This window comes from Numenius arquata, chromosome 15, assembly GCF_964106895.1.
Source record: "Numenius arquata chromosome 15, bNumArq3.hap1.1, whole genome shotgun sequence".
NCBI classification, from domain to species: domain Eukaryota; kingdom Metazoa; phylum Chordata; class Aves; order Charadriiformes; family Scolopacidae; genus Numenius; species Numenius arquata.
Window position 1 is genome coordinate 11,490,324 of NC_133590.1, and position 288,358 is coordinate 11,778,681.

Below are 288,358 nucleotides of genomic sequence, written 5' to 3' on the forward strand. Positions count from 1 at the left end.
AAAACCAGAAGGGTCAATACAGGCAAACAACAGAATGCCAAGCCGAGAGGTCTAAATTAAGCAAAGGTCTACAAATTTAGATGCTTAATGCAATTTGCTCCTTGAATTTTTCTTTATTTATTTAGTCAACTCATGCATCCTAGCTCGGCTGTTTAATGTGCATCTATTTTCTCAGGAACCAAAAAGAAAATGGCCAAAGGTTATGTGTTTTCTATTTTTGTAATTTTAAAGCAACATTATTCTAAGCAAGGAGATAAAGCAAGTTTGTGCCTGAATGATCACAATCCTTCAGATACTGCTGCAGTATCTGCGTAAACCTGTCATGATTTTAAAGATGTTTGACAACATGACTTGGCACTGATGCTGCTGCATCACGCTCACTAGTCTGGCGTGAGTACCACCTCATTTCACCATTTTCCCCTCTCCTCCTCCTCCCTTCCCTGCAGGCGGCTGGGAAAGACAACTACCAACTATCTGGGATCAGGGAGAACCTGGGTTCATGCAGAGAATAGTGACTAAGCCTTTGTTTTCAAAGGGAAATACTCAAATGCTATCACCCATCACTACAGAAAAGTCAGCTTACGCTGAATTCAGGCCCAACACAACTCCATTAAGGTGTTTTTCTTCTAAACAAATACCATCTCTGCACCCCTGATGTCTCACTGACAGCTTGAATACTAAGATACAAGGTAAAACAATGTTTCTTCCCACACTGTATCAGGAATTCTTTAATAACCAAGAAGATTTCGATCAGCTTTAATCAAAGCATGAGTGGCTGTGTATTTAAGTAAGAATAACTTGTATTCAAATAATCATTACTGATGTCAAATTAACTGAGTCATTACCCTTTAAATGTCAGTGAGCAGAGCATGTTGTTCACATCCACGGTCTAGATCAGCACACAGCCCCAGAAAGATGACAGAATCGGTGTTCACTCATCAACATAAAGTCCTATTTCTTTTTAAAGTAAAACATATAGTAAAAACATTTCAGCATTTTCTTTGATTTGAAGTGCTGGTAAAGGTGTGGGGGGGATTTTATCCATGTGAAAAGCACAAGTATCCTCTTAATTTATTTTTTTAAACAATCAACTGGATTCAGGCAAGTTGGCTGAAATGAAACACGACAAAGACCTTCCCAGCAGCTATTGAGCTTTTTATGAACAGAAACGTTATTACACAGTAAAACCCTTAAATCTACCGATGCTGAACAAGCACCACGATGATCAGATATTACAGCAGCAATCCGGATCCCAAACGGTCTCTATACACAAAGATTCAAGTTGGAACAAAGCAGTTCTTTACAAACCCCATCCATTTTTTTTTTTTTAAGTATACTGAATAAAAGATTGCCTGTACCTTGCAATGTAAGAACAGTGCAACAAAATCTTTTATTGCTGACCAGGAAACAGTTCCATGTGATTAAAACAAAGACTTGTGCCCTTGTTCAAAAACAGTCGGATAATTAATAAGTATCAGACACTAATCATGTCCATACAGTTTAAAGTCTGCTTCCTTGTGTACAAACACAAGAAAAACAAATCACTAATTTTCTACAAAACTAAGCCTTATTCACTGTGAGACTTTTTCGGCGAGTGAAACAAAGGAAATGGCTCCGATCCAGTGAATAACTGTCTGGTGAAGTGACCTCAGTAAGGAAGATGGTTCTACAGGGGAGAGCATGTCTGAAAATACTGTTAACAAATATACACAAGGAAGCAGGACCGATGAAAAGCTACACGTAACCTTAGATTTACAGCCTTACTACCGCAACTCTGCAAAATACAAAAAGGTTTTGTATGAAAAGACTTTAAATAAAACATCTTTTACATGATTGCAAGTGCATAGTTTACAAGTTCAGCCTCGTACGCCTGTTGTCAGTTTGACAGCAAAGAGGGACAATGTTCTGACAGATGACAATACAGGATAAGCCCTTTATCATGTTTCACTTTTATTGAACATCTTCTGCAAACGCAGATTACAACCTTGCTCCAGGTTGCCCGCATCAACTTAAGCCATGATAGATCAATACTTTTTGAAATCCAAATCCTAGCGGCAAGGGGTTAGGTAGTGGTTGGTGTCTGTAGTTAGACAAATTACACCCGTGTAACAGTCACTCAGGGAAGCAGTAACGGTGCAAGAGGCTCTTTGGTGCCAAAAAACTGTCAGTGATGCATTTACGAATGCTACTGAGTACAAAGCAACCCAAATTACAACTCTTCCTTGCAGTGCTATAGAAACACTGAAGGACACTGGAGACTCCCATATCTTGAGCAGTCTGTGAAGAAATATCACCATTAAAGAAAAGCTGTATAAAAATCCATGACAACAGACTTAAATGAGAAAGTATATCCTATCGTTCATCCTGAAATACAGGTCAGGTACGGCCCAGCTCTACAGCAGGCATATTAAATCATCAGATTTAAGGTGATCTACACTTTGAGACCTGAAAGATCACTGCCTTAATCTTACACCCATTTACATGGGTGTTTATGTGGCAATGTACTTGCATCATCTAAATCTTCAGTAGCGCCTAAAGAACACACTGCTTACATACCAGCATGCACCCAGGACACAGTCATATGTCAAACACCTAAAATTATGCAGAAACCCCAGATTTCAAGTGAAGACTAAGAAATCCTAAAGTAACTTGCAATTCATGTATCTACTGACTGGTGATTATTTTTTTAAACCAGGTAAGTGTAACAAAAATGCAGACTTACTTGTGACTTTTTCCCAAACTACAATGTATAGGCCGATCCTCGCATAGATATACACATATATACAAAATTTATAGAAAAACAAAAAGTCCTGTAGCCAAGATCCCTAACTTGAGCGGAAAAACACTACGTATACCATAAAGGAGAAACAGATAAAGGGCCGATTCTGTCATCACAAGCACTTCTGGTTCCACACTAACTTCAGTCGCTATTGCATGCATTAGGTGCCCAGAGGGACAAGTATCTCTGGGGACAGCTGAGCCACTGACTAAGCTGCTCTCCCAGTATATCTCGCTTCCAACCTGATCTAAAAGTCAAGGTACTATTTAGCACGTCAAGTAGAAGAGGAGGAACAAAACCTCACGTGATTTGCTACAGCATTAGGTGGAGTTATTTGCACGACCTGGCTGGGTTGAACAAAACCGCAAGTTTCCATTTCAAACTCTATTCTAACTTGCAACACCTGCACGGTAAGAAACAGAAAAGGTAAAATATGCAGCTGCTCAGACACTCATTTAGAACTATCATCTCTAAAATCAATCTGTTTCTTTTAAAATGCAAGTTTGCTTCATCAAACTATCACTGCAAATCCTACTTTTTTTTTTTTTTTTTTTTCTTTTAAATTATGCCTGCCTCAGTGTATTTCAGGATACAGCTGAAACACGTGCACCCCCTGGCTGTCACGGGTAAGACACAGTACTTATATCTAACTTACATTCATTTTCAACTTCAAATTTATTGAGGCAGTTTATATCAATGTATCCATAAAATAATTCAGAAATAACCCAAGTATACCATTTAAACATCTTCATGATTTATCCATTTACACACTCAGTACACAAACAACCCAGCCTCTGTACAGGTTCATCACATGCAAACCACCCATAAAGACAAAAACTTTAATTAAAAATAAGTCACAACTCAGTGTACTGTTTCAACTGCATCTCCATTTACCAAATGGCACATTGAATATTCTCTAAAATAAGATGTTTTTAACAATCTTGTTAAAAAATTCTTGGGCAAAATATTTCTAGACTTAAAAAACATCAAGATTTTTCAAAACACTCAAGATACTATACAACTTATAATAACCTTGAAATAGGTTTACAAGGTCGTTAACCAAGGTATTTACATACCAAATAATGTAAAGCAAAAAATTCGTATTTCTAATGACAAAAAGGTGATGCATTAAAGATTTATGAAATTAAAATTAAGGCTCTTTGTTATAGTTCTTTATGTAACTTTACATAATAGCCAACTTTGGAAATGTCAGTCTTGCACATTCTTGTCAATCTACTGCATTTCAAGCAGTAGAGTATATTAAGTATTACTTTGAATAATTACATTGCTACTTCTAGGTTTGAGCATGCTTTTGAAACACTGTAATTACGAAATATTTACAATTTGTAGCCTTCAAACTTTATGTAAAAGCACAAGTATGACTGTCTGATTTGAATACAAACAACATACTTGCAAAAACATTTTTACTTCTCAAAATTAAATGCAAATTACTACAGTCTTAATAAGCAAACCAGCTCTGGAAATTTTTAATGTGTGCCTGAATGTGGACAGTAAAAGTTATGTGAAATTACTCAGACAGTACTGTTTTTCATATCAGACTGAGCTATTCTTTGTATCAGACTGTTTTCTTTAAGCGTGTAGAAAAATTAAATATTTTTTTAAAAAATTATTCCAAGACCTACATACACTTTCTGAGCTATGCCCACAGGTTTCTTGAAAAATCAATACTGTCTAGCAGGTTGTAACGATTGGTCCACAGTTTATTTCAGGATGTGTGTTCAACTAAAAGCAACTTGCTGTTTTTCAACGTCATTTCTCTTAAAAAGCACAGTGATATAAAACTCTGAAGACAGAACAAAAAAAAAAAAATGGAATGGTAACCTAAAGATCAAATTCATTAGTCATTTCTCCTACTATATCAAAATTTGTAGTCAGAATTGTCTTTATTGACTTTATTTTTAATTTTTGTACACAAAGAAAAACATGTTCATATCCATCATGAACAAAAACTTAAAAAGGCAGAACTAGAAGACATTTGTGTCCTTCACCAAAGCAAAGCTGTGCTAAAGGTTCCAAACATTTCCATTTTTAAAATAAATATTTTCTTTTTTTTTTTTTTTCATTGTCTACATTCCAGTCTTCAGAATGTCACTGGAAACTGCAGCCTATCATGAAATACACACTTTTAAACAGAGTCCCAGCTCACTGCGTTTGGTAGCTTGCCATACCGTATCCAGCTTGGTTAGGTATTACAGGAGCACCTTGTCCCTGGGCAGGCTGAGCACCAAATCCACCCATCCAGGCAGCAGATGGAGATTGGCTTAAAAAGAAACAGGATGGTTAAAAAAAAAAAAAAAAAGAAAAGGAAAATAATCATGCAAGGTACTCAAGTTATTTGCAAGGCAACAGACTAAAAAAAAGAACATAAAAACATACTCCCTACACTACTATTAATACCAAAATACAACAATTTTTTCTTCTCTTTAATGAGTAATACAGGTTAAGTGCCACATGTGGTTCCTGAAAATATCACAAGCTTTTTAAGAACAAAGAACAAAAAAGCGCCCCACAGACTTTGTGTTGCACAGGACAACCAACTCCAAAAGCATGTACATACACAGGAGGCTTTAAGTCACCATCAGTGACACAGAAATGCAAAAAATTCCCAGCGCCAAACTGGCATGAATACCAGTGACAGGTTTATCAAGGCTTAATATGTTTAATTGGCAAGAGATAATGAAGAATTAGGTAAACAAATAAGTTATATTAAAAGAATGTTCAAACAAGAAGGTGTTGTGAAGACTTCAGTCTTCAAGAGATCAAGTATTAAAAGCCCACCCAAATTCTGGCACTGTCAGTATGTGTTTCCTTCTCCCCAGGGCCATAACCCCTCTAGGTAAATACCTGGGTTCCCTGGCTCACACTCGCCAGTACTCACTGCCTCAAGCCAGAATCCAGAAAATGTTTAGATATCCGACAAGACCACCATCCAAAACGCTACCACAGAAGAAGGTCTTTGTGCCTTTTGTCTCAAAACATGCATACACATAAAATGTGTGATCGAGTACAGGTCAGAGCGACTCACCCCGATTTGGTCCATGGAAATCTTTAAACGTGAGCTTTAAAGCACGTAAGAGTCCGCCTAAGGCTTGAAACCTTGGGCAACCTTTGAACCAAATAAGCCTGAAACTCAGATATAACATTCTTGGAATGGTCTAAAAAATTAAATGCGATTACTCACTCTACTCCAAAACCCTGTTGATTCCATGCTTGGCCATACATTCCATACGATGGTACTTGCCATCCATTAGCCATATATTGCCCATACTGCTGTGGATTTCCATATACTTGGCTCCATTGCCCCCACTGACTGTAATCCACCTAAGGAGAGAATAATTGACAGTGCTTCAGGTTCTGGAGCTGGATTATGTTCCTTTTGTGCTGCTGAAGGCAATGTTTTTGGCTGTATGAATCACAGGGCTAAAACGAACAATAATGACATCAGAAAAATAAGACATCGCTGTGACTTAATGAGATCTTTATACTGAAAAATGCATTTGTGTTTGAAATACCAAGGAATACTTAGTTGGATAGTCACCTAGTCTGCAGTTAGTGAACTAGCAAGAATCAGCGTTACCTCAAAGTTTCTCCCTATCTTGAATCATATCCAGAAGACAGTAACAGACACTCCATCAAAATCACTAGCCCAATTTGATGAACAACTGGAACGTAACTGAGACAGAACATGGAATTTCATAAGAACTCTACCACAAAACTTAGCTGTTACAGCTGGGAAGGCATGACAGGTATATACACAATTGCTTCTGTAATACAATGAAAAGGTTAAAAAGCCATTACCTGTTGGAAGTTTTTAGTCATATCAGGGGATTCTTTACCCCAATAACATTTAACAACATGTCCTTCAATTGTGGTTCCGTTAACTGAAACAATCGCATGTGCTGCACTTTCATGGGTTGAAAACCTAAAGAATGTAAAAACAAACTAATATGTCATAATTTGCAGTACTTTCACCTGATTGTTAAAAACCAGTAACTCCATACATACAGGAAATCCAGAGAAAAAGACCTGCTTTCACAGATACTCATCTTCTCGGGTAAAAAGATTGGTGGGCAGTTTTATAAGTTCCAAATTTTTCTATGAACATGCGGTGACAGCTTTTAATGTATCAGCAGAAGTTCAAGCAAGTGATATTACAGAAAGATGAAACATTACTACACCAACAAAATCACACATTTTATTCTTCTTTGTCCATACCTGACAAATGAGTAACCTTTTTCGGGAAACACCCTTATTTCCATAATCTGTCCAAATGGTGAAAAAGTCTGTCTCATAAGTTGATCTACGATATACAATGTTTTTGAATTAGTAACTATCTTGGTATCCAAAAAGCGTCAGTAATAATAAACACAACAAACCAAATCTTACCTGTTAGCCCAGAGGCAATTCCTCCACAGTACACAGTACAATTTTTTGGACTTGACTGATTTACTACATCTTCAAATCTCAATTGTTTTGTGTTATCTATAAAAAGAAAAGGCTGTTTTTAAGCAGTAGGTTAACAGTAACCACAGAGTGCCAGACACTTACCTCGTACACAAGTATCAATTCTACATCTAACAAACACATTCAATATTTTATGACAGACAGGTAGTGCCACCACTACATTGACATAATATACCAAAAAAATCTGTAAGATCTGGAAGTCAAGCTAGATATGTAATTAAGTAACACGATTTTAGCAACAGCAGTGATGTGCAGGAAAGCAAACGCAACACAGCACTCCACGAAGGCCTTACTTTCTTGTGTACTTTTGGGCGCTGGTGGTTTCCGTGTTGCCCAGTTAGTTCTGATCTGGCGGCCTCCCAGCCACTGGCCTCCCATGTGTACAATAGCGTTTTCTGCATCCTAAAGAGATTAAAATAAAGATTATTATAACACATCCAAATAAGAAGTACGTATGAGTCTAATTCTGAGAAAGAAACTTAATCCTGTTGACAAAACCAGTAACGGTACTAAAAAGACTATGGAATTCTGAACAACCACAGCAAGCAGTGAAAACTGAAGTAACATGAAGCCAATCAGAGAAGGGCCTCACAAGCGATTTGGGAAAACCTTCCTCCCACTCCCATTTTCTCCACACGGGTTAGAAGCCAACGACAATCATACATACACTACCTTTACACAACAGGCATCTGTATTAGAATATCTGAAGGCTGCCCAAAGAAATACAAAGGTCATACAGATGCCAGAAGCAGCTACTGAAATAAAACTACTACAATTTTAATTGTTAAAAAAAAAAATCAAATTATTTTGTCAATTGACTGTATTAAAAATCCAATACACAAAGGTGTATTTAACAGTAACAGATGAAGGCTCAGTTTTTAATCACTGAAAAATTTCTCAGGTGCAACCCAAGTAACACTTACACCATGCTGTACGTGTTTGCAAAAATACATTGTATAATAAGATCCAAATGTGTTTTTTCAGAATCTTAATATGCACTCAACATAACAGGGCAAGTTTAGGTAGAAAAATCTTAAGTTCTGGGAAAGCTGAATGGTAGTTACTAAGAAACTAATGCTGAGATAGAAATTGATTGAGCATCTAAGTTTTCTTTTATTTATTGTTTGCACACACCCCCACCCCGTCCCATCCTCTCTTCTGCCCTCTGGAGGCACACAATGTATGGCCGAGCACAGACTGCTTTGGAAGCTCTCTAAATATTCAAGTCATTGTATGAACACACACACACACACACACACACACACACACACACACGTCCACGGCCCACGTGGCTTAACTTCTCATCTTGAGCATCGATTAGAAGACAATCTTTAAGTTTACATCTTAAGCTGAAACATCTAGTAAGGAAGGGATAAGTTTGCTAACACTCGAAAAATGCAATTTTTTCCCCTAATTGCTTTGAAATAGTATGTATGTTTGAAATGCTTTTCCAAGGGCACAAAGTTTAAGAACGAAAACGCCAAGCACAAGGGACAGAGAGAACATAGGGACAAGCGAAAGGCGAGCAGCTCGCTCCAAGCCTTCAGTGCGAGGCAGGACAACGCTGTAACAGACTCAAACACAAAAACTCAGAACCTTGATCCTCCTAAGTCTTAATTATACAGAGTGCTCGTTTTGAAGACAATACATAAATACAAAAAAGGAATTATGAAAGATGACCAATAAGAAAAAAACACAACCAAACACTAAGAAACTAAACCAAACCACCAGACAGTGAAAACCCCCAAACTTACTCAAGTACCCTCGGTTCCAAAACATGATGATTAAGTTACAAACTGATCAGGAAAGGAAACTAGCTCTAATGAATCCTGCTGCCAGTCTTGAGGATCATAGCCATGACAAAAATGGAACAGAGTCCATGCCATAACTGTTGCAGTTTGATGTAGGAGTTTAATGTTTTCATTACTGTGGTGGGTATGAAGGCCTCAGGCTGGAGTACCTGAACTCTGGGACCATATCTCACCCCCCAAATCTAGCAGGATGGCAATAAATTCTGAAAAATGGGCCTTAAACTACCAGCTCAGGATGGTGGTGCCATAGCCCTGGAGGTGCAGCTGCTGTTTGAACGACCAGCAATCAGGACATAAATTTTAGTACTTTTTAGCATTACATTTAGAATTCACCCATTGATTTTGTAGAATTAATACAGATTTTAAATGGGGAGCTTTTATAGCTCAGTCTTAAAAGGAACTTGCATTCCATGTGACTGTTACAGCATTTCCCCTACAGTCACGGAAATCAAACACAAGCCCATGATAAGGGAAGAGGGGTACAAGGCAATAAGACATCTACTCCACTTGTGTATTTGAGCTGCAACACAAAATAAATGAAGTGGAAAACGACACTAAATCAAGGCATTTAGCTGTAGTATCTTATGGCATCTGCAAATCTGAGGAAAAGAAATTCCAACTTTTTCTTCCGATTAAGATTCAGCTCCAGATAACTGGTACAAAAGATAAGAGTCTTGACATGTAGGACTTCTGACCACACAAACAGCCTTATATGTCTAAAAGCCTTAACTATGTGTTTTTCCTATGCAAAATATTTAAGGAAAACCATTTACAGTTTCCCCACGTTGTCCTAAATGTACATTTAAACACACAGAGCTCAATTTTCCAATTAATTTTCACAAATTCCTTATGCTGTCAAACATTTAACTTCCAAATTACCAAGAATAGTTTGTTGAGTCAATTGTTGTGCTATAAATGGTAGGGCATAGCATTACTTTTTAAATTATTTTTATCAGTACTAGAGTGATTAAATTCTACAAATAACATCTTTAATACCTGTATCAGAAAGGGATACCAGTCACTTGTTGGAAGCATTTTTCCCCAAGCATAGATAACATTATGCGTTATCTAATGACACCCAACTCAAAATCAAGAACAATGTTCAGTTTTACAATATGCATAAGCAAAATGCTTTAGAAGCACAGAATCAACTCTCAGCCACAAATTAATTACCCCATACAAAGAACCATCTTAGATTTCAAGATGCCCTACCAACTCAAGCAAAGGACCACCCAAGAGCTTTACCAAGATGCAGAGCTCCAGGAAATAAATCCATCCATAACTGAGAGTATGACACGCTTGGTTGGGTTAGGTCCCCAGAAAGACTGAGCTTTGGGGTGGACCAAACCCCACCGCAGAGGGTGGCACTGCATTTTTTGAGGGCTGAGGGCTCTAGGATGCCCTTTCACAAGGGCTCCTACCTTAACACAGGGAACCCCAGTGGACCTGGGGTGGTGCTTCAGCCAAGAGACCCAAAGTGCTACTGATAGGACCAGGCACCCAACTCAGTGCTTCCACAGACTAAGCTGAACTACCCTGAACGCACCCAAATGAGCTTTCTATGCTCAGGAATCTTCCTGCACAACGTTCTCCAACCCTTCTTCACCATGCTCTCATCGCATCTCTGTCACCTGAACTGTTTCAACCTTTAACCATAAGTAAACAGAAGTAAATTTGTCCCGTAGAGGCGAATTTATTTCCCTTTGGAACATTTGATATACAGTAAATACATAAAGAGAGGCAAAACTAAAAGTGGAAAACAGGCAACTATTTTAAATCTACATTGTGGTTACTCACCAGTTTGTTATAAAAAGATACAAAACCATAGCCTTTTGACTTTCCAGTTGCCATATCTTTAACTACCCGTGCGTCCCTGTGAAAAGAAGCACAGCTATATGAGGGTAATATTAATAACCTGCAAAATAAAAACTAAAAGGAACCACACACACTGTATTGTGAGCATAATTTTTTCTTATAAATTCAGTTAGCCCTAAAACTACAGTCATTCCTGAACTCTCCCTATTGCTTCTTTACCTGTTAGAAAAAAGCAGTAGGACAAAAAAAATAACATGTAATAAACATGCAACCTATCCACATAACCTATACTGGCTAAAACTAGAATGTTCAAGTTTGAAGTATAAGAGAAACAAAGTTTCCTTTTCTAATAGTCTATTGGCTAGGGTCCTCTAAGGTTTACTGTTCTATAAATTACTGTAACAATTCTATCTAATTTACCATGCATTTTCTAAATAGTTAAATGTCTTCTGCCTAGTGATACAAAATATATGAAATATTAAAAAATCGAAAAAGAGGAAAAAATAGGAATTAAAAGGCATACATGGCCTGTTAACAGATTTCTTTATTTTTCTCGGTCAATTCTCTACCATCATTTTGGAGTTTGGGTAGCTGTAAATTTTGAAAAATTGACATTTTCAGAAATTTAAGAAAGGAGAATAAAACTAACAACAATGCTAAGCACACCAGTACGAAAACAACAAATTTACACAGAAATTTTAGTGAGTAAGTTAAAATGATTGGAAATATAGAACTGCACTGAATATAGAATGTTAAAATGTAAATACTAAAATATGTATATATAAATAATGTATAATAAGAATAAATAGAAATGAGAAAAAATCTACAACTGAGTTCCAGTGTGCACAGTTCCTTGCAGTTAGCCTTCAAGATCCTGTCCATTCTTATGAGCAATTCTGCAAAATAACCAGAATGCTATTACTTTTAATTGTGACTTGGACTTTAGAAAAACTGCAGGTCTCAGGTATAAATATAGATCGAGAAACAGAAACCTGAATTACTCTCTTTAAATTGATTTTTAAAACAGTACTACTTACCACATAAAGAGACAAAAAGCAAAGTAAACAAAATAGCAGAGGTAAGAAATAAGATTTATGATTCATTTAAAAATATGCGTACAGAACAAGAGAAAAATAAGAATTTTGTTCTTAGAAATATATTCCTGTAAAGTAGTACAAAAACGTTCATGTGCAACTTTGAAAGTTTTTTTTATAAAGATAAACTGATAGTATATTAACAGACTATTTTTGTAGCAGTACTCTTAAGGACATACATACTTTAGCATCCACAAGGATTCGTGTAATGTTAAATATATTCAATTAAAACACCAGGTGATTTTGTATCACCTGAATTATCTATGAGAAGTTTAAAGAAACATTCTCTTAACTGGTAGAAATGTGCACATATTGTAAATCCACCATTCCCTCATTTAAATATTATCATCTTAATTCATCCCCTGTTATCATCCAAAAAAAGCAGATTTCATTCTCGTAAGTATTAGCTTTTTTCAGAACGTTCCCAAGTTATTCAACCAGCTGCTTTGTTAAACGATATTCTAATTGCCCAGTTTTCTATCCTGCCTACGAAACACAGTCTGAATGCACACAAAATATACCGGGGATGCAACATATACCAGTTGTCAAGTCACTACTCTGTACAGTACACATTCTGAACAACAAAAAGTCACACTTAGGAGCAGTAATTAAATTTTAATAAGAAGTTGAAGGACATTAGCATATGAATTAGGTTAAAAGCACATTGCTTTCAGCAAAACTGGAGCACAATTACATTATTGTATTTACAATCACGACACAGATACTGAGATGAAACAACAACCCTTCTTTACCGCCCACCCAACATAAGGAAATTAACATCAGAAAAGTTATCTAAAAAGATAATAAATAACATTTCAACTCAGAAACAAATTATCACTGTCCTATTTTCTAACTGATATTGGAAATGTTTATTATGATACTTACGATATTTTACCAAAAGGAGCAAATGCTGACTTGATGTCTTCTGTTGTTATTTCTGGACTTAAATCCCCAACGAACACATGGAAGTGATCTGAAAATAAATAATTTACTAATCAAATATTTAACTGCTATCTAAAATTTCAACTCCTGAGAAAGTGATGCTCTGCACACAGCACTGGGAACCAGGAACGCCCAGGATTCCATTTGATGAGCAGCAGCAATTTAATCTGTCCACTCCAGTTTCCCCAGTTGTAAAGCAGAAACAGAAGAATTAGTTTGCAAAATTCTATTAAACACAAGATGGGAAGGAGAAAAGTTATGTTTAAATGTATTTATGATAAATTATTACCACGTTGTGAAGTATTTGCGTAGAAGTGATACCGTGGCGTTACTTTACTTACTGGATGTATCTTTTTTCTGGCTACTTGGTGTTGTTGCCCAGTTTACTTTGACCTCCTGAAAATAAGTATAAGATTTAGTATAAATTCACAAAATTCTTCCACTTTATAAGTTCATTCAAGGGTGGGTTACAACTGCCAATGTTTACATATCACTCAATGTCATAGTTAGAACATCACAAACGATGTTTCCTTAACAAGACTTACTTTTAAAAATTAGTATTTTAAAAATATGATTGTAACAATATTTAACCTTGGTAAACATCTGCAACAAAATGAATGCCCCACAGTTATTAATATTTTTACACAAACCTACATTCCTTAAATGTAAGATTACAATGTAAGCAACTTACCTTTCCCAAAATTTTTCTCCCATTCATAGCAGCTAATGCAGCAGCTGCATCTCTGTGTTCATAAAATTCCACAAAGCAATAAGGGTCATTGCTTGTATGCTGCAAAACAGAAAATCCAACAGAAGAGTTGACCCTTCTGCTATCGGGTTGCTGAGAAGAAAATCCAGGAAAATATATTACTTATAGCTAGAAACTTTAAGAATGATTTGCATTAGATTTATGAAATAGCCTTTGACATTACACTTAAATGCAAGAGTTATTAAGATGGACTTTTTATTAAAGGTCTAGCAATTTCTGAAGTGTAGTTTACTTCGTATGAGGGCTCCATACTCTAAGTTTACTAAACTAAAAACAAATTAACTACCAGAAAAGCAACCTGCAGACTGGATGGAAGTCAGGGAAAAAGGGGAAGAACGGAGAGAAGAACAAAAACGTTTTCTGCCTCACATATATACTCAAAGCTTGAAAGGTTTCTTCCCAGATATATTTTTGCCAGCTTTCTTTCTCCTCCTACTTAAGAAGTCTTTTCTTGGTCTGAAAATAGCTAGCAGACAGCAACCTAAAAGTTTCACATACTCAGTTTCAAGTGAAAAATGTTACACCCAGCAACTGGGAAATATCCCTTTAAATAAAGAGGGAAAAATATATTGATTGCTTGTTACTCTGTTAAATCATGGCTTATCACCTGTTTTGGTAGGATGGCCTATCAAATCAGCTTTAAAAACACTAACTGACAAATAAAGCTCACTGAAGTATTAAATGTATCAGAGTATTAAGTGTGAAGAACATAAAAGTTTTCAGAAAAGTTAGAGTGGAAATGATTATTAGAATGCCAGTTTTAATATTGGATTTAATTTGCCTAAAAGGTGTAACGACTGTAAAAACTAGACCCTTACACCAAAATATCTTCCATTCTGCACATACATGGACCAGAAGATGATAAACACTAATATTAAACTAAACAAATTATTTCTTGCCTGGACAGAAAATGGTCTAGCACGTAAAGAAACTGCTCTGGCATCAGTATTCCTGCATATCAACCTCCCCCAGTGTCTGGAAGAGCAGAGCTCTAACACAAGTTAGGAGTAGGCCTTTACCAATATTACTGTTTAAGTTCTGAAAATTCATACACGCTTATATGGACAAAGAAATTCTAATTCTGCCCCACAAAACTGGATTGTACATCTGCAGATATAGTTCTGTCTACAGCTGAACAAGGGAAGCTATCAAGATCTCACAGCTGAACTGATCACAAGACCTTTATATACCTAAAATAATCATGTGGTCTGAAGTCATCCTGAACACTGTTAGTACTAGCTGTTGCTAACTGATGCAAAATGAACAGATGAGAGAAAATACCTAGCATCATAAAAAGAGTTTAAGTCAGAATGGCCACGAAGTGCTCTAAAAGCACATTCACTCCAGATGCCCCAAACCAGTAAGCCTTAATTCACCCCTCTCCCCATACTGCTTCTCTGCTGCAATTAAAACATTTGGGAAACCCATTTAAGGCCTCCGCAGATTTAGTGCACTTTTAGATTGTGGGGAGGTTGTCTTTAGTGCTAAGAACTTGTCCGAACATGAGAAAAGCCTCTCAATGGACAGGAAAGAACCACTTCACTGTAAGTCAGTGCCTATGAGAAGTTCACAGCGCAGCGATGAGAAGGATGGGGAGCAGGGACAGGTACTTTGATGGTTAAAATCGCCGCAGCTGCCGGCCGGCTCCAGCAGAGTCCAACCTGCACTTGGTGACTGCTGGGTGACAGGTGCTGAGGTCAGCCTAGTGCAGTCACCTCCTGACAACTGAATATAGCTGCGAGTAGCTTTTTGTTTATCTACTTATTTCATAAAGACGTCTCACTTGTTAGTTCTATGCTTATGGAAAAATCTTAACACCACAAAGCCTAAATGAAGGTTAAAGGAGCAATGGAATTTCTCCTCTGGTTCTCAAGAAGTCAAACTGATGCCAACAGCTCTCAATCAGCCAAAGGCTGGACCAGCAGTACCTTATTTCTGCAGAGCATCTGACAATCAAAACCGGTTCTTCAGAGAAAAATTAACAACTGTGCTCTGTTATCCCTCTGTTTAGTTATCTTCCTTCAATAAACCTATAGAAAATATGGCAGAGCTCTTATCTTCGGTAAAAAGTTTTCATGAGGTGCCACAAGAGAAATTATTAGTTAAGACAAAGATGAGAGTGATTAAACAAGCATCAGGTGGATAATAAGCAGCTAAAGCCTCCAAAAAAGCAGTGTGTCACGTTGAAAGGAAAAGACAACCACAGAGGAGCTACTAGTAGTGTTCCTGAAGAAGTCTGGTCGCAAGACTTGCCTTTTAATACTTTCAATTAACAATCTTGACAAAAAAATAGTGTGGCTGTACTCAGGAAATCTGTAATTACAAGTTAGTAGAAAGCATAAGAAGTAGTAAAAAGTAGAAAGAGGATACAGAAAAACAGAGTTGAAGAATCAAAGTTTAAACCTAGCAAAAGTTCTGATTAGCCCCTGCCTGCTTGAAGTTTATCAGTTATAAATGCAGAAGGAAGGAAAAATACCAGGGAGTGAGAAGTTGCCTAGGATGTGACAAGAAGATCCCAGAAACCGCTACCAACCCTGAATGTATCTGCTTATTTACAAGGGAAGAGAAGAAAGTATTAATACTTACCAACACTTTGTACAAAGACCTTATCTAGAATACTATGGAAATTTTGTCACTTTGTTTCAAGAAAAGAGTTAATTTAAAAACAGACAGGTGCAGCCGAGCTATTTGCACTGGTACACAAAGTGCTCAGGGAGAGCAAACTCATTTTGAAGGATTTTTTACTTTTCATCCATAGTGAAGAAGCATTTATTTGAGAGGGAAAAGAATTACTGAGACTCATGTTCAAATAAAGTGGAAAATGTACAAAACAGCCATGAATAACACTTGAAACAATAAGGTGTCTGATGATCAGAACAACGTGGTTCTGAAAAGAGAGGGTAACAATCTTCTAAATAAAGTGGAATCTCATCATCAGCTGGTAAAAAGGCAAAAGTAGCGAACAGGTCTCTTCTGCAAAGTCATCCCCAAAGCCAAACACAATCAACCTGAAAAAACTCACTACCAGTAACGTCAAAAGAAGCCCCCAACTCCATTAATTTTGCACAACTTTATCCCAAGTTACACGATATTTGCTACCCCCCTGGATGTGGAAGGCCTTACCTCTGTTATCATTTTACAGCTTTTGCATGGTCCAATCTGGCTGAACAACTGAAGTATAAGAACTTCAGTCACATCTCTGGAGAGGTTTCCTACATAGCTACACAAGGAAACAAAAAACCAATATTTTAAAACAGAAGTTTTCATCTTTTCAAATGTTATTACGATTTTAAAATCTTAAATGACTACGAAAAATCTCCCTTTAAATATCCCAGGTATCTTAAAGACAGCATTTACAAATTATTTCATGATACAGTGCATGATACAGCACTCAGGCGGTTTCTAATATAAAGTTGGCCACACAACTGAGAACACGAAGCTTGATTCAGACATAATATCGGACACCGACATCTAGTGCCAGTCATTTCTTTGGCAGAGAAATGTCAAAAGCAGGAAGAACACAGCTCAAGAATGTTGGGGAGAACAAGCAACCAACCGGGCAATGAAGTCTTAAGCTTCCCTTCCCACGGAGCATCTAATCAAGGCTATTTCTGAATTTGGGTATGAACCCACATCTAATTCCCATTAGTTCAGGAGCAGGAATTCAGACAGGAATTGTGCTGCCTTGCAAGCGACCAACTCAATTTTTCTGTTTTCCTGAACATTTGGAAAACCAGCCCACTCACCGACAGGCAACGCAATTTATGCAGCTTTATGCTGTAGGAATCTCTCTCAACAGCTACCACCTCTGTAAAACTCCCCTAAATTCTGGCAGTCTTATTTTAATATCACCCATACTTCCTCATTTTTTTTATTCATAAAACCATAGAACTAATTCCAAGTTTTGAGATACCTATGGAGTTTAGACGGAGTCCTAGACTTATCCAGATAGCCAGAAATCCAGTAACAGAGTTTTAGAACTACTTCCAGATACCCTGCTACATTTTACACTCTCAAAAAGTAAAACCAGGTCACAGCACTGGATGAGAAAGAGTCGTGCCTGCAAAACCCAATTCTTAAAAAAAAAGTGACTAATTTGTAATCACATTGTAAACAAAGTGATCAGTTAAAAGAAAGGCTTGTCACAGCAACAGAACTCAAATCATCAGCACAGGGACAGTCGCTATCTTTACAAATAAGCTTGTCAATACAAAGTATTCAAATGCAACCACTAACACGAGCAGAATTTCTGTGATTTAGCTGTTGAAATAATACACATTTTATTCATTTGACTCTGACCTATAAGAGAATGTCATAATACAGTAAACTAAAGTCAGCCTGAGCTGTTAATACACTTCAGCAAACACAAACGTGAATCAGTGTTTCTTAAGTCTACGCATAAGCCAAATTCTTTTTAGCACAGAATTTCAGTGCACACTTTTGCTTAATGGGCTTCCCTATAATATTCTGAAAAGCTATTTCTGTGTTCGACAACTGGACTTTCCCCCAGCTTCAGTAACATTAAAATGGACACTGCTTGTTTTCATCTGAACACCACACAACGCATTTTTGTTTATGTTGAAAGAATAACGACAACTATGAAACAGCTCTGCACTTCCTCAGTCAGGACTTAAATGCTACAAGATCCAGAGGGAGCTTCTTATGTATCACAACACCTGAATATAAGAACATCCATTAAAAGCTTTCACGTACTCAATACTTTCTTACTAAACACATATGAATTAATAGAAGATACATTCGCAGTCTGTATTGTTATGAAGCATTTCAGTAAAGAAGTTAAAAACTGCAGAACTCCCATTACAGGTCTTGCAACTCGCCCATCTCACTGGCTTTGCCATTCTCTCTTCTGAAAACTTTGCAGTTAAACATTTATCCACACCTTCTCTCTGAAACCCTAAATTTTTGTTAATCATTCACCGAGATTAAATTGTAAATCACTAATAGTTTTAAATGGAAATACTAACTTTGCAGATACTACTAAAATCAGATGGAAAATATAATTATCAGTAGGAATTCCCACATAAAGCGTCAGTGCTGCCGTGAACTTATTACTGGTACTGTATGTTGTAGAGCTGTATTAGTTAACACCATGCCTTAACGGCACACTGATATAAGCACCTATAAGGTAGCATTGACAGAAAATTAAACAGTGAAGTCCTATTAATGTTATTTATTCCTACTGCAAAATCAGATACAGTAAGGAGTACAATTAACACTCTAGAAAACCAAAATCTCAGCTTTTTCTGCATAATATTAGTATGTATTTTGGAAATGCAAGAACTCTGAAAAGCAACCCGAAGAATTCCTCTTAGTCTGATTAAAAAAGCCAGGAATAGCCATTCCTTAGAAATCTATTCAATTAAGGCAAGATAAATTACACAAACTGCTAGAAGAGATACTAGGTGGTTTTCCAATACCACTCTCTCTTCATCAAGATAGCTGTGAGCGAGAACATTGCCTCATAAACTTTAGCTATGACACAGGTTGACTCTTCATAAAAATCAGCAGCATAATTCTGGACTGCCTGATTGCTAGATTCAAATGGGATGTAAAGTCCTAGCGGTCCATTAATTATCTAAATGTATACGATAAACACTGCCTTGACGTGCAATATTACCATCATCAGAAGGCATTAATACCTTCCACAAGGTGGTAACACTGACGCATGAATAATACACACGCTGAGAATACTTCACAATAAAAGGTTCATGTAACGAGGGCAACATCCACAAAGACCCAAATCTCTTGAACTGCACATGAAATACGGGAATACAAACCTCTACACATTTGAAACAACACACTAGAAAAATCAGACTGGATGGTTACTTTCATGTCTTTAAGTGAAGCAGGTTGCAGTAACATCACCTCCTTCAGTACAGTTAAAGATGATTTAAAAAAACACACGAGCAAACATCTTCAGTGTAGAATGTCTGAATACTGTATAACTAAGGAAAGAAACGTATTCAACACATTAGGAACAGAAACCTTACCTCGCTGCAAACACAAACCTTCCTGAGCTGATGCTAATCACCTGCCACACACCACCAGCCTACTGGGGCACCCAGTTTTCCCCTTTCTAGCTCAATTTACACACAATATAACATAATATAGTATTTTCTACTCTACCTTATGAAATCAAAATCAGCAGAACCACAGCAAAAGAAAAGACATGGTTTTTAATGTGCTATCACACAGTATTTCAATCTTTCTGTTTTGTTACATTCTAGAGGATATATTATTCAAACTTTTTAAGAATTATAAAAATCCAACAGAGAAGCAGCACTTACTATATTTTTATAGGCTGTTGTCTCGGTTAACATGACAGGGCAGCAAAAGTTGTGGCTTTTTACGTGTGGGCAATAGTGTTTGTTCCCTTCTGCAAGTCTGAAGCACTTCAATATCAATTAATAAGCACACAGAAAAAAAACCCTAACCCCAAACCATATATATATCCCCTGATATAAATTTCAGTACATTACACTTTTGAATGCTGCTGACAACACAAAGAATAAGAAACTGTATTTGAAATTCAGAGATCTTATAAAATTATCTAAAGAATAGAAGAAGCACATATCAGCAAGTAATGAGTTTTAGAAATTAACTCTTTGGCTTGAACGAAAAAAAAAATTCCTCTTTGTGAAGGTAAAGAGGTTTTCGTTGTATCCTGGGCAGGTAAGGAAGAAAGGGACATTTACAGCCACTGCTCTTAGATCCACAAAACTCCCCTACATAATACTTTGAGGAAAGAATAAGTGTATTTTCACACAGACAACATGCAAGAAATGGCAGATTCCGTATTTACATGAAGAAAGTACAATAAGCAATAAGGGAACTGATGTGGTGAAAAGCCCACAGAAATTCTAGTAGTATCTCTGCCCAGTGCTACTGGGGATAAAACACCAGCAAGAAAAACCCATTCTGAAGACTCCACTAACAGACAATATTCCTCTACACGGGAACTGAAGTGTAAGAGAAGAGAATCCAGCTCCTGCTTCACAGCTTGAAGTCTGACTTCTGCACCCCATCCAAATTCCACCATGCTCAGAATACACCAGGGCAAGGCTAATGATACAACAACTTGCAGGTATTCAGTGACTGCTCACGACGTTTTTTCTAACCATTAATAAGAAGAACACACAAATTTGGAACTTTTCTTCCAGTTATCAGCGAGGGCCAATAACATTAGCAACGCGTTAAGCTTCTGATAGCTTAGTTTCCACTTTAAAGTAGAAAATGGACTTTGATATAGCTTGTGATGGAATGACATCCTACAGCACTCACAGAAAACAAAGCTTTCAAGTATTCTATAAAAAAAATAAATGCAGAAGCCCACAGCTCATTTTAGGACCAGCTGGAAAATTACACATTGTGAATTTTCTCTATCACGTCTGAACTGAGGGGGTGACAAATCCTACAAAAAAAGCCTCCCTTTCTCAAGTTATCTTCAAATTGTTTAGAGCAGTAGGGAAAACTTTTTAGCAGAGAATAATGTTACTCTTCACATTTCTATAAAGGCCTACGAGTTATGAAATGTGAGAAATAAAAAAGCAAATGGTGTCTGTTTTCTATATTAAGCCTCAGAAAATATTTTGAATTCTTAAGAGGTTCATGACTGACAACAACATAACAGACCTGTAAGTACTGCAAATAGAAACAATTATTATTCCTGAGGTATTTAAGATGGGTGTAAGTGTTAGGTGAGCAGTGGTAGGTTTTCCTACCACTGCTTTTTTTTTTAGGTAGGTTTTCCTTTTTATAATTAAAAAAAAATTGCTTGCAAGTATTTAAAAGGAAAAATCCTTCCTAACCTACAGGTTTAATTTTTATTTCCTGAAGGAATAAATGAAATACCAAAGACATTCATAAAGTGTCACTTAAACTATCAACCAAGAGCTTATGCATGTGGTCAAATCGCTACGGAAACATTTGTTCTTCAGGACACACACACACCCCCCCCCACCTCCCGTGAAAACAAACAAACAAAAACAAACAAGGAGTTCAACTTACAATATTATTGGTTATTCTTGGAGGCCAGTGAGTTTTATTTATACGAGTGATAACTGCTGTACATGAGAAGTATTAACCAGGACAATAATCTTTAAAATACAGCTTCTGAATTTAAAGATAAAATAGGGACAAGAAAGAGACATATGAAATGCTACAGCAGAATTTCTGTGTTCTATGAGGAAAAACCCTCAAATAACTACAGGAAAGTAACCCTACTTGACTGTGGTTACTACAAAACTACTAGGAAATGAATGTATATGCTGTTTATTAGTTTGACAAATTAAACAGAGAGTCACATGTATGCAATAAAATATCCTGGGCAGCTGTAGAGATGCTACTTCAGACATCTTCGAACAAATGTAGTATTTTCCTTGTCAGTGACTATGGGATAAGTCAGGTCACGCATCTATGGATGCGTTAGTAAGAACCCCCCATTTGTTAGCAGTAAAAGAACATTTTAAAACTTAGTCTAGGTCCAGCACTTATTTCGAAAAGGAGGAGCCGATCGGGAAGAGAGGAACCTTGAAAACAAAACTGAGTAAAATGCTCTGCAACTTTGCCCTTTTCCCTCCTCTCCCACTCTGAAAATCACATCCACTATCAGGGCCAAGCAAACTCAGACCACTCGGGTAGTCAACACAAAAAGCATTTAAGATATGCTTATTTAAACTATGAATCTCAGGGAGCAAGGACTAAGTAAGAACTTATACTACACCATAAACAAGTGAAAAGAACTTTTGCAGACATAAGAAGGAGGAAAAACACAAATTCCCTTGAAAAGCCTTAAATGCCAAGTCATCATTTTGGTAGCGGAAACAAAATTCAGAGATATTTTACTCTCTCTCAGTAGTTTCTTTAAAGGGTCCTTCAATCCAAATTATCTTTGAAGGCCTTTCTGAAGGCTATTATTACTGTCCCAAAACCTAAATAGATAAAGATTTCATTTGCACTGTCTTGAGCTGTGTTTCTCCTATGGAGAGCCTGAACACCGGACTCTTCATGCAGGATTTAACAACATCCTTTGGCAACTGGGAACTGAAAATCTATGAACTAATTAAAATAATCAAGAGCAGAATTACATGCTCTCAAGCACCTAACCACACATAGTAACCCACACTCCCCCTCACTTATAGCCAACAGGACAAAGAAAACTCATCAAAACCATACCTGCAGAGTTGAAAAGAACTCAACACATACCAAAAAAAAAAAAGGCTCAAATTTATACGTTTAAACAGAAAACAGATGACAGCCACCAAATGATTAAACACTGCCTAAAGAGACACCGCCAACATACAGTTATTTCTTTTGCCAGGGCCCAAGAGACGGCTCCACTCTAAAATACCGGAGGGAGAAGGGATTTTTCCCCTCCCGCCCGCCCCCCCATCCCACCCACCGCAGGGAGAGCACAAAGAACTTTCCTAAGGCCGGGAAGGGGACGGGGGGACGGGCGGCCCGACCCCGGCAGAGCCCTGTCCCCGCCGGCCGGGCACCGGGGGCTCCGGCCCCAGCCAAACCCCCCCGTTCCCTCTCGCCAACACCACGGCGGCAGCTCCGTTTCCCCCCGTTTTCGCCCCGAATCGGCGCAACGCAAGCCTGAGCCCTCCCCGCCCGGGCTGCTGCGCTCTCCCGCTGCCGCCCTCCCCTCCTCGGCCTCCCCCCGCCGCTCCCCCCATCCCTCCTCATCCCCATCCTTCCCCTCCGCTCCCCCGGGACCCCCACGTCCCGTCCGTCCCCCCACCCCCCTCCCCGGGCCCGCTCTCCGCGCACCCCCCCGGCCCCGCCGCGGCCCGGCCCCGCACGCCTCCGGGAGCGCATCCCGCTCCCCGCCTCGCCCCGGCCCTCTCCGCCCCGGGCCCGCTGGGCCTCGCTCCCCACCCCTGAAGGCCCCCGCGGTTCTCCCCGCCGTCCCCTCCCCACTCACAGGGTCCTGGGCTGCCCGTCGTCTTCCATAATGGTGGGCGAGCGCCGCTCTCAGCTGCACCCGCGGGCAGCGCCGGAGGGGGGCTCCGCCGCGCAGGGAGGCGAAGGGAAGGTGAGGGTGAGGGCCCCGACTCCCCCCGCTCCGTCTCGCCCCCTCGCCAGGTCCCGACGCCGCAGCCCGAACAGGAGAGGGAGGAAGCACCACAAAATGGCCGCCGCCACCAGACACTCAGGAAGCCACGCTCTGCGCAGCCGCGCCCCGCCGGCCCAGCTCCCTCTTCGGGCCGGATTCTCCTTCCCGGTCCCCGCCGGCGCCGCCGCGGAGCTCGCCGGGGATGGTAGGCACTGACGGGGAGAGGGCGGCGGGACCGTGAGGGGATCCCGTCGGCCTTCTGGGGGCTGTAGTCTCTCAGGCCGCCCACCGCGTTGCGGGTCCAGGGAACAGAGGGGCAGCGCAAGAACTACCGCTCCCGGCACGCCGGGCGGCAGCGGGTCGACGGGCGGGACGGGCGGTGCGGTGGCCCGCCTCCCTCCCCGCCGCGGGGGGCCGGGCCGAGCGGCGCCCATTGGCCGCCAGCAGCCCGGGAAGATTCGCTTGTCGGAGCCGGGGAGGAGCGCGGCGGCGCCGGCCCCAGCACCAGGCCTGGCCCGGCCGCAGGCCCCGACCCCAGGCACGGCCCAGGTCGCGGCCCCAGGCCCCGGTCCCGGCCCCAGGCCCGGCCCCGCCGCCGGAGGGTGCCGCCATGGGCCGCTGCCCTGGGAGTAGCTGGGGAAAGCCCCTGTTCAACCACAGGCCCCCGGGGGTTTCTGTGCGGGGCGAGTGACACTGATGCAGAAGTATGGCGGTGGTGTGTGCATGAATGACGAATAAAGCCACCTGATACACCTCAGGGGGCTCATCCTGTAAATATTTATTGGATTGCCATCTGCTTGCCTGAGGGGAGCATGATTTATACTGTGATATGTCACTGTGTGTCGCATTCACAAGCAAAGATCGTGGTGTTACATACTGTCCACATACAGTACCAATAGTACAGCCTGCCTGTCTTCAGATACCGCAGTACAGTGTCAATTGTAAAGATGATGATTGTTATGAGACGTGTAACGCTTAAGGGGCTCACCAAGAGCAGAAATAACGGGGAAAGAGGCCTGTCTTGCTTTGTTCCATATACACCATAATGAGGTGTTTTACGGGAATCCTACTGTAGGTCACTGCTATTTGGGACTATGAGACCAAGCTCTATCCTAGGCACGGAAGAAAGTGCCATTAATTAGCACTTAAAACCCCAAGCACAGTTGGTATCACAAAGCAGAACTTGGTGCCAGTGACTGGGACTTGGGACAAACATCGGGGCGGTGACAATGTCTCAGAGCAGTTTCGAAGGAAGAAGCCTTGTGCGTTACCATTCCTCGTCAGCAACTTCAGCAGAGGCATTGAGCAATGGACCCTGGAAACCCTTCTCCTGGAAGTGCTCTCTTTTTCACATCCACCATAAGAATCCTCACTAACATCATTAAACTGTTCTCACTACAAAAAAAAAGGTTTAATAGAAGAATTTTTTTAGGTAACTTTTTCTTTAGCTAGCGAGGAGTTACGCCAGGAATAAGGAAATGGATCAGAATAGCTCTGCATGGACGGAGTACGAGTATCCCCACCTGCAGTTACTGCAGAATAATCACGGCACTCTTACTCTGGAAGAAATTCAATTTGTATGCATATTGAACATTCAAGTACTCTTAAATACTCTCCCTCTTCCAAAATAGTAACATCCTGGAGAAAACTGCCTATATACTTATCAAACTAGATATTTTCATGCCTGCTGCTCACACAATAATGTTTTCCTATCTTTAACTTAAACATGCAAGGCTGCTGCCAGGCATATATTTCTGGAACAAGCTATTCTAGCTCGTTGAGGCGGATATAGGTAGTTTAAGTAACTTCTTAAAATTTATTAAAAGCACAGAAGGTTGAATACGTAAGAAATGACTGGAATAGTCTAATCATGGGGTTTGACTAGCCAAAGATCTGCATATAAAGAATCTGCATATCCAGCAGGGATCAAACACCTTTTTTGCCAGATACTGCCACTGGCAACGGTGGTGGAAGGAGGCATGAAACAGCAGGGAGAGAGGTGCTGGGTACCGGTGGCGGGGGCAAACGCCAGCTGTGTATCGCTTTGAAGTGGCCTGTGCAGTGCCCTGCATGTGCCCGAGTCTGAGGCCTGATATAAAACACATATTTCTGTAGCACGGACAAAACTGACTGCTGATGCAAACCATCTGTGCGGCGTTCAGGAGTGCCTGCACCGGGAGCTGCAGATTACCCAGCGGCACAGCAGGAGTTTGCGCTGCTCTGCAGGTCCTGTAAAATTCACCGCTGGGTCTGTGTGATCCATACCCGGCAGACCGACCTCCCGGCGCAGCGTGTGCGGGTTAGCAATGCCTCCTGGTAAAGCCTGGGGGTGAAAAAAGTGAATGAAACTGGAGTACACTTCTATACAAATAATTTAATTCCATATACTGCTCTGAGAAGAGACACTTGATTTACAGCAGCAATGTAAAACTGTCTTCTCTTTCAGGGACGTGTAGTTTTGTAAAGATTATGGTACCAAAATATTTTAAATATTCTGCCATGTGCAAAATGACCAGTTATCTCCAAAACACAATCAAAGCAGCACTAAATGTTATTCCTTTCTTCTCTGAAGAAACCGTTGCACCAGAGCTTTAATAAAGTTTCATACCATCCTCATTTCGTGCCCTGTAAACCTTGTTTTTCTCTGCTTTTTTTTTTTCCCCAGCATTGCCTGAGAAACTTTTTAAAAAGTAGCAAGTGAGAAAGGTCATGTCAGAAGACATGCATGTCTGGATATATATATTTTATATATATATATAACTATTTATATATATACACCTCCAGATCAATAAGTGAAATTGTTTACGTGTTCGGTTATTTGGCCTATAGGCAGTAAATCCCAGGCATTCTCTGAGTGTTACGATAGTTTCCAGTGCCACCAGAGACGATGCAGCGTGACAGAATGGCGTTATGGTGCCCATTACTGATGAGCATCAATAATGCTCATCACTGTCACAACTACCAAGTCCCTGACAGTGCAAGGATTTTTTTTTTTAATGCAGCAATAAAAATGTATATTTTTGTTTTAACGCAGGAAAAAATATTTCCTGAGTTCGGGCTTCCCAGATTGTATTAATCAAAACTTACAGCACTGGTGTTGCTCTTTTATTTTGTTAGCCATTTGAGAGTACAGGAACGGTATGAAGGGCTGATAGCAGAGATAATTTGTGCCAAACAACTCCAAAATGAATGACTACCAAAAACTCATCATGTGTTTCCATCCATGAAACTGAAGAGGCCTTTGGTAGGAACCTAGCATCGGCTCCTTACGCTGGTCCAGGGTGTCGCAGAAAACCTGAGCTGAGAGCAAGGTAAAGGAGATTGATGGACAATTTACTAGAAAACAGAACATCAGTTGACACAAAAATTGTCTTCTTGACATGAGTTTGAAAAGCAGCTAAGGTTCGCTTCAGTTTCAGAGATATGTAAGGTCCCTGCAACTTCAAGACAAAGAGTGTAGATTTAATTACACCACCATCCAAGGAGTGAAGCACTTTATAGAGCAGTTATACATCGACTTAGAAATCTCAGAGCATGTACTGAAAGCCAAGGATTTCTACTCGGTTTGAAGACTGACAGATTTGCAGTATTCCATGTGTTGGATAGCTGATCCCAGGAGAACTTCTCCGGAAACGCCACTGTGCAATTATGTTTTCCCATTAACAAGTATCTTTTTGAGATTTGTTAATTAGGCATGTCTTAATCTGTTTGATATGTACCTTGTTGCCTTTCTGTAGCTCTAATTTGCTAAACAAAATGTCATTTAGTGTTATGGGAAGACAATAATTCATTAAGTACAATGGCCCGTTTTATGTCTGCAGACATTTTTATCAACCAAAGCAGCAACCACCTCCTTAAAAAATGCCGTAAGGACTATTGACCAGGCTTATGATCCGTACAACCACATTTTATGCACTGAATCCTAAGTGGGCTTTTTGTTGACTTATTTAGAACTGGTTAAAGCTACATGAACGATTTTTTAAAAAAAAAAAAAATTTTTTTTTTTTTTTTAATTTTGACACAATATTTGGGTTTAATCCCTTTTCTGGAATTTCCTTACTATTCCAGAATTTATTGTCAGCATTAGCGGGATGAGAAACTTCAGCCCATTCCTTGAAGATCCTTGTGTAAAAATTGTTCAGGCTGCGTGGTTTTAAAATGTTTCTTTCTAATCAATATCCTACTTGTCCAAAAAGATTACAAATAAATTTGTCCGTTGTTTATAACCAGAGCTCCCCGTTGATTCAAACATGTTGTTCTACTTAAAAACCAGTGTCAGGGTATCGACTGCCGACGCTAGATCCCGCGTGTCAGAGTTAAACGATTATTTTTGCTTAAGCGAGGAGTTCTGACAGGGCATAACATGAGCTCAGTGATACCTCGTAGCTGCTTTATTACCTGAGAATGTGGTCAAAATAAGTGGATCTGGATTTCGGACAAACACGATCCAGACAGTCGGCCTTGTGCTGTAGTGAAAGGATCGGCTTTTCAGCTCTGCTTGGTCGGTTTTCTCTACTGATACGGAGAGGTTTGAGGGCACTTCTTGATTGTGCAGGAGACTTTTTCAAACGGCTTCATGTACCATTTAACGAGAGCATCTTAACATCTATGTGGTGGTTTGCTTTACTGCTTTTTTTTATGAAGTATTCTTTAATAAAAAGAACCTTCAGCAAATATGTGTTTAAATTTGTATTACACATGGAAAACAGAATATTAACTCTAGGGAAATGTAACGTCTCCCATCTCCTGACAAACCAGTGATATTTTCAAGTAAGATTCAGCAATTCCCATCTAACAAAGTCTCTTGGATGCTGCGAGTCTGCAGCCCTCTGTTTCAACACAGCTACGACTGACAAAGCAGGCGGGAAGCATTAGGGATGAAATGAAGTTACCTAATGCTAAAGGAGTTGAATGAGAAACTAAGACAACATTTACGATCTGTGGCCACCCAGTTCTCTCTCTTTTCCAGCACCACGCTACTTACTCCAGTGGGCAGCTGGTGGTACAACAACATTGCCTGCAAAGAATTTTCGCTAACTATAGACTCCAGCGTAGGAATTGTTTTGGACTAACCTCTTGATTTATCTCTTTGTTAGAGCAGCTTATCTAAGAGAACTTGTTCGCTTGCATACCTTATTCTTAATTACATACGGCAAGTCTGGGAGCTGTACTGTGGCAGTGAAATTTTGCGGAGATGATTTGCTCACTTGTCTTCACCTCAGCTCTAAAATCAAAACACTTTCACTTTTTTATTTTTTTTTTTTTTATTCTATAGAACCTGCATTTTACAGATTTATGGAGGAAATCAAAACACAACAAAGGTTCGAGTTCCTAACCGTTACCTTAGACCACCGGAGGTCTGCCTGGGAGGTAGCGTAAGCTGTCCTACAAGGAATGAGGAATAGGGACACCCCAGGAGGCAGAAGCCAGTGCAGCCTCTGCCACTGCCGCTTCCCCAGAGGCAAGGAGGAAGGAACAGGGCAGGAGGGGAGAAACTGAGAGCGTCTTTGAGGGGCTGTTCTCATCCAGCACAACACAGAGCAGCAGCAACGCTGTGAGATGCAGCATGGCCAGGGCAGAGCCCAGCTGAGAAACAGAAGGAAGGAAACAAGACTTAAATACAATCTTTTCTTGCTCTCTGTCATCCTCACTTCAACAGCAAGAGGGTTGGTCCTGATATCCAGACTCCTTTAAATCTAATTAATTTGTCTTCCTTTATGGATCAAATTATCCTTCCAAAGAACAGCAGGTACAGGGAGACTTAAAATAACTCTTCAAATATGGAAGCTCTCAGATGGGTAATAGAAACACCTGAGGCAAAATTCGGAGGTCTCCTCACTACTGTTACCTTGGTCAGACTGGTCAGAGTCCTGTGAGCTAACTAGGATTTAGCACAGAATTATGGAGTGCAACCAGGAAAGGAGCCTGAACTTAAATCATGTCCATGTTTCCACTCCTGACCGTGGGTTTTGGGGTTGGTTTTTTTTTTTTGCTTGGTTGGTTTTTTTACTTCTACTCCCAAAACCTGATGTTACATCTAAAAGAAATGTATTTATATTTTATCTGACTTAGCTGAAAGGCTGACTTGTACAAGGAGCCAGGACCAATAGTCTGAGCTATTTGAATTTTGCAGCTGCTAAGCATACACACACACACAGAGGTATAGCCAAGCCTCTCTCCTCACAGCAGACAGGTAGGAGACCAGCGCTAGGTCAGGATGGGAGCTGAGTGATGTAAACTAATTAACAGTAATGTGTAAGTAAATGGAAAAGGTATAGTCAAATCACTAAAAATTTAAAAAATGAGAAAACACATAGAAGGCTCAGTTTGCTGCGTTGAAATGCTCTTTTTATTTTAGCGGCACAGAAATGTTCTTTCATTTTAACATCAGTCACTTTTCTCTAAGAGTCAGTTCTGTTTTTTCATGTAGCTCATCGACCCCATCAACTCTTCTAAAACATCTGGTTGTAGTGACAGACACCACCAGAAGCTGCAACTAAAAAAAAGGAAATTACATTTCAGCTTTATGTTTCAGGTGAATGTCTCCCCCTCTCCTCCTCTCCCCCCCCGCCCCAAATTTATCTTACAGTTTGATCAGGAGGCTGTGAGAAAGCAGATTCATCAATTGTTCCCACATAATTCCTCTGAGCTGAAAGTGTTTCTCACGTGGAAGTATAACTTAATCAGGAAGCATCTCGGGCCTTTACACATCGAAAGGTCATTCCACCAAAAATAAACATCAAAATGCTGCCAGCTTAATGAAAGTTTACTTCAAATGCCATCCAGAATTTGTCATCTATTTGTCAACTCTTAGTTTGCAACAAGAAAACACACACGCAGCCTAAAATAAAATAAACCCTTCTGTTATGCCACACTGTTCCTATTTGATCATAGTCTAAACTCTGAAAAGACTTTGGATGTGATCCCACAGGGCTAACAGGAGCAAGATGTGGTCTGACAAAACCAGTGAGCTAAACACACAAATAGGCTGATGCAGTTGTGCTTTCCTGAAGCTAACAAAAAGAAACTTTGAAGACCATATCTCTGTCTTAATTGGAGCTGCTTTCAAAAGCCGGGATGTTCAGAGTGTCTTCATTTCTGTCGTTAAATTGAGCAAAAATAATCCGGGAGAATATGACTCCCTGGACATCTTCACAGAAGACATCTGCCTGATGAGCAGTGAACGGAAGATGGACCAAGTCCCGGTGTCCCTTTTGTTCCCCTGCAGCTCTGGTAATCTTAACCAGGGGAACCAATTCCCATGCTCTTTTTTACTCAGGACTTCGCTGAACATGAAGTTACAGGACTTAAGTTTCAACAAATCCTTCCCAGATGTACTGACAACTGTTACATTGTTTTTCCAAACCAAACTGTAAAACACATAGTTGCTGTCACTTCAATCTGTTGAGAATTTCCCACCACCTGGACTACATAATGATTTTCTTAAATCCGTGTATCACAATTACCCCAAGCTTTGATTCTTGCAGTTCAAGAGGTCATTGTACCAAAACCATGATGCCAACTGTGTAAGATATGCTTTTATTTGCCTGTTTGGAACCAAAAGAGATATTATTTCAAACTACTGCCATAAGACAATTTTTTTTTTTAAAAAGTGTTTCTGTCCATATGCATATTTTATAATCACTCAACATTTTTGTTTATTTATGATAGATGATGATGAACAAGAATATTACACTAGGTTCCTGTGTCTTTACACTCTCATTGGTTGTGCATTTAAAACATAATTTCCTGTCACATGGGTACACCGTGCAACGAATGTACAACTTTGCATCAAAGACTCTTGCAAAGATTTTGTTTCTAAGACTTTAGTCCTGGAACAGGCAAAAAGAGGAACCGTGTGCACAGACAACTGGTCATTATAAAAACAGGGTAAGGATTATGTGCAAAATCCTCCTGGATATTCTTTGACCTAGTGGGTGTGTAAACCTGCAACCTGAAATTCTCTTAATGTGTTTTCTTTTGGAAGATCTTCTAGCTGCATCCAGGTTAGAGGAGAAAGAAACCTATATAGGTTTCTTTCTTATATCATATATATATATTTCCTATATCAGCCTTCCAATATCCGAAGGGAGCCTACAGGAGAGCCGGAGAGGGACTCTGTGTCAGGAAAAATGTAGTGACAGGACAAGGAGTAATGGTTTTAAATTGGAAGAGGGGAGATTTAGATTAGATATTAGGAGGAAATTCTTTCCTGTGAGGGTGGTGAAGCACTGGAACAGGTTGCCCAGAGAAGCTGTGGATGCCCCATCCCTGGAAGTGTTTAAGGCCAGGCTGGATGGGGCTTTGAGCAACCTGCTCTAGTGGAGGTGTCGCTGTCCATGGCAGGGGGTTGGAACTCAATGATCTTTAAGGTCCCTTCCAACTCTAACCATTCTATGATTCTATGATTCTATGATATAAGATATATTTGTCTTGACGCTACTAGATTACAGTGTCCCACACAAGCGCTCAGTCATGCAAGGCTCTATCTTTTAAACTGTTTATTACTCTACCAAGTCTTGCTGCCTGCTTGGTATTACTGCAAACTTTGTGTGCTCAGTTCCCTCTCTTGCAGGTTCTTCCTGGCTGTTCAGACTTGGCGTTGCTCCCAGGGAAGATGTGGAGCTGAAAAGCATGGCGATACATGCAGGACTTCAGTCTCACAACTTGGTTCTGCTCCCGTTGGTTAAAGCAGTGGAGGGTAAAGGCTCAATACATAATTTTCAAAGCAAAAATGTGTACCTTATTCAAGACAGATTTCAGCAAACAGATATGGAGCTAGCCTTTTGCATATATTCCCATGTTTTGATGTCTTGAAAAGAAACTCATCAAACACATACACACTTTCTTACAGGAGATAACCTTCACAAACACCATTACATTAAAAATATGTCTGTGCTTGAGTTCATCATGAGAAGGATTATTTGGTCATTTCTAGTCTCTCCTCTTCTCCCAAGCTCCTGTTAACGTCTGCTGAGCAAAGAGACCATATTGCGTGGCGGGGCTGTGCTCACGCTGATTAGCCAGCAGCCAGATGTTGAGCAGCTGGCTTCTACCCATCTTTCCTTTGCAGAAGATGTTCATATGGGTTTCCCTCCTCTGCCCAGCTGTTGATTTCCATGGAGTGTATTGGGATGCAATCACTTTTGAAAAGTTCTTCCTCCTCAAATTTATGGGGAAGTGGCCATGGATTCAAAGGAATGACTGACAGACAGGCAGCAGGGTTGCATAAACACCTTTTTCTTGGGACCAGGCTAAAAAAGAAAAAGAAGCTATTCAAAAGGGTCCAAGGAATTAAAAAAAAAACCCAAACCAAGCAACTTTGTCATCAGAACCTGCTGACTCCTTGAAACCAAACTTTTCTCAGGACTACGAGCTTCGATAGTAAAATTCCCAGAGAAGAGAAATGGCAGAAAAAGCACATGCAATGATCTCGTGGTTATAGAGCTCAACTGGGCTGTAAGAAATAAAGGTTAAAGTCTCTGCTTTGGGTAAGAGCCAAGAGCCTTGAACCACATTCCAGTACTGCCCTAAGCGTAGCATTATTCTGGGATGATATTCTAATTTTTCTACACAAAGACAAAAAAAAGTAGATTTCCTTCTCAATGAAGATCACCCACAATTAAGAAATCTCAACAGAAATCTTTTGTGGGATGGAAGGAGAGATGAGGGCAGCAGATTTGATCTCTGGCTGGCTCACCTGGCCAAGGCAGACTATTTTGGCAACTCAGGATCTGCTGAAGACTGGAAGCAATCTATTCCAGCCAACTGCCAGGCCACATTCCCAGCACCAGGGAACAAAGGAAGGCTGTGCTATCCTAAAGCTTAGCAAGGATCTTTCCCTGCCAGCACAACCCTCTGGAAATCAGATCCACTGGTTTTGTGTTTTGCACCGTCTGTAATTTTTTTTAATAGAGGTGATATTTAAACCACAGAAGAATACAGAATAGATGATGTTCAGCCAAAAATAAAATAAAATAAAATATGAGAAAATTTGCAATACGCACTTAGAAACAAAAATGCAGTTTTACAGTGCCCTGGACTATTTAGAAACATAAACACTGGGAAAGGAAAACAGCCTTGTTCTGGTTAAAACAAACTGAAGATTGGAAACAAACCTTTTGTCTAACACAGACCAGAATTTAGGGAAGAAAAAGATTGTTATCACCTTTTATAATAACAGCAGTTCTGCAAACTAAGATAAGCATCATCTCATCTTCTGTTTCAGAAAATTGATTAAGTTTGGAAAGTATTCTCCTACTGCTGCGATGAACTATAGGTTTTATCCATTATCCTCTGAAACTCTGGAGATGCCGATCTGACTCAGCCAGTGGGGCAGAAGAGTTGTCCTAGGTTTCCCACCTCTCTGCCCGATCGGGAATTACTGACTCTCGAGCAGGGATGGCAGAAAATGACAATATGTGATCAAGAGCTACAGATTACAGTCCTCTCTTCTCATAAATAGAAATAACAGTAGTGCAGCCATGGTGTAAGCTTTGGTGGGGGCCTGGAGTGAAAACTCAGCTGGAAGCAGGTCCCAAGAGAAAGGGGGGAAGGCACTAACACTTCTTCCGACTCTTCTCGACTGCTCTTATCAGTGAGCCAGGCTTGAGCAGCCAACCACCCTCCTAGAAGTGGAGGGGTTACATTCCTGGCACGAACCCAGAGAGCGCTTCGTCTAGCTAGGAAACGCCAGCAATTCCAAAGCTGAATTCCCAAGCAGATGCTGCTCCAAGAAGGAGAGCCAGAAGGAGCAGAGACTAAGGGACAGGCATTTTTTTCTCTTTCCCTCTTAGTCTGCTGCCTCCTTTGAGACTCCAGTTTGCCAGAGACAGAGACACTATCAGCTACGCACCTACTTCTTCAATCCAAGGGAATAAAAGTATTTTGGAGGGATGATTAGGGACAGAGCCTCAATACCATTATATCAGTTGCAGTACCCACAGAAAAGGGAGACAAACTTCTGCCTCCACATGTGCCATATTCTGCTACTGCTCAGAAAAGGATAATTTTACTCATTAAAGAGGGTTTTCAAGTTCCCTTTTCAGTTGTTTTTCCCAGCCTCTGTACCGTGCCTGCTGTTGGTCACACACAGCTCTGGAAATGGTTCTGTTTTGGACGGAGATTTGCTAGTAAACCTTGACAAAGTATGTCCCCATGATGTCCCCATGTACATTCGGGTCATTGCAGCCTGGAGTACAGTAGAGCAGTTTATCCACTAGGTGGAGGCCTGCAAATACTAATGGATGATGATCACTGCAGCAATTAAAAAAGTCGGCTGAGATTGACTCAATTAATTCTCCTGATTTCTAATGAATTAAGGCAATGCTATCCTGCTCCCTGGGTAGACTCAGACACCTCTTCCACCCGAGAGCTGTCTCCTTAAGCTTCTGTCTGACTGATTCCAGAAGAAAAGGGAATGGTCAACCAACAACGCTTATTTTGCAAATATTATTTTAGCTTACATATGCCATTCGTAACGTACGAGGAAAACGACGAGCTCTAAAAATCCAAGTTGTCTTCTGCTGCCTGTGTTTTGGATTGAATTTTGCTTTCTCTGTGTACAGATCACAGAAATTAAAGCTGGTTTTGTTGCGTTCACAGCCAGATTTGCTCCCTGATTTAAGGCAGGTTGCATTCCAGGTGGAAATAAAAAGGCAAAATAAGAAAAAAAATATTTCTTTCTGTAGTGGAATTAGCTTCTGGAGTCAATCTGAAATTCGGAAATATGAGTATGTGCTTTGTGAATGCCCAGATTTAGTTTAGTTGCAGTGTGATTGCAACAGGCACGTCTAAAAAGCCTTTCCCCATTTAGACAGTGCACTGAGCACTTTAGTTTCTCATTAATGTATTGCATTTTCTATTAAAGTTCATGCGAACTATATTTATCTATCAAATAACTTGTATATCATTACCGTAACTCCCATAAGCAGACAACATGATCAAGCGATGTGAACCATACGACATCCGTACCAGCAGATCAGACCGTTTGTGGACGGCTGCCTCCTCCATGGGCAGTTACACTAAATTATGTACCAAACAAACATTGAAAATCAAGTAAAAAGCGCTCTGTAGCGTAAGTGGCAGATGAGTACAAAATTATCAATTCTTTGCATCTTTAATTTTCTGAAATACGGGGCCCAATTGTGTCAGTGGCCTTTTTTGTGTCCTGTTGAAACAAACAAGCCCACAATTCTGAACAAACCGTGAAGCCAAACATCTGCACCTCTCTGGGTATATTTGGCAGAGGATCCGCGGTTGAGACCTTTTTGCTTTTAGCTGAAATGGTGCATACACCCAGAGCAGGATATTCAAAATGCAGGCAGTGAATATTGAGTATTGATACTCTGGATTTGGGTGAAACATGGAATCACGGAATCATGGTTAGAGTTGGAAGGGACCTTAAAACGTCAGTCGACGGAACTCGTGCTGGTCAAATTCATTATGTCCCTCTTGAATCTGAAGACTGAGAAACTCTGTGTGCTCGCTGCATTTATTAACAGAGCTTTCATATGACTCAATCTTAAATGCATCCAGCAGACAGCTTGGCCTGATGCCTGCCTAGAAATACAGCGCTAGACACGTGCCTTATGCATCACTTACCCACAGGTTCATCAATAACAGCTTTCTGCAATTCCTGATCCGGAACAAACACTTTAACACACAGTCCCTTATTAACAGGGCCTTCTCTGTTCAGGTGATCTGCCAAACTGCCACGGGTACTGGGGAGGCAGAAAGCTAATTTAGAGCCTACCGCAAGACATGTTGTTTCCTGACACACCAGAGATATCGACTTGTTTATACGAGGAATAACAATTGTATTGTTAAAGCGGTGCTGCTTCGTACAAGCTGAGCTAGAGCTGGAGTGCATCTAGGAGGGAGCTCTCTGCGGCAAAATCAGCCCATTTTCAAGGCAAAGAAACACGTGAAGACCCTGTAGAGTTTATTAATTGGGTAAGTACAATTACACAGCTCCTAGTTGTGTTGGAACACTCTGGAGCAAGTGCTTAGGCCGGTACTCCTGGGTGTGCAAAGCACTGGGCAGACGGGCACGCGGAGAAGTCAGGAGTGCTGTGTTTGCACCTATATGAAGAAGACAAAAAAACCAGCAAATGCTTCTTGATTATTTTCCCTTCTGAAATGGAATATACAGACCTTGAGCCTGGAGTCTCATCTGAGATTAGCCAGACGCTACAGAGACTTACTTATCTTAATAACAAATTTTCCTGAACACAAGATTTTTGCTTGGCAGTATTCCTTACATGAACATTTCCATAAATCATTCTGATCTGAAATATGTCTAATGCCAATATGCGCTGGCAGCCCGATTGCCTCAGGGTTGCAGTTACGGCTCGGCGACAGCACGGTACGAGAGAACAAAAAGTGACTCCCTGTACTGGCCCTGTACGCCTATAACCTACCAGGCTGGGAGTCCTTTCTCCTTCATGAGGAATCAGGGTAAATCCTACCTGCCAAGGAAGAAAATTTAATTAATGGAAAAAACATTAAGTCTAGCCAACTAAATTCAATCACTAAAAAGCCCAGGCTGCCCTCTCTCCAGCTGGATGCCTCTCCACCTATGGGTTTCTCTCCTGCCCCAGCTCACGTGAATCCTGAACCACCAGCCCATGCTAATTCCTGTGAAACATTAACCTCCTCCGTTTCTTAGCAGGGTGTGTCCTCACAAAAATATCCAACCTGAGCCTGTTAGATATCCCTCTGAATTCTCCTTTTATTATTTTTTCACCTACTTGCTGACCTTACTCCTTACCTCTGCTGAGTATTGGGTTAGCTGTCAGCTGCCGCAAAGCAGAGGAACCCTGTTCTTCACCTCTCTGTTTACACCCTATCAGCTACAAACCCCACCTGTACCACTTCCTCCACTCACAAGAGTAATTTTCCTGCAAGACCTTTTAACATCTGCGTCCCCTGTGTCTGAATCAGCTGCTTTTGTTGATTTGGCAGGGGCTCTGGCATATGCTACAGGGAACATATGGTCTAAGTGTGTCTCTCTGCTGTGAGACGGAGTGAAATTCCTCTGCAGATCTCTACAGATTGGAAGCAGGAGAAATCTCTGATGTTGTGTCTTTTGAGGCAACTGCTGTCATTGGTGATGCTGAGCAGAAGTCTCGTGTCACTGAGAGAGCATGAAAGGCAGCAGGGGTAAGAGATACGTCCAGGGACAGGCACCATGGCCCAGGACTGACTGCGAGATGCGCCAGGTATGTGCCTGTAGGAAGGAGAGAAGTCAGTGGTGATGATCATAGAGACATCTGAAAGTAAGTGCTCTGGGGGAAAATGATCCGTTTACAATCCGTATGAGTCAAAGGCACACAAAACCCGGTCGGTGATGGACCACAGCGTGGTTCTGAAGGTGAGGGACGCGCAGGATGGAAGAGCTGCAGGAGTGAAGGAGCAAGTTTGAGCAATTATCAGGTTTGCCAGCACGATAAACAAACCCTACTCTGTCAAAAGATGAATGACCATCAGTGTCAAGCAGTATTGAGAGATCTTTGATCCTGCCCCAAGCAGGAGATCGTGACTGTCCCTAGGAGTGTGAACAGGCAGGTTTTTCTGAAGTAGGAGATACTCTGGTAATAAGCATCTATCTCCGAGGAATGCATACCTTGAATTCTTTGAAGCAAGTAGCTTTGCAGCAGGTCTGCACTTGAGGGACACCGAGTATTCTGTCTTCTACTTAAAGTAACTACCAACAGGCATCTGTGGCTGTTCGTGTGACTGTCAGATGACTACAAGTGGTACAATTGCGAAGTACAGTTACCTCAAACTAAACGCAGAGTGCATGACACACTGATACAGCGCCCATGGAAAAAGAGATGATGTTAAAGCTCACCGACACATTCTTTGCCTTCAGATGTATTTCTACGTGAAACCCGAGGACCGAGACACGTATTTGCAAAGAGCTGAGAAAGTTCAAACCCGTTGAATCTGAAGAACAATGCCTGCCCACACCCTTATTTGGGAAGAAAGATGATTTTTGTTATTTGTCAACTCTAACCTCTAATTACCTGGGGAGGAGCTCTGGGCTTTGGCTCGCTCCACGGAGCAGTAGGACGGGGCTACCGGGCCACCGTGGCCCCGCCACCGGACGGAGCGGAGCGTGTGGGAGGGCCGCGGGTTCCCCACGGACACGGCTTGCCCGGCGCGCAGGCTGGGAGGGACCGGGCTCGGAGCTGCTGCCGGCACCGGGAAAAGCCGCTCCGTGATGTACAGCCCTCCCGCAGCCCGCACCGGGCGCTGAGCCTCCGCAGGGGGAACCGGGGACGCCCGCCCCGCTCTCCGTGCCCGCTGCAGCGCCCCGGGAAGACGTGTCCGGTAACCCCAGGGTCGGCCGAGCCGTGCTGGAGACAACCAGAAGTTTCCAGCCGGCCGGCTCCGACGCTTCCCTCCTCCTCCTCCTCCTCCTCCTCCGCGTCCCTCCCCTCGTCCCTCCTCCGCCGCCGCCGTTTCCAGACACTTCCAGCCCCGCTCCTCCGCCCCCCCCCCCGCCCCGCCGAGGATAAAGCCGCCGGTCCGGCGCCCCCGCCCGGCACTGGGCAGACGTCAGGGCTCGGTACGGTGGGTTTAGGGCCCGGTACGGTGGCGTGAAGGCCCGCCATGAGCGCCGCCGCGCAGACCCCCCCGCCGCCGCCGATGGAGGGGAGCGCCGAGCCGCTGCCCCCCGGCTGGGAGATCAAGATCGACCCGCAGACGGGGTGGCCCTTCTTCGTGGATCACAACAGCCGCACCACCACCTGGAGCGACCCGCGGCTGCGGGCGGCGCCGCAGGTACCCTCACCCCGTCCCTCTCCCCGTCCCCGTCCCCGTCCCGTCCCGGAGGGGGGGGCCCGGGCGCTCCCCCCAGCGCATGGCGATGCAGTGAGGGCAGGAGCTGCCTTTTGTCTCTGACGCACTGCAGGCCCTTTTTTGTGCATTAAATCATTTGATACCTCGGCCCTGTAATGTTTATTTAAAGTTGGTCAAGTCCACCCGGCCTGCCAGGGAAGACGCGAACCTTGATTTATTTTTCAGCTGTGAACAGCCCGAACAATGAATGCCCTTAAAAAAAAATAAGAAACCCAGCCCGGAGTCTTACTTGTCCGGTTTTGTTTTCCTTCTTTTTTTTCTTCCTTTTTATTTTTTTATTTTTTTTATTGCTCACAAACTATCCCAGCCGCTGTCTGGTCTGGTTTTGTTCTCAAGCATGCTCAGAGGAAAGCCGTATCTTACTCCAAATATGTCCATGGAAGGAGAGGCGCGGAGGGGAGAGCCGTCGTGATTTTGTCGGGGCCCTTTCGGGTCAAATTCTCCGGGTTTTGGGGAACACAGCCCAACGTGGGGGACACAGCCCTTTCACCCGCGCCGGCATTTTCGCAATGCGATGGCTGTAGGCAGAAAGTGCTGGAAACTTGAGCCCGAGTCGAAGTTGCTCGGTGGGAAAACGATTCCCCCGGGGTTTTCGTGCTGCTTCTCTGCCAGCAGCGTCGCTTCACCCCGGGCTGCCCGGCTCGACCCCCGCCGAACCCACCCGGTCCCGGGGTCCCCCGTCGGGAAGGACGGGGAAGGCAGGGGGCTCCGCCACGTACCCCGGCGCCGGGAGAGGCGGGGGCGGCCGGCGCGGAGCCCTGCGGCTGGCGGGGAGCCCGGGGCCGGCTGCCGCCGGGGCGGGGGGAACGGAGCGGCCCCGGGGACAACCGAGAGGCTGGGAAGACGGTGCTGCTCTAAGCAGGACCCCCTCTGCTCCCCGGAATTGTACCTAATTGCGTGGTAAATACGTAAAAAATACAGCAGTTGGGAGATACTCGGTATCTTGGAAATGTATCTTCGACGTACTTGTTGCGGCTTTTCCTGCGCTGTAGCCTTACATACAACGTGAGGATCAAAGCACTCAGCAAGTGTTATTATTTTAAGAACTTACTGTTTCTTAAAATAGTAATTGCCCACTTCGTGAGTGCGGACCATGGCTGCAGGCTCGGGGTGAGAGCAGCCGGGTGTTGAAAAGGAAGGAAAGGGACGCACTTTTCTATCGCTCTGCAGCTGAATCCAGGGAACCGACTGGAGCTGCAGTCACAAAGTGTTCCAATGAATCGTAAATGTATCCTTTCACCCCCTTTTCAACTTTTTAAGGGATAGTTAGTTTGATCTATGAACGACAGAATCCCAGTAATAATACAAAGAGGTCTCACAAAAGTGTAATTCGATAACGTGAATATTGAGGCTGGCAGAGGAAAAAGTGCTTTAGCAGCAGTTAAAGCAGTTTTGGAGACACCATCTTCCCAGTGTAATGAGGCACCTGTTAACACTGGCTGTTACGGCAATACAAATAATAAATAGTGTGTTTTTAATAAGCATAAGACATACTTGAGAAGAAAAGTGCCGTGTTTACTCAAAAGCTCTTGTTATGGAAATACCACTTGAAACGAACCCACTTAACAGTAAAGTCACCTTTTTAAGCTGTTTCTGATAATTGTGTGAAAACAGAGTTGGAAGTACTCTGATGGAGCAGCCCTCTGCTTGAGTGGGTGCCTGAAATAAAACAAATTTTCACCCCTATCTGATGTGAAATCGGCGGTAATGAAAAGTGCCTCTTCTTCTGCCAACTCGCAGGGGTTATCGCAGACAGAGAAAGTTGCACCTGCTTTTGAATGGCCTTGGTGGGATACGCTTTTTTCCAAACAGGAAAACCCGTTACTGCTCACTACAAGCAGGAGTGTGTGTGCGCTTTGGGATCGTTCATTAAGAGAGAGAGAAATGCTTTCAGGGATGAAAACGCAAAATTGTTGATTTCTGTCTAATGTTCAAAGAAATAACCCTCCAGTTTACGGTGACAGAAGTTGCGTGTAAGTGATCTCATACAGCCATTTGTCGGAGCCTTGAGTTAAGAATATCTGCTGGGATTCACGGATACCTTCTGAAATCGGGTTTGTTACGTACCAGTGTATTTCACAGGGACAGGTACTATTTAGCAAAAGAAACTCAGAATCAGGCCCAAGGAAAGTATTTCTCTTCCTAAATAATATTTTCTTAGCTAGACAATGCCAAAGAAGACAGATTACCCACTGACACTGAGTTTCACATCCAACAGTGATTTTTGAAGGCATTAGACTCATTTCCTTTTACTTAAACAGGTAGGAAGGACAAAATCACAGACGTGGGCAGAAAGAGAGACTAGAAGTGAACAGCTTTCTGATTTTCCTCATTCTTAGCCTAGCTCAAAGGAGAACTTGGGGGTTTTAGAAGTGATCTGAGAATTGCAAAAGCTGACTCTCTGTGTCAGACTTCATCCACCTTTTCAAGGATGATTAGACAAAGATCAAACTTGTACTGACTTTATTGCTGCCTTGCGGCACTGAAATTAGCCAGTGGAATGAGTAATTTTTTAATCGCCTTTATGGTGGTCTTTTAATAACCCTTACACTAGTATCTATCAATATTCTCTCTCTGAACATTTGTTCCCTTTCTGAAGGCAACAAAATGAGGTTATTGCAACGAGTGGACAATAAACAGAGCACAGGTCTAAAGCTAACCGAGCTTTTCTAGCTAAGTAATACAGCTGAGACAGTATTAGTAATGAAGTCCCATTTCTCCCAAATCTTGGTCTTCTCGCTTACTCTAGGCTTGACATGGGTGTGACTGTGACTACAGTAAACTCTACCAGATACATAATCAGGTAAAATGAGAAACGGCTCTTTTAAACTTTTAACCCACGACAGAGCCATTTTAAATCAATGGAACCAGACCTTGATTTGCATTAAGTATGTATTTGAGATGTATGTAGGTTTAGATTCATCAATTGACATGGCTCTTTGTTATTTTCTTATTCAGCCTGGCCTTTTTTTTCCCCACATGAGGGATGAGTGTCCTTCCTCTGCATGTTTAGCTCTGTCACTTGTATGAAATCATTGCAGTATAAGACTGCGCTGGGGAGAGCTTCCTGAGAAAGAACAGAAAACCTCTTACTGAACTCCAGCGAGAAATAAGCCATGACTTTGCAAATGACTGAAAAACATTTATTAACAAAACCTCTTGGTAGACTAATGATTTTCTTCCAAGTGTCTAATTAGTTAATTGTAAGACATTCAAAGATCAAGGGACAATCAATATCATGAAGCATGTATATGCACACTTCTACTAAAAAAGTGTTTACTAGCAATGCCACTCTTCCTGTCTTTTCTTTGGTGGAGTTACTGTTTTCCTATGTTCATCTGTTGTTGGTATTTTCTGTGTTAACTTACGCCATCACAGCTCAGCATACTTTCTGCAAGATTGTCTTATAATGTTAAATTGTTTCCTTGGTATTCCCCAAAGTGTTGACAAAAAATAATTCACGTTTAAAGAAGAAAAGAGAAACAAGGCCTGTATAAGTGTTTATTGATGCCCCTTCCATATGTTGTTTCCACAGGCAGCAAACCCAATGGGAAATACTGCAACTAAAAATAGACCAAAGGAATTGACTGTGCTGAGCTTCACTGGACTAATATTACAGTGATCGATAGCTCACTAATGCCTTAGGTTTGAGATAAAAGCTGCACCAGCCAGCCACAAAGTCTGGGAGCAGTGATAAAAGGGATAGAGTTATTGGTTGCAACAATGACGAAGGAAGACGCAGCCGTCTTACCCTCTCACTGATGGCTTCAGTGGTATTTGAGGAACAACTACATCTAAGTTTCCATCCTCACCCTTCATGACTGTTGCACCTCTTTCCTCTCTGCTTCCCCAAATAAGTCTTCAGTTACTCGATTCCCATCTCTTTAGCAGTGAACTTATTTTTGAGCACTGACTTCTCACGTTCGAGTTGACTGGAGAATTCTCGGTAGACCAAATTAGAAATTGCATTGAAAGTTCAATAAGCCTCTCTGATGCTCTCTCGCTTTTGCAGTGGTCCGCATCAGTGGAAGGGAATGTAAGACTAGGTAATGACTTAGGTCTCTTTTACTTACGGTATTTTTTACATTACTTATGCTGATGTGCATTCTGTCACAGATTAATAAATTAGTTACTGGTTTAAAAAGCTACTGTATATAAATGGCATAATAAGTAGGAGCAGTACCATTATCAGTAGGGGATTTTTGGAGGGTTGTATTCTGGCTTTGTCCAGATTCCCTGAAGCTGCTTTGTGTCATTACTTAAAGCCCCCCTTGACAGAACATGGTAAGCACGGAGTTGATTTATGGAGATTCCAATTAATCTGAAAACAAAGGGTAGATCAAATCAGAAATAAGAGAAAGGAACGTGAAGAAATGACGCTGGCAATAATGTGGCAGTGTCTGGGCAATCATGCAAGAGGGAAAACAAGGAACGTCTTGCCCGGTTCTGTGCAACTCCTGACACAGCGCACCTCTTATCTAAGGGAGGAAGGAAGAATACTCGTGCCAGGTGGCAGCAGTCCTACCTGGGAATCATATTTTTAACACCTCTAACCTATACACAGGCAGGACTTTTCCATAACCACATGGCAAAAATAGAATTGTTCCCACTTGAACCACGATAAGGCAGGTAACGATCCAATACGCTTTGGGGTATGTAGACAGTATCACTCTAGGTAAGCTCTGTCTCCACCTTTTCCTGTGGCAGCTGCACCCTCTCTTCCTGCCAAGTTAAATATAAATATAAAATAGAAGAAATGGCTTGTTCACACAAATTTCATTACTTAACTATAGACGAAAAATGCTGTGTGTTCAAATAGGTTGCAGAAGCTGTTGGTTTGATTCTTTTTTTTTTTCTCCTTGGTTTTATAGGCAGGAAAATGAGACATGGGTGGTGAAGAGACTTGTCTGAAATCACCCAGTAGGTAGCATGAAAGTATGTTTTTATGGCTCATGGCAAAGCCTTATAATTGATAAATAGGGTACAGCATAGCAAGTATTTTTATAGTGTTGGAAAATTGCCATTTAGGAAGTGGAGTCAGAAAACTGCTGTGTGGGAAGTGAAATTTAGAGGAAGATGTAGACCCTGACTATAACCTGTGAAATTCACAGCCAACTGCAATTACTAGTTACTTATTATTCTTCTCTTTTATGGGGCATTGCTTTGCTAATTCTTGAGGCTTGTACTTTTTTCTGTGTCCCAAATTTCTGGCTCACAGCTAAGAGCGGGAAGGCAACAGGTTGACCACCTGCTGCTTAGGTAAGCAGTGAACAGAAATAACTGAATAAAGCGTGTCATTCTCATCACCCTTGACAAGGGTATTTCTGTGAGCGCTCTAAAGGGCTTTTCTTTAACCCCCTCCATTAAAGCTGACAGGAGGGATGGTGACACCAGCTCTCTCCTAGGAGCCCTCTGCTCTTCGTAGCTTTCCTTCTGTGAACACATTTGGTTTGGCCCATCAGATGGTTTCTGTGTGGGGGCCAATTTCCACTCCTGGGCATACAGGGCAAATGTCGTCACGTCTGCACCAAGCCTGAGAAAGAATCATCTTAGTGATAAAAAAGAAAAGTTTTAGTTCCTGAAACAAGATCAGTCTGCAAGATAGCCACCGTGTTTGCTCCAGTAAGGCTCTCTGCTCTGGAAAGCTTAGGATTAGATTTCTCCTTCCATTTTTCATAGTGCTTATTTATTTCTAATGACACCATTGCGCTCCATCAGTTAGAGCACACATTAATGCAATACTTGTATAATACAACATGGTAATTACAAGAGAGAACAAAAGGCCTATTTGCCTACACATGTGTATGTTAGGAAATAAAACTCAGCATTCACCAAGTAAAACATCAAAAGCAGCTCAGCGTGTAAATGGGTTACATGATGTGACCGACACCGAGTTCTCCTGAGACAGCTCATGCGACTAAGCTTATTCGTGGTTGCCTTCGGTCATTAGCTAATGATATCTTGCTCAAATGCCTATGTGCTCAGTGTATATATTTAAGCGCAAATTGTGAGTAAAAGAGTGAGAATGTAAAAATCTTCAGTGGCTGAAGCACGGCAGTAGGACGTCAGGGGTCAGTGCTGAGAGCAAACCACTCTCCACCTTCCCACTTACATGGTTCTCCGGGAAGCATTAATGAAACATTCTTCACAGTAATGTCGTACTGTTAATATGCATAAACACGAAGCACTGTTGGGAAACTTTTTAGTACTTTAATCAAGTTACAAGGAATACTTGGATATGCTGATTTCTATCACTAGCAAAGCCAGTGTAGTCATTTTGATTTGTCTAGTTAGCGTAACAGAGGAGAAAAAAAAAGGTCTGGCCAAAAGTAAAATACAAGCAGGTATGGAATCCTGTTCTAATGGGGAAAGCTTTGCCTTTTCATGGCATAAAATGTGTTCAGTTTTGTGGGGTTTTTGTTTGTTTGTTTTTTTAATAAGTAGACCTGGTACAACGTTCTTAGTTTTGAATATTAGGTACTACTGGCTTTTTTCGTTATCCATGGCAATTTCTGATAAAAATTGATTTGAGTATGTGTGCAAAGAAAACTTAGTTGTCGTTTTTCAGTCACTCATTTTAATTATATTGTTGTATTCTGTTGTGAAAGAACAGAACTCATACTACTCCCTTCTTCCTAAATATATGGGATCCAGGCTTAAAATCATGGAAGTGTGCTCTCAAGTCAGATTTTGCCAGAACTGGCATTTTCTCAGTCATTTGAGCAACCAGAATACTTTGATTTGCATAGTAGTCTTTACAGCAGCAGCTTAAAAGTTCAGAACCATGCTGAAGTCAGTAGACCTTCTGTTTGCATACAGAGATATTTCATCTCTTAGTAATGCTTGTAAAATTTGTATTCCTTCACTAGGTAATATTTATGAAACAAATATAATTTAAATATTTGTTCTGATGCTCTGGAAGAACTATAGAGGTGCTCTATGTGTGTATAATACATGCTTTAGAGAGTTGAATTTACTGTACTACAAATAATCAATACAGGTCAAGAAAAATGGGAGCGTGTAATGACAGAAAAACTTGCTTTTTAACTTCTTTTTCTGTAGACCATTTTAATATCAGAGGAACGAAAAATGTATTATGCAAGCAGTCTCAAAAGGGTGATTCCAAGTTCCATACAACTATTCAAGTAATCTAGCGTGCATACAGAATAGTTTGACAAATTTCGTTCTGTGGGTACGGCCATCTGGATGACTTCAGTGGTGATTTGCTGGCATCAGCAGTGGCTGAATCTGCAGGTTTCTGTGTTTCGGTCTGGAATAACACTTGAGCAGTCAGGAGTTATGCCATTATCCACTCCGGATAGATAGAACAGCTGGACCGGGAGTTTTCTTGCAAGGTTGTGTTTTTCTCTTGCCATCACTTCTTTTATTTTTGATTCCAATGGCACACAGCGTCAGAACTCACTGAAAATCTCCACAAGTTTGAGGATTTTAGCGTCACTCCTGACCCTGCCCTTCCCATGGGAAGCCAAGAGTAGAATGTGGGGGTATGAAGTGTTTTTTCCAGTTGCACAATGTGTGCTGGCTGCACCTTTATTTATCATGGTGATGGCCTCACAACAGAGACTCGTGTCCCGTCCGGAGAGGTGGGAGCGCTGTCATTCCTCCTGAGCAGAACTCCCCGCACGGCCGGGCTGTCCCACTCCCAGCTCGTTTAAAACACAGCGATGCTTTTTTCTTTCTCGTTTGACTGGCGATGGTGACTCCTTTACACTTCCTCGGCACCTCCTGCCATGGTGGATGGGGTCTGAGTTTCTGGTGTTGTTTCAGGGTACCTGAATTGTAGGTCAGAACCGTCGCTGAAATTTTTGAGGGGAGTTTTTTGCTCCCTCCTTTTTTAGGGATTCTGTCTCTTAAATGTAAAAGGAGCGTGTGATCACATCCAGGATTCCCGCAGTGCTGATTGTCAGTTGTGCTACTTATAGGAAAATTTATCGATGTTCTGTTGTTCATAATTATTCTCAATTTTATCGTCAAAGTACTTGTTTTCTTGAATGGGGGCAGGAGAAATTTACTTCATTTTTTTAATGCAGAAATAGGAGTTGGGTTCCTGTTTTTTATACTTAAAACTGGGAAGGACGATGGACTAAGGAGTTTCATTCATTTATTGGTCATATCTCTTTGTGGATTTGTGCTAAATGTGAGCCCTGGGCTTTTTCAGATAACACATTTGTTAACATAACAAGCAAAACCTGCATTTGTCAGAGGGCAACTAAAAGCCAAAAATGGACACTTTTGGTCTCCTGGCTGGCTATCCTGTGAAATTCAGGAATTACAGTGTTCAGAGGGAACCCACGAATCTCTTCTCTGTAGCGTTACGACGAGAGTTTTCCAGAGCTCGGTTCCATTCCTCCCCCCTTGCCGCAGTGTCCCTAGGCACACCTCAGCTTCTCCTGGAGTCTTCCAGAACCTGTTTGTCCAGGCTGGAAATGCAGCCTTCCTTGCACAAAAGGGAGAACTGCTTTGGCCAAAAGCCTGACTGTGGGGGTATTGGGACCGCATGCCCTTGCTGTTGTGTTGGATCCTCACTAAAAACCAACCCAAACCACTTGCAACCTGAACCCAAGGCCTCTTTTGTCTTTGGTCACGGTTCTGCTGTGTGGTTCCTCAGCGCAGGGTGTTTCAAAGCAAGTGGATTGTGCATGTTCATGGACATACGAAACGGTGGGGAGAAAGGAAACAGGGAAGAAGAAGGGATGTTGAGGACGTGGTGATCCAAACTGGCTAACATAAGAAACCCTTTATGGAGTTAAATAGGGGACTAGAACATCTCTCTGATGAGGAAAGGCTGAGGGACTTGGGTCTTTTTAGTCTGGAGAAGAGAAGACTGATGGGGGATCTGATCAATGCCTATAAATACTTAAAGGGTGGGTGTCAGGAGGATGGGGCCAGTCTTTTTTCAGTGGTGCCCAGTGACAGGACAAGGGGCAATGGGCACAAACTTGAACATAAGAAGTTCCACCTAAATATGAGGAGAAACTTCTTTCCTGTGAGGGTGCCAGAGCCCTGAACAGGCTGCCCAAAGAGGTGGTGGAGTTTCTGTCTCTGGAGACATTCCAAACCCGCCTGGACATGTTCCTGTGCAACCTGCTCTGGGTGGGCCTGCTGTGGCAGGGGGGGTTGGACTAGATGATCTCCAGAGGTCCCTTCCAACCCCTACAATTCTGTGATTCTGTGTGATTAAGTGTTGAAGGGAGCAATGTGGATCAGGAAGAACAGTTGTGATGAGAGCACCTTTCCTAAATTTGGTCTCTCTGCCTCAGAGCTGCTGATGGTGGGGAAAAAAAAGGGACACCACATTTGTTCCTTTACTGGGGACTGCACCAAGATGACTGCACTGTTAAGAGGCACACACACACACAAGTCCTCCCTGGTTAGCAGACCTGACTACAGGGGAAAAAAAAACAACAAAGGACCAATTTGAAATGCTAATTTTCCCCAGGAGCAGCAGAGGTTTTCTGAAGTGTAAGAATAAAAGACAAATCATGACAGTATAGTTTATGCTGTGTTTCCATTAAAAAAAAAAAAAAAAAGTCTTAAGCTTGCCAAAAGTTTCACTTCAGATATAAACTGAATTGTTTGAAAAAGCAGTCCAACCTGATTTCTCTTTGGTTTTGGGCTGCTGCTTTTGTATTTCTTACCAGGGCTTAACTTGCAGAGGCAGATATCTGGGTTTGCCAAGAGGGTTCAAAACAAGGGCAGCCTCAAGGGTCTGAAAATGAAGACAAGGAAGGGGAAGCCTGTGGTCGGACTTGGAAGAGGGGGTTCATGGAGCGTGGGGGCAGTAGGACACTGTGTGGAAGGCAAGGATTTATTATTGTGTATTACTCCAGGAGATTGGAGGGTTTATGCCCAAGTGGAGCAATTCAAAACATTGCAGACCGCTAAAATGCCTGGAGAGAGAGGAGCTGGCAACTGATCCCTTTGGGCAGATTTGTTGTACACCCAGGTGGAGCAGAGCACCCATGGCCGAGAGCCTCCTTGTGTCAGGGCTTCCTTAGATGCCACTGGCCCACCCAGCTCCTAAACCCTTCCCAGCACCGACCCTTCCACAGCACTGGAAGTGAGTGAATCTCCTTTTTATAGCAGTGGGAGCCATGCCTGTAGGTGGGGTGGGTGGCCGGGAACTCTCGGGTTGCACCCCCTCCATCAGGGAGACTGTGCCCAGCAGCTGGTGAGCCGCGAGGTGCTTCTTCCGACTGTTGAATCATGGGTTCCCCTCCCTCCTGGGCAGCCTGCTCGGCTCCGCTCCCCCGGCAGAGACATTTGGCTCCGACGCGGCCTCGCATTGTTGCTCGCTGAGCGCACCTCAAATTTATTTTCCGGCAAACGCAGTTCGCTGGTGTTAAGTGTGCATCCCTCCAGATCCCGGGAGAGACGGCTGTGAGTTGGGGGTTATGCTGGTAAAAGGTGAACTGGCAAATGGTTGTTGGACCTGGGGGTCCTGGAGCCCCCAGACAGCCTGCGTGGAGCAGAGGAATGTGCTTTCCCGGTAGGGGGAATTTAACATGACTCATCTGTCGGCGGTGGATCCTAGTGCAGACCTTGGCATGAGATCATCCTTGTTCTGCAACTGGAAAAGCAAACTTCAAATTACTTCTTCGTGTGAACTTTCTAGGCCTGACTCTCCTCTGTGCCCCTTTTGGAATTTTTCCTTTGTTTGTAAAGGGATTTTTAATGAGAAAAACAAAGTGCAACATCAGGGTCTCTGACTTTGAGCTTGTTCCTTTTAGTACTAGTTATCTTTATTTTATTGGCTTACCTAAATAATAGCCTTTATTCTCTGCAGTTTCGTTGCTCACAGGAATTCTCAGAAATTAATTTTTAAGAGAATACTGTCTCAAAATCTGGTTAGTAAAACAGTTAATTCTTAATGAATTAGAATATTAATGTGTACAGAGGCGACATTAAATATTTTTGCAGCTTAAACACCTCTTTAAAAATAGGGTTTCCAACACTTGCACCATATGTCCCCTTATTAAATTCTCTTCTTACTGAATAATGACATTACCCTCTGAATGACAGAGGTGCTTGTTATATGATCTGACTTAGAGATACATCTGGAACTTGGCCCTCGCGGGGCCTCAAAATAGAACGACCGATGCAGGAAGAACTTACTAGAGGACTTGTGAGGGCTCTTAGTACAAACCACTTCCATCCTTGCCAGAGCTTTGACATTGTCCAGTGAGCATATTCAGACAACGCAGGGATTTATTTTATCTTGCTTTTCAGCATTTTCCTCTTCGTTACGCTATCCTGTCTTCCCTTCTCCTTTAGTATTTACTGAACTGGATCCTCCCGTAGCTGGAAGTGAATATATCCTTCAGTATGTGGCACTAGTAACTCCTTAGATAACCAGTGGGAAGAACACCACTGGCAAGTATCAGCTTCTGATGGGACTCGGCTTCCTTGAAAGTTTCTTGTCAGATGTTATCTGTAGCACGGGGTGGGTTCTGAGAGGTGCTAAGGAGATGTCTCTGGTCCCACAGGCCAGAGGTTGGAGGAGCTCTGTCTGAAGGGGGTGGGCTGGTGGCTAAATGCAAGTGATGTATGCCGAGTAGCTAATCCTTGTGTAATTAGGCAGGTATTTTAAAGGCTAAGTTGGTATTTATGAGAAGTGGGGGTGAAAGACACGTACATAAGCAAATTTTTTTAGCTTACTTTCCTCCCGGCACAGACCCAAGTGGGTCTGAACTTCTCACGTGTAGCTGATACTGCTTTTGGGATAGACCTTTAGGGCAGCTTTTTCTTACCAAGTGTGTTGAGCTGAGCTCCCAGCAAGTGCTATGTGATGTTTTTAACTTCTAGGATGGCCAGTCATCAGCAAATGGTCCATCTCGCGATAGCCCCAAGCAGCCGCCAGCAAGAGAAGGAAACGTGGCATACCCCAAGCTGCGGGCTGGCTATATCCCTATTCCTGTCATCCACGAGGGCATCGACGGCAGACAGCAGCACCCGTGCTTCTTTGCCCCACAGCCCGGCGTGCAGCGATACAAGACCGAAGCTGTGCCCACCACCGTGCAGGCGCAGCCACCTCTAAGGGGAGCCTATGGCGGCCCCGAGTCCCCTCCAAGGGGACCGACGGAGGCTTCTCAGACGGATAAACAATGTGGACAGACAACGGCAGCTGCAGCAGCCCAAGCGCCGGCCACGCACGGACCCGAGGTAACGTGTCCGGGATTGCTGGGGTGTGTTTGCATTGGTCTTTGCAGCATTTATGACCTGAATGTCACACGGGTAGTTTATCCTTCAGAAAGCCAAACTTGCCACAGGATTACATTTTCCCAATACTCCCAGAGTATTAAAATGCAAAAAGTGCAGAGTCACGGCAGCGTAAATATGTCGGGTTTTTCTAGCATCGCCCGCTTTCGTTCTGGAATGATTCTGCAGAAACAAATGCACGGAAATGGCTTCTGCTAAAAGGGAGCCTCTGAGCCACGCAGGTCCTGCAGCAGGGGAGGACTGGTTTGGGGTTTATACCGGTTCCCCCACAAACGGAGGATACAGGCAGCTCTCCTCTGTTCTGCACTGTGAGTCAGAAACCGAAGAGAACACAGTGGGAGAGAAAAAAATTAACTGACCAGTTAGGTAACAACCCAGGCCATTTCAGAAGCTGTACTGCTGTGATCTTTGCTTTCCAATGTAATCCTTCAGTTGTATTACATGTATAGATGCACATATATACAGCTTTAAAAGTGAATGGTATTTTTGTCATTCAAATACTTTCAAACTATGAGCATTTTTAAAAAAAAACACCCCACTGTGCTTGCTTTGTGTTTCAGAAGGTGGGATTTTGCTTTTCCTGCTCTCTCTAGAGAATTAGCAGAGTTGGTATTCTTGTAGTACATGGAAATATCAACCTCATTTTTATTCAAAGTAAGATGAGCAGGAAATTCAGCCTTCACCAAGCTGAGTCTGTGTCACCAGGTCTGTAATTCAGCAGTGGTGGCTTTTTCTCTGAAACCTGTTTGAAGTCTGAACAACATAATTACAATTCTGGTAGCAGGTTTCTCAGCTGTCTTGACTAACAATGTCTTGTCCATCCAGTGTCAGGACAAGAGGCTCAGCTTGTCCTTCTCCCAGCACGGTACAGCTTTGTCCTGTACACAGAGTGGCTTTGGGGACATCTTCTGTGCCTCTTACTGCAGTCCTCTGAGATAAACTGCTGAGGACCTCAGAACTTGCCATTTCAAACTTAGTGCAGTGTGGGTAGCAACTGACCAGAGCCTGTGATTGTGCCTTTAAACCCCTTGTCACCACCAAAGCCACCAGCAGTGGCAGTGATGGGTACACTACTGGTACAATACAAACCAGCATTTATTTATTTATTCAAGGTTGCTGTTTCATGGGCAGCTGAGCAGTTCACCAGCACCAAAAGAGGTGTCTTGTTCCCCTTCCTCTCCTGCCTTGCCTGCCCTTCTCATCTTGTCTTCTGGCTGTGTTGTCCTCCCCTCTCCTCTGCCAGCTCCAGTCTGACCCGGCCTTTCACTGAGCCGTGTAACAAACCCATCAGGAAATCATTTTTTTCCTCATACTTACTGGTCAGAGAACAGCCTGACGGCTGCTGGAGTTGGTGTAGAGTAGGTGAGGTGATGGGCTGGCACAGCAGGAGGTGGGAGGGAGCTGTGGGCAAACAAATGGCCTTTCCCCAAACTCCAGACCCACAACTGGGAACAGGCTGGGAACGGGATTCTGCAGTGAGCCCGGTGCTCGCTCCTGCTGACGGCGGGTCTCAGCTGGTGCAGCTCTTGCTGCTGGTGCCAAGGGGCTAAGGAGCTGGAAGGTCTTAGGGGGGAAAAAGGGGACATTAGCTATATATGCATTGCCATAGCCTGCTACTGAATTAATTACATGCTTTAAAAAAAACACCACAAAACAAAAAAAAATCTGTTAGTGTGACCGGGATCAGAAGTCTGAATGCGGTGTGCCTCTTTCAGGGGGTTGTTTTTGTCTCCAGCATATAATTTGTTTGCTTAACTTTAGTTTGCCTCAAATTTAACAGGTTTAGACAGGAACGGCCATGCAAAAGCAGCAAACATTCTGACTGAGCATCCACTCCCTGCTTATTTGAGGGCTGGGAATGCTGTAGCTCAGGTTTCTACTTGTTATAATGATGCTCTCTCACAACTTCTGTGGTTTGTATAGTGAGGCCCTTGGCCAGGAAAACAAGGAAGTGGATCCTTCACGTGCCGGAAACATGAGCTCAGTTTCTCTGACCATTTCCTACTTTTCTCTTTGGAAATGAAAAGTACTGTGAGCACAAAACGTTTAAAATTTAATAATGGATTTTGTTTTCATGGCAGCCTCAACCTCCTGCAGCTGCTGATTCTCCAACGGTTTCCCCTCAGTCCTCTGCCAGACCCAACACGGGAAGCCATCAGCTTCCTCGTGGTTATATTCCAATTCCCGTGATCCACGAAAATATCCAACGGCAACCAACGCAAGTCTACCATCAGGCACAGAAGACACACTACCCTGCCCAGCAGAGCGAGTTCCAAGCCCACCAACCGGTGTTTCACAAAATTCAACCAGATGAGAGGGAGCCTAAGCCAACGCGAGCGCAGTCTCCCTTCAGAGTGTCTCAGAGAGGCGCATCGAGCCGGGAAAGTTCACCGGCCAGAGTTACCACCCAGATCCAGCCCCCAGCTCCCATCAGAGTGCAGACAGTTGTAGACAGACCCCAGGTACGTAGAATGGGGGAGGGAATTACCAGCCAGGTATTTTGTTTGGTGTGGCTAGAGCTGAAAAATCGGCTCATACTACTAACAGGTACATGAAAGCACGTAAACAGTCTCCATTTCTGCATTTAAACAAATTGGGAGATACTGAGATAATACACCAGCAGCAAGCTGCCTTCCCATCTATCAGGATTGTGGAGTCTTTGGATCACTGAAATATAATTTAACACACAATTTGATTTTCCTCTCGTCAGAGCATAATTTGGTGTAATTACACTGAGGTCACTGATGTTGCATTATGTTTGTGAGAAGAAAATCAGGTCCGCGGGATTTGTGGCATCTGTGTAAATACACCTCATTGATGTCTCAGAACCATTTAGGATAGCATCAGATGCACAAAGTAATTTTAGTTATGAAGAAAGGATCAGCAAAATTTATTCTTTCTACATGAAGCACGCTCTTGCTCATAGAACATGTTGCTCATTGGACATTTTTTCCATGTTAAAATTCTTACTGAAACTACAGTTAAAGACTACTGGGAATTTGACTAGTGTGAGCATGTGGAAGGGGAAGCCTTGATTTCCTCTCTGGAGAGACTTCACATTGAAAATGACAGGAACAGAATTAGGTTAATATTTTTGAAAACCCAGGTGCTAGGGCAAAACAATGAAGACTTCCAATTTAATGGCATATTCCAAGTTATAACGCTAATTTATTTTTATGGGTGAGAATTTGAGCTCCCTAATCAAATTTTATGCGTAGTGGGTAAAGCAATAAGAGATTGTCATCCCAGGCCATTACTTATTTGGTTTAAATATAAATGTAGGTATTTTCCTTCAACCATCTAAATCCATGACAGCTAGATCTAGTACCTTTCCAAAATAACTGTGTATGTGCACGAATAAGTGAGGGAGGTGGCAGGAGAAGGAAAATGCAGATCTCATGAATTCCAGTTTTCTGCTAAGATTAAAAAACTAGTTTCAAGAGATTTCTGATTTGATGACACTTATATCTGGTAATCCTAGGGACTATCTCTACAGTGTGATAAGATTGACATAGTAACCTCTGCATGTAAATACTCTACAGATAAAATCAGTATAAATAAGCTCTAGCAAAAAAAAGGAATGTTCTGAAAACAGGAATGGGATGAGAATAGCCCAGAATGTGATTAAGACACACTGAGGATGAGATCCTGACTGTGTCGCAGTCAGCTGCAACAAATCTTAGTGACTTAAGGCAGGTGAGGGCTTTGCCCTGAGGCCCCATCTTATAGAACTGCTTGTTGGGCTGATTTTCGTGAGCATGGTCAGGATTTGGTGGGCTGAAGTTTAATGTCTTTAAGACTCAATTGCTGCTTGTAACCTGCAATAGCTTGAAAACAATAACTGAACTCTTCAGCACAGTGCTTTTTTTATCTTAAAAGCGTAAAATTCAGCAATGCACAGGAAAGATTAGTCATCTGGCGCATGCGACAAATTCCCCTTCTAGAAGTACAGAAAATTGGATGTTAGGCTTCTTGTTCTTTAGAAGGAAATAAGGAACATTGTTCATTGTATCTCAACACAGACTTGCCTTGCTCACCAGGTTTCTCAGCAACAAGTCCCACCTCAAGAGCCACCAAGACCGCCCCCTCCTCCTGAAATCAAACCTGAAAACAAGGCAGTCCCACCACCTGAAATCGAGGCGCCGTCACCATATATCCCAATTCAGGTCACCCATCAAGAGCCGGAACCTAAACTACCACCCCAGAAGCCTCCACCCATGGCAGAGAAAGCTGACAAAAAGGTTCCCTGCCCAGCTAAGGTTGTTCCCCCACAGGAAAGGCCTCCTCCTGAAGAAGCGGCAACACCGAAGACAATGGAAACGGGAGAACCTCAAAAGCATCCTGGTGTTTTGAAAGTGGAGGCGATTCTGGAGAAAGTACAAATGCTTGAGCAGGCAGTCGACTCCTTTGAAGGCAAGAAAACTGACAAAAAATACTTGATGATTGAAGAGTATTTGACCAAAGAGTTGCTAGCCCTAGACTCAGTGGACCCTGAGGGTCGTGCGGATGTGCGCCAGGCCAGGAGAGATGGTGTAAGGAAGGTCCAGAACATTTTGGAAAGACTTGAACAGAAAGCAGAAGATGTCCCAGAACCAGTTCAAGTTGATGGACTTCAGCCAAATTTGCCAGAGCCAAAGCCACCACAGGAAATCATGGAGATTGAGCCTGTGGTAGTCAAGAGCAAGGGAGATACCAGTAATAAAGATGCTAAAGAGGAAACCAAAATGGAGAGACATCAGCCTGAAACTAAGGAAGAAGTGTTTACCAATCTCGCCACCACGACAAACACATCTAATAATCCAACTGAACCGTAGCCCCATGCTGAAATTAAAATCTCTCAGACTTTATAACTTAAAGTGTGTTTAAGTGAATTTTAAGTTGCATGCATTTCCAGAGCTCTTTTCAACTGGTTTTTAATCAACATAGCAGCTTGGGACACAGTAAACACTTTGTGGGGGAAGGAGGGAGTTAGAAAGAAAGTAATGCATTTATCCTTTATTCTTACACTATGTAAAAGACATGTTTCAAAAATAAACCCTGTACATTAATCACTTCTAGATCAGCTGAATGGAAGAAGAACCAAACAAAACAAGCCAACTACTTCAGGGTTAATATTGATGCGTGTTGTTTAGGGTGTATTCTTTTGCAGGTGATTTTTGTAAAATCAGTGGCCTGCATTGCCAGAATACCAGTCCTTCTATACGTGTAGCCACTCTTAACAGTAATGTTTTTATTTTTAATGTTCACAGTTGGGCACTTTAAGTAATGATGGATAGAAAGTGTGTAAGAAACTGTAGGGATATTTATATGTGTGCAGGACTTCGATGCTATATTTTAAGAGGGAAATAAAATAATATAGAAGCCTAATTTAGTCTTGTGATTTTATAAGCTGGAAATGTAAGAACAGTAATGGGTTTCAAATACACTCTTCTAAACATAGAGATTTCTTTTAGTTACATCATTGTAGTTGAAATCTGACAGCTGCTTCCTCATCAAGACCAAAATGTGCCTTTCTCCCTTCACTTACTCCCTTTTAATGTCATTGCTGTATCACGTGTGGATTCAGGAAAGAATTTGGCTTAGGTTTTACTTCCTCCCCCTCTTCCCCCCCCATTTTTCTCACTTTGCGCTGGGAGTCACCATTTAACAGAAGTGTTTATAACATTAAGAAATCCTTATCTACTGCTGTTGTCTTACAGAAATTTACAGCATCTTAACTTGGCCTGCAAAGTCATTAGCCTTTCACTAACAACTTCTGAATTCATTCATTCGTTCATGGAGCCAATATGATTGAGAGTTAGTCCTCTCGTTTGGGGAACAGTTTAAGCAATGCTTCGGGGTTGTTCTAAGTGACTAGCAACTTACACTTAAGCAAGGGATATAAAACATACTTCAGCTACATCCATGTGAAATGAAAGCAGCAGAGTCAGATTGGTGCGGAACGAGTCCTAACCAATCTCCAGAAGCTGTTACCTTTGATGTGCATTTGTAAAATGAACAAATCTTTTTTACCTGAGAGCATTTATTTACAGCATACAAGGAAAACTTTAATATAGCTGCTCAAGGCAGTTGGTTACTTATTGAATTACACTCTGAATCATGAGATTAGATTGGAAATCATGTTTAAACCCATCTGAAAACCTGCTTTTAAGAGGGAGGTTGAGAGTGGTCATCTAGAACTGTCACTATTTTAAAATAACAATGTGGCGTGTAAATTGAAATGCAGCAAGTGTTTTGAAATAACAATTGGACTGTGAACTGTCTGCTTAGTTGTAGGTAGAAGGTTGATGCTTTAGTTTCATTTTGATAGTCAACACCATCATGTAAGAATACACAATGTCTTGTAACCATTTGGCTACTGGAGCTTTTGGAGCAGCGTTGTAGGCATTCCAGCCAAAGAGGTGTGAAAGTTCACCCGCCTGCATAATTCTTGTATGAACTCACTTCAGTGACACATTCCTCCTGCAGGATTACATTTCAGCTGAGGACACACGTCCCTGACATCATACAACAAAAATACTTAAATTAAGGAAAATCAGCTATGCGTTCTGACAATTAAGCTATAAGCAAGATCTGTGGGACGCATGAGGCCTTATCTCTTTCTGGTTTCTCTTAGTACCCCACTAAAGTAATTCAGATCAAAACTACCTCATTAGCTGGGATGGCAATGTGTAAATTCAGATTACAGTCATAAAAACATACTATTTACAGGAAGTTAAGCAGGTGCTATCCTTTTAAAACATGTCATCTGCTGCTAATGGAGCCTGATTCATGTTCTACTATTCAGTGTTGGTCAGAGAAGGTGGAGTCAAATTTAATTACTTTTTTTTTTTTTTTTTTTTAAAGAAAAAAGCAAAGCTAGAGGTGAGGTTACATTCTGCTAAGGGGTACTTTGATTATTAAAGTCAGTGATGTTACTGCAGAATTAGGTACCACTCAAAATGAAGCAAGGTTTCATGATCTGGCCTAATAAGGGAAAGTACATTTGGCTGCCCTGGAGCTGGAAGAGCGTTGCTCTGAGTCATAGTCTCTCTTTGTTTCCTCTTGCTCAAGATTAAACTACACCCAGTCCAGCATATATGTCTTGACACATCAGTGTAGCTACAAGTTCTGCATATGGGCTGGGAGGAGGGAGTAGCGAAGGAGGAAGCATATGAAGATTCCCACCCATTCCCTGTAAGCTGCTGACCTCTTTGTAGAGCCTGCTGGATTCCTTGCCTTGGTACCAGTGATGTGGGCAGCTGGCAGAGGAGAGGACAAACATTGTTCATTAACTTGCATTTCTGCAGCACGGTACTACGTCTGTGGCTTGGCCCTGGGTAAGCACCTGTGGAAACTTGGCTTTGAAACTCTGGGAGAAAGTAATTAGGGTTTTAATACTAGCTATAAGAATAACATTACATCGCACTGCTTTTCAAAAACAGGCACGTACAACCAAGAGCAAATGTGCTGTGGAATGCAATGTGTTCAAATACACGCACTGCACTGGCTGTAGCCATTTTAAAAAATTAAAATACCCCAAAGATTTTCAATAAGAAAAAAATAATAAAGGTGCCTGTTACTAATTTTGAGTCAACGTCAAGCATGTAATTTATTCAAGAAGCAAATAATCCCTAAATCAGCAAACTACATTGTTTCAACTCATTTAAAAGTAGCAAGAGGGATACAAAAAGCCTGTGCACAGAATCACAGTAAAAGCTTAGGCTATTTTCTGATTGCACTATCTTGTCCAGCTAGTGATATTTTAAATGCCAGTAGTGGCCTGTTCTCTATATTTAAACTATCACAGCAGCGAGGCATTGTGTTTCCTATAAATATAGCATTTTGACTATTTACACACAGCCAAATCATACCATACCCTGAGGAAGGGGCAGCAGATAGTTATGTTGTCCCCAAGAGCACGCTGAGACACAACTGTGGCACTCTCTGGTGTCCGATTCCTCCCTTTCTCCGGTGGGACGTACAAGCCCTTTATCTGGGATATGTTTTACTTCCAACTTCATGTTAGCTCAGCTGTGTTTGCAGACAGGTTGGGAAAGGAAAGGAGAACAAGCGAAACTCCACCCAGGAGGCAGGAAAGCAACACAGCACGGTTTGTAGAGGCAGGTCATTCCCCTGCTCTCCAGTAGCAACATCAGCCAGCCTAGGAAAGCCCTACTCCCAGTGTCCTCAGTGAGTCTATCATGTGGCACTTCTTACTTTTTAAAATGATAGTTGAAATAATAATAAAAAGCTTCTGGTGGCTGACACATAGCTGCTGAAGAGGACAAAAGTCGATCAAGGTAGGTTTATGAGATTTGCTAGGTTTTCAATCTCCCTCCTTATAGATGCATGTTATCTTTTTAAATATGCACGTAACCAAATAGAAGACACTACTGCATCACAGACTTAAATAAGACATACACAAACATGAGGGTAGAATGGGCTTAGACTAAAGGACTAGCTATGGGCAGTAACTTCTGAGCTTTTGGTCCTGTTGAGTCCAAGCAAAGAAATGCAGGTGTCTGATGAAACAAAAATCTAAATCATTAGCTGTTAGCATTTAATATCAGATCAATCTTTGGTTTTGTTAAAACAGCTAATAATAATCAAGAACACAGTTTCTTACAGAAACAAATCCAGCCCTTTGGGGCCAGTTGGGTAAAAGAGACCTTTAGAAAAAGCTAATCTGAGCTCTGTAGTGCTGGCTGAAGCCATACAGGTTGAAGCCATAAGTTAACCATACAAAATATGATTTCCTGGAGCCTTAACATAAATATTAAGAGTCAAATTCCAAATTTCTCTGGATATATAATATTGTCATTAATGAAATATGAACACAATCATTTTAGCAATAGATATAGTGGTCTCATTGGTACTTTTACCTTCTGTTTATGTGGGCAGGAGTATCTCATAATGGCACACAGGAGAGCCAAATGAACTAGTCTGTTTAAACTATATTTCTCTTAAGACAAAGCATTTGCTTAAAGATACATGGAGGACACTAAGATACATTAGCGTTGCTGCACAAAGAAAGAGCATTTTATACTGGATAATTTGGATTTCCTAGCTCCACACAAACAACACATAGTATTGTATATGGATGGGATCAGTCTAGACTCCCGTGAACCACTGTGTGAATGTGAACAGTCTGTCCACTCCGTGTAATCCTAGATACAAATGTAATCGTACGCCAGGCAATGTAATCCAAAGCAAGAGTTATTTTAAGATATGCAAGAAGCTGGTTACAAAGCAGTGGAATGTACCAATTCTCAGTCAAATACCTCTCCAGAATTTATAAATGGGCAACTTTAAAAAATAAAGAGGGTAAAAATTAGAGGCTAGTTCAGCTGCTGCCTACCAGAATTTTCACTGCTGTCTCCAGAAGCTGGGAATCTGCACAAAAGGAAGGAAGAGGTCCAGCCTTCAGTATCCGTATGCCCCTGCACTAGCAAACTGTGGGGCAAGTGGAAGTAGAGTATCACAGGTTAAATTTCAGATTATAGGTGCATTTGCCACCTGTTTCAGAGAAGAATGCCAAAGGGCACCAATCTGTAAAGACACACTTCACTTTTCAGAGTTAAACATGGAATATGGAGTTCTTCGGCTCTGGTCCTTTACATTTGACATCTATACAAGGACTGTACAGTATTCTGTGGCGTGTTCCACAACAAATACAGAAATCACTGTTAGAATTTACACTAATTGATAACATTGTTGGAAGACTCAGTAAAAAGGCTGGAAACTGAACAGATGTGAAAATAAGCAGCTTCTCCAAATGAGAAATGGTACCTTTTCTAGGAATGAGGTGAGCAGGCAAGAAAATGTAACTATCTTTGAAGTGTTACTACTTCTATTATATCTACTCAGTTGGTAGAGGATCTGTCTGCAGGGCTGTTCAGCTGCCTTCACAAATACAAATTTAAAAAAATGAGGGGTTATCTTAGTTTCAAAACAGTAAAAGTAATATACTGAATTTAGCAACAAAAGGATATGGAACTTTGCCTGGCTTTACCATATTTCTGCGGCACCTGACAGTGAACAGATTAGATTTGCAAAATCATCCACATGGATTACTTGAAGCCCTGATTTATTGCTTTTCATCATTTGGTGAACTTTAAGTTCCTGTCCATTTCTGTCTTGTCAGGAAAGCTCAGCTCCTTCCATTTGCAGAAATGAGCAATATCTGGAGTAATTCTCTTGTGCAATTCCCACAAGGCTGGCAGGCAAATGCTGTATGTTTTCTGCAGCCCATATAGATCTGTGGCAAAGAATATGCAGAGTCAGTAGTCTCTCTGGCCTCTCCAAGTGCACAGCTCAGAGTCTAAAATCTGTTAGTAAGAGCCAGAATATGCAACCCAGTGTGAGTTTTTCTGTTGTATTTGAATCAAATTGAGATTAAATCAAGGAAAACCTCAAGTGATGTTACCCAGCTGCAAAAAAGATGAAGATTTTTACTTCCAAAGGATTGATGAAATGATAGCACATACCCCTAATGAAGCATTTCAGTAGGTGTTGGTGATTACTTGGTCCCCAGGACCTTTCCTCAATGTCATCATTTCTGATGAGCTCTTGTCTCATCCCCATTCCTGCTCCCCTCAACTGCCTTTCCAACTACCATGAAACCTCCTTCTTTCTCTTGGTCTATTACCTCTTAAGAAAGAGTGAGATGGAGCAGATTTGCATGTGAAGATTTCTCTTAATAATTTAGAGAGCCTGGTCAAAAAAATTTGGGAGTTCAACTCAAATTTATCTCTCCAATTAAAGGTGATCTCGATGCTCAGCCATTAAATTCAAACATTTATCAAAATTTCTACATGCCTGCATACCAGGTATAAAGCCAACTCTAAGATGGAACATACCTGGAAGCATGAGGACAAAGATGAAGATAACTGTAGTTCAATCCAAATTGGACTTCACACAAAATGCTGAAATCATATTATTTACTTTAGAACTTTGGAATTTCAAACTTCTGAAACATGTAAGCATCTGCAATAGGTGCTGAAAGTGCACAGAAGTACTACCGACTTTTAAATGGCCTTATTTAAGTATTTTATTCAGTTTTGAAGATTGTATGAAGAAAGAAAAAAATGCTAGCAGTGTACCCTGACAAAGAATAAATCTTCTACATCAGAGACATTTTATCATTCTTAGCAGCAGTTACTTCAATATGCTACTCTGTGAAAAAAAGTATCAGGACTGAAATTTAACTGCGTGTATATATTAGATTACACTGAATAAAGGATATAAGGTAGAAAGGGTTGTATAACAATATCATAAACAAATATTGCTGCCTAGAAACAGCAGGCACAGACACATTAAAATATTTAAGGTACCTTAAATATTAACTACCTAGCAACAAGTCCCTGATTACTTCAAGGAAAATATGTACTATTAGGGAAGGCAGAAATCATAGCAATCATTATTATTATACTTTTTTTTTACAGTAACAATTAGACACATCACTCTTGTTACACAACATACAATTATATGCATAGAGAACCCCTGCCTTAAATAGTTTATGCTTGACTACACTAAGAAACAATATATGGCTCTGAAATGACAGGATACGTATTTGATAGAGCTGAGAAACTGGCTCTCTGCATCACTAGGTTCTAGTTCCTCCTCTGTCTCTGATCTACAGCGTGACCGCAACTCATGTCCACATCGCTATTTTGGTGCTGGCAATTATAATGTAGAGGTGCCATAGCGCAGGCAAATATAATCTAAAGCACGTTACATGACATCATTTGACGAGAGAACCAAGGATAGGCTGGGAGTCTTACTTCCCTTGACGTTACTCACGTCACCTAATGTTCCTGTATGTCACTCTCATAGTGACCCACGCTGCAGTCGCAGGAGGACCCCACCCCCCCACCCCCGGGTTACAGCTCGGCACTGCTGATTATTCCTGCACTCCCATTGCGCGTTCCAAGCGCATGAGCCCAAAGGCAGAATTTCCTCCCGCAGTATTTGTAAAACAGCTGAAAAGACTGTGATGGAAAACGGTTTCCAGTGATAGTTAAACAAACTTTCTAATCTTGCATGTGTTCATTACAGCAGTGAGTAAACATGTTGGCAGGATGCTCACATGCTGTGGTGGCAGGCTCTAGTAGATGCCTACATTCCTACGATTGTTTTCAAAGCTTATAAAAGGTGTCAGGTTAATGCAGGTTTGCAGGGTGTTGGAGGTCTTGGGTTCCTGCAGTTCTAGTTATAACAAACAACATTGACATATCCAGCATTTTAAAAGCCGGGGTACTTTCAGATTTGGCTTCCAAACTAGGTTTTGTAGAACCTTACTTGCACATGACACTCTCAAACTTCACATAAACCCAGTAACTGTTTCCAGTCTGGGATCCACACAAAGACAGTAAGTCCCTAGCAGAGGGATTAGAGCTTGTCTTAAAGTTTATAAACCAAACGGACAGCCATTGGCTCATATCTGCACCTCTTTATTCCATAACCACAACTCTAATCCTGATTCCAAAATTTACCTCTACCAGCAATCCTAATCCATCAATCTCTACCTGCCTCAAAAGAAATACAAGCCTGCAGAATCGGGCAGAACCAGCCTTGAATTTCTCCGGCAGCACTCCTCGACTGAGCACTGGCAGCAGTTCTTAATTTCCTGCAGGCTTGAAACTGAGCACAACCTAATTGAGGGAAAGGATGGTAAATTAAAGTGGAAAAAAACCCTGAGTAAAGGTGTAGTTTCAAATACCTTATTCTCAGTGACACCTACTTTTGAGATTATTTAACAGGCCAGCTTTTATATGGTAGGCTTGGCTTTTCAATAGGAGGGAAGGAATCAGCCCATTACAAAATTGGGCCCTATATAAATGTCCATCCAGAAAAGGTTTACAGCTTTTAGTCATTCACTTGAATTGGTGCTTTTATCTAATGAGGAATGTGGAATGTACCTACATCTTTATTATTTGTGAATGTGTATTGAGCTTTCTTCTGACAAATCAGTAGTTTCTTTACCATAAGTAAGTCATACTTTCTTGTTTTTGTCAGCTCTTGAAAAAAAGCACTAGTGCGTAATTTACAGAGGTGTTTTCAGACACCTGGATGAGCTAGAGCAAGAGCTAGAAGGTACAAACTTGGCCCTTTTATACTTGTGATTTGTTCGCTTCAGGACACACTGCTTGGGAAGACTCACTGACACCAGTTCAGCAGAGGGTCTGTATGTAAGTGGCATGCAGAGAAGGGTGACAGAAGAAGAAAATTTGATGATGCAGTTTTGGTTGCTTAGAGAGTGACATATTCCTACCATCACCACTCCAAGCTAATTATTGTCTTAATTCCATTAAATTAACATATTTGTTCTCAAATTTTTACAGGGGGGCTTAAAGCATTAATCTTTATAATTTACTGATTCAGATTTTCATAGAATCATAGAATGGTTAGAGTTGGAAGGGACCTTAAAGATCATCGAGTTCCAACCCCCTGCCATGGGCAGGGACACCTCCACTAGAGCAGGTTGCTCAAAGCCCCATCCAGCCTGGCCTTGAACACTTCCAGGGATGGGGCATCCACAGCTTCTCTGGGCAACCTGTTCCAGTTCTTCACCACCCTCACAGTAAGAATATCCTCCTAATATCTAATCTAAATCTCCCCTCTTCCAATTTTGTACCATCTGAGCTCCTTCATCTAGATGGTGAAATCTTCCCAGTTTCACATGGTTACATTTTTGCTTTTTTTGTCCAGAAGTTTTCCACTGGGAACTCCGCATGGGTCTCCAGTAGTTCTTGGATCAGGGCCCGATCCATCGGTACAATCCACTCCTGATGCATCCTGTAACACTCCTCTCACACAGGGGCAGGAAAGTCAGGGAGCTTTTTGTGCTTAACAATTTTCCCTGTTCTCCCATGTGGATTTTGTGTCCCAAGGATTGCTCAGCTGAAGCTTCCTTTGCAGAAATTGGAAAAGAATCTGAGTACATTTATGTAAATGATGGAGGAAGAAAAGACCAATTTTTGGTATTAATCCGTATGGACATTTCAAGTGTGATTCAAGCAGGACACGTGCAGAAGGTAAAACCAAGCTCTGAGAATCTTTCAGATTTAAAACTTAAAAAACTGAAGTTATTTGGGCTTGAGCCAAAAAACATGTTTCTAACTAACTTTGTTTGCTACATAGTACGCCGATCAAGGTAAAATCCATTCAGTGGAAGAAACAAAGTCACTAAATAGTAATTTAGCATTCATCATACAGCCCGCAGGTACATAAGGAAAACAGGCCATTACAGCATTATTATTAAACGCAGCCTATATGGTGCCATTTTATACCGTGGCAAAATTATCTTTCTCAGGGCCGCCTGAGGCAGCTGCAGTACTGCGAGCGGAAAATACGGCCCAATGGTTTATTCTAACCGACTGTCGTCGTCATGTGCGCTTCTTGGCTCCGTGTATGACGTCAGCAGCAACTTGACGTCGCAGCCGGGAGGAGAACGGTCCCCAGCGACCAGCAGAGGGCAACGGAGTCCCGCCGCTGGTGCCACCACCGGCCACCGCCGCCTCCCTCCCCGCAGCCGCGGGGCTTCCCCGTCCGAGCACCCCCCGAGTCCCTTCCTTTGAAATCTGGGGACCACGGGGGGATTTACGGGCTCGGCGACTCTTTCTAAAGCAGCCACTTTGAAATATACTTTTAATTAAGCACTGAGGGTTGAGCGTGGAATGCTGAGCAGAGAGAAGGTGACGCGACCGATTTGTGCCATGGCAGCTCATAGCTCACGGTGCAGCAGTTCCAGCTTTGACTGTTTTGGTTTTTTCTTACAATAGAGAAAAATACCGAAATATTTTCAATATACAAAAAAAATTCTGTGAAAGAAACAAAACTTGATTTCCTTGATTTTATTCCTGTCTGCGACGGCACTTAGAAGTCCAGGTTCTTGTTCTAACTCAGCAATTTTATACAAGTATCTAAATATGATATGGAAAAACTCCCACCTGAGACCAGCACAAGGACAATCAGTGAGGCAGGCACTTCTGTGCCAGAGCAGGTAATGTTTGTATCAGCCTTATGGCACATAAGCACCATTTTCAGCTCCGTACAGATGTTGTACTTATGAATGTAGGCGAGCAAGAGATGGCTGAAACCCTTCAAACCCCAAACCTACAAAATATGAGTGGGAGTTAAGTAGTTCCAGTAGTTTGTATCAGGGTGTTTTTTGTTATAAGGCACCGGGGAGCTGCACTGTGAGGCTTCCAAGGACTAGCAAAATATAAAATTTCTTCTCCATTTAACAAAGTACTGCTTCAAATGAAAGGTTGGACTAACGATCTTCAGAGGTCCCTTCCGACCAATAGTGGTATATCTACACTTTGCTTTCTGAATGACTAATTTTAGAAGAGCAAGACATTAAAATCACAATCACTTATTCAGTAAACCTTTCTTTTGCCGAGGGTGCTATTTCTCAAAGCCAGGCCAGGTCAGAATTCATATAAGTCATTCTTTCCCTGAGATGGAGTGATTGCATATCCTATTTTAAAGTGACTTACATCAGCAACAAAAGCTGCCAAGAAGTCACAACCATCTGACTCTAAGGGTTGCTCCAATCTTATTGATATGAGAGCTGATGCAGCCTTCCCTTGACCAAATTGGACTGTAAGAGGAGGACATGTTAAAGCATAGAGCAAAAATTGGTCTTTGCATAAAAGAGTAGTGCCCACATAAATTCATCCCATCATCACAATGGCTGGGGATTACTGTTCACCTAATTTCCATCTCAGGGAACTTTGCATGCTCTTATGTGTACTTATCTAGTATTTTATTTATATGATTCCAAAGTGCTTTCCAGTCATAAAATAACTTCACAGGGATAGGTCATACACCTGTTACTCCATTTACAAGGGGCATGGTAAATTATTTGCAGCATGAGCAGTATAACCCAGAGGTGTTGATTGCCAGTCCTCCCTGAATCCTTTTCCCATAGGCGTTATACTGCTGTGCCAGGACAGAATTTTTTGTTTTATCTTCCATAAGCTGCATCCAAATACATTGAACAAAACTGAAGGATGTATGGCTAAAGTTACATACTCCAACTGAGAATCAGATCTGTGACCACAGCTGGTTTTCTTAGCGCTAAATTGCATTTTCCTGTGGATGCTGCATTTGATTAAGAGTAGGGTAGTAGTATCTATTTTTAAGATTGTTATCAAATTTAAATAGAGAGTCTGTATTTATCTTTTTCACTATAATTAACATTGAGGCTTGAGGCAAATCAAATCAGCCAAACAGAACAATTGCATGCATAATGCACTAGCTGGTCTCAGAAACCTCATTTCAGCCCTTTTCAGTTGAGCAAGAAAGTTATTAGGGGACTTGCTCATATTTGTTTTTTTCTTTTGGGGGGGCTGGGTTTTTTTTTTTTTGCAAATTCAGAGCTGCTTCTGTAAAGAAGTAAGCACGGCTGAGTGGGGAAAAATGGAATGCCAGCCTTTTTTCTCTCTTTTTTCCTGTTCTCTGTGTGAACCTTTTTCTTTATGTTGCTTATTCATTGCTTTTTTGGAAAACACTGAAAAAACCTCCCTCAAGTTTTAAACCATGTTTGGACAACAGATGCCTAGAAAGAAAGCATCGGTAAACAGAAGAAACAAAACTCTTTTCAAGGAGGCATTTTTTCTTAATTAAAACAATAAGTTGGGAGGCTATGGCCCAAACTTTCTGACAAAGTATTTACAGCCTTAAGGAACTGCTAGAATCCATTGGCCTGAAATTTGAAAATCCTACAGTTTCTCAGGTTGATCTGGACATTTAAGTTCAATTTGCACATTATTTATAACGAGGCAGGTTTAAATTAAATAACCTCACAAGACCTGAGCACAGGACATGACTAAGGCCATCATTCTGAAGACTCAGAACCCAACTGGAAGAAAAGCAGCAAGCGAAGAGGGTTAGGTAGAATGAACGTTGCAATTTCTGGCTAGCTAGCAACTATTTGCAGTGCTGGGGTGCTGCTATGCCTCGACAGGAGCTGGACAAAGCGACAGATTCAAAAAAATAAGATTGCAACAAATCATCATAGGTTGTGAATAGGAAGAAATCACATTCCCTCATTCCTGTGTTGCCCAACCTGTACTTAAAAAACACTAGTGGTGGATACTGCCCAGGTAATTTCGGTGAGCAGTCTATCCCCATGATTATTTATCCAAATTCTTTGTTTCTGTCTAACTCATTCTTGCTGTAATTATGCTTACTACTTCTTTTCTTATCTGGGGTATGACCTGGGATTGTTTAGCCTTAAAAAGAAAAGGCTCAGGGGGGATCTTATCAATATGTATAAATGCCTAGTGGAAGGAAGAAAAGAAGACGGATGGGGCCAGGCTCTTCTCAGTAGTATGCAGTGACAGAACAAGAGAAAATGGGCACAAACTGACATACAGGAAATTCCACTTTAAGATAAGAAAAGACTTTTTCATTGTGAGAGTGGTCAAACACTGGCACAGGGTGCCCAGAGCGGCTGTGGAGTCACCAATTTTGGAGATACTCAGCACCTCACTGGACATGGTCCCGGGCAACCTGCTCTAGCTGACCCCGCTCTGAGCAGAAGAGTTGGACCACAAGTACCTTTCAACCTCAACCAATACATGATTCAGTGACAGTGGACAAAGAAATCAGTTATTATTGTTCTCTTTCCAGCAATTTTTATATATTTCAAGACTGTTTTCCTGTTTCCTGTGAGAAACTAGTCTAAAGAATCCTAATTCTTCAAATAATAAATCACAGCTTCTAAAATTCAGATTATCCTTGATTTCCTTTGGCCTGTTTTCAGTTGGTAATTCTTGAAACGGTTGTATCAAACTAATATAGTATTCTCACTGAGGTCTTATAGTAGAGTAAAAGCATTACTGCATAGGTCTTACATATAATGCTCCTGTGTATTCATTTTAGTATAACTGGATTTTTTTTATTTTTTTTTTACTGGTTGGTTGATCAATTTATGATCTAGGATTACCCCAGAACTCCTGATTAACCAGCTGTTCCTGAGCTTGTATTTATACTGATGATCTTTCCTCTCTGAAATTTTTCTCTTGCCACTAATTTCTTTAATTTCAGATAGTTTATTCAACTCGCCACAATAATCTCATAATGGAATCCTCATACCCAGTGGGCTTTCAGGCCCTCCTAGCTGGATAATTTCCCAAGTATGCTTGTTATTCCATTATTTGGGCCATCAGTAAAGATACAGGATAGTACCAAACTTGTGAGTTAGCCATTAGTAACCACTCAACAGAGAAACTTCCCAACTATTTGGGACTGGGGAGGTGTCATAACTGGACCATATTTCCTTAGACAGTTATAGGAAAATCTCAAGAGACAGGATCAAAGGTCTTATTAAGTGCAGATATACATTATTACCCAGGACTGCTAGACTGTCATAGGAAAAAAGGGTATTGATTCAATCTTAAATTTATTATATTAACTGTTTCTTGACACTGTTGTCTTGCAGGTACTTGAAAGTATACACATTTCGATTATTTTTTTCTATTGTTTTTTCATTTAAGAAAAAGGTCTGACTGATTTAAAATTCCCTGGGTCTTCTTTCTTTCCCTGTTTTAAGGCTCAGGATGGTGGCACAGATTAATCAATACATATAAAGTTATAATCTCCCGTTGATTTCACAGACTTTGGAAAACAATGGTAAATTAGAAGCCCAAATACTTTTTCCTGCTTTCTGGTGCCTCACTCATCCTCTCTTAGTTTTCAAAGATCAGTACTTACTTCTCCAAGGTTATCATGTCTCCACCTGGTCCTACCGGATCGATGACATACTGTAGTCACCTGCAACAACAACACATGCTTGGAATTCTTCCCTTCAATAATTACTCAGAGATAGATCTATTTCCCCTTGCATTCTATATGGCAGGCCTATGATGACCTAATAAATGAAATCGTGCCTTGCAATTCTTTGTGTGCCTCTTCCCCCAAAGAGGTAATTGACTATTTATAAGCAGTTTCTAGGACATTTTAAAATTTTGTTCCGGAATGGTTTCAGACTTTTCTCAGAAACATCTTCTGGAAAAGCTGAATCATCTGTGTAGCTACATATCAATCATAGTGTTAGAGCTCTCTGATTTATCACACATAGTCATAGACCTAGGGCATAAAGCTATTATAGATATGCAGTATATATATTACTCAAATATATATATATGTTGTAACATAATTAAAATGTCAAATAAAGTGAAAAGCATGTTAGTAATTGTCACGTGTTACATGTGGCTCTGATTCCACCTTGGCTTCTCAATGGCATTCTCCTTCACAAATGCAAAACCTGACTGAGTCCAATGACAATACAGAACTGCCCTGATTTGTCTAAGGTATAGTCCTACATCAGTTTGATTTTTTTTATTATTATTATTTCCATAAAATATAGAGCTTGCTTTCATTTATCTGCCTGTAAACATGAGTGTAAACTCTTTCACCATGGCAGTTTAAAACATTTTACATGTATCAATATAGTCAGGCTACAACACCTCTGCACAATAGGGAAATACCACTGTTAGTCACGTATGTAAAAGTGAGGTAAAGAGAGAGCACATTATTTATCCAAGGCCAGGCAGATAGGACAAGGATTCAGATTTTCAGCCCCCTTTTTCAGTCTCATGTCTATCTTCTTTCCCTCGGTTTTACAATGACCTACATACGATTGCACAAAAAACACAAAGCCAGCAATAAACACTTTTAGCCTGTATATAGCAATGATCATCTATCCTAGTTATTCAAGTATAGAACATATAATCTCACAGGACAATAAAGTTCTTTTAATCTTCTGGTTTAGCCCTTTGAGAGTCGTAAGAATTCTAATTACCGGTACAGCACTTAACTGCACATCAAGAGCTTGAGGACTGCAAATTCTATACATGACTTTTTTTATCCACAAGCCACAGATGAAGGAAAAGCTGATAGTGGTTTTTGACTTAAATTATCGCCCAGCAGCTAGAGATTCTGCTCTCCGGAGAAAAGGATTCAGTGTCACTCTTAGAACTTCATATGTCCCTACTCTTCTCTTAAATACTGATGTGTTTATCTGCCGTATGAATGCAGATTTATGTAGAGGTGGAGGTTCTGTAAACATGAGTTCTATTAGAGAGCAGTGGGTAAGTATGTCAATCAGGTTTTATTATAGAATCATAGAATTGTCTAGGTAAGAAGAGACCGTTAAGATCATCTAGTCTAACCATTAACCTAACACTGCCCAAACCACCACGAAACCACGTCCTTCAGCACCACATCTACCCGTCTTTTAAGTACTTTTAGGGATGGCTTTGTTGAAGCCCATACCAGTCCGTCGATCCAGCCTGTCCAGATCCCTCTGCGGAGCCTTCATACCCTCAAGCAGATCAACACTCCCACCCAACTTGGTGTCATCTGCAAACTGACTGAGGGTGCACTTGATCCACTCATCTAGTCTAGGTCATTGATAAAGATATTAAGCAGAGCCGGCCCCAATACCAAGCCCTGGGGAACACCACTTGTGAGCAGCCACCAACTGGATTTAACTCGATTCACCGCGACTCTTTGGGGCCAGGCCTCCAGCCAGTTTTTTACCCAGCAAAGAGTACACCCATCCAAGTCATGAGCAGCCAGTTTCTCCAGGAGAATGCTGTGGGAAACGGTGTCAAGGGCTTTACTAACGTCTAGGTAGATAACATCCACAGCCTTTCCCTCATCCACTAAGCGAGTCACCTCCTCATAGAAGGAAATCAGGTTTGTCAAGCAGGACCTGTCTTTCGTAAACCCATACTGACTGGGCCTGATCCCCTGTATGTGCCGCGTGATGGCACTCAAGGCGATCTGCTCCATAACCTTCCCCAGCACCAAGGTCAGACTGACAGGCCTATAGTCCCCTGGATCCTCCTTCTGTCCCATCTTGTAGATGGGCATCACAGTTGCCAACCTCCAGTCAACTGGGACCTCCCCAGTTAGCCAGGACTGCTGATAAATGACGGAAAGTGGCTTGGTGAGCACATCCGCCAGCTCCCTGGGTGGATCCCATCCAGCCCCATAAACTTGTATTTGTCTAAGTGCTGTAGCAGGTCATTCACCATTTCCACTTGGATTATAGGGTCTTCATTCTGTTCCCTGTCCCTGTCTTCTAGCTCAGGGGCCTTGGTACTCAGGGAATAACTGGTCCTACTACTAAAGACTGAAGCAAAGAAGGCATTAAGTACCTCAACCTTTTCTTCATCCTTGGTCACTGTGTTTCCTGCTCCCCATCTAATAAAGGATGGAGATTATCCTTAGTCCTCCCTTTACTGCTAATGTATTTATGGAAACATTTTTTATTGTCCTTAACAGCGAAGCCAGATTAAGTTCTAGTTGGGCTTTGGCCCTTCTAATTTTCTCCCTACGTAGCCTCACAACATCTTTGTAGTCTTCATGAGTGGCCTTCCCTTTCTTCCAAAGGCCATAAACTCTCCTTTTTTCCCTGAGTTGCAACCATAGCTCTCTGTTCAGCCATGTGGGTCTTTTTCCCTGATGGCCTATTTTTGGGCACATGGGGATGGCCTGCTCCTGCGCCTTTAAGACTTCCTTCCTGAAGACTGTCCAGCCTTCCTGGACTCCTGTGCCCTTCAGGACTGCCTCCCAAGTGACTCTGTCAACCAGGCTCCTGAACAGACCAAAGTGTGCCATCCGGAAGTTCAAGGTGGCAGTTTTCTATCCGTCTGCGTAACTACACTAGCAGTGTTAAAAATAATCACATCTTCAGCCAGCATATCTGTGCTGGCAAATCCGGTTGAGATACAGCAAGGCTTATAGAAGCCCACCTCTTACTGTTCCAGCTCAGCTCATCTCATTTGAGAAGGTGATAGAACAGTTGCTGGAAAAGCTCCTTCAAATGGCACCCTCTGTGTCTCATCACGGGGCTCTGCTGCTCTAAGAATGGAGGAGCACATGAACTGGATTCCTTACAGTTGTAACAAAAACAGAAGATGCACTCCAGGACCGCATCTAATGTGCTCCAGTTGTTAAGGGGTCTGTAGGACAAAACAAGATTTAATCTTAAATGAAGCTCCTGGAATGTGCATACTGCACAAGCTGGATCTCCAGCGCCAGCTGTTTTATTCTGCAAATCCTTTCCTGTTATACTGCGCTGCTTGCTAATGTAGGCATGGTTGGCATTAGTGCATTTGTAACGTAGACGTGAGCTGATTCTGCATTGCTTGGCAACTCAGAATGAATTGCCAAGTGAGTGACACTAAGGTAAATCCCGACCCTAAAAAATTAGGCTGCTTCTGTTCAATAAGGGCCAGGTAAGTGCACTGTTACTCTGGTTACTGTTCTTTGGAGTCCAGTTTCATAAACAGTGTTTTAGTAGGTTATTCTGCATCTGCATTAGTTCCCTGAATTCAGTTCACAATATGCTGCGCAAATGCTGGTGGCTACACAGTGCAGGCAGGGTACAGGAATAGAAACACACAGCTGGGAAGGAGGAAATGATTATTTAAGCTGGCTTTAGCAGTATTGTTGCTGAATGTCACAGCACGTCAAACCTTACTCTGAAAAGTTCCCTCTGGAACATATTCTAGGGTAAGTAAAGGAGAATGTGACCCCAAATTAATTTATTGCATAGGCTTTTGCTGCAACTGTGCAAATACGTATGCTATTTTGAAAGCATGTTAGACACAACATAGAAAATGAAGTCAACTAAAGTGAGAGAATCTAAGTATTTTTTATTAAAAATGCAATAACTGAATGGAGTACTAAAGTATGTTTTCCATCACAGCTTGGTAATGCTTAAATCTTGGAGTGCTGAGACCACTGGCTTCCAGGCCTGATCAATAATGTCTCATTATCTTATGTTCCATCCCTTAAATATTGATTTCTGTTATTGTTCCTTGTCTTTTGCAATGGTTCTAATTCTCTGGAATCCAAATAGACATTATGCTCTGGCTTTGTACAGTACCTAGCACAGTGGGGGTCCTTATCCGTTACTAGAATTCCTGGGCATCACAGTAATGTAAACAATTCATAATAATTAATAAATATTGTATAAAATGATAAGTCCCATGAGAAAGGGGAGCAAGAGAAAAGTGATTTAAAAAGAAACCCAGGGAAGGCTAGACTTTTACTGCATTTATTTCCATCACATTCAACTGAGAGATTTTTGCACTGAATAACTAATACATTTCCTTTTCATAGGAAAGCCAAAAATGGTGAAAAGTGACAGAAATGTATAACACTTCAGTAGTTGGTGATTATTGCTATTCTTCAGGTGTTATTTGATGCTCAGCCTCACCAGCATTTACAGCACGTAAAGTTATGTTATGCCAAGAATGGAATACATCTACTTTGCTATTTTACTATCAAATTGCCTCAATGCTAAGAAACTCAGTAGTCATATTCATAAATAGGGACAGAAAGTATGATAAAGCTAGACTCAGTGAACCCCAATAACATTACAAAGATAACTGGATGTTTTTTTGTTTCTATAATATTAAAATAGAAAAAAATATCAGGGAAAATAAACGAACTTCCAAGAAAGCTACTTACAAAATGGATTCAAATTGGCAAAATGGCATCAAAAAAACTTTTTAATTTTTTTTTTCCTAAGAAGACATATTAAATTCCAATAATCCTAAAATTTTACTTTTCAGACTTTCTAAAAGCAAAAGTCTTGGGTTTTCTTTGAAATGTGAACTATTTTGCTCTTAAAAAAACCTACTTAAATTAAAAGTAAAGAAAGGGAGGTAAGCTCTTCCAAAGGGTAATAAAACCATTAACTTGCTCAGACTGTTTTTATTTTGCTCAATATATCTTCAATGAGTTGCTAATGGATTTCCATCCCATTTTTTATTAAATTTATTCTGATCCACTCCCAAGACACAGAGTTAAATTGTTTTCTAACTATAACCACCAAGATGACGAAGTTGTCTTTGAAACATCTCCATGAAGCCCAACTTGTGACCTCATGCCACCCTAATAAACACACATATGGTTGTGAGGAAGCCTGTTTTAGAAACATCTACACTGAAACTTTCTTTGATCAAATGTAGGTCTAGAAAGGAAAGTCTCTTGTAAGGCAAATGTGCAAAAGCCCACACTTGGGAAAAATGAGTCTGCTGTGTAGATTTCCTTGATGCTTCCTGGCAAATGGGATTAATGCTTAGTCAGCCCTTAATCAGTGAAAAGACTGAAATGGGGCAGTGGAGCCCAAAAATACAACCTACTTGGTGAAGGACTTTCTGTGTCTGAGCTGGTCTACTCTGTACACTTACAAAACCACCGGAAAAGCAGCATACCTAGGTGATCAGATGAGGAAATGCAAGTAGAATCTGTTTAAAATTAGCTGTGAATTTTATTACAATGGTCGTGAAGAGCAGCCTGTCATTTACCTTGGAAAAATTACAAATTATGTGTGGCCTTGGTATACTACAAATAGTGTTTTAACTGATGAAGGCAGACCAACAACACAGTAAGGAATCTTTTCATGTGTGATTGCACTAGCTTGGTAGTCTGCAAAGTGAAATTTGCAATTGTAGAATAAAAGAATGGTAGGTGGTCAAAACATTCTCATTTATGTTTGCAAACGGTCTCATTGATTTGATCTTAACAGTAAGTGCAACAGAGGGAAATCAATACATTACCCATAAGCTGTATAGCATATTGCAAACATATAGTATATTGCAGATTGCTCTGAAGGGAAAATGTTATTTTCCTGTGTGCTCAGTGAAACTTGTGAAGTCAATGGAAATATTCCCATTGGCAAGTAAGAGGTTTTCATGGGAAATGAGGAAATACCAGAGTCCCTCTTCCTTTAGAGATAACTACAGCTGCCATATGAACAAGTCATTCCAGTGGAAAGCAAGCTAAAAATAAATTCAGGCAAAAATTTGTATGCGGAACTGCTTTCCCTGTTTTTGAGAAAGGTTTCATTTTCTTGCCAAAAGCTAATATTCATGCCAGTGGTTTTGTGTTTTTCTGTTATAAAACCTAACATACAAGTATTTTTTAAAGTATTTAATATGCAAACTACATTTACAGGTACTTCAGAAGTGTTGTGGTGGCAACTGTTGGCTGTCACAAACAAATCTCTCTTTATCTGCTATATTGCCGATCAGAAGAGCTTATTGTGTTACTTTTGTTCTCAGGAGGTTCCTTCTCAAAGCAGGGTTTTCAGAGTGTCTGTTTAATACATAATATAACCTTTCTAAAAAGCACACAAAAGCCTTTAAAAAAAATATTTCAGAAGAGGAATCTAAGGCAAGAGCCCTTCTTGCATCATAGTTTATTAACCACCTCCCACAGCTTGGGAGCTATCAGGTTGGTCAATATGTGAAGGATTAGGTAAATTAAAGAATATGATTGGAATATTGTAGAAGCTCTTATCCATGGATGTGATTTAAGACAGTAAGGGTATAGACATCATGGATTTATTATTCATATTCCTGTATTAGTAGAAACACTTTAGAACCATCTGAGTTACAGAAACAGGCAAACCAGTTTGCCTTGTCTGAAAAAAAACAGTTTGCAAGAAAACCAGCAGGCATAACAGCAGGCCAGCCTGACTGAATGGGGAAAACCTAACTAAGCTTAAATGCAAAAAGGGAGCATATGGAAAGCGTAAGTGGGTAGGGACTACCAGGGAGGAATACAGATGCACTGCCTGGGCACACAGGGATGAAAATAGGAAGGAAAAAGCGCATGTAGATTAAAAACTGTCAAGGAGTATGAAGAGTAACAAGAAAGGCTTCTATAGTCACTTTGGCATCAAAAAGATGACCAAAGAAAATGTAAGCCCACTGCTGAGTGGGGTGGACAACCCTGTGATGAAGGACATAGAAAAGCCTGAGGCCTTTTTTTTGCCTCAGATTTTACTGGCGGATCTGCTTTCAGGCCTCCCATGCCTCTGTGTCTAATAGCAGAAGTCCTACCAGTGGTACAGGAAGACTGAGTCAGGGACTAGTTAAGTACGCTGACATATGAAGTCATCCTGTAGGACCTGATGGGATGCATCCAGAAGTGCTGAGGGAGCTGGCTGATGTCAATGCCAAGGCTGCTTTTTATCATCTTTAACATAGCACTTGACAGTCCCGTAAACAACTAGACTGAGTATACCTTGAATAAATAAGGCAGCAAAAATTATTTCCAGTCGTCAGAGAGCTAAATAAGTGATGGCTCAACCTGTCAGTCAAAAGCACAGCAGCAAATGTCCATACTATAAAACTTCCACCAACTGCACCTATGAACTGGTACCTGTAATAGCAAAAGAGGAATGAGCTGACTATAACGATATTGGGCAGGCAAATAGGAGTCTTCAAATAAATTAGAGGCGTATTCACTGCCAAAGAAAATTTTTCTGATGTTCATCTGGAAGCTACCAGGAGCAGGAAAGGCAAAAAAAGAAAAAAGTGTTCCATGACTTCTTAATCACAGACATTTAGAAATAAAGATCCTCATACTCTCTTGCAGTATCATTTCCAAAACTGGCATAATTCATCCTATGAAGAGTTGTGTATTTGTCCAATCTCTCCAGTCAATTGCACTTCCAAATATGGACTGTTGCTAAATCATATCACTTCCCATTAATCAACATTTAAACTTGAAATTAAGCTGTGGGCAATCAGGTAACACAGAGAGTGAGAGTGCATGACTAATTGTCAGCCTACGCATTTCCTTACCATTAGCTATTGACAATGAATTGCAAAAATAAAAAATTCCTTTTCCAATTATTTTTTTTTGCTAACTAAAGCTGACAGGTTCATAAAAACACTGCCCAGCTGTGAATCTATGGAAAACACACTGAATGTAAACAGAAAACCACTCAAGTGGGAAGAAAACTCTGATCAAAGGGTGAGCAAGGGCAAAACAAACCCTGACCTTGACTCCCTGCAAGGAGCTCTGAACAATTTTAATAACAACCCTATGCATTGCAGTATAACACTGAACTATCTAGGAAATGCATGCAGAATAGAGATAATATTGCAAATGGCAGTGCAAAATATTTAGCAAATGGTAGTGTAGACTGCCCAGAAATAGAGGAAAGAGATGGGAGCAAAAGTAAAAGGTTATGTTTTGGACCCACTGAGATATTCAGTTCCTAGTTTTAAACCAGAAAAGTTCTGAAGTACATGCTCATCTTAAAAGATGTTAATATCCGATCAAACATATTTGATTCATATATCTAAAGTCATACATACAATAAAATGCTTTTCTAGACTGGGTGCTCAGTACCTTCTAAAATCAAGCTCTTTACCTGGTTCATTTAATGAGATTTCTCATTTCTTAATGGCCTTTAGTCACATGTTCTGTAGTGTAACTAATATATATAAGTAATACACTAATGGAGAAACGCTATATGAGAGAGAAACCAATCTTTTCAAAGACTGGTTTTAAAGTATTGCTGTTCAATGGAAGGTAGTTTAATAATAATTGGTAAATCTTTTTATTTACAAGTCAAAGAGACTAACCTCCCCACTAATCCATCCCTCTGTGTCAGCAGAGGCTTCAGCGCTCCCCACCAGAGTGTGTCCAAAGGAATTCTTGATTTGGCCTGACAAAGGGAAGCAAAAAACTCTGGCAGCAGAGGGAAATTCCTAAAATGGATCTGCCACTGACAGAACAGGCTCATTCTGGAAATCTCTGCCCTCAGCTGCTAGTTCCCATGCCCCAGCTGGAGATTCCCACTGTCCTGTTGTGTGACAAATGCCAAGCCAACTGTTCATGGAGCCACTCAAACTGAGTGGGTGGAGTCCATAGCAGGGGGCAGGACATCTTTCTTACTGTCAGTTTCATATTGATTATCATTTGTTCTTACAAGACAATATTAATCATTTTAATTAAAAGTCTTTATGGGTTTCTCAGATAATTAATTCAATGTATATGTAAAAGTCAAATGCTTACGTTTAGACAATGAAATGAAGGAATGGTACCACTGAATAAGGTGTTTATTTGCACTGTCCAGAAAAAACCAGAAAAAACCAACAAACTATTTCAGGGAGGCATGTGTGTACAACTGACAGCTAAAAGAGTTTTCTACTTAATGAGGGCTAACTTCTCAAAAATCTGCCTCACCTCCCATCTTAGCAAATCTTGGCCCCAAATAATTCTCAAGTTTTTTTTTTTTTTTACTTAAGGCATCACACACTTCTCTGTGAAGCATTCCCTGAAAAGGGGAATGCTGCAGCTACTGCCACTAAGACGCCTGCTGCCTGTGACCCATTATCTAACTAAACTACTGTCCCTCAGGTCTGTTCATAGTGCAAGGCAGGGAAGAGAGAGAGGAGAAGAGCAAAAGAATCTCTTTCAGCTGAAAATTGCCAGCTTCCTTGCAAGGTCAGAGAGTGACTTCCCTCCAGGAGAAGCTGCAGCAAGGATTTTATTGAGCTAAGTATTTGAAAAAGTTTGAGGCTCTTGCTGCTCCTCAGCCTTCCCTTTAAGCAGCTAAAACTGCAAGACAGACACAGTTTTTTTTACACACCAGCAGCTTTTGGTTAAGAGACACAAAATACATCCCATTACAATCACAGCTCTGCTGTCTATTCGTTCTACCTGGAATTTCCCAATGCCTTCTCTGTTTCATTTTATGGCACTGTAAACATATTTCATTTACAAGTGAGAAAACAGCACTACGTTGTTCTGTTGGGAAACAAGGCGTGGACCAATCCATCCCTGTACTGCATTTCTGTGTATGTTTGATATGCCTTTGAAAATATGTGACATCGTGCTTATGGGAAAATCATAAGAAAGTAATTCAAAACAGATATATTTATTAAAAGGCTGAGAAGCCATTTGAACCCTTCTCTTGCCCAGTACCTGCAGGAGTCATCTGAATTACTAGCATTACCAGTGTTCTGCCAATGGCATTGAGTGCTACATACACAATTAGGCAGGACAGTGCTACGCTGGAAGCTGTAAGGCATTCACATTTTCAAAATCGGGATCTGTAGCCAAGAAAGAATAGTGCATCATCCTTTTTCATACCTGCCCTGGGGGAAAATGTTAAAGGATACTAGCATCTATTATCAAATCAAACAGAGTTCAGTTCTATTCATGTAATTCCTATACTACTGAAGTGTACTTAAAAAAGCAACATCAGAGGTCAGACCTTGTATTTGAAAGAAAAAACCTTAAACTGTATTAAAAATAGTAAAAAGCTTGTCTAGACACATTTACGAAAAAATGATCATTCTTTTATGAGAGAAGGGTAGATGGAAATAAATAAAAAGATGAGAAATTTGTTTTTCCAGTACTGTGTAAAACTACTTACTTTCATGCCCCATTGATTTTCAAGATATACTGGAGGTATTCTTTCAACAAACCAAGTTGCTCCCAAACGCCTGTATGCACAGTAGGATGCTTTTTGTCTATGCCCATTCCTCCTTCAGTTTTATAGGGAGTGGGACTTCAGCTTCTGGAAACAAACTCTGGAAACCTGTGGATAAGCGGTGGGTAAGGCTGGGAAAGGTCTGTAGCAGTGACGAATTTGCTGGTACATTTTCCTGTGTCGCTTGGCAAGGAGAGGGTGAAATTAACCTTGTTTTAGGAGGTGCTCCTTTCTGTGTAAATATTTATAATCATGAGCCCTGTGCTATTTCCTTTCACCACTAGCTGAAATACCGTGACAACTCCTGCCTGCTTCCAGCAATTATTCAAGTTGCTCTCTTTTGGGAAAAGCTGAAGAAGCTTGGGGGATGCAGGCGCGGTTGTCACCGCTTCGCCTGTGGTGGCTGGATACAACCTCCCGCGGCCTGTACTGCTGAGAGCCTCCCCGGCCCTGCGGGGACCCGCCGCTCCTCCGGGCATCGGGTAGAGTCCGGGCCGCTTGGGAGCCGGGCCGGGCCGCCCTCGACCCCGGCGGGTGGGCGTCGAGGCTGAGCAGCGCCGGCGCTGAGGGGAGGGGACCCGGCCGCCCCCATCCTCCGCCGTCCCCTCACCGTCCCCTCGAGCGCCGGCGGGGGGCTGAAGGGAGCGCGAGGAACCGGCGGGCGGGAACGGCAGCCCCGCCCCTCTGCACATGATAGCCCCTCCCCTCGGCACGTGCAAGCCCCGCCCCGTGCCGCTCTGCACCTTTAACAGGGGGTGGGGTGGGGGGTGGGCTGACGGGCAGCGTCACGTGGAGGGGCGGGGCCGGAACCCGCGCTCGTGCCCGGCCGGCTGAGGGAGCGGCGGCGGGAGGCGGCGGGTCCCTGCGGCAGCGCGCACCCGCGCTCGGCTCGGGAGCGCGCCCCGGCCCGGCCCTCCCCCTTCCGCCCCGCTGCGGAGCGGCGGGAGCGCCCCGCTCGCCATCCCGCCCGCCATCCCGCCCGCCCTCCTCTCCCGGTGGCGGCGGCGCGCGAGGATGGAGCTGTTCCAAGCCAAGGACCACTACATCCTTCAGAGCGGGGAGCGGGCGCTGTGGTGCAGCCGGAGGGACGGCAGCCTGCAGCTGAGAGCCGGTGAGGGGCTGGGGCCGGCGCCGGAGCGCGCCTCGGTGCTCGCTTCCTGTGTGGGGAAGGGTGGGCCGGCACCCACCCACCCACCCCGGGGTGGCCTGGCCGGGGGGCGGCGGCCGGCAGCGGCCGGGGCGCTGAGGGGACGGGCGGGCGGTGGCGGCCACCCCGAGCGCCGCCGAGGTTGCCCGATAGCGGTAGTGGAGGTTGCCCGGGTGAGGGCGGCGGGGCTCGTACACCGAGGGTCGCCCGGGCAGGGGGGTGGCCTCCTCTCCCCGCTTGGCTGAAGCGAACCCGGGCTGCCTCCGCCCGTCGTCCCGGTTCGGTGCGGGGGGTGCCGCCTGCCCTGGCACCGCTGTCCCGGCGAGGAGCCTGCCTCCTGCAGCTGGATTTTTTTCTTGCACTGTATGTTTTGTTTCTCGGCGAAACACCGTCGGGCCGCCCCTGCCAGCTCCCCGCGCGGAACCCGAGTAGTTTATCGTGTTGAAACGCGTCTGGTCACCCTCAGGGGAGCATCAGCAAAGGAGAAAGGCCATCTTGTGTTGGTGTCAGCCTTATATAAGTGATGCTGGCCAGTGTTCCTGCGAGGTGGTGACTGCCTCTTGGAACAAACGTGTCCCTCTCCGAGGAGAAACTGAACAGGTGTCTACCCTTGTAAATCGCTCTCAAATTTTTTTAGTGGCTGTAGGCAGCGTAAGTGACAATCACAAAGGGGGGGGGTATTAATATCAGGCTGCAGAGAAGGTAGTGGGAACAAAAATTGGAGATAAAGTGAGTTGTGTTAACGGAGATTTCAAAACTGGTAATTATAATATCCTATCTGGGAGGTTAGTCAGTAGAGATGCCCATAAAATGAAATACTATCCTTAGAAATTAGCTTGCTCTGAATAATACATGTAACTTAGCAGTAAAGGACTGTAGTGTACTTGCTCATAAGTTCAAAAAATACTCTCAATAGCTGGGTATTTCACAAAGCATATGGCAAGTTGCACAGATGTTACTTGCAACTTTCTAAAATTGGGATCAATGTTATGCCAAAAAAGCCAGTTAAACATGCGTACGCCCAGGTTGGCTAGCTGAGTACAGTGCACTTCGTGAGCTTTTTAAAAAGGCTGGAATAACTTTATATGTAAGCATGAAATACCACTGTAATCTGTGTTTATCCAAAGAATTGTTTTTCATACTGGTCTGTCTTGTGTTATGTTTTCGTACTTGAGTCATGCTAATGCTTTTGTCTTGTCAGTGCGATTTGTTTACATCTCTTAGATATAATTACTGTCTGTCTCAAGTTAACATGATTTATACTTGTCCAGCAGCTTCACTTATGGTTGAAAGTCCAGTAATACTTCGATTTATAAATCATCTTACAAAATACTTGATGTTAACCTAGCAAACAGTACTACTAGTCAATGAAATGCATGTTTTTGGGTGGAAAAAACCCCTCAGTTTTAGATTTGCTATAGTTATAATCATCTGCATAGACATAAAAGCTCTTACTTGACCCAGAGTAATAATAGCACAAACTAGTGAACTGCAGTGCTGGAGATAGTTTGAAAGCTTTAATTTTAAAAGCATCAATCACTTGTTTTCATGCAGCTGTTGCTGTGATTTTTTTTTTTTAAGTCCAATAACTTCGTGGAGGCTTTGCCAGTGCTGGGTACTTTGCATGCTGTTCAGCAGGATTTTGTCCTTAGCTTGCTTTTAAATTTTCAACCGGCATACATATGATCCCTATTGTGTGTGACCTACAGATCAATGGAAGGTAATACGATATTGAAGTCTCTCGGTGTGCTTGAAACTCTCTGATTGTTAGTCACGCTTTCCTATTTCTGTGTGTTTGTAGCTTTGTTTTTTCAACCCTGTGGATCATCTTATTGAAGGCGGGCTCTAGGGCTGTGAAATGAAATACCTTAGTCTGTTGAAAGTAAACCTTGAGGAAGAAACAGTTTTCTCGCAAGATGTATTTCTTGGATCAACAGCTCTTGCTTGTATTGAGGACATCCAGCTTTGTCTTAAGTTTGCAATTTTATTACACTTGACCATTTATAATCAAGGCCACTGACCGGAAATGAGTAAATGGATTACTGTGTGATGAGTCACTGCCATATTGAAAAAAACCAAAGTCATAACTTGTGTTCATTGACATGTTTAATAGCCTGTCAAGAAACTATAATCAAACTATGTGTCTCTACTTGTTTTTAGAGGCCCTGGTTTTATTCTGTCCCACAGAGGCTGCTCGGGATTAATCTTTACACGTTTATGGATTGAAATAGATAATACTGGCAAACCTTGCAAAGTCTTGCTTTATCAGTCTAAAGCTAAAGAGCTGACGCTAAGCTTTATAATACTCTCCTCCCTCAACCATAAAGGCATGTGCAGAAATTTACTAATCTTAAAAGCTATAGTTCTGACCTCTTTGAATCATGGAGAGAACAGCTTGAGTTAAAAAAGGCAAAAAACCTTGGTAAATATTAGCTATAAGCAAAGTCTGAGGTTGACCCTACTTTGCAGGATGTCTGCCTGTGTTTACAAGATGTATCTGGTGTGTGTGTGTGGTTTTTTTTTCTCTGAAGTGAAAGCATTAATGAGTTACCTGCAGGAAAATCCATGAATCACTTTGGCATCTTAGATTTTGTTAGGAGTTTAGCTGTCTACAGGGTACTTTTTTCAGTGTAGTGAAAAAACACATGTTCAATCATGCTTTAAATACTTTACATCAGATCTTAATTGGGATTTCACTCTTGGTTTACTCTGCTTATGCCTTGCTTGGCTGCTGCTGGCTGGTAGTTCTACACAGATTACAAACATCATTTTATTGGTATAAATTATGTATTTACATATGTTTGTGTATACACGTTCTATAGAAAAGAGCAGAAGTACTGAAGACACTGAATTCTTCTCACTATGTTCTTATCAGCAGAAGGAGAAATGAGATTATTTCATGGAGTAAGAATTTCTGTTATCATTGTGTTGGCCTTCATGATATTCTGGGCAGTAATGCCAGACTAAACAAGATTGGGAGTAGTTGCTACTAAAACCAGCGTAGTAACGCTGGTTCCCACCACACTGGAAAAAAGAATAATCTACCAGGTATTTTGAGTGATAGATTGGAATTATTCTAACACAATTTATAGGGACTTCATGCTCAAAGACTCTATCACCCCTGCTTGTAAGAGTAAGGTTGTGTCTTACCTCTGGAGCTGTAACGAGAGACAAATGAGCATTTGCTTGTTTTAAACACTTCAGGAAACTAGTGTTACGGCACTGCTGTGAATCAGCAACTGAAGCAATGCCTCTTAAATATTTTTCTGTTAATGAGAGACATGTTACCAAACAGTATTCTTGGGGTATCCAGGGAGACATTGCAGGTTGGGTGCCTTGTCTGATAGTGTGAAATCTCTGAATCACAATTCATTAAGGCCAGCTAATACTGTAGTTGTGTGTGCTTGCCTTATTCCTCAAAGACATTACAGGAGTCATGCAGAAATTACTTGTCAGGATTCCTGAGCTGTTCTTCATGACTGTAGACTGGAGGAGAAGAGCAGTTCCTTTGTTTGAAGTCTAATGCCTGCAAATGCTCAAGTGAAGGCCTTAGTCTAATGCATGGTGTGAGGAGCAATGCCGCTGATACCAATAGATGTATCGGTAGGTTTAAGGCTACAGCATAGTCCTAAGCATGGTTCTGAGTGTTAATTCATGTTGCTGAATTATTTCATACAAAACTGAATTCCTGAATTTCAGGAGTATGTCTTGGAAACCGCCTATGTATTCTGGAAAGTATTTCAGAGGAGATAGTTGTAGCTTTAGAAAGATTCTCTCCATTTTTCAAGTTACTTCATAAAGAACCTCAAGCTGTTTTCTGACACTTTTTTTAGCTGCAATGGTTACCGAACTGTTTCTCACCCTTGCCTGCTCATTCTGTTCCCTCTTTTTCATACCCTTTCTTAGTTGTCAGCACAACATACTTGTGGCATATGTGACAAACCAGATGTCAGAACTGATCTGTCTTAGCTGCAACCCAGCAAGAATGTATGCTTAAAAAATCTTGATCAGTTAGTTCCTGTTGCTGCTTGCTCCCTCTCATGAAAGAGAGCAGAGAGGACTAGGGGAGAAGGGTGGGCTGCTCTATCAGTCATCTGAATATTACATACATTTGTCAATTTTGTAGCTTCTGAAGGTGAGAAATTCAAATGTACTTACCAGAGAAATTTTTTTTCTACTTGCATTAAATAAGATCTACTTTGTAATTCCATCCATGATTCTTTTTACAGAGCATAGTAAACCTGAAACGGAGACTTAAATGGGTTGATAGTATGCTACATCCTAACCTGGGGAGAATTCAATAAATCTTGAGGTGAGATGTTTTCTGATTAGTTTCCTGTTGAGGTTTAGTAGCAGAAGACAAGTTGAATAGGTCTGGAAATGCCAAACTTGTCCCAGCTCAGATGCATAGATGTCTTGGAATTCCTGCCCACACTGAAATTACTTTAGGTTTTAAAGAAATACATGAAAAACCTTTTAAGCTTGATATGCTGTTGCTTTTTTTTTTTTTTAACCTGATGGTTGCTTCCTTTGTGAAGGGAAAAAAAAAAAGCTTCCCCCAAAATTAAAATGAATCTGTAATTCAGGTGGATTTTTGTGGCTTGTATTTTGCTAGTGGGGGTTAGACTCATCTTTGATCTCTGATGGGTTAGTATTAACTAAATAGTAGTGGATAGGAAATTGCAAACTACAACTAAAGTATTTAGAACAGAAGGCACTGACAGGCAGCAGCCTTTCAATTAAGAAGGGTCTGCATCTGTATCAGGCTGTGGTTTTTCAGCCTGCGAATGCTGTTGTTCTTACTAAGTTCTTTAAGAGTTTAGCAGTGTGGGTGATATTTCAGCTGCATGTGTAAGGAAACATTAAAACTTTTTCACTTAAAGTTTTTTAAACTGTCTGAATGGCAGTAAAAGGTGACCATTTATTTGATATGCTGTTAATGTTCTTTCAAAACTACTGTAGATTGGAATGTGATTTTTTTTTTTTTTTTTTGGTGGTCTTTAATTGATACTATAAAGCATGCAGGAGACACCTTATGTTGCTGAAGTTATGCTCCGGAAAGAATGGTTAATGCTGTAACTTCTCAAGCTGAGAGGTTTTATTTAAGACACTTCCTGAAGGTTTTGGGTGACTTTGGGACGTGATTTGGTGGGCAGCGGGGCATTTGCTGATAATGAAAGAGTGTGACTGACAACAAGGAAACACTTTGTCCCCCTTCTCTTCCCAACTGCTGTGCTTCATGGCAGCTGCAGCAGGAGGCCCGAGATATCAGGGGACTGCAATAACTTCCACTAAATACTTCCCTCAAACTGTGAGACTTCTCAGATGGTGCTTTAGAATTTTCTTTTAGAAGCAAGTTCTTCAATGCAATATCAAACAAGTCTCAAATGTAGCTTTATTAAATATTGAATGTGTATTTCAGAAACTCATTCTGTTAGGGTTGTGTATTGAGACTTGGGGCCCAGAGTTTGGCAGGCTGTACTTCTTTGCCTTCAAATGTCTCAAAGATTTGAGACTACTGACAAAAGCTTTTTCTGTCATTATGTAGAGGTTTCATGATTCATGTTCAATGTTATAAAGAATACGAATTTTTAATATACATAGAAGTTTTTAGAGAGTAAGATACAAATTTGGTAACTCAAAACTTGCTTCTCATCAAGTGTTAAACTTGCAATAAACATGTGGTTTTAAAAAAGCAGTTATTTTCACTGAGTGTTCTGGATTTGTTACAAAAAGGCATATGGCTATTCTAATTGAGAAATTTGCATGTGCAACTAACTCTGTATTTCTTGAAAATCCACTAACCTAACCTGATCTAAGATTATTTAACTATTCTCTTTATTTCATAGAATCATAGAATGGTTTGGGTTGGAAGGGACCTTAAAGATCATCCAGTTCCAGCTCACCTGCCATGGGCAGGGACACCTCCCACTAGACCAGGCTGCTCAAAGCCCCCTCCAGCCTGGCCTTGAACCCCTCCAGGGATGGGGCATCCACAGCTTCTCTGGGCAAACTGTTCCAGTGCTTCACCACCCTCGCAGGAAAGAATTTCTTTCTGGTATCTAATCTAAATCTCCCCTCTTCCAATTTAAAACCATTACCCCTTGTCCTGTCACTACCTCTCCTGACAAGAGTCCCTCTCCGGCTCTCCTGTAGGCTTCCTTCAGATACTGGAAGGCTGCTATGAGGTCTCCCCAGAGTCTTCTCTTCTCCAGGCTGAACAACCCCAGCTCTCTCAGCCTGTCTTCATAGGGGAGGTGCTCCATCCCTCTGATCATCTTCGTGGCCCTCCGCTGGACCCGTTCCAACAGGTCCATACTCTTCCAGTGTTGAGAACTCCAAAGCGGGACACAGTATTCCAGGTGGGGTCTCACGAGCACAGAGTAGAGGGGTAGAATCACCTCCCGCGACCTGCTGGCCACACTTCTTTTGATGCAGCCCAGGATGTGGGTGTCTCTCTGGGCTGCCAGTGCACATTGCCGGCTCATGTTGAGCTTCTCATCCACCAACACCCCCAAGTCCTCCTCAGGGCTGCTCTCCAGCCATTCTCCACCCAACCTGTATTTGTGCCTGGGATTGCCATGTCCCAGGTGCAGGACCCTGCACTTGGCCTGGTTGAACTTCATGTGATTTGCATGAGCCCATCTCTCAAGCCTGTCCAGGTCCCTCTGGATGGCATCATTGTTTGTCATTTAAACAATGACAGACTTTCCCCAGTTTATTTTCAGTTGTGATATAGCCATATCACTTCTGCAAGTATCATTTGCAAAAATATTAGCCAGGAAATGACACTTGTTGTGAGACAGACTATGAAAACATTTGCCCACTGAGGAGGGGTGTGCCCATGGGTACCTGCAGGTTTTTCTCTGCCTGTTTAAACCTTGTGTGAAGTGCTCTAATTCCTCTCTGTGGGGTTAATGCTTCCAGCTGATGGTCATCAATTTTTATCAGCTGATCGTGTTCTAACTATATCCTCATTTGTTAAAATCATTGTGTTTCACACGTCTTTATAGGAAACAAAGTAATAGGAACAATTATCAAGAAGAGAAGAAACTGTTGGACAGATTTCTGGAGGAGTAATCTGGAAATAGTGCAAGCCCCCTTTTTATGAAAGCTCTGCTTTAGTAAATGGGAATATTAATACTAAATGATCAGTTGTGTATTCTTGTTCCAAACACTTCTAATTCCTCCCCCAATAAAAACTGGGAGAGGATTTTTTTTTTCCTGAAAAGTTGAACCGAAATGAATGGAATTCCACTTGAACACTTAAGTTCTTCCTTTTAAGGGAGAAATCTTAGTTGAATAGAAGCTGTGAAACAGGGTTCATTATGTCTTTGAAAAACTGAAAACAAGCCACTTTAAGCTTGTTAAACATGCTTTAAGCTTGAAAACTTATGCTCTGTTTTGAGTAATGTAGTGAGTCTTTATCTCTGGTAACATGATAGGGGATGGCAGGCAATATCATACTGAGATGCTGATGTAAATCATGTAAGATGCCAGCATTGTGCAAAACAGAATTCTGAGCCAAAGTTAGAAGTATATGACCTTGCCCAGGAGACAGTTGCAAAATGTAAATGGCAAATGTGCTGTTCTGTCATTAATTGTTAACTTTGAGTTTGTTTTCTCCTTGTCTGTTTCTCAGTTTAGGAAAAATAGCAACTTTCCAACATATGGCTGATGCTTAAGTTTGTTTCCTATACTGAAATATCTTCCAGTAATGTTTAAATGATATATTGCTGCTTGTCATTTGACTAAATAGTCAATTTGTCCCCAACAGTTATATACACCCCCCCCCCTTTTTTTTGTTTTATGGTGTGTGTGGCACGAAATCCTTTACTTTCTGTTTCTGAAGCACTTGGGCCAAGTTTGAGTATAACTGCCTTATTTACTGTTTGAATTGGTGGTTCCCAATCCATAATTATTTTTCTTCTTTGAGTTTGATTAGCTGGGCAGCCTGAGAGGAAAGTTAATTATGCAGTGAGAAGAAAAACCTTACCTTGCTTAGACTTGGCTCACTACAGCTATGCCAGGATTTCTCTCGCAGCTCTTCAGCAGCAAAAACATGTCAGTTCAGTGACAAATAAACTATTTTTGAAATCCTTCTGCTTAATTAATGTTTATATTTAAATCTTTTGAGGATGGGATAGCTTTCTTGCATTCTCTTTTGAGTATAGCTGTAACTGTTGAGCAAACTTTTTGAAAGCGTATCTTCAGAATGAGTGAAGGTAGTGTTTAAACTGTCAGTTTTGTAAGTAGATTTGAATAAACTTTCTCCTGCCTTTCTGGTAATTTCCCTTTTACAAAGTATATAGGATTAAAAAAAAAAATGCAGACAACCTGCTGCTTTCCTAGCTTTAAGGATATACCCACAACCAACCTGAGCTTTGAAATACCAGCTGAAAATGGGAATGTGTGTTGGTCTGTAATAAAATTTATTAGTACAGTATTGTTACTTTGGGAAAGATAGATATTATTTTCTTACTTTTATCACTTCTGAGAAAGTATGCATCTACTAGCAGAGTTCATCAGTGTAGAAGAATAAAGGGAAATTCTAAAGTAAAAAAAACCAAACCCACTTCAGTGACTTAGTGCCTGTTTACATTTTAAGAGAGTCACTGCTGGTCACTTAAATGAATGATATTTATAGGTTTGTGGGACAGGTGAGGAGGTGATTCTAATTCCAAGTGGCTGAAAGGCATTTAACAGCTTGTTGCACGCATCTAGCCACCTAGAGCAGTGGCCTCTAGCTGCACAAGACAATCCATTGGGATGTGTGAAGAAAATATTTTGTATACCATAAATAAAATAGTTTTAAAATAGTGTTTCTTTTATCTTTATTAATATCATCCACTTAAAACTTTTATTTTTGTGTATGTTTTATAATGTGTGCAATATTAGTACAGCAGACCATGTGTATAATTTGTAAATAAATACATTTATTTGGGGTGCGTGCTAAAAAATTTTTGGTGGCATGTGATAAAAAAAGTTTGGAGACCACTGATCTACAGGGTCAAATGGTGTCTGGAGGGAAGATGTTTCATCTGGTAACAACAACGGGTACAGGAGTTCCTTGTGCAGTTACTTGTAATACTGGATACTCTCCAGACAACTGAATATTTTCCGTATGTTTTTAAGTTTCCTGGGCAATGCCCGGTGACTCAGGAGGTTTTATAACTGCACCAGAATACAAAGAAGGGCTCTTTATCAAAATGAGTAGTAAGGGTTCATTTTTGTTAGGCACTTTGGGACTTGCATCCTGCTTTTGCAGCAATAATACAAACTTGTATTGTATACTCTCATCCCCACTGCTTTAAATCTGTCACTGTACAGCCTGAATTGTACTTGAGTTCTTCCTGTTCATCTCGTCTAACTTCGAGATACTGAGGGGAAGTGTCCAGAGAAACTAAATCACTGTTTCATTTTCCTAGACACAAGGGAGTAGGTGTGTACTCTGTAGCGTGCTCTGCTTCTGCAGTTGAGACACATGCTCTGTGAGAAACTTACCTGGAATTACTGTTTGAAAATACGCTCTTCCTCATTGGAGGAGGATAAGCAGGCTTTCTAGCTAGGCTGGAAGGCGTAATAGCAATGAGAAAACTAACTGGGATTTTTCTGAAATCCTCCTGGTGTAGCCCAGCTGTAGGCTGCTCAAGGTGGGTGGGTGTGTGGGCAGGCGGATGTGGGGTAGTGGTGATTTCACTTCTCCTGTATAAAGCAAAGCATTTAAATTCTAAGTGATGGAGGGCTCTCAAGACTATAACTCTTACAGACAGCGCAAGCTGTACAAATGACAAATTAAAGATAATTAAAACAGATGATAAGCTGAAGGAATAACTTGTTTAAAGTTTAGTGGAGTATATACAAGTAAATGAAGTTAATACTTCATGGCAATTAAGAGCTTGTACTTGTACTGAATGTCTTAATACTCCTCCATCTTTCTGCAATTATAGTAGCTTAAAAATAAATTTGGAAACCTGTGCTGAAAGGAAAACTTAATTAGCCAAAGTTTGTTTGCCTAAGTAGTACTTTATTTCCTACAAGACAAAGAACTTCAAGTTTATACTCCGAAGTCTTCCCAGTTAATTTGTAATCTCTTAATCCTGACTAATATTTGAGAACACTGTTCAAAGATGAACTGCAACTTGGAAGCAGACTTTCCTTTGAAAAGCCACAAAAGGTCATAAGGGTCAAATAGTGCTAATAATAAAGTCTTGTAGTTGTCTTTGATCTAAAGCAGATACAATGTTAAAGAAAAAAATCTCAACTGTATTTACAAATATTGATTTTTTTCTAAAAGTTTACATTTCAGGTGTGAAATATTACATCAGCAGAGCTGGAAGATTTACTTTGGCTATTTACAGTGGGTTACTCAGCTTTTACTTTTTATAAATAAATATCTATTGCTTGTGGTAAGAATTGCTATACTCTCAGGCTATGGAAGGAATTTTTGAGAAATAGCATGCATTTATGGCTGTGTTTATACACTCACGTATAAACTGAGCTTGAAGTTCAGCTTGATGTTTTGTATATTTTTACACTGAGTACACTGACAGGAAACGCTTTCTAGCCAAGATCCATTCCTGAAAGCCAGCAAAGCTTGAGGAAGATAAGAGGAGTATACTCCCTGAACTACAGCAAGATTGGGAGATAAACAGTTATAGCTATAGCAGTAGCTCAGTAGTAAGGGCTGGATTCAAGTGATTGCAAATTAAATCTTTTTTTCTTCCTGCCTTCTCCCCGAAGGAAGCCGATAGCACACCTCCTTTAACTCTCCACACTTGCCTACAGTCATTCACGCTTGAGCAAGTGGCTTATCCCGAAGCAGCAGTCTGTTTTATTATCAGAATTTCTGCCTGACCCTGGATCAACTCTGCTGGTGTTAAACTGGAGAAAGAGCTATAAAGCAGTTTTGGCTTTTGATGCTTTTCCAAGTTGCTTTTGTGTCACCTTTTCAGGGTTATGTTTGTGTAAACAAAGAATTAAAGAACTTCATGTGGTACTGCGTGGCCCTGCATCACTGCTGGTAACCTCCGAGGGTGGTGGTGGAAGTAATCACATCAAAGCTGGTTTTGTTCTGAGTTTGTGACGGAACTTCTATTGTGCTGCGACTACAATGCTGATACAATCACTGTGAATGGTAAATGTATCGTCAGTGATTGTTAATCTCTGACAGGAATCAGCAAAAAGAGGCAAGGCTTATTTCAGTAGCTTGAAATTAGCGGGATAGGGGAAAGAATGGACACTTTTGTACTTTGTGCTGGAAACTTGATAAGCAAGTAAATACCTAAAAGAATTAAGGGTGTGTGTTAAGGCCTATCAAACCCTGGCATTTCTCTCAAATTAAAAACATACTCAGGACACTAGAGAACTCCCCAAATCAGGGAAGATATTCCATGGGGCTCAGCTCCCTGCTTGTAGTGACTCTTTTTGTACACAGCTTCCTACTTTCTGCTTTGAGGGACAACAACTATTTTGACAGTGCTCATTATCACCAGCACAATACTGTAAGAAATCGGTTTCAACAGCATTGTTGCAGTTTCAGGCTGCTAAGTCTTTACTCCTGCTGTGTGAGTGGCAAGAGATCACTAGACTACTGGCATGACATCTATGGGAAGATAAGTTCGTGTGGGGAAACAAGAGTAACTGTATTGATAAATTAGATTTCACATTATATCTCGAAGCATTCAGTCTGTTTTGGGTGTAGTGAAAAGTCCAGTGTTTTCTTTGACAGAGCCTTGTGGTAGTTAATTCTTATTGACAAGGCATTTCTTTAAAAAACAAAACAAAAAAAAAAAATCAATCAAACTTGCCATGTGTTGTTTCAGCAGTCAGAAATGTGGCCACATCTCCTATGTATGCTGTCTGAAGAATTTTAACTGAGAATTTTCAGGTTTGTTTTGTACAGTTACTTTCCCCCTTGGCCTTAAAAAGATGTAAATACCTTCTGTAACATGTATCACTGTCTAACAAATTGTGCTACCTTTTAAATTCTGCTCTATTTTACAGTTAAAGACTAATCTCCTCCAGGCTTGCAGAAATCTTGGATTTCTGTATATTTAAAATTGTTATGTAAGCAAAGATTAAGTGGTTATAATTTTCGAAGACACAAGATGATGGCTGAAGATAGCTGCTGCCAGACAGACTAAATGACTGCAAGCAAACGGTCTCAAAAAACTTTACAGTGTTGGGCAGCAGTTGGAGATGGCTTCTTCCAAAGTTGGGTTAATAGGACTGGACTCAACATGAAAGCCCATATTCTTTGGGGGAGTGGGGTGGTGGTGACTATAGTTAAACTTTTTAATTTGTTTCATCCACCTTATGTTTCCAGGAGTGTGGTCTCCAAGAACAGGAGGTTCATATTGGTATTTACTGTAGTGATATTTATTTAGCGCGATGGGGTGTTGGCTCTGAGTTGAGATATGACTGTCAGGCAGGAAACTGAGCTATAACCAGTTATGAAGTTCTAATCAGAAAGTCAGAACTAGATGTGGTTTGTTTACTTAAAACAACTTGCTCCTCTGCACACATACTTTCCTATAGAAAGTGGTCTGGAAATAGTATCACAAGATTGACTTTCTTTGATGATAATGTAAAAAAAAAGCAGTGTGATTCCATAATTAGTATTTTTTTTCACAGCCTACAGACATTCCTTCTGTAAGGCTTCTTTGCATCTAGGTTTTCTTGGACACTGAAAAAAATGTTAATCTACTCAAATGTTGCTAAATATGTATGTGTCAGTTTTTTTAATGCCCTGCCTTCCACAAGGAAAATTTTCTTGAGGCAGTCAACCTTCACTGTTGGTAGCTTGATAATCACACTTACCTGAAGAGCCAGTGCTGCCCAGCTGGTAGATCCATATTTGCTGTATTTAATCAGCAGATTGAAGTGTAATGTGTATTTAAGTGCATTCTCTATTTTTTCCAAAGCTTGTCTGTATTTTATGTGAATGTAGAAGTCAAAGCTTAGAGCCAGTTCTCATTGTGTCTCTGTGCTACCTGGGAGAAGTATTCCTTCTGAAGTCTTGAACGCTGTGTGTGGTTATGTCTAGGGCTACGTATCTCAGAGTAAGCCACAAAACTAATAGAACAGCTACATAAACCGACTTGTCCTACAGTCCCTGCTACTGGTTTCCTTATATCCTTCTACAGGCAAGTCTAAACTATAGTTTCCTTATATCTGTAATTAAAACAATCTTTCCTTATTTTTTTCCTTTTGTAAACTACTAGAAGAAAACCTCACTTACTATCCAGAGCTTCCCTACTAATACCTCTTGTCATAGCAAAAAATCATTGGTTTAAAGATACTTGGATGGTATTCTAGATTACTAGGTTTGTAGTGGCAGTGGTAAACCTTCAGTGGTTTGGATCTTTAAATACTTCCTGTGCCTAGCGTTTTTTGGCTACTTGATGTATCTGGCTGGTTTCTAGCTCTCTCTCATCGGAATATGAATTGCAAAGATAGCAAAAAGTAGATGAAGTCTGAGATTATATAGCTCTAGAAAATTCCTGGGGGTGAAGACAAGACTCTGGGACTCTGTGGGTGAGTTGTGAAAGAAAGAAGATTTGGGAGTGAGGAAAGCTGCGTTCCTCTTTCCTGTGAGTTTGATAGTGCAGATTTTCTACTCAGCATACAGATGCTCTTGCATGTTGTATGGTCTGTAACTCTGAGCTCAAGGTGTCCTAGAACTTGTTCTGTATGAGCACAAGTCTTCGGCATATGGATACAGGATGAGTTTAGGCACTTCAGCAAGGTTAGAGAATAAATCAAACTACACTGTCACAGCCACGGTCACCTATTTCCTGGTGCTCATCTTTCTGTATTAGTCTCCTTAAGAACTTCATGATTCATACTAGGTTCTGTACAGACCAAGTAACTGTGTGTGGCACTCCAGCAGTGAAACAGGAGGAACCAGGAGTTTCTCTGCAGATAGTCTGTTAAATGGTACAGCCATTGGTTACACACATTAATTTTAGCTCTGTGCTGCCTCCTGCAAAGATAGCTTTAAATTCTGCTACCATGTTGTCATGGTGCAAGCTGGATTGGACACTAAAACTTTTAGTTCTTGCTTGTCTGCATAAAAGCTCGTGTGATATATTTCATTTAAATGAGTTCCACTTAGATCTATCCTGACTTAAACCATTTTTATTGTATCTCATGTGAACACTTGTATTTAATAATGAAATTAGCTGAGCCCGTTGCACTATTGAACATTATGCTGAAAGCTAAGAATAAATGTGCATTCTTAGAATAGTAAAGCCTGAATTGCAAGTGTTCCAAGGAGGGCACAGTGTTTAAAAATAAGTGCATAAAAAAATATCAGACTGCCAGTTGTCACCTGCAGATCTTAGACTTCCAAGAAGAAAATAATGTCTTGTAAATAAAGTGTGTGTGGGTGGATGATCGTACTCTTCTGTATCTTAACCACTGTTAGAAACTCTTACTGAATATCAGCAGTGGAAGGGTGTGTGACCATAGGCTACTACTAGTGTTTATATTATAATACTAACTTGCCTCAAGTGGTGGCTTGAAAGCCTGTTGAGAGGGGTACCCTTCACAGATTACAAAGTTGATAGCGTTGCCTTCCTGCTTTCTCTTCTACTTCCTATGTGGTTCACTGGAATTTCTTAACAGTAGGAGAACTAGAAACTTGAAACTTAATTTTGTGTACTTTGGTATTCCATGTAGTTGTGAGGGTGTTTTAACAAAAGAGGAAGTGTGTGTGCTTATATATGGAAAGGGAATGTGAAACTACTAATAATTGGATAGGTTTGGGAGAAAGCTGGGGCTGAAAGTTAACATCTGCTAGGTTTTTGAAGCTTCATTATTAACTTAATGACCAGTATTCAATTTTACTGCAGCCATGTAAAATTTCAGTTAAGTGACAAATTCTAATGGACATTAGAAGAATTAAGCCTCCATTAAACTGAATTACCATAGCCTAAAACAATTATGTATTTTTTTCTGAACTATCTGTGAAAGATACAGGGTAGGGCTTTAAATTGGAAATTTTAGTAATTTGGTCATAGCTACCTGGTAACAAGTGAAAATTGAACAGCATATTTATCTTACTGCAGCAATTGTGGTTTATTTTCGACCCTCTGAGGTGGGGAAGGTTGAGAGAAAGACCATCACTGGATTAATTGCTCTGAGTTTCCTAAAAATAAAAAAAGTCACACCAAAAAAACCATGATCTTTATTCTTTTTTGCAGCCACTGATCTTCTTTTGGCTTGGAATCCCATTTGTCTGGGCCTGGTTGAGGGAGTCATTGGTAAAGTTCAGCTTCATACAGGTATGTGGGGTGTTTTTTTCTGCTATGCACTTTAAAACAAAGCCAGTGATATTACAAATAATACTGTGTAGTGCTCTTTGCAACAGAGTACTCGCCAAATATCTGAACTTGTCAAAGCGAATACATTATAGTTGTAGATGCAAATTCCCTCTACTTCCCAGTGTATGTATTTTGGTTTGTCGCTGTCTTGTAAAAATAGACAACTGCATTCACAAAGAGTAAAAATTTGTTTGAAGTTCTGTCTGAGGTTCTGTGTGAGATGCATAAAGTTCTTGCACCTTTTTGAATAATCCTTTCAAGTAGTTTTTTGTTGTTCTCCTATAGTACAGTGCAAAAACTAACGATGGAAGTTTTCATGAAAACATGAATCTTGAATTCTCAATGATATATGAAAACCTCAAGAATAATTACTACCTTGGTAGATGACTATTTGAAAGTAAAAGGAACACTTAAATTTATTTGTTAAATGTAAGACATAGCTGTAAGATGGAAGCAGGTATAGAATGCATTGTGATTTAATGTTAAGTCTGTCTAACTGATTCTAGTAACTTTTTCCTGTAAAACAAGGTCAATGCTTTTAGCTGTAGTCAGCTGCAAATTCCTGTAGCCATGATAAAGATACCTTTTGATATATACCAGCTTTGTATAGGAAGATCCTTCTGCCAGTAGGGCTCCGGATATCTGTTTACTGACAGGTAGGAAAGCTAGCTGTAAACTCTGCTTCGATTACTGTTCTTTTTGTGAATTCTTAGACCGTGCATTTAAAGTAGTGCTTGGCAATGTGATCAATACAGGTAACGTTTCAAGTGTGTTCCAGGATAGTGGGATGGATTAAGTGGTGAAAGGGATCAGATGTTTGTGGTCTGTTGAACAGAAACAGATTAGTCAAGGTGGCAGTGGCATACTAGCAACGGGGGAGGAGGGGGCCAGGGACTGGCACACCACTGCATGGGCATTTGATGGGTCTAGTCCTAGGAAACGCTTTGGCTCCATGATTACTGTAACCCCTAGGTCTTGTTTCGGAGAGTAATAGTTCAGAGGTCATCTCTTCGTGAAGTTTGTCATCACATCCTCTTTCCAATTGTATTGCTTCATCTTCTCTGAATTTTACCTGGTGTTTTTGTCTGTGCTCATTCTACAGATCTGTTCAGCCATCCTTTTTCAGATCTGATGATATGAAGTGGTTCAGACTCTGCCATCTCACTTTCTCTTCTCCTCATCCAGGTTGTCTGTGCTGTGCAGCATGTGCTGTTCGTGATGAATGATGGCTAAACTCCAGTAATGGTCTCTATGCTGTGGGAAAATGCTCAATTACTGTTTTCTAACATGTTTTTTTGGTGTCGTGGTGTTTGGTTGTGTGTTGTTTTGGTTTTTTTTTTTTTTTTTAACCAAGCACTTAGGTACATAAAAGCCTTCCTCCCTCTCTAGGGAGTCTAGTATAAAAGCCTTTGAAGGGGGAGACCTTGTCAAATCCTTTCTGGAAGGTCCAGTGTGTTATGGCAACCGAATATCCTTGCATGTGGGCTTATTGTGAGGCGCTTCCTCTGCTTATGAAAGCTGAGTTGAAACTTTCCCCAGCATGTGACACTTCAACAGGTGCCAGCTTGCTGTTATCAAGTAAATTAAGATTATCAGGTAATAAATCTGGTATCTGGTCGTCTTTCCATGTGTCCTATAGAGCTACTGAATCAGTTATGCTCATCCAGGCACTCCATTCAGTTGCAGCGTAGGCCAGTTGGAAGCTTTTTGTTTCCTCTCTGCCTTCTTCAGATGACACCATCACAGACTGTTCATAAACTATACTTCTTGTCTGTATTCTGGTGCTTAGTGATGCAACTGTCCTGTAAATGGACATTGATTTTCTACCTTTAAATGTCTGAAGAAACATAGAATCTCCAGCTATTTGTCCTTATTCTTCTGCTGAGGACTGCTGCTCCCTTGAATCTGCTGACAGTTGCTGATGCGTGTCCTCCATCGGGCTGCAGTCAAGATGAGAGGGCTGATGGAGATGTCTTACATAGGTCTCTTGAAACCTATTATTGTTAATGAACTCTCGCTTAATCATATTCAAGTGTAGGGTTTTTTTTTTGTAGTCCTCTAGGCTGAATCATCTAGCACTCTGTAACAGTAACCTGTCTTCATTACTTATTCTTGTATCAATCTTTGTCTCTGGGATACTTTATCAGCAGAAGTTGTATAAATATTTAATATTGGTGCACAGTTATCCCCAGACTTAGTGCGAGTACTATGCTGCGGAAGCTGCGCAAAATGCTTTTCTCCCAGAGCTGATCTAGAACAGGAGGACTTTTTGCTCTGATTTCTAGCCCCTGCCTCTAGACTATAAGGATCAGAAAACTTAATTTGGAGCTCTTTTGGTTAACTACAGTCCTGTATAGGCTTGTCCTGCTCTGAACCTTGTTATTAGCTATTGTTGGAAAGAAGTACTGGCATGTTCTAAAAATGCTTAGCAAATACTGACTAATACTGGAAGCTTTAAATACCTTTTTAAGTATTGAAGTTGCTACCAGTGTGCTCTAGAGCTGTCAGTAAGCCTATATGCACTTTAATGTCTTGGGCATAGGTCCTTATATGTTCTTGAAAGAGTAGTTTAATGCAAGAATGCTGGAATAGTCCTAAGATGATTTTGAAGTGTCCCTGAAGTCAGTCTTGGACCATCCTTAATTTAGCATTGAATTACCTGTGCCAATTTGCTGTAACTAGGAATGGGATTTAATTTACTCTTAATCTTGCTGGTTTTATTGCAGACCTAGTACAGGAGAATTTGTAGGAAAGCTGCTGTGCTAGCCAATATTACATGGTTTACTTTTTAATACTCTAAAGAATTTTTGCCATGAGGGGGGTCAGTTTTACCTTTGGACTTAACTGTACACTCATATTGGAGATGAAAGTCTACTTCAAGTATCATTTGGTTCTTTGCTAATACTGAATTTTCTTAAACATTAAGATGCCTTTTTTGGGGGGGGCGGACGGAAGGGGGAGAAACTCCAAATGACAAAACCTTCATTGAATATCAGAATGCAAGGATACGGTCTCTTCCCTTTTTCTGGTCCATCCCAAGATGACTTGTAGGAAAATGTGTAGTAAGGAATAGAAGGAAAAGGATTTTAGAATGTGTTGTGGAGATAAGTTACCAAAGCAGAACATCGTGTATTTTCTTGGTACAGATGCACAATTAAAATTGTCTCTGCATGATATCTTCCCATATAGAGACAAGCACATCTCTTGCATAAGCATTGTCTCCTCTATAGAATATTAATTTTGTTTTATGGTCCAGTTGGCGTGTGTGCATACATACAAAATGTAAGTGTAGCCACTCAATTTCCTTTCGTCAAAATCCCAATACAGAACTAGAAAGAGGTTGTGTGGGTTTTTGTTAAAATAAAAAATAGATACTTCGATCCACCAAAATGGTAATGATAGCCTAAAATTGAATCACTTTTAGTCAGAGACTGCTTAGCAAGTTGATCAAACGTTGTAGTGCTAGAATATGCTTACAATTAATACTGTATATCTAACTATAACTAAAGCAGGGTTCCTTAACCAGTTCCAGCAACTTCCACTTAACTCATTCAATGCCACCACATGTTTTTCAGTTTCTTGGTCAAAGCACACTCCTGTGCAGTTTAAGGTCTGTGCATGTATCAATTTGTTGTGCTCTTCCACTGCTGGTTAGTTACAATCCAAATTAAATAATAATATTCTGTGATTCTGTGATTAAACACTGCTGGCAAGGTTGCATAGACTTAGTAAACAAAAGGGAAGTAGAGTTCCTCCTTCCCTATCCCCAGGAAAGGAAAGCTTTTTTGTTAATGTGCATCTGAATCTTGGTAGAAACAATGAGTGGTTCAGAGTCTGAAATAGAAATTGCAGCAGTTACATCTCACCAAAGCTAACTTCATCCCATCAGCAACTTACAAATTAGTTGCATGAAAAAAGAATAATTTAAGTTATTCAGGTAACAAAAAAAAAAAAAAGAAAATGCCAGCATGGAATTTCTTGGCTGAAATCAAAATACTTGCAAAAAGCAGCATTTATAGTAAACTTATGCTGAGTTTAGGAACTGCAAAAGCATTTGGGGAAACTGTATGCTATATTGTTTGGGAAGTGTTAGAGCAAAGCAGCAGTGGTGTGCTGACAGTGTTGAAGTAAAAGAGGAGCTAAATTCCTGTTTTAGTGAGCAATGGGAGGTAATAGCTTACTTTATAGTATTTTAAGTTAGTTGCTGACATCCACTCTTCATAAAAATGAACATAACATCTTAAGAGATGATTTAAAACATGCACTATTCTGGAATGACATATAGCTGTAGTGTTCTGTACACACTGTACCTCTCACATTGAGTAGAGGATAACTATTATTTCTTTTAAAGCTATTCTGTGGAACTACTTTAACTGCAGAAGCACATACTCTTCTCAGGGATTCAGTTATTTAGCTGTTGCTGGCAATTGTAATATGCTGCTTCTATGGCTGTTGTTGAAGCTTTTACTTCAGGGTGTACTTATCTGCATGATTACTTCCTCATTGTTTTCTTTTGATCTGCTGGGGAATTCCTGTTTTCCTTCAGTGTTCTGTGGCTCTGGCTGTAATACAAAGAGTTTTGAAATGTACACCAAGATGACTTTGAGTGCGCTTTTTAAAAATGATAAAAGGATACAGAACTCACTTGGCTGTATTAAACTCTTAAGTTCTTGTTTACTGCTAGCAGGGTTTGTTAATATGAGGTAAACTGAAGAGGAGCCAGAGATTTTTTTTTTTTCCCCTTTTCCATTTTTCACTAAGGTGTATCTGGTTAGAAATGCCTTTACATAAGGTTTTCCAATGGAATCACATTGATTATTTTACGGGAGCTCTAGATGGTATACTTTCTTAAAAGAGTATCTGTTTTATTTGTTGACATGCACTGCTGATCTTCTCATAGGAGTAAGTTGTATGGGTCCCCCTCTGTAGGTGGGAATAGATGGGATTATAGGACTGCCCAGCAGGAATATCTATCTATCTGGATGCCCTATTGTACTACCCTTCCTGTTAAGCTTGGATTTCCCTGGGTTTCCAGAGACTGTATTGCTTTTGCCTGCAGGAAAGCAATATAGAAAACGGTAGACTTTCTTTTTAGATGAAGTGGTAGACATCTTCATCTGTTGCTGGTGGTTTTGGCAGCACTTCAGTTTCCCTATTTTAAAAGGATTTTCTTACCTATTCATTGGTCTTCTTGCTGTTGCATAGAGTTTGTCCTGTTTTCCTCAGCTTCCCTTTTCTTATTTCCACCCTATCCCCATGGCTGAGGGGATGCTGGAGGCAAAGGTAGGTGTTCTCCAAGTGATGTTGCTGTACCTGTACAGAAGAGTTATTCCAGTACCTGCTCTCAGTAAGGATAACTGTCTTGCTGGTGTTTGCTGTCACTCTCTTGTCTCTGTTATCCTTTGACCAACAAGAATAGCACAGTTCACCTAGTTTTTGGGGGACTATGCTTATGTCATGGCTTTGAGTAACCTGGTCCAATCTCAGAGCTGGCCCTGCTTGAGCAAGGTGACATCCTGAGCTCTCTCCCACCTGACTTGTCTCTGATCCTGTAGAGATTGATTCTGATGCTGTGTTCAGGAAGTGGTGCAGGACTCCTTTTAGAAGATCGCATACACTAAAGAAGTGGTGCATGAATTCATCCCCCTTCCTCTCCTCCCTATTTTGGGGGGCAGCCTTTGCTCCTCACGGTGCATTTGTAATTATGAGGACCTGTAATTTTTAAAGGTTTGTTAGTACCTAGCATAGGCACATCTCTCTTCTAAAGACAGTGATATAGAATCAAAATAAGGAGTGGATTGTCATAATGCACAGCAGCCTATTTACGGTGTTTGTTCCTTTTCTTTAGAAGAAACTGCTACTTACACATACCTGGTCAGATTTGGGCAGAAATGTTCAAGGCTTTTTAATTGCAGTTATTGGAAAGATGCTTACAATTTGGATAGAACTTTAATTCTGTGCTGTGAGTATATTGGAAAATGTGGGAAAGAACAATTCTGGGTGTCCTGTGACTTTAAACACATTCTCCTAGGTTTTTCATAAGCACTCAGAGGATAACACAAGGTTTAGAATTTACTGAGCAAGGAAAGCAGACTTTGCATTAGCTACAAAGCCTCTAAATAGACTTTTTTTTTTTCCCCAAAGGTTGTATATTGTATTTTGCGGCATAATACATGACACAATCTACTGTCACAAGTGTGGAAGCATATCTAAGTCTAACATACCAGACTTTTAATGTCTGTGTATGACCTCTTCAGTTAAACTCAGTTGGTTGCTTCTCAGTTGGGAGAAATAGTGAGTGTAAATGTGTGTCTAAGACTTTCTGTACCTTTTCCATCTGTCTTGACAGAACTTTCACTTTTAGCTCAGTAGTATGCTGAGTCAACCAAGGGATTAAAATGTAGGAAGCTAATGACCAGGCACTATTCAGTAGCCAGTGGGAATGTTCTGTTTCAGTCTCTTTTTAAAGTCTTGAAGCCATAATTGTGAATGTTGTAGATTGAATGTGGGTATGGAATGCACTTGTCATTATCCTTGTTAACCTTTGGCTCATTAATTCTACACCACTTAGACGCTTATATTTCAGGAACGATGTTGTGAAGCTTTGCATCATAAAGCAACTCATGTACATTTAATGTTTGCTCACCAGATTTCTTAACTCAGGAATCTTGTAGCTGGTACCCATGTCTGTCTCACTTGCTGTTTTATACACGATAGAAGGTATGAAGGGAAAATCTTAGCTTGCTGTCTGTTGAGCTCAAGCTATTTTTTTTCTTTTTTTCAATTGTACTGCTATTAGTGACATTGGGGATGTGCATCATCCTAGAGATCACCTCATTAGTATAGATGAAGCAGTGGTAATTTTACCTTTAACGGGTAAGTCTATGAAAAGTTAATCTCCTTATTATATTAGAGATGGAGTAAGTATTGTTTTTTAGTGTTGTTTTTTTATTGCTGTGCATAATAACAAAACATAGCAATAATGAATCAGTGTTCACTAGTCATATAGTTCCTGGCAGGGGTTTTACACTGGGGAGAAGCTTCGGGCAGACTAATCAAAGTAAATGCCTGACAGACAAATCAAAGCATCTACTAATCTTTTTCCAGATTTACCGTGGTGGCTACTTTTAATTCGTCAGAAAGCATTGATTGGCAAAATTCCAGGAGACCATGAGGTTTGCAAAATAACAAAGATTGCAGTGATTCCGCTTTCTGAAACAGAACCTCAGGATCTGGAATTAGAGGTATGACTATCCGTAATGAATTCTGACTTATCCCCTTCTGCTTCAATGAAATTTAAATGTGAAATATAATAATTAAACATATGCCTCTTATCTCTTTTTTTTTTCCTGGGGTATGCAGACATATTGAACATTTTGTGTTTTTAAATACCTTGTTTGGTTAAAAGGTTTTTTAAATAGAAATCACAAGTTCTGCTCGGGAGGGAAATTACAATAAAATTATACCCGAATTTCATAAAGATCCTTGAAAATATCACACAAGAACAATATTTTATTAGTGTAATTAAGCAACAGATTATTTGAGAACAAAAATGAATCCACTGGAATCATCTAAAGGGACAAAGCTGTAGACTAAGACAGGAATCTTGTGTTTTGTTTTTAAAAAAAACAAACCTCTCCTGATTACATGTTAATGACTAGAATGGTAAGACTTGCAGTAAGTCCTGGTAATTTAAGATGATGTAAACGGTGGTTAATAGACTGTTGGGAGACCAATTCTTCTGGCTTTGGGTTTCTTTTTTCGGTGTATGTGTTGGGGGGAATGCTGACGGGGACACAGGATGACTTGTGATAGTCTCTAAGGTGCCTGTACAACAGCACGAGAATCCTTCCCTGAAGAGGGAGAGTAACACGGAATCTCCAAAGCTTTGGTGGAACTCTAGGAGCATGAAGAGCTGCTTCAGAGTCTGGGCATTAGAACCTCACAGAGTCTGGGATACAAGAATGTGACTCGAAATCTAGATGTAAAACCTTCCTGTTCTTAGTTGTGTAGGCAGGAACGTACCGCATCCGCTAGGTGCTTCTGTGCCTAGAAACTTATACAGGAACTCTCCCAAGTACTTCAACTCGCTTAATCATGAGGGTATCCCCAAATATCTCTTAGAGCTTTCACGTGTGTGTACTTTGGGGGAAGAAGCTGTCGTATCTTTGCCCTCTGAATCAGGAGAGAGTAGATTTGTTTTTAATGGATGCTTTTGCTTCTGTCCTGCTTTGGAACCGTAATGCTGTAACTTGGCTTCAAGGAAAAGCCTTGCTTTACATTTTGCAGAATTTTTTCCAAAAGATAAAGGAAAAACAATACAAGTGAGTAATACTGTTTTACACTGTATTTTGGGTGGGAAGTTGAGGTGGGTTTGGATACTCAAGTCGTGTCAAATTGAGGCAGGTGTTCTCACAGTCCCAGGAGAAAATGACTTTCATGAAAAAGAGGGAGAGCAATGCTATAGATTGAAATACAGGGGGAACATACAGGTTTCTAAGTGTCTCCCCAAGGCTTGTGGGCACTGCAGGCTTGCTTTTGTAGACTTCAATTAGAATTTTCTTGAACTTGTTAAAAAATATTTATGTATTTGCTTTAATTTGATATCATTATTTAGCTTTGTAAAAAGCACCATTTTGGGATAAACAAGCCAGAGAAGATTACGCAGTCCCCAGATGACACAAAATTTCTGCTGAAGACTCTTACTCAAATTAAATCAAATGTGTCTGCTCCAAATAAAAAGAAGGTAAGGTTTTGTACTGTTTTCTTGCTTTGTTTAAAAAAAGTAATTAGTTGATAATTCAAAGGTTGTGGTGGATGATCAAATGGAGTACTAAGACCTAAAAAGAGAACTGGTGAAAAACTGCACAATGTGCAACTACTGTCATGAAGTTTGATTTAGTTTTTGATTATTTAACTGTTGCTCTTTTATGATTTTTAATTTTTTTGTTATATAATAACTTTGGCAGAATTAATAGTGTGCCTTCTTAGCAGGATTAGCTTCTAGTGGGTCTCTGAACTTAACAAATTGCTCTGCATAAGTATGTCTTACCATATAGAATTGGAGACAAAATTTGATGCAGCATGATACCTCTGAAGATGCTGGCCTTTGTGTTTATCTCTGATAGGAATTTTAAGATCCTGCTCCTCAATGAGGAAATGTTTGTCCTACAAGGTTAGAAATGGCATGTAGCAAATACGGCCGGAGTCTTTTCAATCAAAGGGGAAAAACGTAAGAAAACAATTACTTTTCTTTCAGATTAAAGAAAGCAAAGAAAAAGAGAAGCTGGAGAAAAGATTATTGGAGGAGTTGTTAAAAATGTTCATGGATTCAGACTCCTTTTACTACAGCCTGACCTATGACCTAACAAATTCTGTGCAGAGGCAGAGTGCGTGTGAGAAAACTAACTTACCACTGTGGCGAAAAGTAAGTGTGTGTAGTTTTCTTTTTTCTTTCTTTTTTCCCCCCCTTTTGGGAGATGACCTGTTCAATACTGTATGTGGTCAGCACTTGGCTGGTCATGTTTTCTGCTGGTACAGTCTACAGCAACTGAAGATCGTGCCCCGTAACCAGTTCCATTGCAAGGAAATGAAACAAAAGTCTCCAGCTGCATGTCTTCAACTGAGCTGTTATATTCAAAAGTAGGGAACACTAGACTTGTATGTACAGTTGTAGTGAATAACACTGCTGTCTTTACCAAAGATATTGCCAAACCTTACTTAAAAAAATTGCAAAAACAGCCCTTTTTGTTGTAAACAGGTTGATGACAGATTCTTTTGGAACAAGCACATGATTGAAGATCTCATCACCGTTGATGTGAGTCTTGTTTCTAACAATGTATATTATGACAACCATTCTGTAGTTTTAGTTGAAATGTTTACTAAAGGCTGCATAGAAGTTTACTTAAAAACCTGCTTGGCAGACAGATCAGGGTCAGGGCTGTGCCTTCTGAAGCTGAGCAACTGGCATTACCTTCTTCCCCCAGCTGGCTTTTCAGCAGCCTTCTTGTTAGCCTGTGATCATTGCTAATTAACACACATCAACTGTGTTAAAATAACTACTACAATAAAGCAATGCAGAGTAGCTTCACGTGTGATATGTTTGTGCTGATTTCTGAAGGTAAATTTAAGATTTATTTATCTGTGAAATGGATTACTCCTGGACAGAGCTGATGAATTTCTTTTCTGGCTCCTCCTCATCATCAAATATTGTCTCAAAGTTTTGGAATTCAAGATTTTTGTCTTCCGAAGTGGAGAATATGCTTTTTTCTTCTTAAACAGAGTAGCTGATCAATGTAACAGTAGCATAGAACAAGTTATTCTGAACAGCTGTTCAGAGTAGTGGATAAAGCATTTTCCTGGCTAATGGGCACAAAAAAACTGTAGAACAACCACTCTTTTTCTTGAATATATAATCCCATTTCATTTTACATTAGCCTCCTAGGGTAAAGGGCTGAGTTACTGACTACTGTATGCCAGTTTAGGTCAAGTCTTAAGTTCTTTTGAAGATGACAGCACACATCTTATGCTTCACATGTCTTTCATTAATAACTTTATATACTCTAATGCTTCTGGAGTCAGAGCAGGGTAAACTTAGATGCCCTGTGAAAGTTTGTGTATAATACAGGAGTTCAACTAGTTGTATTTTTCACGTTATAAGATACAAATGGATAACCTTGAGTTAGTGTGGAACTCGGATCTAAATTCTGTTTAAGAAATTAAGGTTTTAGGGTGATAAAGCACTAATGTGCAGAGCCCTGAACCAGTTGGCTTGAGTACTAAGTTAGCCCATATAAAGCTTATGCTAATATATTTTGTTGAAAACAGGCTTACAACGTTACACTTTAAAATTTTAGTTTGCCTACCTGTACAACTGTAATATGCTGTATGTCCACGTAGATGTTGTAAAACTGCTTTAAGGCAGAAACTAAATAATAAATTATCAATATTTGCTGCTCTATCTGAACTGACTATCTTTGTTTTTGACATGAGAAGTTACTACTTTAAGCTTTTAATATGTTTATACATCAGATATAACCTTGTATGAAAACTCCCTAAGGGTAAAAGATGCTTTTAAATATTGAAGGGTTCTCTTCTCTCCCTGGATAGCTGGGAATACAGGAGGGCTTTTTGCCTTAGTTCAGCTTGCTTCATCTCTACAGAAAAATGTTAAGTTGCTTTTTCTTTCTTCCTCCTGATTTAAAAGCCCAAGGACTAATGGAGGATAAATGCTGGTGTCTTTTACAGAAATAAGACAAGGTTATGACAAAAATTTCTTAAAACATGAAAAGCACGTGAAGCAACTGTTTATAAGCATGAGAAATGGCAGAAATAATTGTAGGTAATACAGAACCAACAAGAATGTACATGTTTTGTAACCTTCAGAATGCTGAAGTGGACTTCTGGATTATACCCATCATACAAGGATTTGTGCAAATTGAAGAGCTGGTAGTAAACTATAACGAATCTTCTGATGATGATAAGAGCAGTCCTGAAACTCCTCCTCAGGAATCAACTTGTGTAGATGATGTTCATCCAACGTTTCTGGTGGCACTTATTTCACGCCGGAGTCGGCACAGAGCTGGTAGGCAAACATAGTTCAAGGCATTGGGGTTGTTCCTGAGTACTGATGTGGAAGATAAAACTTGGAAGAGCGCTCTGTTGTCCAGCAGATGGTCAGCTCTTGTCGAAGTATGTGCCACAGCCATTCCTGCTTACAGGAGAAAAGGGAAGGCTGTAGCGCATATAGCACTGCAGAGCAGTTACTAAGTGAACTTCACTAATCTCCTTTTGGGCACTGAATGTCTCCTTGGAGGTCACGGTCCTGGGATAAAGTTACATCTTTGCAAAGAACACCTTGATTAGGACCTTGTGTACAGCTCTGTCCTAACACAATGTTCTCAGTGGGCCTGGGCCTGGGTGGGAGTTAAGTTTTCAAAGGTCTTCCTTTGAGGGCTTGACAGCAGCTGAATAGAGACTTGACAAATCAAGTGTGCATGCACCTGCATCCCAAGAGATGTGTGTGTAGGGCCAAGGTGTGAAATAAGAACTATGCTTTGATCTTGCACCTTATTTGGCTTATTTGAATAGTAGCAAGGCAAACAAAATATTCCCTGTCCTTAGGAGCACAGAAAGAAAGATTGAATCATTTGACACTTTAATAGGTCCTGTTCAATTCTAAGCCTTTTCAGTGTATCAGCTGTGCCCAAGCCCCCTTTCCTACACAGGTTTTTAACATGTCAAAAAAAAAAAAAAAAGACAAAACCTGGTGAGCTTACACTGATATGGGACTGTCCTTTGTATCACAGCTCACTTCAATGCATTTAATTCAGTTCCCAGGAAAATTATTTTTCAGAACAACTCAGAGTAAATACTTGAGGGTTTCAGGGTAGTATCTAGTTTGCAGTATGCTTTATTTATACTAAATTGTTATACAGATACAGAAACTGAAGAGCAGAGGGCAAATTGCTTATTGATTCCCTCTTACTATTAATGACACTATGCTTATCTGATGGCTAGTCCAGAGCGTAAACTGAGTAGAACTTTCTCCCTTAACATGAAAAGATTGCTTCAGTAAATTGAACCAATGTTTTGAAGAGTAATTGTAGAATTGTGTGTTTAATTCATTCTGTAATACATAATTTTAGCTAAGAGTTCAAAGTGTTTTCATTTCTGAAATATTGTAGTTTAAAAAGCCCAAGCCCCCCAAAACCAGAGAAAACATGGATTTAAAAGCTTAACATACTTCTATGTTAAATACACTGATTCTTTATTTGTCACGCAGCTTGTTTATGATTAAAAAAAAAACAAACAAAAACCAAACAAACCCCATTGCACTAAATTATCAACACACCTGAGAACTTAAGGAAAGGCACCATGAGCTAAAGGAAGACAGCTTAGAGAATAAGAGCTTAGTGTCTGCAAAAGTCGAGATATCAAAAGTAAGGGAGTGGAATATTCCTCTGCAGTGACTTAGTTTGGGTTTTGGTGTAACAGCTGCTGTTGGTGGCAGGACATAAGTAAAGGGTGTCTGAAAGCTCTCTTAAAGGTCCCCGTGACAGGTATTTTACATTCCTTTCACTTCCCTATTTCTAATCTCTTTCCTTCTCTCCCGTAGTCCTTAACTAGTGCTCTTGGGGTTCAGCTCAAAAGTTTGGTCCAGTGGTACTTCAGGACATGGAATATAGTTGTTCTGATTCTGTGGAACTGAATTTCCATGCTTTAACCCATGGCTTTGAATTGTTCTTCAATCCTTTTAACTTATTCCTTCCCCATCCCTTGCTACCACCTGCATCCTTTCAGCAATAGTGATGTACTGTCCTTTGAGTAAAGGATGTGCAAGCACTTACCTGTTCTGTTTAATGATCAAACCAGGAATAGCTGGGCAAAAAACTGTGGTCAGGAGAGCATTATCTGTTCTTAATGTGCAGAATTAGTTATAGAGGTTGAAACGAGGTGGGGGAGTCCTTCTGTTCTGTGGAACATGCAAATCTTCTTGGGCTGCTTGTGGGACCTCTTACTGTAAGATGCGGAACGTCTGTCAGTAAAAGTGGCCTTTTGGGATCATGGAAAATACTGAGCACTAAAGCAAAACTTCCTGCTAAACTTGTCAGAGCAGGAAGTAATGGATCCTTTAGGGTGGGGAAGGTACATCTGTGACTTTATAGTGCCAGTAGACTGCCTTGCCCTGTCAACTTATTTTCTGCTTCTTGTAGTAAATCAGTTAATAAACTTTATCCATATAGTCAACACAACTTTTGGGGATTAGGCTGGGGTAGGAGTCATTTTACCATTGATCATGGATTCTGTGTAGACCTCTTTGTGTTACTGTTGTCAAAAACAGTAAGAAAAGTTATTAATGTTTAAGATGTACTTAAATATGAATTGATCATTCTTATTCCTCCCAGGAATGCGGTATAAGCGAAGAGGTGTTGATAAAAATGGAAATGTGGCAAATTATGTTGAGACGGAGCAACTGATTCATGTTCATAATCATACTCTTTCATTTATACAAACGAGAGGCTCTGTGCCTGTTTTCTGGAGCCAAGTTGGATATAGATACAACCCACGGCCCCGACTGGACAAGAGTAAGTGTGTGGGTGGAATTCCTAAAGATCAGAGTTCCCTTAGAAACAGGTTCATTGGGGTGTTGCTTTACCACCAGTCTTTTAGTGGCACTTTCTAAAAGCCAGGAATAACAGTAATGACTTGACTCCAATTAACTCCTACTCCAATTGCGCCTATGCAGAGCTCTGACTTCTTGTCCATGGTAAGTAAATACCATGAATTTCAATATTTAATGAGGTACCTGTTTTATGTCTAGTCTTACTTGCTGCAGTTTTCTGGATTGAGAAGGGAGACAATTTGGCTTTCTTTTTTTGAGAACATTAGTAGAAACTTTTCCTGGAAGGAAGATAGCATCTTCATGATCTTGTATAATCAGCCTAATCAGACTCCTGCTGGATTGGGTTGACTGGCATCCTACACCATAAGTATGTACTTCTGTGAGTCCAACTCACGTGTTGGATTCACATTCTCCTCTAGCATTAGCAGGTCTAGTCTTCTGCTACTGGAGACTATTTTTTAGGGCTGAAAATAAAAAAAATCTGCTCTTTCAGAGGGGGCTGTGGTGTTGGAAAGTTAAAGGACTTTTTTTTTTTTTTTTTTTTTTCCTCCCCTGTGTCTTGAGTAAGTCCTAGTAAAATGGACCTTTGAGCTTGCTTGGGAACTTAGGCAAATGATATAATTTTAAGTCGACAAGCAGTTACTATCATTGCAGACTTAAAGATTCATCAACAGATTCATGTTTCTTCTGATTTTTATACCAAATAACCTGGAGGTTACTGGTGAAGGTTAACTTGTTGCCACATCATGGAAATGGAAATTTAAATATATTCATAAAGTGAGGAAAATCAAAATAAAACATCTCCCAATTCCCACCAGGTATTTGGCAGCAACCCTTCATTAGTTCCAACTGAAAGCTTGTGCTGTGACATCTGTTTATGAAGCTGAGCAGTTCTTTTCACTTTTTTTTCCTAGTAGGATTAGTTTAAAAAAATATTGAGGAATTGCATGTAATTTGATATTTTTACAGGTAGGAATTGAGACTTTGAGGAAACACTGGTGCCTTGAATCAACTGGATAGTGTTTTTAGTTAGAAGTAGTTTTGTCCTTTAGGAGACCTGGAGTAATACTGAAAGTGTTATCCCTGTCCTGCATGTCCACCTCTGCAATTTGTAAACCTTTCTTGTACTTCAGTTTGCTTTTTCAAAACATATGAACCAAATAAAAATACTCTTATTTTAGAAGAGATGTTTATGTGGGTGTATGATGCATACGTGGAAGGATTAAACAGGCTTATTGAAATTTAATTTTTTTGTCCAATAAAGCAAAATTTAAGAACGATGTTTCCTGTATATTATAGTAGGAAAATAACAATATTGAAATAGAGCAAACTGATGAAAGACCTTTAAAAATAATTCTGTACAATGGTTATGTTGTGTGCAAGTACTTCAAGCAAAGCTATCTTGGCTTTTTTTAGAATATAGGTTTGTGCATGATTTAATACTTCAAGCAGGGCTTGTTGCTGACCAGGCGGTTTTTGTCTCGCGCTGTTCTGCTTTGTAGGTGAAAATGAAACAGTGTCCTGCTTTCGTGCACATTTTGAAGAACAGCTGAAAAATTACAAAAAGCAGGTGAGTTCTGCATGGTAAAATAGTCATCTTATGAAAATGCAGGGGATGACAGTTAGTTTAGTTTTTGTTGTAATGTGGGTTGTGGTTTTTTAGAAGCTTGTTGACAATTGGAAGGGTGGTACAAAATAGAATTTTATGAAGTTCTTCAAGTATCCTTGTAAGTTACATCATTAAAAAAAAAAACAAACAAACCAAACAAACCAAAAAAACCCAGACCCAGCAGTAACTTACAGAAATGTGTAAGCCTCATGTTTGTATACCTGTTGTGTGAATTCATAGCTGTTCTATATTAAAATTCAGGTAGGCAGGTAATTGTTGGAGCTTATTTGATCTTGGGTGCAATCTAGCAAAGATTGTAACTTCAGTAAGATTACCTAGAAGTCTTTTTTTTAACTCTTGAGCTATTTATTCTTTCATGGTATATATCTAAGCAAGCTGTGTAGCAGATGTCAAGTGTTAAATAATTAAACTTTTGAACAGGTTATTATTAATTTGGTGGATCAGACCGGCAGAGAGAAGATTATTGGGGATGCTTACCTTAAACAAGTTCTTCTTTACAACAATGCAAATCTGACTTATGTTTCATTTGACTTCCATGAGCACTGGTAAGAAGCCTTTTAAAAATGTCACTTTGCATCTTTTTTTATTACCATGAAACGAGAGCAGAAGGGAGGAGAGAAGTCATTATTATTTCTACTTCTACATGGAATGCTTTTTTAAATAGGAAGAATACGTTTTGTAACCTAAAGGACTATAAAAGTTGAAATTTGGGTAACCAAGCACTGCTGTTTGTTGCTGTTGTGTCCCTGACCTGTTAAATATGCAGTTATTTATTAGGTCAAGCTTAGAGGTTGTTATGCATTTTAAGCAAGAGTTTCCTTAAACATCCTGTGAATGTAAAGTTGTGGCTGACCTGCTTTTCAAACTATGTAGCATCCTGCTTTTAATTCTTTACTACAAGCCATTCTTCTGTTTCTCTTGCTTGTTTCTAGAAACATATGGTGGGTTCTTTCAGAACCCTGATGCTGATATTCCATTATGAAATGCACTGGATTTTATTTTAATCCAGTATAAATAGTTGCTGTTTTATGACTCTGCTCTGATGTTGGCATGGTCTAGTGCAGTGTTCACATGCCCAAGCGTGTGATCTGTCATACAGGCATGTGTTTCTCATGCTTCCCTCAAGCAGACTGCACTTGTGTACAAATATGGGATCTAAAAACTCTGGTTTTTATCTTAATTTCCTAACTTAATCTAGGGATTGCATCTGGCCTGGAAAAGCATTACTGATTGAATAAGTATGTCATTAGTGGATATTGTCTGAGAGGATAGGGGGAAAGGGAAAAAAACCCTCAAAATAGTCATGGCCTTTAAGAGACTTTTCTATTGACATCCTGAATTGATTTGGTACTTAATCTTTTGTTTAAATGACCTCTCATTTTTGTTTGTTTGCTTTTCTTCTAAGAACTGCTGTAGTGACCAGGACTGTTTCTTTCTGTACTATGAGCATGAGTGAATAGAGAACAATGCTGAAAGTTACCTAGTGGGGTGAGCAGAGGAAGGGGTGGTGTGTCTGTAGGCATTTACTTTTTCTCTGTAGAAGCAGGATGGGACATCCCAATTTCAAACCTATAGTGGTTGCTTTGGTTGAGACTGTGCCTAAAATGAGAACAGAATGTTGCACGTGCCCAAAGAGCTGTGCACTTGTCCTTCTTTGTGGAAGCAGTATTCAAGAATGCAAACTCTTGAGAATTTAAAGATCTGAATCTCTTGCCTTGCATTTAGATATTGAACTGTACTTTAAAATAGTTCTGAATATTGGCTGCTATTTAATGCTTATTGCAAGAGAGAGTGTCTTGTCTCTCCCACCTAGCCAAAACACTGCTAATGTTACTAATAATATAAAATAGTTAAGTAAAGAAAAATCACTACTCAAATTCAAACTAACTCCTGTGAAATTCTGTATTTTAGCCGAGGAATGAAGTTTGAAAATGTTCAAACGCTGACTGATGCCATTCATGATATTATTCTTGACATGAAGTGGTGCTGGTAGGTACTTCACTGTTCTTAGACTAGTATGAAATATTTGTAGAAAAAAATGAACCAGTACATATACAGAGGCCTTGATTTTTGTCATAACTGGTATATTTTACATTCCTCTCTCAGTGCCCAGCTTGTGTGTCAAGAGTTTTTGTGTTCTGAGGTATTGGTGTTCTAAATGCGTAACAGCAAAAGTTCTCAGACACTGTTTTCTCTGAGGCTTACTGCATTTTAACACTCTTAGGGGTTCTTGTATCTAATGTGAAACACTCTGTATTTGACCCACAAACCTAGAACACCAACCTTACTATTGAAAACAGTAGGCATGTTTGACCTTTAGTTTGTATTGATTAAAGTTTGTGCATTTTGGTAATGAGCATGGCTGCAGTCCTCAGTCAATCACTCGATATTGTTCAGTGCATTTTGTGAGTGAAATGTCGCTGTCCTTATTGTTGGCTTCTGCATTTTTGAAACTAAATTCCTCTTCTCTTGAAAGCTTGTATTACATATGTATGAATTGAATTAGATGTCTGACTACATAGCAAATTTATGCCCCAGTAGGATGCATGTTGGATATCTGGCCTAAACTGCAGAGGTGGGAAGAAGAGTATTTAATTCTGAGTGGGCTGTGGCCGGGGATGATGGGTGCAACTATAAATAGTATTCCATGTGTAAAATTTTCTACTCTTTGTAGAAGCTGGTAAATTATGCTGGATTTGAAGTGTCTCAGTATGCTTTTACTCTGTTTTTCTGTTAAAAGGGTTGACCAAGCTGGTGTGATTTGTAAACAGGAGGGAATTTTTCGAGTTAACTGCATGGACTGTCTGGATCGTACCAATGTCGTGCAGGCTGCCATTGCAAGAGTGGTCATGGAACAGCAGGCACGTAAAACTAATGTCCTTTTTCAAGTACCAAGTACCTCCAAGCTTAATTGTTATTCTCAGGGAAATCTGTGTGTTTGAAAAATGCTAAACTAACCTCTACTGAAAAGGATCTGTATGACCTACTTGGAGAGCCATGATGCTGAAAGTAATATGTACAACTAAAATAACTTGAAATCATTATAGAACATTGTTGCCTAGTTTCCTCTCTAAAGAGAGGAAACTACTGTCTCCACATTTTGGAGAGGATTCTCTTGTTTTGATTTAGTGACTTTAAGTTGTGTGGTAATAAAAGCTTAAAAAAAAAAAACCCCACCAAAACACCCAAGCCAAAACCCACATCCCTGCCCCAAATGAGACTAAAATCTAACTAGAAGCTGGATCCTATTTTAGCCTCTCTGAAGTGAAACACTGGTACAGCAAGTAGGGAGATAACTAATCTCCTCTGTGCATAGAGGAACAATTGATTCATGATGTAAATATCCCAGATGGCTGACGACTATGCTCTGGAATAGCTCTCCCTGTACGGAGAAGGCATTTCCAAGTAGATTGAGTCCTTCCTCTAGTCATCCTCTTGTTTGTCCCCCCCATTTGTTTTTTGATACAGAAGCTCAGTGATGATTATCTTCCCCTGTGTATTGTCTTCCTTAATAGGACTGTAAATGAAACATTGACACTTCAGTTACAGCCCAGCCCAAAATAAACCAAGCTGACTATACTTAAAGTGAAGGATAAAGGGATAGGGCTTTCAAAGTCAGTGAACAATCTTGTATCAATTTTCATTTAACTTGCGAAGAGTGCTTGAACATTTTTTTTTTTTATTGGCTATAAATTGAGTTTTGCTTATGATTTAACCCAAGATATTCCTGCAGTTGGCCTAGCGTTTAATGACTACACTAGTTACGTATGAGTAGTACTGACTTCAGAATGGGAAACTCTGCCGCTTTACCAATCGAGTGCGTGTAAAGAGGCTGAAGTTTGTATTGTACCCTAGACTTATCTTGGAAAAACTTAAGTACTGGTTGTTCCGAAGAGTAAGATATCTTACTTCTAGTATCAGTGTTAAACAGTAACTGTCCAAAATGCACAAGCATTAATAATAAACACAACAGATGAAGTTGCTGTAAGGTTTTATTCTGGGGGAGGAGTAAGTTTGAAGATGGAGCCATTACACTTGCTTTAGTGTCTAGAAGCAAAAGATTAAGAATTCTGATGTGCTTTTTCTTGTAACTGGAAAGAGATTCCATTTCTTTATTTTTCAGACCTTTGAGGTCATGAACACCTTTGCAATAGAAGACATTAACTTGTTTATCAATGTTTAAATTTTGTGGTGTCTGTTCTTCTGATGGTCTTCTGTAGAAAACAGAATCATTTCCTGTATCTTGATAATCGAGAGTAACTTGTTTTCCTTCCTTCAGCTAATTTTTTTGAAGATTGACTCCTACATCCATAATTATTGTATTACTGCTACATCCAGTGATATGATATTTAACAATGAATTGGTGATTCATTGCTAACCATTAATTTAATCTGACAAATTGGCAGAATGGTTTCCTTTTTCATATCGCATAAAATTTAACAACTAAATCCTTGACAAGTGTTCCCATTTTCTTTATCAAGCTCTGATATTGAGAATTATTTTTACCTTGAACCTTATATTAATGTATATGTCAAACTGCAGCTCAAAAAGCTGGGTGTGATGCCACCAGAGCAGCCTTTGCCAGTGAAATGCAATAGAATCTACCAGATAATATGGGCCAACAACGGAGACGCCATAAGCCGGCAGTACGCTGGCACCGCCGCCTTGAAGGTAAAGGATGAAGAGTCTTATTGGTTCTGATGATTAATATGTATTTACAGGTTTTATGTCCAATGAGGAACTCCTGTACGTGTAACAAAGTTGGCCAAATATTCTGCATGTTTTTGTCTTCAAGAGATGAGAGGCATTTCAATAGAAGAATATTTTGTGTCACACTTGATGTGAATTGGAGAAGACGAATGTCCAGGTGTCTGGACGCTCAAGCGTGTGGCAGCGCTGGCTGGTTGTTAACTTCATTCTGTTAGTTTTCTGTCTAGATACAGAGCACAGCTGAACAAAGAGTTTAAGATCTATATTAAGCTTTACTTCTATTTAAATTTAAGCATGATTATGGTAGTTCTAAGCAGCTCAAGAAGAATGCAGCTCAAGATATGTTGGTAGTAGGGTGATATTAACTAGTTCCATTTTCTAAAGACTTTTCTTAATTAGTTGTAATGCAGTCTGTCTATCAAGATCAGAATTCAGGCATGAAACTCCTTATGGTGTCCAGATTGTTTTTCCCTAGGACTTTCTGTAGAATCATAGGTCTGTCAAAAGCATAAGATTCTCTGCAGAGTCAAACAATGCCATGAGAGGTAGATGTTCTTTGAAAATCAGTATTTTCAAATTCTATAAGAAATAGTTACTTGAGCACCATTTCTGAGTTGTCATCTATTGAGTTCTGAGTTTCAGAATGCTAAAGCTTTTTACCTGAGGCTATTGCTTCAAAGGTGTAGGTGCATGATTCATGTGTCCTGTGCAACAGGGTGACTTCACAAGGACTGGGGAAAGAAAGCTGGCAGGGGTCATGAAGGATGGAGTTAATTCTGCAAACAGATACTACCTGAATCGCTTCAGGGATGCTTACAGGCAAGCAGTCATAGGTAAGAATACAATTTCAGCTAAGATGAACTATGGTGTTTAGAAAAGTTTATTGAAATCATCTTGGTTTTATCTTTTTATCTGATTTATCTTTTTTTTCTGAAGCTTAAAATCACCTTGAGTATATGTAATGTTCATGTCTATGTAGTGGACACCGTATGGATCAATCAATTCTCCATTTGGAGATTAAACAACATTTAATTCGGAGTGATTACATGCAGTGCAACTCATTGTAGAGCTTGCTCCTAACTTTGTTTTAGCATTAACTGTCTTGTAACATCTCTCTATTAGACAAAGCTAAACTTATGTAGCAAGTGTTTGTTAAAATGGTGAATGAACTCTTGCTTTTCCATGAGAGAAAATAGTGTTATACTACTAAGTTTTCAGTTTTGGGCAGCATTCTATTTGGAAAGAATAGTTAACCATTTTTCCAGAGTTTCTTCAAGTATAAAATATTTGGAAGGAATTTACAAAGTAATCAGACTATTGCTGTATATCACTCAACTGTTGGTTCCTTGTTTGATATTTTGTGTGTTTTATTTAGATTTGATGCAGGGTATCCCCGTAACAGAGGATCTTTACTCCATATTTACAAAAGAGAAAGAGCATGAGGCCCTGCACAAGGAGAACCTGAGGAGCCACCAGGAACTGATCAGCCAGTTGTTGCAGAGCTACATGAAACTGCTCCTACCAGATGATGAAAAATTCCATGGAGGATGGGCACTCATTGACTGTGATCCAAGGTTTGTTGAATAAAGTCATAAGTGATCATTGATCAGCTGCTACTGTGACACCTCTGTTAATTCCTACTGATGTGAAATGATTTTGGTAGCGGATGTGTTAATAGAATAAAAAAGGACAGTTTTGTACAATGATAGGAGTCCTTGAAGGGATTGAAAACTTGATTGTAAATGGGAAGGCCCTCTAAACAAGTGCTTTTCCCAAAGTGCCATATAAATGGTGCATGCTGGAGTTACCTTTGAGACATCACCTGGAAACACCTGCATTCAGTTAATACTGTCAGAATGTGGTAGGCACCCACGAAGAGAACTTCTAAGCACCCTTAGTTCTAGAAGGGGCTGTTTGAGGAGCCGTTGTTTCTTACTGTTCTATAGGGAAAGTGTAACTTGACTTCAAAGCTGTCTATGATCAGATTAAGTTGTTGTGTAATGACTCAGTAGCAGGAAAGCTTTAGACTTCTCTTTATGAGAAGTAGTGAGCATAAACTCTAACTTCACTGATAAGTCTCCTTATCAAGTTCAGAGTTCACTATCTTGTAACAGAAAAATAGTGGTTAGATCTGCAGGTTAAAGTTCACCATCTAAAAATAGCAAAGCAGTATGTTATGATAGTTAAAGTCTGTGCTCTGAAGATCTGAGTTTTGAGATACCTTTCCCTCTCTCTGTTAGCATTTTTAATAGCTTGTGGGTTTTCTGTTTATTTTTGGACCTGCTGCTGACCTGTTTGAGCTATTGGGTAACTCCAGGTTTGAGTTGTTTACATGGATCTGCTTATTGTATGGTAGAGTCTAATGATACATCATGTTTTGGTTTGTGAAGGGTCACACCTAACTTGGTTTTTCAGTGGCTGTGAAGGCAGCAGCATCACATGAGATAATATACCATAATTGAAACCTCTTGTGTGCCTTCAATTGTAAAAAATGTGTCCCTAAAATACACCGGGGATGGGTTACAGCTGTGCAAATAAAGCCTTCTCCCCTCCGTTCATTCTGTTTCTTCTTCCCCTTCCTTAGTCTCATCGATGCCACTCATAAGGATGTGGATGTTCTGCTGCTGCTTTCTAATTCTGCCTACTATGTGGCCTAGTAAGTTACTACTTACTTTGTGTAGTTTATTTTCAGTAGCTTTGTTTTAGATTAGTAGGAAGCATTAAATCCTCGTTCTTTTTTTTTTTTTTTTCTAGTTATGATGATGAAATCGACAAGGTGAATCAGTACCAAAGGTTAAGTCTTGAAGCTCTGGAAAAAATAGAAATAGGTAAGAATGTAGTCGCCATATATCTGAATGCTCTTAAACAGCTTGAGCACTTACTCTAAAGCATCCTACAAATATATTGACACAGCAGGCCTCAATGTATTGCATAAATCCTGTGAGTCCACCACAGCTAGAAATGGGCTTTCTTCCTGATAATGGATGACAGAGTTGAGTCTGTGCTCTTCCTCTGTTCTGTCTTTTGCTACCGCTTGAAATGCAGACTTTGATTCTAAAATTTTCCCCCTTTTGAACTTGTAAAACATGGATTCATCAAAACAAATTTTTATCAGTTGGCAGTAACAACTTGATCAATTTCTGTAATGAATCTCAGGTTTGTGCATTCAATGCACTCCTTTCATCCAAATACAGCAGCTGGTTCTGAATTGTACTTTAGATTTGTTTCATAGCTTTTTTCTAAAACTCTTCTTTATCAAGGTCTGATAAGAAACACACTATTATGAAATCACCTTGTTATGCTGATTTATTGTCCAAAGAATGTACCATCTGCAGGCGAAATCCAGCACTTTCAGCTGAAAGTATTAAAGATGTGATATCTTTGCCTTTACAGATGAAAAAGATGTTCCAGTTGGAGAGGAGGGAGGGAGATGTCTGTGGCCCCCAGTGTGTGTCGCCACCCTCCCAGCAGAGTTTAATCCTCCATTACACAATGCATAGTGATTTCATCAGCTCCTTACTGTAACTTTCACCATTTATGTGCATTTTCTAAGAGTTCAGTGGAGAGATCTCTCTTAATTCTGTATTGTGGAGATCTGTAATACGTCCTGCCATAGAGAGTATAGTTGAAACATCTAGACCAAATACCTTATTAAAACAAAAAACGAAACACTGTTTAATGATGTAGATATGAGTTGAAGTACTTGGTCTCGATCATGAGACTTAAATTTCTTCCACTTGGTAAAAATACATTAGTTTTCCCTTTAATCCTTGCAGGAGCATACCCTAAAACACAGGATGAAATATAGGTTTGGGATTTTTCTTCTGTTTGAAAGGATGGTCTGTAATAAACAATTAGGCTGGATTATAATAGACATACACAGAGTGTCTAATTGCTTTTTGTAAGTAATTGTTTAGCTATTGCGAAAATCTTTCATTTTAAATGTCTATCCTACTCTAAAGAAAACATGAAGCTTTTTATGCTGGAAAAAGACTGTAAGCTCTTACATGTGTTTAGGTGCAGTCTTTGCAGTATGTCTTTGGGTGTTTGGTTAAAGAAGATTTCAAACTGATTTCTAACTTGTTTCTCAGGGCCTGAGCCTACTCTCTTTGGCAAACCCAAGTTCTCTTGCATGAGGCTGCATTACAAATACAAAGAAATGAGCGGGTATTTCCACACCCTCAGAGCTGTGGTGCGCAACCCAGAGGAGGATGGAAAAGGTTGGTTTCACATGTAGAAGTGTATTCAGCATACCAGTGTTTTCTAGGAAACACTTATTCCGTTGCTCTTAGAATAACTTCTGAAGGAGGACAAATTTAAAATGTGAGCCCGTTGAGCAGGGAGCCGACAAAAGCTTGGCTTCTCGTGTCGACACTAGAATGTTACTCTTCTAATACAAAGAAAAATAATTTTCCGGTATGGTTTTAAAGCAACACGTCTCTCTAGAACCGAGACACTTCCATGTCCAGATCTTTGCTGATCTAAAAACTGATTAAATGAATTTAAAATAAGCTGCTAAAGAGTGGAAGACATTTATTTAGTGAAATCAATGTCTAGAATTGTTCTTGCTTGTTGTTTAACTATATTAAGTGAACGCTAATGAGGGAAAAATATCTCTTCTTACCTGGAGCACTGAGTTTTGTCAACAAGGATTAGAATGAATATAATTGCTTCTTTCTTCCACAAATGATGAATTATGGCCAGCGGTTTGTTTCCACCCAATATTTAGGGCTTAAGGAGAGTCCACTCTTTAGGTTATTTTGTAAGCTTCATATTAGAATTGCAACTTGTAGGGTGCAGCTATTCTGTAAGGTGAAAGAAAAACTGGAACAAGAAGAAACTTAATTACATCACAAGGAAATAAGTCTAATTTTAGATTTTTGGAATATGGGATTTTAAGGGTTGTTTTAAGGGTCTGACAGGCTGCTAATTGCATTTCAGATACTCTTCAGTGTATTGCAGAAATGCTGAGAATCACAAAGCAAGCCATGGGATTAGATGTGCCCATTATTGAGAAGAAGTTGGAGAGGTGAGTACTTCCATGATGTGAACCTTCTGTGCTCCACCGCTGCTGTCTCCTCAGCGCCTGAGAGAACATGGTAACACTCAAATATGCGATGTCTAAAACATCAGTATCCGGCTACTGTGCTAGGAGTTCATTTATCCGTACGCTGCTTCAATAACTGTCTGCAGGTGCTTATCTAAAAGTATAAGCAAGAATACTGCTTTATAGATGTAAACTTATAGACAATACACATTACTGACTGTAAATTACATACTGCAAACTGGATGGTTCATGATTAGTTTGTCAAATTTAATTTTTCCTATCTGAATTTTAAATTTGCTTCTGTAGTAAGACAACAACCTGCGAAGTGTAGATCTGATTTGGATTCCGCTGCAGCTGAGTGTTTAACAAATCCAAATAACGTTATGGATCTTGTGTGAAGAAATGTCTGAAGTTAAACTCATGAGCTCCTAAGTGTTAGTCAGAACAGCACAGAAGTTTTTCCTTTTGCAAGCCCACTAAGAGAAGTTGGCACACGAAAGCACAGCTGATAATTCAAAGGACTTAGTAGAATTTTTTAGGTAGTTTTCTCTAAGTCAGTTGTCTATAATTAAACAGAAGTAACTTTGATCTACAAATACTGGTGAGGTGTTAACAGAGGAAATCATTTACGAAGGACAATGGTGTAGAAATGAGAGGATGGAGCTTAGCATGTTTTACCAGTTCAAGTGCAATCTGTTGCTTTATTTTGGACCCTTCCAGTTCAGGCTGCATGAACGACTAGAAAATGTGTTGTGTAGCACCACTGTAAATTGTCAAGCAAAAACTATTAGGGCATGCACTTCAGTAACTTTCTTCTGCGTGTGATTGTGGGGCTACTGTTTCAGCCGCTTGTCCCAGCTGAGCGGAAAGCATAGCAAGAAAATCTTCCTCTGTACTGAAGACTTGAATATTTACTAAATCTGGCTACTGAGTACAGCATACACAAACTCAGGGTTACAAATACAGAGAATTTAAACGCAGTTTCATCTAAAACCAAAAATGCCTGCAGGAGCATACTTTTCCCCTTCTTTGGCTACCATTCTGTATCAGCTCACCTTTGTTATTGTTGTTTTGAATTTGAGTGGCTTTATATGGGTACAATTATATAAGGAAAGGATAACTTAATATCTAAAATATCCATCTCTGTTATGGAAATAGACTGGAAGATGGTAAATGCTTTTTGTTTCTAGGTAAGACTGCTTTGACTGTACACTAGAGCTTATTTTCTTCTTTTTCCAGGAAGAGCAGTAAACCTCATGAAGACATCATCGGCATTCGCTCTCAGAACAGAGGCTCCCTGGCCCAAGGCAAGAATTATTTACTGAGCAAGTTCTCGTCCCTCAATCAGAAAGTGAAACAAACCAAATCCAATGTAAACATCAGCAACCTTCGGAAGCTGGGCAGCTTTACCAAGCCTGAAGTGAAAGTCAATTTTCTAAAACCAAATTTGAAAGTGAATCTTTGGAAGTCAGACAGTAGCCTTGAAACTTTAGAGAATCCGGTGGTCGATACTAAAGTCCACACCGAATCTGATACGGAAGGATCGGATAATGATTCGTTCCACTCCGATGACTACCTGACTAACTCTAAATCCGATGAGGACACACCGCTGGCAGACTCTCTGGAGAACATAGGGCAGGTGGACTACGTGCTGCCCAGCTGCGGCATCATCGCCTCTGCCCCGCGGCTGGGCAGTCGCTCCCAGTCCATAAGCAGCACCGACATGAGCATCAGCATCCACGTCCCGTCCGACATCCACATCTCTCAGGAGAGCCGGTCTGACTCTGAGGACGTCCCCTTGCCTTCCGCTGACAACGCGGAGGTGGAATTTGCTAAACCCATCGATGTCTACTGCCAGAGGTTCGTGCACGATGCTCAGAGTCAGATGTCGGATGTTTTGGAGGCTGAGGCTGGCTCTCGAGAGCCTCATCATGTAATGAATCAACCCAGCAATAATACACCTAAGAAGGCAGAAACCAAGGCTGAAGCCACCGGAGACGTTCCTTCCAGGCCGTCTAAGTTGGACGTACAGTCTTCTGAGCCAAATCCTCAGCTCTTGGCTGTTGGTGGGACTGACTTCACTAAACCTCATAAAAGCCCAGGATCTGCATCTGGTAACCTTGAGACGGGACTCCACACGACTCCTTCTCCAGCTGACGGCAGCAGCAGCAGAGCTGTGTCTCCTTTTGCTAAAATCCGCAGTTCCATGGTCCAGGTTGCGAACATCACGCAGGCGGGATTGACTCAAGGGATTAATTTTGCCGTGGCAAGGGTCCAGAAGAGCCCTGCGGAACCAGAAGCTATCAATGAAATCAAACAAAAAGAACTGAAGGAAATGTTTACGCAATGCCAGACGCGGATCATTCAGATCTAGTGTAGCTGATTTTGGAAGTGTTCTTCTAGCTGTGGCTTTTAATCCAATACTAAAAATATTATATCAGGACTCATTGTGGCATGAACTGCTACTGGATACTGGGATCAATAACCTATAGATAACTTTGTTTACAGGAAGCGAGAGATGCGAATGAATTTGGTTCTGACCAAGCTTCGGAATTCCCTCGGGCAGCTGAGACAGAAGAAGGGTAAACCGTATTTCAACAGGTAGCTTAGACACTGGGATGTAGTGAGCATGCTGGCTGGCTGGCTGTCTTCTCTGTGTTGCACAGTTATTTTTTTGGAGACTAATTTTTGTAGCTCTTCTGACTTATTTAGAAAGTATTTATACTACAAAGGTGATACTGCACTTCTGTGACCTTACTTACCTTGCACTGCACCAGCAAAATAACCTACCGGTAAACTAGGTTTTATTTATTTTTTTGAACTAGTATTTTTACTTGTTTCCATGGAAGGTTTAGATGCAGCTTTCTACTATGAATTGTGCCTCTACAACGGGAATCGATGGGGTTTTGTTGAATTTAATTTGTTAACCAGAAATTAAGATTCCTTTTTGCTGTCTTTTTTCTTTCCACGCATCCTGGGAGACTTTCAGTAGAGATGAAGCGTAGATCCAACCTGAAACACCCACGATCCTGCAGTGCAAATTTAGTTTGTCATTTCTTTTTTCTGACTTGTTTTGAGGTGAGGGGAAATGGAGAAAGCTCCTCTAATTGTCTCGCCCGTGCTAAAGCTATTCCTGTTTCCTTTTTTTCCAAATGCCAAACACCGGCAATTAGCTCCAGGTTTTCTTGTCTCTGTGTAAAGCAAGACAAACCCCATAGCTGACCTTCAGGCGTTGTGCGTCTCTGTGCTAGGATTTCTTGTTAAACTATATTCTAACTATCAAGATGCAAAAGTCCAAATAACAACTTCTGAAGCAGGAGGCAAGTGTAGTCTCTCAGAAAATCCGTGTTGCATTAGAGCGTAGCTGTCGGCATCCAACCAAAACCAAATTCATTACCAGCTCAAGCTTTGCAGACTTGCAGGATAAGGCTAAGCATCCACTCGTGCTGGGGATTGGATAATGAATAAAAACATCCCTTATCTATGTGTCTCAAGTAATTAAATCTATCTAAATTACCCTTTCCCAGCGCTGCCTTGCCACGCTGTTCTAGTGTAGGACGTTATCCAAAAGCTACTGTAGAGCAGGATCTTCCTCCGCTGTGGCTTGTGACTCCGACCACTGCTCCGGAGCTGGTGCCTCCGTGTCCCCATCCCTGTCCTGTAGATAGGCTGCACGTGGTGTTCCCAGCAGGTATTGTCACAGGGGTAGGGTAGGACAGTCTCTTAGGGCTTCTAGTGTCTGGAACAAGTGTCATCTAACCCCCCGTGGTCTGAAACTTTGATAAACAAATCTGATTTATTTATTTGTTTTATTAAAGTGATGTGGGTTTGGGGTTTTTTTTTTTGAGTGTCTATACTTGTGGTTATATTTAAAATTCAACTACTGCTGTATTTTAATGTGAGCAATATACATGAGATATTTTAATAAAAAAAGGTGGAATCAAAAGATGTTTTTTGGCACGTGGTGTTAGTCCAGGGCTGTGGGGCTCCAAGTTTCAGAGATGGGTGGGTTGTCCTGACTTTCTCTGGCTGAAGAGTCAGAGAATCACAGAGTGGTTGAGGTTGGAAGGGATGGCTGGAGGTCATCTGCTCCAACCTCCTGCTCAGGCAGGGCCACCTGGAGCTGGTTGCCCAGGGCCATGGCCAGATGGCTTTTCAATGTCTCCAAGGATGGAAACTGCCACCCCTCTGGGCAACCTCTTCTAGCGCTCAGGCACCATTACAGTGAAAAGGCGTTTCCTGATGTTCAGAGGAAACATCCTGTGTTCCAGCGTGTGCCTGTGGCCTCTTGTCCCATCCCTGGGTACCACTGGGAAGGGCCTGGCCATGTCCTCTTTGCAGCCTCCTTCAGGCACCTACAGATACTAATAGGAGGCCCTGTCAGTCAGGGGACACATACACGACTGAAGTCCTTTATCATCTTTTGGCATTCTTCTTCTATTATGAGGATGTTCCTTAAAACAGCCGAAGCCTTGGTACTTGTGAAGGGTGTGGAGGAGGGAGAGGAAATTCCAAATACTTTGCCATTATTTTGGTAGGAGGAAGAGAAACTGATCTGTACAAATACTTACGCAGTGAGTCCTACAGCCTACAAGGGCCTGTAGGGAAAGGTACCGATTGATAGCTATAAACTCACTCCTATAATTAAAAAAACCCCATGACTTAGTCAACAGTCTGGGGCAGATCTTCCTGGAAACAGCTTCCTGATGGGCAGTACTGGTTCATTGCCTGGTGATCCAAACGTAGCGTGTCCCTCCAGCTTATGAATTGTCCAATACTCATGAAATATTGGAGTCTCAAATAATCCATAGCAATATCCATAAAACACTCTTACAAACCAGCTGTGCTTTCCAGCCAGCCTGCCTTTTGAAGGGAGACTTCATTTTCTTCTTATATTTGTTCAGTTGTTTAACTTCCCAGCAGTGTAGCACAACTCAGATGAAACCACAAATATTGATTTTGATGCCCTTTGAAAGGGCATCAAACTTGGCTCAAGTTTAAGATATGCAAAAATTGTTTATCTTTCATAAATACTCAAATTATTTCTCGTGTGCAGAGACAAAAAGGACAGTTTCAGATTTGGCAAGAAACAATGTCGTGTTTAGAACAGGAAAAATGCAGCAAAAAAGGAGGGTCCCTGTTCCCACGGTCTCAAGCCTGAGAAAGCGCTAAGTAAAGGTGGTATCAGCTTCATGCAAAATTGGGAGAAGCCTTTTTTTTCTTGTTCAATAAAGCATCAATTGAAGCAAAATCTGAAACTGACTCCACCACTGACTCACAGGCTGGCTCCACGAGGACAGCCCTACTTCCCACCATCGAGTCCTTCTGGATTACCCTGACTCCGCATTGTTTCATGCTTCACTGCTTGAGCCACCCTCCTTGAATTAGTTCCGCGAGTCATTGAGGCAGCACGTCCTCTGAAAACCAGCTCAAACTGTCCAGCAGGAATAAGATGTGGAGACCATTCTTAATGCTTAATTGAGATTATTCAAACAACAAACACACTGTGCTACTGGTAATGATGTAGAAAGGAAGGTACGTTTTGCATGAGGACATCACTATCAGGAAGTCTCTAGTCAATGCTTTTTTTTTTTTTTTTTTTTAAAAAATAAAAACGTGCAAGAATAAAGCTAGTGAGAGATCTGAGAAGTCACTCGCGGCCTTTTCTACGTACAATAAAGATGTATTTTGTGGAACTGGAACTTTGTCGTGGATAAGATCAAATCACTTCTCATCACTGTGACACCGCTGCGATGAGCGCAACGTGCTCAGCTCCCGGGAACGGCTCCGCAGAGCTCCGGCTCCTGCAGTCACTGGTTCCTGCAGCCGCTGCCTCACTCAAAGCCCTGATCCTCCTCATTCAGCCCTTCGAGAACTACATGACAACCTTCTTCCAGAACGGAGCCTGCCGCTGCTGTGTGTGAAGGCCTCTAGGTTGAATTTGCTTGTTATTAAAGGAAATAATAAGTTTACACCACTTCAGTATTAAAGTTTAATATCAAACAATTTGCTCATTGTTACCAATTTTCAATTACAAAACAGGCTCCAAAAAAATTCCATAAAATATGTTTAACTGGCTGAACAGAGTTAAGTGTGTTCAGACTGCGAGGGTAAATATCCATAGCTTTTTGGTATAAATTATCTACAAAAACTGGTATAAACAATATTCCAATCTTAGTATGGGTTCCATCTAGGATTAGGGAAATTTTCATAGCGACATCCACACAATATTAGAGTTCGTTCCCATTAACGCATTTTTGCTGCTGAAGCCTGGCTTTACGCAACGCCTCCAGTTGCTTCGCTCTCAGCCACCGCTCCCGTGACAGCGTTGTCTGCCCCGCGCTGAGAGACAGGAACCTGGGGGAGCAGAAAGGGCAGTTAAAGAAGGGCTTCTTTGTGCGTCGGGTTTGATAAGTGATGGAGCACAAACCTGGTGTTCTGTCAGCATCCCGAGAACTGGAAAGCAGGGGGAGGGAGGGGGGAGGAAATACTTGGCCAAACCAAGATTCTGCGACAAGAGGAACAAAGGAAGAGGCGATTCCAGCTCTCCAGCCTCATCCAGTTAACGCTCAAACTCAGACCCTGAGCCCACCGAAGTCACCGGTTCTGGCAAGCAGTGGTACCTACCTGGCTACCAGCAGAGTTCGGTGCAGGTCATCAGCTGTGATGCTCTCGGGGTCATTCTTGCGCATTTCTACAAAGTCTTCTTCTACCGCCTGTAAACAACACAGCACATCATCAGGTGACAAAGAAGAATCTTCCCTACCAGATTAGCTTTTAAGGAGTTGAACACCATAATGACCCTGAAATTACAGGAGAAACTCATTTCAACTCATTATTGCCGGGAAGTGAACCCGAGTGAAAATAGTCTAATTCTCATCTTTGAAAAGAATCAGCTTTCAAAATGAGTTTTAGAAAGCAGGGTACGTGTAAGGTGTGTACTGAAATATCCAAGAGTACAAATCCTTGGAGGCACGGTCAGGACAAGAACATGCTTCTGTTTGGTTTTTAGAAAACCTCAAGGAGAATCACTGACAAGGAGAGCAATGGGAAAGTAATAACTTTCTATTACAGGTGTTTTTTATCTGAATATACAGTTGAAAACATATTAGTGAGGTCTTCCCTACCTTGGTCACTTCATCAGATATACTGTAGTCCAGCAGCCTCAATAAGCTTAGATAAATTCGGAATTTGTTCAGCACAGAAGGGAGCACTGCTGTTAGGAGGCTGTTCATGTACTCCTCCATGTTGGGTGGAATTATCTGTGGTTGTAAGTGGACTTGGCAATCTGACTGAAAAATAAAATTACATGGCATCTCTTTCCACATCCTATTTTTCTCTATTCCAAGACTAATTTCTCTAAAGCAACAGAAGTCACTATGTCCCAGAATTAAGGTAAGACACAATTCATGCTTTAAGTATGTAACGGTTCCCTTTTTGAAAACCAGCGTGAAGTCCTTATTCAGGCAGGAGCCAGTTTCACTGAGAGGCAAGAGAGCAAACACTCAGTTCATGGAGCTGGAAATCAAGAGAAGAGATATTTCTAAGCTTCGGCTTTTCTAGGGTGAGTGCCAGTCCTGCTGCCCGTTATCCCTGTGCCCATCCCTGCAGGGACTCTGTCCCAGACGAAGGCTGAGAGCCACGTGGCTTCAGGCTGTCCCCAGTGCCGGGATCTCCGTTAATCACTGGGGTCACTGCCGCGCCACCACTGGGCTGCTCGGCCAAGGAGGAGGGAAGGTCAGTCCCTCAGTTCTCCTTCAGACAGGTTCTTGGCCAGGCTGCAGCCACGAGCGAGAACTAATGCTCGTGTCACACCCAGCCCTGGTCACGAGGCAGTTTTCCCTTCTTCACTCGTCCCTGGAATGGCACGCTCTAAGAAGCTACCACCTGCAGTAATTCCCCAAATTCAGGAAGCCCTTGCCGTACCGGTAGGAGCGATCGGCCCTCCGAAGTGATAAGAACATTAATATTGCACGGGAATTCCATCTGGTGGTAATTGAAGTCATAATCCACCTTCTGCCAGGTTATCAGATTACCCAGTGCCGTCACATTGTGTACACCTAGAAAAGCAACAACAAGTTCTCTGACAACCGGACCTAAACAAATGTCAGACCTGACTGGGGGGAAACCCCCCCCCAATCTGTTTCTAACGAGCAGCTGGAATAAAAATTCTTGTAGGCATCCTGCTGCCTCTTGTGTCTGTGGTGTCCTCCAGATAGAGACAACCATTTCTTAAGTCCAAAATTAAGAATTCTTGAAAGATTTCAAGCCTGAATTTTACCTGGCATAGTATATGTGTTTCTAAATAGAATCAACCTGGAATCTGAACCTCACTGGTTCTGGCAGATGAAGTGCATGAATGTGACAGAGCACCGATACTCATTAGGGAGCCCAACAGGCTCCCAGCGTCAAACGGGTTTCTCAAGACAGCATTTTAATTCTAAAAAACAGTCACTTGCAGTGATTTTCTATTCCTCTTTCCTCGAAATCACCACAGATATCCGTACTATGCATTCTCCAGCTACTGAACTTTTAACAGGTACCGCAACTCACCTCTTTTATGTAGGTTAGAATTAAATTAATTGCCTAAAGCTCTGTAGAAAGAGTACTACACAGCACTACGTCAGCTCACAAGATAAAATCATCATTCTGTTCCACACAGTAATAGCTACTTTTTTAATCTCCGGTTTTCAGTTGGGTTTTCAGGTGTGGTTTCCATACACACAGTAAAAGTATAGAGCATAAGGCAGGAGCATATGCTTCCCTCACTTCTTCGTTCATGATCACAGGAAACTGAAAGGCCGTTCTAATGAATCAGAGGTATTTTGGTCTAAAGACTTAATCAAATCAGTGGCCTTTTCCACCCAGTGTCAAAGACGCAGTCCAGAGTTCCCTGCAATACAAAGCTATACTGAAAGGAAACATCTTGTCTCATGATTGGGCATTTGTGGCCTGGGATAGAGATTTTGACTCAATACAAGCATTTCTGAGCAAAATACCAGACACTTCCACAAAGTAAAATAGGGAAAAACCCCCAAGAGATGAAGCTGTAAGTTGCCTGCGAAGGCTGCAGAGGAGCAGGAAGCTTGCTCACGCAATCACCCAGCATATGGAAGCCACAAACAGTTTTGTAATAAAAAGTTATCATGGACACAATTAGCATCACTGTCTTAAAATATATCAACTTTTAACCTTCCACATGAGATTTTCTCGTTTGTTTGTTTGTTTTTTAAACAAAAAATGTCTACCTGTTGTATCAAGCTGTCCTTGCTGAAGCTCAGTCTCGTCCACTACGAGGGAGGTGTTGCTGGCGAGCTGCAATACTCCACTGACCAAGCGATTGGCTGCGTAGTCTTTGTGTGGGATGAATCGCGAGTGGTTCATGTTTTCGATGGTCATTTGTAGGCGATAGGACTGCGACAAGAAAAGAAAATAATCAGGACATTTCCTCTCCTCCAGTTTCCCAAGTAAATACTGCTTCCCTTAGCAAGAGCTGTAACTGCGAACCTCCACAGTAAATAAAATAAAACTCGTTACCACAATATAGAATACACTTCATTTCAAATGTCCAAATGCTAAATACTTAAAAAAAAAATCCCAATGGAAAATAATGCTGTTAAGAACTCACATCACCTGCACTGCACATCTAGAATTAGCAAAAAAACAACAAAGGATTTAGTGCAGCAATACAATTATTACAAACCTGAACGGAATTACTATGAATTTTCTGCAGAACAGTATCCACAAACTTGGGGATAAAAAGTGAGGACGTGATAATTAAATGACCAAAATGTCTAAACATCTCAATCCAGAAAGACAAAGTATGCAGCACCTGTCTGTCAGTTTAATACCTATGGGGATACGATTTTATTCCATACTCATCCTAAATGACTAAGTAAATAGAGACTTCAACTGACAGCAAAGCCTTATCCCCATTTTTATCTGCTCCCCACATGGATAGTAGGAGCCTTTGTTTAAGAAGCCTGCCTTTAACTCAAATGTTGTTTTTTTGGTTGGAACAATTAGTCCACCATCTACCATCAGCAATATTAAAGCACTGTAACGCCATCATGCTTACTGCTGGAACGAGCTGCTGGATGATGCGGTATATGTGCTCGGTGAAGACACTATTTCTTGGACATCCGCTCAAGTTGACTGTGAATTTTCCCAGAGGAAGCACATCTCGTCTTGCGTAACTGAACCAAAAATAACAGAAATTAGGCAAGCATCTGACTGACATGGTGAGTGTAGGTATCAATCCTTTTTGAGTGTTGTGCAGCCTCTCTGATAGCTGCAGGACTTCAATACTAATACATACATAAATAGCAGCCACATTTTCTTCCTCCTCCAGTGTCCCAGGAGCTAAGTTAGGCTGCAGGCTGCCGTGGAAGGCTTTGCAGCCTCGCACCAAAGCAGCACATTTATACAGTGCTTCAGGTCCTGCATTGTGCCTTCCGGACGTTCTGTTCTCCTCGTGCTCTATTGTTACTCAGTAAATACACTCCTTCATCCTTTTCCTTTCTCGTTGCTCAGTCTCAGTTTCCCTGCTTATCGTGCTTGTTCATTTCTTTTACCTGCCCTCAGCTTTCCACTCCCTCTTCTTACTCTTTATCTTCTCCCCATTCTTGACAAATTGCAACTTTTTTGTCATATCAGCTAAGAGAGAAAACACATTCTAGTCTAAGTGTTAGAGCATTCACAGTCCAACTAGAAAGAATGAAGTGTGCACAGAATAAAAAACCAACCCCTCATACTGATACTGAAGTACTTATATTTACACGGGGACAAGGGTTCAGGGCAGACTGTAAACACAAACCCACCATAAATCTTGTTGGCTGGTAAATTGGCAGCCAATTATTAATTACAGTTGGATCTATCTTGATACCAGCTGCCTCACTGAGGCTGAGCAACATCTTACGGCTTTTTACACATCAGTCGCAGGTATGAGACAGGTAAGATGCTGAGTCCAGTTACAGCTCTGCAAACACTTCTGTTAAACAAATATGTGCTGGACTAGTCACTTTGTAGCACAACGGGATTTTTGAAAACCATAAAATAAGTGGTTTATTTATTCAGAAATTACTTTTTCTTTAAATTAAAAAAAAAAAAATGGAATCCCTTTTCATTTTGAGAAGACTAAAATTAAATTTGAGCCTGGCAACTATATTTAATCTAATCAACACATATTGTCTGAGGTTTCACACCTGAAATTTTAACGAGTCAAAGGATGCTGCTGTTCCCTCCAATGACAGTTTAAACCAACATAAGAGAATGTTACACAAATCCACTTTAATCAGCCACGAAGAAGCTGAATGTGCACGTTATCTACAGCATCAGCTCAGGCAGTACATTTCTATTCCATGCTAAATGGGGGTCACTTGAACTTACCATTAAACATATGTCTACATATGGGCATTTGTGGCCTGGGATAGAGATTTTGACTCAATACAAGCATTTCTGAGCAAAATACCAGACACTTCCACAAAGTAAAATAGGGAAAAACCCCCAAGAGATGAAGCTGTAAGTTGCCTGCGAAGGCTGCAGAGGAGCAGGAAGCTTGCTCACGCAATCACCCAGGGTATGGAAACCACAAACAGTTTTGTAATAAAAAGTTATCACAGACACAATTAGCATCACTGTCTTAAAATATAAAAGTGTATCTTGGAATTTTTGTCCAATTCTCAAATGAACACTGCAAGGATACACTGCCAAAAAACTGGTCATTTAACAAAACTTACTCTTATTTCAGCTAATGAAATCTATTTACTCTGTCTATTACGACAGGACAACTCTAGCTGGACAAAGTACTACTGGAGTAAGTACTCTTTAAGCTATTTCTGTCATTTATTTGCAGAGTGGTGAAGAGCCCCATAAAAGGAGATTTCTTTTAAAAGATGAATATATAAATTCTCAGCAAACATCTAAATACTTACACTGTAGAGATGAGATGCAATATAAGGTATTCAGCAGCCAAACTGTCTCCCAAGAGGGCATGGGTGAGGAACCCAAGCAACTCTGCTCTCACTGGCGACAGCTCCGACATGAAATTAGAAACAACTGATAAAAGAGCAGAAGAAAACAAATGTCAGAAAATGTGCTGCTCCTCACTGTCTTCCCTCTATATAAACCTTACTTTCCATTACAGTTGGATGAAACTAAAACGTTTACTCCAAAGCAGTCTAGGAAAAATAAACAAACATTAATTGGTTTCCCCACTGGGTAATTACTAGCTTTAGATAACCTAAGTCACTCAACATTTCCTTGGAAATGCTTTCCTTTCTTTAATTAGGTATTGTGCAATGCATTTGCAGAAGGCTGTAAAGTCTGGAACCAAATTTCTGAAATCAATAGCTTATCCATACTATATTAAAGGCAGAAAAAAACCCTGTTACATGTAGCACAGCTCAGAACACCCAATACAAGGCATGAGAGGAAGAACATGATAAATATCAATTAAGAGATTTGCATGCAATGATTCAATGACAAAAAAATAACAGTCAAACAGGCCACAAGGAATAGCAAAGTTGCTTAGAAGCATAATTGCCTTATATTCTTCACAGTACTATAATGAAAGAATGACTTCTTGTCACTGTTGCACTAAATTGGAAATCTAATTTTCCAGCAATTCACTACTCCATTTGAAAGCAAATAAAATCTCATGGCTGAACAACTTGGTAAAGTCCTTGGGCATGCAGAATGCAAAACCAAGTTTCATACAAATCACACTCATTTTAGAAAAATAAAGACATAAGCATCGCAGACACTTGCACCTTGTCCAGTTCTGTAGTACTGAATGGTTCCTCCATTTAACAAGATTTAAATTCAAACCCTGGCATTGATACATCTGTCTCTGAGCACAGAAGTATTTGTTCAGATGAAGTAGGAAACTGCAGATTTACACGTACACAGAGAGAGGTCAAGTTCAGGTACTCACAGGTTTTACTCTCCTCTTCATTAAGGCAGGCAGGCAGTAATGGGTTAATGTGCTGTAATTTCTGTGCCAAAATCACGTGGATCCTGGGGACTAACGAGGCTGGAGGACTGTGCACTCGCTGCTCTTCTGCCGTGTCCATACACTCCATAGGATCGAGGGCCGAGCTGTCCGTAGGAAAGGGCACAGCACAACTGGACTCAGAACCGTCCCACACCAATTTCTCACCCTCTGACTAAGGGCAGCTGGAGCCAGGCCAAGGACAGAGCCCAGTGGAACAAACAACATCTGCTCCCAGCTCCGGGCAACTCCTCCCAGACTCAAACTACCCTCCTTCGTGATTTTTATAAACACCATAAATACTGAATCACAATTATATAACGATATAGAAATACCATACATGCTTGACCAAAAAAAAATTTGGATTCTATTATTTTCAACAAATAATTAAATCTTACCTTTCTGAAAAAAAACCCCACCCAAACACCAAAAAACCCAAACCCAAACAAACCCACATTTATTATTTGCTGTACCATTTAACGAGATGTAGCATCAAACAAATCGTTACACTGTTCTGCCCAGCATGTACTGAATGAAGTCTAAACAGTAACTTTTAAGAAAATAAGGTAATGATTTATTACATTTGTCTGTGTATGCACATTTTGGATTTTCATATTCCACCAGCTTCTGGAGCCTGACAACAAGATCTTCCAGAAAGTCACATAGAAGCTGTATCACTGGCTGAGTTAAAAAAAAAGTGAGTAAATAAATCCTAAGCTCAAACTTGAAGGTATTACCTCTTAAATTAAGAGTTCAGATACACAAGCTTTGCTCTCCCCGATGATGCCTTACAAAATTCCTTCCGGGTGGTTTTCATTTTTTAAATAGAAACTAAAATCTCTGATATGACTATATCAGATGATAGTAAAGTTTTGTACAAATTTAATGAACTTGTACCGGTTTTAAAAGCTGAAAGACTTTATAACTTCAAAGCCTCTTCAGCAGTCCACTAACAGACCGTCTGCTCTTTCTGTTAAAAGAACATCCTTTATTTGCATTCAAAACATTGTTAAATGCCACCATTTTGTCTATTTGTGATAGAATGACATGCAGGGAAAATAAAACACCCAACCTATGACCGAGCAACTGGGCTGTCAGGCTGGGATTAGCTGTCAGACAGATGATAACCAAACGCAGCTGACCCGGCTGAGGGAACTTTTCAGAGGTTGACACTGTGAAGGATTCACACTGCACTCTCCATCTTGGACTTATTAGAAAGATAAACAAAATCGCCCACAGAAATAATTTAAAGCGCAATGGTTCAAGACATCAATCGTACGGATGTTAGACTGGGCAACAGTTTTATTTTAAAAATCAACTTCTGGCATCTTTCTCGATTAGTTTGTATTTTGTCAAGCAAGTAATTGCAGAACAGCAGGTGAAATGGGAAGTTTCTACCAGCGGTGTAATGTGATGATATACCTTACTTAAGGAAAAATATCAACCCAATTTTTACTCATTTTGGTCACTTTCACTCTCTATGCAGATATGCAACCTTTTTTTCTTTTTGTACTCTCCAGAACTGTTTACGGTAACAACTTTCATGGACTTCGAAATTAATTCAAAAGGATACTTTATAATTTTAAAGCTTCTTAGAAAGCTTTACCATTCACTCTTTCATTGACAGTTTAATAGGCATGAAAGAGTACCAAACATTGAGCTATAGAAGCACTTTCTGCTTTACAGACTATGCAACAACCTAAAAAAAGACCCATGATGTATCCAAGGGTATGGATGTACGAGAGCACAACGGACTCCAGGTTACAGGATGGTGGATCTAACACTTTCTGCATCAAGCTTTTTTTAAGCAACAAAATTCACCTCTTAAGCATAATTTTTATGTATTTATTAATTTCCCTGCCCATATCAAGGGGACAGCCAGAATGTTTTGCTTATTGAAACAAATATTTCCTTCATTTCAGGATCAGGAGGGGAGTCTTACCTCTCTTCATTGTTCACTATGCTCAGCACCGGATCCACAGACAATATACCGTAGACCTCCAGAACATCATTGACTTTGAAGCTATCCCAGCTCTCATAGACCTGCCACAAAAGAGAAAATAATAAAATACAGAGGCAGACGGGCCAGATGCAGGACTGAACACAAACACAGACAAAAGGAAAAATCTCAGGAGACTCAGCTGCAGACCGAGAACAGTCTGTGTGAAGAGGTCTCTCCTAGTCCTCAACGTCAGTGAGCTGAGGTTGGAAAACGAGTTTCTGTGATTGCATGCTTTCTCCTACTGGCATTCTTTTGCTACACAAATGTAAAAAACTGTATTCTAATCTGATTTATCAAGATTTGCTGAATAAGAGAGCATTCAACATGGTAACAGCATAGAAATTTTGCATTGCAAGTTTCATAGTCAATATAGCGTGTTAGTGAATCAAAGACTCAAACACAATACAAAAATGTGTAGTGTAGCGTTTTGCTTCTTCCATCACAATTTTTTTTCCTTAAGAGGACAAATCCCAGAAGCAAAATACCAGGAGTCAGTATCAGCTAAACCCTTGCGCATCTAGTAATGGATTTTCTCATTTTGCTAAGTGTAGTGAGAATATGCAAGCTCTAATAAATACTGTCGAAGGAGTTCAGCAATTCCCCTACAGGAGTAGGGAAGAAAAAAACATGTAATAATGAAAAAAACAATGTAATTATCCATAGAAACAAAACCCTGGACTTGGAAGTCAATTTCTGTGCCCCTAAACTAATGCAAGACATACTATTTAGCACTAACTTCAGATTCCGCCTGCCTCCCTGAGGCCACAGCAATGCTCATCATCCCTCCACTGCTGTTACCTTGACAAGACACGCTGGTCCCTTCTCTCCTGGCAGCGGAAAATTTAAGTCAAGTGGAGGGGAGCAGTTGGGAGAAATGAGATGATGACCCACAGAAGCCTCCGTTTCTAACCTCTTTGGCTCCACACATCCATGGATATCACCTCCACTGCCTGAGAAATAAAGGATTCATGGACTCTTTAAGCAGAAATGCAAGAGTGAAAACTTTCTTCAGTGAGCAACACAGAATTAAACTAATTTAACAAGACAGCCGAGACAAAAAAATTTAATAAAGAAGTAAATTTGACATAAGATACTCTTACTCGAATAGAGAAGTCTCACAAACGCGTATTTTGTATCATTAAGATAAGCGTAAATGTGAGTACTGGTAAGGACCTATGTGTCTCAGAAACCCAAACATGCTCAACAATCTGATTTTCAAAATGTAATGCTTAAACTGTGTGAATCAATTTTTTCTAAATTCAGTAGGACTGCAAAGGTAATGTTTTTCTACACCTCATGGTCAAAAAAACTACGTAACTTTTAAGGTAAGAGTATGCATCATCATAACAATTTACATCAAAAATCTATGTAGATTTTCAGCAGTAATAAAGCTTAAAATATCTATTCTACAATTGATCAGTCTGAGTACGAAGACAAAACAGTGTAAACTATCTAATAAAACATTTGCAAACTGGTAAGAATACAAACAGAAAAACCTGAATTCAGCTAATGAACCTGACAGATACCTACCACTGAACAAAAGAAAGCAATAGCTTCTACAAGTTCTTTTTTTTTTTTCCTTAACAGGACTGACAATTTTAAACTAACCACCTTCTCTTGTTCAAAAGCAAACATGCCAAAATCTCTGAAAAAAAACCCCATGCCAGTCTAAGCAGCATCTCCACAGAACAAACAGTTCACAAACTACAACATAAAGTAAGAATTGCACACTCTCTGAACACTGCTACTGTTTGAAATACCATCCTCTTAAAAGATTTAATAGCTTTCTTCAGGATGCTTCAAGTGTCTGGTATTAATCTAGTTCCTTCATGAAGTTGGGTTAATAAATCTGATGTGAGAAAAAAAGGTAAGGCTGGAAGATATTTTTTAGATATAAATAACTGTTCGTAACAAAGCAGCACCGAACTGAGATGTAGTTTGGCTTCAATTTACACAATAACATCCACACAGGGAGTGTGAGAGAGAGATGATTTTCCCAGACTACCATGACATCTGCAATGGAGTGGGAAATTAAACTCCTACATTTCAGCCTGCTGCTATAGATTGTGTGTGTGCTGTTACACACTAAAGGCAATATGCAGGCGTTGCTGTACAAAATCTGAATTTTAGGAGTAGTACCAACAATTCATACAATAGACATACAACTTGCAACACCGTAGGCTCTCCCACACTGATGACTTCAACAAAGATATCAAATTAGTTATGAAGGCCGCATTAACACGACTGAGTCAAACAATTGCACATATTTCAATCTTTGAGAATGAAATTTCTGCAAAATCTGGGAAGACATCAGAAAAATTATTCATTAATAATGACTATTACCTATATGTTGCTCTTTCTGTTTAGACGGATGTAGATCCATGTCCTCATCTTCCTCATAGCTCCTCTTGTGGCGACTTGGTGTGTAGGATGTTGAAGGACTAACTCGAGCTTGGCTTGCACTAATATATGCGTAAAATTGCAGATTAAGGACAACCACAGACTCAGCTGAGAAAATTCAAGGAAAGTTGTGGGTTTTTTTGTAAAACAAAGTTCTATCATCCTGTTTTGAGCAAGACATTAAAATAATGATTTAAATTGTTATCTAGCCATCACCTCTTTTGATAGGTAAACAACCTGCTTAAGACGTGTACAACAGTCATTGGCTTTGTTGAAAATAGAAACTAAAAATCACTGAGTGCTGTTCCACTAAGAAATCTCTAAAAAAAGGGTTTTTGTGTGTTTTGGTTTTTTTTTTTTTTTAAATGCCCAGAGAACATGCCTGTGGTCAGGTACAACTCCAAATCCCAAGAATTTTTTCTCTCCCACACTTCAACCCTAAAGAACAGTCATTATAATAATATTTAAAGACTTGCTACCTGATATAATTATTAGTATTACTTTAAAAAGAAACACAGAAAGTGTTTGCATACTTGTAAGATAGTAGCAATATTACACTTGTAAATGAACTTTAAAAAAGCTAATACAGTTTTCCTTTACTTAGCATGATGTGTAAACATTGAAATCATGTTCACTATTTTCATAATAGTCCATCTCACTTTAAATTTCCATTGCTGCAAGACTTCGCTGTAAGCTTCATTCAAAGACTAACTCTTATCAATCATTTTATTATAAAAATTGTGTTAGATTAATTTTAAAGTTGGACTGGCATCCTGTGCTAATGACAAGTAGTAGTTTTCTTAAATTCTGAACTCAAAATATGAACTATCAAATCATTATTGACTTACCATCAAATTCTTATCTTTTTACAAAATGCAACATATCTTAAGTTTTCTAAACCTCTCCCCAACTCCCTTGGAGAAGAGAATATAAAATTCCTAAAAGATGTTAAAATAAGCATCCTGTAACCATGTCACTCAGAAAATTCAACTTCCATTTAATAGGAGAAACTAAAGATGATTTGCTTCTCCCCAAAACGTTTTCAGTACTCACTGAGAAAAGTATATACTGTGGTCAATTTTCCAGGAATTATTGTCTCAACATGCTCAGCTACCAGGCGTTTGCTCTTGTTAGGAGGCTCTCACTATGTAACAGTGTCCTAATTTAATCAGAAAATGCCAATGGAATGCCCTTGGCTCAACTGAAGTTTCTCTTTTTCTAAGCATTTGCAATTAGAAATTAACAGAAATTTTCAAGATCCTCCCAAGAAAACAAGAAAATCTAGTCTAAATCCCTACTAAATTAAAAAGCAATATTCCAAAACTCATTTGCATCCTCTTTTTTTTTGATTTTTCTCCACCTACCACCTCTCCCGATTCACCCAAAATAAAAGAAACTTTAAATAAACTTCTCTCCTTAAACCTAATGAATTAGTTGGTGATCACAGTTTGTATAACAGCCCAAACCCAGTCAAAAAAGATATTTCTTTCACCCATGCTGATTCGCCAGGCACTGGAACGCAGTAGAAAGTTTGTCTCTCCGAGGTGACTGTCTGTGAGGAGTTCAAATCAATTTCCTGCTGGGGCTGGAATACCAATAGAAATTTTGTTTAAAATCTGATTAGAGTTTGTTTTCTTTTTAAAAACTAATCCCATAGTCATTTACTCAGCCAGAAGTTACAGCAAACATGAACCAGTGAGTCCAGTCAGTATCTATAATGTTTTGGTTCTAATTGCACTGTGCCACGAAAAATAAATTGTTTTCATTGCAGAAAGTTTCAAGAGCAAGAGCACTCACCCTACCAAGCAAAACAAATTTTAAATACAACAGAAACTCCTTGAAGCCTGCTGAACTTAGAATGCCCACAAGCAGTTGAGAATACTCTGCCTTCCAAACCTGAGATTAATTTCCCATTTTAAGAGCAGTATCTCCATGAATCCACTGGCAAGTACTAAACAAGTGACACTGCACTGACAAACTGCGTCTTTCTGTCTAATATGTTGTTTCAAAATTCGTATAACTTGTATAACTTACCCCACATTCTGCCACATCTCTGTATTTACCAAAATGCAAGACCTGTCAAGAAGGAAAAGGCAATGTAATCATTATGTTTCTGACCGCACCCTGAATGAGAATTACTTATACCAAAATCATTGCCGTCTAAAGTCCTTCAAAGACATATTTTCATTATTTTAGTAACTTTTATTCCTCAACAGAACAAGTGATGTATTACAATGTCATTTGAGCCATATAAACAAGAGTTCTATTAGACAGTGCCCAGACTCCATAGGTTTAATTCAGAAACTAGAGGAAATACGAAAACTAGAATGGAGAAAACGCTAAACGTTTACTAAAGTAATAGAACAGTATTTCACTTACACGTGCATTTGTGTTTGGGTCAACTGTTTCATATACTCCCATGTAAAACTCAGGATCAAACATATCTTGAACCATGCAGCGGAATTTCACTAAACTGTTGGGCTTTAGGTAATGTACGGGAACATCATTCAGTGATGGCACCTACAAAAAAGAGCTTATTCTAAACAACTGGTATATAAATATTTAAGAATTGCCCTGAAGTAAGCCAAAATCAGCACGAAATCTGTCACCAAGTTACTCTCTGATCATCTGGTATACCCTACTGCTACTTGCCTCAAACCCTGTGTTGTTGTTGTTGGTAAGATCAATTGCCTCTGACAACTCAGTGCCCCACCAGACAACATACTGAATATTTTCTGAGTACTACACTATAAAGAAATGCCACTGAAACTGTACGGAACCTCTACAACATTATTTAAAACTACCTCTTAGACTGGGAATTACTGCAGCTGCAGTATTAAATGGAATTTATTAATTATTTTATTCCCATTTAACAGCACTTACACCATGTATTATGTACCAGTGGTACCATAGCAATCGCATGTGCAATTTCTTGTAACAAAAGGCCGTGGAAAATCCATATGTTAATTTCCAACTCCACATTGGGGGAGTCTTTTTCCCATAAGTTTACATGACAATGGAAAAACAGAAGGGAAAAAAAAATAAAATCAATGCCTAGGCATATGGTATAACTTGAAATAATGAGAGTTGCAGTAAGAATAGAGTTTTCTGATTTTGAAGACAAACTCTTTGTTGAAAAAAACCTAAACCCACATACAACATTAAAATACAACAAAACCCAGAAGTGGCCCTATAGGAAATGTCATTTTAACTAACAAACATATATTCCCTCATGTTTCTCTCAATTAAGAAAATGCTCTTTCAGTTCCTTCTAATGTTGTAAATTTTACACAATTTTGCCATCTACACTTCTATTTAAACTGTCATTGAAATATTAATTACAGAATACTCTCACTGACAGGGGAAGAAAAAAACCAAATCACTTTCACTTGTTCTTCTAGCTGTAAGTAGAACAGATTTGATATAAAAGTTTCTAATCCACTTAGCAGTGCTCCACAATACCATTTTTGCCACAGTCTTTTAGAAAAATATCAGCTTTAGAACTCAAGTGTGCCTGCTTGATTTTTAAACCTAAAGCATAGCTTCCTTGCTAAACTGCAAAACCCAGCCCTGATAAGGCAGTTTTAGCAGAGAATATTTTTTCCTAAAACCCGAAAGCCCCCACAGCTATTTCTTCAACCCACACAAAGTCTGCAGCACCAAGACAAAAGATTGTGAGAGAAGGGGTTTACAAACAGCAGCTCAGAGACTCGCAGTGTACAAACGCTGCAGACTCACAGTAGAGAGGGCAGGCATTAACACTTTCAAAAATGACAGTATTTGTCAGCTCCTGCCATCTACTGGCTTGTACCACAAACAGGCACCATTCAGCAGTTATGGCCCAGGGCAAAACAGTGCACTGAAGTCAAGCAGATTGGCTTCTCCGGTTTCAATCGGGATCTTACATATTTGCTTTACATACAGATTAAAGGAACCGAGGCGTAAATAACGTATCACAAAGTCTAGGCCTAAAATTCGGAAGGAATCTGAATCACGAGAAGGACCTTCCTTCTCCATCAAGAGAAGGAAGAACTTCTCAGAAACATGCGAGAGATAAAAAGAATGAAACTTAAGAATACCATAACCCTAAAGGAATAAAACAACCTTACCCAGTTAGTAGCATTATTTTCTTTTAATTTCTCCTTGAAGTATTCGGTTACTTTCTTTTCCCAATCAGAGTTTGGAACATTTTGGGCTACAAATAAAACACATTTATGTGCGTATTAGCACCACATAACAGACTGCTACTCAGCATTATCCTAACATGGTAAACGATTTAAACATTTAGTTCTATTCTGGGCAAGTGACCGCATTTCAGACTACTTTATGCCTCTTATAATTGTACAGACTTCCCATCTCATACCCTTTCATGCAGACTAAGATGAACACAGCCTCTCTCAGGAGCAAGGAAAAGCTCCGAAACCCAGCTAGAGCTTGGAGGAGGTGCCGCCTTCTGCTTTATATTCACTACAGAAATCTTTATTCCAACATGCCTTTAGTTAAGACCAAACCTACCACCAAAGCCGCTTCAGCTCATGGCCCTAGTAATATCACCGCCGATCGGTAACCCCTGTGGCCAGCACATATTGCTCCCAAAACCCAAAATACGCTTTGGTGTCTTTCTTTCCCCCCCCCACCCTCCCTCACCGCCCTGCCAAGCCGAGGCAGACCTCGCTGCCCGGCCGTGAGGCGCCGGGACCGGACTCCCCGCCGCCGGCGATGGCCGCGCACCCCCTGTGAGGCCTCGGCAAGGCGGCGGCTCCCGGCGGGGAAGGAGGGGAGCGGCCACCCGCCCTCCGCGCTGATCCCGCTTCCCCCGGCCGTTCCTCCACCCCCGCTTCCCCCGGCCGGGCCCGCCGCTCCTCCGGCGTGAGGGAAAGCCCCCTCAGGGCGGCCGCTGAGAGGATCCCGGCCCCGCCCGGCCCGCGCTCACCGAAGATGCTCTGCACGATGCTGAAGGGGTTGTTGAGCCAGTCGGCCACGCACGGCATGGCGGGGAAGGAGGGCAGGCAGAGCGCTGCCGGCACCCTACAGCCGCCAACTCCCGCTCGCAAACCTCGCACGGGGGCTCCCCGCTTCCGCCCTCCTCCTCCTCCTCCTCTTCCTGCGGCAATGGCGGCGCCGCCAAGGCCGGGCCCGCCTTCTCCTCCTCCTCACCCGTAGGCGGAGAGGCCGTCAGGTCGCACCGCCGCCATCTTAGGAGCGGGCAAAGCACTGAGGGCGGAAAGGGCCGGGCTGCCACGGGGGAAGGGACGTGGCCGGAGGTGCAGCTATGGCGGCGGCGAAGCCTGGGGCTACCGGCGGCGGCGGCGGCACCAACTTGCTCTTCTCTTCCTCGGCTACTGAGTTCAACTTCACCGTGCCCTTCATCCCAGTCAGCCAGGCTCCGGCGGTAGTGCCAGGCCCCGCTCTGCTGGCAGCCGGTAAGGAGTGCGGTCGGGGGGTGCTGAGGGGCCGCTGTGAGGGAAGCGGGAGGGCGCGGAGGGGTTGGACGGGAGCCCGGCAGGGCAGAACCGGTTAACGGTCGGTGGGAGCCCCGAGGAGCCGAGCCGGGGCCTGCCAAGGGGTGGTGCGGGCGGGCGGGCCCGCTGTCTGTCAGTCAGACCCTAATCCGCGAGCTGGTTGTCACTGCCGGGTGTCGGGCATTAATGCTTCAGGAAAGACAAGTTGCTGGAGATGTGTAGGTTCAGCTTTCTTGCGTGTGCTTAATGGTGTTTAGCTCTGCGTCTAGGGAGAGGGAATCATAGAATGGTTTGGGTTGGAAGGGACCTTAAAGATCATCGAGTTCCAACCCCCCTGCCCTGGGCAGACACACCTCCCACCAGACCAGGTTGCTCAAAGCCCCATCCAGCCTGGTCTTGAACCCCTCCAGGGATGGGGCATCCATAACTTCTCTGGGCAACCTGGGCCAGGGTCTCACTGTCCCCATAGTGAAAATTGTCTTCTTAATGTCTAATCTAAATCTCCCCTTTTCCAGTCTGAAGCCATTACCCCTCATCCTATCACTACATGCCCCTGTAAAAAGTCCCTCCCCATCTCTCCTGTAGGCCCCCTTCAGATACTGGTCTCCCTGGAGCCTTCTCTCCTCCAGGCTGAACAACCCCAACTCTCTCAGCAAGGGGGTCTCAGCAGAGCAGAGGGGCAGAATCCCCCCCTTGCCCTGCTGGCCACACAGGTCCAGGATGTGGGTGTCTCTCTGGGCTGCGAATGCACACTGCTGGCTCATGTTGAGCTTCTGATCCACCAACACCCCCAAGTCCTTCTCCTCAGGGCTGCTCTCGATCCATTCTCCACCCAGCCTGTATTTGAGTTTGGGATTGCTGCCACCCGGGTGCAGGATGGCTATCATGTTTTTCAATTCATTGATTAGCATATTTGTTTCAGGAATTAAAAGTTGTCAGTGCTTCCATTCAGGGGTGTACTTTGTTTATTTTCATTTTTTTTAAGCTCTTCTTCTATGTTCTCTTCTATTTTTCCCGTGTGAAAGTAGCATGTTAAGCAGACACCTTAAATTTCCCTATTAATTTAACTGTGATTTTAATGTCCTTTTATTTTAAAGCCTTAATGGTGCTCCAAAAATGTGCAACTTTAAAGCTGATGCTCAAACATTTTCAGATAAAGGAACATATTTTTATGCAAATGTATTTGGTCTGAGATTAAAGCCCTAAGCAGCTGAAATGCATCTAGAAATCAGATATTTTAAATTTTACTGCATTAGTATGTGTTGAGTCCAAAATCCAAGACTTGATTTCAATGCTGTTGTATCTTAGCTAAAATAAGTATTAATATAGGTGGAAATCAGTGGAGTATATCTCTGTAGATTTAATAAAATGTTTGCCAACATTTGGCAAACATGGCTGTGAAACATTTTTTTAGATCAACTATATTTTTTGGGGTGGGACGGATAAAAGCATTAGAATATTATTCCTACTTACTTCAGGTATCTAGGTAGCTGCTATATTTGCTGCTTCCATTGTGCAATCCTTATAGGTTTTATTTCTTGCAAATATACATTTTTTTCATCTTTAAAAATGTAATTTTTAATTGCTAGTCTGGCCAGTACCTTTGCACAGGTGACTGTCACGTGGCAATTTCCTGAAGAATTCAAAGCTAGCCAGGGAGAACATCTGACAGAACTTCATAAATGTTGTGAATCATGTACACTCTATCTCACTTAAAATTTGATCAGATGAAGATTCAGAGCTTTCCGACTGGCATGAATTTCACTGCCAGAGGTTGTGCCACATTCCATGTCTGCCCAAGTAAGGCCCACATCCTGTTAAATGTCCTATTTCTGTGGTCTGTTGCCCTCGCCATTTGTCCAGCCAGGTGTCATAAGGGTCTGGCTGTGTAGAGCACTTTGCATCTTGAATCATAGTTTAAAGCAGGAAAGAACAAGCTCTTGAGTTTGAATTTTAAATTGTTTAAAATATAATAAGAATTGATCTCAGGAGTTGTTTGACATCTGACAGCCAGTGTCAGGAAGCTGTGTGCAGTCATAAATCCGTTGTATCTCCAAGAGTAAGTAATAAGTGTTTTGTGCTTTGCAGTTTGACGATGAAAGATGCATTCCCTGGCTCAGGTGTGGGTAAAGTAATCAATATACTTACTGTAGATAGAGAGGGGTGTTCCCAATGAGGAAGTGGACTAATGCCACTTGTGGTTGTCAGGTGACAATCTGCGAATGACAAGGTTCGACCTTATATAGGGAGGGATATACAGGAGGTTGTCACACAGTCAGTGTTAAAGAAAGACTGTTTTGTATATGGGAAGAATACCACCCTTGTATGTCAAAGCTGTACACTCATAGAAAATTTTAAAATTTGTATTAAATGCTTCTTTTTCTGCCAGTCTGGGCTTACGTTCCAATGCAAAATTAAAATAAGGCAAAGTAGAAAGTAATGTATTGTGTTGGAAAACTCTGTGTGTGTGTATATATGCACATATTAAGTATAATTTTTGTTTTAGCAGAACTTTTGTCAACCTCGTTTTGCAAGGAAAGATACAGTTAGTGTCTGAATCTCCAAAACCTAGTTGAAATTGGAGAATAGTAGGTGTTTTGTGACTGGGCATTCCATAAAGGCTTTGAAAACTCTCCAGTACGTTGCAACATGTTTATTGTGATCTGACATGGTGAGGGGAATTGCCTGCTCTGCTACCAGTTATTTTGGAAAGCTGAGGATTGGCAGTGTGTTATGCTCTATTTGACAATGTTTATGAAATGTGAAAGGAAGAAGAATTTTATAGTTTAGAAGTTGAGACCTCTTATTTAGTATAAATGGCTATTCTGCTTGTGGTTGGGAGATAAGCAATGATCGCTATGAAGTCAGGCCTATAGATTATAAATGGTTTTAGTATTGTTCACATACATAGGTTTTGAGGTTTGTTCCTCAAAGTGGAATGAAATGCTATAGGTGAAAGTAAGAGAAATTGATAAATGCAGGTGATGCTTGCCTCAAGTTAACACTGTCTGAAAAGACTAGTAAATAAAAGGTGGTTAAAATAGTTCTTTTTAGTCATGGCAGCTGCTTCTTTTATGATTAATTAATTAGAACAGCAGCTTCCTAGGGAGACTTCTCTGAGAATTCCCCTGTGCTCCTGTGATACTCTGTATTACAGTTATGTTGGCTGCGGATAAAGGCATTTGTTAGTGGCTGCTTGTAGCTGCAGAGATGCTTGGTCTCTCTTCTTGGCTGGGGACTGAGAGAAGCAATGATAGCTCTGTGGGTTTTTCCCCATGGCCTGGGAATTATTTGGTTGTCAGAGCAGATGACAACACTCTCGCGACTTCTGCAGGTTGCATTGGCTGCATTGGACCTGGTTTGTGTATTTTCTTCGTGCAAAAGGGCACTCATGTCCTTGCACCATTCCAAGCCCTCTCCTGCAATTATGCAGAATGAGGACTTACTTTTCTGCACCAGAGATTTAGCTCTTGTCCTAGTCTAGGATTTTTAGGGAGAACTGGAATAAGTTTTGCTCATCAAATGACTTGAAGTTGTGAGCTGTGGCCACCTTGTGAGTCAAATGGGAAACCTTGTCAGGGCACTGTTAAAGCAGCAGGCGAGAATGGGTTGCTTAACCAGTAGGTTTGGTCTCTTTGGGAATGACCTTAAGTTCTACATTTGAATTTGATCTTGGAACTCTAAAAGCGAGAGCATAAAGTCCTGTGCTTGGTAAGTGGTTTCACAGTGAAAGGAAATGAAGCAAGGCTGCTCTTGCATTTGGTAGGCATAAGGGAAATAGGAAGGGATTTAGTGCCCTGGAATCAGGGATCTTTGCCAAGTTGGCTTGGGAAGGCCCTGGCTTCTGTCATACTTAGGGCTCTTATTTCAGATTTTTTATTTGTGTTGCTTTACCTGTTTACATGGAGTGACTTTTATGGTCCATTTTAAATGTTCTTGAAGACTTGGTATCTTTTGTTTCATTTGATAGTGTGTTTAATCATCAAGGATGCGTAAGCTTTGTAATGCTTTTAGCTTCGTGGGGGCCAACAAAGGTTTTGGAAACAGCTGATAATTTTACAGAACATTTTGACTACAAACCCTAACTGATTTGAACCTCTTGTAATATCTCTAGTGATCTTTTTGTTTTTGCAGATGATTCTGCAGATGTTGGTGAAGAGGACAGCTTCTTGGGTCAGACTTCAGCCAGCCCGAATCCACCACAGACTTTCAACTATTTCTCTCAAGTCCCCAGCAGCAGTGACCCATTTGGAAGTATTGGGCAGCCCCCCTTAACAACTGTTGCACCACCTGTTGGAGCACCAGCCTTTTCCAGGCCTCCAACTTCACTTCCACTTGTATCTGGGTCACAGGATGTGCAACATGCCTTTTCACCACCTATTCCCAAATCACAGTCCTCTTATGGTGCACCACCTACTTCACAGGTGGGAATTGCAGCTTATCAGACTCCTCAGCAGAGCTGTCCCCCGCCTGCAAATGCATCTTCTCTTCCCCAAGGAACATCTCAGCAGGGGTATAACCCTTATCGGCACACCACCCTCAGCAGTAGAGCTAACCCCTACCTTACTCCGCCGCAGCTGCAGCAAAGCCAGGCACCTGCTCACCCACCATCCTCTGTGCCACCGGTCCAGATGTATCAGACACCTCCAGGGTCACTAACACAGGTATAGAAATCGTTCCTGATGTCCTGGTACCAGAACTAAACTATTTAAGTCACTTCCCTCTTGAAATTGCGTATTTTATCTTCTGAAGATTTTGCTTTTCTCCCAAAAACACCCCAGAAAAATTCTTGGACCATTTCTGATAGCAAAGTATTTTCACTAGAACTAGCCTGGAACTGTTGCTTTAGGAAAACCTCCTGATCTTTGGAGGGGGCATACTCTGAGGCTGTAGCTACATCAGAAACAAATCCAGGTTGTGGAGTTCTGTTCCTCTTTTCTGTCACTGAGCTTGCTGCCATTTCAGCTGTGCTACTGCATTGTTTGTGCCTCTGCTGTAAATCAGGTCATTCAGCCATTTGCAAGACACGGCTAAAAATCTCTTTTCAAGCTGGTTTTGCTGGCGAAGCGAGCACTTTTTGAAATTATGCTCTATGTCACATAAATTGTCAGCAAACCCATTGAAACACATCAGTTGAGAATTTTGTGTGATGTAAAGCATTAATCTCCATTCATTTTTGTACCTTCACAAAAGCATTATTAAAATGTGAATGAGTTAGTAATAACCTGACAAGTTTTCCTTGAAAACAAGAAAAATTGTTTTTATTTTGCCTGAGCTATTACTGTATTGTTGCTATTGTGAATAAAGAATAGAAAGATTATATAGTGACAAAAAACATAGCGAAGGCAGTAGAACCTAAAGAATCTGGAGGTTTAGACTAAAGAATTTCAGAGCTTCTGTTTGCCTGATTTTTATGTATGTTTCATAATATATTAGTGTTCTGGGTTTTTTTCTTTAAATGTATCGATCAAAGCAGTTGCTGCTGCTGCCATCACTTGCCTTTAGTGGTACTAACTGGGATCTTTGTACAATTTGTATGAAATCAGCTTTATGTAGGCTATAGTCCCTTTCAAAATCAGTTGTTTTTCTTGCGTCGCTGGGTTAAATGTAACTCAAATGCGTTAACATTTGAGTTTGAAATGTGCCTGTCCTGATCGCTTTGCCAGGAGAGCTATTGCTGAAGTGGCTGCTTGTTAAATTTGACAATCTTTGTGGAATGTAATAATGTATAAATGAATAATAATAAGAATGCATTTTTGTTTTCATGTCAAATTTGGTGGCTGTAAGAAATAAGCTCAGCCTGAGTTTTGAAAATTTAGGAGAGTATCTTAAATCTTACTGGTTTTAGGTAATCGAGGTGCTAGACCACAACAGCTTTTAACAGTATTTGTGGGAAAGAAATTCACATCCTTTCTCTATTTGAAAAGATGTAAGTTTTCAAAAAATGTGATAAAGAGGACAACTTGTCTTTCATTCTGAAAATGCTATAGACAGTGTTCTTGGGGAGGAAAAATGTTAGAAATAAAGGCTCGGAGTGTTCTCTGTAGCAAAGTGTAGATCAGTTCTGTAAAAACTATGTGAGATTGAGGTGATGAGCCCATATGTATTTTCAGTTTCCACAGTCACAGCTGCGAGCTCCCAGGCCAGCAGGTCCCCTGGTCCAGGCACCGCCTGTGTTGCTGCAGAACCAATATGAGCCGGTTCAGCCGCACTGGTTCTACTGTAAGGAGGTGGAGGACAAGCAAATATGGATGCCATTCAGCATTCTGGATTCTGCGAAACTGGAGGAAGTCTATAATTCTGGTAAGTCGTATCTTACTTGGAGGTGAACAGAAGGACTAGAAGGAAGATAGTAGAGTAATGCCACTCACATATGAGAGTGTGATATGGCAATAATAAGTAATGTTAATACATATCTTGAAGGTGTATTTTGTGCCACTTAATTTATTTCACTTACGTGATCTGTTGCATGATGCTGTCAGTGTTAAGATGCATGTCCCTAGTAGATAGTGCGTTTTCGTATAGAACTCCTAATTACCTGTGTCTTGCTTTGCCTTTTTGTTAAACTCTGTCAGTTCTGGAATAGGTATTCACATTTGGGAGTTGTTCAAAGCTTTTTTTGTGGTGTACAGAGCGTTTAGAGGCATTTTAGGAGCAACACAATGGCTGCCTGATGTTATGAAGCTTCTTTTCTGTGGTTATAACTGTCTTAATGGCCTAATATTCATCACAGGAGTGATTGGGGCTGGGATGAGAGAGAAAAAAGATGGCATGTGTTAGTATTGTAACCCAGTGTGACTTTTGTGTCATAGTCCAGCCTGATCCTGAGAGCGTGGTTCTGAGCACTGACGGGGGACGCTATGATGTGTACCTGTACGACAGAGTAAGGAAAGCTGTTTACTGGGAAGAAGAACCTTCTGAAGTGAGACGATGCATGTGGTTTTATAAGGGAGACAAGGATAGCCGGTTTATTCCTTACACTGAGGATTTTAGCGATAAGCTAGAGGTTAGTATTACCTTTACATAAACTTCACGAAGGACTTGATAGTTCTTTTGTATTTTTGACCTTAGAATTACTTCTTTATGTTTCATTAAAATGATTTCCAGGCTGTACTTTCTGGAATGTAAGTAAGCAAATCCTGGAACAGGGAGTGGCTGGAAGGCCACGTTGCTCATGTGATAGGTCCTGCACTGCTGTGACCTAAAATCAACTTGCGTAGTGCTTCACGTGACGCTTTTGTATGAATAAAGTTATGTAGATTATAATATTAACATTACAGATAATAGAAAAAATAGTTTGGCTGAGAAGGCATACTGATTTTATGTAACTTGTTTACTGTTTCAGGCAGAATATAAAAGGGCTGTAACTACAAATCAATGGCATCGGCGACTTGAATTCCCAAATGGGGAAACAATTGTTATGCATAATCCAAAGGTAATTTTGGCAATTCGTTCTTACAGAATTCATTGGGCTAAATGAGCAGGTCAATGGAAGCATAAATTGAGTGCAGTCTTAGTCTTGCTTGAAAAGTACTTGTTGATAGTTTTGGGTATTTGTGCATTAAAGATGATAAAGTTTTTGGAACACAACTCCTGCTTGCTTCAATGTGCTGTCACGTGATTAGAAGACAATACTCTCTGAAACCTAAGAAGAAGAAGGGTTTGCATAGTAAATATTTTGACTAAGCATAACTGGTAGCAATCAGGAGGCAATTTGAATTAGTTTAACCTCAGTCCGTACCAAGTGGAAGGTAATTTAAACAAAGAGCTTTCATGTGGAAAAGAGCATTTACCTAACTGTAAGGTAATTAGTTTGTGTATCTAAGCCATGAGAAATCTTCCAGTGCAACTGTTTTTAGGTCATGAGAAAGTATAGCAAAAAAAACTTTACTCTGCTAACAGTCTCGTTATGGACTTCAGTCTTATTGAGCAATACTGGTAACTGTTCACTTATCACAGATGCAGTATTTAATAAAGAAATAAAATAACTAAAGGACCAGAAAGGATCATAGTTGCTCCTACTTTAAGCACTTATTAATGCTGATTAAGGAGTTCTGTGCAGTAAAAACTTAGAAAAGGAGCACTTAAATGGCTTGGTGTCATAAATAAGCGTACGGACTAATCTGAGTCAGTGTTAAGTCTTACAAACAGCGGTGTTACTGAATTCCTCTCTTTCTAGGGTTTCTGGGCTACTTTGGATATTGTTGTCCTTCCCTGAAAAGAACTGTTCTTTTTTTTTTTTTTTTTTTTCTTGTCCCCCCACGATAGAGTAATTGTAAATTGGGGTAGTGTTCAGTGTTCAGTTTCCTCATGAAAACAGTAGTCAGTTAAGGAAGAACTGGGTACTGGGATCTAGGAAAGCGGAGCTGGAATAATGCTTGTTTGAGGAGTTAAAATTGTTAAGAATCCCTGAGTAGGTCAGCTTCTTCAACTAGGGGTTACTTTTGTTTTAAGTCATCTGGTTGCTTTTCAAGGTAATAAGAATTATTTGTGTTATTTTGGAATAATGAAGCTGTTGCTGCTGCAAGGCATAGCCCTTGGGTTTTCTAAGGCTTTTTTTGTGTATGTGCTAATTAAAGAAAACAGTTGTCTTGGATGCAAAGTAAAGCAATCAATCAAAAAGCGTGTTAAACCATGCAATACTTTCAGACTAACAATATGAATCATAAGGGGGTTTTTTGTGTTAATAATTGGACAATATATTTTTTTCAGGTCATAGTTCAGTTCCAACCTTCTGCCACGCCAGATGAATGGGGCACCACTCAAGATGGTCAGGCAAGACCAAGGGTAGTCAAACGTGGAATCGATGATGACCATGATGAAATTCCTGATGGTACGTGATTACTGTAGATGGGTCTGCAGCTTGAGCAGTCAGTTCATTTCTGTGCAAAAGTAGGACCCTAATGGATGGAGTGGCAATGCACTGTTAATGCCTAAAAATTATACTTTTTCCGTAGTTGAAGCTACTTGAAAGAATTTATCTGGTTTTGGTTTTTTTTACTCAAAGGACTCCTGTGGACTGTTATGTCCTGGACCACGTTATGTAGTAGGCTTTATAAAGCAAGTATATCTTAAGGTTGCTTGACTCTACTACTGGAGTACATATTGGTACTCTGAATTTTTTATTTTCTTTTTCTACAGGAGAAATGTCCCAAATTGACCATCTAGTATTTATGGTTCATGGCATAGGTCCTGTATGCGACTTGAGATTTAGAAGCATTGTTGAATGTGGTAAGTTTTTGCTTGTTTAATGAGCAGTTGTATTCTTAATTGTTTAAATGTGGGTCTCTGTATCTCGTATTCAGGTAAGTGTTTCTTTAAAAAAAAATAATAATTCTCTAATGTTAAGAAGTTCAATTTCTGGTAGAATTTTTTCCTGATTATTTTCCAACAGCAGAATCTGTGTTGTGTTGGTCTTAACAGCCTTAACTGTTATTATTAGTCCTCTAGACTATACACCTCTGTGGGTGTATGGTTTTGCTTTGTGTGGTTTGTGTCTGTGGTGGTGTTTGTGTCGGGGGTGGCTTTTTTGTTTGCTTTTTTGTTTTGTTTTTTAAATATACTCCAGCACGACTGAGTAAATTAAGAAGGCCATGTCTGGTCATGGAGTAAAAATGCATTCATTGTGAGATAAATAGAAGCTTGCTAGAAAATCCACTTTTAAAAAAAAAAAAAATATATATGCTTTCTTATAGTTGGAGGAGTAATGCCTGAAAAGATGTTTCTACTTTCCAGTTTTGTTCATTTGTGTTCCATTGCTAAAACTGGAGGTGGAGGGTGGGGGGAAGAAAAGAATATTTGTAATTGTGTGTTGCTTGAGTACTGCTACTATCAGATTTTCACTACTCTTCTTCTCTACAGTTGATGATTTCAGGACTGTTTCTCTGAAGTTGTTGCAGACTCACTTTAAGAAATCTTTAGAGGAACGCAAAGTGAGCAGGGTGGAATTCCTCCCAGTTCACTGGCACAGCTCTCTGCACGGAGATGCAACGGGTGTAGACAGGTCAGTATATTGTTAATGTTGAGAACTTCATACAAGCTGCATCTTACTGGTTTCTGTAAAGTGGATAAAGAGAAGTTAATATGCTTTTTAGGTTAGATGAATAATTGAATGACTGAGTTACAAAAGAGAATCACTAATTTTTTTTTTATTATTTTTTAAATTTTTTTTTAATTAACATTTTGATGAGGAGTATAGGGAAAGTGGAAAGGCATGTGGTGTATTTTGTTTATTTTCATGACACTAAGTGACAGGATACATACATACACACACACATTTTTTCACTATTGCATTTTCATGAAAGAGACTAATGCATTGATACATGATGATGAGTGTGTAGAAATAGTGATCATAAGTATGAGGTGGTGATCATGGAGATGTATTGTCCAGCAACAAGAGTACAGTTGTCCAGCAACAGTACAATTTAGAATGGAGAGTTTTCTCTCCTGTACCTTCCCGTAGTCTCACTGAGACTGACCCAGGGAGATACCACTCTCCTCTTTCTGAGGAAGGCATTGAGCCCTCTGTCCAGTCCCAGAGTAGTACTTGAATTATGATTAGGCAGTTGACCTAAGGTGGTGGGTTTTTTTGGTTTGGTGTGGGGTTGTTTTTTTTTGAAACAAAGTCTCTATGTTTGGGAAGGAGTATTACAGCATTTTCAAATCTATTTTAAAATTGCTTCTCGGTGCGATTTTAAAATAGATTTGCTGTTGCTTGGCATTTCAAGCTGTTTTTTCTTGCTCAAAGATAGGGAAGTGGAAAATGCAAAGGTAGCAGCCTGTACCAATTAGAGCGCACACTGGTGTTCTCCAGACTGTTCTAGCTCAGTCTAGTCCTACTGCTTTCCTAGAGTTTGTCTCTTATTCTCATTTGAACACTGTGTTATCGTGAGGAAGGATCCTTATTTTGTTAATCAAACCAGGCAGTGCTGACTAACTGAGGCAGTCTCAGTTCTCACTGCAGCTGTCTTAACTCCAGGCAGGCAGGTGGTGATGCCAAGCTTTTTTCACCAAAAAGCATTACGTTTCCTGTTACTTCAATTTCACCTTCAGTTATAAGAACTCATAAATATATGAGTTCTTTTTCTCTTCCACTTCTACCCATCTACTCACAGAACTTCCCTGTTAGTATGAGAGCAGTTTTCGAACAGAGAAGAGATTATTTCAGCCATCCCTTCAGCCTGGAGAGAGAAAAGGGAGCTGTATCTTTCTCAAATATGTACAGTCGGTAGATAGCACTAATGTATGAATACGCAACGAGGCCAGAAGGCTAAATGTTTTTTTAATGTCTGTGGAGACCATATCTGTAATATTTACACTGCAGTTTTGCTACCTGTCATTTCAAAAGTTAACAAAGTTCTTACCTGCGTTTTTTTTTGAAGGCATTCATGCTTCTAATTAATGATTTTGTGTTACTAGGAACATAAAAAAAATCACTTTGCCGAGCATTGGGCGCCTGCGCCACTTCACCAACGAAACGCTCCTTGACATACTGTTTTACAATAGCCCCACCTACTGCCAGACGATTGTGGATAAAGTGGGGATGGAAATGAATCGTTTGTACGCACTTTTCATGAGTCGCAACCCTGAATTCAAAGGAGGAGTCTCTGTGGCTGGGCACAGTTTAGGTAATTATCAAAGGAATTGATTTGGGATGAAACCAGCATTCCTACACTACAGAAAACAGAACCTTCATTAAGCATAAGGTTAAAATTAGCTGATAAGGCATGGCTGTCTTCCAGAATGCTGCTGACTAAAAGTCAAACACCTCTTGACAGCTAAGTTTATAAAGCTTTGAGAGAAGGTTAGTACTTCACGGATGCGTGTATTCCCCCCTCTCCTCCCCTTTAGTTTCCTTCATGAAGACTTAGTATCTAATTTGTGTTTAAAAGTTGACAGGTTATCTGGTGTCCTGTTAGGTGGGTCACTTCCATGTCTCAGAATCCCCATGTAGTAAAAGTAAGCTAATTTTTTGGAACATAGAATAAATGTTTAGCAAATATGATATACTGGTTTGGGCTGGAACTTTTCCTCCAGTTTGGCAAGCGGTCTAAAATGGTTGAGGAAAGATAGTTTAATCATAGCAACGACACAAAGCATGAATGGGAAAAAAAAAAGGTTTGCTTTTGTTGAGAATGATTGTGTTCAAGTTAATATGTGGGTATTTTAGTTTTAATTCAGCCATCTTTTTTTGATCAATCTATACGTTGCTATTACTGTTGCATGTAAATCTTGCTTGGGATTTAAGGACAAGAAAATATGACCTTTTTCCCAAGGCAACTTTCATTCCTGTTTCCAGGTTCCTTAATTCTATTTGACATATTGTCTAACCAGAAGGACTTGGCTTCATCGGTAAATAGTGGACCGTTCTCTGGTGTTAATGGGACAGTAAAGGATGTGGCTGTTCATGATAAACAGGTAATTTGCATATGAGCCTTTCTAGGCAAATAGATCTGATATTTTCAGCAACTTTTTCTTAAGTTTTCAGAATTTATTAGCTGAAACATGTTTCTGATAGTACATTTTAACATGTTAATGGATATGTGCAGTTTTGTAAATATCATTAGTTCTCAGGACAAACTGTTTGCATCTCTCTCAAGTTCTAAGTAGGCCAATAATGGGATTTGATCATGAACATCACCTTTGACCCTTGTGGACATGTAACTTGGTCTTAACAGTATGTGTATGGTGGGGAAGATGCGTAAGAGGGAAAGAATCTATCTGTGTTCAGGCTAGAAACAGTGACCAGTTGTTTGATGATTAAAAGAAAATATTTCTGAGTATCAGAAAGTTCAAGAAAACTTTTGTCTCTCAGTAGTTTTTAAACGTGTATGTTGCTGGTGTATTATTAGTAGAAAAATCTGTATCCTACTTTACTAAAAATGGGCATAAATTGACAAAGTTTACATAATTTTTTTAAGAGACAGTAATTTAACTGGTTTTTACTTGATGAGTATTAGTTTTTCACTGTTAGATGGTGTGATTCTGTTTCTGTGCTGTTTTTCTTAAGATGACTGAAGATACCAGTTCCTTGGGCTCCTCAATTACTACTTCTGGTGATGACCTTTGCGAGCCTGAAGTGGAGGATGATGTTCCTACTTTGCAGAAGACTCTGGAAATGCTTAGTTTGTCAGAGTACACAAGCACATTTGAAAAGGAACGAATTGACATGGAGTCTCTGGTACAAAAATGTTGACTTGACTTATGGGGATTGGCAGGGTGTGGAGGTTTATGTTTGGGGGGTTTTTTTGTTAGTTTGGGGTTGTTGTCTTTTTTTTTTTTCTTCATGAGTTTTGTGTACCATGAGGCATGAAAGCAGTGTCAAAGGTAAGATGATTAATGCATCACATGAAGACTAAATGTTACACAAAGCTCTGTTTTTCTTGATCCGTTCCCCTCCACTCTCCTGACTATGTTAAGGCACTTTGTATCATGTCTTTTTAATCTTTTGTAATTTATGCAGCTTTATAAAATATCTTATCTAATTTGTAAGTCACTGGCAATAAGAAATTATATATGTTAGTAGAAAAGTTATAAATTATGCTTTGATGTGTGTGTTTGCTTTTTTTTTTTTAGCTGATGTGTACAGTTGATGACCTGAAGGAAATGGGGATACCTCTTGGACCAAGAAAGAAAATAGCTAATTTTGTAAAAGATAGAGCAGCCAAGCAGGTAAATACATTTTTTTTTTTTTTTTTTTTTTTTTTTTTTTCAGGAATGAAATAAGTTGCTGTTAAGCAAATGTAACAGACTTCCTTGCTGTGGAGTAACTTCTATTCTTTTAACACACTGTTAACATCATGGATGTATTAAAGGAATATTGACAACTGTGAAATAACCTTTTTTTTTTTTTTCCTGATTTTGAAACTTGTCTCAAAAGGAACAAAAGAAAGCAGCAGCAGAAAAGAAGGCAGTGCTGGCTGCCACACTCCAAACTCAAGAAGATGCCCAAAAATCAAGAGAGACAGGTACTTCTGTCTCCCCTTCAGAGCCTGGTCAGATGCACCCAAAGAGGAGGCTTCCAGTTGGTGCATCCGTTTCTTCTGTGAACATTGACTATGAGTATTTTGAAGTTGGAACTGGCCAGGTGAGACTACATAGATTTAAATGATTTATTTGGAACAATGCTGTATTTTTGCTTGGTTATGGTTTGGGGTTTTGTGGTTTTTCATTGTTTTTGTTTTTTTTGTTTTTTAATGTTGATGACTTTGTGCTGCTTCCCTTGGTTGTTGTACAAAAGTTATATCTATGCAGAACTTTACCCTTTGGCAGGAGGGTTGGGTGAGCGTGTTAGATTACTAAAACCAAAACTTACTATAACAAGGATGCCACCACAATTCATTTTTTTTTCAGCAGTGAGCGAGCTGAAAAAACAGTTCTGTTCCAGAAGGAGAACTGTGTGAATGACATAATATTGATTGATTCTGTGAAGTTGTATTTAATTCGGTAGCCTACATTGATCCATTTATGGTGTAGTATTTAAGTTTTACCTCAAACTTAACTTAAAAACCAAACCTCAAAGACTTCCTGTTTTAAATATATTTTTATTTTTTTTGTACTTCTGATTTCTTTTTGTTTTAAGAAAAGCATTTTAATATTACAGTGTTAAAATGTACTAGTCCCTATAGTATTAGTATGGAAGAAGGCAATGCAGCTGAAGATTCCTGGAAATACTGTGGGCGTGTGGTTTATTTAATACACAACTTGTTTTTCCTTCCTAGCTAAGCATTCTATTAACTATCTGGCAGTTCAGGGAGATTATATGTCTGATTTCTGTCCGGTAGGTTTCTGTAGCTTACAGCGCGTTGGACTTTGAACCAGATATTTTCTTTGCTCTCGGTTCTCCTATTGGTGTGTTCCTTACTGTCAGAGGCGTGGAGAAGATTGATGAAAACTACAGGCTTCCTACCTGCAAGGGATTCTTCAATATCTATCATCCAGTGAGTAAGCAGTACTTTGGAGATTTGATTTTACTTGTTACAGCTGACAACAATGCAGAATACTAAGTTGTAACCTCTGAGTATCACACCTTCTGTTCCCCTACGTACATTTCCCAAAACGCTCTTTTAAAAAAAATGGTGCAGCTGAAATACGTATTCCAAATATTTGTGGTCTTTTACTGCAAAAGCGAAATAGAGCTGGCTCTAGGTTCCATACCTAGCATTCTAGGTATGGGTTGGCTTGATAATATTTGCCCTGTCTGTTTTCAGAGCTTAAAGAATGTTTTTTCTTCATTAATTCCAAGCCACTCTCGTAGATTTTAATGAAGTGTTTATACTTGAGCGATTTACAGGACTTCTCTGAGTTTCCAGTTTAGATTCTGGGAAATTTAGAAATCCTTAGGGGTTTTGCAGTACATGCAATACCTTTGTCCTCTTCTATCCCACCTTGTTTAACAATTAAACAGTGACATGTTGGTAGAGATCATGAGAGTGCAAGAAGTTTTGCTGCTTTTTCACTGTTGTGTTTCCTCTTTAGAATCCCTTTCTGTAGGAGAACAAGGCCTAATTAGTTAATGAACCTGTTTAATGTTACAATTAAACTAAATGGTCACAAACCGAGTTTCTGTAAACTGAAATAGAACAGAATTAAAAAATGTTTCTCTATTAATCATAAATAGGATTTTTTTTTCACTGAAATGTGATAATTATAATAACTTCTAAGATAACTAAATGTCAATGTGTTGTTTCTTAACAGCTTGATCCAGTAGCTTACAGGTTAGAACCAATGATCGTTGAAGACATGGATTTAAAACCAGTTCTCATTCCACATCATAAAGGCAGAAAAAGACTTCATCTGGGTAAAAAAAAAACCTTATTTCATATATGGATCTCATTTCTAATTTACTCATTCAATGCATTAGAATATTGTAAAATTTCAAGAGACTAATGAATATTTCTGGATATCTGACTCCATGTTTTTCCTGAACATCAGAGGAGATTCCTCTCAGCCCCATGAGTTGGGCATTCACAGTTGCATTCATATGTAATAACAGTAATTATTCCAGGTTTGAACTTCTAATTACCAAAGCTCAATTTAAAATTGCTATATATTGCTTGTTCATGTTAATTTCTAAGATGCTGTGAAAGAAACAAAATTTACTGGTTTCTTTTACCTTGTCCCTAATGACCACCAAACCAGCGTCTGTTCAGTATTGGACACGTTGAGGAAAAAGGTGATTCTGTAGCCATTGGTGGGCAGGGTCTTGATTCTGTTGCTCACAAGTACACATCAGATCAAGGTGCTGTACTTAAATTTTGCATACTTAATAAGGAAAAATCAATTTTGCTGTACAGTTGACAATATTACTGTTGTACGGGTTAACATAGCTCTCCTGAAGCCTGTCTTCAAGTTCTTGGATGGAGAAATTCTACAGCATCTATACTTTAGAATGGTACATTAGAATGAGCTGGCTTTCCTAGACTAGACCAGGTACTTGTTAAGGAATGTTCTAGGTTACAACTCTCAAAAAGTGTGTGTAGTAAAGGAAAAAAATATGGTTTGTTGCTCTTTTCTGTTTTTTCTTTGCTGTAGGTGAATGTTCCATGGAATAGTTGTGAGCCCTGCTCTAGCAGACCCATGTGGTTCTAATGAAATACTCGTTCATGACCTAGCAGGCCTGTTTCTCCTAATAATTAGGGTGTTTTTTGAACGGGGTTTAGTCATTCTGGTTTCAGTTTATAATTTTAAATCCTTCTACTATGGTGTTTTAATTTTTTTTTTTTTTTCTTAGAGTTGAAAGACTCTCTCTCTCGTATGGGATCTGATCTGAAGCAGGGTTTCATTAGCTCTTTGAAGAGTGCGTGGCAGACCCTTAACGAATTTGCACGTGCTCATACGTCTTCAACTCAGCTACAAGCGGAACTGGAGAAAGTAGCTAACCAAATCAAAGAAGAAGAAGAAAAGCAAGTGGTAGAAGGTATGTGGACATGTTGTTGGTTTTCTTATAATTTACCGATCTCAAATCAGTAGAAACTCGAGCATCCTGGTTACTGCTTGCTATTGATTTTCCTGATCCTGTTAAGAAGGCCTCTGCTTTTAAAGGATTAATGTTAAATTTAAGTTCTGTTGCTGCGTTTTTTGTCTTTTAGGAAAAGAAAAGCTAACTGTTATTGAATGATATTTTAGGCTTGAGTTTGTATAACTCTTCCAGTTTCTGTTGGTAGGGCAGGTTTCTAAATCAGTTGTGTTTTCTTTCTTTTCTAATTGTTAAACTCTTTAATTTTAGTTGAAAAGATCACTGAAAGTCCAGACCCTCCAAAAGATGAAGATTTTTTGGTGAAGATTGGGATGCTAAATGGAGGACGTCGTATTGATTATGTTCTACAAGAAAAACCAATAGAAAGCTTCAATGAATACCTTTTTGCTTTACAGAGTCATTTGTGCTACTGGTAAGAGGAAATATTTGTGATTCTATAAATACTGCTCTTCTGATATAACTGTGTATCTTTAAATGTTGGTAATGACATTTATCTTACTCCTGTTGTCTGTTATTTACATGTGACCAATATGATAATAGCTAGAATCCTGTTTCCTGTCTTGAGTTCATTTCATAATCAAAATTCAGGTGACCTCTGTCAAAAATCATGCCCTAGTGTTTCACTTTGAGTATGTTTTGACAGAAGTAACTGGGTTTATATACCTTGATCTATTTTTAAGGCTACTGCTGATTTGAGAAGTCAAACATTGCAAAAGGACCAACCAATTATAAAACTACTGGAATAAGAGTTGTTCCAGTGGTCGATGTGTGCACCTGTGACTTGGGAAACTTAAGTTTTCTGGGTCTTTGTAATCTTTAAAATGTTTGGAAAAGATGACTGTTGAGTTGGATACGAGATCCTCATCATTAAATTCTGAAATGGCTTCTCTTTTGAAAAGATGTTGCCTTCCCACATGGCCATACTGTAAAGATAAATTTATTATACTCTGGATGCTCAAGTACTATATAATTGAGGAGATTCGAGTATGAAGGTAAACAGTATACATGACTGTTCAGGAGTATCAGCCTCCAGGTGTCACACCTAGATGTCACTATTGGCTAATCTAATTTCAAAATCAAATTCTGTGTTAGCACAAAGTAAACAAATCTATCGTCCTCTTTGCGATAAAGACATTGCATACTGATCTCTTGAACTTTGATGCTCAGAACACAAACCTTTAGCTATAATAATTTTCAGAAAAAGAGCTGTATGAGCATTTTGACAACTGTAGTTTTTCAAATAAAACTATTCATGAAGGAATTGTATTCGACTACAATATGTATTAAAACTTTATTACCTCTTCATGTTGGAAAGAAATTGCTGGATATTGATGCTCTGCTACCGAAGATTAACAAATAAAAGGAAGAAAAAAAGCATAGTGAATCTTCCTGTAAATTTGGATGGTTATGATTTACCACTTGTGTGCAGTGGTTGCTCATATACAGAACAATTTATAGAACAAGAAGCAGAGTTTGATGTCTTCATGTAATCAGGGCTGCTGTACTCCATTGCCTTAGCTGGATTTGGATTTACTTTTTTTTTAAGTGCTTACATGTTTCAAATGGAGACAGATCTAATTCTATTTATAGGAATAGCTGTAACTATCGACTTGTTTTATTTGCCCTTATGAGTTGCTCTATTTTTTTTCTTTTTTTGGTAATTGTATGTGTTTTCTGTCATAAAATTAGCACACATGAAAATACACAAGATGTGGAACGGTAGAGATGTGTAAATTATGTTTGGCAACAGGACAGCAGACCTTTATATGTAAGATAAATTGGGATGTCAGGTGCTGAGCTGTGCAAAATGCAATTGAGGGGGGTGTGACTTTTTGTTATTCAGTAGGGAAAATACTAGTCTCTTGTTTGGAGTTTAGCAGGTGCTGTACAAGCCCTGCTCTACACCATTTTTGAAGGTTTTGATTTTTGATAGCTAACAATTTTTAGAAGCGGACATTTTCCCAGAGGTTAAAATAAGGAATTGAAAGCGTTACCTGAAGGATATTATTAAAGTTGGTATCACTTACATTGTTAGAGATGAGGAGCTGCCAGAGAAGGGATTACCATGGCTGCAGTGTGACGTGTGCCAGGGCTGTGGAACGCTGAGCTCTGGCAGGGCTCCCCGAGCAGTGGTGACCCCGTGGTGGCACTGCCGTTTCGTGGGTACAGTTGAAGGAAGGGGGAGTTTTTTTTCCACAAGGCGGCAGCCGATCATTGCCAAGTTTTTAAAAGCTTGCTGCATAGCTTTTATTTTTTTTCTTATTCAAACAAGGACGAGAAACACAATGATTAACGACCCAAATATGAGAGCATGTGGTGGTTTTTTGGTTATGGTTTTTTTTTTTGAATTTTTGTTTTTTTGAGGGGGGTGGTGGGGAAAGCCTTAAATGAAATGATCTGTATGTTAGAGAGAACAGAGCTTCTGTGTCGATCCTTCTGCTTCCTTGTTCACTTGCTCATTTAATAGTAGAGACTATCAAGAGATGTGGTTACTGTCTTTGTGCTTAATTGTGGAAAATATTTGTAGTCCCTTAGCTTGCACATGTAACTCTGTCCTGGTGCTCTGTAAATGATGTTCCTCACATTTGGAGCATCACAGTTCTGATTGTCTAAATCTCCTTTAAAACTGTCTCCCTATGTAACAACTTCTAAAAAACACAGGAAGCTACCCTTATTTAACAACTCCTGCAGCTTTGGAACTTTGTTACAATTTGCCTGTTTATTATTTCTTACAGTGATTGTTGCTCTTTTATATCAGTATTGTTTACATGTGTTTAAATAATACTTTATAGACAATTAAGAAATTTAAGTCTTGTCTGTGATAAATTCAAGTTCAGATAGCCTAAAGTTTTGATTTTGCAGTGGAGCAAGTAAAGGAAGGAAGCCTTGACAAGCAGAATGTATTCTTGGTGGAATATATTCAGGAGGCCATCACAGACAAAAAAAAAAAAAAAAAAAAAAAAGATAGATTATTTGAGGAAATTTAAGCCAAATGAGTAACATCAAAGAAGTGGATAGAGAAGGGGAATTTCAAGTTGCAGCCATAGTAAGTTGGGGGGGGGACAGTGTCGGGGGAAAATACAGTAGAAAAAGGTAAATGCATAGGCTAGGGCTGATAGCAGAAATAATGCAAAACGGATGAAGGAAGTGAAATTTGGTGGAAGTAAAGCCATGTTCCCGAAAGATAAGTGTTAGGGCAATAGGTTGTGCAAACTTTAGAGACCTGGAACGGGATGAAGTGTGTCTCACAAGAATTAGAACACGGACCATACCAAAATAACGCTTTTTTTTTTTTTTTTCTCTCTCAATTCTTCATAGGGGATCTGAAGACACTGCCTTGCTGTTTCTCAAAGAAATATACAGGACTATGAATATCAATCCTGAACAGCCACAACATTGATGTATAGATACAGGAATTTGTAAGTTTGTTCTAATATAACTTACGTACTCATACCAAATTCAGCTGCAAGTAGATGTCTTTACTTTCCCTGTTTTCCTCTGCAGTTTAAATTATGAAGCAGGCAACTGCCAAGTGTCATTCTGATCGGAAAAACAATTTCTAGACTTTAGATGCAGGGGAAGTCTTCAAGTTCTTCCCTCCTTCATTCCTAAAAGATACCTGATACTAAGATTTTTTTTTTTGGTGTGGTGTAATAATCACCAGTACAAATATGTCAAAAATGTTCCTCAATTCAATTGTTCAGTGAATGTTCAAGTGTAGGAAAACTTGGTGATATTGGATATGATGAAATTTCATTTACAGTGTAGTAAATTAAAGAATGTTAACAGTGTTCCAGTGTTTTAATGTGCAAATTGTGTTATTAGTTGGCCAATTGTTCACATACGTGCCAGGGAAAAAGTCACTTCTCTCCTAAGGTGGTGTTAAACATTGATATTGATAAATTTCTAAATGAGACCTCTCTATATGCCACTATTTTATTATCATTGTATAGCTTAAGAATTTCAGTAGAACAAGTAAAATGGTACGGAAGCATGGAAGTTGGTTCACTTTGAAAAGAAACCAAATATCTAATATAATTGAGTATCTTAGATACAAAATATAACTTGCAGGTATTATGATTTTAAGATGTGTGTCCTAGCTGAGGATCTCTATTGTACCAGTTTGCCTCACTTGATGTTATGGAAAAGGCTGTATTCTCTGTTGAGAGGTAAAAAGGAAGAAATATGCACCTTGTCTTTTTTGGAATCATACAACAAGGTGTATTGCTGATATATTTCTCCATTTTTCAGAAGAGCTGATAATGTCAAGGTACATAAATACCCAGTATGAAGAGAAACACTTGACATTTCAGAGGAATATTCTAGATATCTTTAACTGCTACCGTACAGTTTTAGTAGTCTTTTGTAACAGAATGCTTCTCATGGTCAGTGGATAGCATCTCATTTTAAAAAATGAAATGTCATAGCTGATCAAATGCATTTTTTAAAGCTTGGCCAAATAATAGGAAAGAAGCACTGTTTGGCTGCACAGCGCTGACAGTGGTGTATCGGTTATCGCAATGGTCTGTGCAGAGTCTCAAGTCATACTTAGAGAATTTTTTCTCAGCTTTTATTTATGACTGTTTAGGGTGAAATCATATGAAGCTTATTGCTACAGAAATAACTTTCTGTCTCATTGCGGAGGTTGGGATGTGTTAATTTATCACCACAAAGCTTGAAGTGGTTTGTTGCTTAGCTTCTGCAGACACTGGGGTAATTGTGTTTTTCATTGAGAACTACATAGTCGGAGGACGGTTTAGCAGGATGTTGAGCAACAAAGCACAGTTGAGGGCGTTTGTGTGGTTGTGATACCAGCAGGAATTGCTTGGGAATTCTCTCCGCACTTCCTTGACTGAACAACATTTGAGACTGGGATTCGGGTCCCAGAGGCTTAAATGGGAGGGCAGTTGGGGCCCACTGGGATGCACTTAATGACAAGTGGTGACTTGGGAAGGCTGCACACTGCAAGGCCAGGATTTTTTTTACATGAGGAGAAATGTCTCTACATAAGCTGTGTGAAATATTATTGCGTAAGTTCTTGCAGTATGGAAAAGGAGATACTGGTCAGGTAGGGTTGGCATGTGGGTTTTCTCTTTTTCTTTTTTTCTTTTCTTTTAAGACCTTCAAATGTGAAGGGTGGCAGTGTGAAGGTAATGGATGCTCCAGCAGTGCCTATGGCAGCAACATCCATTTATCTATCTAGAAGCAGATGATCTGAAGAAACAGTCTCTCTCTATTTGTGGGCTGCTCAAGGGAAAGAGTAAATGTCACAGGTAGCTCTGGGCTCCCTCTTTGTATTTTTCATGTTAATTGATTTGGATGCTGAGACCTCGCCACTTCCCTGCTTTGATGTGCAGAGCTACCTCTTGCTGTCCAGTTTAATTTCATGGTGTCTGCTGTCAGCAGAGGGAAAGAGACAGGAGCTGCTTGTCTCTGCTCAGGAATGTCGATCTTTATGGTGCTGTTGGCCGGTGCAGATCCCTTTCACTTCTTGGGGACTGTGGTCATTTTGGAGCAGATAAAAATGTAGCAGAGGCAAGCTAAGGGAGGAGCTTGCTGTTTGTTTTTATCCCCAGTCTGAATTAGCTGAGTGTTTTCTTTTGGTGAGATGGAGGGAGTTGACCAAACAGTGTTCTTAAAAGCAGAAGAGGGACTCAGGTTGTCGCTGGGCTTCATCATATGGAGGATGGATTTTGAAAGCAAAGAAAAGGACTGTTGATGCACAGCATCTGCTGCATAGCAGTTTGTGTAGGGTTCTGTCTTGGGAGTATTTACTGTTTTGACATTTATGGGTAACTTAACTATCTTAGTTAAAATTACATATGAGAAGAATTGGTTGCACATAAAATTGGTGAGTACCTGCTAATATCTGTTTCCTTCTGCTCACTGATAAACTAGTACCAATGATATTAAAAACTTCTGAGTTCTGCTTTTATTTTGTATGAGTGACTTGAGTTAGCTCTTCTACATCATCTCGAAGCTGCTGTTTGTGAAACAGTGGTACAGGGTTTCATGTGAAGAACATAAAGAAGAGCTTGGGACAACTTTAACACATAAATTGAAGATTTCGTTTTCTGTATCTGTTTTGGTACCTTGGTTGAAAGGAAACCAAAAATGCTAAGATGTCTTTAATTTACTCTTGCAAATGAGAATTTTGTCCATAAGTAGTTAAGTGTAGCCACCACTAGTGTCTTATTCTTTTTATTACATTCATGGGAGTATCTATCACTGTGTTGGTTAGAAGATTTAAGTCAATATGCACTCTCTATATAGTATTCTTATTTTTATAGCTCTTTTCCTGAATAATGTGCTCTAGGCAATCCTGCTTCAGCAGGGGAGTTGGACTAGATGATCTCTAGAGGTCCCTTCCAACTCTGACAATTCCGTGATTTTTAGGGGGCCCCAGTAAGGGAGGAGAATGCACCAGCATATTAAATCTCAGATACATAAACTATGGCATCTTTATTTCTATCTCTAAATATAGTAGGATAATTTATTGCTGTAAGTTAAAGAATCTGGTAGCTAGTTAAAATGTATAGTGAATGACATCCTATGAGCAGTTATTGTGAGCTCTTTCTGTTTGTAATTGCCAATTTGTGTCCACAAAAAGTACATTTCAGGAGCTTATTGTATTAAAAAATTGATGAAAAATGTGTATGGATTTTTAGATCTTTTTGAGTCCTCTTGAAATGGAATGTTGGCATATTTCAATTTTATTAGTACTACTGCAGGAATAGAGAATTTGATATGTTTCATGCTTCCCATACGTACATGTTCTGTTTTCTCTGCACAGCCATACCTGTTGCTCCGACAGACCTGGTGAAAAACACTTTGAAGAACATCTAGTATTTTCATAGTTACAGATGACAGGATAAGCGTCAGACTTTTTTTCTGCCAGTCCAGAACTTGCTCAGATTCTACCTTCTTTTGTCACTTCAAGCAAACTTAAATTTTGAGATGATCAGCGCTGTCATTCAAGAGATGGATGGAATGACACAATTTTGATCTTAAATCTGTTTAATTGTACAGTTGCCAAGTATGAAGTGATCGCTGAAGAAGGTTTTTTTGGCGTACAAATCATTATTTCTCTCCTTCAGCTATCCTGTCTCAGCTGGCAAACAGGCTTTGCCTATCAAGGCAGCATGTCCTTATTAAAAAAGACTTGTTGAGAAACAGCAGTAATCTGCTTTTCTTGACAAGTTTACGGGTCCACCTTTTAAAAATAAAATGTGAACTGTAGTTATAACCATCTTTAATACAGATTACACAAACCAGTTCATATTTACTAAAAACTAGCAACCAGAATAATTTTCTTACTATTGTAAGTGTGATGGAGATTATTTTATAAAGACCTTTTTAAGCCTCTGTTAAGAGTTTTATTGTGGAGTGTTTTTTTAAGTAAAAATGAACCTTTGACTTTGAAAATGTTAGAAGTTTGTTACAGCTAGTTCAGTGTTCACATCTCCTGAAATGAAGAACAATTTAAAATAACATTTTGGTCTGGTAATTAAGGTAATTTTAGTGAAACTAGGCTGCGGTAGTGAGAACTAAAATACTTACCTTGATCTCAGAGTTTAATATCTCAAAACAGTAAATGTAAATGGATTAATCTGAAGCTCATGGGCACTAGATAATAATCTAGGCCCAGACCTGCAATCCAGACTCCGTTTTCATGTAGTGAAGTTGAGATGAATTGGGTAGTATGAAATCCTTTGAATTCGTGTCTCTGAATACTGAGCTTCTGTAGCTTTCTTCTGGCTTCAACTTACATGCAGATTGTGGCTTTTCTTAATATTAGTGACTTAACCTTACTACTGACTGTTTGCCTCTTCTTGCAGTAAATGAATTTTGAAATGCAGTATGGTTTTTTTCTTGGTATATGTAAAATACACATTATTGTGTATATATTTTTGGCTATTATAATTAAAAATACCTTACTTCCAGTGGGTCTTTACAGCAAGGTTTTGTATTTCATCACAGAAAACAGGTTGGAAGGGACATCTGGAGGGGTTACTTTGTCCAACTCTGCTGCTCAAGGCCGGAGTGGCTTAGGGCCTTGTTCAAAGATGTAGATCCTTCACCTGTCTGGGCCCTATTCTAGTCTTTGACTACTATGATTGCAATTTTTTTTCTAATATACAATTGGAATTTCCCAGGTGGAGCTTGTGTCTGTTGTCTCTTGTCCTTTCTTTGTGCATCTTCAACGATAATGTCTCCATCTTCTCTTGTGCTCTCATATGAATTAGTTGAGGACAACAGTAAGATTTTCCTGCTTGGCTTCTCAAGACTGAACACTGACTGACGTTTCTTTTCCACAAGCACTTCATCCTGTTAGCATTACAACAGAGAACCAAAGGTTGTTGGTGAGTTCCCCAAAGCCACAGAAGTACTGAAGGGCACAGACAGAAAAAGTACATAATGTACAGAATAAATTGAAAAAAGCACCCAGAAAAGTGAGAAATTAATCTGTTTCTGCTGAATGGTCACACCTTTCTGGATACTCCTTTCATGTGCTAATTCAGACTCCGATACAGTCCAGGATTGCATTGAGGCCTCATGGGGAAAGATAATTTTCAGGTGGAAATTTTTATGAATGGATTCCAAGGAAAAAATTGGAGCCTCTCTAAGAAATCCAGCACCTTTCCCAAAGATTCGCATTTGAATGAAATTAAAACTTTCATTGAAAACTTATTCCTTTTGAAAAACCTTTTGACCACTGTTCTGTTCCTGCTGTTTCGGGAGCCGCTGCCTCTGCCGGCAGTGAGCGTTTCTGTCCTCTGGGAACACCTCCTCGCATATCTCTTTGTAAAAGAAGCACAATCAAATAATATCTCCTTGTGTTAGGAGATGTCTTGCATAACGCTGAAAATTTTCAGTAACTCTGCGTCTGGAGTTGTCCTGGTCCTTTCCCAATGAATGTTATATTAATTTTGTGTCTGCAATGTGATAAATGTGTTACAAACTCTGTCTAAAATGTTATTTCCATAATAATGTTCTCCCTGATACCTCCCTGTATGTTGATTTTTTTTTTTATTTTTTTTTCTTGTGACGAATAATAAAATCTAGCATTTCATTTTGCCTTAAAAACGATCAGCAGTTGGTGCCAGTGCCAGGGTGCACATTAGGGGAGGCCGAATGTTCAAATATAACAGGAGTGGGCACTGGAGAGCAGCCCTTTGCAGTTCTGCCTTTCTCAGGCCGAGCTAAGTATTCTCGGACTTTATTTTAATCATCACTTTGAATTAGGCTGTGTTCCTCAGTGTTCAAATAAAAAATCCCATGAATTCTTCATGGGAAATATTATTTCAAATGCCTGTTCCCATTTCAATACTCTTGGCATATCTGTATTTAACCGAAATGGTGTGATCATTGACAGCTCACTTTGATGTAATAGGAGCAGTCTGGTGGTTGTTTTCAGACTCTTGTAACAGCAACTCTTAAAATATGAGCTTGGCTCTAGATTTCTATCTGATTTTCATAATTGTAAATCAGGATTAGCTTCCCAGAGGCTAATGGCACAATTCCAGTGTAAATACGATTACAAACAGACCTGCTGGCTCTCTCACAGAGTCAGTGAGGGGTTTTTTTATTTGCTTTAGCTGCAGATTATTAGTGGTCTCTTGTAAAGAATTGCCCTTTTCCCATGGTGATGGGAAAGAGGTGAAGGAAAGCAGAAGACGGGCTCTGGTACCACACAGCTTCCGGATGCCTCTGGGCCAGAGGAGGGGGCAAGGCTGAGGAGAAGACGAGCTTCGCTACCCTGGAATCTAGTGCATCCAAACTGGGAGTTGTTTAGAGCATCCTTGACCCTGCACATGGGGTTTTGACCCAGAGAACCTGGACGTAGATGATCCTTATGTTCTTTTGCTGCATGATGGAAACGGCACTGAAAAAAGCAAGAATGTAGATGTTATTCACACAATCACCAGAACCTTTCCTGCAAAACTGTTGTCCCACTGGTCAGCCCCGAGCCTGTGCAGGTGCCTGGGGTGGTTCATCCCCAGGCGCGGGGCTTTGTAGTTGCCTTAGCTGAGCTTCATGAGACTCCTCTTTGCCCATTTGTCCAGCCTGTTGAGGTGCCTCTGACTGGCAGCACAACCAGCGCTCCCATCGTCCGTGCTTCCTTATAGAGTTTATTCCTAACTACAGAAGCAACCTGTGCACTGAAAAGCATGAACTTCTTTTTCCTTTGTTGCAAAGCCCAAAGAACTAAGTATTTGTCTTGTTTCAGCAGTGAAAATTTTCAGTGACCTGAAGAGAGGTGATCATCGGCTCAGACTTTGCTTGTGGCAGCAGTGTTCAGCTGAGCTGCTGGGAGGGTGCAAGAACTCTGTATAAGTGTACCTTCTTGAAGGATGAGGGGTAATGGCTTCAAACTGGAAGAGGGTAGATTTAGATTAGATACCAGGAAGAAATTCTTTCCTGGGAGGGTGGTGAGACACTGGCCACCAGGTTGCCCAGAGAAGCTGTAGATTCCTGGAGGTATTCAAGACCAGGCTGGATGGGGCTCTGAGCAACCTGGTCTGGTAGGAAAAGTCCCTGTCCAGGGCAGGGGGGTGGAACTCAATCATCTTTAAGGTCCCTTCCAACTCTAACCATTCTGTGATTCTATGAAATTCTTAAAACGCAGCTCTCCACTATGCACAAGGAATGGAGCTTTCAGCTTGATGACTCTCAAAACCTAGGACTCTCCAGGCTTCCTTTATGTGTGGAGGCTATAAAAGAAGAAACATCTTTTATATGTCAATAAAATAGCTTCAGATCCATACAAATTCAGGCAATCAAAAGTGAAGTGTGTCTGTTTAAGAGGTGATAATAGAGAACAAAGGTCTGAGAGGGGAAAAAAGCGAGCAGTTGACCTTGTGTCTCCCTTCCTGCCAAAAAAGTGTTCAAATAACTTAATGTAATCTGGTTAAAATGGCCTCATGAATGCAACTGAAGCAATAATTATGCTCGAGGCTGCTCCGAGTGCATTTGTAGGGAAAAGGGTTTATTCAGAAACGAGAATGAGCTTGAGCGTAGGCAGAAGTCAAGTTTTCCTAAGCTAAGGCTTGTTACAGGCATCGTGAAACATTTAGTTACTCATTTGTTTGTAGCTCGGGGGATTCAGGACGTTCTCTGCATTGCAGGATGTTCGAATACAATTGTCCTTTCCCCGGATTTTCTGTCTGCACAAAGGACTAAGCAAACACAGCTCTGAATTTCTAAATAACAAGCTCCAGCCCTGGCAGCCTCCAGGGAGGCCTCTCTTCAGTGGCGGTGGAGGGGAGCTGCGGAAGGGAACTGAGGGGAAACAGATCTCCGATTTCTGCTGATATCAAGTAGCTGGCGGCAGGGAAAGGGGAGCACAGCTCTGTCATGACAAATACTTTCCCTCTGTTTTTTTTCCCCTTGGCTTCTCAGTGGAAGCTACGTGGGGAGAAAATAATGACCATGCTGCTGAGTGAAAAATGGGAGTTGCAGCCATCGGGTAGGAACAAATAACCTCAAACACTCCTTCGTGAAGGTGGAGGTATTTCTGCAAAATATCTTGGCTAAATGATTTGTTAAGAGACCATTTTTTTCAGGACTGAACTCTGTCAATAAACAAGATTAGATTTATTTTTCAGACCGTCCTTTGTACAAATCTATGTGGTTTTAGCTGCTGGAAGATCCTTTGCTAATAGGATCGCGTACAAGTTTATTGATCTAAGTATAATGATGTCTCATATTGAATGATTTGTGAGATCCTCTCTGGAGAGAGCCCACTTAGAAAACAGTGGTGCCTGAAAATAGTTAAAAAAGAGCTTTTAACAGAAACCAATAAGTGAACTGAGACAGTAACTGTGTAGGACTAGTGGTTAGGTATAAATGCATGTACACATAGATGTATATGTACGTTTTGCCTGTATATGTATGCACACACATTCGTACATATATATATGTGTGTGTGTGCATGTGTAAATGATCTATATATTCTGCATATATTAATTTAGAAAATAGAAACTTTTCCAAATTGAATCCTAAAAACTCATTAGCCTGGGCCCACATGTTTGGTATTGAGAATGAGAGTGCTTTAGCTCCTGCAGACATCAGGCAATCATAGTAGGTTTTTCCCTTTATTGCTATCTTCGTAATAAACCAAGATGTGGAAGAAGGCTAAGTTACTTTGACATTACTTAAATGTGTGTTTATTGAGCTTTGGTGGATTGGAAGCACAAAAGACCTGGTCCCCGGATAGAGTCGAGCTTCGTGGTACTTAGATGGTAACACAGAAGCGTAGATAAACCACGCATGAAAAAAATACATCAACCTCAAGTCTACAGTAAAATTCAAAGATATATTCTACCTACATCAGTACAGCTGACCTAAATTACTGTGTGTTAAACTCTTCCAGGATTGTTTCTTGTTGCTTCCAGTCTCACTTCATCATGTTGTTTTTAGAACATGGATGAATTTGAAGAACAATTCAGGTTACGCGTGTATCGAAATTCCTAGTGTGAGATCAGGCCAGATAAATTTTAATTGTATTTCCTGGAAAACGCTTATAGAAGGAACATAGATCCCATGTAGCTCCCTCCCTTGCTTGGTGGAACAGCTTAGGGGAGCATCTTCCCTGATGACTGGAGTGAGAGCTTCACCTCGTCTTCCATCACCTCGAGTAGGAGCGAAGTGCAGGGAACGAGGTGCACCGTGGCAGGAGGAGACGCATGGGAGGACAGGAGAAGGCAAGCCTGCGTTCATCTGGCTTCAACGCCCACCGCCACTCCACCGCCTCTGCAGACAGCGCTCTCAAACAGCACATTTCCTTTTACAGACCAGAATCCTCTTGTTTTCTCAGCAGGGTGTGCGGTGGCAGGGGTCGGTCTAACAGGCCTCTCTGCAGAGGAAGGGGTGGGATGAAAGACACAGCGGCACTAAAAAGTGGAGCAAGCAGGGAAAAGGCAAATTTCAGGGTGAAAACATAGATGTGTCTGTGCAGCTCTTTGCGAGGTGACTTGGTGAACTGGACTTGGGTTAAACATAGCCCAGAAATTAAAAAAAAAAGTTTTTTCACCTGGTTCAGCTCCTGGTTCTGGCGAACTGAGCAACTTCTCAGCCAGAACAGAGGCAGCAGCACAGGGATGGGGTACTGACACCAGCAACACTGCCAAAAGAGAACACTTGCCAAGCTGTTCCTGGGAAGGTTTATCTGGCAACAACTGATGGTCCTAAATCCCTGGATATGTTTGTCAACACTTTGCAAAATGTCCATTCTGCCCTCCTATACTTACCAAAATGCCGTATCTGCTAATGTACATCCAACACTGAAAAAATATAGGAACTGCTTTGGCAGACTGGGAATGGCACGTAGGGGTACTGGTAACCATCACTGTGAAGTGGCAGGATGCTCCCCCTCCGCTGGGGGGGACAAGAAGCGTTACTATACTCCAGGGATGCTGATAATGTGTGAAATCAAGAAAAAAGGATTGCGAAGTAAAAAATTATGTGAAGCTATAGAAAATATATATGGGAAATATATGTTGACGATGAGAATTGAATTAAAATGAAATTAATTAAACTCACTAGAAATATTTACAAATTGCAACATTATATTGTTAAACATCCTTAAAGGAAGGGGACAGCAGGGCACATCTGATGCGAGGGTAAAAAGGAACCAAATGCTTCAGAAAACACTATGAACAAAAAGATTGTATCTGTAACTACAGGGAAACATGTTGCAATGAAAAGTGTCCCTTACAGTGTTAAGATCTAAATGTCACAGCATTATAGAACAAAAATTCAGGTCCAGTAATCTTTCTTTTTTACTGTCTGTGCTAAGAAACATTCAGGAGAGAAACAGAGTGTATGATATTACTCGGGTGATAACTGAACATTCTGAGTGGACTATTATTTTTTTTATTATTATTCTAGGTAAAAACATGTAACAGGATCATTAACTATAACAACAGCTAGTCAGGTATCATTTGACCAGTATCTGTGCTGACTGGACTACTTAACAAATGCTTTTTGCATTCTTTAATCAGATTTACTTGTTATAATGTATAAAGGATTTTTGTGCACTAAAGTCCATGGGAGGTTTTTGCCAGACAGTGTCCTGTTGACTACAAGCGTTTATCCTTAGGAAAATAACAGGTACCATTAGCAGACTGGTGAAAACCCTTTAGACCGCATGCTTGTGCTGAACTCACATTGTGCCTAATTTGCTGATAAATGGATCTTGTTAGGTACCATTTTCTCTAGATGTGCATTGACCTTTCCTTGGTTTTCAGCAGGAGGTTCATAGTTAAAGTACAAGATAATTAATGGCATAGCTAATCATATCAGATGTTGTACTGGAAGCACCGAGGGTAAAGCAATTAGGGCTCAGCTAAGTACAAGTTAAAATAATCTGTAGGCTGACAACATTGCAGGGGTTGTTCTTGGCCACCGGTGAAACTTTGGAAGTTGGTAGGGAGGACGGAAGTGTTTCAAAACAGGTGTGAATTCAATGAGCTCGACAACAGTGCTCCATCAGCCACGGCCCTGGGGAGAAGCTTGAAAGATCCTGTGCTTTTGCCTGCCAGGGGGTCAGGATTACGAAGTTCACCAAATTCATTTAAAATTGAAGCTGATCGCAGGAGGGGAAGGAAGGGAAAAGCTCATGGAATCTTAACTTCTGAAAATTGTTAAGAGATACAATATGAAGAATGGATTTGGGGGTAAAATTTCAAAACCCTTTGCAGAGAACTAGTCTCTGCAGGGAGCAGGACCCTCCTCACCATCCTCTGGTGCCTGAGAAGCTCCTGGTCTTTACCTGGCACAGTGACTGGGAGGCCATCGATGGACACTTTTGGTGGGAGAGGTGGGGTGCCCATGGCCGGCACCACGTTGTCCCTCCACCTGCTGCAACCTGGAAGGTGACAGCAGCTCCAGAGGGGTCCAGCTGCTTCTGCCGTCAGTGAATGCAACATCCAGAGAGGCTGCCAGAAGCAAAGGGCTGAGATGATGGGCTTTGCTCTCTCCCCTCCTCTTGCTGCCAAGAGTCCCCATCATGTCCCATACATCCTGGGCTCCTTACCCCCTTGTCCTGCCGATGCAAAAATGCCTTATTTGAAAGCGCCTGCCTTGCTTGCTGCAGAGCTACAGCCTCTTATTCAAACTGATTTCTTCTTGGTCGCAGAGACATGCATCCTGTCTGCAGGATGGGCTCAGCTCTGCCCACACACGGTGTGTCTGCAGAGAAATGAAATAATATTTTCCTTTTACTGCTATTCATTCCAGGTGTCCGTACGTGCGACACAGCCTCTCCAGTGCATTCTTGCAGGACACCGCTAATCAAAGCAGTATTTTGCAATGTTTTGTTTACACTTCCCACATTTATTATAATGGCAATTTCACTGGGACAGAGCAGCTGATGGAGCAGAATGGTTACTGGAAATGATCATGGATCTGGGTGAAACAAGCAGCAGTCCAGAACGTGGACTTGGTGGTGACATAACATACCATACTGAATTCAAATACTGGGGCAGTGACATGTGAGCCATTAGTGCTTTGAAGAAGGAATTCCTATCAGCCAATGGTGATGGAAAAGTCTTCACTGTCTGGCTTAAAACTAGATTTGATCATTACAAATCTGCAATTTACAGACCAAATGAGGCTTTTGAGTTGAAAACATTATTTCCAGCGTAACATACGGATGTGGAAGCAGAGAAAACACCAGAAGTAGAGACAGATGGCTTGTCATCCTTGAAGGCAGTTCCCTTAGGAATATACCAAGTTTCAAGTGCAATGAATACATGCACTTGCCAAGATTTGTTAAAAGGGCTCCACAGCTTCCTGCCTCCAGAGCCATGCAGACAGGGTCTGTGTGAGGAGCGTAGCTCTCTGGATGAATGTGTTTTGAGGCACCTGAGAGAGAATGATCAAAAAATCCCATTGGAATGTAGAGGGAAAGAAAGTCTGTTCTGGATGCCTGATAAACCACAGAAGTCATGCACAGCGCTTCCTGGGACAAACAAGAATAGTCTGATTTCCTTTGTGCCCCCTGCAATTTCTGATGGTCTGTCTAGCCATGTCTGGCTCAAAAATACGCTGCTAATGTTTTAACAAGGGCTTTCTACTGATAAGGAGTGTTCCTGTCCAACCTTCCCCATTACCCAGTGGTAAATATCATGTACCAGTGGCAACCTGCAATGCAAAGGTAATGAATTTATTGTATCTTACTCTCATGTGTGCACTTTAAAGCAACAACGAACTCTACAATCTTTTACCTTTCCATGCTGAGCCTCAAGAAAGAACTCCTTCAGAAAGGAAAGGACATAGGAATTTCTTAAAATTCTCCTTAATAAGGGAATTTCAGTGCAGATCATGTAGAACTTCACCTCCAGCACAGCAACGAGTTAAAGACTTCAGGCTAAGCTTTCTGCTGATAAGTATTGCTGAACCCCAGCTATAACAATGGAGCTCTAGCAATGCCTGCCAGCAATAAAAGCAAACCTTGTGTTTATCTTGGCAAGACCCTCGCTTGCATTCTATCCAAAGCTATAAAATGCTAATATTAGCCCCGAATTCATTGCTTCTGAGCAATGAGCTTCCAGATTCAATTAGCGTGTCATTATTAATATACACAAGAGACTGATTCTAAGTATCATTCTTTGTAAAAGATAACGGCAATGCTTTTCACTCAAGCAAGGATTGTATTCATGAGATACCCTGCCCTCCAAAAGAGAGACCTTGATACTATGAATACGTCCATGGTGCAGAATGCAAAAATAACAATTAGCTTAAACATAGCTTAGCTGTGTGTTCAGCTACAGACTCAAACACAGGCGATGTGCTGCCTTTCACTGTGCCCCTCGGCAGAGAAGCAATACTCACTGCCTGCTTCTAGAGCAAGTTGGTATGTGGTGGGCACCAAAAGGATCTGATGCTCGTTTGAGTAGGTCTGTGCAGAAATGCCACCCGTAGGTGCAGAAGTGCTCACTCAGGGAGTCCTGGGACATCACTCACCAGCCAAGCCAGCCATGGCTGGATGGACTTCATGCTGAACAGGAAAAAAGTCATGTATTCTTTGAATATGCTTTTTGATAAGCGGCAGCTGCACAGTTGGACTGGAATCACACGTGTGAGCTGGAATAAGGAATGGAGCATGATGACTATCAGCAGGTTCCTCTGACGTTTGCACGGCAATGACTTGTGTAACTGAGGTGAGCGAGGCTGCTTGTTGCTCTGCATGATCTCTATTATCGGTTTCCGATGGGTTTCACAGGACACATCGCTTGCAAAACTCCAGTTTAACAGTGAGCTTTTTTCAGAGACCGTTTCCTTCAGGTCGTGAAGCAGGTGCTGGAGCTGATAATAGCCTGGGTTAGCTCAGAGCCATGTGCGAGCACAAGGCTCCTACCGAGGGGCTGTGGGTTGAGCTCCTCAGAAACACAACACAGAGAGAAATCAAAACGGTTTTAAAGCACTTGTGTTGTACCATGACCTTGAGCTGTTCCTGAGCCTCCACATAACTCAATCAGTCCTTAGAAGCTCAGTTAAGGTACAGGTGCCTCCTATGGCTCACAATACCATCTGGTGTGGTGTGTCCAGAGCACTGACAACTTGTCCCCTCCCTTCAACTTCCACACCTGGGAGAAGGGCCTTGGAGCAATTTTACAACTCTGGTCTTTCCCTCTGCAGGGGAATAATGGCTTTTAGGAGCTCTACTGACCCTTTAATGTAACATATTGGCCATTAAATATATACTGCAGAACCTGTTTCAATTCTGTTGAATGTGCTTGAGCAGAAACTAATTAGCTGTTTTTCATGCCCAGTACTGAATTTGGGAAGCACTACATAAAATGATGATTAATCGTATCGGAAATGGAAAGACAGTTGAAAGAGAATGATTTTTGCTGACAGGACTTTAGGACTTGGCATGCTTTTGGAGAGCCCACCCTACTGGCAACATCCTTCCTCTCTTTCCATGGCCAGTTCAATCCATCACCTCTTGGAACAGGCAGTTTTCAAAAACGTAAAGAGAACTGGATGTCCAAAAATCCTGTTTGAAAGTGAAAACAGCTGTAAGTGACAGGTCCTGCCTTGTGGGATCCAAGATGTAAAGGTCTATTGGCATTAAATAATCAGATATGGGAATAAAGGTCCAATAAAATAATCAAACCTGTGTCTTGCTGTGATACGGTTGTTTGTTTTGCAGCATAAATCCAATGTGCTCACACAGATTTTTCCTGAGAAGATGTGTCAGAGAAAGGGCATTTAATCCTTATTTTTATTCAGGAACAAGGAAATAGAGTTTTTAGTACCACTGTGGAAATGAATTAAAATTTCTTCTTTGACACGGGAAAAAGGAAAGACCAATTGCAAGATTTTCCAGAGACAAAAAATGAACGAGTGTGAAAGACGTGTGGTTTGTGCCAGTCCCCCGGCAGACAGCAGCACCCTCCTGTTCAGAGGGATCCTTCCACAGAAAAATTTCACCTGTTAGCATCTGCCCTCATTTGTTTTGGGGAGCGTAAAATTTCCCAGTGGGTCCATCCTGCTTTCCTCATGCACATTTGCACTGGCAGCAGATTGTTTTTTGTGTTCCCCTCAAGAAGCAGAGAAATAAGAGAAGAAGAGGAAAAGGCCATGTTGAAATTCAATCCATTCATCCTTCTTGTCATCCCTGTGCAATCAAGCTCTCATATTTCTCGAGGAGACATGAGGGCCATTTAATCCCTTGGAAGGAAGAGGTGATGAGCCAGAAAATGAGTGAATTACCAGCAAATGCAGACAATCCATGGGAGAACAATGCACGCAATGTTGACCTTGTAGTAAGATAATTTGTGTGTGAGACGTGAAACCAAAAGTTGGCATTTTTTTTTCCTCCTTTGGTTTTAACTCTAAGGAGTAAGGAAAGAACTACAAGCTGAAAGTCTAATGAAAAAGGTTTAAAAATCCCTTTTCCATAACTGGAATCTTAAGCTTGGTACTTATGTGCACACGGGTTACCAAGTACACACGGGTGTCTGCAGATGTACACATTTTCACACAATGTGCTCATTGCTTCATCTGGTGTTCCACTTCTCTCAAGAAAAACCAGGATAAGGCGATCACAGCCCCTTCGTAGGCATCCCATAGACATCTTGCTGTTCAGAGGATTACTGGGACTTTACACAGACTGGGACTTAAACGAGTTGAATTTCCTATGTCAGCCTCTAAAACCAAATTTCTGAAGTTTTCTCTCTCAAACACTTCACTTGCCTCTATTAATTTGTCAGATAACTGATGTTTTGTGAGGATGCAAAATGCATTTAACAGGCTCTAATATTGATTAAAATCTGTTATTGTATTTCCATTTGGTTGAAATGAAATGAATGAAATGTTTGCCTACAAACCTCTCTCAGCACTTCGAATGTTACAAAACGCCGTTAAAACGTGACATCCCAGAAAGCAGAGTAACTACAGGTATTTTTATTGCCCAAGACATCTAATGTGTAAATTACTGAAGAGTAAATGAGATTTAAAAAAAACTCTTTCAGATTTAATAACATGGAATATTATCAGCAGCACAGGTAGGGGTTTGTTTTAATGAGATTTTTCACTTGTCAATTTAAAAAAAAATAAATCCATAATTTAGAGGCAGGACAGCTGGCACAGAATAAGATGCCAACAAAAACAAAACCCTGTTTAAAATGAGAATGCTTATCCCTTTTCTTCATTTCCATGCTTAGTAGCATTTAATTCCTAGAACTGTTCTGGTCCTGATTACAATTTACATCTAATCACAAAATCATTCCCTTTGGAAACTTTGTCTTCTGACGTGTTGTGCAAATAACATTATTCATGGAAATCCCAGCTCAGTTACGTGCCCATCAATCACGGCTTCTTTTTGTTGGGTGTTTTCAGAGGTTTTTTCCTTCTTTCTTCTCTTGGTTTATTGGTTTCGTGTCAGAACTGGAATATTGCATGACAGCTCCATTTATATCTGATGCAGAACATGAAATTGTGACATTTCTATTATCTCATAAGACTTAAGATGTAGCAGTTGCAATGTGTTCTTGGAGAAACTATAAAATTACATCCAAAACATTTATATGAAATAAATGGGAGCAATCTAGTTAACATAGCAAACTCAACACACATTAAAATTGAATTGAAAATACCTCATTATAATATATTTAAAGAACTAGAATAAAATCCTTGAACTGTTTGGAAAAAAAAAAAACAAGTTACCCAAATACATTTACACCGATGTGTAACGTACAGCTCCTACTATTACCAGTCAGCACAGCATCGTATTTTCTTTCCAGTACAGCTGGATCGTAAAACTGTAAACTCATCGATACAAAGTGGCTGGGACAGAACTGGCAACTAAACCGTTTAAACCCAATCTTTGTATACAAAGAAAGAATAAGGTAATTTTACACTGCCATCAAGTTCCTTTATAAATGAAGCTCTGAAAAGAAGTCCAGCCAGAACTTGTTTCAGTCATGCTGGTTATGCAGGAGCAACAATTCTACCTTCAAACAACAACAACGGGGGGCTTCCAGACAAGGGCAGTAGACAGGATGAATCCTGTTACACTAGCAATCTGATCCGATAAGGTGGTTTCCTATAAAAGTAATTATGTTTACACAGAAGTTGATAGGCATGTGCCAGCAACCATCATCCCCTTTCTGGACATTATTCTGCCAAAATTTGGAGCTATACTATTGTGTAGAGTAGGATCAGTTTTCTCCTGCAAACCAAGTAGCCAAACAAGACAGCAAATAAATTTGCAGAAGGTGATCTTTGCAGAATTATTAACTATCACTTTACTGTCAGCAACTATTTTTTTTCTTATTTTCTTTCCTAGTAGCACCATGAAAATCATGTAGGACTGTAGTACATTTCATTCTGCTATGAAATTTTTTATGCTAACAGAAGTTTTCTCAACTTAAGAAATAAGTGAGGGATTTTCATCTTCCTTTTCCCAGCACTGTTTTAGCAGTCTTCTCCTGTAACACCAACTATTAGTAAAGCCATCATAGATCTTCAGGGGCAATTGCATCTTATATGGCTACCTTTATAAGCTGCAGCTGGGACTCACTGACTTCAAAGCAGGAAGATCAAAAAATATAACCCAAATCAGCCTCACATCTCTCTTTTGACTGCTCTTGTCCTTTATATAACTATTGAGCGCATGTGTAATTTCACTGGTGCTCTGTGATGTGCAGAACCTGTGGCACATGAAGTAAAGCACCCAAGGACATGCAGAGTCTGTCTCAGCCCCTTCTCTCTTCCCTCTGCCTTTCACCTCCTGCAATGGAAGAGATGGATGCAATGGAAAAGAATTCAAAATGCTGAAGCCAGCACCATTCCTAAAACAGCACTGGAGTTACACTAATGTACACCACCAGAGGACCTGACGTGGCATGTCTGCAGAAAGCTCTGTCTCCTACAGCATGTCCCCCTGGCACTGAGCATCGAGGGACCAGCGATACACAGCTCACTGGTCAATGTAACACAGCTACTCTGCTCCTTCTCACCAACAGTAACCCAGATAGCCATGCTTGTACATGGGCCCTCTTCCCCAAGCAAATAAGAGACACACCTTGATGGAGAGTACCTGTCAGGGTCCTGAGGGCACTAACATGCCTTAACGGCAGCAAACGGCCTCACCTGGGGCTTCTGCCCCCAGCCCTGGGCTCAGGGAGTCTATTTAAGCTCAGCCTGGGGCTATTGTTGTCTCCCTGAGCACTGTTGTAGGAAGGGGATATTGTAGGTTTCTAGCTCAGCCAAAGAAGTTTGGCCATGGAGCTCCTTGATCTTGGCCTCAACTCACAAGCTTATTCTCTGCCTTGGCCTCTGCCCTGTCTTATCACTATGGACCTGCCTGGCAATCACTGGACCTGATCTGTGGATTGACTTCCTAGCTGGACCTGGGACCTGCCTCATCGCTGCAATACTCCATCTTGGTTGGACCTGGCCACCATTTCTGGTGCTGGTAGGTAAGGCCTATACCCTACTGACCTGGAGATGCCCTGTAGCTCCTTGTCCTTTAGGGACCAGGCAGCCCTCACCATGAACTGGCATTGGGTTCCCCGGTGTGCTTCTTCATCTGATGTGTATAAGGCTTTGAACAGGTCCCTTTCTTTCTCCTTGCCTTGTTTTTCCCATCTTCAAAAGGTGGGGACTTGTATAAGAGCTAGGAATTTACTGTAATTAAGCAGACCTTAAATGTGGGACACAAGCTGCGTGTGGTGGTTGTTTGGAAGATACTTCTTAGGGACTTTTTGGTTGCTGAAGGGTTGTTAAAGACAAATATTGGAAGCTTGTGACCACTGAGAACTTGCTTTTATGAGTAGCAATGCATACAATGACTGATTCTTAGAATTCACCAAAGTGTGTCCCTGTTGACAAAGAAAGGCAAGAAATTGCATTACTGTTCCTTATACTACTTTCTTCTCTGAGTGTGTGAAGTTGAGGAGTTTGCTGGCTATGTAGGAAGAACCTCATCTGGCCACTTGAGGCTCACCTGACACCACAGCTCCTAAGGAGAACGGAGTGTCTGAGTTGCAAAAATCCATTTAACAAGTAGTTTGTTTCTACGTGCTCCCTGTAAACTGAATCTAATACTGCATCTGGAAACTTAATGGTGAAGGGAGGATGAGAATGCTGTCACCTGCTAAGGAGTATTTGGCATGTTGGAGTCAAAGCCAGGCTGAAGTAAGGGGTCTACAGTTAGCAGGTTATTTCTGAAGGTTGGAATGATGTGCTAAGTAGTGGTGGAGACTTTCCCCCAAGGGCAGTGTAAAAGTCAAGGTCAAATGTCATCCTTAAAGGCAAAGTTTAGTTAAAACTAGAGGAGACCTGTCGCCTGTGCCGCAGTGGTGATAATCCTTTCTGGCTTTACAGTCCATGGATATATAAATCCCAAGGATAGCCAGAGCTCACGTAACTATCGTGCACCTTCATCAGTCACTGTGTGCCAGGCTGATTTTGCTGGTCATAAGAAGCTCATTTATTCAATGAACAGCCACCCTAATTTCTGTGGTCTGCTGTTAGTAAAGTGGGTCCGTCCGTACGGGGAGCACTTTGCTTTGCCTGGCAGCTGCCCAGAGGGCAACTACAATCTGTCTCAGAAGTGTCTGTTTAGTTCTCCAAAGTCAGCTGTGTTTCATTCTCTTCCTTGCAAGAAAACACAGAGAATTGCTTGCAAGAAGACACACAAAACCCCCTACTCCAATGCATAACCCTTGTTTCGTTTGGGCATTGTAATGTTTGCTGCCTCTTGTGGCTTTTGGCGTGTTGTTACTCAAGGTCTAAAATCTGCTACAGAAGGTCCAGATGTTTTGAGGATCATATTCTGCAGAATAAAAATTTTTGGTGGCCTTTCTGGGTTATGTGTCTGTGGTACGGTTGACCTCAAGGTTGTACAGTGGCTCGATAACTGTACACTAGTTGTTTCTTTAGGCTACAACAGCCTACAACTCCTGGGGAAGTCAGTGACAAGAATGTCAGTGATGTTAGTGTGAATGAACTAGGAGAACTCATTCAGCAATAATTTTGGGCAGCTCAGGTATCCCACTGAGGTGCTATGAATTTCAGTTAAGTTTTCAGTACTGAAAAAAGCATTCTATAGCCCCAAAACATCAAAAAATTGGAAGCTGCCCCAAAGCCCAGACAATATGATATGAGATTAAGAGGTATAAGGGATTAAAATGAAGCAGTTGCAGCAAAGTATCCTGCATAATTATGCTGATGTACCCCTGTGTCATTAAAGCTTGGGGGGAGATATTTAGGGGACCAGTGCTATAATGAATATTTGTGACACTCAGAGCAATGCACATGCCACTTGTGATGGCTCATTTTAGTTCACTCTCTGAAATGCTCTCTAAACTCATCATATAATACATGTTCTGCTGCTGACATTTAAAGCAGAGCAGCATACTAATGAATCCAGGAGTGTGGAGAAGTTTTCCATAGTGGATTTGCAGCTGCAGTGGACTTAGTAAGAGAAACAGCACTGAATTAATAGCCTGCTGCTTCTCCAACCTGGATTCATAGGTGACTTTGGCAATTTGCAGAGTGGCTTGGAGGCTGTGGGATTCAATTGGAGAATTACAGAGTAATGGCTCATTTCCAAAATCATTTTGAGTTGCTTTCTTCTACTGCCCTCTTTACTGGAATTGCATGGGTTATTATAGAAAGTACACTCAATTAAAACAGACAGGGATGGAGTCTCACCAGGAACTGGTCTTTAGCTGGTCCTTCTGAAGTCAGTACAGCAACGGGACTACATACAAGCTTCTTAATCTTCAGGTAGCTCCATCTTCAGGTTACTGTGATTTACTTACAAGCAATTCTGTGTGTGTGTGAATCGATAAACTCTCCCACATGTATGTGCCAATCTGAGTTCTGTATTCTTACTGCATCACAAAGAAAATGTTATTTACAACAAGTAGCTACCCAAGGCAGGTCTGGTATTCCTCAGTGGCTACAGACTGCGCACAGTTTACCCCTTACTGCACTCCCTGAATGCAATTCAGACCCCTGTGATCCTGCTGCAGGGATGTGGAGCCTTTCTCTCTGCCCCCTCCTTCGGGATAGATGGAGGGAGAAATCCCTGCACTTCCCCAAAGGTCTTGAGGGAACACAGCATGCCCGAGGATGAAATTGTCTTTATTTTCCAAAGAATTCCACTCCTAGCTGCCTGTACATTTGGAGTATATTCACCCTGCACTTTGGACAGACCTCTGAGGTCATTCCAATGTCATTATTGCCACTCGGAGTTCAACGTGGGTAAACGAGCCTCATGTTTTCTTTCTTGAATGTGTAGTATTTGCTTATTTGCAAATAATAAGTTTAAACAAAAGAAGGAAAATAAACACAAAATTCTGTCTAATGATTCTTGTCATGATTAGGATAAAAGTCTATCCTAGCAGAGTAATTAAATATGCTTTTTTGGGTCTAGAGATCAACCTGTGTTATAATATTTCCCAGGGTCCAGTGTCTTTTGTTAACATCAATAAAATTCCTACTGGGATGTTTTTTTACCAATGTGCTAAATAATGATGTGTTTATTCCATGTCTTTCAGTCTGATGTAACTCAGTTGCAATCGTTGCATTCCTCTTGATCTACTCTGGAATGAAGGAAAGGAATCATTCTCTCCTTTTTTGTTCTGGGTAGATACCAAATCAGTATAATTCTTGCAAAGTATGAGCTACATATTCTATCCTCTGAAGGCATATAAAGAAAAACTTCTTCAGGCAAAGAATTTGATGAACAGTCACTGTTCATTTAAATTCACTGATGAAAAGTCACTGCTTTGTTTAAATTAAGAATCATGCCAAGTGCGGAGATTAGAACCCCATCAGTACCTATGTTTAAATTTTTTTTTTTTATTTGAGCAGTTTTCCTTCTAATAGCTAATGATAGTAAATTGGCTGCCAGTAGCAACCCTACCACCTGTTGAGCTTCATTTCTCATACCCTACCTCCGACAGCACAAGCAGACCTAGACAGCTATAGCAAGCAGTTGAAGAAAGGGGAAAAAAAATAAATAAAAATGCGCCTGTGTCCAGCCCTGCTGTGACTAAAACAAGGACAGAGGACTGTACCTGAATTCACCACGGACCCACTGTCCTCAGGCGAGACGTGACCTTGGAAGACATCAGTGAAGCTAAACATTTCTAGGCAGAGTAGCAGGTAGATGGTACAATGTTCAGCGTTTCTGTATTAGCCATTGGAAAGGCAGAAAGTAAACTTCATTAAAGCATCGGTGTTAACCAGGCGACTGAGTTTGGCTCAGCACATTACCTGTGATAGTCTCTATTCTCAGAATGGAAAATGCCCATTTGGCATATTTAGCCATTAAAAGGAGTAATTATTAGTATCTGTAGGCAGCACCTAAACCATGACACTAACACAATTTGGCTTTCTTTTAAATGCAAGGTACATGTTTGTTTATAAAATTCCTCATCATTGCTTTACTAGGACAGATGATTAAGGGCCAAAGATATAAATATGTTGCAATCTCTTTCCTGTATCCGTATATAAAAACAGTCTCTAAGAGGGTGCAGTCTACATAGCTTACAGAAGGAGGACAAAATCAGTAAGTGGAACAAACCAAAACATTGATATATATCACTGTGGCATCGCTATAGCGAAAAAGATTAGATGTCCACGTCCTAAATACTGACTTTAAGGAGTTCATATTCAAAAATATAGTTCTGTTTCCCAACTAAAGATTAAAAAACCTGGTTTTGTACAGTTACATAAATGCATAGTTCCAAGCAATCAAGATTTTTTTTCAGGCAAATCAGTCAAAAGTCCAACTTCTATTGTTATTTTAAAATTGTGCATAAAGAACTGCCTGTAACAGCTTTATTATTGCTGCCTGTCACTGCTATGATATGATACTGTTCTAAGGCCGGAGTATGAACATATGGAATATGCAAGTTACTGTAGATGTTGGGAGGCACTACATAATGGTAGGTGTCTAGAGCTGATCACAGTGTAGTCATTTGTTTTTGTAAGTCAAAGCCTTCATCCAAAACTTGCTCCCATTTTTCCCTATCAAGACAGTGAACCAAAACGAAGTCTGCTTTTATCATTAATATCAAAACTACGTACATTTAATTATAATAAAATTAATAAAGCCAAATTAAAATCCTACTGCTGAAGATGAAAACAATTGCAAAAATAAAGGCCAATAGGAAATAAAGGCATTTACAACTCTACATTTGACTAGCAAATCCCTCAGGGAGATATCATGATAGTAATTCCTCTCAGACTTTTGCTCTTTCATCTGCATATTAGTTTATCTGTTTTCTGTTGTGCTGCTCATAATATCAATATTGTGCAAACCTACTCTTTCTGTGCATGCATTAATATTGACTTGGGACATCACGGCCACAGCCGCATGGGGTATGTGTGTACTGCGCACCCCCCTCTTCAAAAGGTAAGCACACAAATATTACACAATTTGCAGGCACATAAATCAGTCACAGGCTAAAAATCTAACAGCAGTGAGGAGAAATGTTTTCTTCAGCATTTGCTGTGAGATTTTTGGTTCTTTGGCTTTGAACTTTCTCAGTGTCAGGCCACATCCAGTTCTCATTAGCGTGGGGAAAAGTTATTTGGTACTGAGGAGAACTTCATTAAGGTCTGTAGGGTTTTGAAGGGAAGAGAGAGGTTGTTGTTATGTGCCACTTAATTCAGAGGCCAATAAAAAAAATCCAGGAGTAAAAAATTTCACCTAAGGGAACACAAACAGTGATTAAACTTAAGCAGAACTTTTCTACTAGGTTATTAGATAATACAGGGATTAACCCACTGGATCATTAGTAATGCAGTATATACACTTAATAAGGCAGAGTAGAATCAAAGTGCAACTCCCCATCCTAAAGAAAGGTATTGAACCTGGTTGTTTCTTCTGAGATTTCTTCAGTCATGTGGATGAGAGGCAGAGCCCATTAAAAGATCCTGGAATTAAGGATTTCTACTTCAGGTAGAGTTTGCTCCAAAGTCCTATATCTGATACTGTCTTTCAAAAAAAAGAAGAGTAGATTCTGTTCATCTGATTGATACTGGCTTCTATTAGTTTCTGACTTACTACATTTGGAGGGGAGGATACTTGTGCCCTCAGTATGGAAAAAGCTGAAAGATCCAGTTACATAAGAACAGTACTTTGGCTCTTCTTTGGATATTTCCCTGTCCCTAGATGTCATTCTTGCAGAACAGAAGCAAATATACAGAGACATGTCCATTTGGGAAAATTGCTCTAGCCTTAAACTGTGCCCTCTTGGGGTTCCTGAGGAGACCAGATTAGAAATAGATGGCTAATGTTTAATGGTTCCATGCTGCCTATTAACGTTGAAAACCATCTGTTCTTTGGTATACTTTCAACAGAGACCTAATTAAAAATTCTGAAGCAGAGTGATGCTCACGGAAGCTTTGATTCCTTTAAAAAGCCCCTTAATAGTCTGGCCTTTTGTAATTACTGTTTTTTTAATTCCTTCCTATTTGCTTACATCCTTTAAAACATTGATTCAAGTGGCCTGAAAGTTAAGTGTATTTTGGAAACTGTCAGATAATCTTTCACTCTTCTGAGGGTAAGAATCACTTAGCTTTGCTACATGAGGGAAGGAGAGGAAAAGAATTAAGTTCACAGAATGGTTTGGGTTGGAAGGGTCTTTAAAGCTTATCTAGTTCCAACCCCCCTGCCATGGGCAGGGACGCCTCCCCCTAGACCAGGTTGCTCAAAGCCCAGTTTGTACCAAATATATCACTAATAATAGAAACAGCGCAGCCCTGAATAAATAAAGGTCAAGTTTCACAGTTCCATCAAATTATTTTTGTGATAGAAGATACCACTCTTTCTTACATGCCCTGGTTTTCATTGCATTCTTCTATCATGGGATACACCACTGTCTTCTAACTTTTGCCCAGCTACTGCACTAAGAGGAACAAGAAAAGAAAAACTCACACACTGGCAAAAGAAAAATAATTGAGAAACCCTGCAGGAAGGTGAAAGCCACTTCTGCCTGTGACAGAGCCCAGAAATGGTCAACGGGAGCAAGACTGTGAAAGAGGAAAACCCTGCAAGTTTCAGCCTTCTTCAGTTGTTGGCCTTGCATGGTTGAAGATGACCCAGTTAGGTGTAGCCTGTGTAAAAGTGGTATTTCTTCTAGATTCCAGCTTCTTCTGTTGCCACGGTAATATTTCACTTTTTTCCCCCACCTTAGCTGAATATGTATATTACTTTTTCCCCCACCTTAGCTGACTGTGAATATTACTTTAGGATTTTATAGATTGATGCTCCCTTTACAGCAACAGCAGCTTTAAACTATGTGCTTAGGTGAGATAGAGAAATGGTAGCACCAATTCTCAGCTTTGCGTGACAGCAAATGCTTTGAATTCAAACAGTTTCTAAAAGCTGATGTTATCTTTTGAGTGTCCTTAAAGCTTTAAAGGTCACTACTGGAGATTTTGGAATCTTTGGAGATTTTCAAGACCCGCCTGGATGCAGTCCTGAGTAACATGCTCTGACAAGCTCGGGGCAATCCTGCTTCGGCACGGGAGTTGGACTAGATGATCTTTATGGTCCTTTCCAACTCTAAAAATTCAGTGAAATCCAGTTATCAAAAGCATTTTCTTCAACTTGTTTCTTCTGCTGAGCTAGTGTTGGCCTCCTCTTCTGGGATAGAAATTCCAGACTAGAAGTTGCTTGGTATTTATTGAATAGGTGAGCTTCAAGTCATAGAATGGTTTGGGTTGGAAGGGACCTTAAAGATCACCTAGTTCCAACCCCCCTGCCATGGACAGGGACTACTCACAGTAGACCAGGTTAAAATATTAAAGCTTATTTCACTGTCTAACTTTGAAAGGGCACTTCCATATTCTTATGATACTTTTCTTCATAAATAATCAGAAGTGAGTCTTTCAAGCTCTGAAGAAATAATTTGACACTCCCTGTCAAACTCTGCTAATTCTGTCAGGCTCTTACTTAGGAGCCGTTCAGTTCCATCATACCAGCTTCAAATTCACTTCAGTGACCTTCTGAACATGAAGGGAAGTCAAACTTTTCTCTCAGCTACTCAAGACTTCAAGGTTTTAATTGCTTCGGCAGTACCTGTCACTAAACTCAGCTAGCAGTGGCTCCAGAATGATTATTCTCAAGGCTTTTGGGTCTACAAAAGCATGCAAGTGAGAAATCTTTTTGATACCAAAGGAAGGAAAAAGCACACCTTAAATTTTTAAAACACATGCCTTTCAAGAGATCGTTTTTATCCTGTTAAAATCGATGGCAACCCATCCAACAGCTTTGATGAATGTCAGGCCGGGCTGGTGTCTCCTCAGCACTTTCTAATCTTGTTAGACATAGTAAACAAAACGTAATGAGCTAGAATTAAGATCATATTATTTGATATGTATTACTTGGCAGAGATATATTTTGCTTTCAAGTTAAAATACGGTTCTCTTCTGGAAAGTCACTGTATGAGTGGCACTGGGAAAAGGCATATTTATTTGTCACTTTACTCTTCCCAGAAGGGTAAGCTTAGTTTGTAAGCAAGAAAGAGTTTCTTCTGCCTTACTGCTCACCCTGTAAATGGCATACTTGAAATGAAATTTAAGCCATGTCCTTTACTGCTTATGATTCATCATCACTGAACATGGTAAAGCCCAGAGAGACCATAGCGGAGGTCAAAAACGCAAATGAAAGGTGCCTGTTGTAATCCTGAATGAAAAACATATCAGTGATTTGGAATGCAGCTTTCTACACTGACTTCAATTTTCTCTCCATCTGGTGTTTGGGCGCTAATTCTGAAAGTGTTTATATGTGTACTTAATCTTCATGCTGAAGATATCACTGTCAACAAGTGGAAGCCCCATCTACTCTGATTATGCCGACTCTTTCATTTTCCACTGATTTTGTGAACTTTAGCTGTAGAACTGATGTTGGGCTGGGAAGATAAAAAAAACCCAACCAACCAAACAAAAACAACCCCAAACCTTCTAATTCTGACATTATATGTATCTCACATCCACCTGGTTTCTCAGTTGACACTTCCTAATCACATGTGCTTGCTGAGGAACACAAATGTGGCCAAAGCAGCTGCAGAAGGTGGTGAAAGCTCCTACCCCTGGTCCCAGAGCTTGCTACGTGCACGAGCATCCTCACGGACTGCCTGAGCTCAGACCTGAAAGTGCACGCTAAAGTCTGACTGACAAAAAGGTCACAAAATGCAACCAGAAGCAAGAAAATGTCACCAAGTGAATATACTTGTATCATATCCTGTCAGGATTAGTTCTTAGGTTTTTAATAAAAATGAAAAGAAAATCATCAGTGACTGGTCCATAGGCTGAACAGGAGTAGGTCTTTACAAAATACCTCTGCTGTCGTGTTGTGGCTAGGACAGTTACCAAGGGATGGCGATGATGAAAATAACGATTGTTCATGGATAATTTCAACCAGAGCAGGTAGCCAGAATCCACAGGGAGTTGATGAATGTGCAGTATGTGCTGAATGCCTGTAGTGTCACCCGCACCTCTGCTGCTCCCACCTGCTCCCGGCTTTTACTGTAACACACACCAACACTGGGAAAGCAGTGAAAAGTGAAAACTGGATTAATTACTGTGAAATAAGTTGCATTTAAATGCATGGTTGCATTTCTTTGGGTCAAAGACAGGTCTTTAAAGCAAAAAATCTAAGTTTTAGGCTGAATTTAAGGTTGTTAATCCTTCATTTGTGTGAACTCAATGGCAGGAAAAATGCTGCACTGTAGAGAAAGACATAACAAATACTTGAAATTATTTTAATTATCCATCACAGATCTGAGTCCTCTAGAGCACAAATTTTTGCTGACAGCTGCCTTTGCCATTCCCTGAAATGAAACTGTTCCCATGTCACCACAACAGGATTCAGGATCACTTCAGGGCTGCTGGAATTACATTGTAGAAACGTTCATTTAGAAAATTTAGGGAACGTCTCATTCACCATCCCTGCACAGCGACACAGTGCCCTGGAGTTTAGAACTGGGTATCTGAATGAAAAAAGATAAATACAAGGAGGAGACAGGACCTGAGGGCAGTTTGGCAGCTCTTGCCTACCAATAAAGCACTAAATTACTGAGTGGCGGTGCAGGAGCGAGAAGGCAAACTGGGGTGGCAGGGATTAATCCCCCTTTTAATCAGAGCTTCCTCCTGCTGCTGAGGGGGGATGCCCATCACAGAGCCAGGAAAGGGATGTTCAGCATCACTGAGCAATCAGTTTGGGTAGGAAAGAGAGGATTTATTAGTTTGTCACACTCAGGGTTACTAATAGCTTCCAAGGATGGCACTGTCTAGCAGTGAGAAAGGACAGGTTATTTCCTCTCCTATGCCCTGGGCTGGGTGACGGGCTCCCTCCGGGCTCATCCCTGTGCCCAGGCACAAGCCCATGCCACCATCACCCACCGTCCCCATGGTTCAGGGCCACTCTGTCCCTCCCTGAGCAGTGCAGAAGCCCCGTCCTGCCCACGAGGTCTGTGCATCCCCATAACAAGAGCAATAGATATTTATCCACTTCATGCATTAGCAATATGGTTTAGTGATGGTTTTTGTCAGCGATAGGTTGATGGTTGGACTGGATGATCTGAAAGGTCCCTTCCAACCTAGGCAATTCTATGATTCCCTTTATCACTTCCACAATATTCCTTCAGATTCATCTTTAGAACCTCTACCGAGTTGCTGTTTGCTGCTCGGCTGAAGTTTGTTTGTGCTTAACAGTGTTTGCCTTTTCTGTGGAGCAAGATTTAAGCTGAAGCAGTTGTAACATGCCCGGGACTCACAGCCCTGCTGTGTGTGCTAAAATTAACAAATAGCATTTGGAGCACTTCGAAAAAAAGGGACTAAATTATGTTTTATGTACACATCTGTGCAAATAAAGAAGAAAAAAAAAGCCAGATGAAGCAAGTCCCTAAAGTCTCAGATGAAAAGGCAAGTTCGAAAGTGACAGCACCTGTAATAACTGCCTGGGAACACAGCCCTAGCAAATACATCAGGATTTGAAATTGATCTCTTTTATTGATGACAAACACATGTTAACTCAAATCAGCTGCCATTTGCCTTTGGGTAGTCCCATGTACTCTATATTAACACTGATTAGCTGACCTTGGCGTGGTCTGTGCCCTCAGGCTGGGAGACAGAATTACGAGTTGGGAGAGCTGCTAGTCAGAGCTTGGAGTGTCACATCCATTCCCACCGAGCCCGAGGGCTTTCTTCCACATGTTGGAAGCCTGTGTGCCGCTGTGTTTTGATGTCCTGCAAGGCAACGGGAGGGAGAAGGGAACAAGGAAGCAAATGCCTGGTTTATGAGAAATTATCAAGAATCTGGTTACAGCTACCTATGTGTCCCGTTTTGTAAATGAACGTTATGGAGCATTAGTCAGATACAGTGGATCCTCCAGTTGGCTGTAGATGTGTGATACCGATGGCTCCGGCACATGTCTATTTTTGGACACAAAGCTGATTTTTCTTCAAGTTCTATCATACCCACATTTTAGTCACACAGTGAATATTACACTCTCCATCAGGTGGCATTTTGCTCTGAGCAGGCGTACTTCTTTATAACTTACATTTTCCTTCTCTGAGAAAGGAGAGCAAAGCGACCCCACTGAACGGCAGCCGAGCGTTCTGGCGGAGCTGGAGATAACTGCGAGGCATCATCTGTTCACTGGCAACGCCGCCACGAAAAAATGCACGAGGAAAAACAGCTCTTCAGTCATATTTCCTAATCTGGAGGGACAGGTGGGTGTGGAAAGTAATGACAGCCCGTAATAGCCCTGGCTAGCCATCTGGTAGGGTTTTTATTTTCTCTGTGAAATATAGTGAGTTTAATACCGAGTTTAGAAAAAATGGTGCTGTCTGAAAATTCAGTCAGGAAAATAGACTTCCAGGAGGAGAGAGAATTTCTTCCATCCCCAAACCATTTGTAGGCATGAAGGTACTGTGTATATATATGTTTATTTACATGCACACATGTGCACACACATATATATGTAAATTCTTTAGAAAATTAACAAAGATCTCAAGAATATGCTTGTTAGTAGTGTTGGGGTTTAAAGGGTTAAAGAGCCAGTCACAGAATAATAGGAAACGTTTGAAATGTATCCTTGTTACACACTGAATAAATTAAAAGACATATGGGGAGAAACTTAAACACAGTCTTTAATCAACAGCTTTAAAAGAACACTTGAGAAGCTGCAAAACCAAATATTCAAAGCTTCAGAAATGGATAGGTAGGAGAAGTCTACCTACATGGCTTTTCTCAGCCAGACAAAGATGGTCCATCCACAACTTTGAACATCAGTTCCCTTTGAAGGCTGAGCTGCAGGAGGGCTCATTCTTTCGTCACTGCTTATCTGTTCAGGTCTCCATTAACCTGCAGCTATGTCATTTCTGGCTCAAAACTGGAATTAACTTGTTTGAGGAGTCTTTATGGAACTGATTTAATTTGGGGGTAAAATATCCAGCATATTATGACCCTACGGTTTGTTGTGCAAAACAACCACCCAAGGCTTGCCAGCTTTCTCATCATGCTTCATGATGCAAGCTTCGAGCCAGGATTTAAAAACAATTTATGGTGTATCAGACTGAGAATAAATCAGGGAGGAATTTAATTGCTCCGATTAGTGCAGTCTTAATGTGATTTCTGCTCCAGGGAGGTGTTGGGCCAAGCATGGTCAGTGGGGTAGGCACCCCCCCAGATTAGAGTCAGATCACTCTATTCTGCCTGAGATATTGGTAGATGCCAATCAGCACAAATGCATGTGTTAAATGGAGAACTTCATTGAAACTGGCTCTGTGTGAGCTGGGGCTGTGGCCACAGCAGTACTCACCTCTTCCAGGTCAGCTCCAGGTTAGAAACAGCCTCCTTCTGGAGGAGGACGGAGACACAGCAAGAGCTGTCCATGACCTTGCTCTTGGTGGAAACTGCTCAAGGGTACAAAGTCAATGTTCATTCAGCCTGCAGGAAGCACCCGTATTCCTTAATTCAGGGTTCTCATATCTCAATGTAAATATTTTGCCAATATATTTTGTCATTTTGAGCCCCATTTTGTCAGCAATTACTAGAAACTCAAGCAACTATTTGTTTCCAAATGTGATATTTTGATAGCATCCTATACTGCCGTATAGTTTCCTTTATCCAGACGTAAGAGGACAGTAAAAAACCTGTTTGATCTCCTTTGAATGAAAGCCAGCAGGTGACCACTCTAAATGCAGAAAAATCACTTATGAATTCAACATTTATACTAAAGCAGTTCTCAAAGTGTTCAGACCACAATGAGCACTCGAGTTGCTTAATAGGAGGGGCTATTTTCAAGACATTTGTTAGTAACTTAAAATATGAATGCTGATATTGGTCCTTATTTTTTTGTTTTAGTAATACTGAACTATACTAGAATCCAGCTTTTTGCTTATTAGCACTCCAAGAACAGAAGAGATGAAATAAAAACATTCATCAAGTAACAAATCAGCTTCCTAAGTTGTGACATTTATGGCACAGCACCTCATAAACTCAACCTTGAAGTGTCTTGTCAGTATTAGACGTTATATAAAGATTTGGCTTTTGTACTTTCATTTCACAATCTATCGTTTGCCCGTTAAAGGCTTGTTTTTACTGAATTCTCACTGCATTTCATTTCTTTTAAAAACATTTTCTTATATACTCAGCTGAAATGCCTTTCTGTCTGCATGCTGGGAACATCCGTATTTCAGCTCTCTTTGATGATCTCTATATTTAATTTGTGTGCTTTTCATATTCGATGCACTAATTGGCTTTTCACAGTCTGACTTTTCAACTCTGCATGATAGATCTTATTGCATTAAAACCATTTTTACCCTTGTTTCCTCTTCCTTTCTCCGGCTTAATATTATTCCTTTTTATTATTTCTGTGCCATCCTCTTTCCTGTCAGCAATGTGTATACACGTAGATCAAACCTGCTTCAAATTAACATCTCGCCCGGCTCTTTTCCTACTCAACGAAAGCTTATTTAAAGACTAATTGGCCAAGCCTTTTAGCTTATTTAAGTTTGCTATGTGGGCTCCTCTGCAGCCGTGCAGATTTACAGCGCCTCTTAGCCTGGAGCTCTGACTGAAGCTGTGGGCTAAAATCTGGAGTTTGGACAGTAGGTGTGGAGTCATCCATCACTCACCTCGTGACCATCATTAGTGCTCGCTCACATATATCACCTGTCACAGGAGAAACGGCTGGCATCTGAAATAAATCAGCTGCTGAACTACAAGTGGGTTACTCAGATGCAGTTCTCTCTGCCAGGGACAGATTTTGTCCCTTCAGTGCTGTTAACTTTGCAGTGTGTGCATTTGAGCTATAAGGATTGTTGAGATTTCTCTGCACAAGAGCAGACCCCATTCCTGGATATTTGCTAGCAATAATTCATTAAAGACTTTCTTCTCACCTGCACTTACTGAGCAAATTCTCCTGCAGTGCAAAGAAAAAACATTTCATGAGACATAACTGCTGCTAAAAAGAGAAAGGAAGCACTAGCAGTGTGTGTGTTATAATCAAGTCGCTATTCTCTCATTAAAAAAAAGGGGGGAAAAAATGAAACATTTGTGTTTCATGCAATATTTACTTCTACAATCTCATCTCTTACCATTCTTTTACTCTTAAACCACTTATTTCTTCAAAAATGTTTTCCAAAGCCTTTATTATGAAAATGACATAACTTTTCCAAAAACTCTTCTCACTTATTTTTATCTGAGCCCCACATGGATGATTCTCGCTTGGCAAAGGGTCACTTGAGACATACAGCAGGTAAAAGAGGGCATACATGTCAAATTAAACTTTCCTAGGATAGCTAGGTGCAATCTTAGTTATAAAATTATTACCATTTGATGGTTATTGAAGGTGCAAGCCATGGAGAGCACTTGTCACCTGCTCGGCAGGGACACTTGCTTCTTGTGTGCTCATGGACACAACTGAAGGCATAGACTGTCCATTCGGAGCGTCAAGGAGAAAGACACCTACACCATTGTCCCACCATGGCCCCGTTGGTCTGTGCCACACAAACAGTGCTAAACCTCTCGATTTAGGGTGTCCAGTGGCCAGATGTTTGTACAAGCAGGCTTTGGGTCTCCAGCAGTCAGGCAGTGTTGAAAGGACCTAATCTGTTGTTGTCACTGTTGCTGCTGTTGGGAGAAGAGCTGGACTGGCACAAAATAAAACAAGATTTTATGTGGAATGTTAACACGGTTTCTATGTTATTAAATCTTTAACCTTCACTTAAGAAACTGATAAATAGATATATTTTAAAAACTATATGTTCCAAATAAAACAGCCTACTTACATGACATTTACTCGCACAGATTATTTGGACAGAGCATTCCATTGCATCTGTTTTGCACTTCACATCTAAAGCCTTCCTTGTTTGAAATAAAAGCTTTAAAAACCCCAAAACAACTAAAACCCACACTCCAAAAAAATTTAGTCCATCAGCCAGCATGGGAGAGCAGGCAGCCAACATTAGCACTGTGAGCCACTTCCATGTGCGGTTCCTCTCTGTGTGGTGGTTGTACCTAACCAAAACACTGAAATAACATGATGGGTGACAAAAAAGCACTGCGAGTGGGAAATGTATTTACTGACATAGGGAAGGCAGATCAAGAGAAAGTATTGATGGGAAGCTGAGTAGGAAATACTAAACCAGTTGGATATCATCATCCCATGAGCCAGATCCCTTTCTGAAAGTGTTCTGGTCTACATACAGGGTACCACAACTTCAAATTTAATACTGACAAGAGCAAGGTTTTACCTGTGGGCCACTTAGTAGTTATTTCCAGTGGCTAGCAGGACAACTGCCATAGACATTTATTACACTTTTTTTCGTTTCCTAGTTTTGAAACTAGACTCCCAGGAGCAGGGTGGTATTGAGCAATATCATCCCAGTGGAAGGACTCAGAAGGAGCTCTGCACAGGAATCGCACCCAAGAGGTACAGAGGAAGAGATTAAACAGGCTTTGGAGTCTTATCCATGAGAAAAATCTGGATGAAACTTAACTAGAAATGGGACTACCACATTTTTCTCTCTAAATGCATACACGTAATTTCTAAACAAGTGCTTAAGAGCCTAACAGTGGTTTTGTTTCTTCTTCTTGATTTTCAGCCAACATTCAAAAAGCAATAGGGATAGACTTTTATGAAACAAAATCTGGAAACATAACGACAAATAAATTCAGTAATGCAAAACCTCACAGTTTCTGTTTCAGAAGGAAAATTGAAGAAAAGAAAGAAAAATAGAAAGAAAAGGAAAAAAAAGAGAAAAGATTTATTAGTATTGCCTTAAAAGGCTAGAAAAACCTTAAGAGTCAGTAAATTATCAGAACTAGACTGCATTAACCTGAGCCTTTTATCAGAATTAAGGTTGATATCTACTAAGGAAAAATGCAATATAAAAGTTCAGGGAAGCCAAATGAGATTGTGGAAAACCTAAATAAACAGTTTCATCCATTCCCAGAGGAATGTCAGAATATGAAAACCTAACAAGCTGCCATCTTTTTTCTCACGTTTTAAAATCGTTCCAATATTTGATGATGGCTGACAGCAAAGCAGGGACTCATTAGAGATTGTAGAGGGGAGATAAAAGAGGGAAAGGAAATCCAGCTGTACGTAAGTCACTGTTTCTTACTTGCCAATTTAGAGAAGATAATTTTGACATAATACAGCCATGAAATCAGTTTAGTTGTGCACTATGGCAAAATGATCTATATGCTCATAAAATGAGAGACTAGTGAAAGTGAAAAAGAAGTTCAAAATCTTATGACTAAACTAGAATATATTTAATCTCTCAATATAAATGCTTAGTTCAGTCCAGTGAATTACTCTGGTTTTTTTTTAAGCATACTAAAACTATTTCAAATGCAAACAGCAGAGCCTGGATTTTACAGGGGAAGACTTGCCAGTCTCTATGTGTTTCCTTATAAAACACTTTCTTAAATGCACACAATGATTTAATTAGAAAATGCAATAGAGAAATGCAAAGCTTTGTTGTTTATTAGCCATACTAGATAGACTAATTAATATTGCTAGATACCGTACCAGGGTTAGTGACTAAGTGGCCAATTCAGTGAAAAACAGATTGGAAAAAAAGGGAACTGGAACCTAAATCGCTCTGACGGGATAAAGAGCATGATGGAGAGAGTTCATAGAATGGTTTGGGTTGGAAAGGACCTTACAGATCATTTAGTTCCAACCCCCCTGCCCTGGGCACGGACACTTTCCATGTCATGCAAGTTTAATAGTGTGAATATTGATATCACAGCTCTGGAAAGGTTAATTCAGGTATGGGACTCAGGAACAGTGGAATGCAGGCTCTGGACACGGCATCAGTCCTTCCTCCATGCTGAGGCTGTTTTTCTTTCGACACCAGCTTGGGAGTTTTGTCCTCATTTGTAGCTTAGGAGATAAAAATAGACAAGAGAAAGAAAAATGATTTTGTAAAACAGAGACGATTGCTTTTAAGCCTCATTTGAAAATCTTGGAAGCCTGTGGAGAAAGAATAAAAAGTGGGTTGTTGTTCTTTGAAACACCTCATGTGCCATGGCGTCTTCTCCAACACCATGCAGAGACCACTGCCCCTCAGCACCCACCCTGCATGGACCTTTCTCCTCCGAACCTGGAATCACCCCTGCTCCCCAATTCCTTCCTGACCCGCTGCCCAGGGCACTATTCAGGACACTCCTGTTGATCACGTGTGACCATCACATCCAGGGAAAGGATTTTTATTCCAGCTGCTGGTTCTGAGGGTTTGCAGATGGGGGAGAGGTGGGTGGAAACCGCTTACACTTTCCCTCCCTGTTTTCTGTGGGAGTAATTAAAGGTGAGCATTGCTCAGACCATGCTCCAACACGTCCATGGGCTGCGCAACTGAGCATCACCAGGGGAGCTGCTCATTCAGCTCCGACTGGTTCCAGATGGTGCCGACTCCAGCCTGCTACTTCAGCAGGGCTAATGGGATTAAAGAGCAAAAAACTTTCCCCGCTGCAGTAAACAGAAATGACAGGTTGAATAATATGTAGCTTTTAAGGTTGTGTTTTAGATGGCTCAGCTGACAGAATTTTTACCCTGTTTGTCTCAAGTCAGAATTTTTTCCACTTAAATTCAAATAACTGCTGATATATGCAATCAAGGGACAAGTTGAAGTGAGTTACATGCTCTTATAAGGTAATCACTTAAAAACATCTAACATAAATATAACCGCTTGCTTAAAATAGACAAAATACAATATACTCAGCAAAAAGACATCCTTTTGATATAACCATCAGTATGCAAGTGCAAGGCAAGCGGTGCTTTCCCCAGCATCTTCCATTTGTTCAAATGCAATATGAGATATGAAACACTTTTAGGAATGTTTTCCCACTACATTTATTTGGTTTGCCTTTATGTATTGATGGCAGCGCTGCACACAATCGTTAGTGTACATTCTCGGAAACCTTTACACCTTGCAGTCTTTAATACTTTATCCAATGCTGGAAGCAAAATGGTCTGAGTGACAAAACTAAGTTTCTAAAACAGGTTGGGAAACTTGTTTTTAATACTAACTGGCTTGGCTTTTGCCAGGCACTGTTCCATAGCCAGAAAATACTAAAGTTCTTACCAACTTTCTGGATTTGGCTGGTGGTCTGGGTTTGGGGTTTTTTTATGTCCTGTTCTAATGAATTTTGTACAGAAAAAATATTTTCCCAGAATATCTCACACAGAGTAATTTTAAATTTTTCCTTCTGTTGTTGAAAAAACTTGCTAAAAGTTATTTCTAAACAAGGTAAAAATGGTAAAGCTATTTCAGTGAAAAGTTTGGCTTAAAAAAATCATTTTCTGTTCCAAGCAGTAGAAAATGGGACCCACTTTGATTCTGTGAAAGAAAAAGGCAAAGTCTGCTGTAAGACTTCAGCCTTTTTATTGTTTTTTTGTAACTGTAGAAGTGCTTAAAAAGTTATAATGAACCTTGTAACTCTGAACAATTCCAACCAAATGGCGTTTGCTTCAGACTCTGCCCTCACTTACGTCTTGGTAAGCTTTCAGTGAAATTGTTTCTAATGATTTCAATTCCTGGTGGTTGACGCTTGGAAAGGCGACCAGCTGATAGCATGACAAAAGGAATTGAAACCTAAATACCACCTTTGTTGTAAGTTTTTATTCAAGAAAGCGCTGTGCCTTTTTATGCCTGCTTCATTTTTTAACAGACTCGCTTGTGTGGATGTCAAAACCAAATTAAAGTGGCAGTGTGGCTGCCATGCCAAATACATTAATTCTTTTGAAACTGCTTTTCCAATGACGATGCTATTCTTTCTCTTCTTTTTTTTTTTTAGGAAATGGCAATGATGTGTGTTAGCAACAACTTTGTGAATACTTATTACTTTAAGCAATAGTTGCTCTTATTTATTGGTATAAATAGAGAACAGCATTAGAATTTCATGAAGTTATTGCTACTCGATGCACTGCACTCACCCTTCTGTTTGTGGCATCAGAGTCTGGCAGTTTCTTTCCCAGCCTAAAAGTATAGTAAATGTAATAATATTAATTCAAACACATAGGATCAGTAGATATAAGGGATGAGACACATGACATACCTTTTAATCTGGAAAACAGAAGCCAAATCACAGTGATACAAAACCCACACATTCTCTAAGACTGAAGACATTCTCCATTCAAACTTGGCACTCTGATGTTTAGCTTGTGGGCCAGGCTTGCTGGCAAGGTGAAAGTTAGAAATCAGTAATTAGCCCTGATTCTTAGCAGCTGATTTAAAAGTCTTTTAGGACAGCAGAGAGGTAGCTGCTTGCCTGGAAGGAGCAGGAAGGTCCGAGTTGTTCAGTCTGAAGAGGTTAGTGCTGTTCTTACTTGTTAATGTCTTCAATTTTATGGAAAGAAAACAGTTTCTGAAGGGGTACTTGGAAGTTGATGTGATGTTTGGTGCCTTTCTGACATGGATGTGACCAAGGTGCAGGCACGTGTGTGCCCGTATCCCTTGTTGGGTTGAGCATTGTGTTTGTTTGGCTGCTGCTGGCTGGTCTCTGGGAGAGGCTGTGTGAAGTTTGGTGACCAGGCTGTACAGCTGTAGTCTGGCTTTAGACTCTGGAAAATAAATTGTATGTAAATATTTTACAGTTAAATTTGCTACTATCTTAGGGAAGAGGGAGGAACTCCACAGTTATAAACATTGGGCTGCTGCTGGGCTTTCTGGAGGATAAGGACATGTGGGGAGGGATCTGCGGTTATCGTTTAATCCTTGTTTTTGCTTGGCTGTTTTATCCACCGTTTCTTTGCTGTTCTCTCACCTGTGAACTGAGCTGCTTTAGAAAATGTGGGCTTCCCACTAGCTTCCCCCTGTGAAGGTTTTGAGGAGTAATAAATAAACAAAAACTTAGGTAAAGAACCTAATTCTCTGCCTGTGGCCAGGGTAGTAACCAGGCAGAGTGGCTGGTTCCCATTTCAGCCCAGTGACTGGTGTTACAGCTAAGGTGGGAGCTACTGGGGGGGAATTTGCTCAGTGAGGGCAACTGCAAGGGAGGGCTGATAGCTTCATAAGAAACATGTAATAACTATATTATCCCTTTCCTTTATTGCCTTTTGCTCTGCTAATTTATCCTGTGCATGGACCTGGATTCCTGCCTCTGTGGAAGGTGTTTGGGCACTCACAGCTCTCCTGCTGTGCTGTGCTGGAGGGTGCAGGTGGCCCTGGGTGGGTTCCTGTGATGGGCTGATGGATTCCACCTGTGTTGGTTTCAGTTAGAAGTTACAGAGGTGCTAGCTGGTTGCCAGCTGCTGTGCCTTTCCGCCTGAGTTACAGGTTGGCAGTTGAAGTATTGGATGCTTGGTGAGCAATGCAGTCTGTGAGAAATATCACCCACTTCCCTGGGGTTGACAGGGCTTGAAAGAAAACATTTATCAGAACGTTCTTTGTTTTCTGTCCTTTCCTTGGTCTTCCTTATGCGTTGCATTAAAATAAATAAGTGGCATGAGATGGAGGGGTGATGAATTTCTTTAATTGTGAGGCTCTCTAATAGACTCCCTTGGGGGCCCGTTACGCACCAGGGCTGCTGTTCAGCAGATCTCCCCCTGGGTTCTGATCACCAGCGCTTTTCCGTACGACAAGACCTTTCATCTTAAGCTCGGCTAGTGCTTTGCAAGCACCCATTACACTTCATGACACTCAAGCGAACATAATGACTGCCTCTTATCCAATTATATCTTGCTTAAAGGGAAAGCAAGGCCCAGATAGGTAAAGGCCAGATGTTATTGCCACAGGATGCGTGGTACACTCCTGCTGTGTCGTGTAACCAGCTAGAAACCACCTCTTGCAGAACAGCCCGTTCCTACCAGGTTATAAAGTGTATCTCCCATGTGGCTGATAAGGAAAATCTCATTCTAGGCTTTTTCCTGGATCCAGCAAACGCCAGTCTTTACATGAGCTATTGATGCTTAGAGTGGACCTTCTGTTTTGGTGGGCTTGTGGTTTAAAGCACGTTGCTCAGCCCAGTGCAGCTTTCCATAGCGCTCAGCAAAGAGAAAATTTAGATGCTATTTGCACTGTAGTGCTTAAAAATAAGACAACTTTATAATATATGACGGTAGGGAGAGACAAGAGGGACCGAATACAACTGGCTGGCAGTTGGGCTCCCTGTTGTTAAGGCTTTGGAATAGCTGTTTGCTCTGTGTTTTCCGTTTGGCGCAGCAGGATGCGGCTGGTTAAAAGGCAGGGAGGTTGTGCCCCAGACACTCACGTAGGAGGAGCAGTCAGATCAATATCAATCTCTGCAGCCCACCGCTGTTACAAAGGCTGGTGAGTGCATGTTGTTCAGCTGCGGTTGTGCCTGCAATAGAGATCAAAGTGAGCGGAATGATGTTGTAGCTCCTGGGATGCTGCGATAGAGATACAAAGGGCGGCTGAGACAACAGGCTGGGGAAGATGCAAATGAGAATGAATGAGCTCTGGCATTTGCCACAGTGAGTTAATTTAATTAAGGACAAAAAAAGAAAGGAGAAGGAAAAGGATCTCTAATGCTGATGGAACTAGTCTACTGTAGCACAAACAGTACAGTTGGGGTGTGTATTGTCTACTGCTCAGTGTTATACTCCAGCTTATGGTGGAAGTGGGGTGGGTTTGAGGGCTGTATGTCAAAGGAAGGAAGGATTCTGTGCTCTGTAGCAGGGGCTTTGATGTAAACTGGCAGCACATTTGTACCACAAAGTGCTGCAAACCAAAGCTACTTGGTCTGATGCAGCTGAAATAATACTTATGGCATTTTTGAACTGATTTTTTTTTTCTATTACACTGTTTTATCCGAAGAATCTTTTTTTATATCTGCTTACTTTCCTTTAATTTTGTCTTTAAAAAAAACCCTAAAAAACCCCAACCCCCGCCAAAACCCCCAAACCAAAACAACAGTTGAGATTTCTGGAACCTAAACTTCTCCTAAGTTCACGGTGGTGTGTGATTGCTCCGTAGTTACAGTGCTTAAGTGTCTATACTGTTGTGTGATTATATCTCTACAAAGTAAAATAATTTAAGGTAACTTATCCTTCAATGGCTGATCAGAAGGAGATTAAATTTCTGTTAAAAGCCTCTGTTAAAACGTGCTGGTATTTCCATGATCATAAACATAGCAATTAAATTCTAAGAAACTTTATTGGGTCACAAAAGTGGTAACAGAGGGAAATGAAGAGGAACAGGTGAGGATGGCAGGAGTTTTTAGAAGCACAGGCAGAAAATAACAGAGAAATTTGCTAAGCCTGTCTGAGAAGCCGTGAAGGAATGGGTGCTCTTTGGTACTGTGTAGGCACCAAAATAAGGACAGCAGAAGAAAAACAAGGGAGTTAGAGTCCAAGCTGTTGTTCCCAGATTGTTAAATCAATGCTCTGAGACTCTTTTGGGCAACCTTATACTGTCTCTTCCTTCCTTTTAAAAAAAAAAAAAAAAAGTATATTAGTATCTCATTAGACGGTCTGTAAAATCACTTCCTCTGTCCCTTTTCTGGACAAGTTAAACTTATTGTTGTTGCACAAATATGAAAGTAATGAGTTGAAATGGGAAGAGACAATGTCCTTGTGTGAACCTTTGTACTAATAATGATGTCCTTTCTATCTACAAGTGCCACTACAATATTTTTTGTACGGGGACCAGTAGTTCTGGCCCGGAGACAGAAGTGACCGTGAGGCTGGTAGAAGTGACTTTAATTTCAGTGACAGGAAAGAGATAAAGATGTTGTGTGACAGGAATGAGTTGTCAGAGGGCAGGTGTGGCCTGGAAAATCTGCAGCTATGGGTTTGCCATTTTAATTTTAGGAACAAGCATTGGTGCTGTATAAAGGAAGAGGGTGGCTGACCTTAGAGATGCGGAAGGGTGCAGAAAGGAAGGGGAAAAGAGGCTGTTCTGGGACTGAAGGGTGAGGATTGATGAGGACGGCTGAATTTTGCTGTGGGGAAGAGCCAGTCCCGCTGCTCCCTCACACGGCAGAAAGCAGCTGGAACTTGTGCTGTGAATGTGTGATGGAGTGATCTGGCTTCTGCAGACTCACTGCTGGCACATCTGTGCCACAGCTGTTCCAAAGGCCTCTTTGCTGCCTCCCTGGAGAAGCAGGATAGGGAGCTGAGAGATGGAGTCATGCTTTGCAGGAGAAAATAAAGCCCTGGCACGGTGTTTCTAACAGTGTTTAATGCTGTCTGAGCCTTGTTGAAGTCCACAGGAGTTCTTTTGTAGAGCTGAGTGAGGTCAGCTGCGACTATCCTACTTCATGGCAGCTGATAGAACTGGGGGATATTCCCTGGGACCGACTGGCATGTAAAACGGGGCTTGGTTGGTCTGTGATTGTTCTCTTCATCTGCATCATTGCACCGGACTTGCACAAGTGCCTACGAGCACTCCCGTGAGCAGCTGTGGTCTGACTGCCCAGCATGTGTTTTACTAGCAGTCAGGTAAATAACAGCAGGAGTTGGCTTCAGAGCTGGGTCTGCGGTGGAAGTACCTTCACTCAACCCAGCTAGCTGGCTCTGTGGGCATCTGTCCCTTGGGCAAGGTATGGATGCTTGGGCAGTCCCAAAACCCATTGGAAATAGCTTTGGGTTGACAGAGACTAGAGATATCTTTGCAAATGCTCCATGAGATGTGGGTAGGTGTTTTTCCAGTGTGTTACTGGATAAAGTTGTAGACTTTCAGCAGTTAACTACAGTAAAGCACTGAGGAAAACCTCCAGAACTAAAAAAGACATTAACCAAAGTTGGCCTGAAACAAAGTTTTGAAGTTACAGAATGTATGAAAACGGTTATATGCTTTAATATTTTTTTCTACTTTTTTATACAAATATAAAAATGGTGGTTTTATCATTTGATGGACTACACGTATATTTGGTTACAGTGAATCTAAGAGTAAATTTCATTTCCTCAGGGCTGTCTTTGAATGTGCCTGTGTCGTGCCTTGTTTCTGATGCAGCACACAGTAACTTTGTTCCTCTGTAATATCACAATGCAAAAGCAGGGCCTGAATGTTTTTTCATAGAATTCCATCTTTATACTGTATTTCCCTGTTTAACGCTGTTTTTACTAGGTATAGCTCAGTGCTTAGGACCTATCAAAAGGGATCTGGCTACACCTTTCTTCCCTGTTTTCTTGACCTATAGTCTTCATTTTTTGTCTTACTAAATATTTCATACTAAAGCCTTCAAACTGTGCTACTTTCCCATGAAACGTTGTCTTGACTACCATAAGCAAAAACGATGTACTCACTCCACAGAGCTGGTAATTCCTTGTAACTTTGATGCTCTCTTGGGCAGCAGGTCTGTATGTTGCTGGCATCGATTATTTGTGAAGTAGGTAATGGACTCTCTGAACTCCAACAGGCAATTTATGCTGCAGAAGACTTGCATTGATCATAGGTTAGTAAAGTTAAGGTGGTGGCATCAACTCTTTCATTTCATGCATTTTTATATTTGCTTTTTAATTTGAAAATGATGTATTTTTGCCACTGTTATAAATTCACCTTCTTGTTTTAAGAAAACTCTGGTTGCAAAAAAAGCAGCTCTGAAAGAATGAATTCCCCTGTCTCCTTGGTGTGTGGTATTTTGCTGTTTCAAGCTTTAACTTTAGAGTTTCTCCTTGGTAAGACAGAATTCATACAGAGGTTTAATCTTGTTATTCTGGAGTTATTGGAAATGTTGCCTCTGACTCAGCTCTTCATGAGACTGTGGCTTTTAGAGATGTTTTTAGATTGCATTCTGGTCACGTAGAAATGCTTGAATAGTGAGCCATATATTTATTTTTTTTCTTTCCCAGCCACCTTCTATGACATATAGAGTTCACTGAATCGATGTGTATTTAGGCATATTTCATAGTGTTAAATTGAAATAAAACTAGCCTAGCTAGTATTTAGAACTCGGTGTATTACATCAAAAAGGCCCATAAAAAAGAGTGAAAAAGCCAAATGGTCCATGTAAGTCCAAACTATAAATAAGAGTTGAGGGCAGAAATATGTTAGTTTTGAAATATTTCTTCAGGCAGCCCCATAAAGGCTTGGGAGAGACTTCTTCAGTTCATTTAATTAAATCTAGAAAAACAAACATAAGCCTCTCAACATCCTTCTTGTCACCCGAATAGCTATTCTGCCTTTGCAAGGTAATGTGCTTATGGCTTTAGGGAGAATTCAGGCCTGGAATTCTGCTAGGAGTGTTTCCAAATATTTCACCACGGTCTCGTACAGTGAGAAGCCGACCTAATTATTTTACTTACAGATGCTCTTTCTCCCTAAGAGAGGCAGTGCAAGATAAATTGTAGAATTAGTAGATTCTTCTAATTCTCACACCTATCCTCTATTAAATGACCTTTTAATGCTCTTGAAATCTTTTTAGTCATATTTTCTCATTGCTTGTGGCTTCCCAGTGAAGGATAAAAGGCAGTTCAATACGAAGTTCTGTTTTTTCTCAAGCTGTATCATTATAAAAAGAATCCAAAAAGGGACTGGTCTTGGGATGTTTGCTGTAATCAGCAGGTTTGTTTGCATTAAAAGGAAAAGAAGATTTAACGGCAGAATACATAACCTAAATTCTGTAGAAAGCGCGTGGTGAAGTACTTGTGTGCAAGTAAAGAAGTCTTTACTGGATCTAGTCCAGGTGATCCTAGGTTTTGTAGCAACTGATTGATAATTAATTGTCCACAATTATTTATACTTTAGGATTGGATCATTATTGATGAACAGCTTTCTGGAGGCTTGGAAAAAAAATAATCACTTAAAAGCAATATCAATCTCCATCAGAGTGCCAACTATCCGAATAAGAAATATCCTTATCAGTTTTGATACTGGTCCAGACAAGGTTTGCTGGTTGGAGCTGGGGTGTAGCTTGAAATGATCAGTCTTGTTTACAGACAGATTGATCAATTCTATTACAGAGCCTAATGAGTTTAGTGAACTTTATTTAGTCCCTGGAAAATGGTGATGTAAGGAGCTGCTTATACAAATAAGACTAGCATCTGTGTTTATATTAGTTAGAAAAAAATTATGAAGGCTATTAATGCTGCAAATCACTGACTGGAATTAAAAGAAAACTTGCTCATAAAGGCGCATCCATGCTATGGTGTAATTACGTGTGTCGCCCTTTCTCTGATTAAATGCACTTCAAGCTTGTATTTAAAAAAACCAACCAACCAACCAAACAAAAAAACCCAAACAAACAACAACCCCTGAAAACCCCACGCCTGTTTCTGGTTTATACACTGTTCAAACCACACTCCTATAGAACTTTAGGGTAACTAGCATCCCTATGCAATATGTGTCCAGGTTTTATTTGGGGTACTGGTAATCACAACGTTAAAGCCACAGATATTAATAAGTTAGATGGGTTTCAAGGACTGTTCACCTTTGTGATCTCTTCATGCTTCCGGAAATGGCAATTAGCTGGTTCATTCTACGATTCTATGCCTCCTTCAGGATACTGTGTCCTATGTATCTCCATTCCATATATCCTACGGTATGATGGTGTACGGCAGTCCTGCTGTTCTCTGGATGACCTTGCTTTGTGCTGAGGTCTGATTTGGAGCTCCTCACTAACAGGGGTGAAACTAATGTCATCTCCTTTCTCTATACCAAATACCTAGATCAAAAATTTAAGCTGCTGGGTTTTTGTGTGCTTTTTGTTGCTGTTGTGTAGGTTGTGTGTATTTGGTTTTTAAGGTAACAGCCCTTGCGTTTTTCTGTATTAATATACTGGATGTAATTATGTATTGCTTTGTCTTTAATCTTTCAAGCTGTCATTAAATGGAAGAATGGCAGGCTTCTGAACATGCGACAAATCTAGTTTTATCACTTAAATTAATTACCAGGAGACTGTACAAACACTGAAAAACAAATTTAATAAAGGAGGCACTCCAGATGGTTGAAGGTAGACTTACACATTCAGAACATTCCTCATTATAATTGCAATACCATGCACAGAGATTCATACTGACGCTTTGGGGAATTTACAGATGAGATGCACTACAATCTGCTAGAAGGCATAATGTTCACAGGGTTTCATTGTCACAGAAAAAGCATAATGACTATTGAAGAAAACTAATTGCTGACAGTTTTTGAGCTGGCTTTGGTGCACAATACATTTGTTCTGCCCTGTAGATCCTTGTTTCAAAAAAAAAATATTTAAAATACACATGCAAATAGCAACATATTGCTCTAATCTCCATGGCATTTATGTAGAATTTTTCTTAAATGACTCCAAGCTTCCTTTGTCTATACAGGTGCTTAGTTGGCAATGGGATTCTTTCCAAGGTTCAATTTCAGTGCAGCTCTGGCAAGATACTTGAGATTGTACAGCTCAGGTCCCAAATAAACTGATGAGAGAGGCTTTAAATAATGTGCTTCAGCACATCCTTTTCTGCTTTCAGATGGCAACAATAGAACACACTGGTCCTCTTTCTCTGCAGGAGAAGCTCTAGGCTGCTGCTCTCAACTGGGAGCAAAGGAAGAGCTATAGTTCAGGACTCTGACCCAAAAACACCTGCAAAAGAGAAGGGATTCCCCCCAAACATCTGTGTTTCTGACCTCCCTTGGCTACTGTACCATGGCTTTATTCATGGTATTTTTATGATTCTTGTTTTGTCCTTCTCTTGCTGATAAATACTCAGCAGGCAGTGTTCCACGGTTTATTAACTTGCCGATATGACTTTCAAAACTTCAAGTATCTACTTCTAGTTGACTTTAAAAAATAACCAAATTGCAACATGGCTGCAAAGGGCTCATCTGTGTGTTGAAAATGAGGGGGGTGTGTGTGTCATAGACTAATTCCCAGCATTGATGCTGCTGTAGGAGCTTAAAGGCACCCCATGCAGAGTTATGCAGAATAGCTACTGGCTGTTAACTTAATATTAGTGAGTGTATTTTTAGTAAGTCACCTATAGGTGTAGAAAAGCTTAGACTGGTGTTTAATAGCTTCCCCATGAAGCAAGAGCATTCTGTAAATTCTGTAAGGTGCTTTTAGAAGTGTGCTTCAAAGTCACCTAATGTTGGGTGTTTTTTTTTATTTTCTCACCTGTGCAGTCTTATTATTCATTCCTTGTGCAGTGAAATGGTATTGCACACCAAGCCATTCATCAAACTTTCAGCCACAGTCTTGGAGGAGTATTGTGGTGACCAGCGAAGTGTGCCTGGTGAATGAAGGGCAGCCAATGTGTCAGAAGAACTGAAAGGTCATCAGTCTTGGAAGAGTTGTGAATGGTCATTGAAGCTGTAAAAGAGAATTAAACCAGTAGACAAAGAGAAAATGTATTTGTAGGAATTAGTTCTACCTGTGTCGCTGGTTTTTGCTGATGAAAGATGGAGACTTCTCAAGTCTTCAGTATCTCTAACTCGATTGCATTGGCTTGGGATTGAAGAGAGTCATGGTTGCCCCTGGAATAGCTTCATCAGTGTGCAAAAAGACTGTGAGCAGATAATTCATACGTGCAACAGATGCAGTTGTGCTTTTCCAATTGATTGGAATGGAGCCTGGGCAGTGGTGCCTGGGATTTGCAGAGCACTGCTTGGGCTCAGGGAAGGAAAAACTTTGGTCCAACAGTGTTGGGAAGGGATGAGAACACTGAAAACGGGGAGGTAGCATGGGTGTGATGACTAGTGGGATCAGAAAATCTCCCCAGTTCAGTGAATTAAAATCTGACAGTGTAACTCTGTATACCTGCTCCTCTAACATAAAGCAAGAATTGTAATAACTGGAGAAACTTAGAGAAATAATAACTTAGAGAAATTATTATTTTTTTTTTTTTTTTGCAAAAATAGTGTAGAGGCCAGATAATGTACCAAGGGAGCGCTTCCAAAACAAATTTGACACAAGAATGAGTATGGATTATAGGAACAGAACTATTCAACCTCCTCTCGGCTCCTGCTCTAATTCATCAGACCTCTGGGAAATTCAAATGTATAAGCAACTCCCGAAGCAAACCAATCTCTATTCCTTTCAGTCCCTATTTTAAAATTGTATGTGCCTAGTTGAGGGCGAAAAAATACAACAAAAGGTCTGAAAACTGTTACAGATTTATCTACTGCCTTATTTAAGCAACTCGTGTCTAGGAGATGGGAGCATTTTAGTGCTGAAAATTGATTTCTGGACAAAACAGGGATCAAAGAGGTAGAAATTGGAACTCAAACCCATGTTTTCTTCAGCAGCCAGGTTTCAGACAACTGTATGGTGGGAAGACTTAGCAGTAGGTTGAGCTGTGGTTTGATGATATGATAAACCTGGCTTTTCAGTCACTGATGGAGGATCAAAAATGCTGTGACTGCATGACACAAAGCTGTGATCAGAAAGAACTTGCCACGAAGGCTGAAGTTTTGTTTAAAGAAATGTTTATGGATTAATTTTGTAGTGGGAAGGTTTTATGCCATGTCAGAAGCTTTGTCAGTGGGCATAAATTCAACAGAAAGTAGTGTGAAATTCAGGCTGTGCGCTCTGACTAACCAGCAATGTAATTCCCTGCCAGTGTTTGTGCAGCTGGTGATTCAGTAGTGCACTAGCTGTGATTTTAATCACTGTGGAGAAATGTCCTAAAGAATCAGAGTCCTTAAGAATCAGAGATAAAGAATTTCTGCTTCTTGGACAATACCAGAAAGGCATCATGTGTAACGGTATTTGCTGGTTTTTGGAGGATGCTTATTAAAGGTGTTTGGTTTTGTTGTGAATTTTTTTTTTTGTTTGTTTGGTGGCTGTTTTTTTTTAATAGAGATGTTTGGGGGGTGTTATTTATTTTTAGGGATGTGGGTTTTTTTTTTTTTTTTGAAGATGCTTGTGCCTTGACTTATGGCAAAGCTAAACGTATCCTTAAAAATCAAGCGATTGATTCTTTGTTAAATGACACCTAAGATTTCCAGAGAGGTTACATGTGACCCTTGTGAAGATTTCTTTATGTGTTACATAGAATCTATTATGCCACATATGATTTTCAAAGAAAGTTTTGGTGTACTATTATAGTTGTGTTCCACAACAATAGACTGAATGTATGAATGAAACAACAAACTAAGTTTGGAAACAAACCTTTAGTTGACTTTCAGTCTTTATGTTGAAATATTGTACCATCAAGTTTGTTAGGCTGCTTATTTTATTAGTTGCATACAGTACACTTGCACACACCCTTTTTTAACTACGACTATTACAATATCTAGAAAGAAGGCTTGAAGAACAAAGTCTAAGTATGCAGTAATCTTCGTCAGAAGTGCATAAAATACTTTCTGTGCAATTCTTATGGTCACAGTGTAGATCCTGGAAATAATGGTGTTGAAGTGTGGGTTTTTAATACCCGTAAGAATTCGCTAGTGGAGATAAGAAACTGATCTCCATATAAAACTACAAGTAGATTTTCAAAACCTTTAATCAAAACTGCCTTACCGGGTCTCATAGATTACTTTTACAGAAGTGTAACGAGCATTTCAGAATGTCCTTTTGGAAAGGTCATAGTTTTCTCAAAACTAAAACATAACAATAAAGATAGGCTGTGATCATTACATTACCTTCAAAAAAAGTGCAGAACGTATTTTTCTTGGATGATCTCTGGCTTTAAATTATGCCTATAATTCAATATTGAATTTGAGAGTTTTTAACAAAAAAAATCTCTTAATTTTATAACAGAAATCAGTGCAAAGAAAATATAAACACATTTCCATTATGACTCTGCTTGTATATCTGCTAGTTTCCCATATCTAGGGACATGGTGCTGTCATAGGTATGAACATACTTTTGTGATGATAATAATTATCAAAGTTGCCTTCCCAATGCAACAAGCTTCAAGGAGAAACTGCCTGCTTTTTGCTGTAGGAAAACATTGGTTACAAAAGGAAACCAAAGCCTGATGGACTAAATAAAAAAAAAAAAAAAATTGCATGGTTTCATCAGCTGAATAAGGTGAGAGTAGCGAGATGTATCTAGTTTTTGGCCTGTTAATTCATCATCCCCGGTTATGGAATGGGCATAAGGAAAGATGTCAGGAAATTAAAAGAACTTCTTAATCCCAGCATTTGTCGTTATTTTTTGAACAGGTGAATGAAATCTGTGGGTGGTGAAAACCAATCCACTACAGAAGGACCAGCATGTCTAATGTTACTTATTTGCCTTTGTCTCCTGTAAATCAAGAAGTCAGTCTCAAATTAATCAGATTCTAGTAAAACCTCTTCCGAATGGCAGAACCTTTCCTCTCTAGCTCTCTTAGGTGAGGAAATGTTTCTCTCATCTGCTTTACTGAAAAAAAGACCTTACTTACACCCAACATCATAAATTGTTTTGCTCATCATGACTTTTATTTTGCCTGTATCCAATTCTTGTTATTTCATATGACTATATTAAAACAATATGTTAATCGGACAGAGGCTGACCTCTGGTCAGCTTGTATGCTGTTATGCTTTCTCTGCCCTGTTTATGAGCTTTTTGTTACAAAATGTCTGGAAAAATAACAAATCCAGAGTCTGGCAAATGCAAATACTCCAGGGTTGAAAGGATGCCCAGGGAGAGTGCTGTTCTGGCAGACCCCCTGGGTTATCAAGTACTCTACCCTGAGCACCCCGACTGTAATTACAGCAGCATTACACAGGCTGAGAGGCTGCTTTTCCGAAAAGTCAGTGTAACAAAGCATTTAGAGCTTAGTTCAATGCCAACCGCACTTCTTGGCAAATTCCCACAGCCTGAAGTGTCTAAGGATCTGCTTCTTACACCCAGCTCTTAAGATAATTGTCAAATAAACATGGCAGAGCATCAGTCTGTAGCAACCTATTCGCTGACCTTGTACGTATTGAACCAGTGCTACTAACTCCAACTTATACTAGTATTAGCAGAGTGTTTTTGTTTTCCCCCTTACCCTTCCTGCTTTTATCCCCTTCAGATCTTAAATCCTGTCTCTGGGTCTTGCCTTTGAGGCAATGTTGATGGCTTGTAGGAGAAAATTGACATCTCTTAAGAACTTCTGAATGAGCAAATACCGAGCTGGTATAAAGTTTAATGCTGCAAGATGGAGTGCTTCCCACAAAATGACCCATTACTCGATGTTCTTGCCTTCACTTTTTATGCAATTGAAAGACTATCAAATTTGGGAAGGGGGGAAAAAAAGATGTGCTTCTCGCAATTACTTGATTAAGCTATGAAGGAACAAGCACAGTGCCAGCAGTCAATATTGCAGTGCTGCCTGTGGATTTGCTGAGTCCCTCTGGTGCTTTTTGCAGAATTTTGTGATTTATTCCTGCTATTAATTTATAAGAATTCTAATGTGTGCATGGGGGGGAAATTTGTCTGCTTGTTGGTGCACTGTCTTGTTCAAGACCCACAGGATCATTATATGAGGCACCAATTGTTATTTGTTAATTGAGTGGAGTTGGCAGGTTGCAGTGTGTGTGGTTACAGCATAAAAAATGGTAGTGTGTTATTAGAAACTGAAGAGAACTCCCACCAGGGTAAAAGAGAGAGATGGCTTGTCAGAACAATGAGCTTCAGAGCTTTTTTTCTTGTTGAAATGACTAGATTTTTTTCATGTTGTTGTGTTACTACTTATGCACAGGGTTCAGACACATGCCCATTTCATTGGTGCAAATAGTGTCCTACAGCCTGTCGAAGGCGGCTCTTGTAGCATGATGATTTCCCATCTGAGGATATGGTCACTTAAAGTTGATTTAGGATGTGGTGAATATCCCCAGATCTGATATCTTTGAAATTTCTGTGTGATTTGAGAAACTTGTGGGAAGTAAATGCCATTTGCACTAATGTTTAGTGCACAAGTTTCACAAGCCAAGTCTTCGATGACATTAAGCACCTGCACATGAGAAGTCCCAGTAGCAGACCAGTTCCTGACTGTGTTTTAATATTTCTCTTGAATATCCTGATTAAAATACATTAGAAACATGTTTTTCTCAAGGTATAATTTAGCTCTTCCTGTTTCTTTGGTGCTGGATATCATGTTACTTACCTGAAAGGTGACATTTTTAGTGCGGTGAAGGAAAGAGGGAATACCAGTACTCTGAGTTAGGGAGGGTATTTCTGTCTTTGCAGGGAGGTTAGTTCCTCTGCGACCTCCCTGACTGAATTAGAGCTGGCAAGAATGTGAAAAGGCTCTCAAGAGGCCTGGGGTGGGGAACGGTTCCTGTAAGAAATACTCTTTATTTTTTTCTTTTAAAGAAAAGCTATTCAAAGGATTTTGAACTCTAAAACTAATCTCTCCTACTACAGTAAAAGTTGTAAAGGCTGAAGATTTCCTATCCTTTTGGGTTTCCTCCTGTTTAAACCTTTCCCAGTTAGATGTGATGCGTGTGGTTGGTGTTGGGGTTTTTTGTTGTGTGTGTGGTTTTGTTTTGTTTTTGTTTGTGGCTTTTTTCTTTTTTTTTAGATTTCAGTAAGATATCAATTTCATGAAGTGGGACAATGAAGAGAAGGTTGACAAGTTACTGTAAATTATTCATGTTTTGGTGTGTCCATTTGCTGAAACAACACTGACCATGATTCATTTCTCAGTGCTTTGCTGTGGTTACATACAAACAGCTGTCAATAACCAAATAACTTGGTGGGAAGCGTAGCTGTCGCACCTTGGAACAAGGTGCTGAACTATCAGTGAGGCATTTCAGCTGCCAGCACCATTGCTGTGGGAGCCAGGCAGCCTGATGAGATGCACAGACCGTGTCGGTTACATGTTTTCTTGGGGAATTTCCAACAAAACAGTTGGTTACTCTCTACCCTCACTAGTTTATCAATGTCTTTTTATGTTGAGTATTGCTGCTGCCCAGCCAGGTTGTTTCCAGACTTAGCACTTGTCCCTTATTACGTGTTAAATCTGGCACCTTATGGAGAAAGAGTAAAAAAAAAAAAAATAAAAAATTTCCTATTTAGGGAATCCTTATGTTTAAAGCAAGTTTAGGAAATAGTCGTTGTGTGTGGACCAAGATGCTAACACAGCTACCTCGGAAGTGCTGGATCTCCTAAAAGTCCTCTGTGTTCAACCAGCGCTTGCGTGTTGTTCTGAGAAACGTGATCAACTTTTTGGTTGTTCCTGCTCCTTATCAAACAAGCACTACCTTTTACACGCACCGTGGAAAACCTGTACCATCTGATATCTGGTGGTGTTAGCTATGAATCAAATTCTAGAGGACTGATATGGGAAACAATGTGGGACTTCCACACTTGGCCTCTGTTGCAGGTCACCCCAAAGCATAGTATGTATGATCTGAGCTGTGTGCGTTCATGTTGTGCAGGAAAATAAGTAACTTGTTTATGCAAGCTAAAATGTGGAAAAAAAAATATCTATTTTGTTTTTAACTAATGCAGAATTTCTGGTTACTTAAATTTTTGATCAGAGAATTACAAATTAACTTAGAAAAAGAGGTTGTGTTCAAAGAAATAAGTCTTAAAATATACTTGCCATTAAAAATTTTTCCAGCTCCAGTTTAAGGCAGACTTCAGATCTTACGACTGAAAAGTTAAGGGAACATTGAACAGCACTTTCCCTTGGAGAGCTGGACGCCTCTTCCTGGTCACCTTCATTTCAGGGTTTTCTGGTCAATTCACATGATGCTTTAAAGCATGCATGTGTGTCCAAGCTCCTTTTTTCTTCTACTTTTGGGATCAGAGTTGCAACTTTCTAATTAGAGTGAAAACGTAAACGAGACATCTCTGACTTTGAGGACGTTGCCCCTTGGCTGCAAAAGGAAGGTCTTCAATATGTCAGTTCTTCCATACGTGCCTCAGACTTGCTCGAAATTTGCCTTGTGGAGTTCTCTGGGTGTCTATGAAATTTTGCTGTTGTGTGTCATATATTTTATAGGATTTATGCTCAAAACATTAATAAAGTGTGTTTTAAACCCAGGAAAAAGGTTCTTGAGTTAAGCTGCTTCCTGCTTTGCTACAGAGTGTTGATTTCATGTGTCATGGTGTCTTATTTATGTATTGTTTGTAGGTGGAATACAATAAGATCATCTGCCCATGGTACTTTGGGATGTAACATTTTAATCAAAAGAATGATGAGATATTTTGGACCACATCAAGCTGTTTGAGTGTTGGGAGTGTCACCTAATTATGTAGTTTGTCCCCCACCTGTGACCTAGTCCTTTATATGATTCACCTTTCTGTTTGGTAACAGCACAAATCTTGATTAGATATGAAGATGAACTGGGGACTTCAGATTTTAGCCAGCTGTGTATTTGTGTCCTCCTAAAGGCAAACAACTCCGTTTAACTCTTAACACCTACAAATCTTGAGAGGATAGTCTTAATCCACTGAGTAGATAGTCTTAATCCGTTGCATTTAGTAACTGCATTATAACTCGTGTGAAGTTTAACAACACTACCTCAGACAAGAAGTTATAAATGAGATTTTTTTTTTTTAATTTTCTTTAAATTGTGAAATGCTACTTGTAACACTATCTCTTCACTTGTCAGCCTAGTCCCACTGTCATTCGTGAATTTATAGCAATGGCAAGTTTGCTCTGTATTTTGGTATGCAAAGGTGAACATAAACATTTTTCTTGGTTATTGCAAAAGTTACACTGGAGAAACTAGTTGTAACTCACCTGATTGCAGCTAGAGGGAAATGATGTATTTTTGCCAAGCCATTAAGAGAACGCTTTGGTAAAAAGTTGCCCTTGCATAAGTCTTGTTTTTATAGAGCAATTATAATTAGTTTGTACTGTTCAAAGTGTCAGCCAGGAGTCAGTATGCTTCAGGGAAATAAGACCGACAAGTTTATTACTTTACAGTTTGGAGAGATGGCGTGCCTTAGCAAACTGCAGCATGCTAAATAGTTTCTGATGAGATGAAAACACAAATTTTGTTATTTCTGAAGGTCATACCATATTATATGTATCACAAATATATATAAACAGCCATAAAATGCAAATTCACTTCCTCCATTAAGCAAAATTTCCTATAATATAATGCTAGTTCTTTTTTTTTTTTTTTTTCTCGCTTGGCTTCTGCTGAAAGCAAGTCTGTAAGATTTATTTTTGGAGTGACTGAATTGGTGTCCATGCTGGAGATACAATCTCAAATAATTGTTTCCATTTTTTTTAAAATCAAAGAGCTCAGGCTGACACCACTTAGCTTGCCAATTTGCATACTTATTTATATCAGATAAAACACAGGAACTCTTTTTTTTTTTTTTTTTTTTTCCTCCCCATAGTGAGGAATAAAAGGATTTTTTAATAACTAAATATAATCTTTGTTTTTTTTACTGAAATCTGCTTTGTCATGATGGGTGGCTAAATCTTAAATTGTTACAACAGCATGACATGAGGTGCTATTTTCTATATTAGATTAGCAATTCATATCTGTATGTGGCAAATGGAAAAAAATGATCAAATGTATTTGTGCTGTGTGCTGCATATATTAACGGACAAATATTCAGTGACATGTAGTACTTCATGAACTGGAAGGACTCAGTTCAGAATATCTTTTTTTTTTGTTGTTTATGCTAGCATTTTATGTTTCAGATTTACAGACTTACAGTTTCTGGAGAGCTCAATTAAGAGAATTCCTACAACCCCAGTGATATTTTTTTTTTTCTACTAACAATAAAACTCTTTCTCTCCCAGAAACCTAGTTATTTCCTTTATACTTTCATCTCTTTCACAGAAAGAAAAAAAAAAAAAAAATCTGATAATAAGTTGCAGATATCCTTGGAGATATAAATTGCATAATTGTAAGTTATGGCTCTGGCTTTTTTTCCTGAAGATATATGATATGTTTTATGAGTGTTTTATGTCTCAATAAAATGATTTTCAGCTGCCTGAATTCACATGACATGGCAGTCAAATATTTTTTTGATTTTATACTTTGGTTTTTGAATAGTTCTGGCCTGCAGGTTATTCATCACGGCCATTGGAAGCTTTTTGGGACTATACGACTATCTTCTGTTAGGCTTTGCATTCAGAATCATTCACTTGGTTAAATTAGAATTAAATACGTTATTTAGAGTTTGCTTTCAAACAGTTCTGTGCTAAATTTTATTACATTTTGTGCTAGGTTTTGGTCTGGCTTGTCATAAAATCCCAATTAGTTTTTATGCTTTTATCAAAAGTTTGAAAAACCCAAGAACCTGCAAATACAACTGGTTTCCTGCAATAAGAATGTATTTTTTTTTCTGTCTAAACCATGATTTATGTCCGTTTATTTTATATAAATCCAGAACTTGGGGTTTAAATTAATAACCTCTTTTCATTCTCTCCTATGAATGAGAGAAGGTTGTCAAGCTTTCATGTAGGTTTTGTGTTTGAAGAGAACTAGAGAAGTTTAGGTACTTAAAGAGCAATTTGTTACACTGTGTATCTCCCAGTTCCTAAACAAAACATGTAGGCAATTCTATGCAAGACTTAATGTATGCAAATTAAAAAAAGTCAGGGTTTCTGCTCTGACCCAAGACTTCTCTCAGAGAACAAACTGGCTCCCCTGCTTCTCAGGGAGCAGGGGAGAGGAGGGCACCTAAATTCTCTTGCTTTGTAAAACATGTAAAGTGACGTGAAGGTGAACTTGTGCTAATGGTGGTGTGGCGCTTAGTACCATAGTGTGAATTCCATAAGTCTCTTATGTGATTAACACTTAAAAAAAGTGAAGTTTGGAGGAAGCTGCTTTCTTTGAAACGGCTGTGTTAAAGTCGGGCTTCTAATCAGTCATCTCTACAGACAATGGAAAAGAGTAGACCCTTGAGCAGTCAATTCATCCTATCCAGAGATAAGGTGGGGTCTGTTTGTTTCATCCTCTGTTTGTTTCTTTCTCCCTGGATTATTTGGGGGCTTGCGGAAGTGGGTGCCAGAGAGCATATAGATCGCTATCTTCAGACACTTAAAAATAAGAGCAAGAGCTCTGCAGCCTTAAAGTAAGCAGTTGCAGCTTGATGACTTCAGCGTAATTTTTTCTGTACCCATCACTCACAAGTTTGATATTCAGGTAAGATGTAATACTAAGTATGTAGTGACCAGCATCATAATATTTCTTCCTGGTTTTCTGCTGCAGCTAATATTGAATTACTGAATCTTTCTGCCTCTGTTTGAGTGCTGTCGGGGGGAGCAGTCTGCCTGCCATGATTGATGGCAGCTTTTCCCATCACTGGCTGCTTCTGATTTCATTCTCCAGGCATGTCTACATCAAATTTTATTATGAAAGATTCTTGCTTTCTGATTTCATTATACAGCTATTGCAAGAAAGACGGACTAGAAGCACAAACACTTCTGTAATAAAGCAATATGTAGATTTCCAGATTCATGTTCTGAAATGCTCACTGTCTGAGAGAAAAATACAATGCTTCAAGTGGAAAAAAGCAGCCAGGGAGTTATAAGTTAAGGCACGGGAGAACCCAGCTGAGGTCTCTGCCAGTACAAATAGGCAGTCAGAAAAATATCAGCCCCAAAGGGTTTTAGATTTATCGACAAGACAGGCAAACTGCACTTTAGGAAGCAGAGGGGTAAAAAAGCACAGAAAAATGTCTGCGAGGACGTGACGTGCCAGTGACAGAGCCATCCACAAGAAAGTGGTGGCACTTAGGCGGTGATGCTGCTTGTTGCTGGGTAGCTGAGAGCATCCGCTGTGTGTTTGGCAGGGCTGCTGGTCGTGACCTGGTCCCAGGTCCAGGCAGGAAACACACGTGGTGTCCCAAAGCCTCTGCTTTTCAAAGCAAAAGAGTTTTTGCTGTGGGAAACGGACAGTCTGAAACATCAGAATGTGGCTGAGATGTACTTGTCTCAGGAACAGTTGAGTCCTGCAAACTCTCAGGCTGCAGCCTCTTAAAAGTGGTGCTTAAGCAAACGGTGGGTGAGGAACTGTATTTTCATGCTGTGGTTTCTTATTATGTTAGGGAGAGTTTAGTTTAAACAAAAGTACTTGCTGTTTATTGTAGGTTTGGTTCTCCCACCTGTCTCCCTTTGTGTAGAAGCGCTCCAGATGTGCCCTAAGGTTTGAGGGGTTTGTAGGGTTTACCAGCTTTGCACACTTAACCTCCAGAGCTGTAATCCACGTACTTTTTTCATAAGCCCCATGCAGTTGGATCAGAAATTCCAGCAAAGGATGGACTCAAGCAACAGAAAGCAAGGCAGAGTTGTGGAAAGAAAGTCAAGTAAAATGCAGCCTGGGATTTCTAAGGAGATTTAAAGGACAAACTTGGCCAACTTTCCATGAAATCTGACAGGGATTTAGGACTGCAGCTCCTTAAAGCTCTCTTGAAAGACATAACATGAAAGAACAAGAAATTTTAGAAACCAAGTAGTAAGAGTGCATTTCACAGATGGCCCAACACAGAGGGTTTAAGTCTGAACCTGTCAGAGATACCTGGCCTCTTGCCGTGGGGCTCCAGGAGGGCTGGGGCTCACTCAAAGAGATTAAATATCCTGGCCTGTGCTAAATGGCAAACCAAAAGAAGGGCCAGGGATGCTGCCCGTGCCATGCTGTGCCTGGTTTTGATTCCTGTAATGTGCCCAGTGAGCCACGTGAAACCCACTGATGTAAATATAACCAGGAATGTGTTCGGCGTGTGCTCTCTGAGGCCCTGGGGACCCGAGAAGGTCAGTGCAGACCTGCTCTCTCTGTAAGAGAGAGGGGCTGGTGAAGAGAGGCATGGAAGGCCTCCAGTGAAAGACCGAGCCTTGCAACAAGGCTACAGTTGAGGTGTTCAACCCAGTTGCTGCTGTTGTCCTGATTTTAATGACCTTGGGGATGTTGAATTCAATGACAGCTATTTTTGTTGAAATTATAAAAGTCCAGTAATATACATGCTTTTTTTTTTTTTGCTTTCCATAGTATGGGAAATGGAGTCTAGATGGCCTAGATGTGTGCACTGCAAACATGTCAGTCCCAGCTCGTTTACTGTCGGTAAACTACATCCTTGTTAAAGAATAATGATGATGAGAAATTTTAGTTGACCGTGAATTGCATTGCAAATAGCAAATAAAAAGTGTAGAGGAGCTTTGGCTCAGATTCTGAAAGTTCTTCCTCTGAAGTTTCAAGTGTGATCGCTTAATGATGGTGATTATAAGACCATGCGAATAAGTGAGAGGAAGTGATATAATGGTGCAAAAAAAAAAGCTATAAAGCACTGATCTAGTTATAGTACAGGAGGAGTGTCTTCTTTTACTTATGGAATTGCCTCAAACTTGCCAGTTACATCAATTAAGCTGCTATTTGCTCAGTGTGTGATAAAGATTTCGCTAACCTGAGCCAAAACAGTAGTTTCTGCAGAAATTCAATATACGCTTCCTGTGTATGTTTGTTATTTTTTTATGATATTTATTTTTTTTTTTTTTTTAATATTTGTAATTTCTTCCTGCCCAACCAGACTTCTACCCCGGATTTCACTTTACACTTTAAGAGCATAATAACTTGACTTTTATGCAGTCCTTCATAATGTTGGTTATCAAGAATAGCTAGAACAGGATCATTGCCCTTGTCTGTCAAGAAGCTTCTTTTACAAAACTGTAAGGAACAACCTCATGATAATATAGTATGTTCTGATTTAGAAAAACTTGTAAAGCCAAATAAACATGTATTAAGTCTATTAATCACATGCCTCTGAGCATTGAGTCCTCCTGAGAAGCCACTGATGCTTACAGTATGGTTGTAGAGTGTTAATCTATTATCCTGGAAGATCATTTAATCCTGTAAGGGAATACAACCTCTCAAATGAGTTAAAGACTCCAGCACTGGGTCTATGAATACACATAGTGGTTCACTGAAGATGAGCAAATTTGTGTGAGCGCTGTTACACTCCCAATAAACCAGCAGCTTTTAGAGCATGTTCTCAGGATGTAGTCACAGTCATAAGCTCATTCTGCCACGCAAATGTCTGGTGAGTGGACCCTCTGTGGTGAGAGATTGCCTTTATACTTTACTACTATAACCTGCTTGCAGTAATTATGAAAACCCCCAAAATTTAAAGAAGTCAGAATTACGGTTTTTAAACATGAAAAGAAAATTTGTCCTAATTCTACCTTTATATTTGCTCTCTGCTCTGCAGACCGCAGGAATCAAACTCTTTCTGAGAACCCCAAGGCTGAAATTTTTCATTCCTTAAAGAAATGTGGTTTAAATAATTGAGGTTCTTAATAAATACATTTGTTCCTTAATCTTGTGACACAGCTATCATGACATTTAGAAAGAGGCCTTTAATGACTCAAGGCCATTATGTCTCAAACTCCTAAACATAGAATAAGAAGGGAAACAATCCATTGGTCTGAAGTTTGGAACTGCTGTACACCTATGACCAAATGCATCCTCAAACTAGATGACCCATATATTTGCAAGCTTTATTTCTGCAGCTGAATTCACAGCTCATTTGCTTACCACTCAAAGAAAAGGGAGGGAAAAAATAATAATCTAGTTTTTTGTTTAAAGGAATCCTGGCTTGATGACTAAGATGCATGTGGATTTCTTCCCAAACAGCAGTATTTAGGCATTGAGGTGTGACTGCCAGAATAATAATATTCGTCTGAATAAACCCCTTGAATTTATTCTATTTTATGGAGGTAGAATACCCATATTCATTTACTTAGCTTCAATTTGTATGTTAGTGTTTCTCTTCCATTGCCAATCAGCAAAGCACGCAAATAATGATATCAGTGCATGAAATTAGCCCTGACCAAGAAGAACAGTGCACGGTCTGTTGTATAAATAGTCAGACTGATTCCTTCCTTCCTATTTTTTTCTTTTTCAGTTCCCTTAATACTTCACAGAATTTCATTTTAAAACACACAGAGCTTATTCACTTGTTTGTGTTGGATAAGTGAATTCGGTGCTTGTGGGAGATGCCAGATGGGCTGCATGAGAGACAGAAGGTCTCTGTCTCTCCACCAAGCAGCAGCAGCGTGTGCTTCCCAAATTATGCTGCCAAAATGCCTTAGACCTGACCCACAGGTAAGAGGCTGATTTTGATACCCCTTCAATCCATAACATCTTTGACATTGAGAAAGCTTTAATGCCCTGAATACTCCATTTCTTCCTGGCATGCTACTGCTCAGCATGTGTGCTTAGATACTCCTCTGCTTCAACCATCCTTTGAGACAAACATATTCTGCTCTCCAGAAAACAACATACGTGAATGATTATAATGCTAAAAAAAAAAAAATAAAATACACAGAAGCAAAAATACATAATTCACTTCCTTTTCAACCATGGGTGGTTGAAAACAACACTCATAAAACAAAGTTTCTGACAGCTTTTTGTTTTCATAACGCTTTTATTGGTAAGTAAAAAGATTAATATCATGATTGCATTCTGTTGTGTTGTAGTAGGAAAGCAAAAGTCCATATTCATTTAGAACTGAAATTTCTCCTTAGCTTAATAAAAACTTTCCAAAAGAGAATGTTCTTAATGACAGTTCTTAATGACAGTTCTTTGTAGACTATAAAGGGTCATGGTAATAACTGATTTCATTTTAACCTGTATGCTAGTTTAACTCGTTCCCTGATTCTCATCAATTGAGAGAGCTGAATGAATGTTGGTAAGATTGAGAGCTGCACTGTATCTTCTTGAAAAATGTATGCATAAGTATTTGCGGTGATTCTGTTTCATTGTTGCATATTTTGTGCAGTCCGTTTCACAAAGCTTAGCATAGTGGATTTGGTGTTGTATGTTGAGTTTTGACAAATCCATCTTGAGAATGAAACACCAACGGGAACATTTCTCAGGTTCTGCTTTGTGGTGATCTTCATAATGTTTTTTAAGTTTGAAGGAAGAAGATTAATTTGGATATTTGGGCAGGAAACAAATGCTGCAAGGGAAACAAATTGGATTGCATGGGGAGACTGGAGGGGGGCTTTATTTCAGACAGAACAAAACTTGTAATTAATTATATATTGTTTTATCTTTCGCAGTATAAGACTTTCTGAACAATCTCAATAAGACATTAATCACTGCAAGTATTATAGTCCAGACCAAAGGTAACAGATTTTCTGTCTGGAATATGCCGCCTTAGTCAGACAAATCCTTATATAAACCAACTACACGATATTTACTAGAATTCTGAAAAGATTGGTCTGTGTATGTGTAGGACGTTAGCCGAGTTTACAGAAAATTATTTCTTAATTCATAAAAAGACTTATTTTTTTATTATAGTTTGTCAGAAAATGTTCTTTATGGGAACATCTGAGATAAATATATGAAACATCACATTCTCTTTTTCTACTTTCTTCCTTTATGTAAAAGGCTAATACCGAACTCCAAGTATATATTTTTTTCAGCCCAAAAGAGTTTCAGCAAGTACTATCACCAAAACATGAAGTGAAATGTGAAAGTTTTAACAAAAATAAATTTTTGAATGGAAATTCTTGCTAAAACTAATTTGATTCCAGTTTCCAAAACATATAGACCAAATGGAGCTCTCCAGCAGACATTTGAAATAATAAAAATTTTGCAAATTATTGGAATTTTAATAAGCAGAATTTTATTTTGAGGAAAAAAAAATTGGCTCTACTTCTTAGCTTGTCTTTAATGGCTTTAACTTCCTGGCACGTCCTGTGTTTGTAGTTAGACTGCCATGGGGTTCTCCCTGCCATAATATTGTGGTACCTAAATGAGGGCAATGTCCAATGGCAGTATCCTTCACTTGATAGAAGTGGAGCCGCTGATTTTGATTGCCGTGTTCCTTCACCCAAATTGGTCCCTTCACCTCTATGTTCTAAGTCCACTCCAAGAAAATGATTCTACCCTCAGGTGGAAGAGTGTAAGCGTGTTTTTACTGATTGATTGTTACTGATTGTTGAGGAAAGGGGAGGTGAGGAATTAGAGCAGTAGTTTGTTACTGTTGTTCTGTTAAGGTGACCAAGAAGAGTAAAGAATTTACACTTTTTAATTAGACATTAGTGGAAAAGTGAGTTTAAGTGAGGCAATTCTCAGTGTTAAAGACAAGTTTTCCCCATACTTTAATATCCTGGGGAAAAAAAAAAAAATAGAAATCCAAAAGTTTTGTCTCCTTGCTTTAAAATTTTTCTCCCATGGTAAAGTAAATTTCTTATCAGTCTTGAACAGACAGCTTCAGTGTCACAGATAAGACCTTTGAGTACTGCCAAAAATATAGGACATGCAGATACACAGTGGACAACAGAATAGCACATCACAACTTTAACAAGAGGAGGATAAGCTTCCTCCACTGGTGTGTTATTAAAGATCATCTTCCATTGTGAACCCAGATTCAGTGAATAAATCTGAGGCAGAGAAAAATCTGAGAAGAAAATTGCTAACATAGCTGGTATCGAGTTTTTTCTCTCCTGTATCATTTCTTTTACATACCCCAAGTTGTATTCAGGACTCAAGCACCTGAGTTTCAATCACCGTATACAGAATTAGGTGATAGTATTTTAATTCTTTATTTGTGCCACTGTGCAATGCAATAAAACTCAGGCCCTCATAGTGTAAGGAGTGGGTATTCTCCATCTGGCATTGGCGTTTTGTCTTCTGCAAACCTTTTCTTGTCCAGTAGGTATAGAAATGGGACTGGATTCAGAAGGGGTTAATCCTTTGCAGCCCACTGTGAATATTTTAGGTTTCAATTTTTTTTTTTCAGTGCACAAGCTCATATTAAATTATAGCAGCAAAGCAACACATTGACTGCCCTCTGAATACAATGCTTTCAAATAAGCTTTTACACCCAGGTGGCTCAGCCAGCAGAATTCAAACGACGGTGACATCTTACTCGCACTGTTAAATCAATGGCTCATACTAATGAAGTTACTTCATTGCAGTTCGAAATGCTGTGGAGGTGAATCCTAAGAATCAATCTGTTTGTCTTTAGACCAGAAGCAGATAGTGTTAAACATTCATCCTTCCTGCTTGGTAGTTTGGTGCTTCAGTTCTTTGTGTTAATTATTGTTTCAGTCCTGCTAATTGTTATTTCAGTCTTGCAAGGTCCTGAAGTTGCTGTTTGTTTGGTTACACAGAGTAAAAGAAGGGAGGGAAAGAATTGGCCCTGAGGTGCTGTTCCACTCCTGTCCCCAGAGCAGAAAAACAATAAAAATTAAAGAGTGTAGGGCAATGAAAGCTAATAGGCAGGAAAAGGAGAAATGCGAGTGAGCAATGTCTGTATCCTGAGGGGACCTGTTGAGAATTCTTCTGACAAAGTCCAATTTAATTCCAAAATGCCTGTTTGAACTTGAAATGTTTTGTTTTGAGGCATTGTGATCTCAAATACAGCTTCAAATCTGAGGCAGAGCTCTGCTTTCCAGATAAAACCTTTGGCAGACCTTGGGAAGAGCTTGGTGCATATCCCAGCATCTCTTCCTGGGGATCTGGAGTGGTTTTTGGCTTAACAGAAATTCTGAGAGAGAGGGGGGAAAAAAAGAAGACTATTTTAACCTGGGTTATAAAGAGACTCTAAAACCCCTGAAACTCCTGATTAACTGCAGGCCTGCTCCTCCTGCCTCACCTGGCCACCTTAAGGTCTGCATCATTAATGCTGTATTCTCGAAGTACAATGTACTGGAAAGGAAGATTTAAGGGATGTTTCTGACAAAGATGATGTGGCATGTCGCACGTGCAATGCTCCATACCCAGGTTTGCTGACCCATCCCCATGAGATGGGGGTGAGCAGGTGAAGCCGTGCTGCCCTCGGTACCAGGGCATGGACCGTTCCCTTCCAGGCAGGCTCTGGGCACTCAGGTTTTGAGCTGTGCCTTCAAATGAGGAACTAGCCAAAGCTTGTTACGTGGCTAGCTCAAGCACACACAAAATGATACTGGAAAAAATAGGAGCAGGGATCAAGGCTTTGCTGTGTTAAAAGGAGCAGTGGCAGGAGTATACAGCCTGCCATGAGCATGGAGATGTGGAGGTTGATGCGATGTGAGCTCTGATCCCAAATTGGGAACTGAATTTCTGAACTGCTGGCACTGACTATGCCTGAAGGAAAAAAAAAAAAAAAAAAAAAAAAAAACCACAAAACCACCACCAACAAAAAAACCAACCAGAAACAAAACCAAACACAAATGCCAAACCCACCTTATTTTATCTCCCAGGCAGCCCAAGCATGCATGCAGACCATGGGTAATCCATCTGCAGGTCAATGCCCGCAGGCTCTGATGGATGACTTGGTAGGAAACAGCAGAATGGCTGCACCTTGAGGCTGCTTGGAGCAGGATTTGTGGAGGTGCCGTTCACAGCCACTGTTTGGCACAGTGACCATTGTGGAGCAGAGCTGGTCTGAGGCACACGTTCCATCTCTTCCTTTGCTGCCAGTCTGGAGCCAAGAGCAGCGAGAGTAAAGCAGTGGCCTTCCAGGAGGCGGAAGTGTAACTCTTCTCTCATCTCTTACACCAACGTTGTTATTTCTGTCCATGCAAGATTTATCAGATGTGCAAGGCAATTTTTCCCTGGCATTAGTACATAAGAAGCTGTAGATGAAGTACCTGAGGTGTGGGTCTTTCCTCTGGTGTGTGCTAGGGGCTGGGAAGAGGCTGTGCCATGAAGTGGGATGTGAGGGGGAGCATGGCTACAGGATGCATCATTGCATGAGCCTTTTGGGGCTGTAAATGGGATAACCACTGAGTCAGCTGGCAGGTCAGCCTGCAGAAAAAAACTCTTTATTCTCTTGGGGTGAAGTGGATGACTATGATGAACTTTGCTCACAAGAGCACCGCAGGCACTAACTACTTTAATGTGCATGAAGTGCTTTGGAGATGAAAATGACTGTGTAAATCCCAAGGTTGTTTGTGATGACAATACTAGTTTAGAAGAGGCTTTTTTGTCACTTGCTGCCTTTTTCAGTATTGAACAACAACCAGAGAGAAATTAGAGACTTCTTTACTTGGAATAATGGACTTTGCTTTATTCTTCTGTCAAGTTTTACCCTTCAACATAGCTGCATTATAACTCCTAACTACAAGTACCACAACATCTAGAGCAATAACTATTATTTACTCAGTTCCCACTAGATGCCTCTGTAATAGCTTCTGAGCATAATGTTTCTCCCAAACTGTAGATGCTACCAGTATACACAAAATTCAGTCCTCAACACTGCAGAACCTTCAGATTCTTGAAATACTGGTCTTTTTAAATGCAGCACGTTTGTAGATGGGAATCGAATAGCAGTAAATATCTAGATTTCTGATTTTTATACAGTAGTAATTGATTTAGCAGGGCCAATGCTAAATACCTTAAAAAAAAAAAAATAAGAAAATTAAATGCCCTGTTACCATTTCATTACTTCTACCAGACCATTAAGCACATCCTTTCCTTATTCATGTTTTGAAACCCTGCCATCTCTCCAGATTCTTAGACCTGTACATCAAGTTTAAGGAAGATGAAACAGGATGTCAGAAATCACTCTTCGCTGCAAAAGGAATTCAGGGGAAAGAAGCAGGGGGAGAAGAAAACATTACTTTTTCTTAATTAGAGATGACAAGGCAAGACTATGAGCTACCCACCAGTGACTATGGGAACTGAGTCACTGGTGTCCCTGGCTGTTTTGAAGTGCTGCTGGCAGAGAGCAGAGCTTGAGGACAGCACCAGGAGAAAACAAATGTGTGAGAAAGTTGTGCATCTCCTACTGGCTCTGGGGGAGAAAAGGACAGGATTATCACAAAAGGTCACTTGCATCATTTTGGAGTTTTCTTCACTTGAGGGACTACATAGAGTTTTGTACTGCTCCTTTGAACAGGCTGTTAAATCCCGTAGGGCCCCTATTGACTTCCATGAATGTTGTGGATGGTGTGAAAACTGGCAGTATTTGGGGTTTTGTGACATTTTTTCTGTTTTATTGTTGGTGGGGTTTTTTGTTAGTGTTTGTTAAACATCCCAGTGACTTTGGGAAATGTACTTCAACTATCTGCATCTCCCCTCTTTAATCTATATTATAGTTAGGGCAGAAGAAGTTTAGTGAGTGCTTGACACTGTGCTAATGAAATCATAAGCTTATCTACTCATGTTACTGGAACTGGATTATTTTTTGCTCCAAAAATTGATGCTTTCAGACATCCTGGATGCATCATTGTGTAAAATAGATTCCCAAGATCTTTTCTATTCCACCAAATTTCTTCATGTTTTAATTTACTAAAACCTTAGAAAAAATGCCACTTATGTAAGTACACAACTGTCACTATAACAGGAAATACATTTTAAAGGTTTGGGGAACAGCTTATAGAATTTTTTTTTTAAGCCCTTCAATAATTGCCTTTTTTTTAAGGTCTCTGCTCAACAGAATTCCAGGTTTTCCAGTAGGGCATGGTTTTTTGACAGTGATTAACAGTGTATCTAAGTTTATTTTCATCTGTTACACACAGTAATATTCACCAGGATGATCTGTCACCTGCCTTACTTTCTGTTCCCACCACTCAGTTTTGCCTTGTATTTTTTTTTTCTCATTCCCCCGGTATATGATCCATAAGTTGCTTGATGTCTCTGATGGTTGCAGATGGGTCATGTACTTGGGTCTTGGATCTGAACACTCCCCAGGCTTAGGGAGAATGTTGAACTCTGTGTTTCACTGACCCCAGCGAAAATCAATTGCTCTCTAGAGCTCAAGCTGTGAAACAAGTTCAGCAATAAGGCTGACTCTGTAGCCGTGGCCAGGATCTGCTTTGCTCTCTGCTAGCTCTCCTTTGTGAATTTGGAGATGTTCAATTTGGCATCGCTGGACGCACTGCTGTTAAGTTTTCCCTTACTTTGTGTCTCCTCTGGGCTTTTCACTTGACATTATCTAACTGCCCAACAGAAGAGGAAGGTGAGAGTAGTAGCACTCGGGTTACTTGTTCCAGGCAATTGCCATGCAATAGTGTTTATGGAGCTTGAATGTCAAGCATTTTAATAATCTCAGCTTGACTGAACAGGATTTAATTATTAATAAGGAGAAATATGTTCCACAACTGTAAACCCTGTGCATGAAGAGATATTGCTATTTTTATTCATTATCAGTTCTGTTTAGCATTTTGGTGTTTAAAGGCCAATGAAGAGACTGATCCCATTATGCCTCGCATAAAATTTTAAGAAAACAGATATTCCCTGTCAGTCTAAGGGGAAGTGCCTTGTGTCATGTTCTCAGTTGTTACATGTAACCAAAATATGGGTATCTGTGTTACTGCAATACCAAACTTGAATTTGTTAATACTTCTCAGAGGTGCTTATGTCTGGCTTATAAGCATATTAATGTGGTTGTGTAGTTTTCTGCCAGGTCAGGGGTTGTTTCCATATGCTTACAGAATATACCGAAGGGGGCAGCTCTGCCAGAGACATGTAGACATGGTGATCGTGATCCATGATTCGGCCTAAGTCAATTTTTTTGTCTTGTGACTATGGCAGAGACCATGCTAGAAATATTCCATCAACAAAGCAGGTACATCCCCAAAGTGAAGCTTTGCAGGGGTCAATGGAAGAAAAACATTTGATTAAGTCAAACAGCAGGGGCATGGTTTAGTGGTAGACTTGGTGGTGCTGGATTAACGGTTGGACTTGAAGATCTTGAAGGTCTTTTCCAACCTAAATGATTCTATGATCCTATAAGACTTGCTATAACTTATACAGAAGTTTCTTGGCTGTTCCTGGTGCCAGCTCCAAGGCAGCATGTAATAGATTTCATCACAAGAACATGCTAGTGCAGCTTCTAAGAAGGAAGCTCTTATAACTTCTTTCTGTACATAATAAATGTGAAAATACAGAAAAGAACATGATGGTTGATGCAGGACCAACAAAGTATGCCACAATATTATACGTAGTCATTTCTGCAGGGTGACTTGCTTGTGACACATTTATTAGTGTTATTTTCCAGAGTCTACACATAGTTAAAATCGTACATCTTGAGAGGACAAAGCTTTGCACGTTACACATTGCTCTTTGGGGAAACAAGTAACAATTGAGTTCAAAAAGACATGTTTTTGCTGCAGCTGCTGATGTGTCAAAGCATGAAAGTATAGCATGTTTTCAGTAATTACGCACTGCAGTTCACAATTATCCATCACGTGGGGTGGTGGGAGTCTCCTTGCATTACTCAGGAGAGCAGGCAACTCCCTTTAAAAAGCAGCTGGAGAGATGGAAAACGTACACAACCCTTTCTCCATTGTGGTATTGGCCTGTTCTGTGATACACTCTGACTTGAACGCAAACTTTTGGGACTCCAGGAATTATATAGCCACAGGAATTGCATAAGACATGGCTGTTTAGGTGAAGATAAAATTTTTAATGCTTATCACTCCCTGCCCCCCTCCAGAATCCAGCACGCAACTTTCAAATTACTTAGCATAATGAAAGACAGAGTGCCTGCCTGTTCGAGAACCATTGCTCATCTCAGTTGCTCATCTGCTGCTACCCTTGTGCTTTAAAAGAGACAAACAGTGTGGTTTTTTTCCAAGTTACCATACAGAGGTTTTTACTGAATACCTTGTGCATGATGATCAAATCAAAAGAAAATCTCATATTTGTGCAGGGGGAGGAGTGGAGCAGGGATGACTGTGCATAAAACCACCTTAACAAAATATTTGTCATAGCTATGCTCTTCAGTCATCTTGAAATATTTACACCTACTTCTTTGCCCAGCCATATCTTACGTCGGTATCTTAACATTTTGGACAAAAAAAAAAAAAATAAAATTGAAGTGAAGTCTTCTTGTGTTAAATAAAAGGGCTTATTGCCCTTACTGGGATTCTCAACGCACATACACTGGTGGGTAACACTAGCGAGTCTCTTGCTTTGTCTGAGGACCTTTCCCCCTTCTCTGCCTCTCCCCTGACATGAGGAAGTGGGCAAGATGGAGGCTGAGCTCTAGAGCAGACTTCTCCTGGCTGCTCTCTTTTCACCTACTGGCAAGTAGGGCACCTTGGCTCAGCTCTTCCAAGGCTCAGTGCCATTTGGATAGATGTCTTTCCTCCTGTTGCTAACACTGTTTTTCTGCTGGGTCGATGTTGATGTGAGAAGTCATCACTGTAGACCATTCACCTTAGGGGCAGCTCTGACAAACAGCAAGTGGGGGTTTTGTAGTATGATCTTGAATCATGTTTTGCAGTCACTGTGAAGCCAGTTCAAAGCATAAAATTAATGTGTGGCCAATAAGCTGAGTTGGTGGCCAGCTGAACTGCTGCGCTTTTTGCTACCCTTCTTGGGTCTTCATACTTGTCATACAAAATGGTTGGACTTCATTGACTGTATAAAGTCAATGAACGTTGTAGATGATCCTGTGTGAGTTGGGACTTTTCCTGTTCATGGCTGTCAGTACTACCCAGTTGTCTCTTGCTGTGTTCTGTGTTCACTTACCTATCACTTTGTGCCGGTGCAAGTTCTGTGGGGCAGAGCCTTTCTTCTGATGTGTGGTCTGTGACATGATACAGTTCAGCTCCATGATGAATGAAGCCTTCAAGCACTATGGACTTGCACATTTTTTCTGTATTAAAGTTAAGGCAAGCATTTTACAAAATGTTAGAAATGGCATCTCTGAAGGGAAATGTTAAGTTAACGAGGGTGGAGCTGGAGTTGCCCAAAGAAACAGGTGACAAGATATGACAAAAAAGAATTTGATAGTAGGACTAAATGGGATGCAAATTCTCTTATGAAGAGCATGGATTATAAAAAACCTCTTTTTAACCATTTTAAGTGGCTAAAGACTTAGCCACTGTGGCTTACACCATGCTCGTCTGGCTAAAACCTTTTTAAACAGTCTTTCCTTCAATATTGCACTGATTTCTCTATCCTTGTTGTAATTTCAGCCTCGATCATGTACATTTTACAACCTCAGACAAATACCTTTATGTATTTTCCCCAGGTTTCATCATTTTTCAGAGACCTTGTAAATGTCTACAGTTAGTTTATTATGCAGTTTAAAACCGCTCTTCAAATCTCTCCTTTGTCCTGTTGTCTCTATTTTTTTCTCATGGAATTTAGCTTTGAGACTGATAAGCAGTGAAAGAGATAGAAATAGGACCAAATAATAGAGCTGTTGACTACTTTCCTAAGACTTGCCCTAGTTTTACTGGTAAAAATTTTTAAGTTTTTCTCCCAGTGGCAGCATTTTTTAGAGAAGTAACTGGATTCAAAATGCATGTGTTAAAAGCAGGGGTTAAAAGTACCAATGATTTGGTTAATTTTATCTTTTAACTTTTGGCTTTCTGAAATTGATTGTCATGATAACTTTTTAATTTTAATCTAATTTTCTAACCGTTGCAGTCTTGCTATGTCTGAAATAACAAGATTTTATGTCAGCAGTTGGACTCAGAACAGGTATTTATTTTTTTTTATTCCAGCAGTGGTTTAGTCATTGCCATACATTACCACTCTTGATGCTCATCACGTGCAGGGAAACAGCTTTAGGGAATTGTTCATCAGCATTTAGGAAACACGAACTTAAGCTTTTCTTTATCTGGAGGGTGGTTTGCAAAAAGGTATGCATATTATTGTTTGAACTGAAAAATGAGATTCTGTGCATACCCTCTGGCTTAACGTCATTTTATCAGCTTTTCTCCCCCTAGGAAAATATAGCTATTATTACAGGGGATGTAGCACCAGGTGAGACAGTTGGTAGGTGCCTGTGTGCTTAGCAGTAAATTACGAGGCCTCTGTCCACAGAACCCGAGCTCTGGAGATGCTCGTGGCATGAGTGGGAGTATATTTCTGGACCAGATCTTCAGTGCGTGTGTGAGAAGAGAATCAAAGTTGATTATATTTAGCAGAGACTACTTTTTTGGCAAGGCAGGTCCTCAGATGCTATAAACCTGCTATAGCTCTGGTAGTGAGGAGCTTGAACATGAAATGTCATTCACTTTCCCTTTAAATATAGATGTTAAATAAGAAATATAACTCAGAATTATTCCTGTTCTAGTTTATTACCTATTTTTATGTTTCCATAAAGAACTATTTTTTTTAATACAGTCATTAATTTTGTCATTGTGGAACAAGGTGTACAACACATACAATAAATCCCATGCAGTGGGCGGGGGAATCAATGAATAATAAACAAAAGAACAAAACCAACTTGTAGAAAGCTGCAAAGTCTCCTGAATTTTGTGTGAAAATAATTTTTTTTTCTTTGTTATTTGTGCTTTGATCTTTTGTTAGCTAGAAAAGAAGTTCAAGCTTGATCATACAAAATTACTTACCTCCTTTCACTTAGTCCTTTAAACGTTGCAAAAAAGATATTAGTGTTAGGTATTCTAAGCTCAATATAGTCAATTAGCACTAAGCATTTTGAGTGATCTCTTGGAGGAGAGTGTTGTCTGTCCAGATTGGGGATAAGGGATAGTTTGAGGCCCAGGACTACTGTGCCACTGCAGCTGGGAAGGTGAGTGACAGGGGACGTGGTTCAATGTTATTTTCTTGCTTTAAACTTGGAGTTAAATTTTCTACGCTTTTTTTTTTCTGGACAATTGTGACTTTTACTATCACTTCATAGCTGTGCAGATCTAGGCTGCCTTAGGGCACCAATTCTCTGTGCTTCAGAGAAATCTTGGATAACTTAAATGAGATGATAAATAAACACATTGGTTAGCCAGCCAAGATGAAGTGTGGGTCTGCTGTTACAATGTCTAGCTCCCTGTATTTATAAAAATAAACCAGAACCATTTCAAAACACACTTGGTTCCCTAGGGGAAGATGATGATTTTTTGGGGGGGGGGAAAGGCAAACGTTTCAAGAGAAAATGCACTTTTATTACCATTACCTAGATCATAATTTATGGTGGTGACTATAAGTAATAATTTTACATGTTTATTTTTAAGAGTTCTGTAGATCAAGGACTCTGATGAAAACATGACAACAATCATTAAGATTGTGTTTCTTGTCAGGATTTGGGGAATTCAGGATGCAATTTTCAAAAGTAGTTGAACCAATAGTCCTGCTGTATTTCAGTGCAAAGGTTGCAGTAATATAAAAGCTGGGTATCCAGCAAAAGACCAGGCAGGCATCTAAATGTGTAAAAAGCCCAACTGCCAGACAGCAGGAAAATAGTTTGGGTGTGCGGTGGTATTAATCATCTCTACAGGTATCCAGGAGAGAAAATGAAAGTGTTCAAGTGGGTTATTAGGCACGATGGCAGTGCATCTGCCACATAAGTGTACCCCCTTGGAGAACAGGGCAGGCATGCAGAACTCCAACTGTCTTCAATCTTTGAGGACTGGGCAGCTTGCCCCCACGCCTCCCCAGCAAATATTCGCCTGTGTGTTTAGCTGTCTTCAGCTGGTTCTCTTCCACGAACCTGTCCATCTTTTTCTTGAGCCTATGTAAGACTTTTAATGTGAACAAAATCATGCAGTGTGTAGGTTGCTAGACTAGATACAGGTTTTATGAAGAACCACATCTCTCTATTTGTTCTGAACCTGCCAGCTGCTACTTAATTTGATGTCCCTAATTCTGATACTGAAGAGATTGTGCACAAACAGCACCTGTTCTCCACCTCTGTGGAATTCCAGATTTTGCATCCTTTCGTATATCTCCCCTGAGCATCTCACCTTCAGGCTGAAAAGTCCTCCCCTGGTTAGCTGTTTCTTATAAGGAAGTCTTTCCTTTCCATACCCTGCCTGCTCCTCTTTTTCCCTTCTTTTTTGACTCTTTACATTTCTACTAATAACCTCAAAGAAACGTCGGCATTTTTCTGCACCTCCCTATTAACACTTTAAATAATGCAACAGATCTTACTCCTTTTGCTCATGATTGGAAGTTCCTGCTACATGTAATGCTGGCAGGTGCTTGTCAGCCTTGCGTATGCATCTCTCTGCAGTACTCTTGTAGGCTAATAACTGATTCCAAGGCAGAATATTCATTTATCTTCATATTAGGTACCATGGTCATGTTGTCTGATTTCAGGGGCTTTATAGCCATTTCTCAGCAAGCTGTTTTATGGATGACTGTTCATTAGGATCTCGATAGAGATATCACTATAAGATACTTTGTAATCTTGTATTTACAAAAATAGAACTGAACCATGTCAAACAGTGTTGAGACTTGGGGGTGTGTGTGAAAATCTTTGGAAAAGCAGAAGGGCTTTTCAAAAATGGAAAGTATTTTTAGCACTATTCTGTTAAGGTGTGGGTATAGGGTATAGTCTGCTCAGGTCCTTAAAAACTAGTGGCTCCTTTACAGGTTATTTTATTGTTTTGTGTTGTATTTTCATTAAAGAAAATGAAAATTGCAAATATTTTTCATTGGATTTGTGAAAAGGGGTGTTGTAAAGTTTTGGAAAAGGGGTGTTGATTTTTCCTGTACTCTATCTTTTTTTCACCACGTTCAGCCCCTTTCTTTTCAGTTTTGCTCCTGAAAAAAGGCCCAAAGGGAAAAAGAAGCAGGGAAAAGCTGACATTTTTTTTTTTCTTTTTTTGGATGATGAAAAAATGAATGTAAATTTTTAAAAGCCGCCTGCTTTTCAGTGTGGTGTTCTGATGAGGTTTTGTTTATCTTTGGTACAGAACTTAAAATAATTGCAATCAGCCTTTGAATGTCTGGGCTGACCAGACACTGTGATCTAGGGAAGCCTGGAGAGCTGAAGGACGTGCCTTAGGGGGAACACTTGAGCTGTGTCTTAATTCTGCACTGCACTGGATGGCTGTCTAACGCGGGAAGGAGCAGCAGTATATTTTCCAGCACTCGCTCCATGCGGTTCTCAGCAATTGTTCCTGCTATTCTTCTTGATAGCCCCCATAGGGAGCCTAAGAAATGATTGAGCAGCGAGTTGCCCAAAGGCAGTGTTGAGGATGATGCGGAGATGGGAGACGCCAGCTTTTAGCCGGGCAGTGCTTGCTCTGCTGACAATCAGTCCCTTTCACAGCCCCTCCATTGCTTATTTTGAAGTGTCAGGCAGGGCACTCGTGGTTGAATTGTACAATTTTCACCTCTAAAATGAGATTATCTTTTCCTCCTCTGAATCTTTATGGCCTTTATGACTTGCTTTTAAACCAAAGACCAGGTTAGTGCAAGATTCTGGCACTCAAACCACTCGTTTTGGGCAATTTTTTTTCAAAGTTATTTAATCAGGACCACTGATTCTTCACACTGGAAACGTTACATGGAAATGTGTTACTTTTTGGCTGAACTGCCATTGGGATAAAGTATCCATGGTCTAAAACGATCAGATTTTTAAGTATGTGCACACTAATAAATGTGTTTTCATACACCAGGAAAGTAAAGGGAGGCTCTTCTTACCTCCTTGTATCTCCCAATGAACTTAAACTTGTTAATTTTAGAGAGAATCGGAGTTATAAGAAGTGGACATCTGACGATATTTCATCAGACATTCCCATTTCCTAGACTGCAAAGTTTCAGTTGCTTTGTTCACTATATTTCCCTTTACAGGGTATAGTGTGAATAAATCACCACGGGCCTTAATCCTGGTGGTGTCTGGGGATGTGAGATCTGATGGTGCATCTGGACTGTTGCTGGCTGGGAATCTCATTACAACACCCTTCCAGTACCAACGTGTAGTGAACCCAGTGTTGGCGTGTAATAACACCCCTCTACACTATCCAGCCATTTGTAAAAGCTCCACAAGCTGAGTGTTTAGCAAGGACTCGTAGCTGAGTGCTTATCTTACAATGGAGTTGAGAGGAAAGTGTTTTTTTCTGAAAATAGCAAATATTAGTGGCATTTCAACAGCAAAACCTGTGGTTCTCTGCAAAGTCTAGTTAGAGGGAGAAAGAGAAGTTCATGGTGCAGGCCAGCTGCCAGGCTCCTGACCTCAGGATTCTAGCTCAGGATGTGCTTAACACTTCCTTTGCCAAACAGTTTAGTCAATTGTGCAGGTAGGTAGGGAGGTGCTGGGCTTCTAGAGCGCATCTCATATACAACACTCTTCTTTCCCTGTAGTTATCTAGGTAATGGCTCAGTTCCCACACTTATTAAATGAGCAACCACTCAACAGGCACAAGAAAAATACTGACCCTCTTTCTTAAGATAGATTATCTTCAGCTTTATGCTCTGTGAGGTTGATTGCTGCTCACACTTTCTGTCCTGAAAGATATAAACCCTGTTTGCCAGACTGTAAACCCTAGTGGTAAGCAAAGATGAAGGATGAAGTTAGAGATCTGAAATCACCTTGAATAATGATGCTCCATAGAAATCACAGCCAGCATTGCTCTTATGATAATAGAGTTGCATGCAGGGGTTGGGCTATAATGAAGTTTTGTGCTGTAGACCAGGGAATCTGATGTAATCAGATTGATGGAACAAAATCAGATATTCAAGGGAGAGGCAATTAATCCTTCATTTAAGGACACTCAAATCAGCAAGACATCTAGTGTTAAGGATATAAATGAGTCTTTAATGTGGGCTTCATGATAGGTAACTCCTGCAGAGGCATCTATCAGCTGTATATCATGGTAATTTGCAGCTCCCTGAGGAGTTAGAGACAACAGCTGACAAATTTTCAAGCTTTTGCTGCTGGTATTCACAGCAGGGTTAGCCTCTTGCTCAAGGAGTAGGGCCAGTCCTTTAGAAGATTGGTATCACACTAATTTTTTTTCTCTTCTGAAGAAGATAAAAGGTTGGTTTGAAGAAGGTAAAAGATTGGCTCTAAGAAAGGATATGTTGGAAGACTCATTGTAGTGGTGTCCAATGTGTAACACCCAGTAGGCTACCTTCAGTGTCTGGGCTTGGGGCTTTGGTGTGAGATTCAAAACAAGCCTTGTGGTGATCTGGGAGCTGTCTGAAGGTAGCTGTTTGGGAAATGGTCACTCTAAGGGGGTGTTTTAAATCCTGCCCTTAATCCAAACTTCACTATCGCACTCAGTGCTTCAGGAGAGGACCAATCTCCTCTTCTGAGAGTAGTTGTCTGGTCCATACAACTAGTAGAACAGAACTAGAAAAAAGCTGACGTTTATTTTAAAACATTTCTTATAACACATACCCAGGAAGGACATCTCCTGAGGGAACACCTTCATCACTGTGATTTTGGCAAGTTGGGTGCATATCCTCCTAGGTCACACTCCCAGTTAAGACTCTTCTGATATTTTTGTCATTGAAAGAATCAAAGATTCAACAGATCAGAGAGAATGGTCCTGTAAATAGGAAGGTTGGGAGCATTTACGTGAGAGTGTCCTGAACCAAGACGTCTCTTTCTGGCTTTTGCTTTGTGTCCGATAAGTTGAACATCCCTGTGTCAGATGCTAGGACTTAGGATTGCCTCTCTAGCATGCAAAGTGCTCTTACTTATCTAGTAGGATACCTGATTTCAGATTCTCCTCCCTCAGAACTGTGGAGGTCTGCAGTCTGGGTGCTCTTGTCCCAGACAAATCTGTGGTGCCTGTCTCTTGCATACCCCGCATGAAGGTCTAGCCCAGGCTTTTGACCTCCATAAGGTCTGAAAGCCAAACTGAGGAGCTGGGCTGAAATTTTTTGACAGCAAACAGGGCTTCTTTACTTGAAATCACTCTTCTGCATCATGCCTGAGGGACAGCAGTGCTGTCTGCATCATTAAGGCAAGGTTGTTACCAGAAAGAGCATGGGCCAAGGCTTGACTTAATAGCAGATCCTCATTAGATTTCTGTTCCAGAGTAATATCGGGTGCTTAATGTACCCACCATAAGTTAACAAGCAGGCAGGATGCTGCCCTTTACATGAGGGCCTGAAGATGCATAATCTTGCTTAGGAGGGTCTTGCCACTCCTTCTGTCTCCAACAAGAGGGAGCAACTGATATCCATTCATGGACAATTTTGCCAGTCTTTTTTGAGAAATTGCTTCCAGATGAATTCCATAATTCAGTCCCGAGTGCCAATCTTTCCCTTCCTGCTTGTTTCCCCACAGCAATTGCACTGAACAGAGAGGTTGCTCTGCCACATTTGCCTCCGGGAGCAGATACGCACTTGGTTTGTTAGAACCTACAGGCAAAGCAAAGTGTTAACCCTAGTCCAGGCTCCAGACCAGCATTTGAAGCAGGGGAAGTAATAGGAATTTATCTCATCTGTCTTCATCTCTCCATTGGGAAAATCCTAAAGGGGCTCTGGAAATTGATTGCCAAAAACCTAATTTGGATAGAAAGTATAAGTTATTCTGTGGTGCTGATTAGCATGAAAAGACCTTTTATTAATGCTTTTTGTGCACTGTACATCCAGTGGTAAATTCAACCTTGAAGGTCATTAGTCATAGTGCTAAGAATCTAATTGAACTTATCCATTTCCCAGCAAAACATGTTGACAGCCATCTCCCTTCTTCTCTACCTGAGTTTTTGACTCTTACCAAGAGGGAAGGTGTGTGTTGCTGCATAGGTACGTGGCCCCAAGGATGCGAGCAGTTATACCTATGAGGAGTCTCACTGGGTGTGCAAACCTGAGCACTAGAATTAATGTTTCCAGAAATGAGGCTCCTGTGAGATCCCCGAGCAGGCTGGTGCAGGTTTCTGAAAGTAAGATCAAGATGAATTGCAGTGACTCTGTCTCGCTTCGGAAGGCATTAAGGAGACGAGGCAATTTATTGTATCCTACTTGGGCCAAATTCTTCCTCTGAAGGTGAATATTCAGCAAACTATGGAAACATGGATTTTGTAATAAATTTTAATTTTTTCTCTTTAAATTAAATGTATTAAACAAAGATTTTTACTTTTTTCTCCCCTAAATAATGACCAGGGATAAAGATTTAAATTCTTTCTACGCATAGCTGGGAAAATCTCAACCTTCTTCACTTTCTTATTTACCTTGTTTACATCTAGAAAGGTATCTTCTCATTATTGTAAAACAAATGTTTCTTCTAATGACATCTCTGCTATTAGTTATCTTTCCAAAAGCCAAGTCTCTCATTGGAACATATGAACTAATGCATTAGCCTTGCGGTTACCTGTCCCTGATCAAATTACCTCATAACTTTAATAGTTAAAGCCTAACTAGTAAGGATACAGTTTTTCTCAGGTACTAAATATGAATGAAGATTATTTTTTTTGGTGTAGTTTTGACTTCAGTCTCTCTTAAAAACAGATTTAATAATTGTTGGTAAAGTCATTTCAATATAGTATTTGTTTTCCCCGATTGTTTTAGGAGAAAAAGGAAAAATACATAGAAAAATATTGTAAATATTGTTTGCTGACAAATTTTACCCTTATGTTGTTCTTGAAAACTGAGCATTTTGTCCTTCACTTATTTGTAAAAAATCTTGAAAGAGACTATTTTTTGAAGGTGTTTCAAATATTGAAGCCCTCTTTGTCTCATCATTACATGTTTTTAACTTTAGTAATACAAATACCTTCATGGAAATCCTGATAGAAGTATTTTGTGAGGGAGTACAAGATCTAATGGAAATACAACTCCTATGGTGAACTCTGAAAAATGCTGTAGATAAAGATCAGATAGTAATGTCATGGTAAAAGCTTTTTTTCACTTTCATGAATGATAGTGGAAATATAGTGAATTATCATGGAAAAAACCTGTGATTTTCATAAATAATCCCTTGAATCTCTGAAAAAGTATTAATAATCTTAGTTATAAAGCTGTTATTTCCAAGCTTACCAAAAAATCTACTTCAAGCTTGTGGTTTAATTGCACAAATAGAAGAAGGGATGGTCTGTTGGGTGCTTAACCAGAAGAGAACTGCTGATGAAGGGAAGCAGGACTGCATTCAGTACAGTCACAGATGCTTTGAGACAGCTCTTTAAAAAAAAAAAAAAAAAAGAGCCTGAAAAACATGGTCTCTTGTAATAGGTTTCACTATTGAATGGTGTGTAATTTGTGTTTTTTCTTCTAAAGGCCGTTTATTTTTTTTTTTTCTCCAGTTTTACCGAGATTGGAATCTGTAATGTCCTTACTGACTTAACCATTATAAAGTCTGTTTAACTAAAGAAAAAAAGTCAATTCTTGCTCTCAGTTATACATTTTAAATACTAAAATCTATTACCCTTGCTTATTTATTTTAATTCTGTGTTTATTTCTTTTAATACTGAATTTTGTGCCGTGTTCTGGGGGCAATGTTGCTGCCATGGGCTTCCAAGCTCTGCTGCTGCTGTTGGAGTGCAGCGTGTGGAGCAGGGAACAGCACTGGGCAGCAAGTTCACTCATCAATGGGAGTGGTCCTCTTTGAAGACCAAACTGCTATCATTTGGACTGATCTGTTGACTGGTGGGTGGAGAGCCCATTTTAATGCTTCCAAGGGTCTTTGTGTTCAGGGAAAAGAGCATTCGGCAAGGTCCACCCAAACATATATTCTTCACCGTCTCTTAAGCAGACACTGCAAATTAAAGATTTCTTATGCCCTCTCTCTGTGCAACCACCATGGAGTGGCTAGTTATTAGTCAAGAAGTAGTAGGTAACCTTATAAGCAGCCTCAACAGTAATATATTTAAAAAAAAAAAAAAAAGAAAAAAGTGAGTTTTAAATGAAGTGTTGCAAATGCGTAGGCTCGGGCATACTTATGGATCTGTGCCAGGAATTTGCAAGGAACCCTAAAGGAGTTAGGGCACAACGTTATCCATAAAGATGGGAAAGTGAGTCAGAGCAGTTTCACGCCACATCCACAATAAGACCAGCCTCATGCAATGATTTCACAAGCAGTCACTCCAGGACCTCCATCACCATGGTTGTTACTGAATGCGAGATTGATCTACTGTCCTAGAAATGAATGAATAAAACACGTAAATATAAATGTTCACCCCAACCCTTTCTTTACACTGTACTGCAATTACTAATAAATAAAAGTGAAGTTAGAAGAGGAACTTTGTCTACAGTGCATTACTAAATCAAGTCTTTGAGACAAATGAAATTAAATGTTCAACGTAGCTGCTTTATTTATAATGATTACATAGGCTTTCATAACTACTAACACTGGTTAATTTTTATACCTTTGTAGTTTATTCCTGACTTTATTACCTAATCAGATTAAAGTCACGTATCTAACTTCCTTACAAAAATGATTTGATGTATTCTACCAAAAAAATAAACCCTCTTCTGCTGGGTGGGGGGAATGTAATATATTATGCTAAAGAAAAAAAAAAAAAGGAAAAAAAAAATCTTACTGTAGACCAATCTTTTTCTCTCCTTCCAGGTTGCTTATACAGTCATACCTCCTTTGCTGTTATTGGTAGCTTTCCATATTTATGACTAATAGATATAATCAGTGTTTTATCTTAGTGTTTTACCTTAGTTTACCTTAGTGATGGACTAGGCGTGTGCAAAGGGTATTCACTTTAAAAAAAACCAAACAAACAAACCAAAAGTTTTCTGTGTTGTCAACCAAAAACTGCCCTATTTCTTGTTCATTATAAATATTGAGAGTAAATTATCCTGGTTTTCTTTACAGTGTGATTTAACATACTCAGGAACTTTATGATGTCTCTCTCAGTCTTTTCATCTCTAGATTAAGCAGTCCCAGTTCCTGAATAATTTGTTTTCAGAGCAAAGGAATATGCAATAACTATATTGTATAATGATACCCACAGAATGTTATTCTGCAAGTATGTCTTAATATGTGTATGACAGACTATGAGATATGACAGACTATATGAATAAGAAAGTAAGTATTAAGTAGAACAGGAGAGAAACTAAAAATTATCCAGTTGGATATGAAATAATGTATGTACTGACACTGTTTAGAAAGAACAGTAAAAATCTGAAAAAGGGAGAGTGGGACTGGGACACCACCCTGTGCTTTCAGTAACCTTATCCCACCCAGCCATAAAGGAAGGAGTTTGTGGTGTTCAGGAAGGTCATGGGTAATTATGAAGGTGACACAGTTGCCGAAGGGTGACCCATAGGTTGAGAGACCCAGACAATTTGTCAAGCAGATAAAGATATAAGTCAGCCTTGAAGAAATTTTAAAGATAGAGCAAATAAACATTAAAGAAATGGAACTAGGGAAAATCCTGCCTTCTAGGAGAGCAGAGATTGATATTTCTTCGGTTTATTTTTTTTGGCATAGCTACTGTTTATCAGTGGGCTCATGACAGGAACTGGCATGGGATTTGGAGAAAAGAACCCAGACTGTAGGAGGAAAAATCTTGGAGGAGGAAAGATGGATCAGGGGTATCTCCCTGGAAGGCTGCCTGCGCTTTCTCCTTGATGAATAACTGCTTCCATTTCAGAACGGCACAGGGCTCTGCTCTTTCTACTCAGAAGTTCTCTCTGCCTTCTGTGACAGCTTTTGGACTCCTTCAAAGTCAGGATGGTGTTCCTGCCATATGGGTTAGGGTGAAAAGGTATTAGACAGTGCTGGTAACTAATTAAGAATAAGAAGTAACGATGATTCACTAGTTTTGTCTTAACTTAGCAGAGAAAGAAAATGGGCTGAGGTGAATGATATGTGGGGCGAAAATGAACCCAACAGATAGTCAGCATGGAGGGATAATGAAAGTTACACCCAGTGTAGTCCCCTAGAAAAAAGAAAAAAATAGTTTCACATTAATTTTGATCATTCTCCTGTAAACTCCAGTTCCTTTTCAGAAAATTAAGGTAAACCAAACATCAAAGTATAACAGCATGACACTTCTTTTTATTTTTAATTTTGTGTCACGTTTTCGTTGGACACATCAGAGAAAGCAGCAGGCAGGCTGTTTTGGCTCTAATGTTTGAGAAATAGAAATAGATAATTCAAATTCAAGCAGATATAAGATCAGCATAAACTATGCTGTTTTGGGGGAACCAGTGACATTAGATAATCAAGTGTAGAAACCCCATATTCCTGTTTAACTGCTTTTCTTTGCTAGATCTCCTGAGGCTGCCAGCAGCAATCACTTTGTAAACCAGAAAACAAAACGGTAATTGAAAATTCACTTAAAAATGCAACTTTCAGAATAAAGCCAGGTATCTGCATCCCAGAAAAAGAAGTTATGCAAGCCTAATGGATTATGTTAAAACGAAAGGGCTAGCGGGTGAGATTAACTGGAGTGAAAAGTGCTGAAGGAGCTTCATTGAATGTTTGAGGAATAAAAACTGTGTATTATTGGGGAAAAAAAAACCAAAACCCAAACAAACCAACCTGAACATATCCAACCCAAAACTGGAGCAGAAATCTAAAAGCTTTAAAATGTAAAGAGATGGAGATGAAGTCCTGCACTGGGGCTGATGCAGCAGCTGAGACCCGCTGCCCAGAAGGAAGTTATTGCAGGTGCTGGACTTGAGGGGGTTTGCTGGCATGCGAAGGGCTAGTGTTACTGCTACGGATCCTGGAGGGCAAGAGGGGATGTGAAACACGGGGCATAAGGACCCAGCTTCTGGTGAGGATGTGGCCTCACCTCCTCTCAGTCCCATAAACATGGAATTGCTTGTGTGTGATGCTGTGTAGGAGGCAGAAGAGGGAAAGGAAGAAACCTTTTTTTGTTAATCTGTGATGTAAAACCAAAGAAATGCCAACCCCCCCAACCCAGCCCCAGCCTATCGCTATATTTCTACCATTCAGAAATTAGTGCAAATAGTTAAACCTCCAAATATTTAAATCAGATAAAAATAAAAGCATGGACTTTCAGTAGTCCATGACAGTAGTACCACTATCATCAGAAGAAATGTTTCCTTCAATGTTTCCTTTGCTTGGAGTTATCTTTGAAGCTGAATCTTTTAATGTGAGGTTTCAAAGACTTGTTTTTCCTCATTTTTAGCCTTTGAAAAAGAGAAGTAATATCTGATCTACTGAGACACTGGGCTTTTAGGACTTATGGCCTTGCAGCATTCCCACTGCAGCTCTGTTAGCAAATTAATGTGCAGGATATAGGGAGGAGAGAACGCAAGAATCTGTTCAGAGGAGATGTTGCCATGATGGTACTGCTAATGCACACTTACGCAGTGTGAATACATGACATCCAGGTTTTCTTTTTAAAAGGTTTATTTTTTTTCCGACTTCTAAGGAGGAAAGAGAAGCTTATAGATTATAATCAAGTGTAGAGGCAGATATGGTACAAAGTCATTTGTACTGTTATAAAACAGGTTAGTGTTTCAAATTATTAGGAAGGTGAGCAAATTCTCCCCATCTTTAAATAAGCTAAATATTTATTTCCTCTTAAAGAGTTAATTCTGAGTTTAGACTACTAATTTAATTTTCTAGAACCTGCACTAGACTTTAGATGTCTATTGCATTAAAGAAAGATGAATTCCTCTTGCTTTCCACACTGCTTTAGAGCAGGAGTTCTGTGGATGTGGTCCATCTCCCTAAAGATTAGTCCTAAGGTGGAAAAAAGCTCTATTTTCCACCTGAAAGTTTAAAGCAATATTCTGATTTGATTCTTCTTATTCTTTGGGCTCACCTGTGTCTCTGCTTGAGGGGCAAAGGGCTGAAGCATCAACGTTGCAGGGTTAGACCGGTTGATTCCACAGTTCAATTATGCAGCAGGATCATTTTGCGTTCCTACCTTCAGATGTCATGTTAGGTCTGGACATATTCTGTTAGAAAGATCCCATGGTTCTTGAGACCCTCTCCTAACATTCATATTCCACTATGCGAAAGCAGAACCCATCCATATAGCTATGATAATGGCAAAGTCCCGAAGTAGGGAATTCCCTTGACGCACTCTCGAAGTCTGAATGCTAAGTAACTCATCCACTTTCAGAGATGATTTTTATTCTGTTAATTAATTTGTAAAGCAATTACATGCTCATGTAAAGTAGGCATGCTTTGAGGAAACGACTAAGAAACCAAATGGATTTGAAAAAATAGCTACAAGGCATAAGTATGTTAAATTTCCATTTTTTAAAACAAGCCTTACAAATAGATAAACATTTTGTTAAATCATAGAAATCATAAAATAAAATACATATGTTCAACTGTTCATCTTTGTTTCTTTGGAAAGTTTACATAAACTAAACGACTTTTTCTACAAACCAAAAGGTGTTTTTTTATATAGATCAGTAGACTCAATTCTTTGTTCATGCCACATTTACTACCATAAATCTGTCAATTGCAGTCTAATTACAGCTGATTTATTATGTGACATTGTGCCCTACCGTGTAGGCGCTGAGCTCTATTATGAATGGGTCAGTAGTAGATCAATTCTGATTAACTTTGAACATTTCTCTTATGGATCTACTGCTAGTTGAGGTGTGATTCTGACTGTGCAGCATGACCGGGTCATGTCACTAGCAGATCAACCAACCTGTTTACTTTCCTTTCTGACTCCTATATGGGATGAAAATATATAGGAGCATTTGCAGTATAAGACTACAGGCATTTTGGTTCCTTTAATCCTAAACTGCAGTTTGTAAATCACTATATGACTGCCACTTAATTGTAATATATACATATGTTAATAATAAGTAAAAATTAAGATTTGACCTGTGGTATATTCATGTGAGCAATTTCATGGCCTTTGATAGAATTATTCACATGAATGCAGAAACAGAATACAATGTTTGTGGAATTGAGGTCTGCACTGCACATTCGCAAAGGGGATGCTTATTTGTTTAAATACTGATTTCACTGGAATTGAAGACAAAGAAAACAGGTTCCACAAACATCATGAAGCCATTTCTTTAGGCTTAGCATTTGTAAAAGCTTATTTCTGAAAATGTATAATGGGTAGTTAAGGCATAATTAGAACAAAGTACTGCAGCTTTGTAGATATGGTAGAATTGGCTTTAGCAAGCTGGTGTGCAGAAGGCATTTTGTGCTTCAGTAAGTTAAATTCATTTTTTCATTTAGCAAAATTAGCAGATAATTATGCAGATGTATAAGATCAACTTGTTGCAGGAGAAATCAGGCTGTATTGCAAGCAGCTTTAGCCGCTGAGCTGTGCAATTAGCTGTTACCACTGCATTGGGTCATGAGGAAGCAGATCTGATCGGCATTGTTAAATTCAGTTTATAAGAGATACTGTGCATTTACCTTGGTTTTAGTGTATGGATAATACGTTAATGTGGACGGAAAAAGACTTTCCTGTAATTGTTTTGCCTCTGCTCCAGCGTGTGAAGGGGCATTTGGCTCCAATCTGGAAGCCACATGGCACCAAACATAGACTTGTTTACATCTGCCAGTATAGACTTAACCTCGGCCAGTCCTTCCCCTCCTCCCACCAGAATCTGGTTTCCTGCACGTGAATTGTTAGCATCTTCTGAATATTTATCTTACTGGGAATTTGCTTGTTGGGGATGTGAAGATCCACTAGTTTTTCTCATAACTCTTCACAAAGGCTCAGTGAAATATTTACCTCGCTTCCTTGCCGATATTCCTAGTTCTGCCAATGTACTCTAGAGGTGATGTAGAAGACACAGTAGCTTTGTCTGTTACCTAAAGAGAGATCAAAATACATTAAATTCAATATTTGTAAATGAAAAGTGAGTGAATTGTGATGATTTGTAGGTGGTTGAGGGCCCTTTGCCTATTTCCTTTCTAACTGAGTAGGAGAGGCCGGTGGGGCGAGCACTGCTCAGCTCGAGCTCGGTCAGCACACGCATCATGGACTTCCTCTGGTTTGTCATTCTAGACAGCTTTCATGGAAGCCAGAACATGAAGAAACAGCTATTTTGATCTAGAGTAGGTATTCTTTGATGTAAGTTACGTTATTTTTCTTGGTCGTTTCTATTACTGAGAGATTTGAGGGCAATATCTAGTTATACACCTAACTACAAGGTTGGGGATTCATTGTTTTTCTTTTTTTCTAGCTTTTACTACAGTGGCCATCACGAAAAAAAAGAATGAACCTGATTTTTTGACAGTTAAATATGGGGGATTAATATTGATTTTATGGATTGTTTCAAAGTAGAAATGGACGTCTTGATCCTCATAGACAGTGACAGGAAAAGATAGTTTTGTGAAAAGCTCCGCTCCTGATACAGTCTGCATGGATATAAGGATTGATATCATACTTCTTTAATGCAAAATAAATGCAAATAATTTAAATTAGAGTTGTAATTATTTACAGAAAATTATTTAATGTGTCATTGGATCAAATTCTTTTGCTGCTCACGGCCCTGCCATAGTATTTTGAATTTAATAATATTAAAAGCAATTATTTTTTCTGTGGATATTCCTTGAAAGTTAATTTTCAGGCAAAATGCAGTTTGCTCTTCTTAGGAAAAGATTATTTTAAAATAAAACCATTGATAAATGGGCCTGACAATACAGCAGACTGCCCAATTTTTTTCTCCTGAATTTCCATTTTCAATGTATTTAGGACTTCTGTGTTATAAAGATACATCTTTGATCACAGAATATTTAAATGAAATATTTCACTTCTTAAAGGTCAGCAGATTAGATATAGCTAAAATTGTAAAAATATTCAGAGCGTGAAAGAGTTGGACTACGAAACAGTTTTACCATATTGATGCAAAAAATGTAACCACAGGGGCCAAGTCTGTAAAATATGCATATGAATCAAGATGAGAAAGGGAATTTGAACATGAATTAATTTGTAATTGTTTCATATAGCACCATTAGAATTTTTTTCCACAAATAAAATGAATGGGATTCAAATCCACTTTATTAAATATCATGTGAAACACAACCAAATAGTTAAAATTTGAGAAATCTCTGATATTTGAAAGTGCTACATTTGGCATATAAGGGTGTACATAGAAGCCTGTGAATGAAGTATTATAATCTATGAGAAAATATCTTAATTAATTGCAATTTGATTTTCACATGAAGAAGCCAATTAATTAAAATGTGATAGGTTCCATGCTTTCAGTTAATCTGAAGATATATTTCTTTCTGTTAAAAAAACCCCAAACAACCAAGGACAAGGAGTGCCCAATTTGCCCTCAATTTGTTCTCTAATTTAGGCTGCAACCTGTTTTTGTGGGTTTATTTAATGTATTATGAAGTATTTGTCCAGTGTGTGTGTGTATGTATATAAAAGCTTGATATATGGAACATAGAATTAGACTCTCACTTGTGTCCAAGAGGAACATTAGATATCTATGCCTTAGATACAGTTATAGTTGGTGAAATAATACTTTCCATCTGTAAATTAATGGGTTATATGCAGAGCAATTGAATATAACCTGGAGTTTGAAATCTAATTCTGGTGTCAGTGCAGAGAACACCAAGCTGGTCATTAGCACATCTGGCAATGGATTTTATGATCAGCATTGGCATTTTGCACAGGAAGAGTCACATCCTTTTTTGATCTTTATTGATGTATTTTCATGTTCTTCTGCGACTGGTCTACATCATCTGAAATTTTGGAACAAGTTGTGCAGCCCTTAGTTATCAGCAGATAAATTTGCTCATAAGATTGTTTTTCCAAAGGATTTTCTGTGATGAAGGTTTACAAAACTAATCATTCATTCATTTGTTTGATCCCATAGGTTGGGATGGGCTTTTTCTTCTGGTCCTCGCCTGTAGAGATCCTGTGATGTGCAGTGCCGCTCCTTCTCCTTCCTTCTTGCATCTCCGTGTCCCCTTGGATAGGGTGGCTTTTGCCAGGTGTTATACGGTGACATCCAGCCGTTGTGGCCTCTCACTGCGCAAGTCCTTGTGAGAGATTTCTGTTACATGAGACCAGCAGGATCCTTCAAACCCCTAGCACAGACCATAGCATTTCAGAATGCGGGAATTGATGGCTTTCCCCGTCTGAGTGCACTTGCCCGGGCAGGGTGACCGCAGAGTGAATAAGGTTGTGCTGGTCTGGGTTCTTCAGAGCCGTGGGAGAAGCCAGGAGCTCTCAGTTTCCCTGTAGCCAAAAGTAACGACTTTAGATCCCAGCACAACATTGCAGGTGAATGATTTTATGTTCAGCATTATGATGATGCAAACCGCAGTAATATGGAATATTGTGATAGACAGATGTAGATGATTATTTAAACTGTTTTGTAATTAAATTGCTCAATCCCATTAGCTTATAAGTGTCTACTACTCAGCATAACTAATAGGAATTTTATGGGGAATCAATTAGGATGTGAAAGCAAATTCACCAGCTATTATGATCTGGAAAGATAAGAATTCGGGAGCAGAAATAAAGGTTGTCGTATCTCTCAGAATTCAAACAAATTATAAATCTGTTTTACGCAGAAGATACGAACCTTAATTTTTTCTAGAAAAGCTGTTTGGAAAAAACCCACACCAAACTGAAAAAATTAAATCAATCAAACTACACATTAAATAACATGAAATGGCTTGGATAGCGTGACCCAAAGAAATTAAATACATAGTCAGAACACTGGCTGGCTTGTGGCAATGGCTGAGAATAAGCAAAGTGTTCACTGAAACCTTCTTAGTGCTGGGATTAGAATAATGGATACCTTGAATACCTGATTTAGTCCTTAGGGTAGAAATGCAGGAAATCGGGTGTAGTTTTGTGGAATTACATAATTGCATTTTTTCTCTTATTGCCAAGCAGGATGGTGTGGTGTGGTGTTTTTTTTTTTTTTTTTTTTGAAGTTTAGCACAGAAACATAAGAGGATTTATATCTATGAATTAGGGACTAGGATCCCGTAACAGTAGGTGATTTGTATGCAAATTGATGGTGATGGCAGGGAAAACCTGACCATCTAAAGCCCACATTCTGGCAAGAAAGCAATTTAGTCTCGTATGGGGTTTACTCCCCTTTTCAGTCCAAGTGAATTCTGCAGAATGTGCTTAAAATTTACCCTTCAGAAGCAAAGTGACAGAATCATGATTTTGAGGATTTGAGCAGCCTGTCTCAAGCTCAGACTTTAGCCCTCTGAAATGGCAAAAGAGATTAGTTAGAAAGTCCTTAATTTGACTTCCACAGAGAGTGGATTTTCTCAGCATCAGGGAATATTGTACAGACAAGATCTCCATGTCGTGGCTTTTCTTACCTGTTGTATCTTGCCTTTTTCTTATGTGTTGCAGTAGTTATTTTCTGTCAGTTATAACATGCTGCTGTGAGTGATTTCCTTTCTTTCTTTGATTTTGCACTGTAGATACCGATAGTGTTGATTTGCGAAATTTTGACTTGCTGACAAGATGTAGAATGCACAAAAAAATGGAGAAATAAAAGGCATTTCATTGAAATAATTAACCTACCAGTGCCACAAGGTAGGCATTAAATTATCTGGCATTGAATATGCCTAGTGGTATTGACTGATGGGTCAGTATTATTAAACATTACTTCTACTATAAAAAGCTGCGTAAGAAAATGTGTTTTACATTGTAACTATCTTTGAATTTTGTAACAGCAGTAGTAATAACAATTGCAATAACAGCAATAGTAAAAAAGCCCCAAATGTTATTATTTGGTGAATGGCACATTCTCATTGTCTGCAGTAGCTTTAATTTCCTTACAGTCCAGATGCTTTTATTTACTTCCTTTTCACTTCCTTATATATTATCTTAGGAATGGTCATTTTTTAGACCTTTTAAGATCTTATAATTCAGTAACTGGAAGTAAGTTCACAGCTATCTGATCTGTTCTGCATATACAATATATTATGCAGTACCAAAGGCAAAAAACATTACTGTTACTGATAAAGCCAACCATAAATATATATATATATTTTCTTTTTTTCCTGAAAATCCCTCCAAAAGCCACTAGAAGCAACCAAAGGAACAGGATGTGTAGCTGAACTTTGGTGTTCATTTTTTATCTCTGGAAAACTGTGAGTGAAAAAAACAGTATATAAGTGAGTAGAGCACTTTAGATAGTAACAAAACTCTGTTCCCTCTGATGATTATATTATGGGGAAACATAAGGCTCCTTTCATTTATTATAGTGTAAAATAAACCCAACTTGCTACTGCTCATTTTATACACCAGTGGATCAGGAGTTTTCGATTCATACGGTTGATCCAAAGGTGACTTTTTCATGCATCAACAGATGCTTGGACCTGAAAAACAGCCAGAGCAGTCCCAAGATGACTCTAACTTTGCCTGATTCCGATTGCTCTCTGAGTGTTGTCAAATCTCAGGCTTCATCAGTGTCCTCCTTTTCCCATGATTATATGTGGGAACTGATGACCTTGAGATTTTCCAGTATCCAGAGAACTCATTTTTGTAGACTGGGTAATTCTCATAGACTGGGTTACAAATTAATCAGGAGAGACTTTCACCTCTCCTCTTCATTTTAGGGCTACAACAGGCGTTTGGGTTCCATGGCCAGTCTTAGATTTGTATATAAATATGTACTGCAAAATGAAGTAGTTCTGTCCTTGTACCCTAGGGAGGACTTTGGCCCCTCAAGGGGACATGCTACTGTGCTGGTGTGGAATGAAGCCTCCTGAATCTGGTTCTTTCCTTCCAGTTTTGTTATTTCTAATTCATTCTCTTAAATGAGAGTAGTCAATGGGGACCAGATCCTCAGAGCTAATTCCCAGTGAAGCATTCTTAAAGGCTTATATGTTGAACCAAAGCTTTGGCCATTTAATTTCAGTATTCCTCACCTGATCTAGGTATGTAGGGCGTTAAATTTAAAAGAAAATCTTGGATGACATGAATGTGTACGTAAGCTGCTGTGCTACAAGTTCTGCTGCAGTTTGTAATGTTCATTATCGCTTTGCCATTCTGTTAAATCCCTTCAGACTTTTTTTTTTTTTTTTCTTCTTGAGGTTTTTAAGGCTTTGTTAAATATGATTAAGGAATTATTAAGCCATTTATCTACAGGGCTTTGTTTGATCAGCTGTAATATGTGGCACATGTTAGTAAGGAAATGAGCATGCTCATTGATAGTGATGGACCTTGCGTGGTTAGTATGCAGCGTGTGAGCAGGCTTATTCCTCTGGCAGGGTTGTTCACTATTTATTCCTTATAAAGTCAAAAGAAATACTTCAGTTTAATTCTCTAGGCTTTGATTAAGGCTCCTAGAGCATCAGGTGTCAGATACAACTACTTGTGTTAAATAAGTATTACAATTACGTGTTTGCTCAAAGCTTTTCTCACTGGTGACTCCAGGCTTTCAACTGGGGGACTCAGATAACAGCAAAAGTCACAAAACCACAGAATGGCCGAGTTTGGAAGGCACCTCTGCAGGTCACCTACTCTGACTCCCCTGCTCAGAGCAGGGTCAGTAAAAGCAGGGTGCTCAGGACCACATCCAGTTGGGTTTTCTGTATCTCCACAGATGGAGACTCCATAACCTCTTTGGGCAACCTGTTCACCACTGTCACAGTGAAAATGTGGTTTCTTATGTTTAAGTGGAATTCCTGTATTTCCAATTGTGTCCATTGCCTTTTGTTCTCTCACTGGGCACTGCTGAGAGCAGTCTGGCTTTGTTTCCTTTACTCCCTTCCATGGATAAAACCCACCCTGGGCCACCTCTTCTCCAGCTGAACAGTCCCAGCTCTCTGAGTCTCCCCTCCTATCTCAGATGCTCCAATCCCTTCATCATGTTTGTGGCCCTTTGCTGGACTTGCTCCAGGTTCTCCATGCCTGTCTTTCACTGGAGAGCCCAGAACTGGACCCAGCACTCTGGATGTATCTCACCGGCACTGAGTAGAGGGGAAGGTTCACTTCCTTGACCGTCTGACAATAGTTTTCCTCATACAGCCCAGGATGTTGTTTGCCTCCTTTGCTGCAAAGGCACACTGCTGGCTCACATTCAGGTTGTCCATCAGGACCACCCAGGTCCTTCTCTGAAGAGCTTCTTTCCAGCCAGTCTGTTTTCAGTCTGTACTGGTGCATAGGGTGATTCCCACCCCCCCGGCTGTAGGAGGCAACGATGGACAGAACAATATATATGAATGAATGCAGACACCAATGTAAAATACATTTTATCCATAAGAAGCTTTTTTTCAGCTACTATCTTCAAATCCACAGCAACACTTAGACTTTAGGTAACAACGTGTCTGAGTTTTCACATTGTACACTTTTTGTGTGCTTTTTGCTATCCTTGATTTTCCATTTCACACAGTAGCATCTGGCACTGTCTTCTTCCCAGACCCCCCAGTATGAAATGTGATTGCTTATTGCTTTCTACCAGACATCTCTTATCTAAAATACTATTGCTTTTTTTCCTCTTTCCTTCCCTGCCCTTTAAAGTTTCCAGATTGCTATCAATTTCTGTATTCTCTATTTTATGGTTACTGGCTGCTGTCACTTCTAATCTAGTGTTTGTGCTAAGGAGAACAACCATCTTTCGTCACAAACATTTCCTGTTCCAAAAGGTTTACTTCTTTCCCTTGCCTGACTTTTTTCTCATTGTTTTTGGTGAATGAAGTCAGAATTTTGTTCTGAAGTCAGAAGGAAAGTTGAGGTGTTTTGATGCAACATGGAGAAGCAAAGCTCTGGGTGGGATTTTATTGGGGAAAGCAGAGAAATAGTATATTGTGAAAAGATGAGGAAAAGAGGAAGTCACACGTGGAAAAGCCTTTTGTGCTTTGAGCATACCACGCTGCCTTAATGAGCTCAGTGTTAGCAGTGCGGTGACTGGATGCGAAAAAGGCATCAAATTGGTATTGGTTTACACATCAGAATGTGTTTTATTAGGAGAAAGATGTTTGAAAGCTTCAGATGGGTCAGCAACTCTTAGAATAAGAATGTCGTGCTGCAAGAGACCGACAACATCAGGGAAAGGTGGAGCAATTCACAGAGCCTTGCTTTCCACCTTCTCACCCCACGTTCATTTCCTCCCCAGAGGCCATGGAGGGTAAACAAAAATTTCCTGCTGGTTGAGAATACAAGTACATCATAAATACCCAGCAGTGAGGGGGAAGCAAGTGAAGCATTAGGTCTTGGAAAGAAGTCTGAAGCATACTGACTCCTAGAGCTTTTTCTATGTTGATATACTTTATATTCCATTAAATTCACATTCAACTTCTTTCTTGAAGCTTTTTCTATGCTTACTGTGAGGCATCAGAAATATTGGGCTGTACAGTAGCGGATCTTCACAGGTTTTCTCTTTCCAAACCTTGAAGAGTAGCAACTGCTATTCAAAGGCTACGGACTGTGTACATTCGGCAAGCCAGCTGGTCGGGGAAAATATCACTCCCCCAATTTCTGAATCTTTTGACCTTGCTTAACCAGAGAAATGCAAGTCAGCAGCCTGAGATGAAATTTTAAATTAATTAGTGCAAAGTAATTAATAAGCAAAAAATTATATATGCACATATGTCTGGTTTGCAAGCCTGTGCACCTGCAGTGTGGGGGCAGGAGGAGGAGGGCAGTTCTTGGGGCAAGTCAGAGGAACGAGCTTGGGCAGCTCAAGCCAAGGTCAGCGATGGTGTCACAGAATCAGTCCCACTGAGGATGAAGTAGGGCCTTTTCAGTGCAGTGGCAAACTCTTAATTCTCAGTTATTTGATTTCGTTTCAGGATTCATTCTTTTGCTTTTATTTTTTTTATTTTACTTTTTTAAAAATTTTTATTTTCATCTTGTCTTTCCTATTTTGGAATAAAAAGATGAAAGAGTTTTTCAAAATGTGAAAAATATAGTGAGAAACCACAAGCCAATTTTTTTATACTTCCTTTTTCTTGGTGGCAGGATGGGGACAGTAAAGCAGACTTGGCTGTGTAGCGGAAATTCTAAAAATCCAGGAAATGACATGCACTTTGACAAAAGCGAAATGATAATCCTTTGCACCTTCAAATTTGGAAATTTTTAAAAAATTGTCAATATTGACATTTTCCAGTAGGAAACTTCTATCGAAACAAAAAATTGTCTTCTGTAATTATATTTGTTAATAATCATGATGAGGCCTAGAAGGAACCTTGGAAGTTTCTCTCAGTTCTGGGAAATGAGCTTTTGTCTCCAATTTGCTATAGCACCTTTTTTATAGTGTAATGGCTTTACTTTTGGTGCTGTTTTTTTTTTTTTTTTTTTTTTTTAACAAGTGCTTTTTCAGTGTTATGCTGCTTTCCATAAGACAGTCTTTTTTGAGAGAAGGTAGGGACTGGTACTTTGTAACACCACCTCAGTGTATTACAGTAGAAAGCTATAATTTTGATAAAAGAGGCTATTTCTTAACCCAAAAGTGAGGAAGTACATTAGGACCTGGTATAACCAGGTAAAGAGTCATTTCCTTAGATGTTGTTAAACTGGGGGGGAAAAACAACTTTGGAAAAACGTAGAGCATATCCATTTTCCTGGAGTACTTTTTGTGGAAATGAAGAGCTATAGACCCCAACAACAGGAGGGTTAACCTGTAGCAGGTGGTGGTCTAGGATGGTCTGGGTTGAGGATGGAGAGGAAGCACCATCCTGTACAGAGCTCTCCTTGGCAGAACTCGGTTCTAGCTGTAAACGGAAGAGAATAATTATTGCTCATCTAGCTCAACCCACTGTTCTTGTGTTTAGTGCATGTTTACAAGGTACTGTGGAGATGAAAGCTATTATAAAAGTGTCGAGTTCCATGATTAATTGTCATGATTAATTGGAGAGCTCAGTGGTGTTCATGGTGCACATCCTGTTTTAGGAAGATAGAGGGTGGGGGCTGGAAGTGATGGCTTTTGCTGTTACAATGAAGGTGATGAACCATTGCAGAGAAGCAATTACTGTGTGTGAAGTGCTGTGAAAAGGCAAGTGTAGATTGCTATTCCATCACATGATTGCTATTATTTTAGTTTATTTATCAAGCAAGAGACAATGTAGAAGTTATGGAGCAGATCCTTCACTCTACTAACAGGTTTAATTACCATGATTTCACTTGGGTTAGACTAAGTTACACCAACGAAAATTCATGTGTTATTACTTGCAGAAAATTGCTATCTGTCTCTCTAGTATCCTGCAAGGTCTAATCCTTGTTTACAGAAAAGAAAAAGAATTTTTATTTTTTATCTCACATACATTTTGATGAGGAGGGAACGTTCAGTATTAGAAGCCTATAACCTGGCACTAGGGTTAATTTGGCAGTAGCCTAAGAGCAGTTACAATGTTGAGGTTAATGCATGGTATTTGGTGCTGTATCTTATATTTTCAAATACTCAGACAGTGTACACAGATGAATAAAATTAGAGTATTTTGTCAAGTGAAACTATATAAGACCACATATGGAAACTACTGCATGTATTTAATTGTGAGATAAATTAATAAATGACAAAGTGTTTGAACGATATTTGAGCTACAGGTTACCCATTAATAAAAAGGCACACTGTGGTTCTAAGTTAATAAGAGTTCATTTTAAACGTTAAAACTGTATTTTCCTTTTTCTATTGAACTATAGAAAGTTTCATGGTTCAGTAGGTGAAGAAAGATGATCCTCAATTGGGCAGGTAGAAAGGACGTGTCAGACTACATCATGAAATGCGCTGTTTCTACCTTGTTTTTAATTAGGTTGGCACTGAGCCTACACGCACGTACCTGAAAGAAGGTCTGTATCAAGTGACATTGGTCTTTATTTTTCCCCTGCAAAATGAGCATTCAATTTATCACAGCTAGATAAAAAGTGAAAAGACCATTTTGCCACTTAAGAATTCCTAAATCATCTAAGAGCTAACTTGTGCTGTTAAGCACATTATTTACAAAATGTAATTAGATTGAATTATTGTTCTCTCTCTGTCTTGAAGGTGGAAATAGATGAGGTAATAGAATGAAGATTTAACTTTGTGATTGTATAATGTTTCACAAACTAAGTATATCCAGAAGGAAATCGAACCCAAATACAAGTGTGTGGTACTGAACTTTATTCCTTAAGTGAATTTCATTGTGTAACTTCAAATCGAAAGTTACTGAAATTTTATTCAGTAAAGCCTTTATTTAAGCATGTGAAAAACCCCCAGTACTTAGAAATGTTTTGCTGAAGTAGCGTCCATTTCTGAGTTAGGTCCCATGTCAGTGAAATATTGTCAAATTCTAGGAGAGTATATAAATAAAAGAAGTTAGTTACATATTTTTGTCATTGCTTTAAAAATTAATGAATGCTGCTACCACAGATTCCGTGATTGGTGGTTGGTTTTGGTTTTTTTTTTTTTTTTTGTTTTTCTCTTTTTTTTTATAATCATTTTCCCCTTCCCCATTGGGAAAATCCAGTTTATTCAACTGAGCAATCTCTGGGAGGGACATTGATAAATCTTACCGCAGAAAAAAGTGGAAATATTCCATTTTGATTTTTTTATTTTTAGCATGTCTTTTATTTTGACATTTATTTTGTGTTCATAAATTATAGAATAAGTAGAAACAGTCACAAAACATTTAGACCAAATCCAAAACTTAAGCTTTAGATGTAATACTAAATTTCAAACAAAACAAATTTTGTCATTTTGCTTCAGTTCTGACTGTGAAGAAAAACTGAACTAAGGAATGCAGCTGTCAAACTGCAGCCATGAATTAGGAAGTTCTGAAAGTCTGGTTTCAGCAAGAGTAGTAACAGCATCTGAATAATATTTTTGATATCTTCTGGCGGTTTTACTTCTGGCATAGAGGAAGTAAAAGATGAAATAAAGAAAACCCGTTTGAATCTGATGTTATACTGGTAACAAAATACCCATGAAGTATCAAAGTACTATTATGCCTTCATCCAAAAAGGCATATTTATAGGGATAGAGGGCTACGCAGGAGGTTATAGTTAGGGTTTCTTCTCTCACTTAACTCATTCCCTGTTGCTTCAAGCTGAGTTTTACTTTTGGGAACTTGCGTTCAAGATGGAGACTACAGTGGAAGATGTTGCAGGGAGCCTACCCTTTCTCCACTCTGACTTGAGGACTTCTGCTGCATTTCAGCTTCTTCCCCCTACCCTTCTCCTCCAGCTCTCCAGGTCTCCTGATCCTTCACCAGAGGGAAGGTGCATGCCATGTCCTGGCACGTTCCTGAGACAGGGAGGATGGCTGCTGGATGGAGGAGCGTGGTTTGTCTCCACCTCTTCTTCCTCTCAGCCCTTGGTGTGGAGATGTTGAGTGAGCCCTGCACCAAGCCAGAGTAGCGACCGAGGGGTTAGAGATGAGATGTGGATGCAGAGGAAAAGGGTGGCTTGAGAAAAACCATACAGGACAGCACAGAGAAAGGGGCAAAAGCAGTTTTGAAATATTGTGCTATTACTGATATCTGGCAACCATGCTATCATATGCTGTCAGACTGGTAAATTTCGATGAAAGAAATTTTGGAATCTCAGAAAACAGTAGGATCACTTATTTGTTTTGGATGAATATTTGCCTAGGATGTGTTTTCTTCTAAACTGATTTTACCTATGGTGGGATATTCTACACCTGAAACTGCAAAAGCAGTATTCAGAATCAATTAATTCTGATGTAGGTGGGTGAATAGGATTAGCCAGGTCTATCTTTGGCCAACTGCATTGGAACAAGTGGTGTGATTCTGCTTTGGGATGTTTTAATATGTGTCTGGAAGGTGATGATTTGTATTCACATGTTCTCAAATTATATGTGTATAACTGAGATGTGGGGAAAAACACACACACACACACTCCATTCTTGGAGATACTCAGAAGCTGTCTGCAGATGGTCCTGGGCAAATGCCTCTTGGTGTAGCCCTGCTTGAACAAGGGGGTTGGATGAAGATGATGTCTGGAGGTCCCTTCTACCCTCCACCAATCTGTGATTTTGTGAAGATAGCCTCTTGGTGTTAGATAAGGTACAGCTGCAGAGAGCTGAATTTAGCATAACCAAAATCCACTTTAACATAAACAAAATCTGTTTCAACACCTTCTCGTTACTTATTGTTCTCGTACAAATGCAAATAAGACTCAAGAAATGCAAATGATTACTGTAATGTCACATCCTAATAGTGTGTATTCAGTAGAATTATTTAGTTACATTTATATAAAATGATTTGAAAAAATTAAGCTGCCCAGGAGCTTTTAAACAAAAGGATGACTGTTGACCCTGAGGTCAACTCAACCTGGCACAGGAATTCGATAATTACAATTTTTCAAATTCTGTTAATTGTAGTAAATGGGAATGCAGTTTCCTTAAAGGTTTTTAGAAACAGAATGTACCTTTTCTTTAGCTGACAGTATTGAGCGTGACTGCCAGAGTGCTTCTGCTTGTTTTCTAATACTAATTCCTGATAGCAATTTCTAATCCCTATATTCCCTACTACATTGTTATGCGTAATGTCCATTATTCAGTTTTAGAAGTGGTTTGAATTACCGCTTGTAGAGTAGAAAGTTACAGATACAGCTTAAAGGAAACCTTGTCAGCTGGTCCTTATCAGCAGCTTCTTGCTGTCTCTGTAGGGCTGACTTTGGGATGGCTGTGTTGCAGGGGTACAGAAATCACTTAGCTTGCAATTGTATTTACCAGCATCTGAATGGAATATTTTGTAAAGGCACTTCCAGTCCTTCCAGTGGAAGATTGTGACGTTCACTTAGAAGCCCTCCTGCTTTCACTTCAAATTTATGCACTTAGTAAGAAGTTTAAGATCTCAAAAGATTAATAGTGTGTTAATCAGTTGAACTGATGCAATCTCAAGGGATGCATGCAGCCACAGTATGAATTTTGGGGTGAAAAAATACTTCATTTATCTGATATAATGAGATCATGTGACCTTATGTGCTTATGTCACGCCATTCACTTTCAGCAGGGAGACTACAGTCCCTGCCAACACTAGTAAATTTAAAACTAGTGAATGGATATTGTTATGGTTTGGGCTCCATCTGTCTGTGTGAAATGAGTGAATGGGTCTCAGCAGAATTCCTCACCAGCAAATATTATTAAAAATACCGACTCGATTCACAGTAATTATCCCCTGTTGATTGTCTAAATAGAACAGTACACACGATGAATTAACTGTTCTTTCTATCTCTGAAGTAGTGCTTTTAACAGAAAGCTAAAGCAAATTGGCTGGATACTTAGGGAAAACTTGTCCTGTGATTTCTTGTGTTGCTTTAGAGATTCAAATTCTCCAAAATGGTTGAACCATCAAGAAATAAATTCTTTCTGGCAGTGAAACGATAGCAGTGGGGAAAAAAAGGAACCACTCCCAAAGTGGATCTGATCTTTATTAAACCAGGCTGTGCCAGTACCTTAACGCTGCCTACGGGGAAGCAGAGACTGAACACATTGATCAAGAGAGCTGTAAGTAAGTGACTTGCTGCAAAACTTGAATGCTCTCTGTCCTCTTTCCAAACATCTTTTGTGAATTCTCATTTGAAGAGTTACCAAGAAGAAACATGACTCCTGAAAGCAAGCCAGTATTTCTATTGAATATACCACTCAAAATTCTCCGTTACAGTTGCTCCTAAATAGCCAATAGTGTCACAAGCTGCATCTGAAGTGAAGGGCGTTATATCACTCTCCATGTCTCTAATCTGGATGCTCAGAAGACCTATTGGAGGACACCACCTTCTTGCCTGTGGTTCCTTTCCATGGAAATGAAGGGCCAAAGGTGGAGAACGTTTGGTCCATACCTGGACCTTGCCCGATCTTTCTGTTGCTCTTTTCCTAGATACATCTGTGAACCTTCCACATGTTTGAGGGACGTTGCTGGTTACTTGTTATTTCTAATGAAGTAAAGCAAGTAGGGTAAATATAAATTATGAGAGATGACCTCAGAAATCTGCAGTCTAGAAGAGGGACATTGCTATAATGAGATGAAATTCCTTGTTTTCTTTTAGGTTTCATGACTATTTTCTGACTCGATGGCTTGTATTCTATTTGTTATCTACTTACATGTGACAAAAGAGTCTAAATGTTCTTAATCTGGTTTGAATTTCTACATTAAACCTTACTGGCTTTATCACTTAGCTTCATGTTTATTTGTTGGGACAAGAAAATTGATATTAACTATATGAATTGATTTCAAGATTAGTGGTTTCTTTTTCTTTCCTACTAAAAATGTGAAACAGTATCTGGTAGAAATTTTTTGCCCTTCAGGGTTTTCTTTTTTTCTTAGTAATCTTTATTACTTTAGCAGAAATGCTGCTGAGTCTGAGTTTTGTTTTCAGTAGCACAGTCCTATTCACTGAACTCCTATTTTGGAAGAAATTGCATTAGCATTACTTCTTTGAGAGCTAGAAAACTAATAACTGCCTTTTAAGTTTTATGCATGCTTTTCAGTATGGCAAAAATCAGTAAATTAATTGACGATTTTCTTAAGATGCCTCTCAAATTTATGAAGATGACAATTGCCAAGTGAGATTGTCTTACAAAGCCTTTCAAGGAACTTTCTATGTTCACAATTTTTATTTTTTTTTTGGGATGAGCATATGACATTGTCTGTGGATGTCCACCTGGATCAGAAAGGCAGTTTTCAGTCATAGCAGTTGTAGTGAATTAATGGAGATCCCTTCTGGTTGCCATTGCATAGCATGGAGAGAAAGGGTGGTAGGGATGAAGATGCAGAAGCACTTAAAGAATAGCTCTTACCCTTGCAGAATATTTGGACAACCAGTGAAACCTCTCTGACTTCCTGCAGTTAATGCAACTGAAATAATCAGGGGTAACTATGACAGCTCAAAAAGGCTAAAGTATGGCTGGGTTGTGGACAAGCTGGGTCCTCTTTTTGACGTGGCCATTTATTTCCAAGTGACCTTAACTGAAGCACTTAAGGACAAACTGAGGCCAAAACATCTTTATTTGCAGGAACCCTACTTGAACATGCCTAGTTTCTTTATGCCATCTAACCCTATGTTTGTATTTCCAACCTGTAAATGGGAATGAGAATATTTCTTTCCCCCTCAGTATTCTCTGTTTTGATTTTCATTTGAAGTTCTTCATGGATGTGATTGTCTCTTATAGGTTGTGCACAGACTGCCAAGAACTTTACATACATGAGGACTTTGACCATGATGAGTATCTCTAGGTGATGCTATACCTATATATCATAATATAAAAACTACTGATACTTATGCAAGGTTCCCTAATCCAACAGGGATTTTTCTTCCACATGATACAGTATTCACAAAAATATTGCGATAATGCAGGTGTTTATTGCAGGACAAGTTTCTGAGGGCAGATATGGCAGCGTGGGAAAAGGGGGAAAGGAAAGAAGGTTTTGGGTTTTTTTTAACAGAAACACTTTCAAATTAATTCATGTAAGCCTTCTTAAATCCACTTTCTGTGTATCTTGTCCACACATAATCCTATCTGCATAAGTACTTGATTAAGAAAAATCAATGTTGTCTTGTACTGCGTCTATAGAAGGAGGAAGTTGTCTAGGATGTTTTCTTCTACATGGCTTTAAGTCTCGGGGAAATCTGACCTTCAAAGATGCAACAGTTAGCACATTCCTTTGTGCAAGTAAAGTATTATTGTAACATATAACTGAATTAATTTCCTTGACCTATGTAAAAAGCAGTGGAAAATATATTTTATTAGGGAAGGAGACAGTGATTTCAGTTCCCCTTGGCTACTACCCAACATTTATCAGCTATATGTCAAAGGCTCATAATTAAGAGAATATATATAGAATATTGATTTCTGTCAGGTTTTTGTAAGTTGCATGCAAGTTGGAGATTTAACAGACGCTAAATAAACCTTGAAATATTTTTTTTTTTTTATTTATTACTGTGGGCAGGTTTGGAAACTCCACTGCTTTTCATTACTGCAGAAGGGCAAAGAGCTTTGCCCCAAAGGGGTGATTATCTAGTCCATTAGAAAATGCTATAATTTTGCTTAACAGCATCACAAAAATGAATGAAAATGTACATAATAATTTGGTTTCAGTAAACAGCCATCTGCACATCTGGACAAGTAAGTGTCAACGTTTGCAGAGAGGCTTTGCAGACCTTTGAGAGCTCTCCTGACACCCATCTGAGATGAATGAGATGCTGAAATGCGGAGTTTTAGAGAAGACTGTAGGTCTGTAAAATAAAGCAATTATTGATAGTGGTCTACTGTAGACAAATAAAAGTCGATGTTTACAGTCACTTTTGAATAAGTACCACCCATTATTTAAAAGCACTGGTTTTTTCCTTACAGATGTACTGTTCAGGTAGGCCAGTCACTCTGGTAGCGTGCTGATATATATTGGTATGCATCTAAAATCTGCCACCTAGTTTGGAAGGACCATCAAGCTTAGCATTGCAAGTTGGGTATCAGAGACAGCTTGGGTGATTGATCCCTACAGTGGAAGAAGGCTTCTAGGAGATGGGTGAGGCTGATTGAGAACACCATCAGTAAGTTTGCAGATGACACCAAGCTGTGTGGTGTTGTCGATACACCAGAGGGACGGGATGTCATTCAGAGGGACCTGGACAGGCTGGACAGGTGGGCCCAGATGAACCTCATGAGGTTCAACAAAAGCAAGTGCAGGGTCCTGCACCTGGGCTGAAACAATCCTTGGTATAAATACAGACTGGGGGATGAGGTATTAGAAAGCAGCCCTGAGGAAAGGGACTTGGGGGTGTTGATGGACGAGAAGCTGGACATGAGCAGGCAATGTGCACTTGCAGCCCAGAAGGCCAATCCCATCCTGGGCTGCATCAAGAGATGTGTTGCCAGTAGATCCAGAGAGGTGATTCTGCCACTTTACCCTGCTCTGGTGAGACCTCACCTGGAGCACTGTGTGCAGGTCTGGAGCCCTCAATATAGGAAGGACATGGACCTGATAGAGAGGGTCCAGAGGAGGGGGTTGGAGCACCTCTGCTACGAGGACAGGCTGAGGGAGCTGGGGTTGTTCAGCCTGGAGCAGAGAAGGCTCCGGGGAGACCTAATAGTGGCCTTCCAGTACCTGAGGGGGGCTACAGAAAGGCTGGGGAGGGTCTGTTTACAAAGGCCTGCAGTGACAGGACAAGGGGGCAATGGTTTTAAGTTGGAGAAGGGGAGATTTAGATTGGATATTAGGAAAAAGTTCTTTACCATGAGGGTGGTGGAACACTGGAACAGGTTGCCCAGGGAGGTGGTTGAGGCCCCTTCCCTTGAGATATTCAAGATGAAGCTCGACGAGGCCCTAGGCAACCTGGTCTAGTTGGGGGTGTCCCTGCTGACTGCGGGGAGGTCGGACTAGATGACCTTTGGAGGTCCCTTCGGGCCTGGACCAGTCTATAGATCTATGTGTCCTAAACCTTGGAGTAATGTAGGGTGTGACTGACCATGGCTGTTTCAAAGGAACCTGATGTTATCTCAACTAAGGGGGCCAGAAGGTTGCTTTTGTATTAGGTAAACAGCTATGTCATTGAAGTGGATCAACCGGTGGTGTAAATGTATGCATGGCTCCGTCCAACACAGACTATAAAAGCTGAGCTAACAAAAGAATTTTGAAGAGAGGAACGGGCTTGGGCTGGTTTAGACTCATGTACTCCTTCCTGGGGACAGCCAGCATCATGATGGTGAGCATACTATAGGGTTCGCACTAGTGCTGTGATTGAACTGTGCATTGCAATTGCTATATTTAGCTAAGTGTAACTTACACTTGTATTGTGATTTCAGCATATTGCAGTATCATTCTGCTAAATCGAAAATCCTGTGTAACATCAGATATAACCAAATAAGTAAATTTGAAATTAAACACTACACCCTCCACGCACGGAATATCTAGAAGGATCTAGTCAGAAAGTACTGAACTCTGGCAGTTTGGAAAAATCATAGCTCCAGTCTTAGTTGCTTATATTTAAAGGCAAATTTAGACTGGAACATGAATCTTACCACCTATTTTCTAATCCTTGAGAAGTCTAGATCTGAATTTCACATCTCAAAGCTGTTGCCTCATATCAAATGCTCATCAGTCCACCTGCATCAAAACTAAATCAGCAAATGAAGTGGCCCAAAGGGACAAGCCAACCTTTGCAGACAGGTTGTCAAAGCGGAGGTTAGTCAGCCTGTGGTACTCTCTCTGAATTGCAGTAGTTCAAGCATGGATACCTTGCTGCGTGTGTCATCTGTTTGATGATGAAGCTGTGTGGGCATCGAGGATGCAGCCTGTTCTGAATCTGCAGCAGTGGGAGGAGGGGAGCTAATAGTCAAAGTACTAAAGACACTGTCTTCTGTTGCTCTCGGATACTGCTACATGCCCAGTTTGATGCCACCAACGGGATGAACACTTTTAGTGACCTTTTGGTTTAAGCTGTCCTCATTTGCAAACAAGTTGGTCACCTTTGACAGTCCAGAAACTCCCTTTATATAAACCTGTCCTGTAAGAAGAACCCCAGGAGTCTTAAACTCGATGAGCTTAAGGGTCTTTTCCAAATTAAATCTTTCAATGATTCTATTAGTTTAATGGTATCCATTAGATGACCACATTTTCTAATGTTCTATTCCTAAAGTAAATTTGCTTGTCTTTGCTGCTTTAACAATTGATAAATCACAGGTAGAAATACGTGCTTCAGTAAAGTTACACTGTACGCTTGCACTCAATAATAAAGACTCTGTGGTGTAGCTTTAAATATATACATGCATGTATAAAAATAGGTTTTAAAGACATATATTATCAACATGCTACATATCTGAAAATATATCACTTAACAGTCCATTGGTAGTCAGTCACTGGCTAATGCCGTATCTTAACCATGGTAAGAAATTCAAGAGCGTGAAAGGATTTTGTAAAGTAATGTTACCCACTTAGTGGGACTTTTTAATAGAACCTGATCCAGAGCCCACTGTATCTGTGGAAAAACTTCACCTCACTTTAAGTGAGCTCTGGATAAATGTTCTGCTGTTCACACAGAAACCAATTGCTCAGATTTGCTCTTGCCTGGAGGACAAGAAGTTAATTAGATTGGGACAACTGGGATTGCCTGCAGCCCTTTCCCTGTGTGTCTCTAGATGTGAAAAAAATGTCAAGTACTTTCAGCTTTGCTAGCAGGAGCACTTGCTTGGAAGATCTTTCAGAGCGATAGGCTTGACATCTGCAGAGAGTAGGTATTTTCCTTCCAAACATCTGGTCCCAATGATGTTATACGTCTGCAAAGCTGCATGTTGATCAAGCTCTGATAATTTGGCAGACCAATGTTGTAAAATGCTGCTCAATGTGTGAAATCGATATCTGGCACTGGGAACTGACTCATTTATGGTGCTAGGAAAAGTTACTCGTAAACAAAGACACTGATTTAAATTGATTTGACTTTTTAAAATATTGTTGTGTAGTCCTCATTGATGTGTATGCTTGTGTTTTTTATTGAGAGATGAGAACACAATAACCTCTCTGATGTTAATAGGTTTTCTAAGTCATCCATAGAAATTTTGAATTGTGATTTTGCTACTTTAATAATTTTCATAGTTATGGCCATATTACTAAACACAACATGGTACAGAGAATTTGAATTATGTAATAAACTTTCCTTAAACTTCAATTCACTGACAATGTACAGGATGGAAAACATTTTCGAGTCATGTTCTTCAGGAAAAAAAAATTGAAACAAGCTAGTTGATTCTTCCCATAAACAACGAGAAATGTAACAGTGTACTCGTACGTTGTGCCTGTCAGATTTGTCAACAAAAAGGTGGTGGTGGTGTTCTGCCCAGACCACAGTGGTCTTTGAAAGGAGAAAAGCCAAATGAAACTAGGTCCTGAGGGGGGAAAGCGAGATGCTGGAAAGGGTGTTGAAGAGGCTTGTTCTACATCCTCTTCTTATGAAGCATAAAAAAATTGACTGCTCACAGCCTCTGTGAATTTACCCCAGTAAAACTATGCCAATTTACCCAAACTAACAATCTGGGCTGATGGAGCTTGTATTGCCTTTTGCTGTGAGGCAGTCCCGAATGGGGTGGGAAAGACCTCATGTCCCCAGGATCAGATTGGACAATCCCAGCTGCCTTGGGATTCACACTCCTACAGCTATCTTGCAGGGCACACTTGATACATCCCAATGTCTTTTAATGTGTTTTTTTTTTTTTTTTTTGGTTAAACATGAATTCACAAGGCATCAGTCCTCTGACTGGATGGTTTTCAAGTGAGGAGGGATCAGTTTAGGGCTGCGTCTGCTTAACAGTCTGGGGTTTTACCTGGTGGCACCTGAGTAAATCAGTCTGTGCCTAACAGGAAGACAGTTCAGAAAGGTATCCATGTCATATCCTTTGGTCATTCATTATAATGGTTAATGAATGTCATTACTAAAAATAGCTACAGTATAAATTCCATGTGCCTCCCAGCCATCAAGTCTTTGGATTTTTCTGTTACTTAAAAATTTACTAGTTGAGATTTCAATGTGAAGGTACTTAAGCACTGTGGTGAAATCACTCTTGATTTATCCTGGTATGCGTGACACAAATATTCCATCCTGCAGTACAGTCATTAGTTTTTATAGCTATCAGTACAGAACGTAACCAGAAATTTGAACATATTTGATGGAATCACACGTGCTAAAAACAGAAATGTGTGGGCACAGCTCAGTCATGTTCCAAAACATAAACATGTGTTTCAGCTACTGACTAACTTCAGGGCACGATATTGTTTATACATTGGATTTGGCATTTTTACACTTTCATCATATCAGACTACATGGATTATATAAGAATCATAAAAAGAATTTCCATATACTTTGAGGGCAATGATATTAATAGCTATTATTTCTTTCATTCCAAGTGATTTTGGAATTGTAATTCTGCTGTGTGAATGCTGTTGACATGAAAACAAATAAGCTAACATAGAGACTCATGAATTTGTTGTCATATATCCTCAATGTGCTGTTCATAAAGAATATTAGATTTAAATATAGAAATTTCAGGTGAATAGAAGCATCCATTTTGAACATAACAATTTTAGTTACAGTAATTGCATTATATTTTAAAGCTGTCACAACTCTTGTCACATAAGAAAGAGCAGTGAATTAGAACATTTATTTTGGTGGAAAAAACAGGCTACTGGAAATTCTTGAGTCAATTGTGTGTGTTATTTCTTATTCCTTTGTAATTTTTAAAAAAATCTGTTCAACAATTGGTGTACCTGTTTTTGTCTTCTATCATCGCAGACATCTAAAATCCTTGTTTGTGACCTTTTTCTGGAATATAACTGAATTTCAGATTATTAGCCTTTGTATTCAGACTGTCAAGTGCTGTAGTCAGCATGATGACTGTAGTGAATACAGATAAACAGATTGCCAATTTAGACCACAAAGAGTTTATCTAATTTTCATATATATGGATTTATCTGTGGGTTTTTTGCATGAATACTCTCCTGAGATTGCACCCAATGATACCTAAAATGGACAAATGGTTCTGAATTAAGCTTCAGTAAATCTTTTAAAACTCAGCCCTTTTAAAGTCAGAAGTCCTGACCTTGAAGCTGTCTGAAATCTGTCAGATTTGTTTTGAATGCCAGAACACTACAGCGTGCAGACATGACTCAATCTCATTTTTTGGCTAGTGGCTTACAAGTTAGTGCATGCCCTAAGGAATAAAAATCCCCAACTGCTAAGCCCTTCAGGAGAGAATCTGTCTCTGTTTTCGAGAGTGCCTGGCTGCATACCACGTTGAGGTTGCCTCCACTGTTTGAAGTAACTGATCACAAGGTTGTCTTGAAAGTCATAATTAGTTTGGAAGAAGAGCGACCTCTGACTTCTTGCATAGATGAAAGAAAATGGAATGAAGGCTCTCAGCTGCCTTCTCTGTGAAAACATTTGTAGAGAGGCATGCATGGGATCTAGGCAGGCTTTGACCTTCTGGGACTAACATTGAGACATTATAGCTCTTTCATTTTATAAAATGTCTATTTTCCAGTCCTTGTCAGTGCAGGTTGGGACATCTGCATCAGAGTTGCAGCAAAATGATCTTGTTCTGAGGGACAAAAGCACATCTTAGAATAATAGAAGTTGGAAGGGACCTTAAAGATCATCTTGTTCCAAACCCCCTGTCTTGCCCAGGGACACCTCCCACTAGACCAGGTTGCTCAAAGCTCCATCCAGCCAGTCTTGAACACTTCCAGGGATGGTATCCCTTCTCTCCAGCATGTCAACTGCACCACACAGCTTGGTTTCGTCAGCAAACTTGGTGATGTGCACTCAATGCCGTTGTCCATGTCACTGACAAAGATGTTAAGCAGCAGTGGTCCCAGTATTGACTCCTGAGGATTGCCACTAGTCACCGGTCACCACTTGGATATTGACCCGTTCACTGCAACTCTTTGAAAAGAATGCAGAATTAACTGGTCTTTTAAATCTCTTTTAAATCCCTTTCTCCATGTTATACTGCTTACTAGCAACTAAGAATTTTCCGTGGTTAAAATAAAGGAACCACAATAATTATTTCTTCCTTTTTATTAATTCTTCTGTGCAGAAAAAACACCAGTTGCTCAAGGAAAGAACATACACAAAAAAAAAGCCTGCAAAAAAATTACAGAGTAATTTTGTCTCACCATGCTGAAGATTTCCTTGATGTATTACACTGGGATTAATTCTGTGCTTTTATTGCAGTTTGGGCAATTTCTGTCATTCTGCCCAGAGTTGTTGCTCTTAATACATCACTTCAGTCACTACATTAACAAGTAGTGCTGTAATGGAAATTTCTTTTTGAAAGGTAATTTGAGCTCAGCCTAAGATTTAATGAAGCATCTGCTAGAAATGTACGTTTATTTTCCTATCAGTTTTCCCATCGTATGCATGCTAAGGTGCATATATATTTCAAAACCGGAAATTTTAAGTAATTGTATAATACCGTTACTTAGAGTTGCAAAATACTCTTCTAATCCTTTGTCATTCTTAGAGCCTAATTAGTCTCTTTCAAACCACAAATGAGGGAAGTTATTAAAATACCTGGTTTAGGCTACTCACGTTTTCTTCTGTCTTTATTATTTGCTCTTTAAGGGGGGAACCTACACTGGTACAGTCCTTCTGGAGCTCCTACAAGTAATGTCTTTAAAGAAAAGGGAGCTAAGCTGGAAGTTTGGGGCATGAAGGTATCAGTCCACAAAGATCTGCGTGACACCCAAGCAGCGCACTTGAACTCCCTGTACTTCAACTCTGCATCATTAAAGAGAGGACATATTACTTTATTTTCCTCTTTCCGTGCTGTCTCAACATATGATTTTAAGCCCCAAAGGCACACTGTGTGTTTGTTATAATAACTAGAATAATTTGGCTATGATCTCATTTGCAGTTTGAAGGCTCTACTGTAATTCGAACAGAGAAATAATATTATTAAATCAATGGAAATGTGCTGAGATGTTCTTTTCCAAGTGTTGCCTTGAAGCATGGCTCTTCAATACGATTGATGCCACCTGTTTGCACTGACTTGGGGTTTTCAAAATACCAAAATCATTATCTTGGACTGACTGCTTGTGGATAGAGACTAGGGTGCAATCAAAACCTCAGCAAACTTGGGTTATGTCTCTCAATTACCAAGTGTACCAGAGTGAGTTCTCTGACAGGGGTTTTTTTTTGGGGTTTTGTTACTTAGTAAATTTTATATTTGTAATTTTTGATTAAATTTTTTTACATATTTAAAATATAGTAGATGAAAATACTGCAACAGCAAATGATCTCATTGGGTTTTCCAGTGACCTCTCACAAACGGAGGTTATTGTTGCCCTTACAGTGAACTGAACCATACACTTGAGCCTAAGACTAAAGCTTTTAAATGTTCTGTTGAGATAACTTTGAGTTAACTATAATATGTTTAACTTTTCTATCATCATACAAAGCATATTTTATCCATATCTTGAGATTTAGAGCCAGTGGATTTTTTTTTTACTTAGTTATGTATGTGCAACATTTATTTAAGCTGCCTTGGATTCTGAGGTACTGTTAGAATCTGAACGAATGGTGTATAATAATTTTAAATTTAAAAGTTGTTAATTGTAGATTAGTAGTATTCTGGGCAAAATATTAATGAGATTTTTTTTTTTGATGTACACCTTTTTCTAAATTCATGCTGCTCTCACTTTAAGTGAAGTAATTTTGTCAAATATAAGGAGTTATTTATACAATTTCACATTCAGTCTTGAGTGTCTGGAAAACAATAAGTAAAAGCTCTTTGAAAAAAATCCAACCAACCAAACCCAAAACAAAACCACTTCTGCTGAATGAGTGCTGAAAACAAATTTAGACCAAGCAGCTTAAGAAATAGGAAGGTGTAGTTTGGCTTCTGTGTCTTTGTGTTGATGTTCAGAATGCAGATTAGAGTTTTAAACCTCTGTTGTACATCAGATGCTTTGATATCTCATGCTCCTTTGATCTCTAGAAAGCTTCTAACTTGAGGATAACTCATGGAGTTGTCTATAAATGTTATGAGATAGACTCTCATGTTCTATTATTTGTTTAACAACCTGCTTCCCATGCAGGGATCAGGACTCAGTTGTGCTGGGTATTGTACAATGCATATTAAAGTTTCTGCTATGATATCATGCTCGCTAAATACTAAAGTACTGCAGACAGGAATATGTATAGTTAAGATTTATGGTTTACAGTGACTCGCAAAATTGTTGGTCTTAATCAGCTTCAGTTAAATGTGAACATGTGTCTTCCTAATGAAGTTGCTCACATTGTTAATATTCTAACTGCTCTCGTCCAAGATTGGGCTAGGTTGTTCCTATCTGTTTAAACAGTGTTAACAGAAAAGATCGTCTTTTTTTTTTTTAAATATGTTTTTCAGGTTATATAGCAACTGCCCCTTTAATTTAATAGCTTACTAAGCTACACAGGACTCTTTCTGAGACATGGCTCTCATGGCTTTTTTGAGGATGTATTAAAGAAGAGGTTATATCTATTTTGACTTTTTTTTTTTTTTTTTTTTTTGGCTAAACCCCCAATTTAATCTAGCAGGAGTACATCATTATTCAGCCAATAAAAATCCCAAGCAATGACTTGTAGTGAGAAACAACCCATGTTCTGCATAAATCTTAATCCACAAAGTATTACCCACGCAGAATCTGCCCCATTGGCACAAGATAGCACTAGACTCCAAAAGCTGAAAGCTGCTTTGCTTTCAAGTCAAGCCTATAGGGAGAAGATAATAGGCTTTATACTGTGGCCTCCTGCTTTTATGGATTTTATGATGGGTTTCATATTGTGGACCTTCTTAACTAGACAGTGTCAAAGTGCTTGAGAAATACAGACCTTCAAGAGAGATTGAAGTGTAACTTTTAGCTGCTCTAAGAGTCAGCTTTCTAAATACAGACTGTGATTTTGTGGCCCCAAACCACACCACCTATCAAAATGGAACTAAATTTAAATGTACTCAAGAATGACTCTTGCAGTGTATTTCTCAGCCCCCTCCTCTCCATCTGTAGCTGGTGGGAGTTGAGTTTACAGAGAATTTTGCTGAGAGTGCTTAACACCTTGCAGATGCTTAAATTTGAATATCATTTTTAATAGGATATAGATAAAGTAATACTGGTAGGCTGTAAAATGTAATACATTTGAAAACAATGTAGAAAGAACTATTTGAGACAAAACGTGGATTTTTCTTTTTTCATCTGCCTTTAAACTTCCTCTGTAGATGAAATTTCCAAACATGCACAGGTACTTGCAAGCTTTTTTAAATCGACTTTTTTTTTTTAAATAGAGTTTTTAAAATTCTTTATTCCTTTTAAATCAATGAAAGAAGTGTTTCAGGGATCACATGAGTAGAGAGCTGATCCGTGAACAGGAACAAGCTGGTTGGAACTCCCGAGAGGTGGATGTGTCCGTACAGGCACGAGTTTGCAGCGTTAACAGCAGCATGGTAGTGCCTGCAGCCTCCTCAAACACTTCTCTTCTGGCTAAACAGGGAGGTAAGAAGTGGATGGAAAAGGATAAAGTAAAAGTGGATCCCCAGCTCTGCCTTCAGTATTTTAGGTAGCACAAGAACAATCTCTGAGCACACTGTCCCTCTCAGGGGCATCCTGCAGAGCATACATACAGATTGGCCTTTTGGCAAATCCAGGCAGACTTTTGAAATCTGTTTTGCAGCTCATGTCCTGATCCTGTGACATCATTCTCTATATCCCTATGCAAATGAGAGAGAATACTTTTATTTTGTTATTTTCACAGCGACAGCAGTAACAGCTTAAGAGATGCTGAATACAAACACTAGTTTTGCAAGTGAAGGTTTATAGAAATGATGGCTTGATTGCTTGGAGAGGCAATAGTAAATAGATCACTAATGGGAAGGCATCCTCTTAGGAAAATAATTTTGCAGCATTGTTCTATAGCGCAATCACAACACTGTAAAGCTTTGCCCTATGGTAATAATTGGGAATATTACTGAAGAACAATGAACATTTTTAAGAAAGATGGATGTTTTCTGTAAACAAGACATCATTTTATAGCTTGGAAACATGAGCAGTCCCTGAAGTATCTGCCTTGTAAATATGAACCTGGGTCAAGAGGAACGAAATGAGAGAGACTACAGCAAGTGCGGTATAAAGCTGTTGCCTTTGCTGTGAAATGCTTAGTGCTGTTAAGCTATATTATATTGCTTTCAAACAAAATGAGATATCAAGACCTTCTACTTTCCTGAAATTGGAAAGAAGTCCCTTCCCTTCCCCTTTCCCTTCCCCTTCCCCTGATGTCTGGTAGTGTAGGTCTGTAAATGTTTTGAAGTATGCACTGTACTAACATTTTAAGGTTGTGATGTGATAGGTAAGGTTTTTTCGTATCTTCCAAGATTAATCAGCGATTAAAGGTCTCCAGCCCTGTCAAAATGAATCAAAATTATTCTGTTGACTTCATTGGGCCTGTTTTACTCAGGCACGCTCTGAGGGGGAAAATGGGTATCTAGCTTCTGTGCTTTATGAAGGTATTTCTAATGTTTTAACCCAATCTCTTTTTAATACATCTAAAAGTCAACTCATTCCATTAGCGTGAGCTACTATCAAATAGAAACATGACCAAGAAAAAAATGGATTTACAAATGCATTTAGGGAGGACAATAAAATACTGACGTTCACAGATCACTTAAAGGGCCAGTCAGAGCAAATGCCTCAGAGCAGCTCATTATGCCACCAGAAATGTCTCCAATAATGCCTACAGCCTTATATTGAAACTTGATTGAACCTATTCCTAATAATGCCTTCTACAGAGAACACCAAGATTTGAATTGTGTAAAAAGACTTTGAAACAACTGCATTAAATCAGAACCTAATTGAAGCTGGGAAAATTATATTACCATCATAAACACTCTAAGTCCTAGCTCTCTATTCAAGCTCCTTTGCTATTCAGCTGCATTATTCAAGCTCTGATAATTTGATAATACAGATAGCAACAAAGGTGCTAGATGACTGCTTAAAAATAAGCAGTTAATGAGTTCCTGGTACAGGGCAAAGAAGGGGCAAGGACCCTACTTGACCTACAAGGCAAACAGGGGTGCAGGCATGAAAGATGTGCAAACCACTATATCATGGCACAGAGAATTTCTTTAGTGTTGCAGCTCTTCATTCCGCATACACCGTTGGCAAATTAGTGAGCAAACCTACAGAGCAAGCTGAAGTCCGACATTTTCGATGTGCCACTGTATGACAGTTGAGCAAATGCTAAGGGGGAAGCACTTTATAACAACTTTATTCTTGAAGGACAGTTTTGAACTTACCTTCTCCTGGGATGGTGCAACTCAATGGGCTCTCCCCATCTTTTTGAACCATAAAATTCACATCTGGTTTATAATAACCGTCTTTTTGCTTATTATGAGGAAAAGATGTAAAGGACCACACAAGAAAAAGCTACAGCATAACGTATTTAGGTCTTAGGAATATTTTGTTAAAAATTTATTTTCTTTGCCCTGGGGTCTAAAATTATTAGTAGATTCTAGTGGTTAAAAAGAATCTCATTGTAGCACTTCTAATTTGATATACAAAATGTGGAGGTACAGTTTCATGGCAATAAAGAAATCAACATATAGTTGTTTCAAATCATGACATTTTCAAAAGTAATTCTATTTTCTCAATGTGAGATAATGTTATTTTATTGTCATCTCTTCAAATCATCGCCCAGCACTGTGTCAAGCATGTGGGTGTCGAGATCACTGTTCTCTATTGAGTGTGAGAGATGAAAATACATCTTAGAAATCTTTTTCTACTATCATTTCTGAAAGTGGCAATGACCAGTGCATGTGGGCTGTATCCCATCACGCTGCCTCAATTCAACGTCGTGCTATTGAATGTCACAATGTCACAGTGTTCTTCTCCTTAGCACCTACTCCTGTTTTGGGTCTATATTTAATAAAGAGAAGAATAGCTTCTTTCTATTCAAAGAGATTTGGGTCTCTCTTCTCTGCTGAGAGACATCAAATGCAGAAGCCCTTTTGATAATCATGAAGGACATTAAAGGTAGGGTGGTGCAAAAAACAGAATAGCACTCAGTTCCACGTGGGCTGAAACTGGGACCCTGCATCATTTCCAAATTTCCATCATTTCCCTATTTCCATCATTTCCAAATTTCCCTATCATTTCCAAACATGTCACTGCACTGTTATCTTTGCCAAGTGCTATTTGATTAGACTGTAGAAACTTGGGCCAAGTTTCTGGACCATTGTGGTAGCCCGAATTGCTATTAATTATCAAAAGCTCTATTTAATTACAGTTAACATTAGGGCATCATGTTCCTATATACACAAAAATTTCTGAGCGTTTCTATGCTTAAAGGTATATAAATAAAGGCTAAAAAGGAAAGATTTGTGCATGCCTTCCCATTCATATTACCTATAACAGGATCAGCAATGCTTTCATTTCCCTCTTTAGAAGGTACGTACATTAAGAAAATTGTTCTTTGTTATACACCTTTAACACCATTCTTCTGTTCTTCGGCAGCAATTTCATTGACAGGGCTGACTGTCACAATATTCCATACATTCGTGAGACTGTTTTTTCTTAACACAACTAAGCTCTCTGAAATCAAAATGGTGGTGAGACACTCACAGTAAGACTAAAATGCACCAAAAACATAACTGATGGATAACTACTGTTAAACAGGAGTTAACAAGGAGCCCAGCTTTGCTGATGTCTCAAAATGGTTTTGATTCCCTGCACAGACACCATTTTTAATGAACACAAAGGAAAATGCCAAAAAAGATTTTAAAAGATTCAAAAGATTTTATGATACTTGATGTGTCAATAATTTTTTCATCAAACCACCATAAAAATACAATTTCAAATACAGCTCAAAGTTCATATTCTATGTTTTGACTTTTTGCCATTTCAGTGGTATTTTTTTCAACAAGCTAAAGGTTAAAGCTCTTATTAAATTTGAATTCCATAACAGGACTTTAATCATAGTGCTGCTACTTTGGTACTGCAATATAAATAATCACCACTGTGATGAATTTCACATTGCTGCTCGCTGAATGTTGCAGTTACTTATTCCAGCTATTTTCTTCTTACTATATCCTACTAACTTATTATTGTCATAATCTGCTGTTATCTAGGCACAAGTCCCATCAGTCTTACTGTATTTCAGGGGGATGTCCGAGGGCCATATAAATCTTTTTTTAATACATTAGGCTGGAGTTTAGGTGGCCTCCAGCAAATATATTTTTGATCTATGGGTAACCAAAAATCTCATTAAAGATGATGACACGCTAGATATCTGTCATTTACACTAAAGTAATGAACAATTAAATGGGTCATTCCTTAGTGCGAGATGAAAAAAGCCAAGGACTTGTCATCATGTAAATGCTGGGATTGGAACTTAATAGTTTGCAATCTCTTTCCTTCACACCCTCCACCTTGACCCTTCAATGCAACAGTTTTCAGTGGTAAGCAGAGAAAGAGAATAGAAGGAAAAATACAAGTGGAAAGCAACCAGAGGAATAATGAGAAATTCAATTTTTATCACGGCCTTAGGAGAAAATCAACAGATGGAATTTCTTTTTTAGAGAATTTTTGGAAGAAAGTTATGGTTGGAATCGCAACCAAGAAAACCAGCTTATGTTTCTTGGGCCTCCTGTATTCAGCAAAATAAGTGTTTGTACTCATAGATTTGGAGTCAACAGAAAGGGATCAGATAAATACAGTTTGCTTTAACAAAATATTTTCCAAACAAAACCAACTTGCACATATTGTTTGTAACTTGGCTAAGCCCTTGAGCTGAAATATGTCTCTTCTCAGTGTGGAATTCCAGGCTCACTGAAACAAACCAGCTTTATCAAAAATTTTTATCTTAGTTTAATGTTTGAGCTTAACAGTTATCTCCCAGAAAACAGGCTTTTCTAGATTTATTGTGTAAAATACAAATTTAAATTATTTACAGATGGTCTTTAAAAATGAAAAGAGTTTGTTTCACTTGTTTTGTATTTCAATTCCCTAAAGACATTTAATTTAGGGTTGGGAACCTTATTCATGTCATTATTATATGACAATATTATGTGACTGTGTGCTCTTTTTGATCTCAAGATAGGAGAAAAACTTTTCTAAATTTTCTCTTTGCAAAAGTGTGCTTGTTCTTTCATGCTAATTTATTTTTAAGTTTACTTACTGTGATTGTCTCAAACCAGACTTATCTCACAGGCAAAAAGGGGTAAAATTTAAACTCGGGGAGTTTGACTTTCAGAGTCTCTCTTTGTATGTTTATTATATGGATGGTGAAAGGGCCACAGACAGCCCTTATTGTCTGTTCCCTCATTTCCAAGTGCTTCAGTTAGTGTTATGATAGTATGGACAGTCTTGTTTCTCAGAAACTCTAGCTATACACTTTTTATATAAAAATGTTAGTTTTCAGAATACTGATTGTTGGTACCAATTTTATACATGGTTCTGTAAACAGGAAGCTTTCGTGCTTGCCCTAGAGGGGGAGTTAATTTCTGCTTTAGATTTACTTCAGTATCAAAAAGATTATATCCTTCAATATTAGAAACATAAATGGGAAAAATCTGCACCTAATATTTCCTGATTTTTAATATGTAATAGGCAAATGATAGTAAATAATAGGCTAATATTAATAATAGACAAAGTTCATGTTCAGTAGATTTATATGTTGCTTGCAATTGTGGTTGCTTCATTCCATTTGTATTGACCTCAGTTGTAGTGGGTCACTTTTGTATGTAGAGAGCAATATGCAAAACATAATTACTATTGCTGCTAATAGGATTTAAGCCACAAAAAAAGAAAAAGGTAACAGACATACAGAGGTCAACAGGAAGACTAAAAGGAAATTTGGATCTTTTCTAAATTAAAAACAATTGGCAAGTGTTAGGCAGTAATTACCAAATGCCACAGCAGCACCTCTTAAAAGATAGGGTAATGTTACTGAAAATTTTTTTAATATTAGACTCTTGTTGCTATTTTAAATTGGCAAAATTGGTTTCAAACAAATTCAGTTACACCATGTTACCTTTCCAAATACAAAAGGGGATGAGTCTTTGGGATATATCATATGGGCCAGTGCTAGTTATGGCTGCTTGGTTGTCTGAATTTGACTGGTTTCTTCAGAAAAAGTGGCTTCATTTTATAGAACCATAGAATAGCTTGGGTTGATAAGGACCTTTAAAGATCATCTTGTCCAACCCTCCCGCAATGAGCAGGGACCTTTTCAACTAGATTAGGTTGCTCAGAGCCCCATCCAACCTGACCTTGAATGTTCCCAGGGGTGGGGCATCTGTCACCTCTCTGGGCAACCTGGGCCAGTGTTTCACCACCCTCAGCATAAAAATTTCTTCCTTATATCCAGTCTAAATCTAACTTCTTTTAGTTTAAAGCCCCTGGTCCTTGTCTTGTCACAACAGGCCCTGCTAAAAAGTTTGCCCCCATCTTTCGTATAAGTACTTTGAGTATCCCTCTAAGTACTGGAAGGCAATAGGGTCTCCCCGGAGCCTTCTCTTCTCCAGGCTGAACAACCCCAACTCTCTCAGCCTGTCTTCATAGGAGAGGTGCTCCAGCCTCTGATCATTTTTGTGGCCTTCTCTGGACTCACTCCAGCATTTTATTTATTTCTTTTTAATCAGTTAGCAAAGGATCACCAGATTGGGCACCCCGATTTAATGAAACAATCAGAAAGAACGGATTCTGTAGCACATTTTTCCTTGAATAATTAGATAACTTAGCATTATAGAGAATTTATCCTATCCTGCTACTTGTTATTTTAGTTATTTTTACAAAGCAGTTTAATGGTGTCATTCTTTCTTAGGATGAACAGATCACAACAAGGAGAAGACTGGACTTGCATTGGACAAGAGAGTTGAAAACAACAGTGTTGCTTTTTAATCAGATTTACCCTTATTTCCATTGGAAAAAATGCTTTTGTGTCTCAGAAAACTTTTTCCTGTGTGTTCCCAGGGGACATCTCTGCCATTTACATCTTGTAGGTGCTACTCAGAACAGCTCTGTGGTTTTCTGACAATGCTCTGGTGAATTTAATTTGTTGTTTCCATGACTTGCTCCATTGCTCTTTCAGTGATGGTTCTGGATGACAGAAAGTGGATACTTGATTTCTAAGACAACTCAGTACGAGTGCGTCTGAGAATTGATATTACAGTGGTTTGCAGCTGCAAATAAAGCAAGCAGGTATTAGGCAGCTACCCAAACACCTACCTGGTATTAAATAAAAGAGAGGTAGGAGCCCAGATTCCTTTGTGGTTTGACTCTGTATCAGCTGGGCTGACAGAAAGGATAGATATTTTGGGTGGTTTTTGTGGAGACTATGCGAGCAGCTTGCTGAACCCAGTGAAATCAATGCAGTGTTCCCAGCAGTTTCAGCATAGCTAGATTTCTCATCAAGTTTCTGGTCTCTCAACCTTATATTGCTTTCTCAGTCAATGTGAAAAGGCAGCGACTGGGATGCCACGTACAAGACAAAATGAGATATGATGAGGCTGATCGTAAGTGCTGCTGACCCTGCGTTGGGCAATTGGAGCTATTGTTTGTGTGTGTTTGAGCTATGGATACCTGTAACATTATCAGGTTAAAACTTCAAAGTCTTCCCTCTGGAGCAAGCTGTGATTCAGCACTGAGAGATATTATTGGATTTGGAAGCAAAATAAAGAGTCACAGCACCCAAATTCACTGTCAGTCTGGGATATCTGCAGGAAAACTGTAATTCTGCTTATGTTTTGCCATGGTTCCACCATTGCTTCCTCCTTCTAAAGAGCAGAAATGAATTAGTTGATTTAAACCCATGCTTTTTCCTTTGACTCCTGGGCCAGACAATTTTAAGCACCCAGGTGGTATCTGACATCAATCAGGGCTCCTTCTGGAGCAGATTTCTACATCGGGGGGGTGGGATGGGTGGGTTCAAAAGCTCCTTTTGAAGGACATTTTCTTGTGGAGGTTCTTTGAAATTCTGAGGAATTAAAATGATGAAAGGTGGCTCTGGTCCGTGAAAGGAGGCAGATGATTGTTTCAAGTGCCCTTATTTTTGTGATCTGTGGATTTTTCAGCTTGTGCATTGACTAGGTATTGCTATAAAATGTATTTATTAAAAATGCAATACAAAGAAAATATTTTTTTTTCAAGCTATGAAATGCTGATAATAAAACCTGTTAAAGACCAGTAAAACAACATTTTTCTGCTCTAAGTATATTTTGTGGATGATGGGTTCATATTCTAGTCAGTACCTTGTTATTGGAACAGAGTTTTATTTCCTGCAGGAAGAAAAGCCCCAAACCACAGATTTGTTAAACCATCATTCATGGTTGCAGTAAAAGCTGTTTACTGGGTATTTCTTATAAGAAGATAATGGAGGAGAGTAGGATTTTTCTTATTAACCAGTATTAACTATCAATATCTCCTGTTTTTCATGCAAAGTACTGTTTGTCCAAAAAACTCAGTAAGGTGGCAAGGTAAACGGAAAAAAAAGAGAAGAGCAAAGAAAATTATGTAATTTCTGAAATGAGGTGCCAACTTATTTCAGCACAAGCCCTGTAATTTTTTCATAGCCTCTACTGGAAGAAGAAAAGATGGGAAACAGGAGAAAAATTCCTTAACATCTTCAAGATGTTCTTCAAATCCTTTCTTGTACAGTCAGTAGAAGTGTATCTCAGGTAGGGAAAAACATAGTTATCTGTAAGCCAGGACAATATATGAAGTATATTTAATATATTATATATTCAATATAGTAAATATATATTAGTAAGTATAATTAATCTAATTCTTCTTAAGATGCTGTCTTTTACTTAAACTATTATATTTCCTGTATTTGGTATTCATCAGGAAGCAACTGAATGTTCTTTTTGTTATCTGTTATATGACGTGTCAAAACCAACACGTGTCCCTGTGTAGAAGTTGTGCACTATTCTAGTGACCCATTAAGAATAACTTTAAATTTACTTCACTGTCTCTTTTCAAAATCCGGTTGATATTTGATCCTCAGAGCTTTATTCCAATTTCTGTTTGGTTTTGATCAGCCCAAAATCATTAATGTGACATCAGATTTCGGAGTAGGTTGGTTTGTTGGATTGCTTGTCCAGTGCTGTCTGTCCTGATGTATCGCAGATATTTATGAAAACCCTCATATTACATCTGCACTTACTTGTTTTTCAGTCTCACTCCTTGTGCCTCTTCAGTGCTTTCCTCAGGGCTGTATCTCCTGAATGCACATTAGTGCATGTGCACTGTACTTCAAAATCTGCTGCTGCTTATTTGGTTTTATGGACATTTCTGGTAGTGTCTATATCTTTCTTAGTTAAATCAGTTGCTAATCTTCCATTTATCTCAAAGATCCTTCATAGTATTGTACTGCACTGAAAGTATAATATGTATCTGGTGTCTTACAAATATATCTGAACTTAAACCGTGCTGTGTTTAAATGAACCAGCATTGCTATGTATTTTAAAATAGCTTTTAAGATCCTTTGAAACAGAAGTGAGTGTTTCATTACTGAAAATTCCTTCCCTGATGCAGCTACTCTACAAATACAACATTTTACAATGTGATGAGTTTCATCCTATGAATTTTCATAACTCTGTAGCTCTGGGCTACTGAGGGTGTTGTTATCTCTCAAGCCAATCACATATTTCTCAATATTTTATCCAAGTTGGCTCTCTGATACTGCCAGTTCTCTGAAGGTTTCTGTCCTTAGCCCCGAGATATTTTCTGTCTATGTGCTTCCAGTCTCATTACTAGACTCGTCTTGCTTTCTGTAGGTGGCAGCAAGTATGTTTTTCTGCCGGTGCTCTTTCATCTCTCTAAAAATGTTTGTTCCGGACCTAACCCAAGGAATGTGCAAATTGGTGTTTTACTGCAGAGCAAATACTTAGCAAACACATTGAGTTCTGGGTATGACAGGAACACACGATTTTTCTGAAATATATATCCAGAGAACAGAATAGCAATAGATCCGTTGCCTGAGAGAAATCACTGCATCCGTTTAGTGGTTATGATGAGAGAGAGCTCTCTGTGGCAAGGGAGCTACGTCCTATCCCAGGTTTCTAGTCTGAAGCTACCAGCACATCAGGGCCCTGGGGCATCTTGTTGCTTCTGTAATGGCTCATACTGGCTCCCTACACAATCTCCAGAACAGCAAAGACAGGAGGAGAGAGGATGGGAAATAAGATGGGAGGAATGAAGTGCAGAAGAGGGTAGGTGTGGATAAGGAACAACATGCACTTGGGCATTCTTTGCTGGTAAAATATCTCTGAAGTAGCTGCTGTAACTTAACACAACGCTGAGCAGCCCTAAAGCAGCTCTAAATTTCAAGTAAGCCAAGTTGTTCCCCAGGTTCAGCAATGTTCTGTATATTCTGTCCTATATGTATTGTTCACAGCATTTCAGAAGCAACAAATTCTGTCTCTTTCCTCATCTCTGACGGTACCAACCTATCTCTTGAGTAATGCTGTGAGAGATCTGCGTGATAAATGCTTGTACCCTGTTTCCCTTCCCATTACCATCCAAAGGGGGCCTCGCATTTCTTCAAAACATGTTTATCCTCAAACGTCCTCCTCTGGAAGTTTTGTCCTATTCAAATGCTCTTCTTATTCTACAACGCTACCTTTTGAAAAATATGAGGCTGGCTACCTTTCCTGAACCAAATCTCCTGCGTCGTTCTCCGTGTTTGAACCCAGGGTTGTGATCCCACATAAACATGCGGAGGAACTTCTTTACTTTGAGGGTGGCAGAGCACTGGAATAGGCTGCCCAGGGAGGTGGTGGAGTCTCCCACTCTGGAGACATTCAAAACCTGCCTGGGCATGTTCCTGTGCAACCTGCTCT

The 288,358-nt window shown here is 40.1% G+C and overlaps 5 protein-coding genes across 12 annotated transcripts; 3 read left to right on the forward strand and 2 right to left on the reverse strand.

The window, feature by feature from the left end:
- Positions 1-1,377: 1,377 nt before the first annotated feature.
- On the reverse strand, positions 1,378-23,874 carry TIAL1 (TIA1 cytotoxic granule associated RNA binding protein like 1). 4 transcript variants are annotated; one of them, XM_074159150.1, is made up of 12 exons: positions 23,645-23,874; positions 16,819-16,915; positions 13,618-13,716; positions 13,268-13,322; positions 12,870-12,957; positions 10,873-10,948; positions 7,558-7,666; positions 7,187-7,282; positions 7,016-7,100; positions 6,599-6,722; positions 5,982-6,121; positions 1,378-5,060 (listed from the first exon to the last, which is right to left on the reverse strand). In XM_074159150.1, the coding sequence occupies exons 1-12, from the start codon at positions 23,671-23,673 to the stop codon at positions 4,943-4,945; spliced, it is 1,116 nt and encodes a 371-aa protein (XP_074015251.1). In that variant the 5' UTR covers positions 23,674-23,874; the 3' UTR covers positions 1,378-4,942. The 4 variants fall into 4 exon arrangements, with proteins under 4 accessions (XP_074015251.1, XP_074015250.1, XP_074015249.1 ...); XM_074159149.1 differs by having other exon boundaries at positions 6,593-6,722; positions 23,645-23,823; XM_074159148.1 differs by having other exon boundaries at positions 13,618-13,767; positions 23,645-23,673.
- Positions 23,875-39,325: 15,451 nt separating this feature from the next.
- On the forward strand, positions 39,326-57,248 carry BAG3 (BAG cochaperone 3). 2 transcript variants are annotated; one of them, XM_074158954.1, is made up of 4 exons: positions 39,326-39,565; positions 51,470-51,826; positions 53,965-54,345; positions 55,906-57,248. In XM_074158954.1, the coding sequence occupies exons 1-4, from the start codon at positions 39,395-39,397 to the stop codon at positions 56,695-56,697; spliced, it is 1,701 nt and encodes a 566-aa protein (XP_074015055.1). In that variant the 5' UTR covers positions 39,326-39,394; the 3' UTR covers positions 56,698-57,248. The 2 variants fall into 2 exon arrangements, with proteins under 2 accessions (XP_074015055.1, XP_074015056.1); XM_074158955.1 differs by having other exon boundaries at positions 55,924-57,248.
- A 24,906-nt stretch (positions 57,249-82,154) lies between these two features.
- On the forward strand, positions 82,155-127,070 carry INPP5F (inositol polyphosphate-5-phosphatase F). Its single transcript, XM_074159001.1, has 20 exons — positions 82,155-82,251; positions 97,497-97,577; positions 104,724-104,860; positions 106,234-106,362; positions 106,876-107,043; positions 107,377-107,433; positions 109,002-109,200; positions 111,524-111,703; positions 113,244-113,311; positions 113,792-113,916; positions 115,283-115,360; positions 116,112-116,232; positions 117,914-118,042; positions 118,797-118,914; positions 119,457-119,655; positions 120,666-120,737; positions 120,836-120,909; positions 122,173-122,301; positions 123,023-123,110; positions 124,368-127,070. The coding sequence occupies exons 1-20, from the start codon at positions 82,155-82,157 to the stop codon at positions 125,500-125,502; spliced, it is 3,384 nt and encodes a 1,127-aa protein (XP_074015102.1). The 3' UTR covers positions 125,503-127,070.
- Positions 127,071-129,108: 2,038 nt separating this feature from the next.
- On the reverse strand, positions 129,109-145,626 carry MCMBP (minichromosome maintenance complex binding protein). 4 transcript variants are annotated; one of them, XM_074159176.1, is made up of 17 exons: positions 145,455-145,621; positions 144,631-144,716; positions 142,901-143,041; positions 142,556-142,597; positions 142,005-142,106; positions 140,459-140,594; positions 138,920-139,071; positions 138,062-138,162; positions 136,059-136,226; positions 135,971-135,972; positions 135,062-135,185; positions 133,207-133,324; positions 132,377-132,542; positions 131,055-131,188; positions 130,256-130,420; positions 129,756-129,844; positions 129,109-129,485 (listed from the first exon to the last, which is right to left on the reverse strand). In XM_074159176.1, the coding sequence occupies exons 1-17, from the start codon at positions 145,510-145,512 to the stop codon at positions 129,359-129,361; spliced, it is 1,911 nt and encodes a 636-aa protein (XP_074015277.1). In that variant the 5' UTR covers positions 145,513-145,621; the 3' UTR covers positions 129,109-129,358. The 4 variants fall into 4 exon arrangements, with proteins under 4 accessions (XP_074015277.1, XP_074015280.1, XP_074015281.1 ...); XM_074159179.1 differs by lacking the exon at positions 135,971-135,972 and having other exon boundaries at positions 136,063-136,226; positions 140,465-140,594; positions 145,455-145,626; XM_074159180.1 differs by lacking the exon at positions 135,971-135,972 and having other exon boundaries at positions 136,063-136,226; positions 138,920-139,067; positions 140,491-140,594.
- Positions 145,627-145,777: 151 nt separating this feature from the next.
- Positions 145,778-172,268, forward strand: SEC23IP (SEC23 interacting protein). Its single transcript, XM_074159175.1, has 19 exons — positions 145,778-145,944; positions 150,118-150,647; positions 152,097-152,286; positions 152,796-152,989; positions 153,329-153,418; positions 154,696-154,816; positions 155,125-155,214; positions 155,845-155,986; positions 157,402-157,610; positions 158,282-158,400; positions 158,993-159,163; positions 159,559-159,654; positions 159,863-160,069; positions 160,767-160,922; positions 161,680-161,782; positions 162,716-162,901; positions 163,211-163,373; positions 166,280-166,380; positions 169,755-172,268. Exons 1-18 carry the CDS (start codon positions 145,794-145,796, stop codon positions 166,359-166,361), a joined length of 3,000 nt encoding a protein of 999 aa, XP_074015276.1. The 5' UTR covers positions 145,778-145,793; the 3' UTR covers positions 166,362-166,380; positions 169,755-172,268.
- Positions 172,269-288,358: the final 116,090 nt, after the last annotated feature.

Excerpts from the sequence above, each read along its gene's own strand:
- MCMBP (XM_074159176.1), bottom strand. The coding sequence starts at position 145,512 with ATGCCGTGCGTGGCCGACTGGCTCAACAACCCCTTCAGCATCGTGCAG. Across the intron at positions 138,163-138,919 it reads GACCAGCGTGTCTTGTCAAG|GTCTATGAGAGCTGGGATAG; the intron begins GTAACAGCAGTG and ends CTTTTGTGGCAG. Across the intron at positions 129,845-130,255 it reads TATCTGATGAAGTGACCAAG|GCGGTAGAAGAAGACTTTGT; the intron begins GTAGGGAAGACC and ends TGTTGTTTACAG.
- TIAL1 (XM_074159148.1), bottom strand. The coding sequence starts at position 23,673 with ATGGAAGACGACGGGCAGCCCAGGACCCT. Across the intron at positions 16,916-23,644 it reads GACGGGCAGCCCAGGACCCT|CTATGTAGGAAACCTCTCCA; the intron begins GTGAGTGGGGAG and ends TTCCTTGTGTAG. Across the intron at positions 13,323-13,617 it reads GGAGAAAAATTTTGGGAAAG|GAGGTCAAAGTAAACTGGGC; the intron begins GTAAGTTGCTTA and ends ACTTATTTTCAG.
- SEC23IP (XM_074159175.1), top strand. The coding sequence starts at position 145,794 with ATGGCGGCGGCGAAGCCTGGGGCTACCGGCGGCGGCGGCGGCACCAAC. Across the intron at positions 152,990-153,328 it reads ATTTTAGCGATAAGCTAGAG|GCAGAATATAAAAGGGCTGT; the intron begins GTTAGTATTACC and ends TTACTGTTTCAG. Across the intron at positions 155,215-155,844 it reads TAGAAGCATTGTTGAATGTG|TTGATGATTTCAGGACTGTT; the intron begins GTAAGTTTTTGC and ends TCTTCTCTACAG.
- BAG3 (XM_074158954.1), top strand. The coding sequence starts at position 39,395 with ATGAGCGCCGCCGCGCAGACCCCCCCGCCGCCGCCGATGGAGGGGAGC. Across the intron at positions 39,566-51,469 it reads GGCTGCGGGCGGCGCCGCAG|GATGGCCAGTCATCAGCAAA; the intron begins GTACCCTCACCC and ends TTTAACTTCTAG. Across the intron at positions 51,827-53,964 it reads CGGCCACGCACGGACCCGAG|CCTCAACCTCCTGCAGCTGC; the intron begins GTAACGTGTCCG and ends TTTTCATGGCAG.
- INPP5F (XM_074159001.1), top strand. The coding sequence starts at position 82,155 with ATGGAGCTGTTCCAAGCCAAGGACCACTACATCCTTCAGAGCGGGGAG. Across the intron at positions 82,252-97,496 it reads CAGCCTGCAGCTGAGAGCCG|CCACTGATCTTCTTTTGGCT; the intron begins GTGAGGGGCTGG and ends TCTTTTTTGCAG. Across the intron at positions 113,917-115,282 it reads TTTGACTTCCATGAGCACTG|CCGAGGAATGAAGTTTGAAA; the intron begins GTAAGAAGCCTT and ends TCTGTATTTTAG.